The sequence below is a fragment of the Stegodyphus dumicola genome, chromosome 7 (genome assembly GCF_044657685.1).
Source record: "Stegodyphus dumicola isolate Sdum_Otavi_A_Nest chromosome 7, ASM4465768v1".
In the NCBI taxonomy this organism is placed as follows: Eukaryota; Metazoa; Arthropoda; class Arachnida; order Araneae; family Eresidae; genus Stegodyphus; species Stegodyphus dumicola.
The window spans coordinates 44874542-45113606 of record NC_140774.1 but is presented as its reverse complement, the minus strand read 5'-3'; the positions used below and the strand labels follow the sequence as shown (position 1 = coordinate 45113606).

Genomic DNA, 239065 nt, shown 5'->3' with positions numbered 1-239065 from the left:
CTGAAAGTTCAAAATCTACTGAGTTCATACATTTTCTTCTCTGATTATCTCCGGCTGTTCGTGAACGTAATTTTTCTTTGCAGAATCTAATATTAATTCTGTTGTTGTTGTTGTGACTTACCTCACTTGTCTGAACAAGTCTACGAAATTCATCGTGGCAAGGGGTGCAAGATTGCGCCTGTCATTGACAAGAGCCTTGAGCACCATACAGGTGACAGTACGACTTTGCCCAGTTCCGCCCCCAGTTTTGAGGAACAGCACCCCGGCGATGGGACGGGTCCGAGGGTCTATCCTCTCTTCCCTTACCACCAACTTCTCGAAAGGAATTTTCAGCGCGCCGCATGTTTGGAGTGTCCCCTGCCGTACAACATTGTGCATTTACAAACATCCATGCCTTTTCCGGGACTCGAACCCAGGTCTTTCGGTACGGCAGTTAGTGTGGCTAACCACTAACCCGGTTAGGCGGCAAATACTAATTCTAACTACATATATTAGCCCTTATTATAAAATTCTTCCAAACATATAATGTAAAAAATACTTAGTTGCAACCTGAAAATTTCAAATTACGGTCTAACATTTCCAAGAGTTTACCATTAAAGTTTTTCAGAATTAAAAAATGTTTTAAAATTTTTAAAATAAATCATAAAAATTTAAATTATCTACATTTAGATCTTATATGCTGATACCACTTTAACACTTAAAACTACTTTTATCTAAACAGTTGTGATTAGCTTACAAATTTAAGAATTAATCCCCCAGCAATTCAAGATTTAGAATATTTTTTTCTCCTTGCTCCTTCCCCAACTGATTAGACATATTCTTCTCAAACATTTGCGGGCAATGGTCGAATCCATTGGTTATTTAGCAATCTCATCTCTGAGAGCCTCGCCCAGTATGCATTACAGGGGATAATAAGATACTGTATCCGCGAGTATGGAAAAGGATATATACAAACAGGCAAGCCCCGCGAAGAAATCAACCCCTCCCTCCCTCCCCCCGAGTTTGTTTTAGTGGTCAGTCTGCGCAAACCACTATACCGTTCAGGGTGATGAGATATAAAACACGAAGCCATACATATGAAACGAGCTGTTCAAAACACCAGTGTTAGTGGTGGTTGGAGGATTTACTATGATATCATATCATCATAAATTATTGCCACTCGAAGATTTAATGCATTTATTTAAGGATAACAATAATTTATAAAGATTTAATTTTTCAAGACGCGGCTGTGCATTTATTTTACTCAATCGCTTGCTCACGCGGCTTGCAAGAAATATTTTTCCCTTCTTTTTATTTTGCCACGATGAGAAATCCGCTTTTTGCACACAGTAAATACCTCTTCCAGATGATTAATAAGCAGTGTTCATTTGACCATTTAGATTTAACGGGTTTCAGCACTTTAACTGCTACTTGACAGACCGATGCATCATGATAGGTATGTTTCTGGGGCCTCGTTATCCACCAGTGGATCACAGCAACGTTCACGTTCGTGGTTGCGTACCACTTGTGGGTCACCTTTTCTACAGTTTTATATTGGGAATATAAATTTTTTTGTCCTCTAAATCACTCTGATCAAACTGGTCCCAAATTACAAACGTATATAATTTTATAAATATATTTCTTTATTCATAAAAATGTACGAAATTCTAAAACTTCGGCAATAATATTCATTTTGTTTTCATGCAAAATGGGGTTCAAATATATGAATATGGGCTGCAATGTTCCAAAAAGCACAAAGTCTTGTTCAAAAGTAAATACTATTGATATAAAACGCCATGTTACGTTTTATGTATAATAATCTACAATTTACCTTTATACGTGTCGGCAGTCAGCGTATTAAAGAACTGAAAAAAGTTGAAGACAGTGTGTAATGAGATTCACAAAATCGCTGTTTTCTACCGTTAGAGATTAAACGCCAAATCTGGCAGAAAAGATTTAAAAAAAGCCCCACTCTAGTATAAAAAATACAACATTTTGCTCCGCACGAAAGCCACAAAGGAATTGGATGACAGGGTAATGAATGGAAACTAATAATTCATTCTTGCAGATGCCATAAATAATGCAAATCTATAAAAAAAAAGAGTGATGCAATTTTATAACATCATTAATTATATTCTAATTCAAAGGTACCTTACAAAGAGCCACTGCTTTTGTGAAGTAGTTTAGGTACTCAAATTGGTTTCACATATTTCATACCAAAGCTTAAGGTACCAGAAAATTGATTTACGAGCTCGTTGTTTAATTTTACCTTCCCCCGTAACTTAGTAATTTGCTAGTAATTTTTAGGGTAAAAAAAAAAAAAAAAAAAAAAAAAATTTAATGTGCGGTCTTCTTTTATCGCTCATCACATGATTTAATTCATTCTCTGCCAAAATTTTCCAATAAATTTAAACTAAACTTTTTTAATAACATTTTAAGCAAGTAGTTAATAACCTGTTCTGGATATTGATCAGTCATTTAAAGAATTTTTTTAAGTTAGAAATTTTCATGCCACAACTTTCAATTTTTGGGATTGTTACGATTTTTACAGGCATCAATCACTCATGTAGCCTGGCTGACAGTGCTATTATTCGACGTTCTGTATCTTTCAGTTGATAACACTCAACAAGAAAAGGATTTGAAAACAATAAACGTACTTCAAATTAACCTTCATTTATATTTTACTTTATAAATCTTATAGCTGAAGCATGCAATTTTAAACATTTAATTGATAAAGCTTACAACATCAAAAAGAATACTTTTTATGAACATTTACACTATACCGTAATTATAAAAAGCGGTTTCTATTGCATTATGTTACGTATCTTACTATATAATCTTGTTTAAGGTGTGAGGGCTTTCGTTTTTATCGTAAGACATATGTTTTGAAGAAGATAATAGTTATCAACTTTGCTTCATCAAAGAGCGGTTCATCCAAAGTATTTACTTTGGTAAACTTTGATTACATTAAAAATAACAATTTTTTATTAATATGATTTTATAAAACCATATAATTTTAGAAATGTGATATAAAAATACAGCTTTCAAAAACAGGTAAAAATTAAAGAATTCAAAACAACACTATAAAAAAGGTTTGTTTTCATTTAGTTTACATGATTATGGCAAAGCCTCGATGTTCATCTATCTGCCTTAGGAAAAGAATGCCTTCTTGGAGGACTTTCTAAGGAAAACTGGCTCGTATACACTCTACACATGGGAAAAAACACGAAAACGCCCATGCAGCCAGCCCTGTTTGCGAGATTCGAACCTCGGATGGAATTACCAGTGCTCAGAGGCGTTACCGCTCGGCCTATAAAAATGAAAACAGTAAAATGGAGAAACTCTTTGCATCCTAAGTTTTCAACCTAGCTCAAATGTATCCATTATGTAGGAATAATAAAGTGAAGAAAATCCAATCGACTGTACTATTTGAAAGCATAATTTGAGTTGTAAAAGTGTTCCTTAGTAAAAATTGACAATAAAAATAATTATTAATATTTAAGTTAAGAAAATACTAATATTAAAATGTACAATTTGTAATATTTCTATTGCAATGATTGTAAAATTTAAATTAAGAAAGATTTTTGATTGCAGATTTTACACAGTGGCAGATTACAAGAAGAAATTAATTTTATTATAAAATAATAGAAATAGTCAATAGAACGACTTAGTATGTAATTTTTAAAATTGCAGATTAAAAAATTAAGAAACATTTTAGGTTAAAATTGTAGGAAATCATTGTGAAAAAAACAACGCAAGGCGAAAACTTCGTAAAGCAAGGAGAAAGCATTATAGTTTAAAAACATCACTATATTAAAGCATCTTCGTTGAAAATAAACCGGTTTAAAAATATCGCAGTTTTAAAACATCGCTGATATGTGGCATCTTTATTCCATATTTTTGAATTAATTAATTAATAATTTTTTGCTAAAAATTCAAGAAGAAAATTGAATCATTAAAAAACTGAAAATGAGAAAAAAATAGAAATAAAATAATTATAAAATAGCTAATAGAATTTTAAACTTATTTAGTTGTAGAGCCATTAGGTATTTTGGAAGGAGGAGAGATAAAAAATGAGCAATGCTCTGGCCGGGACTCTAATCATGGACCTCTCGAATAAGCGTCGAGCATGCTAACCACTACACCACGAGGGCATGCTAAGAAGGCGAGAGAAATACCTTATATACTCCCCCTTTTAAAGGGCGACTGGGAATTAGGGAACCCAATGGTGGTGGAGAATCGTTTTAGTTCGGGCGTCACTGTAGAGACATTAGGTTATTTTGAAGCAAGTGAGATGTGAGAAACGAGCAATGCCTTCGTCACGACTCGAACCACGAGCCTCTCGAATACGCACCGAGCGTGCTGACCACTACACTACAGAGGTATGCTAAGAAGAAATACCTTATATAGGTGAGCGCCGGGCAGTGGGAATCAGTGTATGATATTTGCATTTTATTGCCATCACTAATTGGTATATTTTAATAATTAGTTGTTACCATTGTTTGTGTTTGTTATTCGCTTTTTTGTTTTTGTCTTTAGTGTCTGCTCTTGTCTAGATGTTTGTATTTGTTCCTTTTTTTCACTTTTATGCTTATAATTATTATTTACACATGATTATTCTCATTTAGATATTTTATGTTTCATTTTTTTCATTTGTTGAAATGGGCATGGCCTGTCATGACCATAAGACCAACTTGTTTGGTTAGGCCGGTCGGCCTGCGCCCGCTACTGATACTGATACCTTATATAGAAATTATTAAAGGTTATTTTTAATTAATCTTTTTATAAAGTTGTACTGGTAGATTTTCATAAAAAATATAGTCTAAAACTGATTAAAAATGAAAATATCAGAAACTGCATGGGGGTTACCTATATTGAATTTTTTTAATTAATTATCAAATTGTAATTTTCTTAAAGTTTCATTAACATCATCATGTAGAGCGTGCAGTTAATCATTTGAATACTGATAAGTTGGATGTGACGAAACATGACAGGAGGTAGCAATATAATACGTCAGTAAAGAATGTGGATTTTTTTTTTTTTTTTTTTTTTTAGTTTCGGTAAAGCACAGTAGAGGTATCTGCCTAAGGGGAGGGATGTATTTGTGGAGCACTTTCTAAGAAATTGCTGGTATCCACGTTATGCATTAGGAAAATCTACAAAAATCTCATGCAGCCAATTTGTTCCTCTGGGCGAACTACTAGCGTTCGGAGATTTTACCGCTCAAACAATGGATATCATTCCACCAGGGAAAATGTTAATAAGATTTAACTTTTACTAGAAGAATATCAAATTAATGAAGTGAAAGAAAGCAATTTTACAATGGGGTAATTAATTAAACAATTTTAATATGGGTAGCCACATGCAGTTTCTCATCAAAAAATAAAATAAAAAATATAAGGATGTTATTTTTTAATAATAGTCCTTTTTAATTCTTTAAAAGTAGCTGTATTTGTAGCTGGAAATTAAATTGCCTTGTATTAAATTGTAGAATCATTAGGTTTTTTCCGGTGTAAGGGAATTAAAGAAATTCGCATCTCCCGAATACGCATCCATCATGCTTTCAGTTACATCACGAAGGCATGCGAAAAAAAGAGGGAGAAAGTTCCTTCACTTTATATGGCGACTAGGAATGAGGCGGCTGAGTCGCCAACTCCTGGCAGTGAGGAATCATCGTCCACCACCTTTTAGTTCGTGCGCACTATAGAGTGGTGCAGAATTTTTCCAAGCAAGTAAATTGAAGAAATCTGCTTTGCCCTCGCCGGGATTCGAAATCCGGACCTCTCGGATATGCGTCTAGCGTGCTTCCAGTTACACACGAAGCGTAAGGAAAGGAGGTAGAAAATACCTTATAAAATATCAGATGAGAATCTTACTTGCATGAAATGCTTATAAATGAAACTAATGTATGTGTTTTAGAGGAAACTAATGTATATTTTTTAGAGGAACTTCGCTAACTCAAAATATCAGCTGCTAAATTTTTTCAAGGTCTCTTGAATGAATCTAAATGCTGAAATGCCAAATTAATTTTAAAAAGTGGAATTTAACAGGGTTTTTCCTTCGAAGAAGAAAGATTAATCATGAGTCTAAACATGGTATTTTAATTTGTTAAGAAATCTGATACGCATAAATTAATTAGAAGTGATAGATCCGCTATTTCGAAACAGGTTTAAGTATAGCTGCAAGGGGATTTATTTATGGAATCATTAGTTGTTTATCAGTTGTTCTTTTTTCATATAAGAATGAAACAACCCTATTTACTCAAAGATGTTCAAAAATGCACAAAATTACGTTCAAAAATCGAAAATAATTGCACATAATATAAGCGAATACATATTTTCAATCGCAGATGGGCCAAAATTCCGTAAAAATTTCAAAAAAAAAATGGTCGAAATCGAACAATTGAATATAGTAGATTCCTATTTTGTTCGAATTAACTAGGGCAAATGGTCAAATTTGTTTTCACAAAAGAATAGAACTTTAACGGCTGAGCTAGTACGACATCACAATTTTAAAAGTCAGGTGTTAAATAATATAGAATAAAAAATTGAAATTTCAAACATTGCGCAAAAATATGAATTTATTTTATTGCCTATCATAAAAATTTCTCTTTTTGAAACGTTTCACATGAAAATAATATAATGTATAATATTAATAAATGCAAATAACAATGCTTTGCCTAATGCATATTATAGACATTTTAGTTATTAAAATATTGTATCAAAATTTTGTCTCCCTGTGTACATCAGAAGTGCTGATTATATCCTCATGTGAATCAAAAGCACTGATTTTACGTATAATCGTTAGAAATAAGCAATAACGCATCTGCCTGGGCATTCAAAAATATATTTTAAACAGGTTTGGGAAGTTTTCTGTAACTTAAGTCTATTAAGATAAAGAATTCGTCTTCAGGTATTTTGATAGATGAAAAGAAAGAAAGGTAATATTTCATCGTAATGAATATGTAGATTACAACATAATCGTTAGAAATAAGCAATAACGCATCTGCCTGGGCATTCAAAAATATATTTTAAACAGGTTTGGGAAGTTTTCTGTGACTTAAGTCTATTAAGATAAAGAATTCGTCTTCAGGTATTTTGATAGATGAAAAGAAAGAAAGGTAATATTTCATCGTAATGAATATGTAGATTACAACAAAACTGCTCATTAAATAAACAGCATGTAATTAGAAACCATACGTAAGTAATAGCCGTTGCATAATGAATGCTTTGCTATACTGGTAAATTTCAGGTCACTTTTTTATGAATAATGCTGAGTAAATATCTTTATAAAGTACGTTTGCGGTTCATTTAGTTCAAAACAAACCAATGTAATTTATTGAACAAGACAAAAACATGTAATTTATAGAACGAAAGGCATCATTATATAAAAATTGCTTTACAAGTTCAATCAATATATTTTCTATTGCTTTACAAGTTCAATCAATATATTTTCTATTGCTTTACAAGTTCAATCAATATATTTTCTATATATTGCACGATTGCTCCGTCATTGGTGAGAGTTAATTATGTTATAAATTACAAACTCATAAATACAGTTAGGGGTTTAAATTACATATTAAGGTGAAGCTCTTATTTTCCGGACTACAGTTATATTGAGCTTTACTTCTTGAGAGCGTTTGTTCCTTTACAGTTAAGTAAAATTATATTCTGTTTTCATTTATTGATGTATTTTCAGACTTTTCGCTGCTTTAAATAATATGCAAAAGTAAACTATACATTTTCTACTCAAAGAAGCTAATGAATTCATTTCCTTCTTTGAGTAGAAAATGATGAATTTTTTTTTTATGAATGTGCTCAACATTAACATGGCTTACAGTATTCATTAAATTATAACAAAGTAAGATTAAACTATATAAATATAATTACAAAGCAATAACATACTGTTAATAAATATGTAAATCAGCCTTACTTGTTTACTCCATATGTCAGTGCTACGGGCACCAAACGTTTCTTTTCTGAAAACAGAATAAATGTGTGTAGTTATAGGTAAACTCTTTCTATCTGAGCAAAGATTTCTATCTTACATTATACCGAACAATTAAAATAGAAACATGGTGTAAAACAGTAAAACAAAATATTTTTCTACAGTTTTGCTAAAGAAAGATCTTTTTTTCTTTTTCTTTTACAAGTAGATATATGTAAGATAAAAAATATGTAAATCAAAATTATAATTTAAACTAGAGATAACCCCTTAATTATTTTTATTTTTTTATATATATATAATGGAGTATGGTTAATTTTTTTTATAGAATGTTATAGCGCAGTTCAAAAAGCCTAGTTGCCTTTACAGGAACGGAAGGCTTTATGAGAACTGTCGAGCACGCATTAAATATTGTTGAGTATGGATCAATTCGGTTAATGTGGACTAGCCCAACAGATGGAAATGTTTGTTTTTAGAGAAATCTATGGGGGTGTCTCCCAGTTTTGTGTAATATAAGAGTATTAGAAATGCAATGACAGCAGTAAAAACCATGATTTCAGTAATAATGTGGTAAAATTTATGATGTTAAAATATAAGTTATAATAATAAAAATAAGTTATGAAATTTGTTGTAATTATTCCAAATAAGTAATAGGTGTATAATTTTTTTATAAATGTGATATTTTGTGCAAAGTTTTGAAACGCTTTCCCTGAAAAAATATCATTATGTGGACTCAAAATACTTTTGGTTTGAAAATTTTCATAGGACTTTAAAAGTATTAGCAAAGTATATATTTTTCAATTATTTAAGCAATTTTATTCGGCAAAATTTTATTATTTGTAATTTTCAAATTATTTCTCTTCATTTGCTATAATGCTTTAACTCTTTTTCTCTTAGAAAGGCTTTTCTGCCACCAAACTTTCTTCTTTTGAAAATATGTAAATCAGCTTTATAATTTAATTTAGCAATAGCCTCTTAATTCCTTATTTTTAATTTAGTAATTTCCTTTCTGTATTCCAAAAATAATATCAACATTTTCCGGACTGGCCATTTTTAGATCAATCCATGTCACATGACTTGCGTAACGCTCATGATGTAGCTAATTCGGAACATGTACTCAAAATTTCCAGAATCGAAACTTTCTCATGATGAGCTTCTATATTGGATAATTCTGTACTTTTGTTTCTAACGTTCTCACTGTTAACACCCTGGCATGCTGCTTTTTTCCCCATCGTAATATTATCGAAAATGTAAACGTTCTTGAACAGGTACGATTAGAGTGCCAAGTGAATTATGGCCGCAAATTTGAGTTGAAATAAAGATGAATATTTAATCTTCCTCTCTTGCCAAGTTTGCTTTTAGTATGAAACAACATTCTACGCCATCAATATTTCTACATTTTCATTCCATATATATGCGTATATGTGTGTGTAATATTAATTAGTATGAACAGCTTGCGATACGGTAATGAGAATGCCCTTTAGTGAAGATAATTCATATAAGACGCGCATAGAAAAAGAAATCATTGCAGTTTAACAAATTTTCCGAACGCATTTCACTTCCTTGCTCTTACAGACTTGTCATCAAAAAAGTGTTAACGTTACAGGAATGGTTTTTAAAAATAGGAAAATTATATTATTTATAAACGGAGGAGCACAACATCGCTGTTATTAATTTGACATAATTATTTTAGTATGAATATTATTAGATCATTTTTCTTTCGATTTCACTTTCTCTTTTGATGATACGTATATGAATTCATCACAGCAAAAGCGTACAGCATCAGAGTGAAATGTGTCATTTCAAAATTAATGAAAATCATATAGGCTTTTTATAAGCATTATACATGATTTTCACTGATTCTTAAATGATACATTTTAAAGAAACGCATTGTAAATATATTACTAACTTGAAAAGAGAAAAGAAAGATAATCAAATTAAAAAAGAAATCTTTAATTTGTTTTGCAAGTTTAAGTTAAAATTTTACTATATGTATAATATTTATTGAAAAGAAAAAAATGGTAAATGAAACAAAATTTGAAAGACAATAAAATTAATATATATTTGGGCTCTGTAATAATATACAGCACAAGTTCCTAAACTTATAGAATATCCAGATGGGTTATGGGATCAGTTATTTCGGATATTTGGAATTCTATTGCACACGCGGTTTTAATCTCTGGAAACAAATGAGTGATAATCGCCATCTACATTCAAATTTTTCAATTTGAAGACGCCAGAAAAACACTAAATACACCTTTACTGCTTAAAAAAACTAATCAAGTATTATTCGATTATTATCCCCAATTATATGAAAAAAGTTTCTTCACTTTACATATTATAATTCCTTCCATTACATGACTGCAAATTGGTTCTAATTAAACGACTATTTGAATAACCGCATTGTAATATTTCAAAATTTTCGATGACATTTTAAAGCTTGATTAAAAAAGAAAAAAAACCTGTAGCTAACTTTGATTAAAAACCCCAAACACATGCTCTCGATTTTTTGATAAGAAGAAATAAAACAGTTTGTCGACAAAATGCCATCAAGTGTCGAAAATGTCACAATCAGACTTTAATGCTCGAAGCGATATAGTATAGTAAATGATCATTACAGCAGCAAGCTACTCATCTTTCTGTCAGACATCTTTAATCCGTATGCGAAGAGAAAGTGTTTAAAGTATCACACAAACCAGTAGTGCAAACAAGGCTTCCTGAAAATTCAGAAATTTTTCTCTGCTTTTGCAGATCCCTCCAATAAATAATGTAGTATGGCGTAATTGGAAGTATGAGAAGAAAATCAACAAAAATTGTGTAAATTTAAAAAGAAAAAGTAACTATGTATTAACTTATACGATAAATTAAAGCAAGGATTCCCAATCGTTTACCTGCATCAGTCCCTCTTAAAAGCATGGTTTTCTTCATCAATCCCCTAACATTTTTCTCTATGATGTACAGCATACAATGTGTTCATAATACAACTAATTGTATATAAATAACGTAACGATAACAATTAGACTTAGAACAGAAATCACAAGTTTTGAAGAAAAAAAAATGGTTTATTGGATTTGTTAACCCAACTAGGCTATTACTTGTAAGAATTATTATTTAAATTAATCAGTTATCTATAAGATATTTTCTCCCTCCTTTCCGAATGCCATCGTGGTATAACTGAAGTACGCTCGACACATATTCAGAAGGTTCGGAGTTCGAATCCTGGCTCACTGCACATTTTTTTCGCTCCTCCATCGGTAAATGATTCTACATACTTGTAATTTCAGCCTTTACTATAACTTCTCCTTTCCGTTTCCTCACCAGAATGTAAATTGAGTTAAACAGTACTTAAGCTGAGGTTTCTGGATTGTAAGACAGAGCGTGTTTCTGCCCTTCGCGGACACGTTACATAGTTCCTGTCAGTTCGGATATGTTTGTAATTATTCGACTATGCGTTATTGCTGCCGATATTTTAATAGTTAAGTTGATTAAAGTTTTTGAGCCAGACTGAGATTAAAATTTAACTGTGTAGTCTTTAACTAATAGTCTAGATTCCCAATTCGAATTTCACTATAATTTTAGTTGCATCGCCTCAAATTGTGGTGAGTGAACGGCCACAAATTGTGGTTGATTTTGTTAACACGAGAAAGTGCACTTGTATTCAATGTTCTCTTTTAATAAAAATGTTTGTTTAAACGTTTTCAAATCGTTTTAATTACTCAGACACATTGATAATTCGCTTTAAGTCTGTTAGGAATTTTGGAATTAAATCAAGCCAACTCTATGAACTCTATAAAATCAAACCAAATTCTATAAAACTTTCAAATCAAACCAAAATCTACAGGATAATTCAAAACATATCGTTTAAATTTCGTAGGGAGGTAGGGAAGACATCAGGAAACTGATTTCACATAGAAAATTATGTCCGTAAATGGTACGCGAGGGCGTTGTGTGTACCCAACCAATGTACAGCTCGCCAAACCACTCCCGCTATCATCAAGTACGAGCTGACTTACTAATGATAAAATAAATTGTTTTAGGCATTAAAAACTAACGGATATGCATCTCGCATATCGCGCAGCTGGCGAAAGAGACCGCTGAGCTATGCAAGTTTACAAAGATGGATATCCCAACAGAAGAACACCGTAGCGCCAAATGTTTCCACGTATGCATCGCAGTCTGTGCAAACGTGGTTCGCGCAATATGCAGGATACGAGGAGAAGACGACTGAAGCGGACTGTCAGCGTCGCTGAACAAGTTCTACAATCCATCAAAGATAACCCGAATAGCTCAACAGCTTGATGTCTCTCAATCAGCAGTGTGACGGATACTGCAAGAGGAACGAGTGCATCTTTACCATATGCAAAGGGTGCAGTTGCTGCATCCTAACGATTATCCGAAGAGTGTGGAATTTGCACAATCGTTCAAGCAAAAAGGTGTCGTGGACCCCAGTTTTCCAGCTTCTGTCCTTTTTTACAGATATGAAGCTTGATTCACTCGTAAAGGATGTTCAATACACACAATTCACACGTGTGGGCTTATGACAACCCTCATGGTATGAGAAGTCACGCTGCGCAACATGGTTTTGCCGTAAATGTGTGGGCTAGAATCATTGGCGACTGTTTGTTGGGACCTTACTTGTTACCACCTTGAGTGGATGGTCTTTCTTGTTTTTTTTTTTTCACTGTTTAAATACAGGGTGATCATAAAAAATATTTCCCGATATATGAACTCCTAGCTGCCTATTCGTTCAACCAATCGAAATGAAATTTCATATATTGTTATTTGAAGATATTTGTACGAAATTGTGATGATTTAAAACAACAGAACTCTCATTACGGTTACGAAATTTTCGAAAGGTAACACCCACTTTTTTACTGCGCAAATTTATCAGGGCATCGAAAAACCCTAAATGGCGTTGGAACGATGCTCGTATGGTGAAAATTGCCGACGTGAAACAGTTGCAAAAAGAACCATTATAATGGACCAATGACAACTCAAGAGAGTAAGGGGGGGGACTTTTATTGGAATTACAAGTTTTCAACGTGCCAACCTTCGCAGACTCATTGCATGCGGAAGATTGTTGATAACAATAACGAATGTAAAATTGCAGGAGAAATCTGTATAACTTCTCGTTTTATGGCATCTTTTAATTCTGGCAAATCTCGTGGATTTGATGAGTCCATCTCAGATTTGAGCGAGGTCGGGGGATCGCGGTGGTGAAAAACTGCAAAGTTAAGGAGAGATGACTCCATCTTGAAACGTATACCCGTTGAAAATTTGTATTTCCATTAAATTACAATGTCGTAAATTTAATTTCGAACGGTTGAGCGAACAGACCGCTAACGGTACATATATCGGGAAAGTATTTTTATGACCACCTTGTATGTTTTTAGACGAAACGGCTTTTAATTTGGAAACACGTTTTTTGCCCGGTTTCACTTTTCGTTCGATTATGTTGCGATTTTGCCAAATGTAAGATGCTTATCTTTCAGATTTAATCTGCTTGCTATTGATGAGCAAACTAAGTTATTTAAAAGCAATAGGTATAGTTCTTAAGAATACTACTTGTTTTTTTTTTACTTCTTAATCTGATTGATTTAAATAATCATGATTAGTTAATTAAAAATATAAAATACTTTTATAGAATGACATTATGTATTTTTTCACTTTTGAAATATACAGAAGCTATGTAACGTTCTCATATTAGTTTCAATGTATATTCATCTAGTATCCTATAAATTGTTTCGTAATTCCACTTGGGTCATGCCTGTTGATTATCTCTGCTGGTAAACCATATTATACTTCAGGAGTACTCTTTTGAGCAATCGTTAAAATCTGACTTTTCAGATTTTTTATTATTATTATCAAGTTTACAAGTATAAAAATATTTGAGACAAAAATCGCATTCTCATTGCGCAAAAGTTTTGTTTTGATTAATGTCATAACTAAGCTGGATGTATTGATTCATTTTTTTTTTAATATTTGGCATGAAATTGCTGAACTTAATGCTGAAATCACCTCCTTCAAAAAATATTCAGCCTTTTTCTTGTTTTCCATTACAAGTTAATGGCTTGTGTAAAGAAAATAGAAAGGAAGTGGGTTTTTTTTTTTTTTTTTTTAAGAATTGATTTCGTTATACTGATACGCAGCGGACTTCTTATGATATGGAAGACAGACATTTAGATTTTTGTCTATCGGAAACAGATTAATATCCTTATGTCGCGCACAAAAAGCGGTAAATGAAAATAATAATATTTCTTTCAAGGTGTTGAAAAGAAATGATTTTAAACTATTACAGTCTTTTTTGGGTGGGGAGAGGAGAGGACACGAATGAATTCTTTAGTCAGAAGGGCTCTGCTGAAATAAATGAGAATAATTATAACCGACGCTTCTAACTGCTACTTTACATTCATTTAATCTTAATTTAAAATGAAAGGTATGATTTCATGCGGTATACCAAATAGCAAAATGGTAGCTTTTTTCTTTCCTGCAAGACCACCGGGGAAAATTCTGCAGATTATTGTACTATAGTGAGGGTGAAACAAGAAGATTCAACATTGGTATTATTTATTGGAGGTCATTTAGTCAGACCATTTAATTTTCATGCATTCCGTTTCTGCCGAAATACTTTGCTCTACGTATGTACATTGTACGTTTTTTTGTAATTTTACATTAGAGTATTACTTCTACATGCTAATTATTCTTCAATAATAGTTACAAGTAAACGTAAGCAAGGGCAGAGATTAAGGGTTATCTGCCCCAATCTCCAGACGAAAGTCACGAGTGTATATAAAAAAATAAATGCTGGCAATGCCCTTGAAATTTTGAGCAGCCTGGGGCTCCTAGTGTTTTCGCTTTTAAATTGATGGTACGCAAAAATTCAAAAGAAAAGGAAGGGTTAACAACTTCTGTTTCTGGGCTTGCTGTCTCGGATTTGTTCCCTTTCGTCCCTGCAACCGATGGCGCTGGACAGGCTCTGTCTTATACCTATAACTTTTTTCTTTTGATCATGAGGGTCAAGATGCATAACCTTGGACGTATTTCATTGGCTACAGATTAGAAAAAGACAGCTTGTTTATGAAAAAGTTTCATACCTGTTCTCCACCCTTCTTCTGCTCAATTACCCCCCCCCAGTAATACGGTCGGTGGATTCTTAAAACGATGCCATGTTGAGCAACATGGAGATGTAGTGCATGCCACCATTTCAGCATATGCAGAATATAAAGTTGATTATATATCACAAATATAAAGTTGGTTATATGTCGCAAATGGTTATTAATAAAAGTACTCAGCGATTATTAACAAATTATTAATAGGACGATTATTAGTACTATTCACACATAAAATGATTGTATAAATTTCTGTGAAAATAGGAAGACCGTTAAAGCTTATATTTTGTTCGTAAATATTATTAGCATTTATAAGGTAGTAAGGAAGTAAAAGTCTAAAAAATGCCTGTTAACACTTCCCTTCAGCTTTTCATTACTTTACGCCAATAAACAATAATATTTTTGTTCAATATCAGTTGAATAAGAACCCAATGTACGTTTCCTTCTAAGCAAATAAAAAATAGCTAATTAGCATTTTAAATCTTGTTCTAGTTGTTACAATAGATGCAGCAAGATTGTTCTTTAGTTTTAGAGCAGTATAAGTAAAATTTAATTTCGTTTTTTTATTTTCATTTAAATATACATTTATTGAGCATTTAAGCAATAAAAGTATTTCAAAATTAGACAAAGAAAGCAATCTTAGTTTAGTGTAGATTTTGATTAAAAATATGTCGATTTCCAGGGCGATCAGATCCAGATCTCTCTACTTGATTTTTTTTTCGATTTATTCAAACTTTGATACATTAATCTCACCACTGCCGAAGGGTTAAGATCACAAAAGAAATCACTTGGAAGAGGAACACAAAAGAAATCTCACATTACTTCTGAATGCTATCCTAGTTGCATAAATATCTTATTTACATAACTTTGCATGCGTACGGGTTCGTAATGAATTGAATGTAGACAAAATCAGTGATAGCTTGGTAAAATTTATTTTACCAAAAGAAACACTGAATACTTCTGGAACATTTCACTAAAATACTCGTAAGCTCTTCTCAGTATCATAGAGCACCATCAGTAAACACACCTCAAACTACAGTACAACTCAAATTATCAGAACTCCGACTATTCGGATCGCTGATTATCCGAATCGCTTTCAGAATTTTTTGGAATCTATTGAAGAAGAGAAGGAAAAAGAAGAAAAGGAAAGAGAAGAGACAGAAGAAGATGAGGATGACATGTCACTTGAAGAATTAAGAACCATTCTTTTTCCTGGAAGTTGAGAAGTTAGTCCTGAATACTATATGATTCGTCAGACCCTAGGTTTCAAATTCTAAATGATGATGAACTTATTGAAACTGTGAGAGAAGATGACCTTAATGTCGAAGTTGAAGCAGACAAGGGATCATCAGCTAGTGAAGCGATTGCCAGCCATGAAACTGCGTTGAAGTGGATGAAGCGTCAGCCGGAGTGTGACCACATACAATTTCTCATTGTCAAACGGATGCGCGACTTGGCTGCCCGAAAATGAATCAAGGCGGTCAAACAACGTACTTTGACAGAGATATTCAGCAAGCAATGACTTTCAGAACTTGTAAGTACTGTACAGTACGTAAAAGTATTGCCTTTTGATTTTAGTTAATTAAAACCTCTTTTTCTGTAAAAATACATTTTTTCTCCCATTTTAAACTTAAAGTACTTACAGTAATTTATTACTGTAAGTACTTTAATTTAAACTTAAAGTACTTACAGTAATTTATTAATTTATTACTGTAATTTATTTTTAACTTAAAGTACTTACAGTAACTTATTAATTTATTACGGTAAGTACTGTAATTATACTTTAATTTAAACTTAAAGTACTTACAGTAATTTATTAATTTATTACTGTAATTTATTTTAACTTAAAGTACTTACAGTAATTTATTAATTTATTACTGTAAGTACTGTAATTATTATTACTGTAAAGTAAGTAATTTATTACTGTACAACATACGGTATCATACAAAATACAGTATTGTACAACATACAATTAATTACTGTACAACATACAATTAATTAAGGTGTACGAAGACCCTTTCTTCAAAAAAAAAGTCCGGTTATCCGAATTTTTGATTATCCGAATGGGGTCTGGTCCCAGTAAGAACGTTAAATATAACGCAATGCAAAGCGCATCTAAAGAGAGAAGCTCACGCGGAGATATCTCAGTACTCCGAAGTTGACTCTGAACTGGGAAACTGAGAATCTGATATTCTCCACAGTTTAACGTATATAGTTTTCTCCCAGCCACCGAGGAATTTCTAGCACCTTCCATTTTTCGAAATCACTGGAAGGCATATGAGGGCCGGATACGGTTACAGTTACATATAGCTATCCATTTCAATTGTTCAATTAAAATACCAATTATAGTTATACAGAAACTGGACCAAAATATCTCCGAACGGTGGCCATGTTTGGTGACTTTTAGCGATTTCCAGCCAAAATTGGCGACAAAAATTAGTCGTCGAAACCCTCGTTAGCTTGGCAATGTCTCACCAATTTAGCGAGATATCCATTTAACTTGCCCCAGTGTTCTGATTTTTCCTGCAGAGCATGTCTCTTTAAGCATTTCATGTTACATTATGCAAAAGATACTACAGTTTCACATATAGTTTCAATCAAATTATTTACATATTACAAAATTCGTAACAATAAATATAATTTTAAAGTTCGTTTAGAAAACATTAAGAGAGTATAATTTTAATTTTCAGAAATACTTCGTGAACAACTTTAAAATGGAAAATAAATTAGTTCTGGGACAAAAATAAATTTGTTCTTGAGGTTCCACTATTCACTTTAAATTCGTAAATACGTATTTGTAATTATGAAAATATATGTCCGTTAAATCTTTAGTTTAATGCAACAAACAACTTATATTTCTATAAGATTGATAAAATGTTTAGCTAAGCCGATATGATGTCACAGAAAAGAGAAGGCCGAACTTTAGTTAGCTCCACATGTCAAAATTCAAGAAAGATGAAGGGTCGCACTTTCGTATTTACGGTGTTTTAAGAATAGTGTAACAATTTTCGAATGGAAGAAACGAAGTAAATTAATGAGAATTTTGCACTTTTTATTTAACTACTATGATTAGATTACATAATTTTTATTTATTTCCTTATACATATATATATAATTACTATTTCTTACCTGTATCCTTAAATGCAGGTTCTCTGCACTATTATTCTTTAATTACCTGCCATTGTCTCGAGCCAGTAGTTACAAGTTAAAACCATCAAGGTGGTATGCCTGTCACACTAATCAAGTAACGGTAACCGTAGTGGTACAGAATTGCTGTGTGGAGAAACCGTTATTCGAGAAAAGAAAATTGCTTTAAAATAAACAGTCAACATATCCATGTGTTTGGATAAAACTTCGCATTTCCATGTGTTTAGCTGTGTTTGTGGATGTAATATAAAATCTGAAACCTTTCAGAATTTATCTTTGTTTAATTTTGTGTGTGTGTGCGTCTATGTGTACTTACAGTAATGCATGTGGGGGGGGAGGAGTGTGTTTCCTTCATTGTGTTTCATTTCAACAACGATTATACAGTTGGAAAGAATAAAATATTTTTCTTTCTGTTAAAAAATGCAAAACTCATTTGAATATGAAATTACATTTTATCTAGTGCAAGCTCCTTTACTGCTGAATTACCAAGGCTCTGAAATTAACTTTTATTTGCATAGGCTGTAAAACTAAGTACATAATCTTGTTTTCTTTAGAGTGAAGAAACGCGGACATAACGTCATCCTAATGCTTAGTTTGTTTTCGAAAAGAAACCCTTTTTTCAGCAAATTGGTGATTCGCGGAATAAACAAAGCACAAGTTTATATGCAATAATTTCTTGTTGATGCTTAGAAGCCATATATTTGCGAAATTAAATGTGATCGCATATTATCAAATTACATTAAATAAACGGATACGGCAATTTACAAACTGCAATAAATTATTTAATATTTTAAGTCGATAAATATGCCACACAGATCCTTCTACATTGATTCAATAATCCTAAAACATAGATTTTATTCTATTTTACCTTTTTATATTATTTAAATCTATGAAAACTTTTAATGTGTAAATAAAGAGCGAATTTAATTTTAAATAGCTTCTAAAGAAGAATAAAATATCCAGATAATATGAGTTCTGCTGTGCACTCATTACTCGCATGCCTGAGAGACATTTTTTGACACAAACTGTCAATCATGTGTGATCTTAGCAGGATGCAAAGGGTTAACATATCGTGAGACCTTGCATATCATTGAGAAAAAAGATCCTTTTCTCAGTATCTGTTTGAAACTTAGTAGCGCTAATAAGAAGGAAAGTCTCATGGTGGTCGCACGACAATACATCGTTCTAGGTCACGATTTACAAAGCGCCTTTCAATTAGAATCTACGAATGCTTAACGGCAACAGCCATAAGTTGGATTTATGACCAATCACTTGAATAACTGTGATTTTAAAGCTAGTGATTGATACTGAAGAAATAGTAGTGATTGCCCGCCTTTGCAATTCCATGATTATACACTACGAATAAACTGAATCCATTACGGGCATGGAAGTACAAAATTGAATTTTTTACAACATAAATAACATAGTAATTGAGAGAGATAAGATTTAAGCCAAGATATGAATGCAGCTGCAGATATAAAATTTTCTTGTTTGAAACAAGTAATTATCTTAACGCTTAGTTTTTTTTCGAAAAGAAGCCCTTTTTTTTAGCAAATTGGTGATTCGCGGAATAAACAAAGCTCAAGTTTATATGCAATAAGCAATAATTTCTTGTTGATGCTTAGAAGCCACGTATTTGCGTGGCTTCTAAGCATCAACTTTAGTTAATGGCATGTATCTGGAATTACATGCCATTAACTAAAGTTTAGGGCTTTTCTTAAAATTATTGCATGCAAGACCGTGGTTTCGCACTCCATTTTTAGCTTAAGACAAAATAAATAATAAATACTCATAAATTTATATATATACGAAATTTAAATTTTAATTTAAAATTTTTTTTAATTTAAGATTATATTATCCTGGAAATAGAAGAAATATGTTTAACTATAAATCGAGCTTAAGACAACATTGTGTAACTCATAAAGCATATTTAACTGGTTATTAAAGCATTTTCATGCATTAATTAATGTTTACTTTGAAACATTTTTTTTTAAACCGTATGAAAATTTTAATGCTTCAGACAGACTCATGAAGATGTAATTATTTAAAACATTAAAACTGAACTCAAACACTCAAACAAAATACACTCAAACAGTCAAGAAGGATCTTATCTGTTTGAGAGCAAAAAACAAAATTAAAAATAATATCAAAATCTTTTATAAAGTTTACACTCCAACTCAAAGAGTCAAGAATATACCCCCGTTATATAATATATATGTATATATGTAACTAGTTATATATATTATAGACATAAAGTAAGAAATTTAGAACTAATTTTTCACAAAGACCAAAAATTGAAATTCATAATTAATAAATTTAAAATAATCTTATAAATGCAACAAAGATGTTTAAAAATGTTAAAACGAAAACTATTTCAAACAAACAAAATCCCATAGAAAATTAATGAAATTTAAAGAAAAATGAACGAAAACAGAAGAGGAATTCAAAAAACTTTAGTGCTACTTCGTCAGGAGGGAAGAGGAACATTCAAATTGCTCTTCTACAAAAAGCCTTGCTTTTCTGTATCCAGAATTAGCCGATGAACCATTTCAATGTATTTTAATTATAATAGTTCACCGAAAATTCTGGCCCTTCCCCAAAGTCCTTTAATTCACTATAACCTCTTTTATTTTCTATTTCATTTGGGAACTTCATCTATCTATCCTAAAAATAGCGCTAAGTCTAAACTGCGTCATTTAAATTAATCATGCGATCTTATGTAACCCTTAATGCAGATGCCTCTCGCCCAATCACCAAATTGCAAACCAAAACTTTTCTCTTCGCGTGCTTCAATCTTGCATAACTACGCACTTCAGCTTTGCTCTCTACTGTGCGAAGATGTAATTAATTTACATTTTTGATATTGTTGAGATAGATGGCTTGCCTTCTATCTCAACAATATCAAAAATGTAAATGTTCTTAGATGACTAGAGTGCCAAGTGATTGTGGCCACAGATATCAATTGCAAATAAAAATGGAATTAAAACTGCCTCGACTGCCAAGTTCTTTAGATATTACCAAGACATTATTAGCATACTACGCAATCAAATTCCTTCTTCAATATGGAACACCGAGACATAGAAACGCAGAAAATATTGATGACGAAACCCGTAGGGGACATAATGAAGAGGAAGAATTCTGATTGCGTAGTATGCTAAAATGTTGACTTCGTAATATTTCAAAAACTTAGCAGTCGAGGCAGTTTTAATCACATTTTTATTTCCAGTTAACGTTTTGTGGCCACAATCATTTGGCACTCTAGTCGTGCCTATTCACTGAACATTTATATTTTTGGTATTATTGCAATAGCAAACAAGACAGCGAAATTACATCCTAGCAGGGTAGAGAGCGAAGCTGAAGTGCGTAGTTATGCAATATGGAAGCACACGAAGAGAAACGTTTTTGGTTTGAGTTAAAAGTTTCAGTTCTCAATTATTACGTCATCAGCGCTGCGCAGGCCATGAAAAATAGAATGATCTAGAAATGACGCAATCAAGAGAAGCTATTACAATTTTTAGAATAAAGAGGAAGAACTAAAAGGTTACCGTTAGTTTAAATTATAGTTTTCATTTACATATTTTTTATCTTACATATATATTCAGGGTGATTCCAAATTGCTTTTACAAATTAAGATAGGTGATAGTACTCATCCAGATGAGCAATAATTACCATAGAGCATAGGGTCACATTCCACTCTCAGAGGCAGAAGAGAGAAATTTTAGAATTCCAACTTGAACTTACAACAGTGCTGGGAGAACGAATGAATGAGACCAAAAGTTGCACAATCAGTTCAGTGAAAAACTCAGTGCACAAAACCGAAAATTTGGGGTTCGAGTGTTGATTCGAGATCAGACTTTGATGGCAGACTCTCAAATGCACATCTTTGGTTTGCAACGTCTCAACCTCGCAAACGATTGCAACAAGTTAATTATCTAAATTATTAGAGGGAAATTAATTATGAGGGGTAAAACTGCTACCTTGATATCAGATATCAAGGTAGCAGTTTTTTCCCCTTTGCCTTCTATCCTGTCCTCCTGGACTTACTGTACGGTGCTCATTTTGCATGAAGAGCTCTTCTATGGGACACGAAATTCTGACAGCCGGAACACAGCATGAACTTTTCATGCTAATCTTCGCATACAGCGGAAATTAGAGTTAGTTGATAACATTCCGTCCTTGATTAGATAATTAACTTGTTGCAATTGTTTGCGAGGTTGAGTCCTTGCCAACCAAAGATGCGCATTTGAGTGTTTGCCATCAAAGTCTGTGCTCGAATTAACACTCGAACGCCAAGTTTACGGTTTTATCCGTTTTGTGCAAACTCTGTGAGTTTTTTACTAAACTGATTTTGCAACTTTTGGTCTCATTCATTCGCTCTCCCAACACTGTTGTAAGTTCAGGTTGGAATTCTAATATTCCTCTTTTCTGCCTCTGAGAGTGGAATGTTACCCTATGTTCTATGGTAATTATTGCTTATCTGGATGAGTACTATCACCTATCTTAATTTGTAAAAGCAGTTTAGAATCCCCCTGAATATATATGTAAGATAAAAAATATGCAAATCAAAACTATAATTTAAACTAACGGTAACCTTTTAATTCTTCCTCTTTATTCTAAAAGTCGTAATAGCTTCTCTTGATTGCGTCATTTCTAGATCATTCTATTTTTCATGGCCTGCGCAGCGCTGATGACGTAATAATTGGGAACTGAAACTTTTAACTCAAACCAAAACCTTTCTCTTCGTGTGCTTCCATATTGCATAACTACGCATTTCAGCTTCGCTCTCTACCCTGCTAGAATGTAATTTCACTGTCTTGTTTGCTATTGCAATAATAGCAAAAATATAAATGTTCAGTGAATAGGCACGACTAGAGTGCCAAATGATTGTGGCCACAAAACGTCAACTGGAAATAAAAATGGAATGCGACCCTATGTTCTATAGTAATTATTGCTCATCTAGATGAGTACAATCACCCCTCTTAATTTGTAAAAGCAATTTAGAATCACCCTGTATAGTTTTGGTACTGCCGAAGACAATAAAAAAGGGGAGGTGCAAAACTAAATGTTATAGTAGTCCCATAAACAAAATTTCAGCGTTATACGGCTAATCGTTTTTAAGTTATGCTTCACTTGCGTATTCTGGTGTTCAGCAGAAATTTATCCTACTCTTACCAGAGCTGATTACGGAATCCCACTGGGGCCTCACACATAACGGCTCTTCATAATTGTTTCACCATAAAGAAGTGAAGACTTGAGATTAATAAAATGAGACACCTTGTCTCTGCAGACTCACTAGCGTGTGAAAGTGTGATGAGCTGAAGTCCAGTCAGGAGCAAGAAAATAGTGATATGAGTCTTACTACGCAATCTTCAAAAGTAGTAAAGTCCTGAGTATGCTTTTTAATACAGTTAATTTGAGTGAAATACTCCTAGTATGCGGGCTGGGCGGAACGCTGTCTGCTGCTGATGTCTTGGCTCTGCATTTTCCAACTTTCGAGAAGAAATGCTGTAGGGCCTGATGTTCCTGTACTCGTCGAGTATTTCATAGCTGAGTTACACGATGTACATTTCATAGCTGAGTTACACGATGTACATCGTATGTACAGACGTCACGAAAAGCCCCTTCCAAATCCATTTTACAATGCACTTTGGAAAAGTGTCTATTCTCTCCGTTCGTACAGACGTTTCTCAAGAAAAAAACGTCCGAATGGATTCGGGAATTGCCGAAATAGATATTTCTATTGAAATAATATATCCCAAAATTTTCGTGATTGCAGTACTTCTTTTGTTTCGTACAAGGACGTAAAAAGATTATTTCAATATTTCTTTGGACTTTCTTTCAGATTAAGCAATAACTCGCTTTAAAGAAGCAGAACGCAGCAGATCCATACACATTTTTTAATATATATACAAAATTAACTTTGTGGAACGCGGTTTTGCTTTACGGGCAGTGTATTAATGTCGTAACCCCTGCGTTTGGCATGGATTTTCTGTATTTATTCATGTTAGAAAAATGAACCTTATTATTTATGATTATTTTCCCACTGCTATAACTATAATAATATTTAGAGAGCAGATTCAACTGTTAAACATGGCAGTCATTTTGAAACAGAGAGAATAAAACCGCAGCGCAGCATTTTCCGCAAAAAAAAGTCGCAGAAAACCGAGCAGCATTTTAGAATTAGCACATAACTGGCACCTGTATTTTTTGGTACAGAATTAGCACCTGTATTTTTTGGTACAGCGCATGAAAAATATCTCGCAAAATGAACACGTTTCTGTTAAAATGTCGCAACCACGAAAGGAAAAGAAAGATCAAACAGTATCTAATTATAATCCATAACTCTTGACCTATATATATTTTTTCAAAGATATTACGCAATCGCGAAACAGATGTCTTACAGTAACAATAAAATTTGATTATATTTCAGCTTTCCAAACTATCGTAAGGAAGTTCTGTAATTTCTGATAATCCACCACCCCTACTTTCTGCATTCAAGAGCTTTCCCCATTTCTGGGTATAACGCGAGACAATAACTCCATGTATTTAACCCCTTGTGGACACCATCTCGCTGATCAGCATTCCACTCAGAAAGGTTTAGCCCCCCCCTCCAGTTTCCGGCGAGTCCCCGTCATGCATAAATATTAAAGAAGACCACAGCTTCTATTCGCTTCAAAACATAACTTTTCAATAAGCATTTATCGGTATAAATACAGACATATCCCAAGATATTAATTATATTTGCTTTTCCGTTTATTTTTTCTACATTAATAAAAATTTGTGTTTCATTTATTGCACATCGGAGATTAATTTAAACGCCAAAAATAACCATAAAATAAAGCGTTTCTGACTTGTACGTAACCTTTTTCCAAACTTTTGTTACATGCCTGTCAAAGCCATGGACCTTAAATAGACTAACCCAAACGGGTTTTCTCCCTCGTCTGAGACGTTGCCGGCTGTCACCTTGATCACATCCGGAGGACTAGGGACGACTTGCAGAAATTTAACATTGGTTGCCTATTGCAGCGTGTATAATTGTCAAGAAAAAGCTGGTTGTAGCGCCTCATTTCACAAATTAGAATTTCCACATATTTTTATTTTTGAAATTGATATCAATTTTTAAAAATTTAGCATATTTATCAAACATATAACCGTTCCGAATAATTTTAAAACTATTGCATGCTTTCAGGGCTGGATATTTTTTTAGCTTTTCCTATGCTGTAAGGAAATTTGTAACTACTTCTTATAGAAAATAATATTTTCAATCTAAACTAATAGAAAATTTCAAACAAGCAATTTTATCTTGCAATTTTTATGCTTTTTATTGGTGTAAATAAGTAAAAAATACTAAAATATTTAAAAACGAATTTTGGAAAGTTTTGTTTAAAATTCTAAATTGTGCTGCTTTTTTAAAATTATAGATGAGTATTACAGCATAATTTATATAAAGGAATTTTATTTCAATTATATTTCATAATACATCATAGTGATAAGCAATTTTGACTCCTTAAAAATTTTTATGCATTTTTATGCATAATTAATTTTGTTTGTATTTTATAGTGATTATTTTTTTAAATTTATTCTTAGTTCTGCATAAGATTTTTTTATTTACTTTTAATTTAATTTATTAGCCCAAAGCGGTGGTAGCCTAGAAAGGCTGTTAGTTTCGAAGCGGCATTTTGCGCTGTTTTACTATAAATGTCCGTGTCTCCTTGCAAATTGTTGTTACCAAATATTATCGCCCTGTATTACATGTAAAGAAATTAAATAATGAAGAATCTGCATGAATAAATGTATGTTTCTTGCACTGCGACAAAAACGACAGTATCTAGAGCCATCAAATTTTGAATAATGTAATCCTCCACCACCCGAACATGGGCATCTGGACGGCCGAATTTCGAATTTGTTTTAATCTATTTCATATTTTGTAAAACTTTAAAGAATTTTTGATTAACAAAAACTCAACGAGTTGAGAGCGAGCACTGTACAGAAAATAACAGTTTTATCTCCAGTGCGGAAATTCTAAAGATATGCTGTTCAAGCTCGAATTTATGATGACTAAGGAGAATTTACGGGGTCATATTACTACAGAACCTCTAGCCCAGTAACAACAGTAAAGTACACTGGTGTGCAAAAATTAAGGACGAAGTCGAAAAATTAGCATATCAGCTGAACGAAGAGGCAGAGCGGACAGAAAGACCAATCAGGAGATTAAGTAAGGTGATGTACGGTATCACATGCGCAGATATGCAGGTAGACGTAATGGGGGAGTGTCTGAGTAGTATAAAGCATGTTGTCGGTGTAAGATCAGTATTTCTGGCAAAGAGATTGCACGCCGTATAGCAGTTAAAATCACACCGAGTTGCTGCCTCAGCGAGAAATGGCGAATTATCAATCTGTTAGACGACATCTGGATGCTTTTACCCGAGGTCGAATCATTGGGAAGTTGGAGGAAGGCCGCAGTGTGACAAATGTGGCTGCAGAGTTCGGAATTGCTCACAGCATCGTTTCACGACTTTGGAGACAATTTCAAATTACAGGAACAGCTATCCGGGGGTTTAGTAGTGGTCGTCCATGAGAAACCATACCCGCAGATGACCGGTATATTGCCTTACAGGCCAGAAGAAACAGGCGGGAGAAATCGCTAGACACACTACACAGGCGGCTGGATGACCGATATCACGTTTTACCGTGGCCAGAAGACTGCACGGTGGTGGTCTGTTTGCACGACGCCCTGTACGGTGTGTACCTCTAACGCCTGCCCATCGGAGAAGGCGTTCTCTGTGGTGCCGGGAACACCGGAATTGGAGAGACAATGAATGTGGACGAGTACTCTTTACAGATGAAAGCAGATTCAGTCTGAGTAGCGATTCTCATCGCATACTCATCTGGAGAGAGCGGGGAAGCCGCAATCATCCCTCGAGCATCATTAAAAGGGACAGGTATGGAGGTGGCGGTGTTCTCGTTTGGGAAGGCATCATGCTTGGTAGTCGTACAGACATTCACATCTTCGATGCAGGTTCAATCAACGGGACCCGTTATTGTAACGAGATTCTTCTTCCATATGTGCGTCTTTTTAGGGGCGCTATGGGTCCGCAGTTCCTTTTCATGGACGACAATGCACCATGTCATCGCACAGTAGCTGCCGAACAGCTCTTAGAGAGTGAGGATATTGAACGTATGGATTGGCCGGCACGATCTCCGGATCTCAATCCCATCGAGCATGTATGGGATTTTCTAGGCAGACGCTTGGCAGCTCATACCTTACCACCAGTTACGATTCGGAGCTTCGATTGGCGCTGCAAGACGAATGGGCAGCAATGCCTCAACAACTCATTGACACCCTCATTCTCAGCATGGGCAGACGCTGTGAAACCTGCCTAGCAGTCAGGGGAGATCATATCCCCTATTAAAGACCGGATGTTTCTTGCTGGACACCCATCACAGGGATGTTTTGGCCTTCAGTCGCATTGCGCTCCATGCTACGTTTTCAATAAATCTTCTTTTTATCCCTCTGATTTCTCTTTTAGTAAGAGTTGCTTACATTACTCATGTCCTTACGTATTGGGGATCTTACGGTATTAAATGTGTTGATTTGGAAAGCTTTTGTACAAAGTTATATTGAAAAAACCGTCTCGTCCTTAATTTTTGCACACCAGTGTAGATTAAGAAACATGAAAAGGCTGGAACAACTACAGGACTTTTATTGGGAGATAACCAATTAGGACACGCTGAAAAGTGTACGACTGGCGAAAAAGACATGGAACAATATCTTGAAAAACAATACTATCCCGCAAAGTTGAACTTTTGAAAAAGTATAATTTGCAGTACAGCGCTAAGGAATAAATATGCATCGTCTAATGAAAAAAAGGTTATTGTTAATTGAATGTTAGAGCTAAGTGGGAGAATTTCGTGCACGCTCTCCTGTTATAAATGATAGCATGTCCAACTAGCATTTGGAAGATCCGTGTTTAAAATTCCGGCGAGGACGTAGCTGGATATTTGTGGTTTTCGCTTTGAGAAAGTTAATGTCTCTATAACATAACAAGAAAAGTCTTAAAATCAGCTAACGGCTTAAAACAACAACTCGTTCTAAGTAAAAGACGGCTATTAAAGAAAAGACTATTCTCTAATTGAAATCAGCTCAATCAGGCAGTTTACTATAATAATAATAAAAAAAAAATCGTACAACAGCTTGCATCGGATTATTTGCAATAAACGTGTATTGATCTACATCAAGTGGTAAATCGCGTGAAGAATGTCTTTTTTAAAAAAAGATCACGTTTGACTTCATTAGTTTTTCAGTCACAAAAAGAGACAAAAGATTAAAAGATATCTGAATGATGATCATTTCTTGATCTGTAAAGTAAGCTTTCTAGTATTATTAATTCGTAACACGTATAAGAAGAAAGAACAAGAATAAAATTCATCTGCGATTTTGTAGTTTAAGAATCTAATAAAAAAGTGAGTTCTCGGATTACCTCATCAAATTCCTAACATTCATTTCTTAATTTTCTTTCTAAACAGTAAATCTCGGTTCACTGATTTAATTCGCTCTTAAGGCCGTTGGTCATACAAAATGTCCGTAAATTGAAACTATATTCCATCTAAAGATTTAAAAAATAGATATATAAACACAATGATAAACATATAAAATATACAAAAACTTTGCGGAATGAACCGTATAAGTGGACAGTGACGAGGTAGAGATGTTATTGTTTGGATGATGAGTCCATTTCCATGAAAAACACCGGGTCATTACCTGGGTAGTTCCCTTTAGAAAGTTCTCTACGAAGGTATCTCTGCTTTTAAAGGCAGATACCCCTCCCATGCTTTTCCATAATCAAATAAACCAAATCAAACATTTTTCAGATTTAATGAATCTGTGATTGCTTAACAGATTAAGTGATTTAAAAATAATAAACGCACTTAAATGCCAAGTTACTGCCATTACATGAGCCAGTTTTTATTACCCTTTAGACAAACAGTATGTTCTTTTTGAGTTGACTGTTGTAGCGCATTAAAGCTATAAGCCACGCTACGCCAATACATGCGGCTAAGTGTCGGTTTACTATCGGTTTAGTGAAATCAGTTTCTTTGTAACAAACAAATGCGTTGAATTTCTGCGTCTTAATACACTATTGTTCTTTATTCTATAAACCAACGGAGACTTTCCGTTTAATTCTATCTAAATAATCTGTATTTATCTACCGATACCAATTGAAAGGCTGACAACTGTAGCTGAAAATAAAGTTGGACTTCTTGGATTACAGCAAAGCATATAAGGGCTATCTGTCTAAGAAAAAGGATGCCTTTAAGAAGAACTTAAAGGAAACTGGCTCATATTCAAGTTAAACACGGGAAAAACCGCAAGATTTGTCATGCCAGTATTCGAACTCGGGTCGAAGTACCAGTGTTCAGCGTTCTTAACGCTCGGCCGGTAATGATAGTGTTTGAATCGCTGAAAACGCCTGCCTCTCTCTCTTTCTATATGTTAAGAAAAAGAAAATTTCCCGTGAAATTTCAATGCCTTAATTTTGCGCAGATGCCAGTTTTAAGCGTTGCCTAGTCTTTTCGTTATTAGACGAATGATTCTGATGAATTCAGTATTTAAAACACCTTATTTTAATTACTTGATTTTAAAACTTATAGTAGCTAAAACTATGAAAGAATTTTTTTGCCTTCTTAATTTGCGAATAGCATTTGATGAGATGGATTAATTAATTATGATTTATCTATTTAAGATAATGATTTCAGATTATTTTACATTGTCATCTGATGCGAATGCCAGAAAATGGCTCCTAGGATTTATTAAGTCATATAAAATTTTGTTTAAATTTTTTACGGTGGATTTTACTTAATTGACTATACCGATGGTATTTTGTAATGAATTTTTACTTAGTCTATTAATAAGGTATTTAAAATATAGAGATATTCCAAACATATATAGTTTAAAAATTAGCGTTTATCAAAAAATGTTCACCAGGAAAAAAAAATATGCCTTTAAAGCAAAGTTACATTTTTTGCGTAATGAATATGTAAAGAGTTTTTACAGGTTTATCGATAAGCAAGATTGATGGCCTTGTATTTAGGCATTTTTTCGAAACTTAAGCCATTTCATGTGCAAAATTTGCTTCTGAGAAAAAGCTATTATTCTTAAAATCTGATATAGTAAGCTTTCCGATGCTATTTTCACAAAACGAAATGAATAAAAAATTCTTTCTCTTAATTCATTATGGAAATACTTTTTTTTCTCACCTTTTACACACAGTCGTAACACAGTAATTTTGCATTAATTGTTCACATCATCCCCAGTATTCCTCTTGTTAATCAGGAATCTACTCTATATTTAGTACATGAGTGAATCTGTGTGTAATATATATTTTCGATGGCGGATGACATAAATTGATGAGCTTTGTAGAATAAAAGTAGTAGCAGAAGTCATGGTTAGCTGAACGCATTTTTTGTTGATATTATCTTGATGAAGATAGTTAAGTAGGCGCAATCATCAGGACAGCTCTGTGGATGTTTACCTCTATAAAGACGATTAATTTCGAAGAAAGAACGATAAGTGGTAACAGGTTAAACACAGCAGCAAGCGAACGAATGTGTAGATTATACTTTGATGACTGGGTTAAGAAAGATTCAGTTTTGCTTTGACATCGCTATTGGTTAATTAAAGTTTTAGTTCGTATGTATTACGTAAATACCTGCATAATTAGCGTTACATAAGAATCACGTGGCAATGATCAATTTTTGAAATGACACCATTGACAAATATCTATATAATTTAGAAACAATTTAGAATGATGTATATTTAGAACAATTCAAAAAGAGATACAATTTAGAAATATAGTGTTTTGGGAGACAATTTGTAGTTGACTGCTGCAGTCGCGCCGATGGAAATAAGAATTATTGTATTATCCTTAGCGTAGGGTTAATTTCATTTACACATGTTACTGTCGATCGACGCATATGGCGCACTTTTATTGTTTGTTTAACGATAAACTTTAATAAGTAAACAATTTTTGATTATTATATATTATAGGTATAGTCATGGATGTAATTCCGGCATATTTCCGCCGGATGAGAAAACAATCTCTGTATAACAAAAAACAAAAATAAAAAAATGGCGATCGCCCTCCATAAAAAATCTGTCCGTCTCCTACGACATCCAGGGTCAAAAGTCTCCTTTGCCCACACTGTCCTTTCTTTCTACTTTTTTCCTTTTTTTTTATTACTTCCGTCCAAAAAACCACTCGGCGCTCGCCAGTCATCTTCAGGTCGGACTAATTATTTTTTCCGGCCAGGCTTTTCCTTCTCCTGGGGCTATGGGCATTAGAAAGTTTATCGTCGAAATGGTTTACACTTTCGGCATGTTTCACAGACGTTTATCTCGTACACGAAGATACCGGAAAAATTGGTGTGTTTCTCTGAATGTTCTACAATGGAATGGGCCCACCAGCGGCCTAGCGGTAAGTCGCTGAACACTGGTAGTTCGGTCTGAGTTTCGAATCCCGCGAACGGGCTGGCTGCATGGGCGTTTTCAGGGTTTTCTCCAGTTGCAACGTGTATGCAAGCCAGTATCCCTTATAAAGTCCTCCACGAAAACACCCCTTTCCTTAAGCAGATAGCCCTCGAGGCTTTGCTGTAATCAGATAAACCAAGCCAATCTTACAATAGAATGCGAGTGGGATGTCCAACAGAACTGACTGAATTCAAACTTTAAATAAGGAAAATATAGATGTATTTGCAATTATGAAAGCAAATCTCACAATGGATAACTTAAAATGCTATCCCTTTCTAGATTATATTCTTTATCTCTTGCCTAAATATCGAAAAGTTGCTAGCGGAATATTAGTAGAAGTGATGAGAAATCTTACAGCAAGCTTTGAGATTTGTAACGAAATGGGAGAGACCATTGTTAAAAGTGAAATTCTAAAACTAATGTTTCGAAAGGTCTTCATTTCACGACCTATGCAATTTATATCCTTCCAGCAAGCAAGCGTGGACTAGGCTTGCTTCCTTTACTTTGACTATTTTTCAAAAAACTATTGTTATTGGGGACATGAACGCACACTCTATGCTGTAAGTATGGCGTTTGAATATCTCTTACCAATACGCTGAATTGATCTATGATTCTAGCGACCCCCACACTTATATCTACTACAATGAGGGTTGTAGCACAGCAGATCTGCTCTGTGTGTCTCCTGAGAGTGGTCCTTTAAGTAAGCGAAAGGTTATTAAAGACCCGGGGTCAGTCACAGAGAAGTCATTGCTTCAATAAATCTAAACCATCAAAACAACAGAAAAAAAAAAAAAAAAAAAAAAAACCCTATGAAATCGTAGAACTTTAAAAAAGCTGATTGGGAGAAATTTGAAAATTTAATTATAGATGAAATACATGATAGTAGATTTGACTTCAATACTCAACCTAGCATATTAATTGCAGAAATAAATAACGCTATCTTGTGTTGTGCTAAACTGCGTGTCCCTAAGGGGTAAAAAAAAAATAGGAGCTTCTGGACCAGCGACATGGAGGAAGCTAGAAACAAACGTAATCACCTTAGAAGAAAGGCGTAACCACTCTATATTGGCATGTTCACCAGATATTGGCGTAACCACCCGATATTGGAGTGTCAGAGACTGTCTTAGGCAATGACTTTCGGTCACTTTCCTATTATGTTTTGTCTTTGAACCTCTTGTTATATTTTGCTTTGCCATCAGAAAAAAATAGAGAAAGATCTATTTTACTGTTTTTGGATGGAAAGGAGAAATAAATAAATTAAAAAGTAGACTAAAAGAGCTATTGCAAATTAAAGTGAGTATTTTACTTTATATGTGCATGTGTGTGTGATATAAAATTTGAAAGAAGAGTCCAACTTAATTGAAATAGACCTTTTAATTCCAAATTTTAATTTAAATACTATCCCCTGCAAGAAGACTGTACTGCACGATAATTCTTCTGCAGTAATCCGCAATGCTATAAGCTTCTGCCTGATCGCTGTTCAGAATTCATATAAAGCATTCCGAGCTTATAAATACTTCAGCTGCTTAATTACGTGTCACTTTTCTCCCCTGTTCTAGCCGCGATAGTATGTAATTAATCGCTTGGCAGTCTCATCAGTTGTCTAAACGTGTAATTTGTTTTATATAGTTGGTGCAAGTTGCCTCCATTGTGCTGTGGCAATCAAGAAGATAAGCCTTAACAGTCAAAAAATAAAATTTATGCTGTGATAATAAAGTTGCCTGTGGATTTTCCAAAATTCCATCTAGTTACGAGGGCACCAATATGTCTGCCACTTTTGTCACCTCTACGGCCATGATTTAATTGGGGTCTTCTCTCATCGTACCACCAAATGATTATACTATATACATTGCTTTCCTCCATTTCTCATTTTGGAAACTTTTTATTTGTAAAAAAGTAACCTTAAAAGATTTCCATTTGCTTTACTTTTAGGTAAATTACTTTCTAAAATAGTATCGTTTCATTTCCTGAAACTATAAGCTTAAAATTTAATTTTGCAACAGGTATTTACCATTTTTGCAGCCTGTTTTATTAAACTAATAGGCTTACCTTTTTGTATTTTAAATAAATAGGTTTGTGAGGGGGTCGTTTTAGACAGGTTCATAGAAGAATCGTGCATAGTGTAACAAGTATTTATTAACAGGTTTTAAGTTACACGCGGACATTACATTTAACTTTATGAAAATTACAGTGCAAGAGTCTAATACAACCTATTAGGTTAGACATTTGGCTTTTACTGAAGTACTTCTCTGGCTACTCGCCAGAGGGCACTCTTGTTGTCACAGTTAGTCCAACAGTTTATATTAACTCTTTGCGGCTCAGTGTTCCACTACATGGAATACCCAATTTGAATCGCTTCTGAAACCTTTAAATTCAACCGTAAATAGGTAAAAATGCCCTTATAATACACTTTGAACTTTTCTTTTTAAACAGTAGATAGCAGAATATCACAAGGAGACACAGAATTTTTATTTATTATCTGTTATTAAAATCCATATTTTTTCAAGTAATTTTCTCTATTTTTTAATGATATAAAAAATTTTATTTGGAAAAAAAAATAGGCATAATTTTGCTGGCTGTACTCCAAATTATTTGTTCTATATTTTTTTAAATCTTTCATACCAAAACCATACGCAGAATCATTGAATGAAACTGGGTGTTCCATTAGCGGGAACACTGCGTCTTTAGCGATCTCGTGCTGTTACGAATCAGAACATCTGTGCTTAGGAGAGAACATATGTTGTTTACGTTTTCTGTTTCCGTTGTTTTGGGGGGAGAAATGAATTCAAACAAAGCAGTATTGAGGGGTGAGGTGTGTTTTGTGTTATGAAAGCCCTAATATTGGCATCTCGAATTTTTTGGGAGTCGTTTTTAGGCAGGAATTTTATTAGTAGCTTGACTCATCTTTACTTAGACCTGCGCGAATTTTTTGCTGTCGCATTTTAGTCTCATTCCCGTTTATTTTCAATAATTGTGTAGATATTTTTCGTGTATGTATATATTATAGGCTTATTTTTCCTTTATTGTTAATATTAATCGTAGTTAATTTTTTTATTATTAATTTTCCATAAATGGCGCGGAGAGGTCTAACTCTTTCCGAAAATTTGTAAATATTTTTGTATATAGGATTTGTGTATATAGATATTTATCTCATTTATCCGTATATATTCAAGAATATTGTGTATATACAGGAAACCATGTATACAGCCATATTACAGAGTTTTTTCATTCTTATACGAACGCTTCTACTCATTTTCGTGCTTCACTGCAATGCTCGCTTAGTCGCACTTTTAAAACTCTGGCGGCGCAGTGTTCCCCCTCATGGAACACCCACAGAATTAAAACGGTAAGTGCAATTTTTACAAAATTTTACCTGTATACTCCTTTAGGACTAAATAGACTGCATACAACTTTTTTGGTTGAAATTCCGACGTTAACGTATAGTGCGCCGCAAGGATTGGTTACAGGTTAAATTAAATAGGTTTACCTTTCTGTTTCTAATTTCGAAAATTCTAATTTTTAATGTTTAACTTTTATGTAATAGGATGTATGTTTAAGGATATGTTCAGGGTCACACTGAAACAGACATCTTGATGACTGTTTAAAAATTTTAAGTTTCTATTGGCCTTCTTTAACGATATTAAAAAATTTTCAGTAACAAAGCAGTACAGTAGAAGTCTAGAAATCCGCAAAGCTTGGGACCAGAGGGTGTGCGGATTTTAGGACAGAAAGGATAAATCATTATGTTCATGTTCAGACTAAAAGTGCAAAATAAATAAGGCGTATTATATACATTTAATCAAATTATTATATACATTATTGCAATAACTTATTATATGCATTAAATTACTATTACATATATAAATTGATTATATTATTCATTGTATTATATGTACACAGCATCGAGTTTTGCCGATTTCGCCTCAAGCAAAGATTTCCGGTTTCGGATTCCGCTGTTAGAATCGACACAATCCGAAAAAATTTTGCTGTAAAATTTCAACAGCTTTTCTTTATTTTTCCGTATATCATATACAATCGTGTCGCAATTCCATACGATTCTGCTCTGAACCGTGGAGTGGCACCTGCCTCCATCTTTTTCAGAATTTGCACTTTTTGCATTACCATCGATGCAAAGTGTTTACGTTTTTCAACGTTGCAAGTAGTAAAATCATGAGTGCTTTTCTTATCTGCCATTGTCCCCCAGGGGGAATGCGATTAAAACAGTAGTCTTTTGTTTTTGACTTGCGCGAGAGCCTTGTTGAATTCAAAGCGAGTTAGTTGACCCATCTCAGAAAGAACGTCGGGTGCCGTCCAGTACCATCTGAGTTTAAACGTAGTCACTAGCGGTCATTTGCTGTTCGCATCCCGTGTGGAGTTGGACCTTGTCGTGGTCTGGAGGCTCCCTCGCAAGAGGGTCTAAAGCAACTCCACCCGCTCAGTAGCAAGTCCGGTGAGAACCCCAGGGTACCGGACTTGTGAAAAGCAGCCACCGTGTAAGTTGGGCCCTTAACGGTTCATATGGCGGTCCCCTAGCGATAGGACACTTCCCCTACAAGTCTTCTTGCAAAGTACAAGCACAAGGCAAGATGACTAAGACGCGGAATACGGAGCGAAAAAGGAAAGATGACGAAGGGCCGTCTCAGAGACAAAGAGAAGACAGAGAATTTTTGTCGGCAAAGTCTCGAAGGCATGACAGCCGTGACAGAAAAGGTCTGTCCCATGATAATGCTCCACCAACAAATCAGGTCATCACAGATAGGACATCAGAAAACGTAGACGGAGGGTCTATGTTTGACGAAGAACACTTTTGTGTTCAAGAGTCACTAGGATATTTAACGGAGTTAGAAGGGATTCTTAGCACAGCAGACATACTTAAGAAAGTAGTTAAAAAGATTAAAGATCATTTTGTAAAAGTTCTAAGCATAGTCACAAAAAAGAATATGCAGATAGCCCATCTTGAGGGACAGTTAGAACAGACAAAAAATACTGAGGACTACATCATAGGAGTCACAAGTATAGCAAAGCCAAGGTATGCCAACATGGCACAAAGAGGCAGGTCACGATCCAGATCACAAAAAAGGACTCAAAATGCTGCAGAGCGCGTCACAATCATCTACCCAAAGGGAGATATGACGTCTGACGAGGTAAGAGACAAAGTGGTTAAAAACATACACCCAGCACAGTTAAAAGTCGGGGTTAAAGCAGTTAGAAGAGTAAGAAAAGGAGGGATTCTAATACAAGTAGATAAAAAAAGAAGAACTAGACATACTAGAAGAGGCAATAAAGGACAATCTTAAACTCAAAGAAATTGTCGAAACAAAACGCCCAACAAAGATTAACCCCAAAAATAATAATCTACAATGTAAACAAAGAAGTTAGATAAAGAAGCAGTTAAGGATAAAATCCTAACACAGAACTCTCAAATAGAAAACGCGGAAATTTAAGTTTTGTTCTCGATGAAAGGACGATTCGGAAACAACTGGGTAGTCTCAATAGACCCGACAAACTTCAAAATAATCATGAAATCCAGAAAAATAAACATTCAATGGACTCGTAACAACATCAGGGAATTTTTACAAGTCCCTCAATGCTCCGCAAAAAACTGCACGGCAAACCCAAGATGCGGTTCAAAAGATCACCTCAAAAAAGATTGCGAAAAACAAAACCCTAAATGTGTAAACTGTCATGAGACAAATAAAAAGTTCGAGACAAGTCTAGATACTAAACATGACTCCAGAAGCAAACAATGCGCATGCTATATAAAGGAATTCCAAAGACAAAAACAAAGAATATATTATGAATAATATAAGCATAATACAGATAAACCTCCAGCACTCTAGGGGTGCGACAGCCTAAAGAGATTTCCTAGAAGCAAATAATGACTAAAAATAGCATGCATCCAAGAACCATACGTTAAAAATAACAAAGTTAGAGGATTCCCGATCCAGTATTGAAAATTCCATACAAAAACGAGTGCAAAAACAGCAATAATAATTGCAGACACTCAGTTACCAGTCTTAGAACTACTTAGCGCAGAAACAATCTGCGCCATCAGAATAGAAGGTAACACACGATTCCTAATACTATCCGCTTATTGCCCACCATCACCAGATCTCGACTCGATACTAAGCACAATAGAGGATCTAATATCAGATCATCAGAACATCCCAATCATTGTTAGTGGTGACTTCAACGCGAAGCACACCATTTGGGGACACAACCAACCCAATCCACGAGGATTACAAATCTGTGATTTCTTAGCCTCCACAGATATGAGTGTTATAAACAATCCGGACAGCCCTCCAACATTTTCCGGCGCCAGAGGTAACTCCTGGATAGACTTGACCCTCCTTAGGAAACATGGACACCTAGATATAGTAAACTGGAAAATTCTAGAAGAGGCAAACTTAAGCGATCATAACTTCATTATTTACGAAATCTCAAATACAGAAGAAAATCGAAGACCAAATCCTAAAATGAAACTAAAACATATTGACTGGCTTAAATTCAGACAAATAATGAAAGAAAAATACCACGCCAATAGCTTAAATAGCATAAGAAGCATAGATGATCAAATTGAGGGTACAACCGTCCTCATCCAAGACACTTAAAAATTACAAAGAAAACGCCGGCAATCTCCTTCCCTCACCACAAAAGCAAACCCTGGTGGACACAGGAACTCACTATAATTCGAAAAAAGGTACTAGCCCTCAGGAGACGCTACCACCGTTCACCGGACATAATAAGAAAGGAATTCAGACAAAAATATAAGCTAGAACAAGCTAAATATAAAAAGAAACTATTCGAGGCAAAAAGAGCCACTTGGAATGATTTCTGGGAAAGTTTGCAGATCTCATCCCCCTTTGGCACTTACTATGATATTGCAAAAGGCAAAAGTCTAGGCCCACTACAACTTAGCACAATTCAAAAGCGGACGGCTCCCAAACTAAAACAATTGAAGAATCCATATGAGAGATCCTAAATTTTCACTTTCCCGAGGATCCCAGGGAAAGCAATACGGTGGAACACAGTAGCATAAGACAAATGGCCGACAGCCCATGTGATACAGCCAATGACTTAGACTCCACAGACATAGAAATACGCAAAGTAATAGAGACAACAAAAAGAGGAAAGGCCCCGGGATCAGACAGACTGAACATAGACTTCATAGAACTACGTTTAGCAAACGAGGGACACCTCACACAAATATTTAACGCTTGCCTCTATTGGATATTTCCCACGGGCGTGGAAGAACGCCGAACTGGTCCTGTTCAAGAAAGAGGGGGAAAACCCAACAGAACCCAGTGCCTATCGGCCGATATGGCCTTTCGGCATGGAGAAAGGTCCTCGATAAATTACTAACGCAAAGATTAGTTCACCACCTCGATTCAAAACATCTCCTACATAATGCCCAATTTGGGTTTACGAAAGGCAAGAGCACGGTGGACGCTCTAGATAACCTCCAGAAACAAATCCTAAAAAACAAAGATAATGGACTACACACCTGTGTGATAGCCCTTGACGTCGCCTCGACTTTTAACCGATTATGGTGGCTGGGCCTAAAAGACTCAAGTGTCCAAAGAATTTATTCAGGCTTATAAGCAGCTACCTACATGACAGGGTCATCACCTACCAGCGTGACGGAGTTCACATACGACACACGTATCACAAAGGAGCCCCACAAGGATCCAACATAGGCCGGACCCTATGGAATATCATGGCAAACACAGCATTAGAAATAGATTTCGAAGACACTGCGCAGTTTCAAGCTTACGCAGATGACTTCATCCTCATCATTAATGGGGGAAATAGACTTATAATAGAAAGAAAGGCTGAAAAAGCACTGACAAAAATATCAGCATGGAGCGCTAAATATAAACTCAACTCTAGCGTGGAAAAAACTAAACTGATCATCTTCCCAAAAGGGAATAAAATATTAAATAGTTAAGACTTTAAAACTTTCACTGATATATTTTAAAATCAGTAATTTGTACTTAGGTTAAGCAAAAACACATTTTATAAAACAAAGAAACAAAACACAAATTAAATATTTTCCTTAAATGGATACTTAGCTCCTCCGAGATCTTATAATTATGTCGCAAGTAAAAACAACAAATTCTAAGTTTTCTCTCAAACCTGTCAATCGTAAAAGTAGAGCCATTAGATTCTCTTGAAGCACAAAAACTTTGAAGAACCAATTATTCTTCAAACTTCCGTGCTTCTTAGCTGTGTTCTAATGCTAGGTGCACAAAATTGATCTGCTGATCATTATACTAAAAGTGAATGTGGAAGGATGTCAATAATTCCTACATCCCCCATCTAAAAACCAGGAAACGATATTCATTTGGCTAAACTTAGTTCGTTATGAATCTTTATTCATAACATTTTACAGTCAAAAGTCGTTAATCCGGGCTCGTCGGGACTTCGGCGATTCCGGATTATCGATTTTTCCAGATTATAGACCATCAGTTTAAATCTCGTAAGATGGCATGCAGAAATTCTAAAATTAAAAATATGAAACCGTAATTTATGAAATAAAGAACAATTATGATCTAAAGGGTATCAAAATTTACAAAAAAAAAAAAAAAAAAGCTTAATATTTATTTGTTTACTTTATTAAACATCTCTTTTAACGTAAGTTGTTTAAGTTGCTTCGTTTTATGTGGTAATACTTTCTCTTTAATTCTATAAACAGACATAATTTCTTGTTCAGTTACAAAGTTTCGCTGTTCAAGTCCCGTTAATTGCTGTGCCGAGAATACCGACTAACTTGTCAATCAAAATTTTTTCGTTTTCACTAACCTCTCTGTCACATTCTTCATGTCTTTATCCATTTTTTGCAGCAATTCCACTTTTTTTTTGTTGGACATCGAAACATACTTTCGTTTTGTAGATCCTTTGGAAGTTCCAGCATCGGAAATTCTATTTGACATAATCGAAAGTTCAAGTTTACTTTTATAAAATTGCTCTTACAGTCTGCAAAAAATAATAAGCAGGATCCAATTCGAAGATTAAGGAACAACGCAATCATTAACTGAAATAGATAATTAGATAATTTTAGCGTACACCGTCCGTTATACATTAAACGCGCACGCGTAAAACGCCTGTGCGGATGTGCCAACGCGGCGCATGCGCAGATAGTTTTTAGCTTTGAGGTCCGGATTATAGATCATTCTGGATTATGGGTGTCCGAATTAACGACTTTTGACTGTATTTCATTTAAGTTTATTTGGAGTGAGAAGTTCTGAAAAATCAATCATGTTTTTGCTCGGAATTTAACTTAAGTTTTCCGATATTAGTTGGAAGTTTTGACCACAGAAAGATCCTTTGGGAAGAATACTTTTAAATCCTAACAATTTTTTTCAAAGTTACAATAAACTACAAGCTACTTCCGATGCTAAAACAAATTTTTTTCTCTCGTTTAATGTAAATACATGGAAAAGGTAAATTTCCATTATCGGGGGGGGGGGATCATTTTCTCAAAGTGGAAAAGTAAATTTTCATGATACACAACTTTTACTGAATGTGCAAGTGCTGTGCATGCAATTACAACATTACAATAAAAAAAACTTTTGCATATGTGTTTAATATCACAGTCTTTTTTTTACATTAATTATAATACCATATTACATTATATTGAGTTACTCAAGCTTTTAAAACAACAACATAACACAATAATTTATAAAACTTACTACAAAACACATTGAAAAATTCTAAAATAATAAATTTCAAAGCTAACATTACATAGTACCTGAAATTATATAATCTCACAAATCTACACAACATTTCAATGATTGATTAACCATTCAGTCATAAATGGTTTAAGAGAACCATTTAGTTGTAAAATGATACCTATTTAAAACAGGAACTTTAACTGGCTTGGTATAATGAAGGTTGTTAGGAATAAATAACTTTCAATTATTTAAGATATACATGCATAAGCACACTGGAAATTTTTATATATATAATTACATACAAGGAAAATATTTAGAGTGGAAAAAATGAAATACGGCAGCAAAAACATAACAACTTCACTTAAAATTCACACTGTAATTGAATTTTGTTTCAATATATCACTTACAAATGACTTCTATTCAGTCAATTATTGTAAAGATTTAGTATTATTTTCAACATGAAATTATTAAAAGGTTACTATTGGTTATCATGAAAGGTTTTATTGCATTTTAAGAATGTCTCACAAGGTTAACTTTTGAAGGTTGTACATTTATTTTGATACTAAACAGAAAATGTTTATTAGATGTGTAAGCAATTTATTTATTAAGAAAAAAAGATCAGTTAAATGGAACTTATCTTCCTGATTGCACTATAAATCCAGATTTTAAGCCTTTAAAAATAAGTTTCATTTTAATACTTTAGCTCCCCTTTTTTCTGTTTACAATGTTCGTATGAAAAATCAACTTTTTCACCAATAGATTTTTATATCACTCATAGTTTTTTTTTATTATACTCATATTATGTTACAAGTTACATGATAGAAACTACTACTTTTTAAAGTATTTTTAATTTGAATTAAAAAAATATATATATATACTTGTTCTGTACTTTTTTTTTTCAGGTCCTGAAAACAATTTGATAGTAATGTCAAGAAAGGTGAACTTTTTGAAACATTAATAGTAAGTTAACATGCACCTATTACATCAATTGTCAGACACAATAATTATTTCCAACAAAATACTAATCAAACCTTACTTAAATAAAACAATACTTATACGTATTAACCACATGATCACCAGCTGGGGATGTTTTATTAACCTAATCGAATTTTTTTAAGCTAAAAAGTTTATTTTAATCTGAAAAGACAAAAATTCATGAATTCAAATTACTTGAATTTGTAAAATTCACATTTAAAGCAAAACTCTAATTTTGATTATTCAAGAACTCTTGCACAATAAACGCAAGAGTAAATTAATTTTTCTTCTAAATGTTCTGCATCATTTCAATAAATACGTAAATTCAGATATATAATATATTATGTATGCTAAACAAACTGTCCTGCTCTCATACAATTTTAATACAGCCTTCAAAGCTCACATCACTACAGCATATACAGTTAAGTGAATCTGATATATTTTTCCATGATGTTTCACTCAATATTATATTAAAATAAACATTTTCCCAAATTTCAGCATTTATGTTCCAAAAGCCATCTAAAACAATATTATAGTTGCCAACCTTGAAATCTTAAAAACTGGGAGACTTCTGTGAGAAATTCGGAAGGTTTCACGTTGCACAGCAGTGATGCGATATTAGCACACAAGTGACGTTTGTGCACATTATCTGTGCGGGAAGATGAAATTTTTTAACAGATGTTACCAGTTACGGATAACAAGTGATATTTCTGCACAGCCTATGCTTTTTCTTAAATAGTGTTCATTCCTGCTGTGATGGTCGATTTCTGATAACTATAATTTTCTTGCTTGCAGTTGTATGCAGAACATATCACAATATTACATGGATGACAAAAAAGGGTATTTTTTTTAATATTTTAATATTTTGGGATATAAAATAAAAGCAAATAATGCACATAGTGTTTGCATGGATAAACTTAGTCATGTATCAAATATTGATTACAATGAAATTAAATACAAATATTAACTGATTAAAGATTGCTTAAATCTTCATATAAAAGTCTAAAAATGCCTACAGTAGAGTAAGATAACTCAGATCAAATGTAATTTAGTACGAAAAATTATTCTGAAAATCACTAGAAGTAGGGGAATGGAATTTGCCTGATTTAAATTTCATTAAATCAGCTTAATTTAAGTTTCATTAATTCAATAAATTTCATTTACTCCTGGGAAGGATTTTCCTTAATCAGGGATAAAAACCGGGAAATGTGATGAAAAACTGGAAAATTGGCAGCTATGCAATATGCATACTTATGGATATATTCTAAAAATAAAGCTGCAATGTAAATAAATCATTCAGAATTGATATTTAATATATTAAGAAAATTGGCATGTGACACATATAGAAGAATAAAGTTCATTCAAGGTTGACTTTAAAAGTTTTTTTTTTTTTTTTTTAAAGCTTCAGTCTGATTTCAGATACTTCAGCCAGCAATTTAAAACACAAAAAATAAATACTTTTCACAGCTAATTTCTAAAAGATAGCTTCAGCTTCAGTACAAAAAATACTGATTACATCTTGCAAGATAAACAAAAACATTAATCTATAGAAATAGTTGAGCATATTATGACAGCTGTTACAAATATAACTTTATAGATCAGAAGCTAGTGTGACCTCCCTAGGCATCTTGTTTGAGAAAATATTCATTATTCAGTTAACACTGGCACCAAAAAAAATTACATATTCATGCATATGAAAAAAAATTCAATCATTCGTGTAATAAGAGAATTTTCAGTCCATCACTTCCAAACACATATACACAATTTTCTTTCTTCAGTATGATAGTAAGCATATAATCATAAGTGTTATGAATTCCAATGGAAGCAGTCTGTTATAAACTTAAGTCATTTTAAGTTTAGCATAATGTTCAATAAAAATATTTTTTATAACCAAATCTCAGCAAAAGCAATTTTCCTTCCAATAACAGAAAACTGAGGCAATTCTTGGAAGAGCAAACAGCCAGCACTAGTTTTGTTATCACTGGGTACAATGCTTGCTGCTCTTCAAGTTCAGCTGCATTGGTTGCACTGTCTGATAACAACTACTTATTAGATCTAAAATTGTAATTGGAAATTGTTTTGATATAAATTAAAAGTAACGCCTCTCTTGATAGCTGATAAATTGGCAATAAAACTTTTCATTTCACATATCATTTTATTTAACCTTCACTTCTTATTTTATGTCTTTATTTCACCTTCTCACTTTTTAAACATAATTTTTCCCTCCTCAAATAGGAAACAAATATTTACATAAATTTAAAATAATTACTTTAAAACATAAAGTCCATTACCTCATTTAACACAAACCCCAAATTTATGACATTAGAAATTTCATAAAACTAAGCATCCATTATTGCGCTGTTTTATTACAATGCCACAGCAAATGCTAAAACTATCCTTATCTACAAATGTAATTTTTTTTTAAATTTCCCATTTTTAAAATGCATTATTTTTGCTATTATTTAAAGCTATAAGAAACACTGTGAATGAACTGCATTCTTTTTAGATCATGTTTAAATGAAGTCCTGACATTTTGTACTAAATCTCTCATGCCATAACTAATTAAAATATTAAAACTAATTAAACAAAATACAACTTCAAAACAATTCCCTTGCTAAAATGCACAGAAAAAAAAAAAGATATAGCAATCTGCAAAGAATGAAAACATTTAACCTAAGCTTTCAACTTCATATTTTTGCAATAATTTTAACTTGTAAATTTAGTAATATCAGGAACTCTATACAGTTTTGTAAATTATATAAAACAAAATATTAGACAATGACAAAATATTAGAATACTAAGAAAATAAAAATCTTTATATAAATAAAATTTTTAAAACTGCACATAATATGAAGTTAATTAAATGAGATATACATTTTAGATAAATGAATCAAACAAAAATGTTTCATTAAAAATTACAAAGTAATAAATTAAGATCTATTTAATCTTGACAAATATGTACAAGTTATTACAAATAGCAATGTGCTCTAACTATTTTACAATACAAAGAGGCACAATATCTGGCTGAAAGCATAAAACTGGTCCCTTAGGTAATGATTTATACAAAAAATAATAGAATCAATACACACGAACATTCAGCAATTAATTTATGCAGCAGTTCACAAAAAGCACAATTCAGCTTTAGCAATAAAACATTTAATAAATTCTCAGTATTAGAACTAATGCCTGAATTATTGTTAAATTCAAGTTTTAGTTATGAAATACCTTTCACTGTTCCTTCTTTTAACATTTCTGAACATTTCATCTACAAACGAACAAAAAGTAATTCAGCCAGTCAATTTCCTTCAAGAATGTACACAATATTATAAATCAAATAGGAAAAATAGATTACTTAAATCATACAGCAATAGCATTAAATAAAATTTGTCTCACAGAGCTTATCTTAAGATTATGAACTGAATGTGACATTTGCCTACACAAATAAATATAAAAATAATAATAACTATGTTTTCTTATAACACCAAAATTTATTTTAAAAAAACTACTTTGCTCAAATAAGACTAACATAACAAGTAATTTCAGACTCCCCGAGAAAAACATGCTTTATTACAAAAGTAAATCAAACTAAGAAATAATTTTTAAGAAACTATAAAACTTCAATACTGCTTTGACATATTAAATATAGTTTATTGAAAAAATAAAAACGACAGAGAAAAGAAATCTTCAGATTTTTTTTGCAAAAGAGCAAAGAAGAGGAACTTCCATCATATATCTCAAAATAATATGGTTTTTCTTATATTATAAAACAATAACAAAAGGTTTAATTTTGCCTAGTTTTAAATTCCAAACTAGAACACTTTTCTTCATCTAAATTACCCAATGCAACATTTGATACAAGCAAGTTTAAAATAATAATGTTTACACAAATACTTCAAAAACAGTATAGTTGATGATTACATAATATGTTGTCCATTTTCTTTCTTTCTTTCTTTTTCTTTTACAGAATACCAGGGGGGATTAGAATAAGAGCACTGATAATCTGATATAGATATATAACCAGAAATTCAGCAAAACATAAACGTATTAAAATATATACATTTTTTTTATGACAGAGACAAAGGATGTAAAAAAAGAAAGCTTACATTCGTTTTATATACATAGGACACTTTAAATAATTTAAGCAATTTTAATGTGAACTAAAATTACTATTTCTTAAGAGACCATAGCGGATCCAACTGGCTCAATGGATCAGCACTATCACTGCTTGAAGTAGATAAACTTCCTTTGGAAGTGGCAAAATTTTCTTTTGTAATTTTTCGTTTAGCAGGTGAGCTTGTAGATTCTAATGTAAAATTTGATGGATCTAATATACTTGTTATAGATGGAAGGTTCTTATCAATTGAGTCTTTTTTGTCTGCTGGTGGGCTTTCAGCATCAGTTGAAATTACTGTTGGTTCACTACTGAGCTCTGTATCTGTGGTAGATGTTTCGGCTGAATTTTCTGCAGTAACATCACCATTGTTGACAGGAAGAGAACTCTTATTCACAGAAGGTTCAGACTTGGAAACGTTTTTCTCTATATCAACATTTTCTGATGATAATCCCATTCTTGCTATGCCAGATTGTAATTTTGCTAGACCTCCACTGCCTAAAATAAAATCTTCTGATGGATGACGGACATGCGAGTTGGTAGAGCCAGATCCAGGTAACTTGTCATCGAATGAAGCTCGAGTAGTCAAAATTCCTCCTATATTTAATTCAGTAAAAGAAAAGCTGGTTTAGAAAACAAATGCAGATGAAAATAATAAAAATTATTTACTAGTTATAAATTACTTACAAAATTTAAACTTACTGACCTATAGCACATATAAAGCTTTATATATACATACATTTTAATTTTTAAACATTTCATGTAGTCTCATCTTTTTATATTAACTATCAACTCTTGAATGAGATTATACAACCAATAAAATGTTACTCTGACTAGATAGATAAAGAGAAAATTTAAAGACCCAGTAACAACAGAGAAAGTTTAAAGTGAACAGTATTACACATATATAAAATAATTTTTAGGTAATTTCTATGTTTACTGTCTCCCAGCCAGCCCAGCATGTGTTAGCATTTTTCATTGCGAAAGGTTTAAATACAGGTAGGTTCCCTACAAGTTTGAATCCTAGTGAATGGTTTGATTGAATGTTATTTTGTATAAAATGAATACAAGCCACTTCTCTAAGAAAGTCGTTAATGAAGGTATCTCTTCCCTCAAGCAAACAGCCTTCACAAGTTTTGCCATATATAATTAAAATAACCAATATCAGCTGTAACGTTTCCTAAAATTTGTTTTTGTAGAATAAGCTTGTTTGAGCAATTTTTTTAAGAACATTTTTTTGAAGATCTAAAACATTACTCTAAGCATTGAGTTGAATATCGGTACTTCAGTCAGAAGGAAAAGTAAATGAATCCTTTGGCAACATGAGCAATAATCAGCTTTCACCTTGTATTTGAGTTAAGCAATTTATGAAAGATAAAGTATACATACGTAAGTAAAATTCCCAGAACTTGCAAAATACTTTAGAAATGTTATGATTAGCTGTAGGCTTTTTTAGCTGCACAACTTTTTGCTGAATATGACAGGCTTTGGCATGCAAGTTTTAGGAAGAATGATAATAATTTAATTTTAAAATATTCCTCAGAACTGTAAAAACAAAATCCTCGCACATAAGATGAGAAATTAGGTCCAGCACTTGTAATGATTTTGAAAATAGAACTTAAAATTCAGATGCTATATATGGATTGAATTATCCGACTATGGTAAAATACATAAAAAATATCTATACATAAGGAAGGCCTTTGTAAAAAACTTTCAAAGCAAATAACATTACAGCTAAAAAGTATACGATATAATGTAAAAATATATCAAGATTGTTTCTTCTTTTTTTTTTTTTACACTTTGAAGCTTGTTTTATTTCTGTTGCATATATTTTGGCCTATGCTTAAATTGTTAGACAACACATTAACTGTTATTGATCTTAAATCTAATTAAGAACATGACAAAACAATTGCTCAAGCTCCTTTTCTTAAAACTTCCATGAACTTAACCTTTCTGGAGACTTATCGCCTTTTATATTTAATTTATATCAAATGCTGAAACAATGGTGGAAGTACCAAGATTTCTTATACAAAGAAAGAATAATTTTTATGTTCTATGTGAGCCAAAAAAAAAAAAAAAAAAAAAAAAGACTCAAACTGATATATAACTTTCACATTCAGAACTTCGTTTAAGGAAGAAAGAAAATGTTAATTTGAACCATTTGGGCTGAAGAAAATTACCATAAAAGGTGCTGGCACAAGAAATGTATTTTGTAAATGTAAATGGTGCTGGGACAGATTATTAAGCTATAAGCACTATATTTTACTACAGGAAATGGTCATATAGGTTTGCAGGTAGCTAGATGCTCGGCTAGATTGCTTGAATTTAATTTTGAAATAATATACAGACCTGGAGATCAGAATGTTGTAGGTGGCTGCTTATCCAAATTACCTGTTACAGAAGCAAAAAAGAAAGCAGAAAGAATTATTTGTTGCTGTTTTGATTAAAAAAAAAAAAAAAAGAGTATTCTAATGGGAACTTAAAAAGCATGACAACAATGAAATACCAACAACAGTTTAAATGGAAAAAAAAAACTTAAAGGTGCCACACCAGAAAGGAATCCTTTTTCCTGAGTTCAAGCTGAATACGCTATGATGATGATGATGATGATGATGATGATCACATGTTAACTCTAATCAAGCTATTATTGCTGAAACATTTTCTGTAGAGTAATTAATACTCAATGCAGTGGATCCTAAAGAACTGTTTATACTACAGTAGAAGTCCATTAGTCCGGCATCCAACAGTCCGGAATGCCCGATAGCCCGGTATCGCTCCGGAAAATTGTAAAAATTTTGGTTTTCTCCAAAAGTGTGTCTTTAAAGCAAATAAAACCGCTCGAGAGCTATTCGGAAGTTTTCGGGGTAGTTCGAGATCATCCGGAAGCGCTCAGTATTGTTCGGAAACAATTAGCGGCCGGCTAGTCTCAGCTGTCACAACAAATTCAGGTGCAGTGCAGCTCCGTTAATCAATCACGAAGTGTCTTCGCCATTTTTTTGTGTGTTGTTGTTTTGTGTCCTTTCACATCGCAGTAAACGTAACTTTTGAAACTGTTTATAAAAAAAGTGATTTTCGTTCTAACTGTACAGTGACCATGTTTTCAAAACCTAAGCCTTCGGAGTTCAAAAGGAGAGAAACGAAAACACGTAACACTGACTCTCAATCAGAAACTAGAAATCATCAAACAGCTAGAAAAAGGCGAGAATAGAAATGTTTTAATGAATGAGTTTAATATTGGCTCATCAACTATTTATGACATTAAAAAACAAAAAGATGAACTAATGAAGTTTGCTTCTCAATCGGTAACAACTGAAAAATTGGTTTCTAGACAAACATTAAAAAAACCAAAACTGGAACAGCTAGATAGTGTATTGTTCAAATGGTTTAGTGCAGTACGTTCTGAAGGAAAGCCGGTAACAGGGCCAATGATTGTTGAAAAGGCAAAGAAATTCGGCCAAGATTTAGGAGTTGCTGAAAGTGAATGTAATTATTCTGATGGTTGGCTCAGAAACTTTAAGTTTCGGCATGGAATTCGAAGACTTGATGTAACTGGAGAAACCCTTTCAGCAAACCAAAACTCTGCAGAAAAATACAAAGACGAGTTTGAGAAAATCGTGGCTGATAATGATTTAACACCTGAACAGATTTACAATGCTGATGAAACAGGGCTATTGTGGCGATGTTTACCAACATCTACACTAGCTGGGGGAGGAGAAAAAGCAGCCAAGGGTTTTAAAAAAAACAAAGACAGATTAACCGTTTTGCTATGTGCTAATGCGTCTGGAAACCACAGAGTGACCCCTTTTGTGATAGGTAAATCTGCAAAACCCAGGGCTTTTAAGAATGTTACACACTTGCCTGTCCAATACGATGCTCAATCAAATGCGTGGATAACTGCCGCCCTCTTTAAAGACTGGTTTTTTCACCACTTTGTGCCTGAGGTCAAGGAATCCTTCAAAAGCCTTCTTGGTCTACCAGAAGATACTAAAGCCATCCTTCTTTTGGACAATTGCAAAGCCCATCCGCCAGTAGATGAGTTAGTTTCTGGAAATATTGTTGCTACTCTGCTCCCACCTAACGTAACATCTTTGATTCAACCCATGGACCAAGGGGTTATTCAAAATTTTAAATGCTTTTATAGAAGGTCTTTTATTCAAGGCCTGTTAAATGCCGACTGTGACGTGACTGATTTTCAAAAAAGTTTACAGTAAAAGATGCTGTCTATGCTATTGCACAGTCTTGGAACCAGGTAAAAAATACAACACTCCAAAAATGCTGGAGAAAACTTTGGCCAGCTGCAAACCCTGCATCTGACCTAACTCTACAGACTGATGAGGAAGAAAACCATCAAGACGCTCTGACCAAAGTTTTGGATGTCGTTAGAAGTACTGACAATCCCTTGAAAAACCTGCCTGAAGATGAGGTAGAGGAGTGGCTTTTAATCGACGAGAATGAGCCTGTTGAACAAGAACTAACCGATGAGGACATTATCAACATTGCAGTAAACCCTCAGCCTACTCAAAATCTTGAAGAAAATGACTCAGATGCCGAAACGGAAGAAAAGGAAAAAATCAGCTGGGCAGAAGCTGCAGAATCACTAAATAAGTTTATCTCTTTTGCCGAGGCTAGTATTAGCTACAGTGCTTCAGAAATTATTGATTTCCATATCATTAGAAATAAATTTTATACTAAACGCCAAAAGTCAAGAAAACAAAAAGACATTCGTGACTTTTTTAAATCTAAGTGAAATATGTTTTACAGTACGTGTACATACATTATATGAAATGTAAAATAAACTTTGTTGTATGTATTTGCATACTGTATTTTTAGTTTAATTATTAACCTAATTGTTCTTATAATTACCGCCCGATAGACCGGAATTTTTGGTAGTCCGGCACCGAGCCGGTTCCGAACGTGCCGGATTATCGGACTTCTACTGTATTTTAAGCACGTATTCAAGAACTGTACTAATGGTTACATTCGAACAATGAAACTGCTACTGCTGTATACACATGCACAATCGGTCTCTCTCTATATATATATATTAAAAAAAAAAAAAAAAAAAAAAAAAAAAACTTATATAGCCCTTTTGCAACCTGAATAAATAAGTGAATGGACAAGTTGAGTAAATAAGTAACAAAGAATCATTCCCACTTCTTTTTAAAAAAAAAGCCCCTAAAGCAACTAATACTAATTACTTTAATTTTTTATTACAATAAATACCCAATAGCTTAGTTTCTACCTTATGCTACACTGCAAAATGTATACATTTTCTAGTCAATGTTTTCAGTAGGAAGAATAAATGAATTTGCACCACACAAAATAGCCCAAAATTAATTTCTGAAGAATTTAAGAACTTTTAAAAGAAAAAATACTACAGAATAATGCTACTTTATTACTGTAATATTCTTGAGCAAATGGTGAAGTGCATTTGTTTAACCAAGTTTTGAAAAGAATTATTTTAACAACAGAAATCCAAAAAAACATCAGAGACCACTCTGTGTAATAATATTTAATACATTTAACAGTTTCACCCAACAGCAACAAAGAATTGTCTTGATTAAGAAATATCATATTTACAATAATCAGTGAATATAAGCAAATGAAGCCAAATTTTACACTTATAAACTACAGATAAAATTACTATTATCAATCTAAGGATTATAATAAAATTTTTAGAAACCAGGAAGAATTCAGAAAATAACTACATAGACAACAAAAAGAATAAAGGAGGTGGGAAGGCCATCACATTTTCTTGTTGATGATAGAACAGAGTGGAATAATTCTCAACTAGGTCAGAACCAAGAATGATAGTTAATTTTACAAAGTAGTCTTCAACTAAACAGAATATACACTTGACAAATTGAGTAAAAAACATGTATACACATAATTAACGTGTAAATAACAGACAACATCATTTATAACTAATTATAATATTCCATGAAAATTTTTTTCATTATTAATACTCAGTTTTCTCTTTCGGGGAGAAAAGGAAAATATTCCGACAGAAATAAATAAAAGCTGATGACATGTTGCTATGCTCTTTGGATTTTGCATTTATATATGTGTGTGTGTCTTGTGAAACAAAAATAAGCACCAGTTACTTTCAATTACTATAAAATAGAGCAAATTACTAACAAATATTATAGTAATGTGACGTACTGATGTAATTGCTTTAAAACCTTAATTAGAGTAAGTGCATTATAATTTAAAGTGACATTTGCAGTCTAAAAAGGCTTTTGTAAAATGCAATCCACACTTTCAACTACAGAAAACATAAATTCTGCTTATTAAAATAAAATACATGGCCTCACAAATATTAATATATTAACAAATTAAAAATTTTATGACATAAAAGAGGCAGATACATTCTTACTTCTCATAAGAAGATCCTGTGCATAGTAAAGTACAGCATCATAGCAAAACTTTAACTGTTCCTTTTCTTGAATAAGGAATTTTCTCTGCTGACTTACAGTGCCTGCAATTTGAGCAACATCTCGAGGGCCATGACCACTATTCATTTCAGTAACCAAAGCAGTAATCAGGCAAAAGCAACCACTTCGACCAATACCAGCACTAAAGAATAAATATAATACAGCATACAGAACACACAAATTTTAAAAAGCACTTCACCCAATTAAAAGAAGGCAAGATATACTGATTGATTTAAAGGTCACTTGACAAAAAGAATGAGAATATTAGTTACAGAAACTACTGTTTACTTTTTTAAAACATTTTTTGCTTTCTGTAAAAATTATATTCTAGAATTTAATTACATATGAAATGAAAAACCTTTTAAGTATACAAACAAAGAAACTCAATGAAATTAATAAATATAAAAACTTTATTATTTGAGCAGAAATTTATACTGCACTGTTTTACTTCTGTATTATTATCCTATGTATACAGAATATTTTTAATTGCACTATATATAACTTCATGCAGCTCATTAATAATATTTACACAATTTTATTTAAGATATATATACACATCACAAAGGCTGTGGTTTCTACTGCTAACACTTGTAGCATAAGCATAAACAAATATAAAAAGGTTTGCTTCAGTCATCATCACATGAAAAATGCAAACTAATTATTTGGTACTTGCATACTAAAATTCTTATACAAATTTATGTGACATAACAAAGTTCAGTTACTCATTACTTACACCAAATGCAACCATTATGTTTTTGTATTGATGCTCCCTTACACAGATCTGGACAGAATTAGCAGAAAACATTTGCATCGCAGTCAAATGTCAAGCTTATTTTGCATTCAATGATATTTCAACTTTATGTGATGGCGATCTGTGCTATGAAGCAACAAATTTCAATTTCACTTTGTTAGCTATTAACTTGATGGATATGGTAAGTGCCATTCAGAAAAATTTAACCTACAGTATTACGCTTAAGTGGTTTCCTGATAAAAGCACAATGATTTGGATCTGTTTCTCTAGTCTAAACTTAAATGCTTAGTTTTTGTAAAAAAGTACATAAGCACAGATGCTACTTTAATATTTTATATAATTTTTGCCTAGTAACATTATGGCACTATTTTGGTGCAGGCCATTTTCATTTCAATACGTTGGTCTTGTAAATAAGGCACCAACTAGACAGGTTTGGTTTACTGAAACAGATATTGAAGAATTGGAATGGCATGTTCAAAGTACTGATTTCAATCCTACAATACATAGCACCGGAATGAAATGGAATGTCAGCTACTACATAACTCCATGTCAATGACAGCAAACTTTTGCTCTTTTGCAAGAATAGATTTTAGTTTCAAATGCAACATTAATGAAAATAGTGGATAGCCTTCCTAGCAAACTAGCAGTTGTCTCTGTAGTAAAAGGTAGATTCAGAACAAATTAATTTCTTATTTATTTGCACAAAAATCAAGATATTAAAAGATATTTATTATCATATAATGTATTTCATACTATATAAGAACTACTTTCAAACTCTTGGATTATACTGCTCCATTATTTTCTATTACATAATTAATATATATTATTATTACTGTTAATTATGTTAAGATATTACTCATTTTTTGTTACAGTAGTTAAAAAAAAAATAAATACAGGCTGAAAGAAAATTATGAAGTTTTTCTCCAACAAAATATGCTTTAATGGAAAATAACACAAGCTCTATATTATAGTTTAGTTAACATAAATACAAATTTGAATTCTACAATTGTGTCATTACTATAAAGTAATTCTACAGTTCTAAATAAATTGATATTTGATAAAAAAAAAAAAAAAAAAAAAAAAAAAAAAAAAAAAAAAGCGCACTATTGCTTACAAATATTTAAATTGCATTCAGAAACAAAAATTATGCACAAAATCACAATGCTTGGTTACCAGTTCAATTCCGTCAATACTAGAATTATTTTTAGTTCATTTTGTGCATGTTGACTATAAATGAAACATAAAAATTTTATTATAATATAAAGATGATAAATACCTGCAATGCACAACTACAGGTCTCAAAAGATTTCGTTGTTGCTTTTGATAACTTATAACATCTGAAATAAACTGCAAAAGAGGTGCAGGGGACTGTGGAACACCACTTTGAAAGAAAAAAAGTACATGTATAACAACTGCATTCATTTTTTAAAGAATGACGAATAATGAGTACATTATTTTTAGATACAAACAATTAAGCATTATATTATAGAAAAGAAATCCGGTTTAGTTGAGAATTGGTTTCAATTTAAAAAAGAGGGGTCTTTTTTAATATAAACAGAAAATATAAATGAACCTGTCTGACATTTCAGATAATTTTATATAACCTATAACTTCAAAGATATAAATAATTCTGGTTTATTTGGGCAATTATTTAATGCTGACATTACATTTCTTCTGATTAATAGACACTTCTCTAATGGGATTGTTTTTAAAAATATTTATAAAAATATACGTGAAAAAGATTACATTTATACAACTTAATATGAAAGGTAGGTATCTCAGAATAAGACTGAATGCACATGTAAACTAAGTATAACCTCAAATCACACAGTAAAATAATCTTATTCCATTCAATTTCTGAATTCCCCAAATTATCTACATATACAGAACTAAAGAAAATTTAGGATCTTTATGTTGAAATACTTATATTATTAAAATCTAATAAGATGTTTGCAACATAGTACATACAAAGTGGAACTTTGATATATCAAACTAATTGTTAAAATGCAAAATTCAAAATTAACTTTTTTCAGTCATTTTTTATATTATCTATTTTCATTTATCTAATCCTTTTAATGTCAGTTTGATAAAGTGTTTGATGGTAATTTTGTATATTATAAATTTCTAATAAAAGTATATTAGCTTCAGTGTTAAATAAGAACTTTCAACTACAAATTAAAAATTTCATTATATAAATGCCTTCAAGTTGAAATTAAATGTTCAGCTTGATGCCATATGGATACTCATAAGATACTTTCTTTACGATAAAACTTGCTGATCTAATTATAATATTGAAATAATGTCAAGAATAATGCTTTTCAAGACCAGCTCTAATACTCGTCTCAAGACAGTTGACAGATAATTGCTTTTGACAGCAAACAAATGAATCAAAAATAGTTTAAATACCATTTAAGGTATATATTAACACAATTTGTTTATTTTTATTTGAATATGACATGGCTCACAGAGGCTAACAGCCACCACAGCTGAGCTTAGCATTAATTAATTAAAATATTACAGAAAAATAAAACAATCCCAAGGTAATCAAACACTCTAATGGACAAGAGATGTTTAAGAAGTATTTTTTAAGTCCTCAGTAAGAAAATTAGTTTGTTTAGTTAATTACAGCAAAAGATTTGTTGTGGATGGCTGGTTATAGGAGACCTGTTTATAAAAGAATTTTTTTTAAAGATAACTAACTGGCTTACACTTTTATTAAACATGGGGAAAAGCCCCATGCAGCCAGCCTTATAAAGCAGCACGGAACTAAATTCAAGGCAATTCAAGGCTAAATTCTTTACAAATTTATATTTAAACATTTTCCTTCAACATAATAACAAAATGAAATGATAATAATAATAATATACAAAACAAACAAGATAAACTACAGATGGAAGATGTGGAAGAATTTCTACACAAGTTATTCACATAGATCCATCTGAAATAGCCTAATACTTGGAAATAATTTCATTTTGCCATTTTATAGGGATTTATGTTGAAATCTCTCTATTTAACCGTCAGATTTCCTAAAATTTTTATTCCTCTGCCAAACTAATCAAAAGGAAATTTAAAGCACTAGTGTATACTTATGTAAACTGACAGAACATGGAGGAAATACTTTGATACTTCAACTCATCAGAAACTTATTTTACAAAAATCAAACATGTTACAATTTGGATTAATTTTATTATCTGGTAGAAATCTGCAATAGTGGAATCCCTCTGTAAGATATTCTTTAAAAACAGGAAAGGAATCATCTGGCAACAACAACGAAAAAAAGTTTAAAATTAAAAGCTTGTAAATGTTAAAACTATGTTAATAAGTTGGTAAATACCAATATTATTTGGCAGTTGGAAATATTCAAATTAAAAAACATGTTTTTCCAGCAGATATATTGAAAAAAAAAAAAAAAAAAAAAAAAAAAAAAGTAAAACAATAGTTTATAAAACCAAAAGCTTTAAGCTGCCAAGTCATATTCTTAATTTAGCTTTCTCAAAATGTAGAAAATAATTTACACAACATTTTTTATGATATATTATTAAACTTATAATAAACAAAAGACATTTTAAAGGATTACAAATGCTTCACATTGTTTTAAAACAATAAATTCAGAAATGCTCACCTAGCAGGCCACTGGGTAAACTGCAGATGAACTACGACTCTTGATGTTCGATTCTGCCAGAGGCAAAATTATTTTTAAATTGATTGTAAAGTAATAAAACAAAACTTCTTATGTACAAGAGAAACATTTGCAGTAAAAGCAATTCTAGTAAATTATATTTTATGAAATCTATATGTTTTACTGATTACATATTTGTAAATTACTAAAAGCAAGTGTAAAAAACCACATAAAAATAATAGATATTTACATATTATCAAATCTACCAAGAAACTTTTAGCAAGTAACACAATTTAACACCAATTATGAATAAGTGTGACATTGTAATGCATTCGTAATATCCACGCTTTTGTCTGATGTAACCTTGATGAATTCTCGATAAACTATATTTTGTTTTTAGGGACAAGGACATAAAGTTTATTATTACTGCTGCATTTTTATTCAGTTATTTAGTTAGTTTGCATTTTGAAAAAAAAAAAAAAAAAAAAATCAAAATTTCGGATTTGTCTTCTATAGAACAGGAGTGGATTATTTTCAAATTTATGACACCCTACCATAAAAAAAGTATGCATTAATGAGCATGATAAGGTACTTTATTTGAAAATGGATAAACAATGACAATGCAATGTGAAAAACTGTGACAAGAGAATATCCATTTGAAAAATATCACATCTGTGACCATACTTCAGTTGATTTAGAGCTGCTAGAGAGAATTAAGATCTGTTGAAGATGGAAAAGAACAGCTAGATATCACTGAAAAAACAGCTATGTATTAGAACAATTACACGCAAGAAGTCTATTCTTACAGCAATTCTAGACAGAGGCTTCAGATAAAATGGCTAGATGACTACTTTGTTGATATTAGGAATTTTCAACCAGAATAACTATCAAGGTTTTCAATGAATTCTTTGTCTCTTAATTTAGTTTGAATTAATATTTAAAGCGATTTATTTATATGTTGAATTTGTAATTTGTACTTATCTATTATATAAATAAATAAAGAGTGATGTGTGATTTTTTATTACATAAAGAAGTGCATTCAGAATCTGCAAGAATGTTTGGCACAGCTTCTGTAGGATTTTCACCAACTTTCATGGTTCGATCATGGCCAACTTTCACAGTCAACAGGATAATACGTAAGTAATAAATCACATTATTAAGCTTGCTTTAAACAGCTGTCAAAATGTTCACCTGAAAGTTAATACTAAGAACTACAGTCTACTCTGTTTATAGTGAACCTTTAAAAATTGCATTTAGTTTTATGAAGACCCTCCAAATCCTTATAAAGCTGATGGTTCAAAATTACACTGCATTTCAAAGTTACTATCTCATTCCAAGCAGATGATTTTCAACACAGAGATTTAAGCAGATGATTTTTAATGCTGCATTTTACATTATTCAATATGCATTGTATCTAATGGCAATGCACCATCATATACCTATCAATACACACACATCAATATGTCTAGCTGAAAATTAGTATCCTATGTACAACCATCACTCCTACTCTACTGATCCATTGTGATTATGTTCTCTTCTGAAAACTAAAACTGCAAAGAAAAGCAGACTTTTTTTTTTTTTAATTTCTTATTTTTGACATTGAAAATATGCAAAGAATTGCTATGTCTGCTCTTAGAGCATACACAGATCTTTCACATACTTTTCCTCTAATTTATCAGACAGTATTATTACTGCAGGTAAATCATATTTTGAACAATACACATCAGTTTCCATTTTCTAACAGTTAAAGAATATAGCCTCATCATTTAAATGTGATGCTGTGTATTAAAATAAAATATTACAAGCTCAGACACACAAATATTTTTTTGTTTCTGAGCTTAAAAAATGGCTTACTATGAAATAACAACTTTTATCAATAAACATTTATAAATAACAACAATCATGTAACAACGTGTATTTTGTAAACAGAATTGAATTTGCAGCAAAATTTCCTTTTGTGTGTGTGTGCAAAAGGGGGTTAGGAGCGGAAAAAGTTCATGATTTCATCAATATGGCAGCACTATATTCTTCCCTTCTAATGATATTTAACAAAAAATAACTTGTTTAATTGCCATACCACTTCTTCATTTCACAGCATTTCAGCATTTTTCACTATCAAGTGTCTAACATGCCTGTAACCTCAGAGGGGAGATTTTCCCCTTTTGGAGGGGGCATCAAGGTTACAGTAACAGTCTATCAGTGGACAATTCCAGCACAAAACATGTGACAGCAGAGATGACAAATCTAGCCAAATGATCAACAAACAGCATTAATATATTCTAAGGCTATATATATATATATATAGCCTAGCATATTTTTTGTGATATCTGTAAGAACGTATACATACGTGCATATTAAAATATGTCAAAGAAATTAAGACAATATATCAAAAGTACACAAATCCAGTATGAAATTCCAGGAGAGTTTGTATATTAAAATCAAAAAAATAATTTGTTCTCATAGTAGTTTTGGAAAGTTTGTGCTTAGCGAAAAGCCTAGCCACTCAGAGAGTTAATAGTGCTAAGGGCATTGTTTGTTAGTGGCATTGTTTGTTAAGGGCATTGTTTAATAGTGCTAAGGGCACAAGGTGTCAAGTTTATAATGCATATTTTGAATGGCATGCTGCAACAGCATCCCTACAAACTGCAATTACTGTACCAAATGCAACTAAATGATATCTATAAATGGGAAAAATTTGCTGCATAGGTGCTAAAAAATTACTCATGATTCACATCGTATTCTGAACATTCTCTGGACAGAGGAAGTGCACTTTTTGTTGCATGAAAATGTTGTCATCCATATTTCATATAGGAGTAAAAGACAATCTCCATGCTTTGTAATAATGATTCTTAAATTGTAGGTTATACAACCCCTAATGAGGTCACAAAGTGAAATATTGGGATTGGGAAAATTTAACTCAGATACATGAATTTAAAGAAACATTCACCGCTATTCTTTCATTATCTTTAATATATTTTCTGTATATAGCTATAAAATCATAATACTGACCAAGTTGAGCTGTAAATTATATTTATATATTGAAAACTACCATTAAATACATCATAAGAGCAGTGTCCCATTCAATTCGTGCAATCAAAATATGCTGCAACTGCAAATTCAGCAAGTTATTCAAAGTTAAAATATACCACAAACTACTTAATGTCACACAGGCATGGCAAGAATAAGATCAGCACTGCTGCAACTAGTGTAGTAATAACACTTTTGCAGTACAGCCAGTTCTTTGTGTTTCACAGCCACATCACAAGAACAATACAATATTGTATTTTATGTTTTTTTAACTAAGGTTGGTATTTATTTGAATAATTATTATGAAAGATATTATTTTACTTATATTTTAGAATAATTCCCCCCCCCATGGATAAAAGGTTGAACTTGAGTAACATTATAATGATGCAGATAGCAATACTATAAAGTCTCTTTAAGCAGAATCTAGAAACCACAGCTCTCTGCTTTATAACATGAGCTGTTGTGTCAACTCTGATAGCAGTTTTACGAGGGCTATCCAGAAAGTAGATTACGTTTTGGAATAAAAAAATAAACAAAGTATAGGAAACAAATTTTATTATATACAGATGAAAGCCACACTCAAATACTACTTTTCTACATAGTCACCATACAAATTAAGGCATTTATCGTAGCGATGTACGAGCTTGGAAATTCCTTCGTCGAAAAATTCGGCCGCCTGCGCCTTCAACCACTTCGTTACCTCTTCTTGCCTTCCATCTTGCACAAAACTTGTGGTAACCAAGCTTTTCGCTGATGATTTCGTGCAACAAACTTCGCGAAATTTGTGGAAAACTCAAAGAAAGTTCCGTTATTGTGAAATTTCGATTTTCACGGACTTTAGCGTCGACTTTTTCGAGAAGTTCGGCGGTCACTATGCTGGGTCTCCCACTTCGATCTTCGTCGTGAACATTGGTTCGGCCATTTTGAAATCTTATGACCCACTGACGCACTCCACCTTCAGTGATAATGTTGTCCCCATACACTTCACGAAGCTGCCGATAGATTTCTATCGGTTTACAGTTTTTTGCAGTCAGAAACCTTATTACTGAGCGCACCTCGCGGGATTTTCAATTAACGCAGACATTTCAAACCGTCACAGTATCTGAACGGAGCACAGCACGAACCTCTCACTAGCACGGCTAGATGCAGACTGAGCTGCGCAACGCTCTGACCCCAAGATGGCCGCGCTAGCCCCGCCCCTAGCGGACACAGACGGAAACGTAATCTACTTCCTGGATGGCCCTCGTACAATCCTATACATCAAACCTTGCAATTGCTGCTGAGATAAAGAAACAGGCATTTTATACAGTTGCTATACTGAAAGCATCTTGGTGGGCATTCTCAGAACTCAGATTTCACTAGTTGAGATTTGTGAAGGCTTATTGGGTGATTTAAACCTCAATATATTCCTGTTGAAAATACTAATAGACCAGCTGAAGTTTTTGGAAATACCCTATAATTTATAACTGGATGGAAATAGGGAAAAAAATGTTTTGAATTATTAAAAAAATCTGAAAGGTTTCATATTTTAAATTACGTCCAAAAGGGGCTTTTTTTTAACATTTTGTGTGCTACCTTCATTTATTAAATATCATGTTCTTTGCACTTAAACCATAAAATTCAGTTAAACAGCAATGCCACAAAATAATTTTAAAACGAGCATATCTTTAGAATTTCCAATACACAGTTCTGTATGCTGGAGATTAAAAATGTCCCCCCCCCCCCGTAAAGTGTTCCCATTGCTTGCTTTTAAATAGTTGAGTTTACTAATAAAAAAATCGTTAAAGTTTTACAAAATATGAAATTTATAATAAAACAAATTCCAAATTCATTGTAAAGACTTGAATTTTAGTGTTGTAATTTGTAAGTGTTTTTTAATATTTTGGTGTATGTAATTTTGAATGCTTTGTTATTTGGCAAATGGCCTGATGTAAATGAATTAATTTCCATATAACGCAATAAGAAACTACAACAACAGGATCTAGAAACCAAAAGAGGCATCTAAGATGGAAAAAAAAAAAGAAAAAAAAAAGAGGCATCTAAAAAAAGAGGCATCTAAGATGAAAAAAAATTTGCTGCATAGGTGCTAAAAATGAATTATTTCTGATGAAATATTTCTTTACGATGGCTTTACTTTCAACAACAGTGATGTTAATGATGAACCTCTTTGCTTAATTTACAATAATGTTTTGGCTAGAAAGTTACGAAATCATCAAAATTTAAAAAGCCTGTTCAAGTTAAGTATTCTTCATATGTTTAATAAAAAGAATGTTTTGAGAAAATGGTAAAAATTTTCAAATAAAAAATATGTTAAGAAATTTATGATTAGTAGAAAAACATTTTTACTGCTGTTAATAAAGTTTCATATCAAATAAAAATCTGTGCATCATTGGAGAAGATCTTAGGAGTAGATCTTAGTATTAAGGAGTATTGATAATATTGGCTGCTATTAAAATGGTAGATATGCTGCCTGCATGGAAATCAAAAGGTGATCTATTTTTTTCCCTCCATGCCACATTTTTGTGGTGTAATTACACATCCAGCTAGTATTGGGAGGTCCAGAGTTTGAATCCTGGCAAAGGCATATCTTATTTCTTCAGTTTCAGTGGCACCTGAATCCAGAGTAAATTTGAAAAAAAATTTAGTAGACAATTATTTGTCACCACCAAGATTTGGTGATTAGGTCCTCATGTCCCCTATTGTCCTTTAAATAGAGAAGAGTCAGAGAGGAAGTATTTTCTCCATCTTCATTGCACAGCTTTGCGGTGTTGTTTGAAGGCATCTCCAGCTATCATTGGAAGCTCCAGAGTTCAAATCCTTGTGAGGACATTGAACATTTTTCATGTTACCTGCTTCAATAAATTTAATGAAACTACAAAAATGCCGATGAAATTCGAAAAATTCCTTGGTCAAATGACACTATCATCAACAGAATATCTGAAATTAGCAATGATGAATGCAAACAACTTATTACTTTAAAAAAAAAATTACACTTCAGTCGGATGAAACAATAAAGATTTCAAAAACATCAGTTATATGTCAGATATATTTATAAAAAGAAAACACCAATGAAAACTCATCTTAAAAAGCCTGACAAAAATACTTGACTGAAATCTGGATTGCACCAAGAACTGGATTTCCCACAATTTCTGAAATGGCATTAAATATTCTTTTACCATTAAAAACCACATACTTACGCAAACTACTTTTTCAGCTTTAACATATATTAAACCCAAATACCATTCAATATTAAAAAAGTTGAAGATGCTTTACATCCAGCAGTGTCAATTATTTATTGCACTAAGAAAACACCACAACCACATATCTGTCTCACTGAAATCAGATTATTCTTTGATTAATTTTTGTATACTTGAAGCAAAACTTAAAACCACTTCTTTCCTATATATATTTCTTGTTTACCAAAGAAATAAATTATCTATGGGAAAATACTTATATGCCATTATTTTATATTTAATATCTGGTGTAATAAAAAAATATCAATGATTAAAAAGGATATGAATGAAAAATGTTTAAGAAGTGCTGCTCTATGCTACAAATAAGGTATCAAATTAATGCTCTATAGAAAAGACGGAAATGGGGGAGAACACATGGAAAAAAATGGAAACAAAGGGGCAACAGTAGAAAGGAATGCATGAAAATCTCTTTCTCATAAGAATGAAATACTTAATTGGATATTAAAACATCTATTTAAATTATATAAAACTGCACTTTAATGACCAAAATTAACATTAGGGTTGAAATCAACTCAGCCGTTTCATAAGATACATGAAGGTGTAGCATGTACACTTAAAGCACGTAACAGAAACTATTCCAATTTAAGACATCAGTAATGCATGCATAACAGAATTTTGCAAAATAGAAATCTTCAATAAATTGAACTGAATGTTGAAATCTAGAATTTGAAATGAATGTTAACATTATTTGATAACTGAAATGCTTTTATTTACTTAACATTTTTGTTTTCTTCAATTCCTTGAACTGATGATGATACCATCATACTACCAAGTTGGGCAACACATTTAAGTTATCAAGCAAAGAATAATAATATAGTACTAAAATAATATATTTTTCTTTACATCCTGTTGTGGGGTGTGGGACAAATTCTAATATAATTCTGTCCTCTATCAACTTTTTTTCATGGCTAATGTCACAGTATCATCTACTAAAGATTTTATTTCATTTATTTTCAGAGAACAGATTTATGGTTTTAGATTTAAAAGATGTCAAGGGTTGATTCTGAAAGAAATACAAAAATAATAGGCATGTAACCTGTGCTCCTCCACTGAACCCTTCAAATTACTGCAATAAAGTATAAAGAACACTATATATAATAAAACTAACATAATATTGTACGTTCTTCAATTCTGAGAACATGTTTCTCCTCATGTAAGTATATGAATCCTAACTGTTAACTGACAACTTCCTACTGAACATATAAAAAATAGAGAATGTATACAGTCAAAAGTCATTAATCCGGACTCGTCGGGACTTCAGAGATTCCGGATTATTGATTTTTCCGGATTATAGATCATCAGTTTAAATCTTGTAAGATGGCATGCAGAAATTCTAAAATTAAAAATATGAAAACGGAATTTATGAAATAAAGAACAATTATGATCTAAAGGGTATCAAAATTTACAAAAAAAAAAAGCTTAATATTTATTTGTTTACTTTATTAAACATTTCTTTCAATGTAAGTTGTTTAAGTTGCTTCGTTTTATGTGATAATACTTTCTCTTTAATTCAATAAACAGACATAATTTCTTGTTCAGTTACGAAGTTCCGCTGTTCAAGTCCCGTAATTGCTTTGCCAAGAATACCGACTAAGTTGTCAACCGAATTTTTTTCATTTTCACTAACCTCTCTGTCACCTTCTTCATGTCTTTATCAATTCTTTGCAGCAATTCCACTTTTTGTTTGATGGACATCGAAACATACTTTCGTTTTGTAGATCCTTTGGGAGCTCCAGCAGCGGAAATTCTATTTGACATAATCGAAAGTTCAAGTTTACTTTTATAAAGTTGCTCTTACAGTCTGCAAAAAATAATAAGCCAATTCGAAGATTAAGGAACAACGCAATCATCAACATTAACTGAAATAGATAACTAGATAATTTTAGCTTATACCGTCCGCTATACATAAAAAGCACATGCGAAAACGTATTCTGTACTTGCGCACACGCATATGCGCAGTCGTAAAAGTCTTACGCGCATGTGTCAACGCGCTGCTTGCACAGAAAGTTTTAGCTTTGAGGTCCGGATTATGGGTGTCCGAATTAACGACTTTTGACTGTATTATATTGTTATTGGCTGAATGGGTATCAGCATCTTGAAAGCTCATCCCAGAAAGAACAATGCAGTAATCGTTTATAAAATGCTGCATTACTAACATGCCTAATTGTTCAGAAATAATGATTTATTATAGGATAGTAAAAATCACTCAGATTAATCAGATTGTGAAATGAAGCAAACTCTGGTACTGAATTTATTAAAATAGTAATAGTGATGTAATAGTTGAAATACAATATGAAATATATTCTAATATTGATTCAAAAGGAAAAAGGGAATTACATTTCAGATGATAAATATGTGTATTGTATTAATATGTCAAATTCTATATATTTAAAGTATATTTTAAAATTTGATTTATTTGATTATCTTAGACCAAGTTTCCCCCTCCTTTTGTTTATAGTGCTAAAAGGTTATAAACAAAAGGTAAAATAAAAATAAATACATAAAACAAAAACAAATGCTATCTTAGAACAAACAGAAGATACATTAAAAGATCAGGAAATCAGCATATGTAATTAAAAATTGTATTATAAAATCATACTTTTATTTATTTACTTATTTATTAAATTTGACTGCAGCTTTCATTTCATCTATTAATAAGCATTCATACAAGTGACTGCAAATGCTTCAAATAGGAAATTTACTGTATATTTTACCTTAATATGAGTGACATTTATCATTCGTTCAACAAAGCCATTTTTTTCTTTATGATTATGAAGGGATATTTCATAAGCTCCACAAGTAAGAACTTGGCCTCTCTCTTTTGGAAAATATACATGGTTTCTCAACTGAAAAAAGAAATACAAGTAGGAATTTATAAATAAAAAGATAAAGAAAAACAAATTTCTGGAGCAAAAATTGATAAACTTTCTTACTATAATACAAAATGTTTTAGAACTCTAATTTCATCAATATTCAATGTAATGGTAACACTAATGATATATAGGTTAATCTTCTATTCAAAAATACAACAATGTCTTCCACTGTGGAGATCTCCTTTTCCTGAAAGAGCATAATGGCACATTATTTAGCAACTGCTACATCATAAAATCTATTTCAGTTCGTTTTTCAAAATTTTGCACATAACCCACATCTGGATCAAAACATGTAAAATATGACAAAGTTTTATATGCCAGAGAGCAAGGTTTCCATCTTGCACTTTTTGGTTGTTATTCAGTCATAAAAAGGCTACTGAATTTCCAAATACTTCAGTCTTGCTTTATTGGAACAGCAGAAGATTAATCTTTAGTCATGGATGCAAGTTTAGAGACTTTCAACAAAATATTCATTTGGTTACAGTTATGAAAGTGATAATTAATAGAATATGGTAGCTTATTTCAATACTTGAATGCAGCAAATTGTTGCCAAAAGTCATCAGCGTCATTAGTATTTTGCTGTTGATATCAGAAAGGCTATGGATTTTCAACACAGGTACAGTTTAGATCTTCTGCTGTAATAACATTAAAACTGGTTCTGAATTTGGTAAATAAAATAAAAATAGGCCAAAAAAACTGAAAGCTTTCAGATTTTATATTATGCACAAAAGGGCTTTTATTTAATTTTTTATGTGCCGCCTTTACTTATTAAATAGCATGTTCTTCTCACTTAAACAACATAAAATTCAATTCAACAGCAATATCACAAAATATTTAAAAACAGCACATAGAATTTTGGATACATAGACTCATGCACTGGATACAACTTCCTCCCTTCCGCACAGTACTGTAACTGCTCGCTTTGAAATTGTCGAGTTTGTTAATCAAAAACTCATAAATGCTTTACAAAATGCGAAATACATAATAAAGCAAATTCAAAATTCAAAATTTTGGCTTCCAAGTGCCCATGTTCGGTTGGAGGACTACATTATTCAAAATTCAATGGCTAGAGGTATCGCTGTTTTTCACAATGTGAGAAACATTCATGCAGATTCTTCATTATTTAGAATATAATGCATTATAAATATAATAATAAACATAATGCATGATTAATTAAAATAATGCATGATTATAATAAATAAAAATAATAATATAATGCATGATTATAATATTTGGTGGCAACAGTTTGAAAGTAAATCAACGCAGAAAGTGAAATGACACAAAATGCTGTTTTGAGACTAATAGCCCTTAGGGCTGGGGGGAAAAAACTTTTATAGATTAATAATAAGACTATGCATACCCAAGGGGAAAAATAACTATATGCTATTATTGAATACTTCTTACTTCAGTATCAGACAAAAGGCAAATTAATGTTTCCACCTGTTGTTCCCAAACCATAAGCCAAAAATCACTAAATGTAGCAGGTAATGGGGCTTGAGTAATCACAAATACAGGACTGCTAGGGCAAATATCCTAACGTAAAAAAAAAAATAAATATAATGTTCTAAAAACAAAAATCTCCATGTAAATAGACACATAATTCAAATAATTTGGAAAAAACATAATGCATAAACTTTAAATTTATCAACGAAGGAATATCAATACACTTTTTTGTGTCACTTTAATCTAAAATATAATTTAGTCCTATATTATTGCTTATAGCATCATTTTCTTCAATTTCTTCATTCATGTGAAATTCAAGTTTATATATACTACATACACTGATGAGCCAAAACATTATGACATCCCCACATTTTTCAATAAGCTTGTCTGGATGATATGTACGGCACATGATTAAGTGGGATTGGTATTTAACTGTTGCTGCAGAAGGTAAAGAATCATTCTTGTACTTGGCTTTGTGAGTGATGGGAAAGGCTGCTGATCTAAGTGAACTTGATAGAGGACAGATTGTAATGCCCCGAACACTTGAAACGAGTACCTTCAAATCTGCATGAATGGTGGAATTGTTAACAATCTGCTATTGCTAGTAGTTATGCAAAGTGAAAAAATGATGGTGAAACCAGCAGTAGATGCCAAGGTGTTGGATGTCCATGCATCATCAATGAAAAAGGACACTGGAGACTGTCCCGCTTGACTCGGCAAAAGACAGTGACTCAGCCGATGGTCCAATACAATGCAAGTCCAACTGGAAGTGTTTTGGAATGCACAGTTTAGCGGATACTGTGGATATAAGAATGCACAGCAGAAGTCCCACTTGTGTGCCTCTATTGACCAAGTGTCATTGTCAATTATGCCTACAGTGGACCTAACCATAGAAAAATGGAAGACAGTTGCCTGGTCGGATAAATCATGATTTCTCATTCATCACGTCATCAGTCGTGTCAGGATGCGCCATCTTCCAGGTGAATAGTTGTTCCTCCTATACAGCAGGTCATACACAGGTTAATAGTGGCACTATTATGCTTTGAGGAATGTTCTCTTCGATGGCTTTAAGACCCTTAGTTGTTATAGAACAGACTATAAAAGCTGCAGAGTGTCTGAACATAGTTGCAAATCAGTTGTACCCTTACGTCTTCCCAACTAGAAATGGAATCTTCCAGCAGGACAACGCCCTATGTCACAAGGCTGGTATTGTGTTAGAGTGGTTCTAGGAGCAGAAGAATGAATCTCAGTTAATGTCTTGGCCACCTAACTCGCCGGATCTTAACCAGACAGACCACACTTGGGATGTCATGGAGCAGCAGCTCAGAGATCAAGCACCCCATGTAGAAATACCTTGACTTTGACCGCAGCTTAAACATTTGGTACAACCTGTCTCCAGTCATTGGCATCCATGCCAAGGCGAGTTGAAGCTGTTTTGCAGGCCAAAGGTTGCATAATGTCTTACTGAGTAGATGGTCATAATGTTTGGGCTTTTCAGTGTATGTACATATGCTTTTTAAGTTGTATATAAAAATCACTTAATAATAGCTTATAAATACAACTTTGTGTCACATAAGATTAAAAATATGTATTTAACATAATAACACTAACAATTAACAATTTTATATTTTTGGTAATTTAAAGTATATTTTATATGTATATGTGATCTTTAAAAGGTATATAATGGCAACGCACCTTTAAATATGAAGCATTAATATAATCATCTTTTGCAGAAATAAGTTTTACTCTGTTGCTGTCATCTGAAATAAAAATATATAAATGAAAAGTCAGCAAAAAATGAAACATGTAATAGAAACAGCAGACTTTTTTAAAAAATTAGAAATAAAAAGTAAAAGGAAAAATAGTTCAAAAGTAATATTTGGTGAACCGAAAACTTCTGTGATTTTTCCATGATAAATACAAATGAAGCAGTACAAGAAAATAAGATACTTTTACTGAATCACACAAGTATCATTTTATTCTATGACATTTTGTCATCTCTCAGGCAGCTAAGAAATCCCTTTTTAAAAGGAAATCAGGTATTTTCAGAAAGAAATGATTGATGTGCTGTTTGATAGTCTCCAAAGAAGTGATCTCTCGGCTCATATACACATTACAAATGGGGTAAACCATGAAAACGGCCATGCAGGCAGCCCATTCATCATTCACCTGAAGATATGAAAATCCAAAAGGAGAAGGTTTACTGAATATGGAGGATGTCATAAATATCTCAGACATTCAGACACTGAATAAGCTTTAATCTGACATTCATTGAAATGTGGGGCCGAGCATCGTCATGATGGTATACAATTCCTTGATGACTGTCAATTTTGCTCCGATATCTTCTATTTGGAAACTTTTGAATTTATTGTCTGATATGGTGGCAACAATTTACAATACATAGTTCATCTATAGTTCCACCATACAGAAAGCATTTCTTTTTAGGGGATGCAGTCCCCCTCTCAATGCTACTAAAGAAGGTTCTTTTGTCTTACTCCATTAAATTTTTCTTGTAACAAAAGTGGACACTATTTGATCTCCAGTAGTGAGCTGTTTCCAAAAAGGAGCTCCATTATATTTTTTCCAGCAAAGAATCATATGCCAAAGCTTGAGCAAAAATATTCTGCTCTGTTAAAGTTATGGGTTACCCATTCATCATCTCAGTACACATACTCATTGTGGAATACTTATCTTTTATGATAGTTGAGCTGTATAACTTGGATTTTCAGTGATAGCTTCTTTTAATAGGTCCTTATTCATACAGGATGGTTGTTCCAAAGAAAGCATCAACTTAAAATTTTCAAGTTTAAACTTCTCGAAAACCTTTGAATGGTGACATCAGAAACAGCACGAATTTTATAAGTTCTCTGACTAGCAATTTTTTTTTCCTCTTTTAAAAAAAAGTGACGAAAATGGGATTTTAAGCTCTGCATTCATGACACAACAATGAAACAAAAATTATGCTGCAACACATGATAGCATTATGCAACATAAACGAAAAGAGCCGTATTTAAACATACGCTTCCATCAAGATAACTCTATTAAAAAAATCTGATGTGTACACCACATGACTTCCTTGTAGGAAATATTAAATTATACAATTTTTTTTCTTGCATTTCATTTAAACTTATTGGATTGAATTAAATCTACTTCGTCGATATCGCATAAACCACAATAGAATAAATGCACTCTTTAAAATTCACTATATTTGTTTATCATAGCGCCACTCTGGTGCTAGGTTCACTTAACAGTGTTATATTTCGTTCATATTATGACTCAGAGTGCACAAAATCTATATCATCTGAAGACTTATCTAATTGTTGACACATCTTCTATTCAAATACTATAATAAATCTAGAATGATGTATAAAAGAAATTAAGCAAACAAATAAAAAAAAGAAACAGTTTTTCACAGACGATTCAGTATTTCTCATTCAATTAATTCAGTTCTCACTTCACAACAAGGCAAAAATAGATAAAAACTCCAAATATCTATATTGAAAATTATGAAGCAAATCCTGAACACTTATTTCCTCAAAAAAATTCCAGAAAGGATTAAGCCTGATTTAATTCGCAATAGTAAATGAAGGTGTTATCTTTGTTGTTGCGAAACTTAGTCTCTCTAGAATGGCAACAAAACTATTACAGTCAAAAGTCGTTAATCTGGACTCGTCGGGACTTCGGCGATTCCGGATTATAGATCATCAGTTTAAATCTCATAAGATGGCATGCAGAAATTACAAAATTAAAAATATGAAACCGTAATTTATGAAATAAAGAACAATAATGATCTAAAGGGTATCAAAATTTACAAAAAGAAAAAGCTTAATATTTATTTGTTTACTGTATTAAACATTTCTTTCAATGCAAGTTGCTTCGTTTCATGTGATAATACTTTCTCTTTAATTCTATTAAACAGACATAATTTCTTGTTTAGTTACAAAGTTCTGCTGTTTAAGTCCTATAATTGCTGTGTTGAGAATACCAACTAGTTTGTCAATCGAAATGTTTTCGTTTTCAATAACCTCTGGGTCACTTTCTTCACTATCAGAAGCGAATTATAATGAGGAGGAACTTGATTTAAATCATATCAAAGACATCGAGATGAAATACTAAACTTAGTAAGGAATTATAAGCCAAATAAAATAAAAACATCTGCCCTGAAGATAAGGATAGTGCTGACAGATCAACTTCCAATCCGCAGCGTGAAATTGATAAACAGATTTCGAAACATACTTTCGCTTTGTAGATACAAATTACATATTAGTAAATATATATTGGAAATTCTATTTGACATAATCGAAAGTTCAAGCTTACTTTTATGAAATTGTTCTAACAGTCTGCAACAAATAATAAGCGGGATCCAATTCGAAGATTAAGGAACAAGGAAATCTGCAACATTAACTGAATTAGATAATGTTAGCTTAGCTTATACCGTCCGTTACACATTAAACGTGCATGTGCATAAACGTATTCGAAGACGTAAAGGTCTTACGTGCACTCGTAAATGCCTGTGCGCATGCGTGAATGCGACGCATGAGCAGAAAGTTTGTAGCTTTGAGGTCCGGATTATAGATCATTCCGATTGTGGGTGTCCGAATTAATGACTTTTGACTCTATTTAAACAGCTTTTAAATTTTTGATAATTCTACAAATACTGCTTGCAAATTTCCTAAATGCATAAAAATCTTAACCAGAAGATAAGAACAACATAATTCAATCATTTTTAAAGCAAAAAATGTATAATTTACAAACATACAAGAGTAAAGAAACTGAGCTCACTGAGCTGGGTAACAGAGTGGATTTATATATAAATATATTTATATATATTTGGTGCAGCGAATTGCAACCAAAATACGAGGTACACATCTACACGTTATAGCAGTCCTATATACAAAATTTCAACGTTCTGAGGTTACTCATTTTTGAGTTATGCGAGATACATACGTATGTACATACAAACACCACGAAAAATTCTCTTCAGAATTCATTTTAAAGCAGTTTTATAATTTTTTTGGAGGAAAAGAGTCTAGTCTTATTCAGTCCTTACGTACAGATGTCATGCAAAAACATCGTTAAATTGCATTCGATAGCGGTCAAAATGAATATTTTCCTTGAAATATGCTGCCTGAAACTTTTTGCGATTATAATACTTCCTTTTTACTTTGCACAAGTAAAAAGGAAAGCAACATACAATTTTCCAAAATTTCGGTAAAAATACAATACTGGTTGGATAATACATTGCATTGGGGGGGGTACATCAAGACACTGGTGTATGAAACTCCCACTAGAAGTGTTGAGGAACTTGTTGCATGCATTGTTTCAGCTGCTAGGGAAGTCCACAGATGCCCAGTATTTTCCAGAACAATAGATCTTCTATGTGCCGGAAACATGAGGGCTGCATCAGTCAAGGTCTGGGGTCGTTATTTCAAGCACCTTCTTTGATGACAATTGTTGTCTGTTTTTGTTCTTATTTCTTGATTTCTGATGTACTAAGCCTAATAAACATGTTTCCTCACTCTGTTCACGCTCTTCCTTTCTTGAGTTTTACGTTGTAACTACTGCACCAGGAAAGGCTTTTCGATCATGCATTGCTATGTGATTTTCCATTGTCGTTCTCTCTCCTGAAAGTTTGTAAATGATTTGCTGAAACACTCTGTATAAGAATATATGTGGAACATCCAACATAAGGCATTTCCTTATTCATGTAGACTATGAAAGAATGAATACTGGATAGAATGATATAAAATAAAGATGACATCACAATAATGCTAGGCAAAATATGGACTAATATATCTAAATGTATAAAAATCAACGTCATATTTACTGGGAAGTGAGGGGCTGACCAGCGGCCGAGTTATAAAGTCATTGAACACTGGTAGTTCGGTCCAAGGTTTGAATCCCTTATATAGGCTGTTTGCATGGACGTTTTCATGGGGTTTTTTCCCCCTTAGAAAGTCCTTCACAAAGGCATCCCTCCCCTTAGGCAGATAGCCCTCGAGACTTTGCCGTAATGATATAAACCAAACCTATTTAATGGAATAATATTAGGGAAGATCAAAATCGTAAAAACAACCTTGTATTTAGCGTAGGTATAATGAAACACTCAATCGATTTCGAGGGCAGCTAAAGGTCCCTCCTCATCAGGAGAAAGAAATACCTAGAAAGAAGAAAATAAAGGAGTCACAGAAACACGTGGTCCTTATCAGCACTGCACGTGGTTATAACTAGATTTTTAATCAGAGTTGCACTGGCCGCCTACTTTTACTGAGCCAGGCTATCTGATTGAGCATGAAAAATTAGCGAAGTTAAAATAGGGAGCGAGGGGCAAATGCACCTTACACTCAAAATCTGAACTTCGAATAATGGAAAGCAACCACTAACAGAAGGATAAAATGGAAGCACGACAAGGTCATTAATATTATTTCTAACAGTGGAATGTCTTCTTTGATGGGAATCTGAAAAAAAAAAAAAAAAAAATTTAACGGTTTTATCAATAATCACGGGAGAAAATCCACGGTCAATCGCAACTGCTCTCAAATTGTTAAGTTCATTGGTAAGCAAAGATTCAGAGGAACAAACTTTAAGCGCTCGGAATACATAATAGTAAAAAGAAGCCATTTTTTGCTTAACAGGGTGGCATGACTTGGCATGGGGTGGTAAAAAAACTGCAAAGGGTTTACGGTACACAGTGGTGCTAAAATCAGTTTCATTGCGGATAATAAGAATATCAAGGAAGGGGAGGGAATTGTTGGATTCAATTTCAAGAGTGAATTGGATGGCTGGATCAATTGAGTTCATAATAGATAGAATCTGGGATAAATCCTCTTTATAACCGCCAAAAAGTGCGAAAGTGTCGTCAACATACCGAATCCAGAATTCCGAAATTTTGGAGAATTCAAAGGCTTTTTCTCTATAGGGGCGATGAATCCTAATTACTCATAACATTAATTTTAACAACAAATCTTTGGGTTCGAATCTTAGCAAAAAGGAAAATGAGATCTTACGTGAAATTCATTCTGATACTAATATCATTATCTCTAAAGCTGATAAGGGCGGACAGATCGTTGTTATGGACAAACACACATATATTACTGGAGTCTCTAAACTGATAAATGAAGACCCATACTGCTCGATCCCTAAAGATCCTTCAACTTCGGACCTCACAAAAGTAAAAAGTGCCATTAAATCTTCCCACATTCTGCCAACTCAGTTGAAAAAATCACTTATTCCACCTATTACTAATTGCGCGAGACTTTATGCTCTTCCAAAAGTCCACAAAAACGGTATTCCTTTTCGACCAATTGTTTCCAACATAGGTACTGCTTCATATCCTTTGGCCAAATATTTAGTCTCCAGATTTTCTCCTCTACTTGCTAACAATATTCACACTGTAAAAAATTCTGTTGAAGTCATTGATAAACTTAAAAATATTTCTCCACTTCGTTCCATTATGGTTTCATTTGATGTCAAATCACTGTTTACTAATGTTCCGGTCGAAGGAGCACTAAATTGTCTTGAAACTAGGCTTCCTTAATTTCAATTCACACATACTGAAATTAATGAGTTGGTTTCGCTTACTAAAGTTTCTCTAAGTCAAACCCACTTTGTTTTCCAAAATGCATATTTTCGTTAAGTTGAAGGATTGACTATGGGTAATCCTCTCAGTCCAGTACTTGCTGACATTTATATGCACTATTTTGAGATGAAATTATTTGATAAACTATCTTTTCGTCTTTGGATTCGGTATGTTGACGACACTTTCACACTTTTTGACGGTTATAAAGAGGATTTATCCCAGATTCTATCTATTATGAATTCAATTGATCCAGCCATCCAATTCACTCTTGAAATTGAATCCAACAATTCCCTCCCCTTCCTTGATATTCTTATAATCCGCAATGAAACTGATTTTAGCACCACTGTGTACCGTAAACCCTTTGCAGTTTGTTTACCACCCCATGCCAAGTCATGCCACCCTGTTAAGCAAAAAATGGCTTCTTTTTACTATTATGTATTTTGCGCGCTTAAAGTTTGTTCCTCTGAATCTTTGCTTACCAATGAACTTAATTATTTAAGAGCAGTTGCGATTGACCGTGGATTTTCTCCTGTAATTATTGATAAAGCCGTTAAAAAATTTTCAGATTCCCATCAAAGAAGACATTCCACTGTTAGAAATAATATTAATGACCTTGTCGTGCTTCCATTTTATCCTTCTGTTAGCTATAAAATTGCACGGATTCTCCAGAAATTCAATTTTCAAGTCGGTTTCTCCCCTATTAATAAAATTCACTCTTTGATTCTAAAAGATTGTGTTTCTGTCTTGAATTCTTGGGGAATTTATAGTATATCGTGTCAGTGTGGTTTAAGATATATCGGCCAAACGAAAAGAGCGTTGAAGTTTCGTATCAAGGAACACGAATCTTATGTCAGAAAAGGTGAAATTAACAAGTCTTCAATAGCGTATCATAGTTGGACTTTTAACCATAATTTTGATTTTGGATCTGCAAAAATTATCCAAAAGGCTTCTTCCATAGGTGAATTGGATTTTCTTGAGGCTTTTCACATTCACAAAGATTTAGCAGGTTTAGTTAATGATTTGAAGTCCAATCCAGTCCTTCCTAATGCCTTTAAAATTCTACTATCTTAATTCAGTTATTTTTGCCGATAGATGGCGTTACCTCCTCGCGTTTGGTACTACAAGAGGGTATAAAAATCCGTTCAGTGATTGCTTTCCATTATTTGAAGTTCAGATTTTGAGCGTAAGGTGCATTTGCCCCTCGCACCCTATTTTAATTTTGCTAATTTTTCATGCTCGATCAGATAGCCTGGCTCAGTAAAAGTAGGCGGCCAGTGCAACTCTGATTAAAAATCTAGTAATAACCATGTGCAGTGCTGATAAGGACCACATGTTTCTGTGACTCTTTTATTTTCTTCTTTCTAGGTATTTCTTTCTCCTGATGAGGAGGGACCTTTAGCTGCCCTCGAAATCGATTGAGTGTTTCATTATACCTGCGCTAAATACAACGTTGTTTTTACGATTTTGATTGTCACATTAGCGTGTTTCTCTTCTAGTCTATTAGGGAAGATGTTAACATCATCATTAAGTGAAGAGTAAATTAAAAAAATCACAGAAAATAGAAAAAAACTCATAATTAACAGAAAAATGTTCACAACTGTTTTAACTCTTTGAACAACCCGTCTCGTTTTTATCCCATCATGAAATCTACTATTATTTTGCATGAAATCATTTGTAATTTTAAATAATTTATTTTCTAATATTCTTTAATGGCTTAAATATAAAGACTAGAAGTTTATGAAAAGAAACAGTAAAAGAAGAAGTACAAATCCAGCTAAGAAATGATATTTAAATACATTTCTTAGCTAGATTTGTACATTTATAATTTTAAATGATTTATTTTCTAATATTCTCTAATGGCTTCAATATAAAGAATAAAAGTTTACGAAAAGTAAACTTCTATTGTTATATTGAAATAATAAAAGTAGTAAAATAAGTAGAAATCTAGCTAAGAAATGTTATTTAAATACAGCTCTTCACGAATAAGACCAAAAAGCCATGCTGCTCTGATAGTTATATTTTCAAGCAATTGAATCTACAGAATGCATTCATTTTGCTTGATAAATTAAATCAATATTCAAAACAGAATGAACACACTGCAAATAACAAAAGAATACACATAATTATAAATAAGGAATTAAGTTAGAAATAATATTAAAGAACATTATTTACAACAGAATCTGAACAATGTCATTAAGTTCAAATCTGTGTAAAAAGGTTGGTTAAAACTTTTAAATTTTAACACACTGACTGTTGAGACAAAGGTAAACTGCATGAGTGGTTTAAATATACCCAAAGAAATAGAAGTTGGTAGAAATGGCCCATGCGGCCACAAACGTGAACATTGCTGTCAACCATCATTAAATCATGAAGCCCTCAAAAGAAATCTATGATAATCCATTGATGGGTCACGCAGCAGTTAAAGTGACACATTTTCCCTTTTGTATTTTTCATAGATAGTTTTACTTAAAACCAATTTGTTGTGACAGTAATTTATCCATCATTCTACAATAGGAGAATTCATCACTGAAATTATTATATTCAAGAACTCCTATTGTATTGTTCATCTCTGAAAATACTTTTTCTCCTTTTTAATTTGACTGAGTTAAATAAAAATATAATTAAATCATGAGATGGCTAAATAGAAATATTTAATATTTTATGACTAGCTAGACTCAGTAAAATCATTATATACATTTTTCTTCTCTTTTAAGTGGCTGGTTGCTCAAGCAGCTAGTTTTCAAAGAAAATAATACTGAGAGTATAAAAAAGTGTATGGCAGCCCCTAATGCTCCATCTGAAATTCTGAAGATATGCTGTTTTTTAATATTTTTGTGATTTTGCTGTTCAATTTTATGTAGCATAAGTGCAAAGGTAGTGATGCTTAATAATAAAGCTAAAAAGAAAAAAAAAATGTATTGGCGGAAGTTGTGAGTCGAAGGGCAGATGCAATGCTCAACAAAAGCATAAAAAGCACCTGCAATGCTCAACAAAAGCATAAAAAACCTTAACCTCTGGCAATGCTAAAAATCTAAAACTTTTCAGATCATCTTCTTCTGTTCTTTTTCTTTCTCTTTCTTCTTCTTTCCCCCCCCCCCGTTTTTTTGAAGGGGGAGGGACAGGATCCAGTTAACACACAGCCCATTGATCTGCTCCTAGTTAATTATGCTTTGACAGCAGATGTTTATTGTATATAATGCAAATACCAGTTTTCAACATGATTCCAAATATAATATGTTCAGGTCTTCATTCTTAATGTTAATGTATACACTGTGTCCATAAAACCTTTATCAGGGTTGCCACTCAAACAGGAGAATGAAATTCCCTGACTTTTCCAGGTTTTCCAGGTGTGTTTCAAGAAAATTCCAGTCTATCCGCGTAATGTACGTTGGCTGTGCTAAGAGGTAAATTAATTATGGTATTACTTGTATTGTGTAGCAAATTCACTTAATTATTCAATAAATCCTAGAGGACATTTATTCTTAATTATTCTTGGTATACTTTGTTTGATAATTTTGTTTAGTTTTCCACTTAAAAACTTAATAAAATTTAAGATATATATATTGGATAACAAATGTATGTTTTATTTAATTATTACTCATGATCATCACCAGTTCAACACGAGGCTAATCCGGTCCTTATAAATCACAACGCAATGCTAAATAGTTAGGTTAGATTTTAGGTAAATTTAATTTGCGTGAGGTATGTTCTTAAAACCTTAACACTTGAAAACACAAATATAATTATAATAGTTGTTGTTTTCTCCACTGAAGATTGAGATTAGAATCTTCCCAACCTGGAATAAAATAAGGCTTTTTTTGCAGACATTCTGCAGCTAAACGAAAGAAAGAAATCTATTTTAATAAATTGAGGTATTTTATATTTATTTTGCAGCATACCTAAGGAAAAAATATGTGCATTAAATTTCGTGATGGTATGTCATCATACTGCTATAATTAATTTCAGGATTATGCCAGAGAAAATTTCCTGAAATTTGGAAATATTATTTACTAATAATAAATAAATTTAGAGGGAAGAAGCAACATTAAATTATATGAATAACATAAAAATAATTACTTAAAAATTGAATTAGAATAATCATCTATATTTTAGTGAATATAGTTATATTACATGGCTAGCCTAGATGACTGATTACTATTTTTTTATTTTACTGCAAAATGGCAAGGTATTTATTAAAAAGAAAAAAAAAAAAAGGGTTAAAAAAGATTTTGCGGTAAAATTCTAGTATACGGTAAGGCTTTGGCACGATTTTGAAAATTGTCGCCAAGACCAAAATGACCCGTTTACTGCGCATCAAGATGTCGCCAAATCCCATTATTATTCTAACCAAAGAACGTCTATGTAAAGAAGAAAAGGTTCCATACAAGTAAAATGCTATTACGCCGCTAGAATGCGGAGGGAAAATTTGCCAAGGGATTTGGCGACGGAACCTGGCGGTCAGAATTTCCCTCTCCGCGATGTGTACAGGAAATTGAGAAACACGTGTTAAGAAGAAACGCTCTTTGACAAAAAGAAAACTACGAAAATCCGTTTTTAAATTATTGCGAAAAATCCAAGAAGAAACGTTTTATCAAAGGGCGTTTCTTCTTGGATTTTTCGCAATAATTTTAAAAACGGATTTTCGTAGTTTTTTTTTTTCTCTCTGAAAATAACTAATCCATGAATTAATTTACTTGCGCCAAAAAATATTTTCTTTTCCTTTAGAGTTTAACCACTTGCGCTAAGACTAAACTTCACGGTTGCGGTGCCGTGCGCTACAATATAACAAGCGATAAAGTGTCTCATTTACGCCGCTCCGCATCTGCGAGTGCAATCCAGAGCTGTAACTCGAGAAATAAACAATCTCGTTGTTAGGCGACATGTGCACGTTATTTTCATTTTTGCGATAAATGCTTATCGACGTGGTGTTCACGTTGCTCGCGGTTTGAGACAAAAGCATCTTGACGTGCTTGGCACGTCTTTTTAGCGCAAGTGGTTAAAGAAATTTTAAACGATATTCATTTTATGAACTCTTGATAACGTGACCTTCGAACTTCGACACCGGTTTCGAGCTTTGGTGACAGATATATCAGACATGCACAGCTGTTTCCCTCTATGATGGAACGGAGCCACAGCCACATCTGTTGCAGAGAGGTTTTCCTTCTTTACAATACATATTCTTTGATTCTAACCTCCATAGTACCGTATACTAGGATTAAACCCATTTTGTTTTATACGAGAACAGGTATTTTCTTTAGTTCATGCACTGCACATGCGATTCTCGAGAATACTGGAAACCAAAAGTTGCGGGAAAGTTGCTTTGCCTTTCTAAAAGACAATCAAATTGGAGCTGCGAAAATTGGCTCTATACCGGCTACCCGAATGACACTCACGTGATACATAAGTCGCCAAAAAAGTTACCTCTTCTGACGTCGGCGCAAAAATCGCTTTTTTTGGCGGGATCGTTGTATGAACTTCCCTGACTTTTCCAGATTTTGACAAAAATACTTAAATTCCCTGACTTTTCCCTGAATATTTTGGTCAATTTTTGAATTACCTGACTTTTCCCGGTTCTCCCGGTTTTCCAGGTAGCGTGGCAACCCTGCTTTATGTGGCTCCAATTCCATTTATAAAAATTGTATGCTTTTTATCTAAAAAATAAATTTTCCATTTTTCCATATATAAAATTAAACAGAGGTATTTCAAGTTTTAACCCTTTGATGGTTATGATCGAGTTCAGCTTGCATTCGAATCGTGCTTCATAATGCGTGCAAAAGAGTTCCACTCGGAAGCATGATTTCTTCTGAAATGGTTAGAAACGAGCACTACTGACATATGTGAGCCATTTCTGCATGTTTGTTCGCCATTATTATTCTTCAATGATTATGTAACAAACAGTGGAGTAGCGAGCAAATCTGATGCACAGACAAAATACCTTTTTAGCACCCCCCCCTCGAAAAAAACACAGTGATATGATGAAAATCTTGTTTGGAGACCTTTTGGTGGCCCTCTACGAGCGACGCCCAGGGCATCATACACCCCCTTCCCCCCAATCGCTACGCCACTGCAAAGGAATCCTACTCTTGAAATTTAGTTAGTTTTACTGTCTACAGATCGCAGTACAGGTTCCATGAATTTCTTTTCATAATGAAGAGGGAATTTTTTTTTTTCTTTTACCTTGTTCTTTTTATGTGTATTTTGGTGCATTTTTTAGGGTGTTTGTAAAGTAAAATGGCTCCAAAGCAAAAGTTAGATAATTATGATGGTGATTATGACTGCGATACAGAAAGCTTATCAAGTTTTGAGTCTGATGAAGACTTTGCTCATAGTATAGTATATCAAGCTCAGAAGATGATTCAAGCGATGAAGAAGATTTTTCGAGAATGCAGAGACTGATTTAAAAAAGGAGAAGTAAAAAATTCACTTTTTATTTAATTACAAGAAAAATTTGAACATAGTACATGTGACTATGATTAGGCAAACACCTATAAAAAGTAAATGAAGCACATTTAATTTATACTCACAAGGCATAACATCAGGAAAACGGTTTTTCAAAGGATAACAGCGAGCTACAGAAATGGACAATTTTCTAGATTCTTTATCCTGAATATCAATTAATTCCTGCAAGATAAAGACACAACAATAATCAATATTACATAAAGGATGGTATTAATTAAATACTTTCTGAAGATTACAGCCACTGGGCTCTTAAAATAAATAGTCATCAGCTTACATGAATTCATAAGTTTAGAAGAAACAAAACACCATTAAAACGATTTTAGTATACTGTTTCATTCAAGGGATTATACAACATTAAAATCCCATGACTTTATTTCCAGCTGACAAATGAACAGACACTTGATTTATTCTCAGCGATTTCTCTTTCTCCAACGAAAGCAGACTTGAAATCAACTGCATCTCATACAGACAAGTGAAATCAATTGTGAATGAAGATTATTCAGGGACTTACTGCAAAACTTAATTATCCTATAAAATCATTCAGAGAACACCAGGTATTTATGAATGTGCCAGATTTATAATCAAATGATACAATTTCGCTCTCCCTGCATCAAAGCTTGACAATATGAGAAATAAAAATAAACTTTTTGAAAATAAATTGAAATGAAATTTCAATGGGACTTTTTAATCATTTTTGATTTTAAAAAAGTACAACAAAGTTTATACCCTACAATTATTTTTTAATTATTCTGCATTTCAGACATTTTATACCTTAATTTTTCTTAATACTCAAATGCTTTTCACTAAAATGGCTGTTCTGTTGCTAAGTTCTTCAAAGGGAGATATGTAAGATAAATAGTTTCAAGTCACAATACTAACTTAAATCTATAATAGTCCCTTCCATTTCAAACTGATCAGTCACCTCTTCCCATCCTAAATATAGTAAACCACTTAGAATAAATAAAGTGCATAATTTCAAAATTAACACTAATGATGCAGGTTACATTCACTTGTTGCTTCTCTATCTAGTTGGACTGCTGTCACTGCTTCTTCTTATTATAACATTAAAAAAAAAAAAAAAAAGTGTAAAATTCATTCAAGAATAAATGTGTTTAGTGCCAATTTAACCTTGATGCATCAAGAATGTTCATTGTAAGAAAACCAATGTTTTATCAAGAACTAAATTAATTGTTCTACAACCCATGCTTGCATGCATATAATTTTTCTCTCAAAAATTATTAGGCTGTTCCTAAACTCATGGCACATTTGTTAGGAGTGACAGAACACAACTGAGCAAGCACAAACCACCATAGAATTCAGGATTGGAACTAAGTTTTAAGAGATGCATAAGCTTCAAAGCTTTAATGCACTAGAAACACACAAGTTTTAAAGGCCCACAGTTTAACTCTCTTTTACTCATAACATCTACTACGAGTGGCTACAGATATTCATGTGATAGCAAAGTTGAATTCTTGTTGGCGCTTCCAAAGCAGCTGTTACCAGATAATCCATGAATGCAATAAAAACACTGTTCGCAGCAGTGACCTTAATTTGTACAGTGGATAATCATATAAGATGGATGCATGCAAGAATCAGGAGAAGGTCGATTGAGCGAAAAAGGTTCAAGTTGAAGGGAGGATACTAGATGTAGAAGAAATGTAAGAATACCAACTGTAACAAGAACCATTTTGCAACATATAAAAGAGCGCTTTCAATGCAGCATGCAGGCACTGTCACAAGCTGTTAATGTGTCTCATCAGCAAGAATGCCAAGTCCATTGAGAGGGAAAATGCATCCCTATCAAGTGCAGAGGTGGCAAGAGCTATCAAACAAGAATTCTATCCCATGTGTAGCATTTCCCATGTAATTTTTGCAACTGACCACAATGGATCAGGATTTCTCCACACATGTGCCAGTCTATTCATCATTTTGTAATCGTTCAATTATTAATAAATTTGTAATGAACAACTCAAAGAGTATGACATTTTATGCACTACTTTGTAATTTGCATCTTGAAGACATATAGGTGTGCATGAGTAGTAGTTGCAATCGTGGCTGACTGAATATTTTTTAATGTCATTGACAAACTTGATTTTAATGCATGACTGATGATCTGACACTACGTGCACCCATTCTTGAATGAATTTTACATTTCTAACATGCTGCATAATTTGAACAGGATAATGGATGAAAATTTGTATAATGAATAATAAAATAAGAACAGCAACATTTTAGTCTTTTCTTATTTATTATATTTTTGTATTTTAAATTATAAACTAATATACATATATATATCAAGCAACAAAAATTTGCATGACTGGCTAAAGACAGCCATATTACTCAGTAAACTGTTTCATGTCAATACCTGCGTTTTGCTATGAATTTTATTTATTGGCATGAATCTTAATTAGCATACCGGACTATCCAGCTTAATACACTAATTAACTATGAAATTACCAGATTATGTTTCTGGAATCAAATTCAAGGCTAAATTATTTCATTAAGAGGGGTATTTATGTATAAGCTGCACTCCGATTTTCTGTTAGTGAATGAAACATCACGAATATGCTACACAACTACATAATCTGGAAACTTGAGTAATAGAAGCTTAACAATGTTAATTCTAATTAACAAAGTTGGATAAAAGAATAATAGGAATAAAAGAAATAGAATACTGGTTGGACATAAAATACTGGTTGGAAATCATATCACTAGGACAGTTTGTATTGAAGGGTAACAGGCATTCACATTTCTTCTTGAGAATTTTTACTCAAGAATTTCATGAGAAAAAGTTTTTTGTTCTTCATTTCTTGAGAAACTACATATTTCTCAATTTTTAGTTTTCTGTAAACTTTTGTCCATTTATTTTATGTAATAAATAACTATAATTCTACAACATTATTGTATTTCTCTGTAACCAGCGACTAAACTAAATTTGGGTGCAATGATAAATATTAAATTTGAATCCTAAAAATTAATCTTTTTAAAATGATTTGCAAAAGACATTAAATTTAAAACAACCGAGATATGCACTGCTATACTAAACCTTTTCTAAAGTTGCTGGATTCAGGCTTCAAAAAAGGCCATGTATGTGACTTGTGGATGAAAAAATGGCAATGTAGGGTGAAAAATTATGATTTTCATGAAGTTTGTTATATATTCTAACTGCAATTTGTATCTGATTGTTATCTAAAGAAATAAAGAACAATCTGTTTGCTCAAACTTCAGCCAGAAAGATTGGTGACATTTCCATCAACTTTCACAATGGATGAGATTTCAGAATCGGATCAGATGTTTTACTTTCACATTGCCTATGAAATAGGTTGATTTTTATATCAGAAATGCAATTTTGCTTTTCAAAATCTTGAATAATTCCAGATTTAGCCTTTTAATATTCAAGTTGATTACAAATAACATAATTGTTTTTGTAATTTTCAAGTGGAAATTTTTTCCACTCATTTGGCTTTTCTAATATGAATTCCAAATCGATATTTCCTGAAGTTTCTGAATAGTGCACCTTTTGACTGTAAAACATCATAAAGTAACTTAAAAGTATGTACGAATGCAAACAGATTGGCAATTTGGGTTTGATGGCAGTTATTTGTAATTTATAGTACACATGCATATGACTGAGAAATAAATGATACAAACCTTCCACTTTTGATCAAGAGGGGTAGTACCATTCAAAGACTTTCTAACAAGTCCATCAACAAATTTTTCATATTTCTCTACTTCAGACACAAATTTAGATCGCACTGATGGATCATCAAGAGGATCTTTTGCAACTTGCATAGATTCTTTTTCTCTTAAAGGTGCAATATCTTTTATATCCATCAACTAATTTAGAAGAAAGATACATGTTAATATTGCAAAAGTATTCATACATATTATTGTTAATTATCTATGCCTATATAAGTTAAAGAAACAATTTGTTATTAATTCAGAGCAACTCAAGATTTAGACACACACACAATATAGTACAGCATCTAAGAACTTCATAAAGAGGCATCACTTTGCAAAAAATGTTAATTTGAATTTAGACAAAAATCATTACATAGGAATAATTAGCACTTTTTTAGCTAATTAAACTGATTACTCTCTTCTTCAATAAGCATACTTCTTGTAATAACATCAGTATTTCCAAACTTCTGAAAATAGTAATTTAAGCAATAACATAGTCACTGCTTCTATCGCCATAATTTCTTGTTAACATATCTTAACTGCCTGCTTTACATCATGTGACTCTACATCCACAGACCTAAGGATAGAGTATCATTAGTATTCAGATTTTTAAAATAGGCAATCATGGCAAAGCTAATGCACAACAAATATGTATTTTTCATGCTAATCAAAAACAATTTCCTGATTGCAGAACTGCATATGTACAGATCTGCACCACAGTAGTGGATATGTGGCTTCACTGTGGTTGCAGAAGAGAATGTGTAAATATTATATGATGAGACCAAACAAAATTTACTCTACCCAAATACGTGAATTAAGCAATGATTGACTCTTTGAGCAGATGAGTTCAACTGATGATAGAAGATTCTGGTTAATTTATGTTTAAATAAATGGCTCAAAAGATCACAAAATTACTTGTAATGATAGCATGCTGTCACCCAGCTTGAAGGGTAATAAACTATTACACATGTTTAATCCTCACTGATATTGATTTTTATGTAATTACTTGCTTTTGGATGCAATTTCAAATGTGTGGGTCAGTTGTTTGGATATTTGTTACTGGTCATCCATGGGTTACCACACCCAAGGATTAAGTATATGCCTTTAAATTTATCTAAGCATAATTCAGTAAGCAACTGCATTATCTCTTAAGAGAATTTTTACTGGGAAGCCAAAATCTACAACTACTATGTAGCAAACACTATGAAGCAACTGTATGACCAGGTTTTCATTGATTTAAGTACCAAAACCATCTGAAGATCTTGGCTGAAGAGGAGTCATCAGCAATGCAAACAGGAAAGCATTTTGAATGATTCAATATACTGTTCACAAGTAAGTAAGATTTATGTTGAAATTACAATAGAGGAAGGATACCTATTCTCTTGCAGTGTGCTTGACCATTTAATTGAACATAGGAATCTCAACTGCAAAACTTTTATGAACATCACCAATGGTCATATTCCTTCCGCGAAAAGTTTTATTTGTCCACACAGCTCACACTTTTTTAAATATATGCAACATGATGCCTGTGTGTGTGTATGTATGTATGTATATAGAGATTGTTTCATAAGAATAAATTGAGTTTAATTAAAAAAATTAAATTTAAATACATATTTAATTAAATATTCTTTGCACCATTGCTGCAAGGAATGGAATTTAAATTTAAAATTCTTAACAAATACGTATAAAAGTAAAAAAGTAAAAAAATAAAAAAGTAAAAAAGCAAATTTAAAAAGGGAAAAAGCCAAAATAATTTAAAAATATGCAAACATGTAAAAGATTTAATTCTCGAACTAATCTACAATAACATTTAAATTCAGAAGCATAAGCAAATCAAGTGCAAAATCTATCCATGAAAATAAATCTACTAATTTAATAAATTAAAATTAAATTAAACAATTTTTTTAAAAAATGCATATGTGAATGATCGTAGAGTAGGCAGGAGACAGACTTATCAAGGGGAAGTTGCCTCCAAACCTATTGAATGATTGGAGAGTTGATTGATTGTAGAGTTGATGATTGATTGAGAGTTGATGATTGAGAGAGTTGATGATTGATTGATTGATTGGATAGTTGACCTATTGAATGATTGGAGAGTTAGGTTTGGAGACAACTTCCCCTTGATAAGTCTGTTTCCTGCCTACTCTACGATCATTCACATATGCATTTTTAAAAAAAAATTGTTTAATTTAATTTTAATTTATTAAATTAGTAGATTTATTTTCATGGATAGATTTTGCACTTGATTTGCTTATGCTTCTGAATTTAAATGATATTGTAGATTAGTTAAATTAAATTAGAGAATTAAATCTTTTACATGTTTGCATATTTTTAAATTATTTTAAATTATTTTGGCTTTTTTCCTTTTTTTAGAATTTAAATTTGCTTTTTTACTTTTTTATTTTTTTACTTTTATACGTATTTGTTAAGAATTTAAATTTGTTTAAATATATACATAGAGAGATATAAATGATTAAAACACATATAGTATAGAATTTTATTTATTGTAATTTTAATTAATTGTGAATACATATCCAAATTGATTACCTTCAAGCAGAATTTCAAGTCAGTCAAAGCATAACCACTTATGCTGAATTTACTATCAGGTAGTAAACTTTCAGAAACTTTTAAGTAGTAAACTTTCAGAGTATTATGACCATTTGGAATAAAGATATTATGATAATATACTAATTTTATGTATTGGTACTCTTTTATAGCACTAAAATAAGTTTGGAAGTTTAACTAAGTTTGGAAATTTACCTTTCAGCATAAGCATCCAAAAAATGAAAATAACCATAAGCCTCACATTCAGAATTGAACACGATCATTTTTTTACAGGTTATCCACTATCTGTACACATAAATAATAACTGCTCATTCATTTCATAAACCAGCTATTTTGCTGACACTAATTAATTTGCTTAAAGGAATAATAATCACATTGTGTACAGTGAATTACAATATGAAAGCAGAAGAAAAACATACCAAGTAAAATATAAAATTAACAACTCAACAACCTTGAGTTTGGCGTCGATTTAAGTCATGATCACATCATTTTGAGAGCTTCACTTAAATTCTATGCCAAAATCAAGGTTGTTGTGTTAGTAATTTTATGAATTATAACATGTTTTTTAATCATTCATTTACATTTTACAAGGAATACACTTCAATGTCTTTACAGTTGCTTAGCAATCTCTTTCCAAATTACTTACCAGTGACAAAAAAGTGATATATGCATAAAATTATTGAGTATTCATAATAAATTAGCCACTTGATACATAATGACAATAGAAATATCTAAAGCTTGGGCTATATCTAAATATCTAAAGCTATTTAAATAAATATTAATTTTAAATAAAGTTTAAGTCTATTAAATAAATATATTTATAATAACATTTATTTAATATATTTAAATATTTATTTAAATAAATATAACTATAATAACATTTTATTAAATATCTAAAGCTCTATTTCAAGTCATGATATATTATGAGAGACAGTGCTACATTACTATTGCCATTCCATTGTTTGAAACACCCTTTGTACATGTTTAAAAAAATATACACTTACCTTAGGCTCCAATGCATGAACAGGTGATTGTGCTGTAAGCTCTATTTTAGCTTCTGTGGCATCAGCTGTGTTAGGTTTTGGCTGTTGTGTGATATTGTCAGAAACACTTTTTAACTGTGACTCTGTATAAGTTGAGCTCAGAACAACTGGAGCAGGACTCTTCAATTCAGCAACCTGAGAAATTTCAGCTATGGCAGCAGGCTGAACAGGTGGGCTAGGCACAAGAGGTATTGGTTCTATTGGAATAGGAAGTTGCTGATTAGGTATACTATTATTAGAGTTATAAATCCCATTAGCACTTGCCATGCTGCAGTTGCTTAGTGGATCAACAGCAGGCGGAAAAGGTTGCTGAGTAGCATATGCATTACCAGAATAAGGAAGTGGTGCACTCTGCAAAGTAGATGAAACATTCGACTGTTGTGTGGCAAGATGCTGAGATGCAATACTTCCAGGAGTGTTCATCACAGTTCCTGAATAAGCTGAGGCTGAAGGCTGCTGACTGACTGGAGAAGAAAACTGATTAAGTGATGAAGGAACATTTTGATAGGTAGACTGTCCCCCAGGATAGGCCACTGATGCATTTTCTATTGTAGGTTGGAATGAATTAGGAGCCACTGAACTGTACATAGTAGTACCAGGAGGGACAGCAGCATTCATTGAGCTAAAACTAGTTTGTGGAATAGTCTTAACAGAAGAAGATATTTGAGAATTAGTAACAACAGCATTAGGAGTCATGTACATTTTACCATCTGAAGAGTTCATCACATGACTACTTGGAATATGCTGTGGCTGACTGCTAGAAGGAATCCTAGCAAATGAATATGGATTTACTGAATTGAATGTGCTTGTCCTCGTGTCCATAGAAGCAGTAACACTTGACTGTCCAGCCTGAACTACATTCCCAGATGCATGGTAATACTGCACAGAAGGGTGGTAATTATTAACACCTGTCTGGATCCTTGGATCATAGCTTGCACTGGCTTGAATTCTTGGATCGTAAGTTGAAGATGGTAAAATATATCCTGGTGGTGGAGTAAACTGATTCCCTTGTGGTAAATGATATTGATTTTGCTGTCCTGCTGGTGGATGAAATAATTTTGACTGCTCTGCAAATGGATATACTTGATGTTGATAACTAATCTGTGAGGCAGTGCTGTTGGGAGAAACAACATGCTGTCCAAAAGTTGGCATATTTGAACTTGCAACAGACGGGACATTATTATTGAACTGACTAAAACCACCATATTGAGGCACTGAGGCCCTAACAGGATTCCTAATAGTGGCAAAATTATCACATTTTTGTCCAATATTAGTAGCTGAATAACTCACTGATTCCCTACTAGTATGTGAAACATTAGAACTAGGACCTGCAGTAGATGCAGGCATATTATTATTGTAAGGATAAGCTACAGAGGTTTGTATTGACTGGAAAATGGATCCAGCAACTGTATTTGAACTTTCTGCACTTGAAGCCACTGCTGCAGGTACACTGCCTTGCAGCTGAGGTGATGCAAAATTCAGTTTATCATTATAGTAAAGACTTGCAGAGTTGTTATTACTAGATAAAGGCATACTGCTATATGTTTGGGAAGCCTGCAAATTTGCATCTCTCAAACTAGTAAATGTAGCACTAGATGGTAACTGGGAGTGAGAGTTTGTTACAGCTGGATATTGATATGGTATATTAGCTGTGCCATAACCACTAAATGTAGCTGATGGTGTCATAGCCTGAGGCCAGTGCTGAGGCTGTGCAGAACTTTGATCGACATCAGCACTTGAGAGTGCAGTGGTACACATTGCAGGAATAGATGTTTGTTCAGATCCAACAGGAGTAGGGCGAACACCTATAGAAGATATTTCCAAATTCTCATCTTTCCGGGTACTGTCTAACATTGCAGGCTTTAATTTTCTATCAAATTCTGCACTCACAGGTCCACCTAACGTAGCTTGCCGCATGGGTTCTGTTACAAATTGAGGAGTTACTGATGGCACTGACTGAACTTGAGTTGATGGGTAGCCATTATAAGGCACACCAGGCATCGAACTAACTGTTCCTCGTTTTGCGAAATGTTGCAAATAGTCTTTTAATTTTGGAACACGCTGCTCTGAAGACACGTTAACACTTGTATTTTGTGACATTTTTGATCCTAAATAAAGAATGTTAGTGTAAGAACATAATTTATATAATTATACTGGAGATATGAGATTACAGTGAAATATGGAAGAAAAATCCTAGAATCCTAGAAATCCCCCCTCCCCCCCACACACAAAAAAAGAGCATGGAAATCTGCACAAAAAGGAACAATGTCTAAAATGAATTAATTTGATATTTTGGAACTAGATACATTAAACAACTATAAGTGATATCATCAATATCATTTCATTATGAAATTTTGAGGAAGATACATTTTTAACCTGCGAGCATGCGCGCTGGGTCCAATAGACCCATCCGATTAAATAAACCCTTCTGAAAGCACCCCTATTTTTCCAAAGTGATTGTGGTTCTGTGTAGTCTCCTCCAAGGTCACCCTCTTTGTGTTTCCTGAGTTTTTTGCTGGAAATTTGATTCAAAGTTTTGTTTTGATCGGATAGGTTCTTTTAGACCCAGCGCACCTATTCACTTTGCTGTAAAGTAGTTCATTTCTGGTAGTACAGAAAGCTGCACACATGTTGCATAATTTATCCTATAAGGAAGAAATGTTACGTTTGCGAAAATTATTAGAAGATGTATCAACTGGTGAGGAATCCATTGATGAAACTGATGATGAAAGTGATAATGAAGTTTTTAGTTCTCATAGATACTGATTCAGAAATCAAGATGGATTCTGAAAACAAAATTGAGAATGACATTTATTGCTTTATAGGAAGAGAGAAAAAAAACCAAATGGTTAAAAGAAAAGCATAAAGCTGATGTTAGAACACCTGCTCATAACATTATTACTAAATTGCCTGGAAGCATCGGTACGGCAAAATATGTGCAGACTCCAAATGAATCGTGAGAACATTTACTAAGTGAACAAATGTTGCTGAAAGTTGTCAGTTATACAAATATTTATAATGCATCTATTTCTGACAACTTTCAAAGAGAAAGAGATGCTCGTCACACTTATTGAAATTCGTGCTTTTATAGGTCTTTTATATTTTTGTGGTGTTCATAAGTCATCTCATGTAAATGTGCGGGATCTGTGGGCAACAGACGGAACCGGCTTAGAAATTTTCCACAAAACTATGTCCTACAAATGTTTTCTTTTTTTATCAAGATGTTTGCGTTTTGATGACATAGGAACTAGAACATATGAAGCCATACAACGTCAATTCCTTCTCCGGATCACAAAATGCTATAAAACAACATCAAATGCTGCCCTATGTGTACTTTCAGGAATAGCACCTCTTCATACTTTAGCACAAACTGAACATGCAAAAGCCACAGTTCTCAAATTAAAAAAATCCTGCATATTACATGATGAAATATTTAATTCAAACAATTTTGAAATTTCAGTCAACTCCTACAGAAGACATCCTGCCTCTAATACTAAAACATATAGCACAATAAAACCTCCAACCAGTCATATATCTCCACCAATAATATTTACAGATGGATCGAAAATGGACTTAGGAGTTAGCTGTGCATGTATAATACAAATAGATCAAACCCAGAAAATAACTCTCCAAAATCGACTCGCCAAGGAAAATAGTATCTTCTGAGCAGAATTACACGCAATTCGAATGGCAACAGAATACTCAATCGATAACAATTTACAAAAAATCAATATTTTCTCAGATAGTCAATCAGCAATACTAGCTCTACAAAATCCCAAACACACATTTGAAACAATTCAAGATATTTTTAACAAAATTATCCAATATCCTCAAATATCACCAAACATTTATTGGATAAAGGTTCACGTCGGAGTTCTTGGTAATGAAGAAGCCGATTCAGCAGCCAAATCAGCTACTACCAACAATAATATCCCTTCAAGAAAAATCTCCTGTCCGAAATCATACCTCAAGAAATATCTACATAAAATCAGCCTCCAAATGTGGGAAGAAGAGTGGACAACAATAAATACAGGAAGACAATTACATCAAATAGCTCCTCATGTAAATTATGCATGTACAATGGTCACTGGTTATATAAACCGCTTTTTAAGTGGACATGGGCCATTTCCGACATACTTCTTTAGAATAAACATCTCAAACTCTGAGCAATGTGTATGCGGAAATTACTCAATGTCCTTTAACAAAGTCAAATCATATTAAATTGCCTAATTCAAATATCAATGCTTTCCTTCGTTTTGCAATTACCAACAAGCATTTAAAAAATAAAATAGAAAATACAATCAAATATCTATTTTCAATAGGCAAAAATTTATGTGAGCACTAACGTAATTAATGTCAAAATTCATTTTTGAAGCTGCAATTCATCTCAAACTATTATCTAATTATCTTAATAAACCCTTGCAATAATAATGATATAGTAAAAAAAGGGAAAAGAAGAGGAAGAAGATACAGATTCCTATAATAAACTTTATCTCAAGGAAGTATTATGAACTGTTATAAATTATGACTGTTAGCCTACTATTATTATACCTATTATAACTACTATAATTTTATCTAATAGATATGATATCAATCAAAATGTTGATATACTATTTATACTGTTATAATATGTGTTATATTATACTATGTACTATTTTGAATATTAACTTTAAAAATAAACCAAAGTGTAGTGGGACTATACCTACATTACTTATACAGCAAAACTGTACTGTAACAGCAAAAAGCCAGAAATATTTTAGAAAAAAAAGAAGGAGGGAAAAAGTGTAAAATTAATTTTATAGAGAAAACTGATGCATATTCTGAGAATTTTGAATATTCCAAGACAATTGCATGGAAAAAACGCTTACTATGAAAAAATTAAAAAGAAGGCATTTTTAATTAATTATATAGCTAATTTGGCTCTTGCTAAGAGCTGTTTCATAAATTATGCTTTATAGCAATATGCCATAATTTATCAGATTCATAATATTGTATAATAAGTTGCCAAAATGAAACTTTATAATATGACAGAGAAAAATAGAATGTTTTATTTTAATGTTATTGTTTATATATAATTTCAATATATTACCATTATTTTAATGAAATTTATCAATGTTATGATGTTTTAAAAAAAATTGGTCAAAAAATTCTCAGATCTCGGAATGAAAAATTTTCTATAGAAACTGATCCTAAAATCGCCAAAATGTTGACAAGTTGCCAAATTTAGAGCCGTTTAATAAAAGAATTCACATCCCCAAAAGCGAAATGTTGTTTAAGAGTTCTTTATTAGAAAAAATGAATTTCGAAATGCTTAGAAACTCGAGTAACCCATCATTTATATTAGAAATAGAAACAAATTATAACCCATGAACCCATTCAAAAGATAACCATATATGTCAGTGAATTGCCAAAAATATTCCTCCAAAATGCTAATTCACACTCAAAATGGTAGTCATAAAAACAGACAGAAATTTCAGATGATTAAAATTGATTTTTTTTCTATATTAATTTACGGTTTTCTATTCCTTTAAAAAAAAATTATTTCGTAAAAAAATATTAATAGATTAATTTTTAATTAATTTTTATAATTTGCATATTTTTTAAGTTTGATCATAAATTTTGGAATAAATGTAATACTTTTACCTGAAGAGTAACAGGTTTTTCTTTAAGAAATACGAGCCGGGCACGCTCCTAGGTTAATACAGTTATGTTATGTTAATTAAATTATTAAAAACAATTATTATAATTGCATTACTATTCATTTTAACATATAGGGAAACTACATGCCTTTCCATGTATAAAAAAAGAATTAACAATTCTAGAAATAATTGTTTGTATTCAACATGTATGATTAGCTGGTTTGTGTTAATATTATGAACTCAAGTTTATTTAATGCATTTATTTTATGCTTTTGTTTGCATGTGAAATGTCTAATTTTTGTATAATTCATTTAGAAACATCCTACTGTAGTTTAGAAACACTGTTCTAAAGAAAATGAAATATAATGTTACTGCTTGTCTTCACTTCACACTCTGTAAAGGTAATAAATGCTTTCCTGGTTGCATAATGTTGAATAAATTTTCACGTGCTGTGTATTACTGAATGAATAACACTATAACAGTTTGTACACATTCCTGTACATGAAAATTATGGACTTAGTTAAAAATTTTAGCAATCAATTAAAAGAATTCAGGATCTATCAGGTAATGGGGAAATGAATACATTAAAGCCCATTACTTTCTGACATCAATTAAGTGGCGGGAGGAAAAAACTAAGTCTTTATGGAAATACAATTACTGGTTAGAACAGTTTAATGAGTCGGTTATATACTATAGATAAACAAATAAGCAAACAGGTGGCCCAGAAAAAATTGACATAAATGAAAATCTGTTCTTAACAGAGAAAAACAAAGCTGGCCAGGTTCTTCCAAAATCAGCATTTAAAAGAGGGATTGATAACTAATTTATTTAGACTGTTGTTGAACATATAAAACATAGGAACTGGAAAAACATATTAGGGGCATTGAACAGTGAATCACAAATGTCATTTTGTTGATCTGTAACAGCTGTTCATACATAAAATATTGAAAGACTGTGATGCTACCAAAATAAATATCAGGCAGAGTTCATCATTATCATGGGTCTTACTTACGCAGAGTTGCAGAGTTCACATGGTGAAAGTTTTTTTTTGGCACAAGAAATAATTGGTATAATAAATTGTGGAAATATGTAAGCCATAAAGTACATGCGAGAAGTAACATAAATTTGGTAATAATCCTAGTATCAACTTGGCATTAAAAAAAATGAGAGATGTAATAATAAGGAACTACATCATAACAATATTATTGCATGCATACAGGTTCATCATGGGCTGAATGCACACAGAACTGATGAGAGCTTGATCAAATTTATTTTTCCAAAAGCAACACTTTACATTTCTAGAACTTTCCAAAAAAGTACTCGTACAACTCTTCTCAGTCAGACAGAGCACAATCAGTAATTACCAATTCAAATTATTAAGAATATTACACAAATGCAATGAAAAACACATCTAAAAGAGCAAAGTTTGCACAGATCCCTCAAAATTCCAAAGTCCACTCTAAATTAAACAACTGAGAGCTGATGCTCTCTCCGGTCTTACATAGCTTTTCCTCAGCTGATGAGGATTTTCCATTTCTCAAAATTACTGGGAAGCATATATGGCTAAAGACAATCTGGGCCGAATATGGTTAGAATTACATATATAGATCAATTGCAATACCAATTACAGTTATATGAGGACCAAAATTAGTCGCCAAAAACATTGCCAACTTAGCATTATTTCAGCAAAGACATTTCCTTACTGTTAAATGGACTTGCTCCTGTAATCTTATTTTTCCAGTGGAATTTCACTTTTTTTCAGGCATTTCATGTTATATTATACAACAGATGCTACAATTTCACATATAATTTCTCTAAAATTATTTACACATATACAAAATTCGTAACATTATTTGATATCTCCAGAAAACTTAATGAAATGATATATGGTGCCTTATGATGAATCTTTTGAATTGATAGTACATAGAATCATTTTTTCCCCATTTGTAAACAGTAGAAAGCACGAAAACAGAACATAGTATAAAGAGAGATGTGTCAGAAGAAAGACTTCTTGGATAAAAAGTAGAATTTTCAAAAACCTTAATTTTCATTGCCCTTTCCAAACTTTCTCTAAACAATAAGAGAAATTGTTCTGTAAATCATGTTTATTAAATGTTAATGCCATGAAATACAATTTCCCCTTTGTCGTAGCATTTTTAGCCATCAATTTTGAATCTATAAATATTACCAGAACCTTCTAAGGTACAGGGTTTATAACCTGAGAAGAAAATTACCTCAATGGAAAAACCACTGCCATGTATGCAAACTTTTTAACAGTGAAATTCAAGACTTTTGAAAAAAAGGGGGTGGTGGAAGGCATAAACTTAATTTTACAATGAAAACTCGCACATATCTGAATATTCTAAACATTCATAAAAACTAAAATTTAAAAAATAATAAATAAAAACAAAGTATCCAAAAACTTGTAAAATAATTATTTTTGTTTTCTTTATTCTTTAAAATAATCACGACAGATTTTTGCTTTTACTAAAAAGGTGATTAGAAAATTGTGCTTTATTACAGTATTCATCGCCAAGTTTACTTTTCAGAATCAAGACATTCATAAGTCTCCGATATGAAAAGTAATGGCACTTCAAAATATGATGTAGTGGAGATTTTTATTTTATTTTTCTAAAAAAAATATAATCTTAATACATAAATTTTACTTGAAAGTCCTATCCAATAATGTTATTTGAAGTTTTAACAAGCAGGTGTTAATTTGAGACATATATGTTTGTCTCTCTTTATCACTGCACTTATAAACATCTGCTCTTCTAAATTAACTGAAATAAAGATGCCTTAAGCCATTATTATGCAAGATGTGATCATGTAAACATGGCGATCGAAAAAGTTCATTTGTTCATTTTGACACTGTATTTTGTACAAATTCCAACAAGCAATAAATGCTAGAGAAGTATGCCAAAATGTAGTGACAGTTTTTGCAAAAGATGCAATTTTGGATAGAATGTACAAGATTTGAAAAATTTGAAGCAGGTGATTTCAACCCCTTAATGATAAGTCCCGCTCTGGATGGTCAACTTTGATCGATGACAATATTGTCAAGACTAATTTAACAAGAGCAAAATCTGCTTTTTAATTTGTCATCAAAGATTTCCGAAAAGCTTAATCCAGCTCAAAAAAACCATTTTGGACATTATTAGGAAACTATAAATATTCCAGATGAGTGCCTCATAAGTTAAGTGAGAAACATTACCATGATCTCTGCTTGCTAAGAACAAAAACAAATCCTTTTTGGACTGGGTGATAACTGAGAATGAAAAATGGATTACCTACAAAGCATCATTAGGAAAAGAGCATACTGTGAATCCGGACAACTTTTCCACCTCCACTTCTGAACCTAGTTTGAGCCTGAATAAGAGAACACTGTGAATGTGGTGAGACATCCAAGGACCAATACATTACAAGCTTTTGAAACCTAAAGAAAAGCTCAATTCAGGGAGAAACTCCCAGGAAATGGATAATTTAAACAAAGTATCCCCCCCCCAAATAAAGAGGCCATAGATGTTTAATAGGAAGCACATCATACTCCTTCATGATAATCCCAGACCACATGCTACTTTGGTGACTCGTTAGAAAATCGCAGAAAAAAATAAGCTGGGAAATTCTATCGCACCCAACACATTAGTCTCCAATTATCACTTGTTTCTCTCCTTTTGAAATATTTTGAAGGGGAAAAATTTCAAAACAGAAAGAAGCAGATGCCAGCCAAGTACTAAAAAAGTTCTACAAAGTTCTCAAAGGACAAGAGCATTTTTCAAAAATTTTATCTACAAATTACCATCATACTGAAAAGATGCCATAAGTAACAATGGAAATTATACTGTACAATAAATATTATTAAAGGTATGAAAATGTATTATTTTCTTTTACATCACAGATAGACAGAATTTTTCAGTACACCTTATATTAATGTCATTTTAATGATATCTTAAAACTATTAATATATTTTTTTAAAAAAAGAAAATGGTGATGAAAAATGGAGAAAAGTAAAAGAAAATTTGCAAAAATTTGCGAACTTCTGAATCAAAACTTTTGCAGACAAACTTAATTGGCAAAATGCTAAGTTAGAAAATTTAGCAATGCACAAAAAAAAAAAAAAAAAAAAAAAAAAAACTCCCAAAATGTTGTTTTTTTTATACATTAAAGGGGGCAAATTGAAACAGTAAATAAAAGGTTTCACATTTTCCAAGAATACACAAATTATATACATATTTAACAGGGATACACCAAACTGGCACATTGTTTAGCCTTTTACAAAAACTGAAAATCCGTAAGAAAGAATTTCACATGCAAGATTGTAAACTAAAATAGTTTCATAAAAATTACGAAAAATTCATAAAAGTTGACTGATTATGCATTATTTCTAGTGGTCCTGGTGCAGTTAAAAATCTCCACATAAATACATACCTTCCTCAGATTAGGATTGCTCTAATTCCGATAAATGTTTTAACAATATCCACCCCCTTACTGCCTCCCAATACAGATTGATAGTATCTTAGTTGATAAATACAGTCAAAAGTCGTTAATCCGGACTCGTCGGGACTTCGGTGATTCCGGCTTATCGATTTTTCCGGATTATAGATCATCAGTTTAAATCTCGTAAGATGGCATGCACAAATTCTAAAATTAAAAATATGAAACCGTATTTTAGGAAATAAAGAACAATTATGATCTAAAGGGTATCAAAATTTACAAAAAAAGAACCTTAATATTTATTTGTTTACTTTATTAAACATTTCTTTCAATGTAAGTTGTTTCGTTTTATGTGATAATACTTTCTCTTTAATTCTATAAAGACATAATTTCTTGTTCAGTTAAAAAGCTCCGCTGTTCAAGTTCCGTAATTGCTGTGTCGAGAATACCGACTAACTTGTCAATCGAAATTTTTTCGTTTTCACTAACCTCTCTGTCACCTTCTTCATGTCTTTATCCATTTTTTGCAGCAATTCCACTTTTTGTTTGATGGACATCGAGACATACTTTCGTTTTGTAGATCCTTTGGGAGCTCCAGAATCGGAAATTGACATAATCAAAAGTTCAAGTTTACTTTTATAAAATTGCTCTTACAGTCTGCAAAAAATAAAAAGCTGCATCCAATTCGAAGATTAAGGAATAACGCAAGCATCAACATTAACTGAAATAGATACTTGTATAATTTTAGCTTATACCGTCCGTTATACGTTAAATGCGCACGCGAAAACGTATTCTGCGCGTGCGTGTAAAGGTCTTACTCGCACGCGTAAACGCCTATGCGCATGTGTCAACGCGGCGCATGCGCAGAAAGTTTTTAGCTTTGAGGTCCGGATTATGGGTGTCCGAATTAACGACTTTTGACTGTACTTGCTTTGAAAGATTTGATGAACAACCAATCTAGCACCATGTCTATGCTCAACTTCATTCCAGATTTGTTGACTGTTCCTTGTTGTTTACAACAAAAAGCTGAGATGGCTTTACCATTCCCGCAATTTGAATTTCATATTCAGCCAAATGTTAATTCACAATTTAAATGGCAGGTCATAAGAAAAAAAAATGTCAAATGAACAGAATTAACCACTTGCGCTACGACTAAACTTCATGGTTGCAGTGCCGTGCACTACAATATAACAAGCGGTAAAGTGTCTCATTTATGCCGGTCCACATCTGCGAGTGCAATCCAGAGCTGTAACTCGAGAAATAAACAATCTCGTTTTTAGGCGACGTGTGCATTACATTATTTTCATTTTTGCTATAAATGCCTATCAATGTGGTGTTCACGTCGCTCGCAGTTTGAGAGAAAAGCATCTCGACGTGCGTGGAACGTCTTTTTAGCGCAAGTGGTTAAAGACCTATAAGAAATTCTGGCCAAAATTAAGTATTTTATTTTTCTAAAAAAATTTTTTTATAATTTCAGCCTTCACTATAACTTCTCCTTTCCATTTCTTCACCAGAATATAAATGAGTTAGATAGTACTTAAACTAAGATTTTTGTATTGTATGACAGAGCATGTTTCAGGTCTGCACGTACAGGCTATGTTTAGCTCCTGCCAGCTTTGATACTTATAATTTTTGGCTTTGTGTTACTCACTGCTAATAAATTGTTTTCGAAAGTCCAGTTAGAAATATTGAGCCCGGTTAGAGCATATTTAGACCATGCAGGCCTCGACTACTATTTCATGTTTTAACTTGAATGTTTCTTTAGTAGCATCACCACAATCTGTGACAGATTTTGTTAGTGCTAGAAAGTATGTTTATGTTCTAAGGTCTGTTTATATAAAAAGGTTGTTTAAACCTTTTTAAGTCTTTGCAGTTACTCACAGCATAATTCACTTCACATCTATTAGGGATTTTGACTCATTACCAGTTCCAGATGAAGTAAAACCCCACACATTTTTAAGGACCGAAAGCTGCTTCAAAATACCTATGGACTTTTAAGGACCATATGGACTCTATTAAAAAACTTCATAAAGTTAAAAACTTAGTTTCGCCTCCCCCCCCCAAGACTTGAAAAAGACATTACTCTTTAAAAAAAAAATATTACAGAGAAATAATAAAGCAAAGCCCCACTTATTACTGCTAATGAAAGAACTACATAAGTAAGTAGTCAGATAAAATACAGGAAAATGTGAAATAAAGTTACCTTTCCGTAAATCAGCAGTTATCATCTGAGATCTTTCTTCATCCTGTACTTTAGTGACACTTCGTATTCGAGTAAGAAGACGAGTAACATTGGTTTGAAGTTTCTGATAGAACTCTAGTCCTTTCTTTATTTTTAAAATTAAGTCATCATATGCTTCATAGGAACTCACAAGAGCATTTGTCATATCAGCACGTCTAAGGAAAAACATTAAACAAATACTACAAAATACACAGAAGGAAACTTCATTTTGAAAACAAAGTAAACTTTAAATATTGGTTAATAAGATTATGAGAAATATCTTGTTGCATAACAAGCTTTGCACTTTTTACTGCTCAGTAATTCAAAGCACAAATCACAATACATTAAGATATAAACATCCAATGTTTTGTCTTAACATGTTCTATCTTCTGTACATTTTCTCATTATGCTAGTTTGTAAAATTACGTATGGCAAAACATTAAAAGATAATTATATTTCTAAAAAAAGGCCTAAAAGACATAGAATAATGAAGTATTATTCAGCTGTAGCAATGAAATTGGATAATTAAACTGACACTGTATTAATTACAGTTGAAAGATAGCTGGCAGATTCATATAAAATACGTATGTCACAGTTAGTAATTATAAAAATACAGAACTGGAATCATCTCCTAAACATTCAAAGGAAAGTCATACGGATAGCATAAACTTATTGGATATAAAGTAGCAGCTGTAGTGTTTAAAATGAAAAGAATAAGACTCCCTTTCAATACCATAATAAAGCCTATTTCCTACTTTAAACTACACAGAATTTTTTTACAGACTAATAATAATAAAAAAAAAAAAAAAAAAAAAAAAAAAAAAAAAAAGCAATTTCTTGACAGAAATAAATAGAGGTTCCTCAAAGATGGTAGTAAACACCAAATTTTTGTAAATTTCTTTCAAAAGATCACAGAAAAGGAGTTTTAATAATACAGAATACTACTGAAACATCAGCAATTTAGTTCTCTCTTAGACTGCCTGCATTTATACTAAACAACCTGAGTATAAAAACTGAGTTCATACTTACTGATATTATTAATAGTTTCTCAGAAAAAAGTGCATACCAGATACTCTATTTAATACATTAACTGCACATACATATAAATACCTCAAACATAAAAAATACTTTAATCATGTGATAAAGTCAACAACTATTTGTGAACTGACGTTCATTAGATCTGTCTATGGTATGGTAAGATCATGAATTGACTGATACTATCATCAGTTAAAAGATGCCTCTTCTCCATTCAAATTTTACATTAGTTTTAAAACTTGATTTTCTTCACCCTTGTGAATTTTAAAATTGAGCTGAACATGAATAATGCACCTTGTGATACTTTGTTTTCAATTTCAAAAGGCTAGGAATTATATAGGACAAAAAAGACACATGTACTTTACAAGAAGAAACTAAAATTGACAAACATGTTTTAAGCCATTCAGGCACATTATAGAGAACATACATTCAATGAAAGAAGATATATAAAATAGATAATCACTACAGCTTTAAATTCTCAGTCTTTTGTAATAATGATTGATAACAGAGCCAAAAGAAAATCCAAATGATTCCAGAATGATGCAGAACCAGCCAGCTTATGGTTTGGTTTAGTACCTTTTTGTGAAGAAATGGGGTTTTTTGAATGAAATGCCCCAAACTAATTTTTAAATAGTTAGAATGAAGATTTACAATGCAAATGATTTTTTTTTTTTTTTTTTTAAATTTCACCAGCATGCGCACAAAATTATATCCTGATGAACAGCACTGCAATCTTCAGTAGCACAAGTCAAGAATCATGTATATGGCAGATTTCTTAACATAAGATGAAGGGGGGCCTCAGAATTTGCATAATAAAAATACATCAATTATCATTACTCTATATATCAAGTATACATTTGCCCTTTTAAAAAAAAAAAAGAAGAAAAGAATGAAAAAGTGAAACCATTTTAAACTAAGCAAAACTATATTAAAAAAATTTTATGAAACAAGAATGCCAAATAATAACCATAAAGTAATTACTTAATTACAGCAAAGCACAGACAAAACAATTACATATTTATAGCATTTATATCCTTAACAATAATCATATGGTATTATTCCTTCAACATCAAACAATACTGACTGAAATACTCTAAAAAATCAAAACTTCATTTCTTACATTTATTTAATATACAGTAACATGTAGCCATTAACTCACAAAACTCGTCATTAACCCGTTAACTGCCGCAGGCTTATATCTATGCCTTGATCAGCTGATGCGTTAACTGCCCCAGGCATATATGTATATATATACACCCTTCAGAAATACTATCATTTGCTTTACCCTGCTACTAATAAAATTATTCACAAAGCTTTCGACTGCAGTACCACAATGACCTTGACAGAGTATGCAAAAGAAGATACAATTTCAGAGGGGAGAGGAATTGAAGATGAGAATGTTTCTGAAAAGGTGAAAGTAACTGACTGCACAGTTATTGCTCATGTTTCTGTTTGAGTCAAATGTACTTTTTTCATTCTGTTTTCATTTACTGTTTGTAGTAGGTACTTTTTGCAGTAGGTAGTGATGAAAGTAATGACTGTGCGGTTATTGCTCACATTTCTGTTTAAGTAAAACATATTTTTTTTTTAAATTCTGTATCTTCCACACTTTCATTTACTGTTTGTAGTAGGTGCTTTTTTTACAAATATTTTTCCAAACCACTTATCTTTTTTTAATTATTTTTTATTAATTGCTCGTGCTTCATATTGTTACTGAAACTAACCGTTTTGCAGACCAGTATAGGAACCAACATCCTGCAAAAGAACAAAATTGTGGCATGCAACTAATTCAGACGAAATATATGTTTTTTTAGGTATACTGATTTTACAAGGTATAACACTGAAACCTGATATTACACTTTACTCTAAGAATAAATTGATAAAAACTCCATTTTGGGGGATCTCTTTTATTATGCATCTTTTATATTATACAAACAGCATTTTTATTATACTTACATCATTTTTATTATACTTTTAATCTAAACATTAATTTTTGTATTTTAATTTTTTTTTTATTTTGTGAAAGTAAACAGGTTTTTAGATAGCAAAACTTGCATTATTCCCCCAATACATCGCACAACTACACATGCCTGTGTAAAAAGTGCTGGCACTGGGGAGTGACTCTTGTAAGTTTTCCGTGGTAGTTAAGGGGTAATAGCTTATGAAAATTTCTGAATGACTGACTAACAAAAGAGACCTTATATTTTATTCTAAACAGAATTTGATAAATTACTTGATGAAATCTTATTCATTACATAAGAAGATGTCAGGAAATCCTTCAATTTTATGGCAAAACTGATTGATGAACTTTAAAAAAATATAAATAAAAAATATTTTGACTTTAAATTAAAAAATATTTTAAAAACAACCAGAACATTAAATTAAAAAAATTAATAACAAGAAACAGTTTTATGTTTCAGGCATGCTACTTTACTTTCAGCAACATAATTAAAATATAGGTAACAACAGTTATGAACATCCAAATAACTTATTAAATATATATTCATATAAAACCTGTCGAGTGGCAAGCAAACGATGATTCTCTACCAGATTACAGTACTTATTTATTATCAGTACTTATCAGATACTTAATTGAAGTACTGATAAATTACTTAATATATTCAATTTATAATTACCTAAGTCAGACATATTACTAAATGATTCAGCATCCAGGTACGCAATAAAAGGTGTACAATTTATAGTATCTTTCATTAATTACAATAAAACTGCAAATTTTTATAATTATCAGTTAGTTGTATTGTATAGCTTAAAGTATATCAATCTGATATTAATCAATGAAATAAAGATTTAAATGTCGTGCAATACCATTATATACCGAAAGAAAAAAAGTTTAAAGTCATATGATCTTTAATTTAAGATTTAAAGTCACTTCAAATGGAAGTCTTCTGGAAAGTGTTTGTTTATCAGATCACAATATAAATTAAAGATTTTATATGTTGTGGAGTAGCAATATTTGAGAGGTAACAAATGCCACAGTAACATACCATAATGTACAACACAAAGACTTCTCTATGGAATATGTCCAACATCAAAAATAAAATGTGATAAGCAGTAAACATATTACTTGAGCTGCTCAAAACTGGTCAGCAAAGCATAACTTTTATTTGACAGGTAAATTAAAGAGTTTATGGTAATAACATTGAGAACAGATACTTCTCCATTAAAAAGGTAATTTCCAAACCATGTTCATAAACTGAAAATTAAAGCCATATACAAAACAGTAATGCATGCAAAGTTAAATGAATGGCAAATGCCCTGCAAGCACAACATAATAGGACAAAAAGTTTAAACTACAGGCATTTCTAATGTAAATTTACAGTCTTTTGACAATGAATATGTTTTAGGAGTGGCTTTTTAAAACTTTCAGTCAGAGAACCTTCTGGAATGAATTCTTATCGGTTTAGCCCAAAATGTTCTCGAACACAAGCCAAAAGCTATATAAACCCTGTTGGTATGCGAAGTGCAAGATAGTTGTCTTGTCAGTTAGTTAATTCGGAGTTGATCGAGTTGACAGCCGGGCAGCGAGTGTCGAGTGCATCGATAGAGTCTCTTAATGTATCACGGTTAGTGCATCGTCGAGAGAGCATGTTAATCTCTGGGAATGACTGAACCGAAGAGTTGGGAGCTGTGCTCTGTGTGTCGTCGAGTGCATCGCGAGTTGTAGCTTGGAGAGTCTCGAGAGTACGTGAAGTTCCGAGAATGACCGAGCAGAGTCAGGAACTGTACCCTGGTGCTTTGCAGTGAAGCTGTCTTCACCGTTATTGCCTGACAGTGTGAAGGCAGTGTCGCTGATTGTTCCAGCATGTTTATAGTAGATCTTCGACGACTGTAAAAGTGTTTTGGAGCTGTCCTGATTAATATTGGTAAATAAAGTGTGTTTCGATATTCCATCAAGTGCTGTCGCCGTTATTCATTCTAAATCCACACGAACCCCATACGAATGTGAAGGAAGAAAACAATGTAACAACTTGAGTAAAAAAATAACGCAACAATACTTAAGGCATTAACCACGAATTACTACAGGCACATTAAGTTTGAAGTTAAATAGTTACAATAATGAACAATTCTGTTTACTAATTGCATTAAGTTACTCACAACAAAATGTGCGAATACCGGATTTTTTTAAGACATAAAAAATATTTACAATTTTAATAATTTTAATTAAATATAATTTATAAAACCTACAAAAGCTATTTAAGCTATAATATTTGCATGGAACTAATTTTCTCCACATAAACGGAATATTATAAAATTTTCCAGATTCTAAATAAAATAACAGACAATGAACGTAATATTTTTTCTTACTGGTGTTTGATTTCTGTTATGGCCTTCCTTGTTTCAGCATAATGAGCATTAGCTTCTGTCAGTGCACATAGAATATTATCTTGTGCAGCTAAATTCTGGTCCAGATAAGTCAAAATTTCTGAATGTTTCTTCAGTTCTTCAGCAAAAGTATTCTACAACAGCAATTTGAAATTCAGCTAACTAACATGAATGTCTATTCTAGCAGTATTATCAACTATTATAAAAGATGTATATCAACAAAGACAGGTAAGCAGAATTACTTGCAGATCTTCCTTCTTGCTCAAAGTAACTAAGCGTTTAGTAATATCATCTTTAATCAAAGAGTCTCTCAATTGTTGTTCCAAATACTGCCTTTGTTTACGCATTTCTTCAACTTTATTTATTAAGTGATTGAACTCCTCCACAATTTTCACGTTTTCAGGAGCTGAAAATGGAAGAAATGTTAAATTGCTTATATTAAGCTTATAACAACCTGCAAAATGTGTACACATCAAAATGCGAGGCCAGCACTCAGATATTTGAATATTTTATTTTGAATATTGAAGGCAAGTTAAAGAAAGAACTATGTTTAACAATAATTAAAAGTAAATTAAAAAGCTTATGACTTACACTAAAGCTGAAAAGTAATAAACTAATAATTCATAATAATTTGTAATACGAAAACTTTCCATATACCATCTCCAAGGAATTATTTAAGATTATTTGCTATTTTGTTTAACAAGATTCTTGGCTTAAATGGACTAATGTCTTTATTTCTATTGAGTATTAATTTTGACTTATGGTTTGAATCTAGCAAATAATTTAATGCTTACTTTTAAGTAAGAGGAAACACTTTCTTAATTTAGTTGTTGCTAATTGATGGTAGATTGGTTTATCCCCTTGTCAATTAATCTGCGATCAATGACAATAACTTCTTTTTCAATATTTATAATTTACTTTTGGTTTTGGTATTTTTTCAATTTAAGTTTCTTTGCAGATTTTTAAAAACAAGTTGAAATTACTATTTAAAATACTAATTTATATTGATTATATTTTTTTTTTCATTCTTGGTTTTAAATTGAATTTGTGTTCCTTGGAGATGGTCTATGGAAAGTTTTTTTTATTATAAATTAATGTGTAACAATGATATGCACTTACCTTTAATACTATCTACAAATTTTAAAAAATTATTACATAATTAAGCATATTAAATTAAAACTAAAGTATAATATTTGGATAATAATGATTGTTAGTATAAGAAAGCAAAATTTAAAAAAGAAAAATTATATTTATGAAATTTAAAATATTTGTTAAAGACTGATGCTGCACCAATTATGTAGCACATGAATTTAAAGCTGCAAATCTTTATGTCTTAGCCTTCCCCCCAATTAAATTCTGTATATATATCATGATTTATTAAACTGCAAGAAAAATATTCTTTTACACTGTAGATATTTAAAGCAGCTCTGCAGAATAAAAAAAGTAAAAGCTACCATTTGAAAAGATACACAAAATGAACAGGTTTAAATGGTGAGAAATGCAAAGTAACTTCAATAAATTTTTCATTTAAAAGCAGTATACCTCACTTACTTTTAATAGAGTTCATAGAAGGTAGTATTTCTGCCAATTCTTCAAGAGGCAAAAGCAATTTGCTTATATTGCTCACATGAACATTTATAGCAGTATGCAAAGTATTGTTTGATTCAACTGCCCTTTTATGAGCTTCTTCATACTTTGAACATTCTTTCTTGAGTTCAACAATGATCATAGAAGGTCCTCTTTTTCCAAAGGTTTCCTTGGAGATACATATATAATGAGAACAATGTAAATTTATTTACATAATTGAATTATTCAAAACTTACAGATAATACCCGTCATAATAAAATGGTAAAAAAATCAGTAGACACAGGAGGATAAAAATCTTTATGTGGAAGTTATACCTAAATATATTAGGTTTATATTATTTTTACTAATAGTTATTTTAATTTGTCAGTCTTTTCTGTCACTCATTTCCCTCACATTTTCTTGTGAGCCTGTAAATTAGCTGAATGAGGGTGTATTTAAACTGAAGTAGAGAAAAGGTTAGTCAGAATGTTTTCACTATTGAGTGCACACTTTGTTATTTCTACCATCTGTTAGAATTATGAATCTCTTCGCATCCTAGGTGCTGAAGTTAATATAATGGCAGTGTAGGTTTCTGAGTCAAACTGTTAGGTTAAATTGAATTGTGTAGACTTGAACTACCACCTTCCATTTATGTTTAGCTAGTTACCATTATCTTTAAATTTCTCACCACAAGTGGATGGTAAAATTGTAAGATCGTGTCATTTGTAAATAACTGAGTTCAATAAAAGGGTCTTTAACATCCTTGTTTTGTTGTATTCTCTCTTCTAGTCTTAACAAGAAATCACTAAACAGACTTCAAGTAGGTCTAGCACCAGTTCATGTTAGCCAAAAAGACTAGATCTTATAAAAATTAAAGATCAGAAACCCAGTTAAAATAATCAGTATTTATACATTCACAATCAAATTAGTAATTTTCATCTGTTAAAAAGTTTCTAGAATTAAAAAATATTACAGTAGAAAGTGGCCCATCAGCTACGAATATCTTGCATGCATACAGGTAAAAATTACACTGGATATAAATGTAAACACATTTTATTTAAATTCTTTGCAACAGTAAAAATATGCTCAACTGATATACGAATTCTACACATATATTCCTCCTTTTTTAGTATAATAATTTAACTATTACTCAAGCACAGTGATCCAACTTATGATCAATTCTAAAATGACCATATCTAACCCCTTCGCGCCGACTGTCACGTCTACGTGCCAGCAACGAACACACTCACTTCGTGGCCTACATGCAAGCGTGCCAGAGCGTTTTCCCGTTCAGCCCCGACTGTCACGTATTTGTGCCAGTGTCCTGGAACGTTTTAAAAACTATAATTTCTACCACAAAGATGGCACTGTATGTCCATATGGTTTCAGATACATGTACATTAGACCTACTCGAAATGAGAGAAGCATGACTCACATACACGTGTTTTTGATTATATAAACAAAAGGGGAAATAAATGTTTCCGAATGGCGTGCTTTATGACGTCTCTTTAAATTCGCACGTGGTAGTTGTTTATTGTAGGTAGAGAAGTTTTATTTTCGCTAAAGCGTTGGGTATTTCGGTTTGCAGTTCAGTTTTTAGAAAATAATTAGATCTTGTTAGACGTGAATTCTTTCTGTTTTTAACCGCTGCAATGTCGAAGCATCGAAAATGTTTAACAGAGCATGAAATAGCAGATATGATGCAAAATATTTCAGACATTGATTCTGAAACAGATTCTGATAGTAGTGATAGTGATACTATGATATATTAAATCCGCTCAGATTAACTGAAAGACATTTTCCAAAACTTTGTTCAGAAGAGACTGATAAGAAAATGAGACGACGATGCTTCGTCTGCTCACATTCCTGGAAAAATCCTATAAAACAGCAAATGAGTTATTACGAGTGCAAGGAATGTAACGTAGGACTGTGTGTAGATCCCTGTTTTCAAATTTTTCATACGAAAAGAGAATTTTAAGTAATATATTTAGTTTTCAGATGTATAATGTTAAAAGTCATAAAATGGTGAGTAATGAAAATAAAATGTGTAAAATATGCATTTAAACAAGAAATAAGGTAATTAAAGTATATATAAAAATATCTATAAAGCATAAGCCATTTAAATACTCTGTAGAGCATTATTAAACAATGTGTTGATACTTCGGAAATTTCATGGATTTAGGCTTAATAGCAAAAAAGCCCCCGGCCCTGGACAGACGCTCACGTAAGACACTGCCGGCCTCTTCGATAAGCGCGCGTTTGCGCTACCCGGCGCGAAGGGGCTAAAGAAAGCTAAAATCTTCCTGGAATTATAAATGATAATCTTAGATGTTCACAGTATAGTCATTTTTAAAATGTTCAATCTATGTCAATTCATATAACAGAACATAAAAAAAAATACATTCTTTTGCTTAAAAAAATAACAAGACCATATGATTTTAAAAACAGCTTCACTGCATAAATCAATGTATCTCATTACTTTAAAAAATGGAAAATTTTGTTTAAATGCTCACAATGCCTCGCACCATTAAGTATTACTTAATATGTTACAGAAAAAACTATAAAAAAATGAAATAATATGAGATAATTGAAATGTTACCTGATATTTCAATTCCTTTTCTTCCTCTTCTGTAAGAATTGCTGATGACTGCTTTAATGCCTCATCAACTTCTTTAGATATTCTTAACAATTCTATCAGACAGACATTATTCAAATTTTAATTACACAAATGAACTAAACAGAAACAAAATGTCTTTAAAACACATGATTATCAGATATAACACCTCTGAAATTAATATAAACCCACTCCATACTGGTTACCAATAAAGGGGAAAGATTATTATTTCAAAGAACGTACATATCTTCAATATACTTTGATACAGTAATAAGGATGCTTATGCTAATTCATACATATTTTTGTATTTGTTAGTAATCTGATTTCCAAGCATTTTTTAATGTTGCTTCTTGTTTTTATTTATTCAATACATTCAGTAAGAATGTTTTTATTGTTATTTACTACTTACTTTATTTAATCTTGAATTTACAGTTACTTATAGTGTTTGTGCTTATTTCATATAGTGTTTTGTAAAGCTTTCAATTCTGAGTTAACTGAAATTGAAATTATTACAGCTGCTAAAGTAGTACTAGAGATACGGCAGAAACCTCTCTATAAGACTGTCAAGTCAGGTTTATACACACTTTTGCACAATGAAATTAAATACTTTTAAGGACCACTGATGAAAAATAATTAAGGACTTATTAGCAAAGGGGATTGAAAAAAACTAAAGCAATTATCTATACCTGAACTTCAGTTCTATAATACTATTCTAAGAATAAAATAAAACTGTAAGTCAGATGAATCATTATTAAACATAATATAGTATTTAAAAAACCTGAAAAACAAAATCGAGAATTAAATCAACTTTTTAAAATTTATCAGATAATTATCATTCAATTACAAAATTCCTCCAAAATTTACACTTATTATTTGATAACAGTCTCAGATATTTTAAAGAAGATTAGGGACATTTAACTAACAAGTTTTAGGTTGATTCTTTCTGCTATGTCTCATTTCATCATGGACTTGCTCAGTCCAGAAATTTATGCAAATTTTATGCAAGAAGCATAGGTTAAAATTAGAAGTAAAATCATAATCAGCATGATTCTTAACGGAAGTTTGGCTGTTACGACCACTGCTGTTTGCTGAGAGAAAGAGATGCTGCCTAGAATAGACATGAACACCTGACACTGACAAGATTGGTATACGTTGGTTTCGTGTACAGTTTCTGGATTTATAATCCAATTAACATACCGTATTTAATATAAAGTTCCAATAAACCACTGAAACATTAGAGTTGATGAGTTGTTTCATAATATTTCATGTATCATCAACTGTAAGGAATAAACCCATTTATAATGAGGAAACAAAAACAATATAATAATAAGGTGGCATAATAACAAGAGGAGCATGATACACTAAAAAAGAATTCCTTTATTTTAAATACCATTCATTGATTCAGTCAATTCTGAAATAGCATTTGGTTTCACACTCATTGCCGCACATTTCTCAAGCAATTCTTGTGGGATTTTTTCTTGATCTTGGAAAGACAATCCACTTTCAAGTTGTAGAGATGATAAATATGCCCTATATGTAAAAAGAAGTAAAGCTCGTTAGAAGAAATAGGAATAAATCATGCAAACAAATAGAAAACTCCAATATTCGTTCCATTTGAAGGGCAGTCTATAATAATCTACTCATAAATTTAACTATCATGTATTCTGTGTCACTCAGACTATTAAACATTCTATCTAAAAAAAAAATGGATCTTAAAAAAAAAGGGTGGAATTAAAATAATAATAATAATAATAATAATAATCCTGTTCTTACGCAAACTTGCTTCATTAACATTTGAACAAGTCTAATGTGAAAATTATGCTTTTATCAAACACACTCTGACTCCATTTTACATCATAAATCTAAATATGTTGATAACTTCATTAACCAACAACATTTATCTGACAGGTGGCTTGTATCACAATTAATAACAAAATTTATTTTTTATTTTTCTGTTGTGCTTTCATTTTAAATATAATCTAGGTTTTTAATATTTGAACCCACATAAAAAATGCTTAATATCAGAACTTGAATAAAGCACTAACGCATTTAAACTTTCATTTACTGCTTTTGACAACTAATCAAATTAAGACAAAAAAGAACATCGCTATTAGCATATTAATATCTACAGCTGGAGACAAAGAACTTAGCTTGCAAATTATTCCATATGCAACTGGGTTAAAGATGCTGGCATTTTCATCCTTTCTAAACAATCTATAAAACCTTTTGTTTAGGAGATATTTATCATTTTCAAAAAAATATTTACTATCCATACATGATGACACAAGTGGAACATTCAGTGTTACCCATTTTCAAAGCAGGATAGCATTTTATTTGGTACAGCAATAAATATAACTGAATGCAGTTACCTGACTTTCTCAAACAGACCTCAGTTTCTCAAAGCAACATCTCAGAGTGGTTAATACAACATATAATACCCTGTAAAACATTTGCAATCTCCTGTTGAATGTCATTTGCAAGGCTGTTAATGATAGGTAGAGGGTGAATGAAAAAGTCATTGCCAACGTCAGCTCAGTGGAGGAATCAAGGATAGCCAATCAGAGTGTTAACGCGATTTACCAAAAATGTCTCCATGAGTTACTACTAGCTCACGATCGACGGTTTTGCGATCACTGCTTTAATCATATATTGTGCACAACAGTTAGCCAATTTGTGAAACATCATTTTCCAACATGGTATGAAAACTTAATTCATGTTAGAAAGTATTACTATTACAATCTGTATATTATTTGCAATATATCAGCTGTAATAAAACTGCTTCCCAGTCACAGCTTTCAGTTCAGCCATGACCATTACTAGCTAAACATTAAGCTGGCCATTCATACCAACAACTAATATTTTTGAAAAGTAATTTGTTGAATATTACATAGTAAACATCATCACTTTCTTAAATTTAAATTACAATATATTTATTACTTTTCTACTGCATAATTTTTAAAAATAAAATATGTATTCCAAGACACTTATCTTTATATAATACCAAAAAAAAACTTACTACCATAAACATAAAATTACTTTCAATCCCCAGTTATTATGTCTGGCTTGCAATGCACCAAGTTTGTAGTAAATTATTTATTTTTCTGGATCTAATTAATAATTCAGCTTCAGTTATTTTACATTATCCAACATTCCTGTTTATGTGATCATCATTCGTTGTTTACATAGGAAATATGCATCTGTACTAAATAATTAAAGAAAATATAACAGCAAACAAAACTTACATTAGCTCTTCATTTTTCCCTTCAATTTTTGATACAACAGACCTCAAAATCTTTGCCTTCTCTTCACTGAAAATAAAAAAAAAAAAAAAAAAAAAATTATGAAAATGTTAAGTAAATTTATGCTTATTATAAAAATCCAAGTGTAACTTCTACGAAATACACAGGGTTTAATTTGACAAAAAGATAATAACTGTACCATACTAAAATAATACATATAGCTAAAAGGAGTTTTTAGGGGGAAAGGGATACACATTAATTGCACTCCTTTCTCTGCAGGCAATGTTTTTTTTTTTTTTTTTTTTTTAATTTGCTGACGACTTATGAGGAAGTGTGTAACTAGCAATATTTATAGCGAGATATTTTTCTTAGCAAAGTTAAAAAAGAAGAATTTTTTAACTTTCCTTAGAAAAATTTTGGAATTTGTAGAAATCGCCAAAATTAAATCATACCAGAAGCATAATTGATCATCTGATAACAAATTACACAGTTTTGTTTCACAGAAAAATACTGGATACTACAGACACTCCAGTTATCACACTAAAATCTGCATAGCATATAAATGTTGTTCATGGTAGAATAAAACCTGAAAATTGCACAAAATTTATTGGCATTATTTATAACACAGCAAAAAATAAATAAATAAATAAATAAAATAAAAAAACCACCGACCTAAAATACATCAGCACATAAAATCTGCATGGATTCCCTTACATTAAGAGTAAAATTCATAGTTATTTACATCATGAAACTGTTAAAACTTTCAGATTTAACGCATCTGCTTCTGATTCCATGGCTTCCTTAATAAATGTACAGGAGCTACTGATCTCTATATTTTTATTTCAGTTCTTATTCAAATAACATCTGACAGTAATAATTTTTTTGGATTAAGGATGCAATAAAGGTTAATTATTTTTTTATGTGAATGAAATGAAGTTGACACTATACTGGATAACAAATTTTGATAAAATTAAGATCACTGTCTAATGACATGACAAAATCATTGACAATATTTTAAATGGAAGAATTAAGGAGGGGGAGTAAGATTCAGTTCATCATGATGATGAACAGAACACTAAAAGCATATCATTCCATGAAAATTCAGTTTTAGAAAAAATATTTAAAATAAAGCAGTAACTGATTAAAAAATAATGACTGCATATAATTTGAGAAGGGAGGGACTCAAATAAGAACATCTTAAAGTTTTGAAATAAATATTGTAAAACAGATATGTGGAAAACACAAAAATGTTATGCTTCTTAATACTGTTATATATTTTTGGAAATATTTGTGTTAGTTGTTCATAACTTAGTTCTTATGTATTTTTTATTTATTTACTTATTTTATGCATTATGTCATAGACCTTTTAATTATGAGTTGATTAACATTAAGTTCAAACACAACTACAGATAGAGGCATAAACCTCCCATATTTTGGTGATTTCTAGCCAACATGGAGATATTCTGGAAGTTTCCAGGACATATACTTTTCAATTCCTGAAAGCAACTTTTGTTGAAACTTCCAGAAATGCTTACTTTTTCACTGCTTTAGCAAACCTATATATAACAAGATGGTAATAGCTGGATGGCTATTCAAGCTGCCATCAGTCCAGTTAATCAGTACCATCCACTGTCAGTGCAGTCATTCAGTTCACCAATTGTGCAAATGCATTTAGTTTCTATTCTCTGAATACTGGTTTGTAATTTTGATGATCTGTGATATTCTTTGCATGCTACGTAGGATTTTACTCTACGTCTGTTTTTCTTCTTGGGCTATTTATAACTGGTAATCTTGCTATCCGAGCTGAGATTTATATCAATAAAGATTTATTCAAGTTTTCCCGTCTATCTTACCTAGTTAATTAGGCATATCTCTACAAATTCATAACACACAACAAAATGCTTTATTGTTATTTCCTTTTTATATAGCTTTTATTTTACTCTATAAAAAATATCAAAAATAATTATTTTGATATTTTGATTAAGCAAAAAGCTGCCTTAAAAATTAAAAAAAAAAAAAAAAAAAAGAATGTACTTTGTAGAAAGTTTTTTAGCGAAGCACAATAAAAGAATCTGAACAACCTCTGGCTCCAAACTAAGTAGATTTCTGGTTTATTACTTGCACATCCAATGTGAGAATTTATTAGTTCTACAATAACTGCTCCCCTCAATATGTTAGAAGAATATTATATTCATTTTAAAAAGAAAGTGTATCAGGTTTCTAAAACTTCTCAAAAACAGAGTATAACCTTTCTTTAATACTATAGGAAAGAAATTAAAACCTTATAGAGCCTTAGAATATAAAAATTATAAACTCTACCAAATACAGAAAATTTTGTTATTTTTCATAGTTTCTTAATATTTTATATGGTTTAACTCCATATAAAATATTAAGAAATGAATGCTTAAAATGAAATGAAAAACTTACATGCTTAAAATAATTATACATTTAATAAACTAAAATTACCTATACAATGATGAAGTTTCATGTGCTTCCATTGGAACCAAGCGTGCAAAAATATCTGGTCCAGACACATCTGGATCAGTTATACTGAAAGGTATTCCTTTGACTAAGGATGCCCCTTTTAGTTCAGGTAAACTACTAAGTGCCGGTACTTTCTCATGATACACAAACTCATTTTCCTTTTTAGATGAATTATGCCTAAAACAAAATGGCAGAATTACTAATACAAAATATTATCAATAAAAAACACTAATATTAAAATTATTTCATTTTACTGGCTGATGTTGAAAATCACATAATTTTTTTAGTATTGATTATTTTTACAGTAAAATTTAGCATAATAAATAATTTTCAAAAGTTGTACAATTATATTTTGGGCAGTTAGAATAATATCAAACCTTACTTCTAAATATAAAATAAAGAGGACTTACAAACTACACATATTTACAAATTATCATTTCGATTCCAAAATATTTACCAGCATTTTGTGTATTACACTTTCAATCTTATTTTTTTTTTCACCCAATTCCACGGAAGTTTCACACAACACTAAGTCTACTGACGTATGTTTTGAACTAAACCTACTACACTGATACAGACGAACACTTCTTTAAAATTTTAAGCGAACAATCAATTTTCAAAGCATTCCAAAATAACAATTTTAATATTCTATTTATGTAAATTTAAAGTATGATCTTAATTATTTTCTGTAGAATGGTATTAATGTGGTATAGATTAATGGTATAGATCAACTTCTCAGTAATCAAACATACAAAATAATAATTTGTATTGCATTAGATAAATATTATTACTCAAACTCAATGTTTATTTTATTAAATTTCTTTGCAGAATTCTGAAAAATATCCTTACTTGCCCCCAATAACATCCATGGTAAAGGTTAAAGATTCAGTCAAATCATTATTGTCAATATTCTGAAATAAAAATATGACATTGAACTTACAAATGATAATATCTATTATACATATTTATTTAGTAGATCAGATATTGAGAAACTCTAATAGTGGTCAACTAAATATCAAAGAGAAAAAATAATTTATCTCATAAAAACAAAACAAAGGCGAAATGAAAGGCATAAACACAATCAATTACTTTTGCAATTTTGAAGGCTTCTGTCAAATGATCATATGCTGATTGAAACCAAGCAACACGCTCTCCCCATTTTTCATGCTCTTCAGCCAAATTGCCCATATATAAATGAGAAATACTTGTATAATAAGACATCTTAAATTCAATGAATTTCTTCCAACTCTGTGAAAGAAACAATAAATATTTTATCATTCAAAATATATATTACAGAAAAACAAATGTCACACATCTCAAGAAATTGTAGAATAGCTTTCTAATTTCAAGTATGCAGTCCTAATCTAAGAATATATAGTAAAATTGGTTTATAACATGTTTTGCAGCAATATTCCATGTTCAAAAAATATATATATTAGTTATTCCATAGTTAATTTATGTTTAATTTCAAACATTTCTATAAAATAAATATTAAACACAACTTAACAAATTATTTTAAAAAATAATGTGAAATTAGAATCACCACAGTACTTAAAATAGATCTTATTTTAATTTTATAAAATTCAATAATTACTTTTGTGAACCTTTCAGTGATGATACACTGTTCTTCTGGAAAAGCAATGATTTAAGGCCAGAAGTAAAAATTTACGAAATGTAATAAAAATAAATTAAACGCCATTGCAATAATAAAATCAAAAAGTGAAATAAATGAAACTGGACTAATTGCTAGCATATTAATTTAGTTTTAAAAATTATTATTCTTTAAGAGATACTATCAAATTCAAGATCTAGCTTTATAATTATGCCACTGTTCTTTTGTACAGAACTTTTACTTTATTTCACATCTACAAATAAAATTAATTATTCTTTAATTCAAACTGACCACAAATTTAAAAAATGCAAGCACACTGTAGGAAAACAATAAGTGCTTAATGATTAATAAGTGTAACATTTTATAATCATAAACTTTTATTTGAGTACAAATGTTATATGTAGAAATGATTGGTAATTTTATATGAATTGTTACATAGTTAAACTGCAATAATTCAAAGCATGTACATCTTGGAACAGCAAAAAATTTGAGAAATAAGAACAAATTTTTAAAAATTCAATAATAATTGAAATTTTAAATTTATTATCAATCACTTATTATTGAATTTAAGAAAATCACTTATTATTGAATTTTTAAATTCAATAATAAGTGATTTTCTTAAATTCAATAATAAGTGATTAATAGGTTGATTAAGCATAAAAGCTCTCTGCCATAGAAGGAATGCCTCACTGGAGAAGCGTCTAAGGAAAAGCAGAACAGTACAAAGTTCGAAATCTGGATGTCCAGTATCCAGACTTCTAGACCAACAACAATTTTTTTTCAATGAATTTTTCCTTTGCTTTATGGAGAGTTCCGATTTTTAATTTACTTTGACATTAAATAAAACACCTCCATGTTGAAGAAACACAATAATTTATAAACACAAATCAGTATGATCAATAATTTGGCTCTAGTGGGCTTTTTACTTGGAATGCATTTTAAACCATAAGATTCTACATTGAAACACTGCTGATTATAACTTTGTGGGGTTTCATTTTATTTTCCTGACAGTTAATTTTATTTTGAAAACAGGCTTTCCTTTAAACTCTTATTTTCCACCACACACTTTCTTGCCAGAATGAGATTTCAATTTTGCACATTATGCAAAATAAGGCAGAAAGCTACTATTTAAGCTGAGGTCTGAGTTACTTCTGACAGAGAGAGTGTGTTCTCTCTTTCAGCCATGTTGTTTTGCTACTATTTAAAGCTTGCAATTTGACTGTCATGTATACTAATTGCTTGTTAACCTATGTTGGTGATATCAGCCAAGAGCCAACTATGCGTCAAACAGCTCTGTGCAGCTTTGGCTGATTATTCTATGTAGATTTAGTTTTAATTTTATGTTCTATTATTGAGTTAGTGTCAAAAGTGTTGAGGTATCTGTGAGAATGGGAAGTGCCTTCTTTTAATTGTTCTTGAGTGAATGAAAGAAGTCTTTTTACCATTATTCTTGAGTTGTTACTGATAGAACAGAACTTAGCGAATAGTCATTCACAGTTCTAGTAATTTTTAGCTCCAAGTAACTTTACAGAATCCTATAACTTATATCTCTAACACATATTGAATTGATGAATCATATTTTATTATTTTTTGCTTTCATCATAGCATTACTATCAACATTTGGTAGCTTGAGAAATGACTCGTATAGCAAGTGTAAAACAATTTCTTTCTTTCTTTTTTTAAGTGAATACCAAATAGCATGGTAACCTTTTCCGTTGACATTACACTTAACAATTATTTCGGATTTCAGCCTACTGCACTGCAAAGTGTTGATGAGGAAAAATTTAATATGAATTTCTTTCCATATTCAAAAAGTTCATAAGCTATAAGATTATATTTAGTGCTGTTTGGATTAATAATAAGTGATTTGTTATTCAGATAAGCTAAGAGCCGATGCAACCACACCAGGCAGCAAAATTTTTAGAATTTAGAAGAACACAAGAGCAATAGAATTAAGGGATGGTAAAAATCTTTAGAGAAGGCATTAGGATATAAAATTTGGGGGCAGTGAAAATTTTAACGGCAGCACCTAGCAGAAGAATTTAGGACCCGCAGAGATTGCACCAAGCAGCCAAATGTCTAGTGATAACCTTGGATAAGCCTTAAGTATAATTATTATTGTAACCCCATGGCTTAACGAGCGCCACATAGCAGCCACAGAGACAAAACACCGGCCAACAAAGACTATAGCACTCAGTCGATGTGCTGGACTCAAAACACAAAGCATGGTGTTCCCGAGATTTACTTTATAACTTAAATGTGTAATTATAACGCCCTTAATCTTAATGTTTTATCTTATTTGTGTTTTGTTAATTAAAACTATTTAAAAAGGCCAAGTGAGTGTTTTGTTTATGGTAGTTTGGGTTATATTATGTATTTATTGATTTGGGATTTAGATAAGCCTTAAACATGTGTGAAAAATAGATATAAGTATAATAAACAACTAAATTAATAATATAATCTAAGCTTAACATCCTCAGCAAATGACAGAATCAAGAACAAAATTTAGCAGAGAATGTCTTTAGTTGCTAATGCCATGATACAGTGCCAACAGTGTACAACAAATGTTAGAGAATCTTTAATAATGACAGTTGCCAATTTGAAGGTTATCAAACATTGCAAATAAAATTTGAGATTTTCTAATTGATTGAATTTGAAAAGAAATATGGAGAACAGGTAATAAATGAAGATGATCAGAAATTTTCCATTGTGATTGACTATGCCCAATAATGAATCAACTAATGGACAATGAAATCTGTAGTATGGTCCTAAATCCAAAAAAATATTGCAATTAATAGAGAATTTGTTAAGAACGAAAAAACTCTGAACGGCAATTTAGTAGGAATTCTGAACATGGCAATTACAGGACTTGAACAATCAAACTTTAAAAGAAGAAATTATGTCTATCCATAAAATTAAAGATATTAGCCAAAAAAAAAAAATTTATTGAGAGAAATGTTTAATAAAGCAAACAAAATAAATGTTAAACCTTTTTTGTAAATTTTGATTCCCTTAAGGTCATAATGACTTCATTATTTCATATACAACTCTTCATATTTTTTATTTTGTAATCTCTACATGTTAACTTACTAGATTTAAACTGATGATCTACAACACAGAATATTTCCAAATCCGCCCAAATCCGTATCTCAGACTTTGTACTGTATGTAACTAATGTTATCTAGGTGGAAAGCCCAGAAAATCCCAAGTCAACTAGTTTTCTAGAAACTGAACTCATGATGATCAAAATTAAATGGTTCCACATGCAGACACATTTAATATATGAGAAGACAAGCTCCCCAATTTTAAGCCAGCTACTCTAAATTATATAAACAAACATAAATACAAAAATTAAGTATTCAAAAATTAAGAGCAAAGTGAAGAAAGAAAAGCTGAACAATACAGAACAGGCAGAAACTACTGGAAAACCAACCAGGAGATTGCATATCGCCCAGTATGAGAGAGTATGTGCAAATATAGGACATTCTTGGGAGATGTCTGGTTGCTGTGCTTCACTAGCCACAAAGGAAAAACTGCATAACTGCAATCAGCACTGCTGCTCTTGCCCGCAGTACAATGAACCTAATTTTAAATAAAAATCTTTTGGATTTATCTAGGTCAGTAATGTTCACTCCCCACAGACTTACATCTTGAAGATGTTATGGTACACTTTTCACTGATTTGAAATATTTCTTCACAATGTTACATATCAAAGACCTGTGTTGTCTTTAATTTTTGCACCCAATTTTTGCACTCAGCAAGTTGACGTAGCTAGATGCTCTATCTCTAGCTAAATAACAACAAAACAAAATTATAATTCTGAAATAGATAAATATAGTTCTACACTTAAAATAGTACTTAATTTATTAATTTCAAATAGTAAAATCGCAATGTGAATGGCATAAACATATACAGATCCAAGTTAAATGATTAAACTCCAGACAAAATACTTTTAAAAATATCACGTGAGAAATATAATTTTATAACAGTTACTACATTATAATTTAAAGATGTTTCTGTATACATGAAGTTATGAAAGTCCATGTGCAGTCATCTCACAAGTTGTAAACCAAAGGGCATTACCAAATAAGCTATTAAGAGGTATGACACAACATAGCCTGACACTGCAGAAGCAATAACTTCTCAAATAATGTCTCTATTTGACATTATAAATGTCATAATTTTCTAGCCAGTCTCAGAAATTTTAAGCTATCTGTGCCATGTGTGTTTTTAAAGGTTTTTGATTTCAGAGAATTCATCCAGTATTGATTCTGCAGTTCTAATAGTGTCTTCAACTTCAATGAATCACAAGTCTTAAATTACAACAGTGAAACTGACAGAACACAACTAATTCAATCTGCAAAATGTACCAAACAAAGCAAGTCTATAGAGAATGCTATAAAATTCAAATACAGTGAACTGCCAAATGCTTGCTATAAGTCAGAAATTTGTCTCCGCACAATAAGGCAACTTTGAAGATGCCAAAAAGTAACTCATTACATCATTTTATGCAAATAATAATCAACTGTTAATTTGCTGTCGACATTACTTAGAAATGTTATTAATAAGGAATCATTATTAAGCTTTCTGTACATTAATAAATATGTTAAAAGTTCACTATTCAGTAGTTCAAGAGCTAGAACCTGCAAATAAATCACCAGCTGCATCAGCAGAAAATATACATTTTCCACAAGGAAACATAAAATCATGCAAAAGGCAAATGCAATTTAAAAAAAAAAAAAAAGTCCATATGAGAGCAGGGCTTAACCTTTTTATTCACAGGATGTTTATTGGCAGAAACCCTGGACAATGTCTCATGAACTAAGAGAACTTCTCATTGGTGCTTTGTTGATACGAAAGACATAATTATTAATTTCAAAATATTTTATCCACAAATAATAAAATTTATAAATGATATTGAATTTTCAAAAGAACTTGACACATCTACTCCATTTTGCAGTATAAGTATAAGAATAAGAGTAAAACTAACCTTATATTTGAAATCTACACGATTAAAGAGTGATAGCGCAAATACACAAGAATGTGACAGAGAATGACTTCAATAATTAAGATTAAGGGATAAGTTTTCAATTCTTATTTCATGCATTTTAGCCTCAGATTTTTCATTTTGTAATTACAATACTTGAATCATAATAAAATGTGAATGTAAATAAATGTATACCTTGAAAATTTTAGATCCAACTATATCTAAAATACTTCCAGTGTCCGTACTGGGACTGCCTGATACCATTATGCCCAAGGCGCATTTATAGTAGTCAAGTATTTGTGTTGCAATTTTTGCAGTAATTGTAGACTTCCTGCTGTCTAACATAGATTTTTCCAAAATGCATTCCTGGGCCTGCGCCTAAAAATTCAAAATTCTAAATCTATAAAAAATAATACAATACAAAAGGAAGCTAATTACAAATTAACAATATAATTTAAACAAATACATTATTGATTTTAACATATTTGCTGCAAGTCATGTACTGAGGCACAAAATGGTGGTATTATCTAAAAGCTATTCATATGGCCAGCGCATGTTAACACTTCATTTTCAGATTAATTGGCATTCTGTCATAGGTATATGTAGTTGTACAGGTGTGATAGCAAATGAAGTAAATTTTCCTTTTGATTTTATATTTTTCTCACACAATTTCTTCCAAAATATTACTATAATGAGTAACATAAATCACTATTTACCAGGCCTTCTCATCCTAAACACGCAAGGTTAAAAGATCTAATCACAGATAAAGTAGTTGCAAAATATTTAGAAGACAATTTATCAGATAAATAATGAGTGAATTCAATTCCTTGGATGAAGATTTTATTTCTCACACAGATGATTCAGAATATTTGGATAATAATACACATGAAGAAAAATAATGCAGAAATTTCCATACTACAAGAAACTATTATGTTAGGAAATGCAATAAGGGAAGATGAATAATATCGGTACTATTCCGTTTTGAGGACCGTAAAAAAATTGCAGTGAAAATGTATGCGCAAAAGCGCCAAATCTAGCCTACACGCTGATTTCAGATTGTGTAAGATTATATAGTTCTATATTTCTTAAGACGCCATTGAAATACTAGTTTAATTTTTAAACCCTTTTCTGATAAGTGCAGAATCCACCACTGCTTGACACGTTTTTAAGAATTGCTGATACTCGGTATCCATGTACACAGTGGCTTATTTTCACTTTAAAAAAATGTTAAGAAGGATAATTTCTTACAATTGTCGATATTTAATTAGCATTTTTCAGTATTATCAAAGGCACAACATTTAAACACAAAGGTTACAACAGAAATCTGAAAATTCAGCTGCTCTGGAGAATACAAAATTACAAATATAATTTTACATTGGAACTAAAAACAATTTGTGTCTTTCTCAGTCCCCAGACATAAACTGTTTCATAGTTTACTAATGTTTTAAATTTATTAAATTTGTGTCATTTACCAGTTCAGAAACAGAATAATCCATTTACTTCTCTTAATACACCAACCCTCTAAAGATGATGCATTAGGAGATGTAATTTCTTCTTTAAATTTTTACATTTAATATATCACTATTTTTGCATTGGACACTTTTCTTAATTATTCACAGCAGTTTATTGCTTTCGCAAAATGGTTCATTTATTGTCAGCTTTTTATTCCAGGCTGAATATATACTGTTTAAATTTTTCATTTAATTTATTAATATGTATATATTATAAGTTTGATTAAATTTGCACAAAAGACAAATGAAGCCAACTGAATAATGTGCATGAAGTAGGTTTTTACATCAAGTTTTCACAAGTAGGAATTTGGAAAAATTAACTGTGCCCTCAATGGCAATCCAGCCTGAGACCTTCCAATTGGTTAGGTAAATACATTGAGTACAGAACTACAAGAAATCTTTTAATTCTTTACAGTTCCCTCTTACTTAAAGTTTAGAAGTAGTTGGTAAAATTGAGGTAATGATGAATTATGATCGCAACACCTTACTTAAGCTGTATTTCAGTCACAGTTTCCCCCCCCCAAAGAACAGGATTTTGAAAATTTAACCAGGTCCTGAGATAAATCAAACCAAAGATTAACTAATTTGCTGAATATGAATACCGCAAAGATATATATGAGAAATACCATTCTTTAATGATGATTAAAAAAATTAAAGACTGATATTCCAAATCTGATCATCAGCTTATTCTTTCAGCAAGAAAAAGACGAACGGATTCTTTTATGATATTTGCTGCTGGTTCTCAGAAAGCATTAGAAACAGCTGGATTTCAGCACTCCACACACAATTTTAAATACCTCAAAACCAGCACATACACTCAAAATATTAATGTAGAAATACAGAATAATAAAATTAAATTAAATTTAAAAAATAAAAAAATATATTAACATTTTTGACTTGTTAAATAATTACTAAATAATGAATAAAATTTATCGGCATATTTTAAACAAATGAATCATATTTGGTGATTAATTGCATTTTTCGTTCCTAAGCATTATTTGGTCATATTTGATCATCGTGAAATCATTATGCACAAATATATATAAAAAAAATTATTTACAGTTCAATTGACTTATTTATTACTTCTTCAAACTTATTTTGACTATTCAAATATCAACTTTTTTCAGTGTAAGAGTAATTTTATTTCACCAAAATAAGAATTATGTCAAAAGCCTTTTTTTAATAACTACATCTTTTAATTACTACTAATTACTAACATTACACTATTTCTAATTAACTTATCATTGTGCCAGATACTTAAGATTGGCAAAGAATAGCATGGCACATTGTTAAATAATTACGAATGCTAAGCTTCATCTTAAGTTAGAATTACAGCAGGTACACAGTTTGAAAAGTAACAAATATAAGTAGGTGAAATTTACATACCAACATAATATTTATGAAAAATATAAGAAGATCATGAGACATGTCACTACCCTTAGGCTGTGGATAAGTATCACGGAGATGCTGGAATGCCCAAGCCGCACACTGAAAATGTGTGCATGCGATCTTCATGCCCTATTAAAATAAATCCATACATAAAAGAATGATACAAATACTGATTAAAAACGCCTGAAAATGAGAAATGGCATATTTTAAAAACTTTCTAATTTAAGATAACTTTTTTAACATTCTGCAAATTTTCTACATTACTGCACCACAATAAAGACTGCCAACATATACACTGATAACAAACTTAGGGCCCTATTCATGACATTTCTAACCACAGCGTTAAGTGAGATTTACGGAATCACATGGTACTCTGACGTCACAAGTAGTTAAATCACAAGTATTGGTATTCTCATCAAAGCTAGCATTAAATTTGACCGTTAAATTGACGAGACGGCTGTTAAAGTAAGGACATGTCTGACCCCTCATGTTAAATAAACAGATGGTTATAATTCTGGCAATAAACATGGCGGAAGGTTTTGCATCAGTTTTAGCTGAAGCGTATTTGGATGAAACCAGTCGAATTTCTCTGGGTCGGCAGCCAATTTTCCGTGATCGAAGCAATGCATTCGATTTACATAAAATATAGACAATGGATAATTAATTATCGTCAAGATTGATGAATTCCGGACCCAGGAGAGGTAAGTTGTTGATGAGGTAAGTTCAGCTTTGTATTTTTCCATAGAATTTTAGAAAAATTACTCTTCGTATTTCTTCAAAATGTGTATTTTTATTTCACTGTCACTTATCGATGATCAATTGATTTTATAAATACACAATCAATTGCAGAATGTGCATGTGTTTGTGCAGTAAAATAACGCCAATACTGTTTGTGATGTTTCTTTTATTATCGCAAATAGTTTATACTGTTTGTAAAATTGTATCCTACATTTCATGTTAACTTTGTGCTGGGTTATCACAAAGGTTAAAAATGTGATGTGCCTTATTTTTATTTAATTTTACTGTACAACTGGCAATTTAAAGTAGCATTCTATTTTGATTCTAATATATTGCCGCCAAATCTGCTAGTTGGCGCCAGTGTTAAAAACTTGATAGTGTGATCTAAATTATAAATTATTTTGTTTTTCTTTATAGTAAGATAAATATATTCTGTACTTTTTATGAATTTTGAAGACGTTAAGTATTAATTTAAATATTCGACAAATTATTTTGAGCCCATTATCATGCTTTATCTAGTAGTAAATCTTCAGGTTGTATTTTTAAGTATACTTACTTTAAATTTATTTAAATGTGTAAACAGGAAATATGTTTTAAGTAGCTTTACAAAATTAATTCTATTTTTGTATAAAAATTAAAATTTATCAGAAAATTTTATTCTTAAAAGTGTGATTAAATTCATTTAATACATGTGACTGTTATTATATACTAGTGCTTTAGATTATAGTGTTAAATTTCATGCATGCTTATGTTAAATTTGAAAGTACATTATAAAGAAAATCAATTTGTTCATAAATTTGTCGTGGAAGATTTCATGCTCAGCTATATCAAATTTACTTTTGTGTGACCTTAAATTTGAGGCACCGATAGTGAATCTGTTTTGCCATATTCATGATTTTGATTGGAAAACTTAGTGCTACTGTGAAAGAATGATCAACTGATTTTTACCTTATTATTGTAATGATTTGCAGGATTTTTCATAATGTGATGTTGCATATGTTTTACTCTTCTTTGTTATCAAATACGTAAAAGAGTATATTCCTAATCTGATATTTCTTCTTTTGTAAGAGTGTAATATTGTGACACTTGGGATTTGTTTTCAGAGCACATAACAATATTTTTTTTGGGGGGGGTTGTTGTTGAACCAGTGTATTTTATTTACTTGTTGCTTTAAAACAGGTTTTAAATCAAGGCTATTTTTTTCTGCCTTCTCAGTATGCACATAAAACTTACTTAAGCTATATTTTTAACAAATTAATGAGATATATGTTTTAGGTTAGCTGCTTTAATAAAAAAAGAACTAAACTAAAATGATATACCTTTAAACATTTTATTGAAAAAAAGAATATTATCTTAGCAGTGTTAGCTAAGATTTATTCACACTTTTTTTTTCATTTACTTTGATATTTCCATAAACATTCATTTAAATGAGAATCCAGTAAAGTAAGATCATTCTATATAAAGCTGTTGATTTATAATACAAAAAAATATCAAATTACTGCTGTATTTTAATATAATGAAATAAATTGCACTACATTAGGAAAAAGAGTAAAAAAAGTTCTATTTTTGCATACAAGAGGCCTTAATCTATCGATCTGTAGCTAAATGATATTTTTATGTTTTTACATATGGAAATTAATTAATAAGAAGAACTGTCATTTAAGCATTGTCCTTGCAATGATATAGATTGAATCTTATATAGGTTATGGAATTATCATTAAATATTCAGATAAGTGTAAAATTAACAGCATATGTATATTTTTTCATCATTTAATGCATGTAAATTCTTATAAATTTATCAGTATTTTTTCTATGCATTATAAAATGTAGTTATCAATAACAAATAATTGATTAGTAAATAATATCTGAAAATTCTGTATGTAAAGGTATTATTTTTATTTATTTATTTATGTATTATTTTTTTAATTTCGTTTTACCTGAAAAAATGTTTTTGATGTGGAATTTTTACTCTACTAAATCTATACAAAAATTTATTTTTTTGCCATCAGAGAACTGAAGTATTTTTTACAGCATTTAGCACTTCAATCTAAAAGCATTATAATTTAAAGGTGCATGTCTTGAACCAGTATCATAAAGCCTTTAGCTGCCTTTTCTGGAAACACATGCAAAATAACATTTTTAACCAGTTTGCTACAATAATAGATGCTGGATTCCATATGAGCAAACTTCAAATAGCATATTTAAAATAAAAAACATACTTTATATGCAGACATGCTATACATTTTTTTCAGAAGTTTAAACTGTGAACTTGCTAGATATATTAAAGTGCTAGCATGCACTTATGTATTTATCATGTAAAAATTTATTTACAATTTTAGAAAATTATCTATTGATTCAGGAAAGTTGTAGAAACTTAAAAATTCATGAAGTTGCATTCATACCAATTCGTACCCACAGCTTTTATGGCCTCTAAATATTTTAAAATGTAATGTAAATAAAAGTAATAACTCCATCAGTACCGAAATACCACAGCTGAGAAATTAAGAATTATCATACACATAGAACACTGAGAGACTTCTAATTTTTATAAAGGAAAAAAGTTAAATAGATATGAAAGTATGATTATAAATCCAGTACAACCTCATAAAAATTTAAGCATACAGCTGCGAGAAATTTATTGTCAAAAAATAGATTTTGAGATGCTTAACATTATGCGTTTATTTAAAAGTAAAAATTGAAAATTCAATAAAGGAATTCAAAAAGAAAGTATTTTTAACTAATATACAAATGTGAAATATAATATATGAAAATGTTTTAGAAACTTAAAATAACTTAAATCATACGAGAAATTTGGCAGTTTAAAAAAAAAAATACAAGAAAGAAGCTGAACTGCAGAGAAAAGAAGGCGGGCAAAAGCCACACATCTTTATATGAATGCAAAAAATCGGAAATTTGGATACCCTAGAATGTTAAATAATAAAGTTTTAGCTAACACTGCTAAAGAGCCAAAGATGGCAACCCAAAGCTGAATTACAACGCTAAAGTGTAGCTACAACACGAGGCATACGCTAGAACATGGATGACTAGCAGCCTGTATCTCTAGTAGCTGTAATATGATTGGCTTATTTTAACGAACCTCCCCCAACTCTCGAATGAAGGTTACTTAATGTAAGGATCCCTCCGACGGTCATTATGACAAATGCCAATTTAACCAATAGTCCTTATGGTTATTGCAGATGTAAAATTTAGCGGTCGTCCATTAAGAAAAAATCGTTATTTACGTCCTTATCATGAATAGGACCCTTAATCTCCAATTTATTTAACCACTAGATTATGAACTTAAACATCACTCTGACCAGAAGTGAAACATGCCAATGTAAATTTAAAAATTATACACTCAAAAAAAAAAAAAAAAAAAAAACTTAGACGTGCCCATCCCGGAATCCCCTCTCCTTTGCAGAAGATTTGTGTCTGCTTTCAAAATCCAAAAGTTTCATCAAAATTTATGCCAAACTATAACCACTTTTTTTTTGGCACAGTTTCAAAAAGGCTCAACTCTTATTTGTACACTGCGCTAAAAAAACAGGGGGACAGTTCTATATCTCCAATTCTACTGGGCCGATTGACAAAATTCAAATTGCGTTTTCCATGTCTCAAAAGCGCAATTTAGGATATATATTAGATTTATATATAGCATTGTTGTAACATAGGTATTTTGAACAAAATCGGGCTTTTTCTGAAATAACATACCAATGTTTTCCATATTTCGATTCTATGAGCAAATTATGCCTAAATACCAAATTTTGTAAAATTTGGTGCAAAATTTATGGAGAAAATCAAAAATTTATCTTGGCACAGTTTTTTCTCAGTCTGCACGAAGAATAATTCACTTGGCGAACTTCTTAATATATGGACAATTATTTTCCATATCCTTCCATTATGCCGGAGCAGGAAAAAAGGTACTTTGTTCTTACCTTTTCACATTGTGCATGAATGGAAAAAGTCACATTGCTTCTACATTCAAATAACTTAAGTTTCTAAACCACATTTGATGTTTTATCGCTTTGAACAAATTTGCACAATTTCAAAACACGCCAATATATAAATTCACGTATATCTTCAGAAATCTTGAATAAAAAACTGTAATTTTTTGCAGGTATGCTTAGATATACGTCTACTTTAAGATCATGGTAACAATTTTATAGATTATAATTCAAAAGTTTTTTGAAAAATTTATAAAATTATTTAAAAATACAAATTTTAAAAATAAATCATAAAAAATGGGTGAGTTTTATTTGAAATCAACCTGAATTTTGAAATGTGAAAGGAAGAATCAAATAAGTTTAATAAAAAAGAGAGATTAATAAATACATAAACTCAATTAACATTGAGGAGCTACAATTTTGAAAGCTAATTTTTTAAAAACTACTTTTGCGATTTTTACAAAACTTGGTAGTTTGGCCTAATATGAGTTGCAGAATCGAAATATGGAAAAAAAATTGACATGTCATTTCAGAAAAATTCCGATGTGTCAAAATGACTATATTAGAAGAACAACTACTATGTATAAATCTAATATATATCCTAAGTCACACTTTCCAGACACGAAAAACACATGTTGAATTTCGTCAATCGGCCCAGTAGAACATGAGACATAGAACTACCCCCTTCCTTTTTTTTTGCACAGTGTACATATGTAGCATAATATGTATAAAAAATTTTATACGATTTCCATGCCAAAGGACACAAAATAAATAAATAAATAAATAAATAAATCCTACTTACAAGGCAAATCTTAGCTTCAATGGGCATAACTGAACTAGCCTTGCTTCTAGCAATAATTAATGTTCTTAAAGGAACAGTCTAAGAACTGAATCATGGAAAAACTGGGTTTTGAAAATAGAAGTGGTGTTACATGTACCACAAAATTTTCTGCTCAGTAACAGAGAATATTGCTTCCTACATAAACTGTTCTTATTACATATTTTCAGGCATTAAGATATTTAATCTTTAACTCTTGTCTGGTGTCTAACTGGTTATACAATCTGTCTCATATTTGTTTTTAATAAAATGAGAATTTTATTAAAGGCTACTTTTATAACACTGCTAACAAAATGATAAATCTTATAATAATCTGGCATATTTACATTATTACATATGAAATGGAAATCTCATTTTCAATTTGAAATGGAGACAGCATATTTCTTTGGTAAGAGATGTCTCGAAAATGGCATAACAAGAGTTTTAGAACAAAAACAGATTACAACTATACCTCAGAAATACTAAAATATGTGAGATAAGTAAACCATTATAATTAACTTTAAGATAAGTGAAGGAAAGAAATAATCTCATTACATGTTTACTTAAATCACTGAACTGTCAGAGATGTGTATACAAACCTATTCCCACTTCTAAACAATTTACCAATTTTTGAAGAATATAAAAAATGAAAATTAAAATATGAAACATTTTTCATTCAGAACCACAAATATTTAACTCAAAGAAAACAGCAAAAAAAAAAAAAAAAAAAAAAAAAAAAAAAAAAAATTATTATTATTTTTTTTTTTAAATTTCCATTACATTGTAAAGTTTTTATTTTGACCTTCAGACAAATTCTAAACATCTTTACTTTTTCAAAACAGAACTAGTATTTACAGTTTTAATGAGTTTACCAAGGAAAAATTTTGCTTTTTTTATTTTAGGCACCATACCCAAAATAGGGTACTTTTAAATAAGAAAATTTTAATAAAAATGGGTACTTATTTATTACCATGTCAATCGTGAAACTGTCACTAAGTAGTGGAATTTAGCGCTGATTGTAGGTAAGCATGATGTAACATCTGCATTTTGATTTGATGTAACCCAAATGATTTTTGATAAAGTACCACTGGTTTTTACATATATGGATACAAATTAACTATTACTGCTGTACCTTTTTCTTGCATTTTGAAAGAAATGATGAATATTTGGACTTTTGCAAAACAGCAAGCAGTGGATAATTTTCCACAGTCTAAGAACTGAATAAAAGCAGTGGATAATTTTCCACTGCTTGCTGTTTTGTAAAAGCATTTGTGGATAAGCATGAGATTCTACTTTCAAAAGATTTGTATATTAATGTACAAGATATGGTTAGGTGAATATGGCTGACAAAACAGAAATAAAAATGGAACAATTAACTGCAGGAAAATAGTACTCGTAGTATTTTTAAACAGATCCCGCAAAATTAGAAGGCTCAGCAAAACAGTAAAAAATCGATGAAAACCTTTTTATGAAGTGATTTGAACACCGACTGTTTATTAAATAATGTAGCATTAGTTCTTTAAAAATTCCGTACAAATGACTGGCATAACTTTGGCAGTATTTCTACCAACTTTCATGGTTGACAAGATAATACATAAGAACCTAAAAATGCTAAAACAGGGGAAAAGAGAGAAAGAGAAGAACTTATATGGCTCTTGCAATGGTATATAAATTTCTTTTATGCCTGTTTTTGCAAATTGTGATGTAGGGTAAAATACCTTTTTCACATACGACAAAATTGCTTCATTTTCACTTAATGATAAATCAAGAATTGCAATAACTTTGAAGCCTGCCCACACACACCTGGAAAAAACTTCTTAGGGGGAGGGGTTTCAGATTTCTTGGTACAGTACAAAGTTTGAGATCCAAAATCACCGAGACTTCAGCAATTCCAGATATTTCTGGATTTTAGACCACCGGCTTAAATCAAGTAAAATATCATGTAGAAATTGTACAAACAATTTATTAATATTTCTTTAAGAAAGCAATATTTTGCATTTTTATTCAGGTACTGGTGAACATTTTTATGCCAATGTCATGGAGCACTGTCTTGCTGCAGAGTGAAGCTAGGAACCGCTTCTTCCAACTGAGGAAACAACCACTCTAATAGCATATCTTGCTAAATACACCCGTTAATCGATTTTTCCATGAAGAGAAAAAGATCAAAAACACAACTCTTGGAAATGGCACCGAAAAATTTCACCTTTGGCGAATCACTCTCATGTTCCATTATGATATGCGGATTTTCCATGGCCCAAAATCGTAAGTTATGGTGATTAATTTTGCCAGAAACATGAAAAGTGGCTTCATCCATTAGCACAAGTCTGTTCATGAAGCTATCTACTTCCAGCTTATGTTGCATATTTCCTTAGAAAATTTTATGAATAGTTTGTCATCATAAGGTTTTAACAACTGCACCATCTAAAAGGCGTATGGATGGAATTGTAGACATTCTTTAGCACATGCCACACACTGAGTTCAAAACTCACATGATGTGCTGACATGGTGGGACATCATAATGTAGGGATTTATATTTATTTTAACTAGCAAGTTAAAGTTTAATTTAAAAATTTTTCTATATGCCTTCATTCCTCTAATTGTCAATGCCAGAATAGTTAAATTTTGTAGCGTGCATGAAGGAATGCAAATTTCTACTTTGAAAGGAAGTATTTAAAAGCTGAGTTTCTGTGGGAGGAAAGTTAGGCTATAACCGCCACCTCTGCCGTAGATATGTTTGCTTATTGCTGGTGGCTTAATTGCATTTACTTGCTGCCACTGGTTTCGAAGAGGGTTTAAGTTACGAGATCTCGCTGAGCCCTGTAGGTTAGTTCTATCACTTGTTAATACCTTCAGCTTTTAGTTTCATTACCTGATTTTCAGTTACCGCCCAAGCAGAGGCAAAGTTGGTAAGCATCGAGTTGACGCATTGTAAATTTTAAAGAAGTAATAAAGGGTACTTAAACCCTTCTCTTGAGTAGTTACTATTATTCCAGTCTTTCATACAGAAGTGCACCTGTTGGACTATACAATAAAAACATTTCACAAATTTTTTCAACCACTTAGGTTTTGGCTGTCATTCATTCTTCCATTTCTGATTTTCTTACACAAGCACAAGCATGTCCTGAAACTGCATCATTGTCCAAAGTTGTTACAATGTGGTGGTTCTTTATCAAATTTTGTGAACAAATGCCATTGAACAAGGATAAATGATGTTTGGGAGTATTCCAAAACACAGTGTGCTTTCTCCTGCATGGATGATGGCATTTTGATTAACAATAGCAGCGATTTTGTAACAAGAAGATTTTTTGCTTCTCTCAGATAAGACTTGTATAATTGTAGTTTCAGAATTACAGAATTAATCTTTTTTGGTTTAATAAATCAATTACAGAATTTGTACTATGCTATTCTTTTTTATTCCATTCAATACAAAATTCCATGCGTTTCTAGAATACTTGGCAGGTTTTACTTCTGCACATGTGTCTAAAAAGCTAGTTTATATCTGGGTTTCAGTATATGTAAAATTCGATACCCCACTAGCTGAATGACAGATGCACATTCTCAGAGAAAGACTAAAATGGAGAAGTTATCATTTACTAAAACTGTAATTTAGAAAAGATTAATAACAATACACAGAACAAAATAAGCTGTTTCATACCAGAAAGTTAAGAGAAAAATGCAATTTCTATGGAAAATGAGATTTCACACAATCAAATTCTTTCCCCCTTGCCTGCTGCTATGATAACAAAAGAAAACTAGTACAAGTGCCCTTCCTACTGTAAATAACTTGGGGCTTATTGTTTAGGTCACACAGGAAATTGCTAACCTTCGAACCACTCAAGGGCTGAAAGTGCAGGCACTTCAAACATCAATCAACATAGTATTAGTGGCCAAGGCAAAGAACATCCACATTACTGGCCAAAGCAAAAAAAAAAAAAAATACATATTCTTTGGCCAAAGTGTTTTCCTCAGACAGTAGGGATTTGAAAGGCTTTTATTGCAAATCTGTTTTATCTCAAGTATCATATTCTCCAGTCCTAGACTTTGTATAAATAAATAAATAAATAAAAGGGAAAAAATTGCAAGTAATCCTAATATTAGATCTTCCAGATATTTGAAGTCTGTATTTTGGACTTTGCTGTATTTGGCTTTAGTTAGTGTTTTAGGTTTGTTATATTGCTTGGAGATAAATACCACCAATCCTGGTGATTAATTGCTGGCTGCTAGTAAAACTAGAAAGTATCTAATAATTTTAAAAAACGAGTTCAAAATTCATAAAATTATAAATCTGGTTAGCTTGTAGTAATAAACATTAGCCCAGTATCTTTGTTTTGAAATTTATTTATATTCTTAAAAAATGTTGTTTTGAATTTTGTTTTGATTCAAACAACTTTTTTTCTTATTTAATTGGCTACATTGGGTTTTTACATATTTTATAATATTCTGTAACTTTCAGTATTTTATAAAAAGCTTTAGTACTTTAATAAACATATCCAAAATAACATCTTGAATATCATAGTATGACATAAAGTTAGAAAAGAAACAACCTTGTACTTGGCTTTTATTTTAGTCATGCACAAAGCCAAACACAAGGTTGCTGCTTTGATATTTTAAGTTTGGCATGTTTCTCTTCTATCTTGATCCATTATTTGGCAGGTTTCTCTTCTATCTTGATCCAATATTAGCAAGCATTTATCCAAAATTTCTAAGTTACAAGAATTTAAATAATTTAAGATAGCGAAAAATATTAATAATAAATGAGAAAAGTCAAATAATTATTTTAAATACAGAGATTCATAGAAACATATTTAACATAAGGTCTATTAAAAGTAGGGGAAAATAGTTGAACAAATTAATCTTTAGAATGCTCATCAACAAAAAGAATTTATGTGTTAAGTTTAATTATTGATAGCTGTAATGGTCTATGCAACATTATTCTCATCATAACTACGCATTTAAATAACACATTGCTGCATGTAATCCATGAATTAGCTTGATAATTTTATTTAATCACAATTTGGGACATGACAGCTATCTTCCTTAACACCTTACCACATCTGATCTACAGTACTCCAGAGGATGCAATCCAAATGTTTTGTACGATTTTCTCAGACTACCACTTACTTGAGAAATCAAGGCCAAAAGACCTTTATTCTGCAGGAAAAAAAAAAAAAAAAACTACAAAGTTTACAGATTTTCTGGCACACAAACCCAGGCTCAACAGAATATGCATACATACTGCATAATTTACCACACTATACAAGGTAGCAAAGTTTCAGGAATGAAATGCATAATTAAAAATCATAAAACCAGACTCAAAGATGGCTCAAATGCCTTTATCAAAATTTACTGAAGTTTTAATAAAAACAGAAATGTAAAATCGAAAATATATAAAAGCAGATCTTTGAAAACACGATCACTTAAAATGTACGTTCACAAACTATGTTTTATTGATGTTTCAATGATAAAAATAACCTTTGACTCAATTTAAAATAGTAAATTTAGAACAAGTATATGAACTCTATTCTATTACCTCAGCATCACTTCTTGAATCCATAGTTCCTAATTTGGAATGTAATGCACCAATATTGTATAGTATGCATGCTTCTTCATATTCAATATCAGTGATGTTGTATGCAACTCCTGAATATATATCCGTCCTGCCATAAAAGATAAATTAAAATTTATTATTTTTAATTTAATAAATTATCCAATAAATGATAATTTTTTTAATGAAACCATTTAACCAAATTAGAAAAAGTTACATTTTACATCTATTTGCCACAAATGATTCTTTAACTGTTAGCTCTTGCAAAAGAAATTGAATATGAATAAATACAGACACTTCAATTCACTTATGCAACAAGTTCAGTTCCATGGAGATTTCTGATAAGAAACATGTACAAGCACACGCAATACAGTGACTTCAGGAAACACGTGAAAACATATAACTCAGGGGTTCTCAACCAGTGGTATGCAAGAGAAAAATAGGTGGTATGCAAAGTATTTTTAACTATTATATTCAAAAATTAAAACCCCAACATCCTGATTGAGTTCCTTCTCCAGCACTCATAAATTTATATGATCTGAGCTTTGTTCAAGAGTGGTAGTGGTAGTAGTACATTATAATGGTGGTACTAAAGGTTTTAAATTTTTGTTTAGACAGTATGCATTAGTCAAAAGGTTGAGAACCACTGGTTATCATAAATTAAGGAAAAATCACGACTACTGAAAAGTTACATGTAGAATTAAATGAAACTTACCCACAATATACAACACATAGTAAGGTATCAAATAACATAAAAAGAAATTACCAAACAAATATGGTAGTATAGATATTAGCACATGTATAAAATGAACAAATCGAAGGTGTCAGTTTGCTATAGGAAAAGTACCTTCAATATGGAATACGATCACCTCTAGAAGCCATACAGCATATACAGCGATGTGTGATGCTTTCAATTATGCGGTCTATCAGTTCCATAGGAAGCGAGAGCCGTTGCTCTTGCAAAGGACTTGCAAGTGCGATAAGGGTTTGAAGGGGCGGATTGAGAGCAGTTAGACATCTCCCTAAAGCATCCCAAACTTGCTCGATAGGATTCAAGTCCGGGGATCGAGCTGGCCACTCCATGCGCATAATTGTTTCCTGTTGAAAATAATCATCTATGATGCGAGCCCTGTGTGGTCTTGCGTTGTCCTTCTGTAACAGGAAAGCATCACCTATAGCCCCGGCATATGGGCGCACATAAACATCAAGGATGTCATCTCTATAAATCTGAGCATTCATGGTTCCCCTTGGAAAGACATGGAAGTCTGTGCGTCCACCCAAAGAGATGCCACCCCAAACACAGACACTGCCCCTTCCGTATGCATCTCTTTTACGGATGTTTGACGAATGATAACGTATTCTAGGTTCTCTCCATATCAAATAACGCCTACTATTGCTTTCTACACTAAACCTTCACTCATCCATAAAGAGAACCGCCCTCCACTGATCAGGCGTCCAGTGGACATTATGTCGTGTCCACTGAAAATGGTCCCTCCTATGACGTGACGTGAGCGGCATATAAATGGGTGATCACCTTGCCTACAGACCACCTTTGTGAAGCCTGCTACACACAGTTGACGTTGACGCGAACCTTATGGTGGCTGCAGCAAGGGAGGATCTAAGAAGAGTCGGAGTAGTGGTTCTATTCCTGTGTGCACATAATGTCAAATATCGGTCATCGGCGCTCGTCATAGCAGTTGGCCGTCCTTGGCTAAAACTCCTAGAGGCCGAATCTGTGGTTTGAAATATCCTCCAAAGTCTATGAACCACAGAAGGACTCACATATAGCCATCTGGCCACTTCTGTTTGACTTTGTCCTGCCTCTAGTCTCCCAATGGCTCTCCATCGCAGTTCTGCAAGCAAATGATGCCTGGAGGTCATTGTTACGAATTGGCTATCTCAAATTTCTGATATCACTATCCCAGTGAAATATGTGGTCTTGCTCTCAAACATGGACTTGTATGCTCCTCACAGATGACGTATTCCAAAAGCAGTGCCAATAATTTGCATATCACAGTTTTACTCAGCTACTCTTACTTGGCAACATAATCCAATTTTACACAGTTTGGCTTATTTTTGAGGGAGTTATCACTATTTTTGTGATTTTTCTTTAATTTATGATAACCAGTGTATAATTCATAAAAACAAATGAAATGAGGACCATTATTCTTTCAGCATCTGCATTAGAAAATTCTGCAAAAATCTGGAAAACTTTAATTGATTCACTTGTTTATTTGGTACTTCCTTATTTTTATGGCCTCCAACATAATGGCATCAAGATTATCGCCAAGTTTGTTCCTGGCTACCATGTTTCCATGACGTTTCTTGACATGGCATCAAAAGCATTTTCTCAACCTTGAGATGTATTTATTCTACAATACATGGACTCAAGATGATGATGAGCTACATTTCATTACTTTTCATTTAGAGGAGCCCTCCAATTTTCAACATTTTGTGTATAAGTAGTATTTTTTGGATCCATAAACTGGCATTTATAGCACACAATGGAGTGAGCACACACTGCTTTTTCCAATTTCTCAATTTTGTAATCTCAGCAACAGTCTGAATACAACATAAATCTGCCATTTTAGTCATAAGAGTGAGTTGTACCTCCATTTTGAACCTTAATGAGAAAGTACTTATTTTCTCGGCCCAGCCCATCAAATGCACACAGTAGAGGGGGGAAAAACACTCTGCTAGCATTATTTTTCGACGGAAGGAACAGACTTTCATCAATTTCCAGAATTTTTCAGGGCCATTTATTTATTTATTTGTCATATTAATTATAAAGACAAGCCTCTTTTATAAAACTATTTCAGTCAATAGCCATCTCTTCACAAAGACTGAATTACTAACTGTTATGCATTCACAAGGAGAAGTTTTTAAAATACCAAAAGTATTAAATATAATATCAATTATCAAATTATTCTGATCAGTAATGTCTTTTTCCCTATATAAAATAAATTTACACTGCTAATGTTTAATTTTATATTACCTGCCACTTTTTGCAACTAAAAGTGCACTTCATACAGCTATAGAGTCTAGAATTTCCAATAAACAAAACTGATTTTAAGATCAGTATGCTAATAAAGGCATAAAACATTTGAGGATTAGTTCATGAGTTCGGAACTGGGGAAAGGAATTAGTTTTAATGTGGGAAAATCTTTATGAATGCATAATTGGTTACTTGCGTATTAATGCCATCGCAGCTGAAGATTTGGCAGTTTTTAAGTGCCGCCAATTTACACATAAAATTTTTGCGACAAATCGTAAATTAAAACACTTTATTTAAAACCAAAACACTTTCAAAAATCAAAACATTTTATTTAAAACTAAAGTAGTCAATTGGATTTAGGTGGAAAATGGGCCGATATAGAGTTTACCATAGATTCTAAACAGTCTCTATTTTCTTTGACCTGATGCTGTCACCATATGAACTGTGATAAGCAAGATTCTAAATGATGTCTTGCTGTCCCCCTATGTTTCTTGTTTCTCCATTTAGCACTGCCCCACATTTTCTCAACTGTTTGTGTATGAACTCCTGTATCAGGATAAATAAAATTGTATTTATGATTAACTTTAGCATATAGGAATCCAAAAGATCACTGCCCGCAAACAACAGATTTGCTCTTTATTGGCGCATCAGCGCAACTTCTGCTGCGGTGGCGATAAAAAGTATTGTACTGGAAAACTGGCAGTAAATTCCACACATAATTTTATTCCTTGATAATGCAACTGAAAATGCTATTGAAATTTTGAATGTTTTGCGTAAAAATATTACAAAAAAGTGTCCTAATTTTTTCAAGAAATAGCTGTAAAAGTTCACAGTTCTTGGAATATTTGCTTGAGTATAATAATTATATTTTGCAATCCTTGGATTGAAAATCTTCTGTAAAAATTGTTATCAAAATGAAACCATAATTTTCTTTTACAGATTCATGAAATTTGTATTAAAATTAATTCACTTATAAAAATCCACATTTTCTTAATTGTAAAGCAATGTCAAATGGAATTTAGAACTTAATACATAGAAAAGTAGCAAAATTCAGAACAATAAAGTAAACTTTGATAAAAATAGGCAAATCTCCTTTACAATGCAAATCAGTGTGACAACTTGCCGATGGCTGCAGGGTGCTTAAATACAATTATATATAATAAGTCTCTTTTCCTTAATAGAGTAACTGCCTTCTAGTATTGTATAATTATCAAAGTTTGTATTTATTGTTAAAAATGATGTCTACAAGATTTTCTTATTTTAAAACATTGCGATCAAAATTTTATGATAATTTTTTTTTTTTTTTCAAAATTATATTTCCTTTGTTTTGCAGATGCTTTTTTCTAAAAAGGCTTTTCTGTCACCCAAACCTTTTGCTCTTTGAAGGGATGGGGGAAGAATATGCAAAATATAAAATATCTAGCTTTTAAATAATAAATTAATAATAGCCCTCTAACAGCTAACTTCTTTATAAAAATAATATTTCTGGACTGTGCCATTTCTAGATTACTCTATGCCACGAAGCTTGCGTAACGGTGACAACATAGTAATTGAGAACCTAAACTTTGAGAACTTAAACCAAAACCTTTCTCTTAACAGCCTCTCATACTGGATAACTACACACTTCACCTTTTCTCTCTATTCTGCTTAGACGTAGTTTCGCTAGGCTCCCTTTCTAATGCAAAAGTATCAAAATATAAATGTTCTTGAATAGGCACGATTAAGAGTGCTAAAAATGATAGTGGCCACATATGCAAATTTAAATAAATATGGAATTTAATTCGGCTCAACTGCTTTCTCTTCAAAATGGATGGACACTCTAAGCATAAAGTACCTATGCCAAACAACATTGCTACACTTCTATGTTTCAGTATTCATACACTAGTACTTCTAAATTTTGCCTTTCATTACATACATACTTTTTGACTTTTGAAAAACAGGAGCGGAATGATGTCTAGCAATTGTAAAGGTACACTGTGAAAAAAAAAAAAAAAAAAGGAACAGTTCTAAAATCTCCTGTTCTACTAGGCCAATTGATGAAATTCAACTTGCGTTTTTATGTCTCCAAAGTGCGTCTTAGGATATGTATTAGATTTACATATAACATTGTTCTAATATAGGTATTTTGGTACAAAATCACACTTTTTCTGAAATAACATACCATTTTTTTTTTCCATTTCAAAATGTATTTTGTCCATATAATCCTTATTTCATAACTAAAATTTGTATTTAAAATTGCTAAAGTGTTTTTTATGATAAATATTGACAGTTTGGTAATCCTCTTTTGAAAATACCATGAAAATCATCAGCTTGCACCCAATATTTAAATTTTAACTTTTCATACGTAAAAAATCACGAAATGGCAAAATGGTGGTTGTACCGTCATTTTTCATTTTTCCCTGCATTTTCACCTTTTTTAACTTTATTTGCTCACTTTCAAATTTATTCAATCATATTTAATTATAAAAAATTAATTTTTATGCTATTTCTTTAAACTACATTCTTCCTTGAATGGTTTTGCAATCTATCAGCAAGGTCTTATGCGAGTATCAACTAATGACCGTGTGTATATATCGAAAGTATAGTATTTTGTACATTGTGTGCATAAACTAAAAGTACAGTATTTGTGTATTTTGTACACAATTACATATTTATGCATCTACCTTGGCACAATGTGGAATTTTTTAAAGGTGAAAAAGAATAATCACTTGAGTCACCATTTAATTCAATTTTTAAAAATTCACCTATACATACAAAAATATTATTACATACACATTTTACATTCCAATTAGATATTTACACCAAAAAATCAATCCAAGAAACCTATTTACAAACTGGTATTTCTTCTGTTCTGGTGGATATTTTATGGCTATCACTAAACAGATTCAAAACAATTGTTCCCATTAGTGATTCTGTGGCCAAATACTATGTTCCATAGAAATTTTAATGAAGTTTCTTCCATTGCTAACGAATTTCATGCATATTTTAAAACTTAATTTAAAGCAAAAAAAAAAAAAATTCCACGATTTGTTAATAAAAACCCTAGAATACCACAAAAAGAACACCTACAAAAATGACTTTGCCTGGACTGAAAGTTTGCTGGAAGGTCTATTGCCTGAAGAATAGTTATGTGCATGGTTACCAGAAGTTTGGCACACTCTGAAAAATCTGGCAACTTCAACTAAGGTAATTATAAACAACATGTGAGTACCTTAAACTCATAACTGCATTATATTCATGCTTATTATGATTAATTTTGATTGCATATTAAAAAAATCATTAAAACTCTCAGCGGAGAAAAGAAAAAAAAAATTACCACATGAATGGTACACAAGCTGCCCCATCATCAGTCATAGGAAAACGACTTTGTAATTTATGAAGTTGAGAATAATAACGCTTCATGATGCTGCATCCTGTGAAATCCATTGGAGCTTTAATTGCATTCTGAAAAAAAAAAAAAAAAAAAGAAGCATATCAGAACAATTACCGTATACCTTTGTATATAAAAGCAAGATTAGCTGATTCAGCAAAGTTTACAGGTTAGATTAGGTTAACTGATTAAGGCAAAGTTACTCAACAGTTATGTGCCTATGAGAAAGGATGTCTTAGTGGAAGAATTTTCAAGGAAAACTTTCTCACATTCAGGTAAGTATTCAGCCTTCTAACTCACTGGGATCTGAACTTGGATTAAACTACCAGGGACTAGCAGTCTAAATGGTTGGCTATGGAGCCAAAGTTCACAAGAACTGAAGGAGCAGAACTTTTCACAGGTAGCAGTTTAAATTTTATATTACTTTATTCATAAATCCCGTCAAATGCACTTTCTCCCTTGCTGACAGGAAATAAAATAATTATTGTGAAAGGAATAAGAATGGATCATATAAAAACAACAGACCACGAAAAATATTACCTCGCTGTACTGCTTTCACAAAATTAAAAAAAAATTGTTTGTTCGATGTTATGCAAATTGTATTTCTTTCTTTGTACTGAGGAGCGGTGCAGACGCAAATTTGTTAGGTTTTTAAAGCTCGTGTTTAGAGCTTTGAGGTTGCTGTGAATTACTGGAGTTTCAACTAAGCAGAGGTTCTTCTGAGTTTGTGTTGGTAAGCCGCTACCGAAGTCGGAGTTTGCAGTGTGGTCTTCGCCGTTCCTCAACTAACTTACTGTTTGAAAGTCAATAAAGAAGTTTCAGTCAAAGTTATGACTCTGAGGTTTTTTGGGTTCTATACTGAAGTAATATCAAGTCAATTTACAGTCCACTATTTTTAACAACGGATCGTACATGTTTTTTCGTCTGTCAAGCCAGAGATGCAGTAAAATTGCCGAGTCAGTGTTTTTTTTTATCTTTCTTATTAGATAATGGAATTTACAACGCTTAAGACTAAAAAGCGTGTAGCTAAAGCTAAGTTAAGTAAACTGAAAGAGAAAATTACAGTGACTTACGATTCTGCTGATGTTGATCAGTTAGAACTTTTTAAATCTAGATTAAATAATTTAATGACCGAACTTTCGGATATTTTTAGTAACATATTTGTAGTATGTGAAGAAAAAGATATTGATGTATTTATAGAAGAACAACAGGTCATACAAGATACTGTTGATGAGTTAATTTTAATGCTAACCAAAGTTAAGAATGTTAAAGACATTAGTGTGGAAACTAAATCTTGTGAAATAGCGAGTATACGCTTACCTAAGCTAACTCTTCCTGTATTTAGTGGCAGTACTGAAGAATGGTTATCATTTTTTGATTTATTTAAAACGGCGATAGGGGATAATGACCGTTTATCAGGTGCACAAAAGCTACAATATTTAAAGGGTTCTTTAAAAGGAGATGCTTTGCAGATTGTTCAAGCTTTAACTATTTGTGACAGGAATTTCGAAATAGCGTGGCATTTATTGTGTCAAAGATTTTTACATTCATCGTTATTAAAGAAAATCTTATATTTATCAAATTTACAAGCTGAAATTCCTAGTCAGATATTAGCGTTAGTAGACACTGTAAGAGAGTGTGTATGTTCATTTGAAAATCTAGGATTCAAAGTGGAGCAATTCGCGGATACTATTTTAATGTTAATAGTACAGTTTAAATTGGATTCTTCGACGAGAGGATGGTGGGAAAGAACATTAAAGAGTGAGGAAATACCAACACTTAATAATCTGCTAGAGTTCTTGAAATCTCATGCCAGAACCTTGTAAGCAAATAAAACGCATGGTGTTAAAAAACAAGTTACAAAAGACAAATTAACTTCATTAGCTTCAGAGATTCGTGCGCAGTGTACGCATTGTAAAGTCGGTCATTCAGTTTTTAAATGTAATAAGTTTTTTAATCTGAATGTTCAGGAACGCGTTAATTTTGTCAAGAGAAATAATGTTTGTTTTAATTGTTTGGTTTCAAATCATAAAGGTTTTGAGTGTAGAAGTACACATAAATGAAAAAAGTGCTTTAAAAATCATCACACACTACTGCATTTCGAAAGAGTTCAAAATGAACCAAAGGCACGTAAGGGAGTTACGAACAGTTCGAATGAATTATCAGTGACGGCTAAGCCATTTTTCCCTGGGCCAGAACCTCGCGCTCAATCGGCTGGGTCAGGGGAGAATATCGCAAGTTCTAGTCCAGTAATTAAATCTTGTGTTTCAGACTTTAATTTTCAGAGTGAAGTTTTATTATGTACGGCTGTTATTAAAGTGTTAGATTCATCGGGTGAATACCAATTGTGTAGAGCCCTCCTTGACCCTGGCAGTCAAGCAAGCCTGATTTCAGAAGATTGTGTACAAAGGCTAGGGTTAGCAAGAAGAAATGCCAAAGTTTTTATTTCATGTTTAGGGTCTTTGGATACAAAAACTAATGGAATTACGGAAATAAACTTCGTTCCGCATTTTCCGGCGAAAGTGTCATTTAAAACACCAGTATTTATCATCAATAGAATTATTGGAACTTTGCCGCATTTTACATTGGATAAGAAGTACGTTGAGGAATATAATGATTTAATGTTAGCAGATCCAACATTTTACAAAAGTGGGCCTGTTGATATACTTTTAGGCGTAGATATTGCCTTACCTCTTTTAAAGGGAGAAATAATTAAATGCGAAGAAGGTAAACCGGTAGCTTCTCGTTCTGAACTAGGATGGATTATTTCAGGTAGTGTGAATAATTCAACAGAAATTAATCCTACTATCTATGTTAATAATATACAAGTGGAAACTGATCAGACGCTGTCTGACTTTTGGAAATTGGATACTCTACCTACGTGTGATATGCTTACTAAATCGGAGAGAGCATGTAAAGATTACTTCAAATCTACATATACGAGAGAGGAAAGTGGGGTATATACTGTGAAATTACTGTTTCACTCTCTGCCTTCTCAGCTTGGAGATTCCAGACAATTAGCTATGCGTAGATTCCAATCTTTAGAAAATTCACTTCCAAAAAGGCATCAGATATATGAACAGTATAAGGATTTCATGAGGGAATACCTTGAGCTGAGACATATGGAGGGAGTGCCTGAGGGAGAGATTCTTATTGACTCTACGTATTACATGCCTCATCATGCCGTATTAAAGGAATCAAGTACTACGACTAAACTGAGAGTTGTTTTCGATGCTTCAGCTAAAACGACATCGGGTCTTTCATTGAATGATATTTTGATGGTTGGGCCAAGAGTTCAGCAAGAGCTGTTTCCAATTCTTCTGTGGTTTAGAACTCACAAAATTGCAGTATGTGCCTATGTAGAGAAGATGTTCAGACAAATTCATGTCCACCCAAAAGATACAAATTGGCAATGAATGCTTTGGAGGGATAGTCCTAGTGAGCCCTTGAGTACATTTAGATTAGTGACAGTTACATATGAGACTGCCTGTGTGCCATATTTGTCTACTAGAGTAATGAAACAACTTGCATTAGATGAACAAGTGAGATTTCCTTTAGTATCAAAAATTGCCCTTCGTGATTTTTATGTTGATGATTTGCTTTCAGGGGCACAAAGTGAAGAGGAAGCGAATGTTCTAGTTCAGCAGTTGAATGAAATGATGAAAAGGGGTGGATTGCGCTTAAGGAAGTGGATTTCAAACAGTTTAGCTATTTTAGAGAATATTCCCGAGTGCTTACGAGAATCCAGTATTTCTCTTGAAATAACCAGTGACAAGAAAGTAAAAGTATTGGGAATTAATTGAACAACTCTAGTGATACGTTTCATTTTTCGGTATGCATAAGTGATAAAGAGTTTACTAAGAGGACTATTTTATCAGAAGTAGCCAAAATCTTTGATCCAATGGGATGGTTAGCGCCAACAATAATATACATGAAAATATTATTACAAGAGTTATGGAACTTACAGCTGGGTTGGGATGAACTTGTTGATAAGAGAATAAGTAGAAAATGGAAGCGTTTCTATCTAGAATTGCCCTTACTTTCAAGCTTACAATTTCCGAGGTATGTCTTGAGTCCGAAGGCAGTAGTGATAAATATCCATGCTTTCTGCGACGCTTCAGAAAAGGCTTATTGTGCAGTCATCTATCTCCGAACAATCAACCTTGATTCGTCGGTCAAAGTCAGCCTTCTAACATCTAAAACCAGAGTAGCGCCCTTAAAAACCCAGTCTCTTCCGAGACTAGAGTTGTGTGCTGCGTTACTTTTAGCAAACCTCTTACATGCAGTATTATCATGCATAGAACTGCCTATTAACAATATTTACGCATGGACCGACTTGCGGGTTACATTGGCATGGGTCTCGTCCGAACCTCGCCATTGGCTACCTTTTGTGGCAAATCGAGTTGCAAAAATCCAGGAAGCTGTTCCAGGTATTCAATGGAATTATGTTGCTAGGAAAGAAAATCCTGCAGACTGTGGGACCAGAGGTTTTATTCCATCAGAATTCTTACAATGTGAGTTATGGATGAAGGGACCGCAGTGGTTAAACGAATCCCTAATTCATGTACAGCAAAATTCAAGTGTAGAATTAGAGGGTGAAGTTATGTTGAAAGAATTGAAAAAGAGTTTCAGTTCAAATGTTTCTAAATTTGAAGAGCCTAGTGTGTTTTCAAGATTTTCATCATGGTTAAAGTTATGTCGAGTGTTAGTGTGGTGTTTAAGATTCAGAAATAATTGTAGTAAGTTACCTACAGAGCGTATAAAGGGTTATTTATCTACTGAAGAATTCTGTGAAGTTACTTCTATGATTGTTAGGATTGTGCAAAGAGCCGAATTTCCAGAAGAATTATTCTGTTTAGAATCTGGTAAACCCTTGAAGACATCAAGTAAATTACTGTCTTTAAGTCCTTTCTTGGATTCCGCAGAAGTAATGCGTGTAGGCGGAAGGCTCAGCAACTCTACAGTTTCAAATAATCAGAAACATCCTATGATTTTACCTAAGAATCACAATATTACGCGTTTAATTATTAAGCATTATCATGACACGTATCTTCACGCAGGTACGCAGCTACTCACTTCTGTCATACGACATAGATTTTGGATTGTGAATGCTAAAGATATTATAAGAAAGTGTATAAACCAATGTGTTATCTGCCGTAGAGTTAGAGCGCAAACTGCAACTCAGCTAATGGCAGATTTACCCGCTTCAAGAGTTACTCAAAGTAGAGCTTTTTCTCGTGTAGGGATTGATTTAGCAGGACCATTTAACGTTAAATATCGTCCTGCTAGAGGAGTCAAAATCTTTAAGTGTTACGTATGTCTATTTATTTGTTTTACTACAAGAGCAATACACTTAGAATTAGTTGGAGATCTTTCCACAAAATCATTCCTCGCGACACTTAAGCGGTTTATAGCTCGTAGAGGCAAACCGTGTGAAATTCACGGTGATTGTGCAACGAATTTTATAGGAGCTAATAAAGAATTAAGGAAAGCCTTTTCTATTGTTCAACGTGAGGAACAGCTACAGGGTTATATTTCATCAGAAAATATTAAATGATTATTTAATCCTCCCTCTGCCCCTCATTTTGGAAGGCTTTGGGAAGCGGGTATCAAGTCTATGAAACATCACTTAAAAAGATGTTTAGGAACACTTATTTTAACATACGAGGAATTTTTGACATTAATAACCCAAATTGAATCCTGTCTTAATTCTAGGCCTTTGGTACCAGCTTCAAGTGATTGTAGCGACTTAAAGGCGATAACACCAGGACACTTTTTAACCGGAGCGGCTTTAAGCGCTATTCCAGAATCTAACCAAATTCTAGAAATCATGAGCTGCAGTGACCGCTGGAGGAACGTGCAAAGGTTATTTCAACATTTCTGGAATCGATGGAGCAGTGAGTACTTATCTAGATGGCAGCAGAGACCCAAGTGGTGCAAGTTACAACAAGATCTGAAGATTGGTGATATGGTTCTTATTAAGAACGAAAATCTACCTCCGCCACGTTGGAAATGAGGTAGAATTACTAAAGTGTATCCTGGTTTTGATGAGAAAGTTCGAGTGGTGAGTTTACGCACGTCTAATGGTGAAATAAAACGACCTATAGCAAAGCTATTTGCTTTGCCATTTAATTCTTGATTTAGAGACTTTAATTTTTATTTTTCAGGTTTATGCAGTTCAATAGTTTAAATTTATTGTTTGAACCCCCCTGGGACTTCAAGGCTGGGGATATGTTAGATGTTATGCAAATTGTATTTCTTTCTTTGTACCGAGGAGCGGCGCAGACGCAAATTTGTTAAGTTTTTAAAGCTCGCGTTTAGAGCTTTGAGGTTGCTGTGAATTACTGGAGTTTCAACTAAGCAGAGGTTCTTCTGAGTTTGTGTTGGTAAGCCACTACCGAAGTCGGAGTTTGCAGCGTGGTCTTTGATGTTCCTCAACTAACTTACTGTTTGAAAGTCAATAAAGAAGTTTCGGTCAACGTTATGACTCTTGAGGTTTTTTGGGTTCTATACTGAAGTAATATCAAGTCAATTTACAGTCCACTATTTTTAACAACGGATCGTACAGTTATTTTTTAAAAGAAAAACACTGCCGAAATATAATTTTCCACATGGTGTTTCGATTCATGTTCACGAGAAAGAATAAATGGATGAAAACAATATGAAATTTTGGATAAGAAAATGTTTGGCAAAAAAGACCTGTTGCCTTAAAGAATTAACCCTCTTGGCATTATTGACAAAAAAACCCATATAGAACAGAGGCTTTTATATTCATTACACATAAAAATTTCTGCCAACTTTTGATGTATCCGTTTCAGATTGGATGCATATTGGAAGAAAAGGAATCAAGGTACAAAGTGAAATAGTAGTTTTTTTAATTATAATCAAGAAAATACCATTTATTCATGACATTCTGAGAAACTTTGAAATTTCAGGGCTAAACTCGCAATGTTCTATGGGCTAAGAAAGTCCTTTAATTTGGAACACGTTCAGATCCCATCTAACGGAAAATACAAAGAAATTATTGAAAGAGTGTAATACAAATATGGCAGTTATTCCAGGTGGAGTAATGCCTTTAGTTCAGCCTTTAGATATGTGTCTCAATAAACCATTCAAAGAAAATTTAAAATGACAGCAGAATATGTGGATGTTAGAAGGTGAAAAAACATTTGCAAAAGCAGGCAAAATGCATCAAGCCACTCTAGAAATATTATGCAAGTATATAATATAAGCATGGAATGAAATTAAACCTGACATATGCAAATAAACTATATCTAACGATCTAGATGGAACAGAAGATAATTATTTATTTATGGATCAGATTAACAGTGGTGAAGATGAAACAGAATTCGATGATGTGCCTGAACACATAAGGAAAGACATATACGACGAACTTTTCATGTTATCTGATAAAGAAAATTTTCAATTTCATAAGGTATCTGATTTCTTTTAAAGAAACAGCATTTAGGTACATTTAGAAATCTAATTTCCGCATGCTCATCTTTTCCTTATTTTTCAATCTTATCATTTTTATATCCAGTGGATAACATGCACCCATAAATTTCAATCTTATTTTTTGTGTTAAAAATATATGGCAGTTAAAATTTAAAAAATATACATAATTTATATTTACTGTTTTAAACTCCATGAATTGCACAAGTTACATAAGTAATGCATTTCATAAATCTTTACATAACTCATTTTATGTAAGTTGAATTTGTAAGTTGTAAGTTAAAAGTACAACTTTGTAACTATAATATTTATTATGTCAATGTTGCCTGTTAAAAATGCAGAATTATATGCACATGGTTGCCAGAGTATGATGCATTGTGAAAATTCTGTGACTTTCACCAAGTTGATTGAGATAATGTGTAATGTTTACACTTTATTTTTTAAATGAAACATTCTTCAGAAATACATACTTACTCATGTATAAACTAAAAAATATGAAAAATATATAAAACGTATAAAAAGAAATTACAATAATACTTTAAAAAAGTGCCTAAATGACAGCCGATATGATTTTGTAGTGGGATATTGGGTGCTGGATATGGGTGACTGAAAACAGAAATGTTGTTCTCTGGCCCATCTACCCTTCTTGATGTTGAAAGTTGAGGTACTCAGAGTCACTAGTTGGTGCCTTCATCGATGATTTAGTTTCTCTGCACATTTCTTGAATCATTCAAACCATGCAGCACTAGATTTAAATGCATTCTGTATAGTCCACAATGTTGGCCTTCTCTTTTCATTCTTTATGCAGAAACCTAGCTTTCTCCGGGATAATCAGAAAACTCAACATTACCTATTTCTGCAACAGATCCTAAATCTAATGTGACACCAGTTGGGTCAAGCCTCTTGGCTTGGTAATGTTTGTGTGGTTCAATGTTACTACACCTTTCCAATGATGCAAACTTAATTGTCACTATAAGATTTATTACAGGAATAAATCGACTTATATATCAAGTTACTGTTAATATAATTTCCTCATCATCATACAAATTATTTTGACTATAATTGTAGATTTTTGTTTTTATATTTTTTATCTGTGCATTTTTTTTTTTTTTTTTCCATTTTAAAATAATTAAGACTTATAAGGGTAAATAAACAACAAAGACTAATAAAGATAAACAAGTGATTAAACTAATTGTATGAATATAATTTGAATGCAAAAAATGTTGATTAGGAGGAAAAGGCATTGTTTATGGAGTCCTTGTTTATCACTAGTTTCAGTTTGAAAGTCATATAACTGCAAATTTACGTTAAGTTGCAAATTACACAACTTGAGAGATTATGGCATAACATTACCATTTTTACTGACAGAAATGTTTAAAATAAATAATACTCTAAAACTATTGCATTTTACTGGTTAGAAAATTTTTCACATTCATACATATGTCAGATTCCTTTTTTCTTTTATTAAAGAAACTATAATGAAAATCAAATTTTTTAAAAATTTGTCAGCTTACAGATGAAATTGGTAATTTTGACAAAAATATATAAATATATAATAATATGAAATATATAAATATATAACGTTACTTTTGGTCTCTGTTCTCAATGAACAAATTTTAGTTGGATAATAGCAGTTATAAAGTATCATGTATTTAATGAAAATCAGGACTGGCAAAATTCCTCCACAGAAAAAAAAAAAAAAAAAAAGATAAAATCAGGCAGGTAAACAAGATTTCTTCCATTAACATGAAACACAATAGTTTCTTAATTTCTTTCCATTACGAGAGTATATGCATGAACTAAAGAGGTATTAATTTAGAGGTAACTAAAGAGATAACTAAATTTAGTTAAGCCTCAGGATAGTACCAGATAGTTGTTAGTGGCTACTACTAAATTCTGAACATATTAAGATTAATGCTAGATTATCTGGATAAAGCAGAATTTATTGCCGGATAGTCTCCAAAAATTATTGCAAGATTTAACTTTAATAATGATTAATTTCTTAGGATTTTAATTAAGCTACTCTACAATTTGTTTGATACAGACACATGCATACTCCTTCCATAAAAATAAAATTAATTTTCAATAAAAAAAATGGAGCACATCAGAAATACAGATTGCCCTACTTTGATTACTTCATTATCTATATTTTAATGCTTTCTATTTAGAGATAGGGGTATTTAGTACTCACTAACTCTGTAGATCAATATTTAATACTGGGTTGATTACAGTTTACCAATTAACCAGAAAATGGTATGTATTAACCTTTAATTTTTTTCCATTATTTATTAATAAATAAAAAGGTATCATCAATGGACTTACTCACCTGTCTTAATGCCTCAAGTTCTTTTATCTCCTTGTTGTAAGATTCTGGATCTTCATGGTAATGATCTCTAATATACTAGAACATGATTTAAAATTTAGACATTTAAAGTCATAGTATATCTAAGAAGAATCACATTCAAATTACATAAATAAATAATATTTATATTAATAAATTGTATCTTTTAATTTATGCTTTATTTTATTACCAAGAGGGGAAAACATTTAACAAAAAATTTAACAAAAAGGCACAATGCTTCATTAACTATCCACTTTTTGAATCATGAATTATTCATATGCTTTTGATAGAATATGAATCTTTCACAAGCTACTAATATCACACAAGCTAAAAACTACATTATATTTTAAAACAGCAAATTTTCTAGATATCATCTTAAACTGTAAGCAAACTAGACACTTTCTTAAATTAAGTATAAAAGTATGTTGAACTCATAATACATCTTATATTATTACAAAATGAGCACTGATATAATATAGAACACCTTTAGTGCAATCATACATACCGATGCATCGATGCTCAGTAGGGATATCAGATGTAACATACGTACGTAATAATTTATATTGCTACACTGGCAAAACTTAGTAGAGAGTTTGCTAGTTGGCTAGACTAGATGAAACCAATCACTTTTTAATCATGACCGAGAAAACTGCTGAATAGATGATGACTGGAGGGAAAATCATAAGCATACACATACATCCCAAAAAGCATGCCAGGTGCATAATGGAAAAATAATCTTATAAATATGCAATGGACATTTCTTCTGAATTTCCACATTTATAGATATAACTACATATATATATTACAGTACATGTGCTGCATTAGAATATACAGTGACTAACAAAAGTGTTCGTATGCTTACTAGTTTCAGTGAAACACTGCTTTACTCATTAATAAAAATTAATATTTTAGAATGGAAATTTTTTTAATAATATCTATAAATTTCTCTGGTTGATCTTTACAATATGGTAACTGGTAGTTTGGCGACATTTTGGAGGCGATAAAGGTTACTACCTGGGACTTTGGTAATAATGTGAGCAGTACTCAGTTCCGATTACGCATTATTTTGTGTAAGGGAAATGAGAGATCATGGGATATGTCATGTGATATTAATGGACGAATTACGGTTCTTGAATCAGAAAAGGGGGGAAATCTGGAAAAAATCTGGAAATTTTGTATTTGGTTTATTCTGTGTTGTGTGAAACAGTGTTCGTGAATTTTTGGATCCCATGGCCGTAACTAAAGAAAAGTTTATCGGACACATAATCAAGATTCTGAAGAAAATTAGGTAAGTTAGTATTTTTAATTATTTGAGGATATTATTTTTATGCATTGTTCTAAATGTAAGGTGGAAGTAAAGGAATTTGGTATTAATGGGAAAATTGTTATTAGCAATGATTTAGTTTAAAGTAATTAGGATTGTAAGGTAATTTTTATTAATTTAATGTATGTTCTCATTTATATTTTAAGTAGTGTTTTTGAATTTAATTATATTTTAATTAAATGATAGTTATTTTGTGAATTTTATGTTTGTAGGAATTTGGTATACGTTTCAGTTGATATAAACGTGCATGGAAATAATTTAAATATCTGACACTTAAGTATTTGTAATGGTTGCGGAATGAATTCGTTGGTGACGTTTATAATATAATAGATGATTTAGAGGTAAAAGTTTTTGGATATTTTATTTATTTTATATGTGGAAATGTTCATATTTGGAAAGGGTAAATACTTTTTCGCGATCAGGTAATTTCATATATGTTCTTTTTACCGGGTTTAAAGATTGAGAAAATCGTCATGTATTTTTGTGAAATTTTTCTAATTTATGAGAAAAAAGCAGTGTACATGGATATAGTGAAGAGTGTGCGCAATGCCATTTTTGTGCAATTCTGGGATTTTTTTTAAGTAAAAATAAGTCGACGTGTACATGGTTTAGTGATATTTTAATTAAATGATAGTTATTTTGTGAATTTTATGTTTGTAGGAATTTGGTATACGTTTAAGTTGAAGTAAACGTGCATGGAAATAATTTAAATATTTGATACTAAGTATTTGTAATGCTTGCGGTATGAATTCGTTGGTGACGTGTATAATGTAATAGATGATTTAGAGGTAAAAGTTTTTGGATATTTTATTTATTTTATATGTGGAAATGTTCATATTTGGAAAGGGTAAATACTTTTTCGTGATCAGGTAATTTCATATATGTTCTTTTTACCGGGTTTAAAGATTGAGAAAATTGTCATGTATTTTCGTGAAATTTTTCTAATTTATGAGAAAAAAGCAGTGTACATGGATATAGTGGAGAGTGTGTGCAATGCCATTTTTGTGCAATTCTGGGATGTTTTTTTAAGTAAAAATAAGTCGGTGTGTATATGGTTTATGTGTATGTGTTATTTTGAAAAACGCGTAAGGAGTATGGTATTGTGCACTTTTTCCCAATTTTGCAGTGAATATTTGTCATGATTAAGCAGTTTTGTTAGATAAAATTTCTAGCATAAGTGTAATTCGGCTAGTAGATTGTTGGAAGAAGTGTTCAGTTGATAAAAAGAAAAGAAACATGTCTTTACTTCGTGAAGACAAAATGGCGGCGGGAAAAAAAAATAGAGGGTTGCTGTAAAAGAGTTGGTCGCCAAATTTTCGCGAAAAAAACGCCAAGTTACGATAATGTAAAGATCAACCATTTCTCTTAGCAAAACTATATTAATTATTTTATGAACATATTAAAACTTTCCTTTTGAAAATCAATAATAAAAAAGTAACAGAAAAAATACCTCATAAAAGTCTTCTTACACTTTAAAGAAAATCTGCATATACAGTTAAAAGTCTTTAATCCGGACGTCCATAATCCGCAATGATCTATAATCCAGACCTCAAAGCTACAAACTTTCTGCGCATGCGCATAATACGTTTACGCATGCGCATTTAATGTACAATGGACGGTATAAGCTAAGCTAAAATTATCTAATTATCTATTTCAGTTAACACTGCAGATTGCGTTGTTCCTTAATCTTCTAATTGGATCCGGATTGTTATTTTTTGCAGACTGTTAGAGCAATTTTATAAAAGTAAGCTTGAACTTTCAATTATGTCAAAAAGAATTTCCGACTCTGGAGCTGCCAAAGGATCTACAAAGGGAAGCATGTTTCGATGTCCATCAAACAAAAAGTAGAATTGCTGCAAAAATAGATGAAGGCATATCCTTTGTTTCTCTAACCATTCCGAAATCTGTTTATCAATTTCATGCTGCTCTGCCGGGTTGGGGGGAACGTCGCAGCGCGCAATGAACTGGAAGTTGATCTGTCAGCACTATCCTTATCTTCAGGGCAGATGTTTTTATTTTATTCGACTTATAATTCCTTACTAAATATAGTATTTCATCTCAATGTACTCCATCTTTGATATGATTTAAATCAAATTCCTCGTCATTGTAAATATCATGAATACACGTCAAATAGTTTTCTGGTTGCAATTTTCTAATTTTGACTATGCATAATGTATGCTTTACGCATGCGCACGTTGAAAGAAATGTTTAATAAAGTAAACAAATAAATAAATAACTTTCGATTATGTCGAAATTATCCAAAATTTCGATTAGCTTTTTTTTTGTAAATTTTGATACCCTTTAGATCATAATTATTAACTGTATTAGTAAATATTGTAGTATATCTGTCAGTTAGTATTTAGTAATATCTTCTGCAGTATTTATGACAGCTTTCAAACATCTGGGCATAGAGTTAATCAGTTTTGGTAAAACTGGATATTACAGTCCAATTTGGCGCATTTTAAAAAAATTGCCAGGTCGCCAAATCGGTTGTTTTTGCGCGTTTTAGAAAATCGCTAACTCATCATATCACCATATTATTAGATGGTTGCAAGTTTGAATTAATTCTGTAAAAAAGCAAAAAATAAATCATGTAAGCATGCAAAAATATCTAAAACAGGACTTCAAGAAAAACAACGAAAAAGTGGGGATAGTGCAGAATCACCCACTGCTTGGCACGTTTTTAAGAATTACACATACTCGGTATCCATGTACACATCGACAGATTTTCACTTAAAAAAAAATCCTAGAATTGCACAAAAATGGCATTGCGCCTTCCCTTGACTTTATCCATGTACACATTGACCTATTTTCACTTGAAAAGTCAACGAAAATTGACAAAATCCAATTCTTCTTACTCTTGCAAATGCCAATCAAATAAATAGGCAATTCTGCACTTTACCTAAAGTATTTGGAAGTTAATAACTATGTATTTTATAGGATCAACAATATTAAAATTTTTCATAATATCATATACCATTTTTAAGACAGTAGCAAAATGGAGTAGTGTTTTATCACAAAATTTAAGAAACTGTTATAAGCAGTAAGTGAGTAATAAATTATCGGAAAGCATTGATTCGTATTTAAGCCAAGAGGTTACCAGATTTGGCACTATTTTGCTTCACTTGACGACTGGACCGTAATCACCAGTCTAGCCCCAGTTTTATTTGTAATATCTGCATCAATGTTCCTACATTCTTCTATCATTACTGTTTTTAGTTTGGATTTCGTTTTAATGTTGTGTCTTCGCATTCTAACCAGATGTACTTATTCTCTCCAGATGTGTTCTGTTGGGTTTAAATCTGGTTACTGAGATGGTGTTTCCAGAACTTGTGGTCAATTATAGACACACAAAAGGCAAGCGTTAAGGCCTGTGTGTTTAGGATCGTTAACCTGATAAAAAATAAAGTTGTTTCCAGCATCCAAAGTTTGGGTAAATAATTTTAAATTACCTTTTAAAATATTTGAATTAAGAGAATAGTTCATCGCGCCATCAATAAATACTAAATTATGTAATCCTGATGCTGATGCACACCCTCATACTAGAGCATCTCCCCATGATTTGCTGTTCCAACCAAGGTCTTGGGATAAAGCACTTCAGTTTTTTTTTCTCCATACAATTATATGTCTTTCAGAACCAAAAATGTAAATTTGCTTTCATCTGCAAATAAGGCATGATCTCAATATGGCTTCGGGCTTATTTACCATTGATTTTGAGAAGAAAAGTATAAGCTTTCCATTTTTTAAACTTTTAAAATTTTCTTCAAGTAAAGCGCTCATGTAATCCAGCCGATCTGAGCACTCATTGAACAATTTTTAAGTTAAATTGAAGTAGAAAAATTTTTAGTAAATTCTGTATAAATCTTTACAGGACTCAAACATGGATTTTTCATAGATTTTCTAACTATAAATCACTGATCATGCTGAGTCACATTGAATCTTCTTTATTTTAAATCTGATTTTCTTCTTTAGAGCATCATTGTATCACATACTGCACCATAGAATGGGATAAATTTACTAATTTAGCGATATCCGAATTGAATTTCCATCTTTACAATAAAAAATTATCAGGCTGATAATTTTTTATTGTAAAATTGCGATATTATATCTTTGGAATATGGTAACTGGTAGTTTGGCGACATTTTGGAGGCGATAAAGGTTACTACCTAGGACTTTGGTAATAATGTGAGAAGTACTCATTTCCGATTACGCATTATTTTGTGTGAGGGAAATGAGAGATCATGAGATATGTCATGTGACATTAATGGACGAATTACAGTTCTTTAATCGGATAAGGGGGGAAATCTGGAAAAAAATCTGGAAATTTTGTATTTAGCTTTATTCTGTGTTGTGTGAAACAATGTTGGTTAATTTTTGAATCCCATGGTCCTAACTAAAGTGAATTCAAAATGGCTATTTAGGCATTGTGATAAAGAGAATTTTGCTTTTTATTTAGCGGAGGAAATATGGAGGAAAAATTCGCAGATTAGGTAAGTTAGTATTTTTAATTATTTGAGGATATTATTTTTATGCATTGTTCTAAATGTAAGTAGTAAATAATATCGTATTATTGGAAAATTGTTATTAGCAATGATTTAGTTTAAAGTAATTAGGATTGTAAGCTAATTTTTATTAATTTAATGTATGTGCTTATTTATATTTTAAGTAGTTTTTAAATTTAATTATATTTTAATTAAATGATAGTTATTTTGTGAATTATATGTTTTTAGGAATTTGGTATATACATTTCAGTGGAAGTTATTTAAAGTTATGGAAATTATTTAAAAATTAATTAAAATATTATTAATTTTAAATTAATTAAAAAGTTATGGAAATTATTTAAATATTTGACACTAAGTATTTGTAACATTTGTGGTATGAATTCGTTGGTGACGTTTATAATATAATAGATAATTTAGAGGTAAAAGTTTTTGGATTTTTTATTTATTTTATACGTGGAAATGTTCATCTTTTTAGAAGGGTATATACGTTTTCGCGATCAGGTAATTTCATATATGTTCTTTTTACCGGATTTAAAGATTCACAAAATTTTCATGCATTTTCGTGAAATTTTTCTAATTTATGAGAAAAAAGCAGTGTACATGGATATGAGTGTGCGCAATGCCATTTTTGTGCAATTCTAGGATGTTTTCTTAAGTAAAAATAAGTCAACGTGTACATGGTTTAGTGATATTTTAATTAAATGATAGTTATTTTGTGAATTTTATGTTTGTAGGAATTTGGTATACGTTTCAGTTGAAGTAAACGTGCATGGAAATAATTTAAATATTTGACACTAAGTATTTGTAACCATTTGTAATGTTTGCGGTATGAATTCGTTAGTGACGTTTATAATATAATAGATAATTTAGAAGTAAAAGTTTTTGGATATTTTATACGTGGAAATGGTATATACTTTTTCGCGATCAGGTAATTTCATATATGTGCTTTTTACCGCATTTTAAGATTCACAGAATTTTTTTGCATTTTCGTGCAAATTTTTGTAATTTATGAGAAAATAGCAGTGTTGATGGATAAAGTTAAGAGTGTGTGCAATGCCATTTTTGTGCAATTCTGGGATGTTTTTTTAAGTAAAAATAAGTCGACGTGTAAATAATTTATGTATATGTGCTATTCTGAAAAACGTGCAAGGAGTTTCCGATTGTGCACCTTTTTCCCAATTTTGCAGTTAATATTTGTCATGATTAAGCACTTTTGTTACATAAAATTTCTAGCATAAGTGTAATTCGGCTAGTAGATTGTTGAAAAAAGTGTTCAGTGAATAAAAAGAAAAGAATTTACTTCGTGAAGACAAAATGGAGGCGAAAAAAAAATAGAGGGTTGCTGTAGCAGAGTTGGTCGCCAAAAAATCGCCAAGTTACCATAATCCAAAGATCAACCAATTATCAATTTTCGAATGCTGTTCATTGCTTCCTTATGACTATGAGAAATTTTTAAACATTAAATAAAATATAATGAAACAAGCAAGGAAAAAATAAAGCCAAACAATTTTTTAAACTTCACCAAAATGCAAAAATAAAAAAAAAAAAAAGTGTTAGACGATAATTTTATTCATGAAATTTTACGAAAATGCTTTGGTGTACTAGCATCTTTATGGCCTGTTTTATCTATGCCTCCTTAAATTTTCAATTTTAGAAAAAGAAAATAAGTTAGTATTAAAAATTTAAGTTTGGTTTTATTCAAAATCATAGAGATAAGAAAAAATATTGGGTTTTACATTCGAATTCAATTTCGGGTTACAACACTTTTCTAGCAAATTCTTAACACTTTTGTGAGACACTGTAAATAAAGAAATATAAAACATTTTAAAATACCTGGTACAATATTTTTTTAACTGAAAGACATTCATATTTTACATACATTCTACAAGAAAATATCAACAAACACATTCTAAAAATTAATTGAATTCTTATGCAAGATGGGAAGTAAAATAAGTGATCAAATATTCTCTCAAACGAGAAAAGCAATCAACATTTTCCTACTATTTTATTTAAGTAAACCAAGGATACATAGACCACTGAATCTCAGTTTGAACATAATTACTTAATCATAAACATTTACCTACACTCTGCCTACTATTAAGGAAGAAAATAAATAATTTCTGATGCAAAACGTGAAAAATGCGTAGAATTGAAAACCTATTTTGAGAACTAATAAGGTTATAACAATAAGGATCAGTTTACAAACTGAAAAATTTACAAAAGTCCTACGCCCTAAAATTATTGATGAGAACAAAATATGTCTTCTACATAAAATTACTTCTGTGCAATATTTATAATTTTAATAAAATACATGTCGGAACCATACAAATGTCAAAGTTGACGTAGTTAGTTTTGGTATACAAGAACCGAATACGATGGCTAAGTACTATCCTAGGAATGATAATTTTAATAACACAAATTTAATTACCTTTTTAAGTATAGGACCAAATTCTGTATTACTCGGACTTAGTTTAAGATCACAACTTATCATAGGTAGTCGCGGAGCAGCTTCCATCTTCTGATTCGATTAAAGGTAATAACAGAAATTATCGAAATGTCATTACTATTTCACCCGTAATGCCACGGATAAAATAGAAATAACAAAGTAAAATATACCGTAGTTTCAGGGCTATCACTCAGTGGTGACGCACTCTACGATGTGTCAAAATCATGTGATCTAACGTTAAAATTGAATTAACTTCGGCAGTTTATTGAAAAAAGTTCTATATGTTTCTTAAATATAAAATTTTAATGATATTTAGTTATATTATAAAACGAATAATTGATGAAATCATAAAAAAATGATAGCAATAATATGCCAACTATAATTGTCCGAAGTTTATAGTATTAATAATTTCATTTCTAATCATTTGTGCTTTAAAATGATTTTTCATGAATTACTGATGAAAAACTCATTATATTTTTTTCAGTACTTACTCCTTTTTCCATTAGAATGAAATTAAGGAATAGTTTCCTTTGCAAATATTCTAAAGAAGAATATTTTTAAGGAACGAAATCATACTTTTACTACTGTTAATTGAAAAATCTGTACCAACCCGCCTAGGCCAAGGCCAACTAGATATCTACAGGCCTGCTCCAATCTGATGATCACATGATCTGACGTCATAATCTTAGTCCTTCAATTTTGTAAGTTGACATTGCTTTCGCCGTAGGACTAGTGCTAGTGAGATAATTGTTTACATGTGTTTTTTCTTCTGAAAAATTTTGTATTTTACCGGAAAGTAAAATATTATATTGTGAGTTCGAATTTATAAGAAAAAATGTGTTTTAGAATGCCAAGAACGTGTAGTGTACCTAAATGCCGATCAAATTACGATAGCAGTAATGAACATGTGTCGACTTTCAAATTTCCTTCGTATCCTGTACTCTCTCAGAAATGGATAAAAAATATTAATTGCAAAGATTTTGTAGCTGGCAAACAGAGTAGTGTATGCATTAAGCATTTCGAAGAAAAAATTTGTCGTTCGAGAAGATAAAGCTGTTCGTGATGATGGAACGGCATTAGTAATGGTTTTGCAAGAAAAATGGATCTTCCCTCTTCATGGATATTCATAACCAAAGGTAAGATCTTTTGGCTATCGAAATTAGAATTTTTAAACTGTTCAAAAGTGCTTGTATCTTTAAAAATATTGGACGATTTAAATGTAAGAGTTTTTTTCAATGAAAATGAAATTCCCATTGAAAAGTTCAAATGGATATTTGGAGAAGAAAAACTATGTGATAAATGGTTTAAACTTGAGACAGTGATTAGCCATTTGGATGGTTTTTCTGCTCCTGATATTCATGATGACTGCAATTTAAATTTAGATAAAATATCAGAACTACTGTTGAAATGTGCAGAAACAGAAAATAATCCACATTCTGAGAAATTTAAGTTTTTGTATGAACAGATTCAATTAATGCAAATGAAACAGCATTCGTATAGTGCAGAATTTTTGCCTGGTCTTGTTATATATTTTATTGTAATCCAAACAGCTACAATGTTATACGTAACAGTATTTTATATTGCCTCATCCGTCATACTTAAGAAAGTTATCTCTGAAAATTGGCCGAGCAGATTCTGGATTACAAACAAGTCACTGGATGTATTTGAAAAAAAAAAAAAAAAAAATGTGAAATTTTAAATGATTCTGAAAAAACTGTCAATTTGTTATTAGATGTGATATATATAAAACCACAAGTTTCGTATAAAAGTGGTCGTGTTTAGGTTTTTCGGATAATTCGCAAATGGAGGCCACGACTCTGCAAACATTTATGATAAGCTATATTAGCAAAAAACAGAAATATTGTAGCAATGTTTCCCGTAAAAAACTTATCATCACATCAATTATTAATATTTACAAAACAAGTAATTGACCATGTACAGTCTTGTGGTTATCGAATCATAACTCTAATATAAGACAATAATAGAATTAACAGAAATATGTTCAAAATGCTTTGTGGTGGTGCATTAAAATCCTCATTTATAAACCTTACCATGCATAATCTTCCTATATTTACATTATTTGATACAGTTCATTGGTAAAAGTTTACAATTGGGTGCCCCTCCTTTATTGGCGATTCTTTCTTGACGCCAAGATCGGCGCCAGGAAGTCACAATTTCAAGATGGCCGCTACACAAAACCAAAATAAGAAGTCGAAGAATTGCATAAGATCTGTCTCCATGTACACATCAATCTGTTTTTACTTAAAAAAACATCCTAGAATTGCACAAACTAGGCATTGCGCCGTAAATATGTCCATGTACACATCAATCTATTTTCATTTAAATAAAATCGGGAAGCTAAAACAAATTTAAAACTATTGTGGTAACCAGAAGTGAGGTTTCATCTCCAAAATTTTTTAAAAAATGTCGCCAATCGAAGGGACACCCAATTCTACACTAAAGCCAGTTCATTTATCGAAATCTATACGAAACAACTGGTTCAATCAGAACGATTCAAACCAAACATTTTTTATACTGTCATTTGAAAACTCAAATATTGTTTACAATTCCAGTGTTCTACATTTAAAAAAATTGTATAAAATATAAAAAAACGATAATATTAAAATGGCTCCAACTCTATCAAGGAAAGTTTTATTTCCGTCTTCTATAGAGGAACAGAATGTAAGTACTGCTATTAAACTTTTTGATGAAAAGACTTTAGCTGCTCTGCAAATTGAATCGCAGAATAATAGAATTCGGTATGGAAAAGATGTCTTAAGAACTAAACATTTTATTGATGTAATTTTAAAGTGGTGGAAAATTGTGAATGTTAAACACTCTAAAAAGGCCTTACAGTTTCGAGATGTATTTATGCAGCTTATAAGGACAACAGAAGATAAAAGCTTAGAATGTTTATCACAGTTTTGTTCGTGGCTTATATCATGGAACGATTTTTGCCCAACAACAAAAAATTGTAAGTCACAAATTGGGGAAACTATCAAAAGAAGCCCAAGTTGCTCTTCTCCATACAACAGCAACATTGAATGAACTTTCAAAGTATTTGTTAAAAGAATTTAAATTACCTTTTATTCCTTCAGGAAAATTTCAGACAGATAACCTTGAGGTACGTTTTGGTCAATTTCAACAAATGAGTGGCTGTAATTATAATGTATCCTTACAGCAGATTATAAAGTCAGAAAGAAAACTAAAATTAATTAGTTTGCTTAAAATGCAGTTTCTGAGAAAGGTTCATTTATTTTACAACATTTTTCTTGTAATGATATTGAAGATTTTAATGATGATCAACTTATTGATAAGGAATTTGATGATGTTTTGCATCAATCCAATGATGTTAATGTTACAGAAAAAGATACAATGTGTCTAATTTACATTTCTGGATATGTTTGTAGATCTGTATTGAAGCATATAAATCGTAATCTCTCCAGGAAAAAATTAATTCTTGAAGAAGAAATGATAGTTGAACATTGGGAAGATTTTGCGTACTTAGCTGCTATTGATCGAGGTGGTTTATTTTGGCCAACAGAATTCGTGCTTTTCATTCCTCTGCATTTAAAATATTTTCAATTCTAATATCTGAAATGTATGAGAAATTATATATTTCATCAAAAAATCAACATTCTATATTAATAAGTCTCATCACAGAGAAAGTTGAAAACAGGATTATTTGGAATGATAGTATTTGTGAATGTGGCAAATCATTGCATGATTTGTTGAAAAGTTGTGTCACACGCATTTCCAATATATTGCAGAATATTTACTGTAAGGTTAAAAATAACAATTTAAAGGAAACCAATGACCAAAAAAGTAAAATGGGTAAATTAAGTAAATAATTCTGGAATTTAGGTGAATTTTTTATGTAATTTTAAAGTTAAATAATTAGTATTTGCAAACTGTGCATAACTGAGCCATAGAAACTTGCTGCTGCCTACTAGTGGCTGAGTGGTAAAATAGCTGAAAACTGATAGTTTGGTCTGGAGTTCCAATCTCGGCGAACGGGCTGGCTGATAATTACCTTATACGGGCAAATAGAATTGATAATTACCTTATATGATCAAATAGAATCAAAAGTTAATTAAGTTTGAAAATATTGACAAGTGTGATAGAAGCTGATGAACCAACAAAAAGGAAGATGTTAATTTTAAAAGTGAAATAAAAACTTGGGAAATATGGGATGATAATGCGATAGCAAGAAATCTAATGAATTGGACTGTGACAGCTCCATAAGCGTTAAAATATGTGAATGAACGGAATACAAAGAAATGATGGGAGAAAATAAAAAATGAAATGGCGGTAAGAACAGAAAATATTCATATCAAATGTAGAAAGAATTAGGTCAACTGAAAATGAGTCAAAACGAATCTGTAGATGCTTACATGAATACAGCTGTAATTCTGAAAAGTAAAAGCATTCAAGTTGGGATGAAATAAGAGATAAAAAATTAATTTACCTCATACTAGAAGGACGTTAAAGTTGATTGTTGTTAAAATTATCAAAAGTAATAAAGAGAAAGATATAGCTTCAATTATACAAGCTTTAAGATAAACAAATTGTAGATCATGATTTAAAAGCAATTTTTACCAAAACTAAAGCAGAAGAAAAGACGAGCGAGAACAATGAAAAAAGGGTTGATCTTTACATTATGGTAACTTGGTGATTTTTTGGCGAAAATTTGGCAACCAACTCTCCTACAGCAACCCTCTGTTTTTTTTCCCCCGCCGCCATTTTGTCTTCACGAAGTAAAGACATGTTTCTTTTCTTTTTATCTACTGAACACTTCTTCCAACAATCTACTAGCCGAATTACACTTATGCTAGAAATTTTATCAAACAAAACTGCTTAATCATGACAAGTATTCACTGCAAAATTGGGAAAAAGTGCACAATACAATACTCCTTATGCGTTTTTCAAAATAACACATACACATAAACCATGTATACGCCGACTTATTTTTACTTAAAAAAACATCCCAGAATTGCACAAAAATGGCATTGCGCACACTCTTCACTATATCCATGTACACTGCTTTTTTCTCATAAATTAGAAAAATTTCACGAAAATACATGACAATTTTCTCAATCTTTAAACCCGGTAAAAAGAACATATATGAAATTACCTGATCGCGAAAAAGTATTTACCCTTTCCAAATATGAACATTTCCACATATAAAATAAATAAAATATCCAAAAACTTTTACCTCTAAATCATCTATTATATTATAAACGTCACCAACGAATTCATACCGCAACTGTCCATTAATATCACATGACATATCCCATGATCTCTCATTTCCCTCACGCAAAATAATGCGTAATCGGAACTGAGTACTGCTCACATTATTACCAAAGTCCCAGGTAGTAACCTTTATCGCCTCCAAAATGTCGCCAAACTACCAGTTACCATATTGTAAAGATCAACCGAAAAAAGATTATGTAGTATGATGTATGAAATGATAGAAGAACTAAGTTCAATGGAGGCTCATGAAGTCTGGAAATTAGTTGAAAGATCTATCAATAAGAAAATTACGATGTTTACGAAAACTACAAAATAAGATTTTTGATGTAAAAACTGCATATTTAAATGGATACTTGAATAAACCAATTTATATGAACAACCACCTGGATTTAAATCAGATTCAGACTGTCAAGCATTAATAGATTGGATTAAAAAAACAAAACAAAGTAGTAGTTCAAGGCACATTAATCGAAATCCTTTGAAGTAAGCCAAATCAACTAGCTATAAATCATGTTTATTTTTGTAGACCTCAAATCAGGGGCTACAATGATAAGCCTGTTTTGGCATTCATATTTCAAAAATTTGAATGGCAAACTTTTTGTTGATGTGAATTAATGACGTTTAACTTAATAATTAATATCTTATAACATTGTAATGATATGCTGGATTTTTCATTGCTTAATACTGCATGCATCTTTTACTATTTGTCTATTATTAAATAAATTTACAGTGTATATTTAATCAGATGTTCTTTCATAAGAATTTTTTATAGCATGATATGGTGCTCATTGGGGTAGATTGCATAGTTATGATCTCACTTTGTTTTCAGGGAATTTTATAATATATTTTTGGATATGCTACAAGATTTCTCGGATAATGTTCATGCTTTAAAACATCTTTAAAATAAAACTTTTTTTTGTCATATATTTCCCAAAATGTTCACTTGTATGTTTATAATTAAAAAGTACTTTAAGATATTGGATTAAATGTTGAAATGTTTTTATGAGAAAGAAAAAAAAAATGGCTTTTGCTTCAATAGAATTGCATGTAAAATCATAAATGTAAATCAAAATTTTATTTAAATTAATATGTTTATGAATTTTGTTATGAAATATCACATATCTTTTTAATATTTAAGCAGTATAAATCAATCTAATTAATTTAAGCAATACAAATTAATGTAGTAGTATGTGGTGTATAAAGAGTTTAAATATTTTTAAAAGAAAAAAAAAAGAATGTCTAAATTAATTGAATACTAAGCATCTGTAAACTATATCCATTTTGGTATATAGAATGATATAGATGATATATTGTAATATCAGTGAGTCGTAGAAACTTATTCAAGTTTATGAAGTTTATTTTTGTGGACCTCGCATCAGGGTCTGCAATAATAATGTTCCATTATTAATATTTAAAAAATTCAAATGACAACTTATTGCAGATGTTAAATGATAATTTCAACTGGCTAATCAGTATCTTATACTATCGTAATGACTCGCAGTATTTTTCATTGCTTAATATTGTGTACTTTTAATGAGATGTATTAAGAGTGTATTTTTAATAAGATTTTCTTTCATAAGAATTTTTTGGAGCATGATACGATGCTCATTGGGATTGATTGCATAGTTATGATCTTGCTTTTTTTAAGAGAACTTGAAATATATTTTTGAATATTCTGTGTAATGTTTTTGCTATAAAACATCTTTAGAATGAATCTTATTTCAATATGTAGACTAAACTTCAGATATACTTTTAATATATTAATGTATTAATAAGATTTATGTATTTCACTTAACGTTCACATGTGTATTTATTATTAAAAAGCATCTTAGGATCTCTGATTGAATCTTGAAAAACCTTTATGGGAATAAAGAAAAGAAAGAGTTCATTTTGCTTCAATATCATTGCACCAAAAACAATTATAAAGCAATATTATATTAGAATTAATGAATTGATATTAATTTTATTATGAAATACTATATGTGTTTGTTTAGTATTCAAGCAGTATAAATCAGTCTTCATAATTTAAGCAATATAACATCATCTGAGAGCTTTAACATATTTTTTTGTTTTTATTACAAAATGAAAACATCTCATGTTTAGTTCATTACATATGTTATATTTTCATTGATATTATCATACCGTATAATTTTTATAAATAATTTTTGTGTCCATTTTATTTCCGTATAAAAGTTCAGATATGTTTCAGTTTAATTTAAATCAGCTCTGCTAAATTTACAATATCACTCAAATCTTATTTTTATTTTCTGTTTAATAAATCGGTATTTAGTATTTAAATATCATTACGATATAACATAGTACGTTATTATTCCTAAAATTCGAAATATTAGTTGTAAAAATTAATTTGACTTGACTTTTGTGTTGGAAATAAAACGCTGCGCACTACATAAATGAAACAGTCGGCTGCGTCTACCGTGGGAACGATCGCCTTCGATTGTGACGTCACAAATCGGTGGAGCAGGCCTGTAGATATCTAGTTGGCCTTGCCTAGGCCAAGGCCAACTAGATATCTACAGGCCTGCTCCAATCTGATGATCACATGATCTGACGTCATAATCTTAGTCCTTCAATTTTGTAAGTTGACATTGCTTCGCCGTAGGACTAGTGCTAGTGAGATAATTGTTTACATGTGTTTTTTCTTCTGAAAAATTTTGTATTTTACCGGAAAGTAAAATATTATATTGTGAGTTCGAATTTATAAGAAAAAATGTGTTTTAGAATGCCAAGAACGTGTAGTGTACCTAAATGCCGATCAAATTACGATAGCAGTAATGAACATGTGTCGACTTTCAAATTTCCTTCGTATCCTGTACTCTCTCAGAAATGGATAAAAAATATTAATTGCAAAGATTTTGTAGCTGGCAAACAGAGTAGTGTATGCATTAAGCATTTTGAAGAAAAAATTTGTCGTTCGAGAAGATAAAGCTGTTCGTGATGATGGAACGGCATTAGTAATGGTTTTGCAAGAAAAATGGATCTTCTCACTTCATGGATATTCATAACCAAAGGTAAGATCTTTTGGCTATCGAAATTAGAATTTTTAAACTGTTCAAAAGTGCTTGTATCTTTAAAAATATTGGACGATTTAAATGTAAGAGTTTTTTTCAATGAAAATGAAATTCCCATTGAAAAGTTCAAATGGATATTTGGAGAAGAAAAACTATGTGATAAATGGTTTAAACTTGAGGCAGTGATTAGCCATTTGGATGGTTTTTCTGCTTCTAATATTCATGATGACTGCAATTTAAATTTAGATAAAATATCAGAACTACTGTTGAAATGTGCAGAAACAGAAAATAATCCACATTCTGAGAAATTTAAGTTTTTGTATGAACAGATTCAATTAATGCAAATGAAACAGCATTCGTATAGTGCAGAATTTTTGCCTGGTCTTGTTATATATTTTATTGTAATCCAAACAGCTACAATGTTATACGTAACAGTAAGTATTTTATATTGCCTCATCCGTCATACTTAAGAAAGTTATCTCTGAAAATTGGCCGAGCAGATTCTGGATTACAAACAAGTCACTGGATGTATTTGAAAAAAAAAAAAAAAAAAATGTGAAATTTTAAATGATTCTGAAAAAATTGTCAATTTGTTATTAGATGTGATATATATAAAACCACAAGTTTCGTATAAAAGCGGTCGTGTTTAGGTTTTTCGGATAATTCGCAGATGGAGGCCACAACTCTGCAAACATTTATGATAAGCTATATTAGCAAAAAACAGAAATATTGTAGCAATGTTTCCCGTAAAAAACTTATCATCACATCAATTATTAATATTTACAAAACAAGTAATTGACCATGTACAGTCTTGTGGTTATCGAATCATAACTCTAATATAAGACAATAATAGAATTAACAGAAATATGTTCAAAATGCGTTGTGGTGGTGCATTAAAATCCTCATTTATAAACCTTACCATGCATAATCTTCCTATATTTACATTATTTGATACAGTTCATTGGTAAAAGTTTACAATTGGGTGCCCCTCCTTTATTGGCGATTCTTTCTTGACGCCAAGATCGGCGCCAGGAAGTCACAATTTCAAGATGGCCGCTACACAAAACCAAAATAAGAAGTCGAAGAATTGCATAAGATACGATAATATTAAAATGGCTCCAACTTTATCAAGGAAAGTTTTATTTCCGTCTTCTATAGAGGAACAGAATGTAAGTATTGCTATTAAACTTTCTGATGAAAAGACTTTAGCTGCTCTGCAAATTGAATCGCAGAATAATAGAATTCGGTATGGAAAAGATGTCTTAAGAACTAAACATTTTATTGATGTAATTTTAAAGTGGTGGAAAATTGTGAATGTTAAACACTCTAAAAAGGCCTTACAGTTTCGAGATGTATTTATGCAGCTTATAAGGACAACAGAAGATAAAAGCTTAGAATGTTTATCACAGTTTTGTTCGTGGCTTATATCATGGAACGATTTTTGCCCAACAACAAAAAATTGTAAGTCACAAATTGGCGAAACTATCAAAAGAAGCCCAAGTTGCTCTTGTCCATACAACAGCAACATTGAATGAACTTTCAAAGTATTTGTTAAAAGAATTTAAATTACCTTTTATTCCTTCAGGAAAATTTCAGACAGATAACCTTGAGGTACGTTTTGGTCAATTTCAACAAATGAGTGGCTGTAATTATAATGTATCCTTACAGCAGATTATAAAGTCGGAAAGAAAACTAAAATTAATTAGTTTGCTTAAAATGCAGTTTCTGAGAAAGGTTCATTTATTTTACAACATTTTTCTTGTAATGATATTGAAGATTTTAATGATGATCAACTTATTGATAAGGAATTTGATGATGTTTTGCATCAATCCAATGATGTTAATGTTACAGAAAAAGATACAATGTGTCTAATTTACATTTCTGGATATGTTTGTAGATCTGTATTGAAGCATATAAATCGTAATCTCTCCAGGAAAAAATTAATTCTTGACGAAGAAATGATAGTTGAACATTGGGAAGATTTTGCGTACTTAGCTGCTATTGATCGAGGTGGTTTATTTTGGCCAACAGAATTCGTGCTTTTCATTCCTCTGCATTTAAAATATTTTCAATCCTAATATCTGAAATGTATGAGAAATTATATATTTCATCAAAAAATCAACATTCTATATTAATAAGTCTCATCACAGAGAAAGTTGAAAACAGGATTATTTGGAATGATAGTATTTGTGAATGTGGCAAATCATTGCATGATTTGTTGAAAAGTTGTGTCACACGCATTTCCAATATATTGCAGAATATTTACTGTAAGGTTAAAAATAACAATTTAAAGGAAACCAATGACCAAAAAAGTAAAATGGGTAAATTAAGTAAATAATTCTGGAATTTAGGTGAATTTTTTATGTAATTTTAAAGTTAAATAATTAGTATTTGCAAACTGTGCATAACTGAGCCATAGAAACTTGCTGCTGCCTACTAGTGGCTGAGTGGTAAAATAGCTGAAAACTGATAGTTTGGTCTGGAGTTCCAATCTCGGCGAACGGGCTGGCTGATAATTACCTTATACGGGCAAATAGAATTGATAATTACCTTATATGATCAAATAGAATCAAAAGTTAATTAAGTTTGAAAATATTGACAAGTGTGATAGAAGCTGATGAACCAACAAAAAGGAAGATGTTAATTTTAAAAGTGAAATAAAAACTTGGGAAATATGGGATGATAATGCGATAGCAAGAAATCATCTATTATTTACCTCTAAATCATCTATTATATTATAAACGTCACCAACGAATTCATACCGCAACTGTCCATTAATATCACATGACATATCCCATGATCTCTCATTTCCCTCACGCAAAATAATGCGTAATCGGAACTGAGTACTGCTCACATTATTACCAAAGTCCCAGGTAGTAACCTTTATCGCCTCCAAAATGTCGCCAAACTACCAGTTACCATATTGTAAAGATCAACCGAAAAAAGATTATGTAGTATGATGTATGAAATGATAGAAGAACTAAGTTCAATGGAGGCTCATGAAGTCTGGAAATTAGTTGAAAGATCTATCAATAAGAAAATTACGATGTTTACGAAAACTACAAAATAAGATTTTTGATGTAAAAACTGCATATTTAAATGGATACTTGAATAAACCAATTTATATGAACAACCACCTGGATTTAAATCAGATTCAGACTGTCAAGCATTAATAGATTGGATTAAAAAAACAAAACAAAGTAGTAGTTCAAGGCACATTAATCGAAATCCTTTGAAGTAAGCCAAATCAACTAGCTAAATCATGTTTATTTTTGTAGACCTCAAATCAGGGGCTACAATGATAAGCCTGTTTTGGCATTCATATTTCAAAAATTTGAATGGCAAACTTTTTGTTGATGTGAATTAATGACGTTTAACTTAATAATTAATATCTTATAACATTGTAATGATATGCTGGATTTTTCATTGCTTAATACTGCATGCATCTTTTACTATTTGTCTATTATTAAATAAATTTACAGTGTATATTTAATCAGATGTTCTTTCATAAGAATTTTTTATAGCATGATATGGTGCTCATTGGGGTAGATTGCATAGTTATGATCTCACTTTGTTTTCAGGGAATTTTATAATATATTTTTGGATATGCTACAAGATTTCTCGGATAATGTTCATGCTTTAAAACATCTTTAAAATAAAACTTTTTTTTGTCATATATTTCCCAAAATGTTCACTTGTATGTTTATAATTAAAAAGTACTTTAAGATATTGGATTAAATGTTGAAATGTTTTTATGAGAAAGAAAAAAAAAATGGCTTTTGCTTCAATAGAATTGCATGTAAAATCATAAATGTAAATCAAAATTTTATTTAAATTAATATGTTTATGAATTTTGTTATGAAATATCACATATCTTTTTAATATTTAAGCAGTATAAATCAATCTAATTAATTTAAGCAATACAAATTAATGTAGTAGTATGTGGTGTATAAAGAGTTTAAATATTTTTAAAAGAAAAAAAAAAAAGAATGTCTAAATTAATTGAATACTAAGCATCTGTAAACTATATCCATTTTGGTATATAGAATGATATAGATGATATATTGTAATATCAGTGAGTCGTAGAAACTTATTCAAGTTTATGAAGTTTATTTTTGTGGACCTCGCATCAGAGTCTGCAATAATAATGTTCCATTATTAATATTTAAAAAATTCAAATGACAACTTATTGCAGATGTTAAATGATAATTTCAACTGGCTAATCAGTATCTTATACTATCGTAATGACTCGCAGGATTTTTCATTGCTTAATATTGTGTACTTTTAATGAGATGTATTAAGAGTGTATTTTTAATAAGATTTTCTTTCATAAGAATTTTTTGGAGCATGATACGATGCTCATTGGGATTGATTGCATAGTTATGATCTTGCATTTTTTAAGAGAACTTGAAATATATTTTTGAATATTCTGTGTAATGTTTTTGCTATAAAACATCTTTAGAATGAATCTTTTTTCAATATGTAGACTAAACTTCAGATATACTTTTAATATATTAATGTATTAATAAGATTTATGTATTTCACTTAATGTTCACATGTGTATTTATTATTAAAAAGCATCTTAGGATCTCTGATTGAATCTTGAAAAATCTTTATGGGAATAAAGAAAAGAAAGAGTTCATTTTGCTTCAATATCATTGCACCAAAAACAATTATAAAGCAATATTATATTAGAATTAATGAATTGATATTAATTTTATTATGAAATACTATATGTGTTTGTTTAGTATTCAAGCAGTATAAATCAGTCTTCATAATTTAAGCAATATAAAATCATCTGAGAGCTTTAACATATTTTTTTGTTTTTATTACAAAATGAAAACATCTCATGTTTAGTTCATTACATATGTTATATTTTCATTGATATTATCATACCGTATAATTTTTATAAATAATTTTTGTGTCCATTTTATTTCCGTATAAAAGTTCAGAATGTTTAAGTTTAATTTAAATCAGCTCTGCTAAATTTACAATATCACTCAAATCTTATTTTTATTTTCTGTTTAATAAATCGGTATTTAGTATTTAAATATCATTACGATATAACATAGTACGTTATTATTCCTAAAATTCGAAATATTAGTTGTAAAAATTAATTTGACTTGACTTTTGTGTTGGAAATAAAACGCTGCGCACTACATAAATGAAACAGTCGGCTGCGTCTACCGTGGGAACGATCGCCTTCGATTGTGACGTCACAAATCGGTGGAGCAGGCCTGTAGATATCTAGTTGGCCTCGCCTAGGCCGAGTAGATAGGACCGCTAAACAGTGGTAGTCCGATGCAGATTTAAATCCTGGCGAACGGACTAGCTGTGTAGTCTTGTAGTGAAACATAATTCAGTGTTTTTATATAATTATTAAGATTTCCTAGAGGCAACATGATGTAATGTTTTCGCATAGTTATTGAGATTCGCCGTGTGGCAACAAGGAGTTGAGTTAGAACAAGGAAGTTAGAATCAAGGTTTCTAAAATAAGAAAGTATTTTACTGATCTTGGGTTAGAATAACAAGGAGGTCCTTGAGTTAGAAACGTTGTTACTTGGAGTGTTCAATGCACGGAGTATAAAGAGTATTATTATACTCCGTGGTTCAATGATAAGCGTTGCGTTATATTTATGTCAAAAAATAAGTAATATGTTGCAAACAAGTATGGAAGTTATATAAAAGAACACGCTGTTTTTTAAAGACCAAAATAAGCGCTTATATAAATTATGAAATGCTCTTGCTGTTTAGTTTCGATTTCGCTTTTCCAACAAAACCCACAGTCTAATGCCATTTGCAAACGGACACACAACGGTTAAAATTAGAAATGCATGTGAACAAGAGCATGAATTTTAAATAAAGAAATGATAGATATTTATATACATTAGAATGTTAGCGGACAACGGAAAATCAAAGAAATTCCTGCAACAAAACTGATGTAAAGTTTAGCCCATAGAACTCAATACATATCCAATTAAAATAAGGATTCTTTCGATAGTTGCAAAAGTAAGAACTTTAATGTTAACAGAAAATCTTCAAAGTCAAAGGATACAGTTGCATAATTACTAAAATACTCAGTGTCAACTGTAAACCAGTGCTTAAATTGCGCCGGAGCCCTAAATGAGATGAGCTCCGGTACTTCTTTTTATAAAACTGAGCCACAATTTCAAGGGGAAAAATTTAGAATTCTCATCGCTTTAGTTTAAAAATAAGCAAACCTTGCAATACTCTATTTGCCTAGAAATACGAACTCATGAGAACATGAGACGTTCAAGTAAAGTCCCCTCACTCACATGCGGAAACATTTCCCTTATAAGAAGGGCAATAAATTTGGAAGAGTTTGTTTAGGAACGCGTAAATTTCTCGCCATGCCATCGTATCTAGAGTATTGTTATCAATGGTTACAGTTAGTTATCTTCGCAGGAGAGAAAATTTGTGTTCTTAAATGTGCATTAAGTGGCAGCGAGTACAGTAAGATTGGAATACTGAGATAAACTGCTCAAGTACGTCCTATACATCGTTTTCCCACAGTATCCACTAATGTAACCAAATACGGAGGGGGAGCGCAACCAGCAACTTTACATTCATCCTTAGGAGTCAGATTCAGGACTCATTTTACCCCTGGACACATCTGCTTGATGGCTATAAATATATCAGCAGAGAGCCGTGGTCAAATAGAACGTTCTCTCTCACCAAGATTCCGATCATTTTGTTTCCATCCACTCGCACCCTCAAGCCCTCATTCTGTTTCTCCCTGTTTTTAGCATTTTTTTTTTCATCAGAATTTTCATCAGCTATACTTTAAGTATATTTAATTTTTGTAATGTAAAAAAAAAAAACTTTTCTCCCCTACGATCAGGGTTAAAATTGGGCCGGAGCCCACCGGTCCCGTCTCCGGTACTTCTTAGTTTTTTTGAAATAAATCATAATTCCAGCCGGAGTGCACCGAAACCCTAAATAAGAAGGCTGCGGCACTTTTATGTAACTGAATAATGATTTCAGTAGAAATTTTATCTCAAAAATTTTATTTTTAGAAATAAAATTATATTGAAATCCCTTATTAAATTTAATTTTTCTCTTTACATCTAATTTAATTGATTTAATCACTTTAATCTTTAATTATTGCAATAAATATTAATTAATTAATTATCTAATAATTATCGATTAAATCATAATTAATTAATTATATAATGATTGATTAAATAACAATTTATAAATATTAAATACCTATTAATTAATTAGATAATAATTAATCGTTTAATTTTAAAATTATTAATGAGTTTAATAGTCATTTTATTTATTTATTTACTCTTGTTCCTCTTTGCTGACGGTCTTCAATAGGGCTCCGGCACTTCTTGGCACTTCCGGCACTTCAGATTGATTTCCTAGTGGTACATTTCCTAGTGGTTAACATGATGTAATGTTTTTGCATAGTTATTGAGATTCGTCGTGTGGCAACAAGGAGTTGAGTTAGAAACGTTGTTACTTGGAGTGTTCAATGAACGGAGTATAAAGAGTATTATTATACTCCGTGGTTCAATGATAAGCCTTGCGTAAACCTTATTTCTTAAAAAGCTTGTTATATTATATTTATGTCAAAAAATAAGTAATATGTTGCAAAGAAGTATGGAAGTTATATATATAAAAAAAACAGGCTGTTTTTTTAAGACCGAAATAAGTATTTATATAAATTGTGAAATGCTCTTGCTGTTTAGTTTCGATTTCGCTTTTCCAACAATACTCACAGTCTATTAAACTTTTGAAACGATCCTTCACATTGTACTTTCTTTTTTGAATTGAATTTTTTAAACTTTCTTCTATTATTGGGTAGAGTAGACTTTAAGGTAGCCCTTGTATTATGGCGAAGTTGTTTCATTTATGGTAGGTAGCCTGAGTAGTTGAATGTTATGGAAACCCTATTGTGACGCAATCGGGTGCATGATTCTGGGAAATTTTGAATCATGGGATGTTTTGTAAGCGTTTTTGTGGTGTGTGTTAAAACCGTTTAGATGGATTTGAATGGGTTTGTAGGAAGAAAGGTGCAGATGGTCACTATGTGAAGCCTTCGATCAGAAAGAGTACCTGTGTGGTGTAGTGGCCGAAACCGCTATACAAACCCTGGGTTGTGACATCAGGTTCAAAACAAAACACAGAATAAAAATTTTATTGAACGCAAAAAAAATGGCTGCATACAATTCGACAAGAGAGAAACTTACTATTTTCAAAAATCAAATTCTATACATTTTACGTGCGAGAGCAATTCGAGCTTGCGTTTTTAACATTGCCAACGATTTAATTATTTTAATAAAGACTATTTTAACAACTATTGAAAATGTGTTTGTAAGTTAAAAAATAATAATTTTCAGCTTATTCTCACGAGACATCCTTGTCCATATTAATCTTTTATGTGATCTTCTTCTTTTATGTGATCTTATCACAACTCCTTCCCTCATAAAGAAATTTTTCTTGACTATGGAAGGAAAAATTCTAAATACTTTTCACTGCTTTCAAAACACATGTGGTAACCATTTAAGTGATAATAGAGAAGCCAGTTATATTACCCTGCACTTATTTCTAGATAACAAAAATGCAAAAATACAACAAAAAGATTTAAATTTTGAATCTACACAAAGTACCTTTTCAGTTTACAAAATGCTAATACTTAACACAAAACATTTGATTCTAACCATTTTGAATAAGAAATACACAATGCAAACAATTTTGAATCTCAAAAATATAATTCCAAAACGCTACAAAAATCATTTTTCAAACAATAGTATACAGAACAAAAAGGATTGGCTCCTCCATATACTTCATATGCTAGAGTTCCTGCTGTCCGTAGATCTGATCTTGAATAATCAATCACTGAGATAGGACACTCTTCAACATTTACAACTATATTTGGATGAGGTCCCAATTTCTTTTTCCTGACTTTATGATTTGTCAGTTCATCCAAAGAAAACTCGCCAATGGCTGGTAATGTCTCCTTATACATTGTACGCCATATAGCATATGCATTCGATTCAGCATTATAATTGAACATCATTTTTACAGCAAGGTTATTTGGAAGCAATTTCTCAGAAGAAAACGTCTTGATAGAAGTGGGTTTTTCGAATATCGAATTCTGCAGATCTTGTGTTCCTTCAGTATGCGATATAATAAATTTTGTTTGGTGTTGAACATTATCATGAGTTTCTGTTGCTTGTGCTTCCGAGAATTCTGCTGGCGAAAAATCCGCAAGGATAGCCCTTTCCTCTAAACTGATGTCTGGAATTTTAATGTCCTCCTCCGTATTACTGGTTAACCTCCTTTCTTCCGAATGTTCATTTTTAACGACCCTCTCAATTTCTATCTCTTTCTCTTCTTCCGATCTGGAATCTAAGTCTTCTGCAGTCTCTCTCTCTAAACTCATGCGCGCATGCGCCTGACTACGAGTCTCCACAGCATTCAAGAGAACCGGTTGTTCCCTAATTTCCTCAATCAACTGTGCAGTTTTATTCCCTAACAAATAGTACTCTTTATCTAACTCTACCGGAGTAACCGCTGTCTTTGTGGTGACTACACCAAAATCACCTTCAATGGTGACTTTCGCCAAAGGTAAACATTTACATTCTGTGTCCAAAGGCTGTGTCACCCATACAGTTTCCCCTAATAAGTCATTAGTATTAATCCAAGTACTATTACACAGATCTATACCAGCTCCAGTATCTCTCAGATATTCTCTCTCTATCCCATTAATTACTGCTTTCTTGAAATACGGCTCAAAACATTTTCCTAAACTCTCCGTTCCTAGATTATTCACCAGATTAGCCTTATTCTTTTCCAGCGAAGGACAGTTAGGTCGGATATGTCCGTCCTTTCCACATTGGTAACACCTTATTTTCCGCTGTTTCTCGTAACCTGCTTCATTGAAAACTTGCTTTTTTTAGGAGCCTCCACTTTTCTATGCTCCTCTGATTTAATTCTTTGATGACCACTACTTTTCTGATTATAACTACAGTTAGAATTTACATACCGCTCTCTGTTCTCAAATGTTTTCTTTAACCCCGCTCTCTGTTCTAACTTCCTCGTATCTCTTCGCAAAGCCTCATACTTGTCGCATTTCTCTGCTAAAATGGAAGCTGTTTTAAATTCTTCCCCATTGTCTAAGTAGTGCTCTCTTATTTCTAGAGGGACTCGCCGCTTAATTTGCTCAGTGAGCATAAGTTCCTTAAAACTTTCAAAATCTTGAACTTCTACTGAATCCAACCAACTCTCTAAATACATTCTCAATTCATACACTAAATCCACCCATAACATTCCGTTTTTTCTAGAATGTTCTTCAAATTTTGTTTTTAGTGCCCAAGAACTAAGCTTGAATCTCTGCATGAGTAATTTCTTAGCATGCTGATAATCATCCCCTTTATCCGCTGGTTTTTTCACTATTAACTGGGCTACATCTTAAGGTAATAAAGGAATTAATTGCGAGACCCAATCAATCTCATTAACGTTCTCTTTTTGAGTTTGTTTCTCATATAGCATAAAGAATAATGAAATATCTATATTACTCGGTTCAAAACGCGGTACTAGATCTTTCAAATTAACCTTTTTTTCTCTAGATTGTTCAACTTTCGAAACCGTGGAAGCTAGGCTATTAGTCTGAACCGCATTCATCAGTTTTAACCTTTCCAATTCAAAAACTCGCTCCCGTTCCCGTTCCGCTCTCTCTTGTTCACGTTCCCGCTCTGCTCTCTCTTGTTCACGTTCCCGCTCTGCTCTCTCTTGTTCACGTTCCCGCTCTGCTCTCTCTTGCTCGGCTTTTTCTTCTGCTTTTCTCTGCTCAGCCGCAGCCCAAATTCTTGCCGCGTATTCTTTCGCAGCTACTTCTTCATAGTCCTCGGCATTTAGAATGGCCTGCCTAATTTCTCTTACTCTATTTGCCTGAGACACATTTGTTTCAAACTCCTCCGCTAACTCCAATAGCAGAGCTTTAGTAAATTTCCTCATAAACTCACCCATTATGGAAAATTAAAGAAAAATAACCTACCCCGAAAAACAATAACACAAAAACAACAGCAGGTCTATCTCTAGAAAATTGAATAATTCCCTAACAATTCTGAACACAAATTGCCTTACAACACTTAATGATAATACCTATGCCTACAAACAAAGCGTATATAAAAAAATGCTAATTAAGAGGCAACCTTTTCCTGCTCTATATCCAAAATAAGCCTAGTCTCGAATAACTGGCATAACTTCTCCAAAATCACAAAAATGGTACTCACCAATTTTTAAGACGCCTTCGATTGACTCTCCTGGCACTACTTGGATATTCTTCCGGGAAATTTCACTATTTTGCGGCACTAGATCACGCTTCCTCCGGCGTTCCCTTCTGACACACTGTCACTTGTCACTGAAGAGGCTTCACCACGTGAACTGTCCTTGCACGCAAAGTTAGATCGTTCTTGAAGAGAAGAAAATCGTGACTGTTTACATAAAACTCAAGTTCACAGGCGAAAACGTCCGTTCCTAAATTTACTCTCAGGAATAATCCCTAAAAGCTGCCACCAACTTTTAATATTTACTGCTGTGGTGTAGTGGCCGAAACCGCTATACAAACCCTGGGTTGTGACATCAGGTTCAAAACAAAACACAGAATAAAAATTTTATTAAACGCAAAAAAATGGCTACATACAATTCGAGAGAAACTTACTATTTTCAAAAATCAAATTCTATACATTTTACGTGCGAGAGCAATTCGTGGCTCTGGAGCTTGCGTTTTTAACACTGCCAACGATTTAATTATTTTAATAAAGACTATTTTAACAACTATTGAAAACGTGTTTGTAAGTTAAAAAATAATAATTTTCAGCTTATTCTCACTAGACATCCTTGTCCATATTAATCTTCAGTCTCTTCTTTTATGTGATCTTATCACAACTGGTTTGAAAAAAGTCATTTGAGTATGGTTGATATTTTGATTTTTATGTGGCTCTGTGTGTACGAAGCGAAGTCGAAAATCATGGTAAGTGAATATTTGCTTTTGGTAGTGCTTAAATGTATAACATGTTTTTCCTTTTTTATGTTATTTTATTGTTTGGTTTAAATGTATTTTAATGAGATTATGTATTTTTGGTTTGCCTATATTGTAGAATTTGGTGCTCCGTTGACTTTTTAAGTGAAAATATATCGATGTAATTAAGACACAATAACACGCCGAATAAATACTGATTCAGAAGTCAAACAACAAAAATCAGCGTTAATTCACAAAATTTTCACAGGACTAGTTTCGATGGTTTTACCGAACCATCATCTTCAGCTGCAAAACCGCAAACGAACAAGATAGGAAATAATGTTTAGATAAGATAAGAAAGCCTGGACAAGAATAAGCAAGTGGCGCCATCTGTTGGCGAAACCAGAACTAAAACATAATTTCTCTAAAAGCCGAAGGCAAATTTGGATTGGAATTAGGATCGTTAACTAGAACAGAAAGATTTTTATGAATGTGAAATGCCTCTAGAAAATCCAGTTCTCCAATGGAAGATGTTTTTTGAATAATTTTGGCAGCAGAAAAATTGAAAGTGTGATTTTCGGACCAACAATGTTGAGCAACAGAAAACTTCTGTGTTTCCTTTTTTCTAACATATGCCTCATGTTCTTTGACGCGAAATTTTAAGGCTCTCTTAGTTTGGCCAATGTAAATTAAACCGCACTGGCAAGGAATCCTATAAATACCCCAGGAATTCATATCCGGAATGGGGTCCTTGAGTATAGAAGTTGGAATTTTATTGATGGGAGAGTAAACAACCCGAAAGTTAAATTTCTGCAAAATATGTGCAACTTTATAGCTAATTGATGGAAAGAAGGGAATGACAACAGAATTTTTATAATCTCCTAAAATAAGAGTGTGGCTTTTTGTGTGTTGAGATGACAATTTTTTAACTGCTTGATTAATAATGTTGGGTGAAAAGCCCCTGTCAATAGCTATTGATTTAAATAATTTAGTTCTTCATCAAGGGCTAGTTTGGAGGAGCAAACTTGAAGAGCACGGAAAACATAGGAATAAAATGAAGCTAACTTTTGTTTAGTCGGATGACATGATTTAAAGTGTGGTGGAAGGCAAACCGATGAAGGTTTACGGTAAACTGTAGTACTGAAGTTGGATGTGTTACGTGTGACCAGAATGTCGAGAAACGGAAGAGAATTGCAAGTCTCAAGTTCAAAAGTGAACTGAATAGCAGGATCAATAGAATTCATTGTTGAAAGAACTCTATTTAAATCATCTTTATTACCTTCAAACAGGGTAAAAGTATCGTCTACGTAGCGGAACCATGCCGGGAAGTTTAAAGTTTCAAACAATTTTGATTCATAATATTGCATGTAGATATCAGCCAGGATGGGACTGAAGGGGCTTCCCATGGCTAATCCCTCAGTTTGCTTGTAATATTTATTTTGGAAAACAAAATGTGTTTGTTTCAAACAGAGTTGAGTGAGAGAAATTAGCTCATCAATTTCGATGCAAGAGAAATGAAATTCGCGAAGTCTGGTTTCTAGAGATCTTAATGCACCCTCCACTGGGACATTGGTGAATAATGATTTTACATCAAAAGAAACCATGAGTAAATTACGAGGAGAAATGTTTTTAACCTTTTTTACAAACTCTATTGAATTTTTTATGGTGTAAATGTTATTGTCTAATAGAGTGGAAAATCTAGAAACTAAATATTTAGCTAATGGATACGAGGCAGTACCTAAATTTGATACAATAGGGCGGAAAGGAATACCACTTTTATGAATTTTGGGAAGAGCATATAATCTGGCACAATTCGCAACAGATGGGATAAGCGAATGTTTTAAGTTGCTTGAAATGATTTGCGAAGATTTGATAGCAGTTTTTATTTTGGATAAGTCCGAAGGTGAAGGATCTTTAGGGATCGGATTATATGGTCCTTCGTTTAAGAGTTTAGTGACACCATCGATGTAAGTGTTCTTATCCATGACGACTATCTGGCCACCTTTGTCGGCCTTTGAAATGACAATATCCGGGTTAGAATGAATCTCGCGCATTGTAGCTCTTTCTCTCGCAGTTAGATTTGGTTTCAAAGGTTTATTATTGAATTTCACATTATGAGCGATAAGATGCCTAATCATTTCTTTCTGTGAATCTGAAACTTTACTGAACTTGAAAGCTTTTTCGATAGGAGCCAAAATCTTTGGAATCGAGGGTTTACAGGTTTGTGAGAAGTTAAAATTATATTTTAGAATTCTCTCTTGTTCTTCTGAAAGACTAACATTAGAAATATTAACTATTGGCTTGATGTTTACAATGGGAAGATTTTTTGAACTACTTGAACTGGAAGACTGTAAAAGAAGTTTTTCGAATTTAACTGCAAGGGTGTTTTTATGACGGTTAACTGCATTCTCCGTTCTAGACCAAGACTTTTGTTCAAGGGCAGTGAATTTTGGATATGTTTTAGCGAGTTCCAGATGAAGCTTATAGAGTTCATGTTCAATTTTGGACAATTGTTGACGTGTATCCCTTATCACGGACCGAAGTAAGGGAAGTTTGCAATTTAACAGAATTCTTGAAACGCGACTCGAAGGTTTTTGATTAGATTTGATTTGAATAAAATTGGGGATCAATTTTTTACATTTACATTTAAGTAAAACGTCAAGATGATTCAGGAATTTTTGCCGTTTCAGGCGTAATTTAGTGAAACGATTAACGGATGAAGGCATGATAAACAATGCAGAAAATCAAACTAAATTAACTGAGCAATAATAAAGTACACACAAAATAGCAGAAAAATCCCTCACTGAAATGAATAGAAAACAAAATGTTTGTAAGCAAAATGCATGAAATCAGACAAGCAAAGCACAATATCCAAATGTACAAAACATAAACATAACTTGAAAATTGCAAAAATGTACTCAACGAAACTCCTACAATCACAATATGGCTGCCACACCACGTGCAAAAAAGAAAGCAAAATGTAAGCCTGTTTGGGGCTTCTATAATTAAGACACAATAACACGCCGAATAAATACTGATTCAGAAGTCAAACAACAAAAATCAGCGTTAATTCACAAAATTTTCACAGGACTAGTTTCGATGGTTTTACCGAACCATCATCTTCAGCTGCAAAACCGCAAACGAACAAGATAGGAAATAATGTTTAGATAAGATAAGAAAGCCTGGACAAGAATAAGCAAGTGGCGACATCTGTTGGCGAAACCAGAACTAAAACATAATTTCTCTAAAAGCCGAAGGCAAATTTGGATTGGAATTAGGATCGTTAACTAGAACAGAAAGATTTTTATGAATGTGAAATGCCTCTAGAAAATCCAGTTCTCCAATGGAAGATGTTTTTTGAATAATTTAGGCAGCAGAAAAATTGAAAGTGTGATTTTCGGACCAACAATGTTGAGCAACAGAAGACTTCTGTGTTTCCTTTTTTCTAACATATGCCTCATGTTCTTTGACGCGAAATTTTAAGGCTCTCTTAGTTTGGCCAATGTAAATTAAACCGCACTGGCAAGGAATCCTATAAATACCCCAGGAATTCATATCCGGAATGGGGTCCTTGAGTATAGAAGTTGGAATTTTATTGATGGGAGAGTAAACAACCCGAAAGTTAAATTTCTGCAAAATATGTGCAACTTTATAGCTAATTGATGGAAAGAAGGGAATGACAACAGAATATTTATAATCTCCTAAAATAAGAGTGTGGCTTTTTGTGTGTTGAGATGAGAATTTTTTAACTGCTTGATTAATAATGTTGGGTGAAAAGCCCCTGTCAATAGCTATTGCTTTTAAATAATTTAGTTCTTCATCAAGGGCTAGTTTGGAGGAGCAAACTTGAAGAGCACGGAAAACATAGGAATAAAATGAAGCTAACTTTTGTTTAGTCGGATGACATGATTTAAAGTGTGGTGGAAGGCAAACCGATGAAGGTTTACGGTAAACTGTAGTACTGAAGTTGGATGTGTTACGTGTGACCAGAATGTCGAGAAACGGAAGAGAATTGCAAGTCTCAAGTTCAAAAGTGAACTGAATAGCAGGATCAATAGAATTCATTGTTGAAAGAACTCTATTTAAATCATCTTTATTACCTTCAAACAGGGTAAAAGTATCGTCTACGTAGCGGAACCATGCCGGGAAGTTTAAAGTTTCAAACAATTTTGATTCATAATAATGCATGTAGATATCAGCCAGGATGGGACTGAGGGGGCTTCCCATGGCTAATCCCTCAGTTTGCTTGTAATATTTATTTTGGAAAACAAAATGTGTTTGTTTCAAACAGAGTTGAGTGAGAGAAATTAGCTCATCAATTTCGATGCAAGAGAAATGAAATTCGCGAAGTCTGGTTTCTAGAGATCTTAATGCACCCTCCACTGGGACATTGGTGAATAATGATTTTACATCAAAAGAAACCATGAGTAAATTACGAGGAGAAATGTTTTTAACCTTTTTTACAAACTCTATTGAATTTTTTATTGTGTAAATGTTATTGTCTAATAGAGTGGAAAATCTAGAAACTAAATATTTAGCTAATGGATACGAGGCAGTACCTAAATTTGATACAATAGGGCGGAAAGGAATACCACTTTTATGAATTTTGGGAAGAGCATATAATCTGGCACAATTCGCAACAGATGGGATAAGCGAATGTTTTAAGTTGCTTGAAATGATTTGCGAAGATTTGATAGCAGTTTTTATTTTGGATAAGTCCGAAGGTGAAGGATCTTAAGGGATCGGATTATATGGTCCTTCGTTTAAGAGTTTAGTGACACCATCGATGTAACTGTTCTTATCCATGACGACTATCTGGCCACCTTTGTCGGCCTTTGAAGTGACAATATCCGGGTTAGAATGAATCTCGCGCATTGTAGCTCTTTCTCTCGCAGTTAGATTTGGTTTCAAAGGTTTATTATTGAATTTCACATTATGAGCGATAAGATGCCTAATCATTTCTTTCTGTGAATCTGAAACTTTACTGAACTTGAAAGCTTTTTCGATAGGAGCCAAAATCTTTGGAATCGAGGGTTTACAGGTTTGTGAGAAGTTAAAATTATATTTTAGAATTCTCTCTTGTTCTTCTGAAAGACTAACATTAGAAATATTAACTATTGGCTTGATGTTTACAATGGGAAGATTTTTTGAACTACTTGAACTGGAAGACTGTAAAAGAAGTTTTTCGAATTTAACTGCAAGGGTGTTTTTATGACGGTTAACTGCATTCTCCGTTCTAGACCAAGACTTTTATTCAAGGGCAGTGAATTTTGGATATGTTTTAGCGAGTTCCAGATGAAGCTTATAGAGTTCATGTTCAATTTTGGACAATTGTTGACGTGTATCCCTTATCACGGACCGAAGTAAGGGAAGTTTGCAATTTAACAGAATTCTTGAAACGCGACTCGAAGGTTTTTGATTAGATTTGATTTGAATAAAATTGGGGATCAATTTTTTACATTTACATTTAAGTAAAACGTCAAGATGATTCAGGAATTTTTGCCGTTTCAGGCGTAATTTAGTGAAACGATTAACGGATGAAGGCATGATAAACAATGCAGAAAATCAAACTAAATTAACTGAGCAATAATAAAGTACACACAAAATAGCAGAAAAATCCCTCACTGAAATGAATAGAAAACAAAATGTTTGTAAGCAAAATGCATGAAATCAGACAAGCAAAGCACAATATCCAAATGTACAAAACATAAACATAACTTGAAAATTGCAAAAATGTACTCAACGAAACTCCTACAATCACAATATGGCTGCCACACCACGTGCAAAAAAAAAAAGCAAAATGTAAGCCTGTTTGGGGCTTCTATAATTAAGACACAATAACACGCCGAATAAATACTGATTCAGAAGTCAAACAACAAAAATCAGCGTTAATTCACAAAATTTTCACAGGACTAGTTTCGATGGTTTTACCGAACCATCATCTTCAGCTGCAAAACCGCAAACGAACAAGATAGGAAATAATGTTTAGATAAGATAAGAAAGCCTGGACAAGAATAAGCAAGTGGCGACATCTGTTGGCGAAACCAGAACTAAAACATAATTTCTCTAAAAGCCGAAGGCAAATTTGGATTGGAATTAGGATCGTTAACTAGAACAGAAAGATTTTTATGAATGTGAAATGCCTCTAGAAAATCCAGTTCTCCAATGGAAGATGTTTTTTGAATAATTTAGGCAGCAGAAAAATTGAAAGTGTGATTTTCGGACCAACAATGTTGAGCAACAGAAGACTTCTGTGTTTCCTTTTTTCTAACATATGCCTCATGTTCTTTGACGCGAAATTTTAAGGCTCTCTTAGTTTGGCCAATGTAAATTAAACCGCACTGGCAAGGAATCCTATAAATACCCCAGGAATTCATATCCGGAATGGGGTCCTTGAGTATAGAAGTTGGAATTTTATTGATGGGAGAGTAAACAACCCGAAAGTTAAATTTCTGCAAAATATGTGCAACTTTATAGCTAATTGATGGAAAGAAGGGAATGACAACAGAATATTTATAATCTCCTAAAATAAGAGTGTGGCTTTTTGTGTGTTGAGATGAGAATTTTTTAACTGCTTGATTAATAATGTTGGGTGAAAAGCCCCTGTCAATAGCTATTGCTTTTAAATAATTTAGTTCTTCATCAAGGGCTAGTTTGGAGGAGCAAACTTGAAGAGCACGGAAAACATAGGAATAAAATGAAGCTAACTTTTGTTTAGTCGGATGACATGATTTAAAGTGTGGTGAAAGGCAAACCGATGAAGGTTTACTGTAAACTGTAGTACTGAAGTTGGATGTGTTACGTGTGACCAGAATGTCGAGAAACGGAAGAGAATTGCAAGTCTCAAGTTCAAAAGTGAACTGAATAGCAGGATCAATAGAATTCATTGTTGAAAGAACTCTATTTAAATCATCTTTATTACCTTCAAACAGGGTAAAAGTATCGTCTACGTAGCGGAACCATGCCGGGAAGTTTAAAGTTTCAAACAATTTTGATTCATAATAATGCATGTAGATATCAGCCAGGATGGGACTGAGGGGGCTTCCCATGGCTAATCCCTCAGTTTGCTTGTAATATTTATTTTGGAAAACAAAATGTGTTTGTTTCAAACAGAGTTGAGTGAGAGAAATTAGCTCATCAATTTCGATGCAAGAGAAATGAAATTCGCGAAGTCTGGTTTCTAGACATCTTAATGCACCCTCCACTGGGACATTGGTGAATAATGATTTTACATCAAAAGAAACCATGAGTAAATTACGAGGAGAAATGTTTTTAACCTTTTTTACAAACTCTATTGAATTTTTTATTGTGTAAATGTTATTGTCTAATAGAGTGGAAAATCTAGAAACTAAATATTTAGCTAATGGATACGAGGCAGTACCTAAATTTGATACAATAGGGCGGAAAGGAATACCACTTTTATGAATTTTGGGAAGAGCATATAATCTGGCACAATTCGCAACAGATGGGATAAGCGAATGTTTTAAGTTGCTTGAAATGATTTGCGAAGATTTGATAGCAGTTTTTATTTTGGATAAGTCCGAAGGTGAAGGATCTTAAGGGATCGGATTATATGGTCCTTCGTTTAAGAGTTTAGTGACACCATCGATGTAAGTGTTCTTATCCATGACGACTATCTGGCCACCTTTGTCGGCCTTTGAAGTGACAATATCCGGGTTAGAATGAATCTCGCGCATTGTAGCTCTTTCTCTCGCAGTTAGATTTGGTTTCAAAGGTTTATTATTGAATTTCACATTATGAGCGATAAGATGCCTAATCATTTCTTTCTGTGAATCTGAAACTTTACTGAACTTGAAAGCTTTTTCGATAGGAGCCAAAATCTTTGGAATCGAGGGTTTACAGGTTTGTGAGAAGTTAAAATTATATTTTAGAATTCTCTCTTGTTCTTCTGAAAGACTAACATTAGAAATATTAACTATTGGCTTGATGTTTACAATGGGAAGATTTTTTGAACTACTTGAACTGGAAGACTGTAAAAGAAGTTTTTCGAATTTAACTGCAAGGGTGTTTTTATGACGGTTAACTGCATTCTCCGTTCTAGACCAAGACTTTTATTCAAGGGCAGTGAATTTTGGATATGTTTTAGCGAGTTCCAGATGAAGCTTATAGAGTTCATGTTCAATTTTGGACAATTGTTGACGTGTATCCCTTATCACGGACCGAAGTAAGGGAAGTTTGCAATTTAACAGAATTCTTGAAACGCGACTCGAAGGTTTTTGATTAGATTTGATTTGAATAAAATTGGGGATCAATTTTTTACATTTACATTTAAGTAAAACGTCAAGATGATTCAGGAATTTTTGCCGTTTCAGGCGTAATTTAGTGAAACGATTAACGGATGAAGGCATGATAAACAATGCAGAAAATCAAACTAAATTAACTGAGCAATAATAAAGTACACACAAAATAGCAGAAAAATCCCTCACTGAAATGAATAGAAAACAAAATGTTTGTAAGCAAAATGCATGAAATCAGACAAGCAAAGCACAATATCCAAATGTACAAAACATAAACATAACTTGAAAATTGCAAAAATGTACTCAACGAAACTCCTACAATCACAATATGGCTGCCACACCACGTGCAAAAAAGAAAGCAAAATGTAAGCCTGTTTGGGGCTTCTATAATTAAGACACAATAACACGCCGAATAAATACTGATTCAGAAGTCAAACAACAAAAATCAGCGTTAATTCACAAAATTTTCACAGGACTAGTTTCGATGGTTTTACCGAACCATCATCTTCAGCTGCAAAACCGCAAACGATCAAGATAGGAAATAATGTTTAGATAAGATAAGAAAGCCTGGACAAGAATAAGCAAGTGGCGACATCTGTTGGCGAAACCAGAACTAAAACATAATTTCTCTAAAAGCCGAAGGCAAATTTGGATTGGAATTAGGATCGTTAACTAGAACAGAAAGATTTTTATGAATGTGAAATGCCTCTAGAAAATCCAGTTCTCCAATGGAAGATGTTTTTTGAATAATTTTGGCAGCAGAAAAATTGAAAGTGTGATTTTCGGACCAACAATGTTGAGCAACAGAAGACTTCTGTGTTTCCTTTTTTCTAACATATGCCTCATGTTCTTTGACGCGAAATTTTAAGGCTCTCTTAGTTTGGCCAATGTAAATTAAACCGCACTGGCAAGGAATCCTATAAATACCCCAGGAATTCATATCCGGAATGGGGTCCTTGAGTATAGAAGTTGGAATTTTATTGATGGGAGAGTAAACAACCCGAAAGTTAAATTTCTGCAAAATATGTGCAACTTTATAGCTAATTGATGGAAAGAAGGGAATGACAACAGAATTTTTATAATCTCCTAAAATAAGAGTGTGGCTTTTTGTGTGTTGAGATGAGAATTTTTTAACTGCTTGATTAATAATGTTGGGTGAAAAGCCCCTGTCAATAGCTATTGCTTTTAAATAATTTAGTTCTTCGTCAAGGGCTAGTTTGGAGGAGCAAACTTGAAGAGCACGGAAAACATAGGAATAAAATGAAGCTAACTTTTGTTTAGTCGGATGACATGATTTAAAGTGTGGTGGAAGGCAAACCGATGAAGGTTTACGGTAAACTGTAGTACTGAAGTTGGATGTGTTACGTGTGACCAGAATGTCGAGAAACGGAAGAGAATTGCAAGTCTCAAGTTCAAAAGTGAACTGAATAGCAGGATCAATAGAATTCATTGTTGAAAGTACTCTATTTAAATCATCTTTATTACCTTCAAACAGGGTAAAAGTATCGTCTACGTAGCGGAACCATGCCGGGAAGTTTAAAGTTTCAAACAATTTTGATTCATAATAATGCATGTAGATATCAGCCAGGATGGGACTGAGGGGGCTTCCCATGGCTAATCCCTCAGTTTGCTTGTAATATTTATTTTGGAAAACAAAATGTGTTTGTTTCAAACAGAGTTGAGTGAGAGAAATTAGCTCATCAATTTCGATGCAAGAGAAATGAAATTCGCGAAGTCTGGTTTCTAGACATCTTAATGCACCCTCCACTGGGACATTGGTGAATAATGATTTTACATCAAAAGAAACCATGAGTAAATTACGAGGAGAAATGTTTTTAACCTTTTTTACAAACTCTATTGAATTTTTTATTGTGTAAATGTTATTGTCTAATAGAGTGGAAAATCTAGAAACTAAATATTTAGCTAATGGATACGAGGCAGTACCTAAATTTGATACAATAGGGCGGAAAGGAATACCACTTTTATGAATTTTGGGAAGAGCATATAATCTGGCACAATTCGCAACAGATGGGATAAGCGAATGTTTTAAGTTGCTTGAAATGATTTGCGAAGATTTGATAGCAGTTTTTATTTTGGATAAGTCCGAAGGTGAAGGATCTTTAGGGATCGGATTGTATGGTCCTTCGTTTAAGAGTTTAGTGACACCATCGATGTAAGTGTTCTTATCCATGACGACTATCTGGCCACCTTTGTCGGCCTTTGAAGTGACAATATCCGGGTTAGAATGAATCTCGCGCATTGTAGCTCTTTCTCTCGCAGTTAGATTTGGTTTCAAAGGTTTATTATTGAATTTCACATTATGAGCGATAAGATGCCTAATCATTTCTTTCTGTGAATCTGAAACTTTACTGAACTTGAAAGCTTTTTCGATAGGAGCCAAAATCTTTGGAATCGAGGGTTTACAGGTTTGTGAGAAGTTAAAATTATATTTTAGAATTCTCTCTTGTTCTTCTGAAAGACTAACATTAGAAATATTAACTATTGGCTTGATGTTTACAATGGGAAGATTTTTTGAACTACTTGAACTGGAAGACTGTAAAAGAAGTTTTTCGAATTTAACTGCAAGGGTGTTTTTATGACGGTTAACTGCATTCTCCGTTCTAGACCAAGACTTTTGTTCAAGGGCAGTGAATTTTGGATATGTTTTAGCGAGTTCCAGATGAAGCTTATAGAGTTCATGTTCAATTTTGGACAATTGTTGACGTGTATCCCTTATCACGGACCGAAGTAAGGCAAGTTTGCAATTTAACAGAATTCTTGAAACGCGACTCGAAGGTTTTTGATTAGATTTGATTTGAATAAAATTGGGGATCAATTTTTTACATTTACATTTAAGTAAAACGTCAAGATGATTCAGGAATTTTTGCCGTTTCAGGCGTAATTTAGTGAAACGATTAACGGATGAAGGCATGATAAACAATGCAGAAAATCAAACTAAATTAACTGAGCAATAATAAAGTACACACAAAATAGCAGAAAAATCCCTCACTGAAATGAATAGAAAACAAAATGTTTGTAAGCAAAATGCATGAAATCAGACAAGCAAAGCACAATATCCAAATGTACAAAACATAAACATAACTTGAAAATTGCAAAAATGTACTCAACGAAACTCCTACAATCACAATATGGCTGCCACACCACGTGCAAAAAAGAAAGCAAAATGTAAGCCTGTTTGGGGCTTCTATAATTAAGACACAATAACACGCCGAATAAATACTGATTCAGAAGTCAAACAACAAAAATCAGCGTTAATTCACAAAATTTTCACAGGACTAGTTTCGATGGTTTTACCGAACCATCATCTTCAGCTGCAAAACCGCAAACGATCAAGATAGGAAATAATGTTTAGATAAGATAAGAAAGCCTGGACAAGAATAAGCAAGTGGCGACATCTGTTGGCGAAACCAGAACTAAAACATAATTTCTCTAAAAGCCGAAGGCAAATTTGGATTGGAATTAGGATCTTTAACTAGAACAGAAAGATTTTTATGAATGTGAAATGCCTCTAGAAAATCCAGTTCTCCAATGGAAGATGTTTTTTGAATAATTTTGGCAGCAGAAAAATTGAAAGTGTGATTTTCGGACCAACAATGTTGAGCAACAGAAGACTTCTGTGTTTCCTTTTTTCTAACATATGCCTCATGTTCTTTGACGCGAAATTTTAAGGCTCTCTTAGTTTGGCCAATGTAAATTAAACCGCACTGGCAAGGAATCCTATAAATACCCCAGGAATTCATATCCGGAATGGGGTCCTTGAGTATAGAAGTTGGAATTTTATTGATGGGAGAGTAAACAACCCGAAAGTTAAATTTCTGCAAAATATGCGCAACTTTATAGCTAATTGATGGAAAGAAGGGAATGACAACAGAATTTTTATAATCTCCTAAAATAAGAGTGTGGCTTTTTGTGTGTTGAGATGAGAATTTTTTAACTGCTTGATTAATAATGTTGGGTGAAAAGCCCCTGTCAATAGCTATTGCTTTTAAATAATTTAGTTCTTCGTCAAGGGCTAGTTTGGAGGAGCAAACTTGAAGAGCACGGAAAACATAGGAATAAAATGAAGCTAACTTTTGTTTAGTCGGATGACATGATTTAAAGTGTGGTGGAAGGCAAACCGATGAAGGTTTACGGTAAACTGTAGTACTGAAGTTGGATGTGTTACGTGTGACCAGAATGTCGAGAAACGGAAGAGAATTGCAAGTCTCAAGTTCAAAAGTGAACTGAATAGCAGGATCAATAGAATTCATTGTTGAAAGTACTCTATTTAAATCATCTTTATTACCTTCAAACAGGGTAAAAGTATCGTCTACGTAGCGGAACCATGCCGGGAAGTTTAAAGTTTCAAACAATTTTGATTCATAATAATGCATGTAGATATCAGCCAGGATGGGACTGAGGGGGCTTCCCATGGCTAATCCCTCAGTTTGCTTGTAATATTTATTTTGGAAAACAAAATGTGTTTGTTTCAAACAGAGTTGAGTGAGAGAAATTAGCTCATCAATTTCGATGCAAGAGAAATGAAATTCGCGAAGTCTGGTTTCTAGACATCTTAATGCACCCTCCACTGGGACATTGGTGAATAATGATTTTACATCAAAAGAAACCATGAGTAAATTACGAGGAGAAATGTTTTTAACCTTTTTTACAAACTCTATTGAATTTTTTATTGTGTAAATGTTATTGTCTAATAGAGTGGAAAATCTAGAAACTAAATATTTAGCTAATGGATACGAGGCAGTACCTAAATTTGATACAATAGGGCGGAAAGGAATACCACTTTTATGAATTTTGGGAAGAGCATATAATCTGGCACAATTCGCAACAGATGGGATAAGCGAATGTTTTAAGTTGCTTGAAATGATTTGCGAAGATTTGATAGCAGTTTTTATTTTGGATAAGTCCGAAGGTGAAGGATCTTTAGGGATCGGATTGTATGGTCCTTCGTTTAAGAGTTTAGTGACACCATCGATGTAAGTGTTCTTATCCATGACGACTATCTGGCCACCTTTGTCGGCCTTTGAAGTGACAATATCCGGGTTAGAATGAATCTCGCGCATTGTAGCTCTTTCTCTCGCAGTTAGATTTGGTTTCAAAGGTTTATTATTGAATTTCACATTATGAGCGATAAGATGCCTAATCATTTCTTTCTGTGAATCTGAAACTTTACTGAACTTGAAAGCTTTTTCGATAGGAGCCAAAATCTTTGGAATCGAGGGTTTACAGGTTTGTGAGAAGTTAAAATTATATTTTAGAATTCTCTCTTGTTCTTCTGAAAGACTAACATTAGAAATATTAACTATTGGCTTGATGTTTACAATGGGAAGATTTTTTGAACTACTTGAACTGGAAGACTGTAAAAGAAGTTTTTCGAATTTAACTGCAAGGGTGTTTTTATGACGGTTAACTGCATTCTCCGTTCTAGACCAAGACTTTTGTTCAAGGGCAGTGAATTTTGGATATGTTTTAGCGAGTTCCAGATGAAGCTTATAGAGTTCATGTTCAATTTTGGACAATTGTTGACGTGTATCCCTTATCACGGACCGAAGTAAGGCAAGTTTGCAATTTAACAGAATTCTTGAAACGCGACTCGAAGGTTTTTGATTAGATTTGATTTGAATAAAATTGGGGATCAATTTTTTACATTTACATTTAAGTAAAACGTCAAGATGATTCAGGAATTTTTGCCGTTTCAGGCGTAATTTAGTGAAACGATTAACGGATGAAGGCATGATAAACAATGCAGAAAATCAAACTAAATTAACTGAGCAATAATAAAGTACACACAAAATAGCAGAAAAATCCCTCACTGAAATGAATAGAAAACAAAATGTTTGTAAGCAAAATGCATGAAATCAGACAAGCAAAGCACAATATCCAAATGTACAAAACATAAACATAACTTGAAAATTGCAAAAATGTACTCAACGAAACTCCTACAATCACAATATGGCTGCCACACCACGTGCAAAAAAGAAAGCAAAATGTAAGCCTGTTTGGGGCTTCTATAATTAAGACACAATAACACGCCGAATAAATACTGATTCAGAAGTCAAACAACAAAAATCAGCGTTAATTCACAAAATTTTCACAGGACTAGTTTCGATGGTTTTACCGAACCATCATCTTCAGCTGCAAAACCGCAAACGATCAAGATAGGAAATAATGTTTAGATAAGATAAGAAAGCCTGGACAAGAATAAGCAAGTGGCGACATCTGTTGGCGAAACCAGAACTAAAACATAATTTCTCTAAAAGCCGAAGGCAAATTTGGATTGGAATTAGGATCTTTAACTAGAACAGAAAGATTTTTATTAATGTGAAATGCCTCTAGAAAATCCAGTTCTCCAATGGAAGATGTTTTTTGAATAATTTTGGCAGCAGAAAAATTGAAAGTGTGATTTTCGGACCAACAATGTTGAGCAACAGAAGACTTCTGTGTTTCCTTTTTTCTAACATATGCCTCATGTTCTTTGACGCGAAATTTTAAGGCTCTCTTAGTTTGGCCAATGTAAATTAAACCGCACTGGCAAGGAATCCTATAAATACCCCAGGAATTCATATCCGGAATGGGGTCCTTGAGTATAGAAGTTGGAATTTTATTGATGGGAGAGTAAACAACCCGAAAGTTAAATTTCTGCAAAATATGTGCAACTTTATAGCTAATTGATGGAAAGAAGGGAATGACAACAGAATTTTTATAATCTCCTAAAATAAGAGTGTGGCTTTTTGTGTGTTGAGATGAGAATTTTTTAACTGCTTGATTAATAATGTTGGGTGAAAAGCCCCTGTCAATAGCTATTGCTTTTAAATAATTTAGTTCTTCGTCAAGGGCTAGTTTGGAGGAGCAAACTTGAAGAGCACGGAAAACATAGGAATAAAATGAAGCTAACTTTTGTTTAGTCGGATGACATGATTTAAAGTGTGGTGGAAGGCAAACCGATGAAGGTTTACGGTAAACTGTAGTACTGAAGTTGGATGTGTTACGTGTGACCAGAATGTCGAGAAACGGAAGAGAATTGCAAGTCTCAAGTTCAAAAGTGAACTGAATAGCAGGATCAATAGAATTCATTGTTGAAAGTACTCTATTTAAATCATCTTTATTACCTTCAAACAGGGTAAAAGTATCGTTTACGTAGCGGAACCATGCCGGGAAGTTTAAAGTTTCAAACAATTTTGATTCATAATAATGCATGTAGATATCAGCCAGGATGGGACTGAGGGGGCTTCCCATGGCTAATCCCTCAGTTTGCTTGTAATATTTATTTTGGAAAACAAAATGTGTTTGTTTCAAACAGAGTTGAGTGAGAGAAATTAGCTCATCAATTTCGATGCAAGAGAAATGAAATTCGCGAAGTCTGGTTTCTAGACATCTTAATGCACCCTCCACTGGGACATTGGTGAATAATGATTTTACATCAAAAGAAACCATGAGTAAATTACGAGGAGAAATGTTTTTAACCTTTTTTACAAACTCTATTGAATTTTTTATTGTGTAAATGTTATTGTCTAATAGAGTGGAAAATCTAGAAACTAAATATTTAGCTAATGGATACGAGGCAGTACCTAAATTTGATACAATAGGGCGGAAAGGAATACCACTTTTATGAATTTTGGGAAGAGCATATAATCTGGCACAATTCGCAACAGATGGGATAAGCGAATGTTTTAAGTTGCTTGAAATGATTTGCGAAGATTTGATAGCAGTTTTTATTTTGGATAAGTCCGAAGGTGAAGGATCTTAAGGGATCGGATTATATGGTCCTTCGTTTAAGAGTTTAGTGACACCATCGATGTAAGTGTTCTTATCCATGACGACTATCTGGCCACCTTTGTCGGCCTTTGAAGTGACAATATCCGGGTTAGAATGAATCTCGCGTATTGTAGCTCTTTCTCTCGCAGTTAGATTTGGTTTCAAAGGTTTATTATTGAATTTCACATTATGAGCGATAAGATGCCTAATCATTTCTTTCTGTGAATCTGAAACTTTACTGAACTTGAACGCTTTTTCGATAGGAGCCAAAATCTTTGGAATCGAGGGTTTACAGGTTTGTGAGAAGTTAAAATTATATTTTAGAATTCTCTCTTGTTCTTCTGAAAGACTAACATTAGAAATATTAACTATTGGCTTCATGTTTACAATGGGAAGATTTTTTGAACTACTTGAACTGGAAGACTGTAAAAGAAGTTTTTCGAATTTAACTGCAAGGGTGTTTTTATGACGGTTAACTGCATTCTCCGTTCTAGACCAAGACTTTTGTTCAAGGGCAGTGAATTTTGGATATGTTTTAGCGAGTTCCAGATGAAGCTTATAGAGTTCATGTTCAATTTTGGACAATTGTTGACGTGTATCCCTTATCACGGACCGAAGTAAGGGAAGTTTGCAATTTAACAGAATTCTTGAAACGCGACTCGAAGGTTTTTGATTAGATTTGATTTGAATAAAATTGGGGATCAATTTTTTACATTTACATTTAAGTAAAACGTCAAGATGATTCAGGAATTTTTGCCGTTTCAGGCGTAATTTAGTGAAACGATTAACGGATGAAGGCATGATAAACAATGCAGAAAATCAAACTAAATTAACTGAGCAATAATAAAGTACACACAAAATAGCAGAAAAATCCCTCACTGAAATGAATAGAAAACAAAATGTTTGTAAGCAAAATGCATGAAATCAGACAAGCAAAGCACAATATCCAAATGTACAAAACATAAACATAACTTGAAAATTGCAAAAATGTACTCAACGAAACTCCTACAATCACAATATGGCTGCCACACCACGTGCAAAAAAGAAAGCAAAATGTAAGCCTGTTTGGGGCTTCTATAATTAAGACACAATAACACGCCGAATAAATACTGATTCAGAAGTCAAACAACAAAAATCAGCGTTAATTCACAAAATTTTCACAGGACTAGTTTCGATGGTTTTACCGAACCATCATCTTCAGCTGCAAAACCGCAAACGATCAAGATAGGAAATAATGTTTAGATAAGATAAGAAAGCCTGGACAAGAATAAGCAAGTGGCGACATCTGTTGGCGAAACCAGAACTAAAACATAATTTCTCTAAAAGCCGAAGGCAAATTTGGATTGGAATTAGGATCGTTAACTAGAACAGAAAGATTTTTATGAATGTGAAATGCCTCTAGAAAATCCAGTTCTCCAATGGAAGATGTTTTTTGAATAATTTTGGCAGCAGAAAAATTGAAAGTGTGATTTTCGGACCAACAATGTTGAGCAACAGAAGACTTCTGTATTTCCTTTTTTCTAACATATGCCTCATGTTCTTTGACGCGAAATTTTAAGGCTCTCTTAGTTTGGCCAATGTAAATTAAACCGCACTGGCAAGGAATCCTATAAATACCCCAGGAATTCATATCCGGAATGGGGTTCTTGAGTATAGAAGTTGGAATTTTATTGATGGGAGAGTAAACAACCCGAAAGTTAAATTTCTGCAAAATATGTGCAAATTTATAGCTAATTGATGGAAAGAAGGGAATGACAACAGAATTTTTATAATCTCCTAAAATAAGAGTGTGGCTTTTTGTGTGTTGAGATGAGAATTTTTTAACTGCTTGGTTAATAATGTTGGGTGAAAAGCCCCTGTCAATAGCTATTGCTTTTAAATAATTTAGTTCTTCATCAAGGGCTAGTTTGGAGGAGCAAATTTGAAGAGCACGGAAAACATAGGAATAAAATGAAGCTAACTTTTGTTTAGTCGGATGACATGATTTAAAGTGTGGTGGAAGGCAAACCGATGAACGTTTACGGTAAACCGTAGTACTGAAGTTAGATGTGTTACGTGTGACCAGAATGTCGAGAAACGGAAGAGAATTGCAAGTCTCAAGTTCAAAAGTGAACTGAATAGCAGGATCAATAGAATTCATTGTTGAAAGAACTCTATTTAAATCATCTTTATTACCTTCAAACAGGGTAAAAGTATCGTCTACGTAGCGGAACCATGCCGGGAAGTTTAAAGTTTCAAACAATTTTGATTCATAATAATGCATGTAGATATCAGCCAGGATGGGACTGAGGGGGCTTCCCATGGCTAATCCCTCAGTTTGCTTGTAATATTTATTTTGGAAAACAAAATGTGTTTGTTTCAAACAGAGTTGAGTGAGAGAAATTAGCTCATCAATTTCGATGCAAGAGAAATGAAATTCGCGAAGTCTGGTTTCTAGACATCTTAATGCACCCTCCACTGGGACATTGGTGAATAATGATTTTACATCAAAAGAAACCATGAGTAAATTACGAGGAGAAATGTTTTTAACCTTTTCTACAAACTCTATTGAATTTTTTATTGTGTAAATGTTATTGTCTAATAGAGTGGAAAATCTAGAAACTAAATATTTAGCTAATGGATACGAGGCAGTACCTAAATTTGATACAATAGGGCGGAAAGGAATACCACTTTTATGAATTTTGGGAAGAGCATATAATCTGGCACAATTCGCAACAGATGGGATAAGCGAATGTTTTAAGTTGCTTGAAATGATTTGCGAAGATTTGATAGCAGTTTTTATTTTGGATAAGTCCGAAGGTGAAGGATCTTAAGGGATCGGATTATATGGTCCTTCGTTTAAGAGTTTAGTGACACCATCGATGTAAGTGTTCTTATCCATGACGACTATCTGGCCACCTTTGTCGGCCTTTGAAGTGACAATATCCGGGTTAGAATGAATCTCGCGCATTGTAGCTCTTTCTCTCGCAGTTAGATTTGGTTTCAAAGGTTTATTATTGAATTTCACATTATGAGCGATAAGATGCCTAATCATTTCTTTCTGTGAATCTGAAACTTTACTGAACTTGAAAGCTTTTTCGATAGGAGCCAAAATCTTTGGAATCGAGGGTTTACAGGTTTGTGAGAAGTTAAAATTATATTTTAGAATTCTCTCTTGTTCTTCTGAAAGACTAACATTAGAAATATTAACTATTGGCTTGATGTTTACAATGGGAAGATTTTTTGAACTACTTGAACTGGAAGACTGTAAAAGAAGTTTTTCGAATTTAACTGCAAGGGTGTTTTTATGACGGTTAACTGCATTCTCCGTTCTAGACCAAGACTTTTGTTCAAGGGCAGTGAATTTTGGATATGTTTTAGCGAGTTCCAGATGAAGCTTATAGAGTTCATGTTCAATTTTGGACAATTGTTGACGTGTATCCCTTATCACGGACCGAAGTAAGGCAAGTTTGCAATTTAACAGAATTCTTGAAACGCGACTCGAAGGTTTTTGATTAGATTTGATTTGAATAAAATTGGGGATCAATTTTTTACATTTACATTTAAGTAAAACGTCAAGATGATTCAGGAATTTTTGCCGTTTCAGGCGTAATTTAGTGAAACGATTAACGGATGAAGGCATGATAAACAATGCAGAAAATCAAACTAAATTAACTGAGCAATAATAAAGTACACACAAAATAGCAGAAAAATCCCTCACTGAAATGAATAGAAAACAAACTGTTTGTAAGCAAAATGCATGAAATCAGACAAGCAAAGCACAATATCCAAATGTACAAAACATAAACATAACTTGAAAATTGCAAAAATGTACTCACCGAAACTCCTACAATCACAAAATGGCTGCCACACCACGTGCAAAATGAAAGCAAAATCTAAGCCTGTTTGGGGCTTCTATAATTAAGACACAATAACACGCCGAATAAATACTGATTCAGAAGTCAAACAACAAAAATCAGCGTTAATTCACAAAATTTTCACAGGACTAGTTTCGATGGTTTTACCGAACCATCATCTTCAGCTGCAAAACCGCAAACGATCAAGATAGGAAATAATGTTTAGATAAGATAAGAAAGCCTGGACAAGAATAAGCAAGTGGCGACATCTGTTGGCGAAACCAGAACTAAAACATAATTTCTCTAAAAGCCGAAGGCAAATTTGGATTGGAATTAGGATCTTTAACTAGAACAGAAAGATTTTTATGAATGTGAAATGCCTCTAGAAAATCCAGTTCTCCAATGGAAGATGTTTTTTGAATAATTTTGGCAGCAGAAAAATTGAAAGTGTGATTTTCGGACCAACAATGTTGAGCAACAGAAGACTTCTGTGTTTCCTTTTTTCTAACATATGCCTCATGTTCTTTGACGCGAAATTTTAAGGCTCTCTTAGTTTGGCCAATGTAAATTAAACCGCACTGGCAAGGAATCCTATAAATACCCCAGGAATTCATATCCGGAATGGGGTCCTTGAGTATAGAAGTTGGAATTTTATTGATGGGAGAGTAAACAACCCGAAAGTTAAATTTCTGCAAAATATGTGCAACTTTATAGCTAATTGATGGAAAGAAGGGAATGACAACAGAATTTTTATAATCTCCTAAAATAAGAGTGTGGCTTTTTGTGTGTTGAGATGAGAATTTTTTAACTGCTTGATTAATAATGTTGGGTGAAAAGCCCCTGTCAATAGCTATTGCTTTTAAATAATTTAGTTCTTCGTCAAGGGCTAGTTTGGAGGAGCAAACTTGAAGAGCACGGAAAACATAGGAATAAAATGAAGCTAACTTTTGTTTAGTCGGATGACATGATTTAAAGTGTGGTGGAAGGCAAACCGATGAAGGTTTACGGTAAACTGTAGTACTGAAGTTGGATGTGTTACGTGTGACCAGAATGTCGAGAAACGGAAGAGAATTGCAAGTCTCAAGTTCAAAAGTGAACTGAATAGCAGGATCAATAGAATTCATTGTTGAAAGTACTCTATTTAAATCATCTTTATTACCTTCAAACCGGGTAAAAGTATCGTTTACGTAGCGGAACCATGCCGGGAAGTTTAAAGTTTCAAACAATTTTGATTCATAATAATGCATGTAGATATCAGCCAGGATGGGACTGAGGGGGCTTCCCATGGCTAATCCCTCAGTTTGCTTGTAATATTTATTTTGGAAAACAAAATGTGTTTGTTTCAAACAGAGTTGAGTGAGAGAAATTAGCTCATCAATTTCGATGCAAGAGAAATGAAATTCGCGAAGTCTGGTTTCTAGACATCTTAATGCACCCTCCACTGGGACATTGGTGAATAATGATTTTACATCAAAAGAAACCATGAGTAAATTACGAGGAGAAATGTTTTTAACCTTTTTTACAAACTCTATTGAATTTTTTATTGTGTAAATGTTATTGTCTAATAGAGTGGAAAATCTAGAAACTAAATATTTAGCTAATGGATACGAGGCAGTACCTAAATTTGATACAATAGGGCGGAAAGGAATACCACTTTTATGAATTTTGGGAAGAGCATATAATCTGGCACAATTCGCAACAGATGGGATAAGCGAATGTTTTAAGTTGCTTGAAATGATTTGCGAAGATTTGATAGCAGTTTTTATTTTGGATAAGTCCGAAGGTGAAGGATCTTAAGGGATCGGATTATATGGTCCTTCGTTTAAGAGTTTAGTGACACCATCGATGTAAGTGTTCTTATCCATGACGACTATCTGGCCACCTTTGTCGGCCTTTGAAGTGACAATATCCGGGTTAGAATGAATCTCGCGTATTGTAGCTCTTTCTCTCGCAGTTAGATTTGGTTTCAAAGGTTTATTATTGAATTTCACATTATGAGCGATAAGATGCCTAATCATTTCTTTCTGTGAATCTGAAACTTTACTGAACTTGAAAGCTTTTTCGATAGGAGCCAAAATCTTTGGAATCGAGGGTTTACAGGTTTGTGAGAAGTTAAAATTATATTTTAGAATTCTCTCTTGTTCTTCTGAAAGACTAACATTAGAAATATTAACTATTGGCTTGATGTTTACAATGGGAAGATTTTTTGAACTACTTGAACTGGAAGACTGTAAAAGAAGTTTTTCGAATTTAACTGCAAGGGTGTTTTTATGACGGTTAACTGCATTCTCCGTTCTAGACCAAGACTTTTGTTCAAGGGCAGTGAATTTTGGATATGTTTTAGCGAGTTCCAGATGAAGCTTATAGAGTTCATGTTCAATTTTGGACAATTGTTGACGTGTATCCCTTATCACGGACCGAAGTAAGGGAAGTTTGCAATTTAACAGAATTCTTGAAACGCGACTCGAAGGTTTTTGATTAGATTTGATTTGAATAAAATTGGGGATCAATTTTTTACATTTACATTTAAGTAAAACGTCAAGATGATTCAGGAATTTTTGCCGTTTCAGGCGTAATTTAGTGAAACGATTAACGGATGAAGGCATGATAAACAATGCAGAAAATCAAACTAAATTAACTGAGCAATAATAAAGTACACACAAAATAGCAGAAAAATCCCTCACTGAAATGAATAGAAAACAAAATGTTTGTAAGCAAAATGCATGAAATCAGACAAGCAAAGCACAATATCCAAATGTACAAAACATAAACATAACTTGAAAATTGCAAAAATGTACTCACCGAAACTCCTACAATCACAATATGGCTGCCACACCACGTGCAAAAAAGAAAGCAAAATGTAAGCCTGTTTGGGGCTTCTATAATTAAGACACAATAACACGCCGAATAAATACTGATTCAGAAGTCAAACAACAAAAATCAGCGTTAATTCACAAAATTTTCACAGGACTAGTTTCGATGGTTTTACCGAACCATCATCTTCAGCTGCAAAACCGCAAACGATCAAGATAGGAAATAATGTTTAGATAAGATAAGAAAGCCTGGACAAGAATAAGCAAGTGGCGACATCTGTTGGCGAAACCAGAACTAAAACATAATTTCTCTAAAAGCCGAAGGCAAATTTGGATTGGAATTAGGATCGTTAACTAGAACAGAAAGATTTTTATGAATGTGAAATGCCTCTAGAAAATCCAGTTCTCCAATGGAAGATGTTTTTTGAATAATTTTGGCAGCAGAAAAATTGAAAGTGTGATTTTCGGACCAACAATGTTGAGCAACAGAAGACTTCTGTATTTCCTTTTTTCTAACATATGCCTCATGTTCTTTGACGCGAAATTTTAAGGCTCTCTTAGTTTGGCCAATGTAAATTAAACCGCACTGGCAAGGAATCCTATAAATACCCCAGGAATTCATATCCGGAATGGGGTCCTTGAGTATAGAAGTTGGAATTTTATTGATGGGAGAGTAAACAACCCGAAAGTTAAATTTCTGCAAAATATGTGCAAATTTATAGCTAATTGATGGAAAGAAGGGAATGAGAACAGAATTTTTATAATCTCCTAAAATAAGAGTGTGGCTTTTTGTGTGTTGAGATGAGAATTTTTTAACTGCTTGGTTAATAATGTTGGGTGAAAAGCCCCTGTCAATAGCTATTGCTTTTAAATAATTTAGTTCTTCATCAAGGGCTAGTTTGGAGGAGCAAATTTGAAGAGCACGGAAAACATAGGAATAAAATGAAGCTAACTTTTGTTTAGTCGGATGACATGATTTAAAGTGTGGTGAAAGGCAAACCGATGAAGGTTTACTGTAAACTGTAGTACTGAAGTTGGATGTGTTACGTGTGACCAGAATGTCGAGAAACGGAAGAGAATTGCAAGTCTCAAGTTCAAAAGTGAACTGAATAGCAGGATCAATAGAATTCATTGTTGAAAGAACTCTATTTAAATCATCTTTATTACCTTCAAACAGGGTAAAAGTATCGTCTACGTAGCGGAACCATGCCGGGAAGTTTAAAGTTTCAAACAATTTTGATTCATAATAATGCATGTAGATATCAGCCAGGATGGGACTGAGGGGGCTTCCCATGGCTAATCCCTCAGTTTGCTTGTAATATTTATTTTGGAAAACAAAATGTGTTTGTTTCAAACAGAGTTGAGTGAGAGAAATTAGCTCATCAATTTCGATGCAAGAGAAATGAAATTCGCGAAGTCTGGTTTCTAGACATCTTAATGCACCCTCCACTGGGACATTGGTGAATAATGATTTTACATCAAAAGAAACCATGAGTAAATTACGAGGAGAAATGTTTTTAACCTTTTTTACAAACTCTATTGAATTTTTTATTGTGTAAATGTTATTGTCTAATAGAGTGGAAAATCTAGAAACTAAATATTTAGCTAATGGATACGAGGCAGTACCTAAATTTGATACAATAGGGCGGAAAGGAATACCACTTTTATGAATTTTGGGAAGAGCATATAATCTGGCACAATTCGCAACAGATGGGATAAGCGAATGTTTTAAGTTGCTTGAAATGATTTGCGAAGATTTGATAGCAGTTTTTATTTTGGATAAGTCCGAAGGTGAAGGATCTTAAGGGATCGGATTATATGGTCCTTCGTTTAAGAGTTTAGTGACACCATCGATGTAAGTGTTCTTATCCATGACGACTATCTGGCCACCTTTGTCGGCCTTTGAAGTGACAATATCCGGGTTAGAATGAATCTCGCGCATTGTAGCTCTTTCTCTCGCAGTTAGATTTGGTTTCAAAGGTTTATTATTGAATTTCACATTATGAGCGATAAGATGCCTAATCATTTCTTTCTGTGAATCTGAAACTTTACTGAACTTGAAAGCTTTTTCGATAGGAGCCAAAATCTTTGGAATCGAGGGTTTACAGGTTTGTGAGAAGTTAAAATTATATTTTAGAATTCTCTCTTGTTCTTCTGAAAGACTAACATTAGAAATATTAACTATTGGCTTGATGTTTACAATGGGAAGATTTTTTGAACTACTTGAACTGGAAGACTGTAAAAGAAGTTTTTCGAATTTAACTGCAAGGGTGTTTTTATGACGGTTAACTGCATTCTCCGTTCTAGACCAAGACTTTTGTTCAAGGGCAGTGAATTTTGGATATGTTTTAGCGAGTTCCAGATGAAGCTTATAGAGTTCATGTTCAATTTTGGACAATTGTTGACGTGTATCCCTTATCACGGACCGAAGTAAGGCAAGTTTGCAATTTAACAGAATTCTTGAAACGCGACTCGAAGGTTTTTGATTAGATTTGATTTGAATAAAATTGGGGATCAATTTTTTACATTTACATTTAAGTAAAACGTCAAGATGATTCAGGAATTTTTGCCGTTTCAGGCGTAATTTAGTGAAACGATTAACGGATGAAGGCATGATAAACAATGCAGAAAATCAAACTAAATTAACTGAGCAATAATAAAGTACACACAAAATAGCAGAAAAATCCCTCACTGAAATGAATAGAAAACAAAATGTTTGTAAGCAAAATGCATGAAATCAGACAAGCAAAGCACAATATCCAAATGTACAAAACATAAACATAACTTGAAAATTGCAAAAATGTACTCACCGAAACTCCTACAATCACAAAATGGCTGCCACACCACGTGCAAAATGAAAGCAAAATGTAAGCCTGTTTGGGGCTTCTATAATTAAGACACAATAACACGCCGAATAAATACTGATTCAGAAGTCAAACAACAAAAATCAGCGTTAATTCACAAAATTTTCACAGGACTAGTTTCGATGGTTTTACCGAACCATCATCTTCAGCTGCAAAACCGCAAATGAACAAGATAGGAAATAATGTTTAGATAAGATAAGAAAGCCTGGACAAGAATAAGCAAGTGGCGACATCTGTTGGCGAAACCAGAACTAAAACATAATTTCTCTAAAAGCCGAAGGCAAATTTGGATTGGAATTAGGATCGTTAACTAGAACAGAAAGATTTTTATGAATGTGAAATGCCTCTAGAAAATCCAGTTCTCCAATGGAAGATGTTTTTTGAATAATTTTGGCAGCAGAAAAATTGAAAGTGTGATTTTCGGACCAACAATGTTGAGCAACAGAAGACTTCTGTGTTTCCTTTTTTCTAACATATGCCTCATGTTCTATGACGCGAAATTTTAAGGCTCTCTTAGTTTGGTCAATGTAAATTAAACCGCACTGGCAAGGAATCCTATAAATACCCCAGGAATTCATATCCGGAATGGGGTCCTTGAGTATAGAAGTTGGAATTTTATTGATGGGAGAGTAAACAACCCGAAAGTTAAATTTCTGCAAAATATGTGCAACTTTATAGCTAATTGATGGATAGAAGGGAATGACAACAGAATTTTTATAATCTCCTAAAATAAGAGTGTGGCTTTTTGTGTGTTGAGATGAGAATTTTTTAACTGCTTGATTAATAATGTTGGGTGAAAAGCCCCTGTCAATAGCTATTGCTTTTAAATAATTTAGTTCTTCATCAAGGGCTAGTTTGGAGGAGCAAATTTGAAGAGCACGGAAAACATAGGAATAAAATGAAGCTAACTTTTGTTTAGTCGGATGACATGATTTAAAGTGTGGTGAAAGGCAAACCGATGAAGGTTTACGGTAAACTGTAGTACTGAAGTTGGATGTGTTACGTGTGACCAGAATGTCGAGAAACGGAAGAGAATTGCAAGTCTCAAGTTCAAAAGTGAACTGAATAGCAGGATCAATAGAATTCATTGTTGAAAGAACTCTATTTAAATCATCTTTATTACATTCAAACAGGGTAAAAGTATCGTCTACGTAGCGGAACCATGCCGGGAAGTTTAAAGTTTCAAACAATTTTGATTCATAATAATGCATGTAGATATCAGCCAGGATGGGACTGAGGGGGCTTCCCATGGCTAATCCCTCAGTTTGCTTGTAATATTTATTTTGGAAAACAAAATGTGTTTGTTTCAAACAGAGTTGAGTGAGAGAAATTAGCTCATCAATTTCGATGCAAGAGAAATGAAATTCGCGAAGTCTGGTTTCTAGACATCTTAATGCACCCTCCACTGGGACATTGGTGAATAATGATTTTACATCAAAAGAAACCATGAGTAAATTACGAGGAGAAATGTTTTTAACCTTTTTTACAAACTCTATTGAATTTTTTATTGTGTAAATGTTATTGTCTAATAGAGTGGAAAATCTAGAAACTAAATATTTAGCTAATGGATACGAGGCAGTACCTAAATTTGATACAATAGGGCGGAAAGGAATACCACTTTTATGAATTTTGGGAAGAGCATATAATCTGGCACAATTCGCAACAGATGGGATAAGCGAATGTTTTAAGTTGCTTGAAATGATTTGCGAAGATTTGATAGCAGTTTTTATTTTGGATAAGTCCGAAGGTGAAGGATCTTAAGGGATCGGATTATATGGTCCTTCGTTTAAGAGTTTAGTGACACCATCGATGTAACTGTTCTTATCCATGACGACTATCTGGCCACCTTTGTCGGCCTTTGAAGTGACAATATCCGGGTTAGAATGAATCTCGCGCATTGTAGCTCTTTCTCTCGCAGTTAGATTTGGTTTCAAAGGTTTATTATTGAATTTCACATTATGAGCGATAAGATGCCTAATCATTTCTTTCTGTGAATCTGAAACTTTACTGAACTTGAAAGCTTTTTCGATAGGAGCCAAAATCTTTGGAATCGAGGGTTTACAGGTTTGTGAGAAGTTAAAATTATATTTTAGAATTCTCTCTTGTTCTTCTGAAAGACTAACATTAGAAATATTAACTATTGGCTTGATGTTTACAATGGGAAGATTTTTTGAACTACTTGAACTGGAAGACTGTAAAAGAAGTTTTTCGAATTTAACTGCAAGGGTGTTTTTGTGACGGTTAACTGCATTCTCCGTTCTAGACCAAGACTTTTGTTCAAGGGCAGTGAATTTTGGATATGTTTTAGCGAGTTCCAGATGAAGCTTATAGAGTTCATGTTCAATTTTGGACAATTGTTGACGTGTATCCCTTATCACGGACCGAAGTAAGGCAAGTTTGCAAATTAACAGAATTCTTGAAACGCGACTCGAAGGTTTTTGATTAGATTTGATTTGAATAAAATTGGGGATCAATTTTTTACATTTACATTTAAGTAAAACGTCAAGATGATTCAGGAATTTTTGCCGTTTCAGGCGTAATTTAGTGAAACGATTAACGGATGAAGGCATGATAAACAATGCAGAAAATCAAACTAAATTAACTGAGCAATAATAAAGTACACACAAAATAGCAGAAAAATCCCTCACTGAAATGAATAGAAAACAAAATGTTTGTAAGCAAAATGCATGAAATCAGACAAGCAAAGCACAATATCCAAATGTACAAAACATAAACATAACTTGAAAATTGCAAAAATGTACTCAACGAAACTCCTACAATCACAATATGGCTGCCACACCACGTGCAAAAAAGAAAGCAAAATGTAAGCCTGTTTGGGGCTTCTATAATTAAGACACAATAACACGCCGAATAAATACTGATTCAGAAGTCAAACAACAAAAATCAGCGTTAATTCACAAAATTTTCACAGGACTAGTTTCGATGGTTTTACCGAACCATCATCTTCAGCTGCAAAACCGCAAACGATCAAGATAGGAAATAATGTTTAGATAAGATAAGAAAGCCTGGACAAGAATAAGCAAGTGGCGACATCTGTTGGCGAAACCAGAACTAAAACATAATTTCTCTAAAAGCCGAAGGCAAATTTGGATTGGAATTAGGATCGTTAACTAGAACAGAAAGATTTTTATGAATGTGAAATGCCTCTAGAAAATCCAGTTCTCCAATGGAAGATGTTTTTTGAATAATTTTGGCAGCAGAAAAATTGAAAGTGTGATTTTCGGACCAACAATGTTGAGCAACAGAAGACTTCTGTGTTTCCTTTTTTCTAACATATGCCTCATGTTCTTTGACGCGAAATTTTAAGGCTCTCTTAGTTTGGCCAATGTAAATTAAACCGCACTGGCAAGGAATCCTATAAATACCCCAGGAATTCATATCCGGAATGGGGTCCTTGAGTATAGAAGTTGGAATTTTATTGATGGGAGAGTAAACAACCCGAAAGTTAAATTTCTGCAAAATATGTGCAACTTTATAGCTAATTGATGGAAAGAAGGGAATGACAACAGAATTTTTATAATCTCCTAAAATAAGAGTGTGGCTTTTTGTGTGTTGAGATGAGAATTTTTTAACTGCTTGATTAATAATGTTGGGTGAAAAGCCCCTGTCAATAGCTATTGCTTTTAAATAATTTAGTTCTTCATCAAGGGCTAGTTTGGAGGAGCAAATTTGAAGAGCACGGAAAACATAGGAATAAAATGAAGCTAACTTTTGTTTAGTCGGATGACATGATTTAAAGTGTGGTGAAAGGCAAACCGATGAAGGTTTACGGTAAACTGTAGTACTGAAGTTGGATGTGTTACGTGTGACCAGAATGTCGAGAAACGGAAGAGAATTGCAAGTCTCAAGTTCAAAAGTGAACTGAATAGCAGGATCAATAGAATTCATTGTTGAAAGAACTCTATTTAAATCATCTTTATTACATTCAAACAGGGTAAAAGTATCGTCTACGTAGCGGAACCATGCCGGGAAGTTTAAAGTTTCAAACAATTTTGATTCATAATAATGCATGTAGATATCAGCCAGGATGGGATTGAGGGGGCTTCCCATGGCTAATCCTTCAGTTTGCTTGTAATATTTATTTTGGAAAACAAAATGTGTTTGTTTCAAACAGAGTTGAGTGAGAGAAATTAGCTCATCAATTTCGATGCAAGAGAAATGAAATTCGCGAAGTCTGGTTTCTAGACATCTTAATGCACCCTCCACTGGGACATTGGTGAATAATAATTTTACATCAAAAGAAACCATGAGTAAATTACGAGGAGAAAAGTTTTTAACCTTTTTTACAAACTCTATTGAATTTTTTATGGTGTAAATGTTATTGTCTAATAGAGTGGAAAATCTAGAAACTAAATATTTAGCTAATGGATACGAGGCAGTACCTAAATTTGATACAATAGGGCGGAAAGGAATACCACTTTTATGAATTTTGGGAAGAGCATATAATCTGGCACAATTCGCAACAGATGGGATAAGCGAATGTTTTAAGTTGCTTGAAATGATTTGCGAAGATTTGATAGCAGTTTTTATTTTGGATAAGTCCGAAGGTGAAGGATCTTTAGGGATCGGATTATACGGTCCTTCGTTTAAGAGTTTAGTGACACCATCGATGTAAGTGTTCTTATCCATGACGACTATCTGGCCACCTTTGTCGGCCTTTGAAATGACAATATCCGGGTTAGAATGAATCTCGCGCATTGTAGCTCTTTCTCTCGCAGTTAGATTTGGTTTCAAAGGTTTATTATTGAATTTCACATTATGAGCGATAAGATGCCTAATCATTTCTTTCTGTGAATCTGAAACTTTACTGAACTTGAAAGCTTTTTCGATAGGAGCCAAAATCTTTGGAATCGAGGGTTTACAGGTTTGTGAGAAGTTAAAATTATATTTTAGATTTCTCTCTTGTTCTTCTGAAAGACTAACATTAGAAATATTAACTATTGGCTTGATGTTTACAATGGGAAGATTTTTTGAACTACTTGAACTGGAAGACTGTAAAAGAAGTTTTTCGAATTTAACTGCAAGGGTGTTTTTATGACGGTTAACTGCATTCTCCGTTCTAGACCAAGACTTTTGTTCAAGGGCAGTGAATTTTGGATATGTTTTAGCGAGTTCCAGATGAAGCTTATAGAGTTCATGTTCAATTTTGGACAATTGTTGACGTGTATCCCTTATCACGGACCGAAGTAAGGCAAGTTTGCAATTTAACAGAATTCTTGAAACGCGACTCGAAGGTTTTTGATTAGATTTGATTTGAATAAAATTGGGGATCAATTTTTTACATTTACATTTAAGTAAAACGTCAAGATGATTCAGGAATTTTTGCCGTTTCAGGCGTAATTTAGTGAAACGATTAACGGATGAAGGCATGATAAACAATGCAGAAAATCAAACTAAATTAACTGAGCAATAATAAGGTACACACAAAATAACAGAAAAATCCCTCACTGAAATGAATAGAAAACAAAATGTTTGTAAGCAAAATGCATGAAATCAGACAAGCAAAGCACAATATCCAAATGTACAAAACATAAACATAACTTGAAAATTGCAAAAATGTACTCACCGAAACTCCTACATTCACAAAATGGCTGCCACACCACGTGCAAAACAGAAAGCAAAATGTAAGCCTGTTTGGGGCTTCTATAATTAAGACACAATAACACGCCGAATAAATACTGATTCAGAAGTCAAACAACAAAAATCAGCGTTAATTCACAAAATTTTCACAGGACTAGTTTCGATGGTTTTACCGAACCATCATCTTCAGCTGCAAAACCGCAAATGAACAAGATAGGAAATAATGTTTAGATAAGATAAGAAAGCCTGGACAAGAATAAGCAAGTGGCGCCATCTGTTGGCGAAACCAGAACTAAAACATAATTTCTCTAAAAGCCGAAGGCAAATTTGGATTGGAATTAGGATCGTTAACTAGAACAGAAAGATTTTTGTGAATGTGAAATGCCTCTAGAAAATCCAGTTCTCCAATGGAAGATGTTTTTTGAATAATTTTGGCAGCAGAAAAATTGAAAGTGTGATTTTCGGACCAACAATGTTGAGCAACAGAAGACTTCTGTGTTTCCTTTTTTCTAACATATGCCTCATGTTCTTTGACGTGAAATTTTAAGGCTCTCTTAGTTTGGCCAATGTAAATTAAACCGCACTGGCAAGGAATCCTATAAATACCCCAGGAATTCATATCCGGAATGGGGTCCTTGAGTATAGAAGTTGGAATTTTATTCATGGGAGAGTAAACAACCCGAAAGTTAAATTTCTGCAAAATATGTGCAACTTTATAGCTAATTGATGGAAAGAAGGGAATGACAACAGAATTTTTATAATCTCCTAAAATAAGAGTGTGGCTTTTTGTGTGTTGAGATGAGAATTTTTTAACTGCTTGATTAATAATGTTGGGTGAAAAGCCCCTGTCAATAGCTATTGCTTTTAAATAATTTAGTTCTTCGTCAAGGGCTAGTTTGGAGGAGCAAACTTGAAGAGCACGGAAAACATAGGAATAAAATGAAGCTAACTTTTGTTTAGTCGGATGACATGATTTAAAGTGTGGTGGAAGGCAAACCGATGAAGGTTTACGGTAAACTGTAGTACTGAAGTTGGATGTGTTACGTGTGACCAGAATGTCGAGAAACGGAAGAGAATTGCAAGTCTCAAGTTCAAAAGTGAACTGAATAGCAGGATCAATAGAATTCATTGTTGAAAGAACTCTATTTAAATCATCTTTATTACCTTCAAACAGGGTAAAAGTATCGTCTACGTAGCGGAACCATGCCGGGAAGTTTAAAGTTTCAAACAATTTTGATTCATAATATTGCATGTAGATATCAGCCAGGATGGGACTGAGGGGGCTTCCCATGGCTAATCCTTCAGTTTGCTTGTAATACTTATTTTGGAAAACAAAATGTGTTTGTTTCAAACAGAGTTGAGTGAGAGAAATTAGCTCATCAATTTCGATGCAAGAGAAATGAAATTCGCGAAGTCTGGTTTCTAGACATCTTAATGCACCCTCCACTGGGTGTGGTGTGGTGTGGTGTATTTAATTATGGCGAAGCACACTAGGGCTATCTGCCTAAGAGGAGGGATGCCTTTCGTGGAGGACTTTCTAAGGGAAACTGGCTCGTATACACGTTACACATGGGGAAAACCACGAAAACACCCATGCAGCCAGCCCGTTCGCGGGATTCGAACCTCGGACCGAACTACCAGTGTTCAGCGACTTTACCGCTCTGCCGCTGGTGGGCCCCTCCACTGGGACATTGGTGAATAATAATTTTTCATCAAAAGAAACCATGAGTAAATTACGAGGAGAAATGTTTTTAACCTTTTCTATAAACTCTATTGAATTTTTTATGGTGTAAATGTTATTGTCTAATAGAGTGGATAATCTAGAAACTAAATATTTAGCTAATGGATACGAGGCAGTACCTAAATTTGATACAATAGGGCGGAAAGGAATACCACTTTTATGAATTTTGGGAAGAGCATATAATCTGGCACAATTCGCAACAGATGGGATAAGCGAATGTTTTAAGTTGCTTGAAATGATTTGCGAAGATTTGATAGCAGTTTTTATTTTGGATAAGTCCGAAGGTGAAGGATCTTAAGGGATCGGATTATATGGTCCTTCGTTTAAGAGTTTAGTGACACCATCGATGTAAGTGTTCTTATCCATGACGACTATCTGGCCACCTTTGTCGGCCTTTGAAGTGACAATGTCCGGGTTAGAATGAATCTCGCGCATTGTAGCTCTTTCTCTCGCAGTTAGATTTGGTTTCAAAGGTTTATTATTGAATTTCACATTATGAGCGATAAGATGCCTAATTATTTCTTTCTGTGAATCTGAAACTTTACTGAACTTGAAAGCTTTTTCGATAGGAGCCAAAATCTTTGGAATCGAGGGTTTACAGGTTTGTGAGAAGTTAAAATTATATTTTAGAATTCTCTCTTGTTCTTCTGAAAGACTAACATTAGAAATATTAACTATTGGCTTGATGTTTACAATGGAAAGATTTTTTGAACTACTTGAACTGGAAGACTGTAAAAGAAGTTTTTCGAATTTAACTGCAAGGGTGTTTTTATGACGGTTAACTGCATTCTCCGTTCTAGACCAAGACTTTTGTTCAAGGGCAGTGAATTTTGGATATGTTTTAGCGAGTTCCATATGAAGCTTATAGAGTTCATGTTCAATTTTGGACAATTGTTGACGTGTATCCCTTATCACGGACCGAAGTAAGGCAAGTTTGCAATTTAACAGAATTCTTGAAACGCGACTCGAAGGTTTTTGATTAGATTTGATTTGAATAAAATTGGGGATCAATTTTTTACATTTACATTTAAGTAAAACGTCAAGATGATTCAGGAATTTTTGCCGTTTCAGGCGTAATTTAGTGAAACGATTAACGGATGAAGGCATGATAAACAATGCAGAAAATCAAACTAAATTAACTGAGCAATAATAAAGTACACACAAAATAGCAGAAAATCCCTCACTGAAATGAATAGAAAACAAAATGTTTGTAAGCAAAATGCATGAAATCAGACAAGCAAAGCACAATATCCAAATGTACAAAACATAAACATAACTTGAAAATTGCAAAAATGTACTCACCGAAACTCCTACAATCACAAAATGGCTGCCACACCACGTGCAAAACAGAAAGCAAAATGTAAGCCTGTTTGGAGCTTCTATAATTAAGACACAATAACACGCCGAATAAATACTGATTCAGAAGTCAAACAGCAAAAATCAGCGTTAATTCACAAAATTTTCACAGGACTAGTTTCGATGGTTTTACCGAACCATCATCTTCAGCTGCAAAACCGCAAATGAACAAGATAGGAAATAATGTTTAGATAAGATAAGAAAGCCTGGACAAGAATAAGCAAGTGGCGCCATCTGTTGGCGAAACCAGAACTAAAACATAATTTCTCTAAAAGCCGAAGGCAAATTTGGATTGGAATTAGGATCGTTAACTAGAACAGAAAGATTTTTATGAATGTGAAATGCCTCTAGAAAATCCAGTTCTCCAATGGAAGATGTTTTTTGAATAATTTTGGCAGCAGAAAAATTGAAAGTGTGATTTTCGGACCAACAATGTTGAGCAACAGAAGACTTCTGTGTTTCCTTTTTTCTAACATATGCCTCATGTTCTTTGACGCGAAATTTTAAGTCTCTCTTAGTTTGGCCAATGTAAATTAAACCGCACTTGCAAGGAATCCTATAAATACCCCAGGAATTCATATCCGGAATGGGGTCCTTGAGTATAGAAGTTGGAATTTTATTCATGGGAGAGTAAACAACCCGAAAGTTAAATTTCTGCAAAATATGTGCAACTTTATAGCTAATTGATGGAAAGAAGGGAATGACAACAGAATTTTTATAATCTCCTAAAATAAGAGTGTGGCTTTTTGTGTGTTGAGATGAGAATTTTTTAACTGCTTGATTAATAATGTTGGGTGAAAAGCCCCTGTCAATAGCTATTGCTTTTAAATAATTTAGTTCTTCGTCAAGGGCTAGTTTGGAGGAGCAAACTTGAAGAGCACGGAAAACATAGGAATAAAATGAAGCTAACTTTTGTTTAGTCGGATGACATGATTTAAAGTGTGGTGGAAGGCAAACCGATGAAGGTTTACGGTAAACTGTAGTACTGAAGTTGGATGTGTTACGTGTGACCAGAATGTCGAGAAACGGAAGAGAATTGCAAGTCTCAAGTTCAAAAGTGAACTGAATAGCAGGATCAATAGAATTCATTGTTGAAAGAACTCTATTTAAATCATCTTTATTACCTTCAAAGAGGGTAAAAGTATCGTCTACGTAGCGGAACCATGCCGGGAAGTTTAAAGTTTCAAACAATTTTGATTCATAATAATGCATGTAGATATCAGCCAGGATGGGACTGAGGGGGCTTCCCATGGCGAATCCTTCAGTTTGCTTGTAATATTTATTTTGGAAAACAAAATGTGTTTGTTTCAAACAGAGTTGAGTGAGAGAAATGAGCTCATCAATTTCGATGCAAGAGAAATGAAATTCGCGAAGTCTGGTTTCTAGACATCTTAATGCACCCTCCACTGGGACATTGGTGAATAATAATTTTACATCAAAAGAAACCATGAGTAAATTACGAGGAGAAATGTTTTTAACCTTTTTTATAAACTCTATTGAATTTTTTATGGTGTAAATGTTATTGTCTAATAGAGTGGAAAATCTAGAAACTAAATATTTAGCTAATGGATACGAGGCAGTACCTAAATTTGATACAATAGGGCGGAAAGGAATACCACTTTTATGAATTTTGGGAAGAGCATATAATCTGGCACAATTCGCAACAGATGGGATAAGCGAATGTTTTAAGTTGCTTGAAATGATTTGCGAAGATTTGATAGCAGTTTTTATTTTGGATAAGTCCGAAGGTGAAGGATCTTTAGGGATCGGATTATATGGTCCTTCGTTTAAGAGTTTAATGACACCAAAATTCATAAAAGTGGTATTCCTTTCCGCCCTATTGTATCAAATTTAGGTACTGCCTCGTATCCATTAGCTAAATATTTAGTTTCTAGATTTTCCACTCTATTAGACAATAACATTTACACCATAAAAAATTCAATAGAGTTTATAAAAAAGGTTAAAAACATTTCTCCTCGTAATTTACTCATGGTTTCTTTTGATGTAAAATTATTATTCACCAATGTCCCAGTGGAGGGTGCATTAAGATGTCTAGAAACCAGACTTCGCGAATTTCATTTCTCTTGCATCGAAATTGATGAGCTAATTTCTCTCACTCAACTCTGTTTGAAACAAACACATTTTGTTTTCCAAAATAAATATTACAAGCAAACTGAAGGATTAGCCATGGGAAGCCCCCTCAGTCCCATCCTGGCTGATATCTACATGCATTATTATGAATCAAAATTGTTTGAAACTTTAAACTTCCCGGCATGGTTCCGCTACGTAGACGATACTTTTACCCTGTTTGAAGGTAATAAAGATGATTTAAATAGAGTTCTTTCAACAATGAATTCTATTGATCCTGCTATTCAGTTCACTTTTGAACTTGAGACTTGCAATTCTCTTCCGTTTCTCGACATTCTGGTCACACGTAACACATCCAACTTCAGTACTACAGTTTACCGTAAACCTTCATCGGTTTGCCTTCCACCACACTTTAAATCATGTCATCCGACTAAACAAAAGTTAGCTTCATTTTATTCCTATGTTTTCCGTGCTCTTCAAGTTTGCTCCTCCAAACTAGCCCTTGACGAAGAACTAAATTATTTAAAAGCAATAGCTATTGACAGGGGCTTTTCACCCAACATTATTAATCAAGCAGTTAAAAAATTCTCATCTCAACACACAAAAAGCCACACTCTTATTTTAGGAGATTATAAAAATTCTGTTGTCATTCCCTTCTTTCCATCAATTAGCTATAAAGTTGCACATATTTTGCAGAAATTTAACTTTCGGGTTGTTTACTCTCCCATGAATAAAATTCCAACTTCTATACTCAAGGACCCCATTCCGGATATGAATTCCTGGGGTATTTATAGGATTCCTTGCCAGTGCGGTTTAATTTACATTGGCCAAACTAAGAGAGCCTTAAAATTTCGCGTCAAAGAACATGAGGCATATGTTAGAAAAAAGGAAACACAGAAGTCTTCTGTTGCTCAACATTGTTGGTCCGAAAATCACACTTTCAATTTTTCTGCTGCCAAAATTATTCAAAAAACATCTTCCATTGGAGAACTGGATTTTCTAGAGGCATTTCACATTCATAAAAATCTTTCTGTTCTAGTTAACGATCCTAATTCCAATCCAAATTTGCCTTCGGCTTTTAGAGAAATTATGTTTTAGTTCTGGTTTCGCCAACAGATGGCGCCACTTGCTTATTCTTGTCCAGGCTTTTTTATCTTATCTAAACATTATTTCCTATCTTGTTCATTTGCGGTTTTGCAGCTGAAGATGATGGTTCGGTAAAACCATCGAAACTAGTCCTGTGAAAATTTTGTGAATTAACGCTGATTTTTGTTGTTTGACTTCTGAATCAGTATATATCGATGTGTACAGGAACAAAATAAAGGGAGTGCGTAATGCAAATTTGTGCAACTCTGGGATTTTTTTGTAAGTGAAAATAGGTCGACATGTACATGGATAAAGTTAAAAGAGTGCGCAATGCCCTTTTTGTGCAATTCGGGAATTTTTTAAAGTTAAAATAGGTCGACGTGTACATGGATAAAGTAAAGGAGCCATTTTTGTGCAATTCGGGGGGGGATTTAAGTGAAAAGAAGTCGATGTGTACATGGATACCGAGTTTGTGCAGTTGTTTGTCTGGTTGTTTTGGCTTTGTGTAGCGGCGAATTTTGGCGCAAAAATCGCTGCTTTGCAAGCCAAAAAAAGCGAGTCAAATAATTGCACAAAATCGGTTTCCATGTACCGCCAAAAATCGCCAAGTTTCGACAAGGGGTACCCTAAACTATACTTCTACCCTATTATTTTCTCCAGATATTTTTCTTCTAGGCAAGCTTTTCTCTTTTCAGGGGACTTTTGATGCAAATTTTTATGACATGTAGGATGAGCTATAAGGAAACTTATAGGAAATAGAGCCTTTTTTCAAACATGGCAGAGAAACAAGGGCTTTAATCAGTTGTGCTGATTTTTCATTAAATATTTCAATTTTTTGTAGCACTTCAGTTCTTCGAAAATGCAATTCAGGAACGTATAAAACAAGATATTTTAAAATTAACTTATTGTCGTAAAAATAGTTATGGATATGTTAACATTGAGTAACAGATGTCAATGAGCCCTATGATTTAAATGAGTACCTTGATAACTAAATGCCAATTTAAATGCCAATAATATAATTTCAATTACATATATAATTGTTTTAGTAATTTCTAAGGTCTAGAATTTCTAATGTTTTAATATCTAGAAATGTCTTAAGCTTATCGCGATTATTACAGTTAATTAAATTTAAACAAATTTACAACATAGTGAAATAATTCAAACACTGAGTATCTAACACAATCAGTTACTAACTCAGAAGTCAAACAACAAAAATCAGCGTTATATTTACAAAATTTTCACAGGACTAGTTTCGATGGTTTTACCGAACCACCATCCTCAGCTGAAAAACCGCAAATGAACAAGATAGGAAATAATGATTAGATAAGATAAGAAAGTCTGGACAAGGAAGTTCGGTAAAGGGGTTCGGTAAAACCATCGAAACTAGTCCTGTGAAAATTTTGTAAATATAACGCTGATTTTTGTTGTTTGACTTCTGAATTAGTATTTATTCGGCGTGTTATTGTGTCTTAATTATAATCAGTTACCTTAAATACATTGGTACCAAAAATATATACATTAATATGAAAAGTAAAATGAAACCTATTATTATTTATTAGCTCCTTGTCTTTCGCACATAAATTATAACGATTTTGGATAATAAGATATCTGTCTGCGCAACATACTAAAAGGTACTATTCCGTGCGTAAGGGTTCGAAATAGACTGAATGCACAAGTCCAATAAAAGGTTAATAAAACCTTAATTCTTATCACAAGAAATATGACAAAACGCTGTAATTTTCCTCAGAACTAATCGTACAAGTGTTCACAATATCAGGCAGTAATAATCAGTTAAACGCAAATACATTAAATAGAACGCAATACAACCAATAGCTATATTTAAACTACTAAAAACGTTAAAAAAATGCAATTCAAAGAGAAAGCTACGTTTACACGGAACTAAACAAATCGCATTAATAGTAGCTAAGCAACTGAGCTGAGATGTCTCTCTCCGGCTTTTTTTCAGGTTTTAATCAGTCTCGAGAAACTTCTAGAAATTCCTTTGCTTCTCGAGGTTTCTGGAAGGCAAAGGCTTAGCTTTAATCATTACGGTTACAGCTAACACATTAGTCAATTACATTTATTCAATTTAAATATAAATTACGAGATATCTATTTATTAAATTTTAAATGCACGTGCTTCTGTATTTTTACTATTAAGGCGTAGATTTCTCTTAAAATATGTCTCCTGCCGCATTGTACGGGGAAATAAAACAATTAGAATTCTAATAAAATTATGTAACTACATTGCTGGCCACCCAAATTGCAACAACAAGAAAGACAAGAGATATCACAACAAAATTTATTTAGTAGATAACATGTTGACCAAGTATCAAAAGATTAAATTTATAGACTTCTGGAAAGTGTGGTTCCTTCCAGAATCAGTAGCCAGAGTAGCCGCCATTGTTGGAGATCACCACTGCCACACGCCTCTGCATTTATTCAAAGAGACTTTGGATGTGTTCTTGGGGTACAGCGGACAAAGCAGCTTCCACACGTTGCCAAAGGTGATCTGGTGTGGCAGATTGGGATGTAATCTGTGTCAATCTTTCAGCAACCATGGACCAGCTGGCCAGGGAAGAAATTCAATCTGGCGATTGATGAAGAACCCTTGGACAATGCGTGCCACGTGTGGTCGCGCATTATCCTGTTGAAATATGGCTGTGGGCAAGCCCTGAAGGTAAGGAAGGGCAACTGGCTCCAACACCTCGGAGATGTAGCGCTGGCTGTTTAAAGTACTGGCAACGCGTATCAGAGGAGTGCGAGAGTGATATCCAATACCGCCCCATACCATAATACCCGGTTTAGGACCAGTGTGGCTGTGCATAACGCAGCCGTTCAGCATCCTCTCTCCACGGTTTCTCCAGACTCGAATCCGACCATCGTGGTGTTGCAGACAGAAGCGCGACTCGTCAGTAAAGATAATTTCATTCCATTCTGCTGTTCACATCCTTCTTTCATCGCAGCATTGGCGGCGGAGACGTTTGTGATTCTGCGTCAAGGATAGACGAAGCAATGGACGTCTTGCGGACAGACCACTCTGCTGTAAACGGCGTCGAATGATACGCGTAGACAATGGATGATGCGTTACAGACTGAATGTGCTGTGCTGTGGTTCGTGATGTGGCTGAGCGATCCGTCACTGCCATGCGCACATTGTTCCTGTCATCACGTGAAGTGGTGCATTCAGGTGGATGTGATCGAACACGTCGGTCCGTCGTACCCTCCTGCATCCAACGGTCACGTATCCGCATTACAGTTGTTTGGTTTCGTCCAACACGACTACCAATTTACCTGAAAGATAATCCACACTCACGGTAGGCCACTATCCTTCCTCTGTCGAACTCGGATACTTGATCAAACGATGATCGCTGCTTACTACGAGGCATAATTGATCGTGTTTTTGAAAAAACCACAAGGAAAACACAACTGTCGAACTTGAGATCGTCGAAAACTCCAAGCCTTAAATAGCGTTTTGAAGTGGGGCCACAGGCGTGCGTGATGTGTGTCTGCGCTGAAATTCTAATCATTTGCATATCTCACCTCCGCTAATGCATGTTGTAAATTTCATGTTATTTGTATGCTTTGATTTTTTTTTATTTCATTAACATTTATCTTTCGTCAAATAAGGAATAAGAGAAAGTTGTTATTACAATTTTAATGATTAAAATTATTAGCTTTAAAGTAAAATATTTCTTTGAAGATATTAAAATTGGTGAGATTAAAATTTATGGACAAATATACTTTTTATCAATAGGACAAAATTTAATAACGAAAACATAAACGCCACAAATGGATCAATAAAAATAATTTAAAAATTGCTAAAGACTTAAAAACATAAAAAATGCTTGTACAATAATTTGAGTATCATTACATGGAATGTTAATGAATTGTTCAGAAAGATTAATGAACTTCGGGACTTTATAAATGAGCACTCTAATGAGTAGTAGTATATCATGTTCATACAGGAGCATAAGCTTAGCCCTAATCATCCTATTTATGTAGGCAATTACAATGTTTATAGGTCCTTCAGGTCTACTACAAACAACAGAAATCATGCGGGTGGTACAGCCGTCCTTATCAAACGCTGCGTTTCTCATTGCTCTGTTACAATTCAACAGCTTTTAGCCGTTGAAGCCACAGCAATTACACTCACAACAAACGCTTCTTTGACATACATATTTATTTACACCTATAATTCCCTCAAATCGGAACCCCACAAATATACGATCCAATTTGAATACTTTACTCCCACTTGGAAACCGCATTATCGTACGTTGTGACCTTAACGCTAGACATCGCGCGTGGAACTGCTACAACTCAAACAGCAACAGACGCGTAATTTACGATTTAGCCAACTTGGCTGCATTACCCATAGCAGCTCCAAAAACTCCAACATGATATGGTACTGGATCTTAAGAAATTATAGATTTCTTCCTGCTCAGAAATACCAGTTATTCACTGGATGTTTTTGTGCTAGATGAGCTCTCTTCTGACCATAATCCGTTCAGAGTTCTCCTGGACATCAGCTATTATATCACAGCAGTCAAAAGAGTCATTATTACTGACTGGTCTACGTTTGCCAAAGCTCTAAACAAAATACATTACATGCTGCCAACAATGCGTAATGAGAGTGACATTGATAATTTGGTTAAGGGCTTTACGGATTCAATATTACATACCCACATAAATTCCTGTAAAATTATCAAAAATTCCAAACCCAAAAGAAGTAGGGAACTTAAATATCTAATTAAAAGGCGAAATACTGCAAGCAGATAATACCAACGCTCTAGATTTCCTGCTGCCAAGCAACTGCTCAATAGAGTGAATGATGCCGTCAGATCTCCAACAAATTTTCAGTCACAACAAAACTGGACAAATTATTTAAATCTGCTTTCTACGGATGATAATTCAATCTGGAGAGTATCTCTAGATATAGGAAATGTTACAATAATATTTCGCCCTTGATGGCCCTGACAGGATCCATTGCACCGAAACTGAGAAAGCAGAACTCTTAGCTTCGCATCTGAAATCTCAGTTTTGCGTAAACAACATGCATGACACAACAAAAGAACAGATTATCTCTGACTTTCGTAACATTTACACAACAAACCCACTTACTAACCACATCATCCAGTCCGACGTCGGAAGTTATTGATTATGGTAAGAATTTAAAGAAAACAAGATCCCCGGTTTTGACCAGATCAACAACAAGATGATGAAGATGCTCCCATTCAAGTTAATATTCAAGCTGACCAACATTTTCAATACTATACTTCAATGGCAATATTTTTCCCAGAGTGGAAAACAGCTAAAATCACCCCTATTTTCAAACTAAATAAACCTGCATTTGAATCTGAGTAGTACAGATCCATTAGTCTACTTTCTTGCATAAGTAAGCTTATGGAAGCAGTTATTCTCAAAAGAGTACGTGATCATCTGGAAGAAAACAATATACTGATTTGAATTTCGGAAGTCGTTGTCTACATCCTATCAACTTTATTGTTTTGTGGAATACATCTCTGAAGGAATTTGCTACAAGAAGTACACTTGGAGTCTATTCCTGCATATGACCAAAGCTTTCGACCGTGTCTGAATGGACGCACTAATGTACAAAATCCACAACCTTGGCTTTCCAGATTAAATTACACACATAATTAAATCCTACCGAACATATAGACCCTTTGTAGATCACCTTTTTAACACTTACTCCACGAAACGTCTGGTTTCAGCTGGCGTCCCTCAGGCGTCGCCCTACACTTTTCAATGTTTACGTAAATGATATACCCACCACACACAACATTACAACATTACAATACTAGCAATGTACGCTGACGACACAGCAATCCTTGCTCAAAATACATTTCTTAGCCCAGTCATACAACATCTTCAAATTCACATACATGCACTAAAGGCCTGACTACTGAAATGGAAAATTCACGTCAACGTTGGAAAAACTATTTCCATAGTCTTCACTAAGAAGAGAAAAGTTGAACAAAACCTGCAATTTTATGTAAACTCGCTGCCTTGAGCTAAGCAAGTCACTTATCTTAGGGTGATTCTCACAAATTTTCTTACATGGTTCCCACATATGCATTCTATTATTAGGAAGTTTCGGCCTCGTAAAGCTAAACCCCTTAATTGACTGAAACAGTGTTCTATGGATAATAAGTTACTCATTTATAAATCCATTCTGCGTCCTATGCTCTGTTACGCTTGTCCAGTTATGTAAAACTCTACGTAAAAACTGTAGAATTTTTGTTTATGCTGTGAAAATATTAAAGATAGGAATTCCGTTTGCTGTAAAAAAAGATTGTTTTACTTTGGATTAAAAACATTAAAATAAGAATAGCGTTGATGCTGTTCAGAGTTAGATCCAGAATATTCGCCGCAATGTGAGAAATTATTATGACGCTCCTTTTGTATATACCTTATATTGGTGTATATATGCCTAACTTTCAATAGGGTAAACGTGTCCAAGTATTTTTTTCATCTAATTTATATTTAAAATGCAGTTAAAGATTCGTATAGGGTTAAAAGTGGTAGATGGCATACCGTCATTCATGTCACCTAAGCTTATTAGATCCTAAGACAGCATTTCTCAATCTTTTCACTCTTATGGGACCCTTGGGACAAGACTCAAATCCAAGGAAACCCAGCGTCTATGTAACAATATTGTTTCATAATATTCTGATTAACGATCATCAGTGAAAATAAAAAATGACTGTCATTTCAACCGTTTATTTTAAAACAAAACAAAAAAAAAAAAAAAGCATTTACATGCATTTGGTATAATTCTATATTTAAGGTTGTAGGGTTTATATTTATTTTAACTAACATTTATTTTAAGCTATCTTTCCTGTCAAGCCTTTACTTTTCCCTAGAATTGCCAATGCCAGAGTATGTAAATTGTACTAGAACGCGCAGTCTATTCAAATTTTAGCAGAAGTAAGTTGAGTTTAAATAGAAGGGAAACGAGATTGTATGTGCTAGGTAGAAATTTAAGAACCGCGCGTTTCGGCCTGTGTGCCTATTTCGGCAGTTCGTTGAATCTTCAACTGCTTAAACAGTAAGCTTGCTGAATCTCAGCTGTATCTTAGAACGCGGTTAAGTTAGTTACGATTTTAGAGCCTCGTAGGTAGTGATCTCGTTATTTATTCATCCTGTCACTTATTTTTAGTTTCACATTTCTGTTTTGTTAAACCGCCGGGTCGGCGTAGTTTGTGAGCGTCAAGTGAACGCAGCTGTTATTTCTAAAGTGGAATAAAAAGGGATTTAAACCCTTCTTACGAGTTTGTCTAATTTACAGTTCACTACTACTGTTGCTGACAAGTTGGGGCCTCGCAACACTATCGCAACCGAACATCTTACGAACTTAGATGGCAGATAACTGGATGGAAGCTCCTGTACAACTCCAACAGCAAGAAATGGCGAGACAATTGGAAGGATTTGGATATCTGGTCTAGACGATGAGAGCATCAATCAAGCCAAACGTCAATTTCGACGGAAAAAATTCGGTGGCGATATTTTTAGAAGGCCTCGAAAATCACTTTCAGTTATACCCTGTGCCTGAAAGAGAAAAAGTTGCCATTGCCACGTCTGCACTAAGAGGACAGGCCTCACTATGGTGGAAGAGTATAGGGAAATTTTTATTAGGAGAATTCGGAGGCCAAACATATACCTCTGAAAATTTCAAAATATCATTATTAAAGGCCTTCCCCATAGTGAATGACCGAGCAAAGCTAGAAGCCGAGCTGTATAGTTTTTATCAACGTAATATGGAAGAGTTGACGGACTTTATTCTGCGAAAAGTTAAGCTGACGGATATGCTGTATGGAAAGAAACCTGACACGGTAATAATTGATATAATCTTACCAAGATTGCTACCTGCTGTCCAAGATTACTTCGAAATCCAAAATCCAAGCCCCTTGCAGGAACTCTTCGAGTTGGCGGTCAAGTTCCAAAACCGAAGAATAGCGGAAAAATCTAGAGGGGAATCGTATTCTCAAGGTCTTCGAAGGCAATTCTCAAATTAACAGACCGGAAACACAAATCGCTCTTATGGGGGAAAGAGCTATCAAGCCAACTCATCGAAGCTCAAAGGTCAAGGCGCAAAAAGGAAATTTGAAAACAACCCTCCGCGTAACCAAAAGACTGAAGTTGAAAGGAAAGCTTTAAACGAGTAGAGGGGCCTGTAAAAGCGAGGGTCCAGACCCCGGAAGTTTCGAAAAAACCCTCAAGAAGATACTTAAACACGGTCGTGGTAAAGAATTCCCAATTACCAATTATACAAGTCCTGGTTGGCGATGTACCAGTAGAAGCTTTCATTGATACAGGGGCAGAAGGTAATTTTATGAGTGATACATTTTTCAAGAAGAATTTTAATAGGTTAAGATTATTTAAAAATAAAAACACAGAAATTATAGCGGCCCGAGGAACAACCTGTCAATGTATCGGGAAATTATCATTAAAAATACAGATAAAAGATGAAAGCCTTAAAGTATTAATTTTTGTGGTGAAAAATTTGCAGAGTCCAGTCATCTTAGGCATGGAGTTTTTAAAGGCCGCGAAAGGCAAGCTAAATTTTCAGAACAATTCGATCATGCTGGAAATGGATCGGAGGGTGGTGGAGCCAGCGAAACAACCGCAGGTAGACTTGCACCATTTGAGTGACCATGAAAGCCAAGCCATCCAGCAAGTGGTGAGTACTTTTTCAAACTTGTTTTCAGAACGGCCTGGTAACTGTCAAATTGTAACACATGATATACAACTAACTGCCGATAAACCCTTTAGGACTAAACCCTACCGGTATGATAAAGAGAAAGAACAAATTATCGAGGAACACATTCAGGAAATGCTGCAGAATCAGATAATAACGCCCATAAATAGTGAGTACTCGAGTCCAGTCGTACTATGTAGGAAAAAGAACTATTTCTCTCCTTCGGATAAAAGGGCTTGGAGGTTTGCTATCGATTACAGAAAGCTTAATAGTATTACTAAGTTCTCGGTTTGCCAGTAATAGAGGAAATTATTAGAAAGATTAAGTCTAAGAGATACATGACTACGTTGGACTTAACGTCTGGCTACTATCAAATAGCTATGAGACCTGAAGATATACATAAAACCGCGTTTATCACAAAATCGGGCACTTATGCATTTTTACGCATGCCCTTTCGGTTGTGTGGGGCCCCGTCAACATTCCGGAGAGCTATGGACATTTTTCTAAAGCCTGTCCTAGGAAAATCGACTTTAATCTATCTAGATGATATAATTATAACGAGTAGTACGTTGGAACAACACATTAAAGATCTAGAAGAAGTTTTTAAATTATTAAAAGAGGCCGGTCTTACAATTAACGCCTCAAAATGCAAGTTCGCAACTAAAGAACTTAAATATCTGGGTTATAAAATTTCGCAAAAGGGTATAGAAACTCAGGATTCAAAAATAAAAGCCATCAAGAATTTCCCACCTCCCAAAACCGCCAAGAAACTTTCTTCTTTCCTTGGGTTATGTTCTTATTATCGGTCGTTCATAAAAGATTTCGCGAGCATTGTTGAACCGTTGTTAGCAATTAAAAGAAAAAAAAAGTAAGTTTACGTGGACAGGAGAAGCAAATACAGCATTTGAAAGGTTAAAAGAAGCACTCATCAATGCCTCTGTTTTGAAATTCCCGGAAGGGGACGAAAACCTGGAAATTGCAGCAGATGCGTCGGACTATGCCGTAGGTGCGGTTCTCATGCAGAATGGCCATCCTTTGGCATTTTTTAGTAAAACTTTAAATTCTACGCAAAGGAATTATACAGCTAGAGAGAGAGAAACATTAGCCGTATTAATGGCTGTACAGAAATTTCGAGTTTATTTCGGCAAAGCGCCAGTAACAGTCTTTTCGGATCATGCGGCTGTTGGTAGACTTTACTCGAGGAAAAATCTAACGCCCAGGTTAATAAGATGCGCTTTTAAACTTCAAGAATATAATCTAATAATTAAATATAAACCAGGGAAAGAAAATAATGTAGCTGACGCACTATCCCGAATAAAACTGGACGATGAAAGGAATGAACTCAAATGCGCTTGTTGACTTCTAAAATTTTAGATTCCAGAGAAACAATTATTGCTGAATTGAAAGCTGATCCTGAATTTGGAAGTATTTATGCTTATTTTAAAGACCCCGAAATCTTTGAACATACAGATGTCGCCGCAATAAGAAGTAGAGCAGAAAACTGTGAAATAATAGATAATTTATTGTTTTATACGAAATCAACAAATGAAAATTTTGAGTATGTACCAGTCATCCCAGCCTCTCTTCGATTGAGCATTTTGAAGGAATTATACGACGCGCAAACATCGGGTCATTTAGGGGTCAGAAAGACTATAAAAAGGGTACACGAGGCGGTATATTTCCCGCAATTATACAAAATAGTAACTGCGTATGTCAGGTCCTGCAATCAATGTCAGTTAATAAATGATATTAATTACAGCCTGGCCGGGTACTTAAGTAGCATTCGCGCTACATTTCCAAATGAAATTTTAGGCATAAATCTTCTTGGTCCTTTTCCCCAGAGTCAGTCAAATAAAAATCGTTTTCTTTTAGTAATTGTAGATCATTTTTCAAAATGGACAGAAATTGTTCCACTTAAACGCGTGTCAGCCAAAACAGTCGCAGATGCATTCTTACACAGATACATTTTAAAATACGGTGCACCAATAAAAGTCATTAGCGATAACGGTAAACAATTCGTTAGCCAAATATTTGAAAACATTTGCACTGGACTTGGCATACGCCATATCAAAATGGTTCCGTATAGACCACAGGCAAACATCGCAGAAAGAGTTAATAAAAATATTGTAAAAATAATTCAAAGTTATGTTAGCACACATCACAAGCGCTGGGAGGGCTATATAAATGAGTTAGCTTATGCTTTAAGAACAGCAAGTCACGATACTACTACGGGGAAAACTCCAGCAGAATTATTTTTAGGACGTAAATTAATTACGCCACTAGATAAATTACTCTTTGTGAAACAAAGGGGAGAAGAATTTAAACAAAAAGATATACAGAAACTTATTGATCAGGCGGTTAAAAGTTCGGATACGACAAGAAATAGACAGAAACTTTACCGGTCGCTGACACTTAGCCGACAACCACTTAGCCGACAGGACACTTAACCGACACCATTTAGCCGACAAGACATTTAGCCGACAGGGACACTTAGCCGACATGGACACTTAGCCGACAGGACATGTAGCCGACAGGGACACTTAGCCGACAGGACATTTAGCCGACAGGACATTTAACCGACACGGACACTTAACCGACAAGTCATTTAGCCGACACGGACAGTTAGCCGACAAGGCACTTAGCCGACAAGAACACTTAGCCGACAGGACATTTAGCCGACACGGACAGTTAGCCGACAGGACATTTAGCCGACAGGACATTTTGCTGAAACAAAGAGTTAGCCGTCAAGAAATTTAGCTACGGGACACTTAACTGTCAACACATTTAATCCACAGAACACAAAGCCGACAGTAACGTTTAGCTGACACGTACTCAATAATTATTCAAACTTACTATCAATTACAAAATTTCTCGACTTCTCCGTAAGTTCAATATTTAAGTTATTTTTTCACTATCAGTAAAATTCATTTTTCGATTCTTAAAGATCTCATATATAATTTTAATTATTGTGCTAATTTAGCATTGTTTGATATGTAACCATGGACCTTATAAGAAATAGACCAACCCAAATGGGTTTTCTCCCTTGCCTTGGCGTATTGCCGGCTGTCACCTTGCCCATATCCGGAGGAGTATGCAGCGCGTATAATTTTCAAGAAAAAGCTGGTGATAGCACCTCATTTCACAAATTAGAATTTTTAGATATTTTTATTTTTGAAACTGAGATTGATTTTTAAAAATTTAGCATGTTTATCAAGCAAAATTGATGTTCTAAATAATTATAAAGCTGTTGCATGCTTTCAGGTCTGGATATTTTTGTAGATTTTCCTATGCTGTAAGGAAATTTGTATCTCCTTCTTTTAAAAGTAATATTTTAAATCTGAACTAATAGAAAAATCCAAGCAAAAAATTTTCTCTTACAATTTTTATGCTTTTATTGGTATAAATAAGTAAAAAATATTAAAATTGAAAAAAGGGATTTTTGAAAGTTTTTGCTTAAAATTCTTATTTGTACTGCTTTTTTAAAATTATATCTGAATATTAAAGCATAATATTCTACAAAGAAGTTTTATTTCAATAATATTTCATAATACATTATAGTGATTAACACTTTTAACACTTTAATAATTTTTATGCATTTATTATAAAGTTAAAAATTGTATTTGACTGTAATAATTAATTGTGCTAGTATTTTATAGTGATTATTTCTTTAAATTTATGTCTGGTTCTGCATAAGTTTTCTTATTTATTGTTATTTTATTTTATCAGCCCAAAGAGGCGTCAGAAGGCCTCAGAAAAACTATTAGTTTCGAAACGGCATTTTGCTTTGTTTCACTTTAAATGTCCGTTTCATTTTGCAAACTGTTGCCACCAAATATTATCGCCCTGTATTATATTTAAAGAAATTAAATAATGTAGAATCTGCATGAATGCATGTATGTTTCTCTCGCACTGGGAAGAAAACAACAAAATTTAGAACCATAAAATTTTGAATAACATAATCATCCACCCGAACATGGGCACCTGCAAGGCCTAATTTCGAATTTGTTTTAATCCATTTCATATTTTGTAACTTTAACGAAGTTTTGATTAACAAACTCAACGAGTTCAAAGCAAGCAATGGCAACCCTGTACAGAAAATAACATTTTTATCTCCAACGCGGAAATTCTAAAGATATGTCATTTTCAAATATTTTGTGATATTGTTCTTGAATTGAATTTTATGTGGTTTACTTGCAAAGAACATGATATTTAATAAATAAAGTTAACACGCAAAACGTTACAAAAACGCTCCTTTGGGCGTAATATAAAATTATATTGCTGAGTGCTTCCAGAGTTTATCTTTTTTTTTCCTCATTACACTCAAAAACGTTTATGCTCTGAATTTTATGAATTGCTAAAATAAATAATCATCTTGTAATGTTAATAATTAATGATCATATAATCAAATAAATGATCGTCTTGTTATGTTATAATAATTTTAAAAACTACAGCCTGAAAATGCTCATAAAATCAAAGAAAATTATCAGATCTTGTTTAATTTTACCTTATTTGTTTCAAAGCATCATATGCTATCAGTATTATTTAATTTTACTTTATCTGTACACAAAAATAAGTTTATAAGTTTTGCGCTTAGAATTTTTACCGTTTTACTAAAGAAATTTATACAAGAATTACGCTTGAAAAAAATGCGCAAAATGCAATGCAATGAAAATTATTGTTATCCTTGAAATATCAATAAAATTCCGAGCTCCATTCTGAAGGACCCCATTCCGGATATGAATTCCTGGGGTATTTATAGAATTCCGTGCCAGTGTGGTTTAATTTACATTGGCCAAACTAAGAGAGCCTTGAAATTTCGCATCAAGAAACATAAGGCATATGTTAGAAAAAAGGAAACACAGAAATCTGCTGTTGCTCAACATTGTTGGTCCGAAAATCACAATTTCAATTTTTCTGCTGCCAAAATTATTCAAAAAACATCTTCCATTGGAGAACTGGATTTTCTAGAGGCATTTCACATTCATAAAAATCTTTCTGTCCTAGTTAACGATCTTAATTCCAATCCAAATTTGCCTTCGGCTTTTAGAGAAATTATGTTTTAGTTCTGGTTTCGCCAACAGATGTCGCCACTTGCTTATTCTTGTCCAGGCTTTCTTATCTTATCTAAACATTATTTCCTATCTTGTTCATTTGCGGTTTTGCAGCTGAAGATGATGGTTCGGTAAAACCATCGAAACTAGTCCTGTGAAAATTTTGTGAATTAACGCTGATTTTTGTTGTTTGACTTCTGAATCAGTATTTATTCGGCGTGTTATTGTGTCTTAATTATAGAAGCCCCAAACAGGCTTACATTTTGCTTTCTTTTTTGCACGTGGTGTGGCAGCCATTTTGTGATTGTAGGAGTTTCGGTGAGTACATTTTTGCAATTTTCAAGTTATGTTTATGTTTTGTACATTTGGATATTGTGCTTTGCTTGTCTGATTTCATGCATTTTGCTTACAAACGTTTTGTTTTCTATTTATTTCAGTGAGGGATTTTTCTGCTGTTTTGTGTGTGCTTTATTATTGCTTAGTTAATTTAGTTTGATTTTCTGCATTGTTTATCATGCATTCATCCGTTAATCGCCTGAAAAGGCAAAAATTCCTGAATCATCTTGACTTTTTACTTAAATGTAATTGTAAAAAATTGATCCCTAATTTTATTCAAATCAAATGTAATCAAAAACCTTCGAATCCCGTTTCAAGAATTCTGTTAAATTGCAAGCTTGCCTTACTTCGGTCCGTCATAAGGGATACACGTCAACAATTGTCCAAAATTGAACATGAACTCTATAAGCTTCATCTGGCACTCGCTAAATCATATCCAAAATTCACTGCCCTTGAATAAAAGTCTTGGTCTAGAACGGAGAATGCAGTTAACCGTCATAAAAACACCCTTGCAGTTAAATTCGAAAATCTTCTTTTACAGTCTTCCAGTTCAAGTAGTTCAAAAAATCTTCCCATTGAACACATCAAGCCAATAGTTAATATTTCTAATGTTAGTCTTTCAGAAGAACAAGAGAGAATTCTAAAATATAATTTTAACTTCTCACACATCTGTAAACCCTCGATTCCAAAGATTTTGGCTCCTATCGAAAAAGCTTTCAAGTTCAGTAAAGTTTCAGATTCACAGAAAGAAATGATTAGGCATCTCATCGCTCATAATGTGAAATTCAATAATAAACCTTTGAAACCAAATCTAACAGTGAGAGAAAGAGCTACAATGCGCGAAATTCATTCTAACCCGGATATTATCATTTCTAAGGCCGGCAAAGGTGGCCAGATAGTCGTCATGGATAAGAACATTTACATCGATGGTGTCACAAACTCTTAAACGAAGGACCATATAATCCGATCCCTAAAGATCCTTCACCTTCAGATTTGTCAAAAATAAAAACTGCAATCAAATCTTCGCAAATCATTTCAAGCAACTTAAAACATTCGCTTATCCCATCTGTTGCGAATTGTGCCAGATTATATGCTCTTCCCAAAATTCATAAAAGTGGTATTCCTTTCCGCCCTATTGTATCAAATTTAGGTACTGCCTCGTATTCATTAGCTAAATATTTAGTTTCTAGATTTTCAACTCTATTAGACAATAACATTTACACCATAAAAAATTCAATAGAGTTTGTAAAAAAGGTTAAAAACATTTCTCCTAGTAATTTAGTCATGGTTTCTTTTGATGTAAAATCATTTTCACCAATGTCTCAGTGGAGGGTGCATTAAGATGTTTAGAAACCAGACTTCGCGAATTTCATTTCTCTTGCATCCAAATTGATGAGCTAATTTCTCTCACTCAACTCTGTTTTAAACAAACACATTTTGTTTTCCAAAATAAATATTACAAGCAAACTGAGGGATTAGCTATGGGAAGCCCCCTCAGTCCCATCCTGGCTCATATCTACATGCATTATTATGAATCAAAATTGTTTGAAACTTTAAACTTCCCGGTATGGTTCCGCTACGTAGACGATACTTTTACCCTGTTTGAAGGTAATAAAGACGATTTAAATAAAGTTCTTTCAACAATGAATTCTATTGATCCTGCTATTCAGTTCACTTTTGAACTTGAGACTTGCAATTCTCTTCCGTTTCTCGACATTCTGGTCACACGTAACACATCTAACTTCAGTACTACGGTTTACCGTAAACGTTCATCGGTTTGCCTTCCACCACACTTTAAATCATGTCATCCGACTAAACAAAAGTTAGCTTTATTTTATTCCTATGTTTTCCGTGCTCTTCAAGTTTGCTCCTCCAAACTAGCCCTTGATGAAGAACTAAATTAATAGCTATTGACAGGGGCTTTTCACCCAACATTATTAATCAAGCAGTTAAAAAATTCTCATCTCAACACACTAAAAGGCACACTCTTGTTTTAGGAGATTATAAAAATTCTGTTGTCATTCCCTTCTTTCCATCAATTAGCTATAAAGTTGCACATATTTTGCAGAAATTTAACTTTCGGGTTGTTTATTCTCCCATCAATAAAATTCCGAGTTCCATACTTAAGGACCCCATTCCGGATATGAATTCCTGGGGTATTTATAGGATTCCTTGCCAGTGTGGTTTAATTTACATTGGCCAAACTAAGAGAGCCTTAAAATTTCGCGTCAAGGAACGTGAGGCATATGTTAGAAAAAAGGAAACACAGAAGTCTTCTGTTGCTCAACATTGTTGGTCCGAAAATCACACTTTCAATTTTTCTGCTGCCAAAATTATTCAAAAAACATCTTCCATTGGAGAACTGGATTTTTTAGAGGCATTTCACATTCATAAAAATCTTTCTGTTCTAGTTAACGATCCTAATTCCAATCCAAATTTGCCTTCGGCCTTTAAAGAAATTATGTTTTAGTTCTGGTTTCACCAACAGATGGCGCCACTTGCTTATTCTTGTCCATGCTTTCTTATTTTATCTAATCATTATTTCCTATCTTGTTCATTTGCGGTTTTGCAGCTGAGGATGGTGGTTCGGTTAACCATCGAAACTAGTCTTGTGAAAATTTTTGTAAATATAACGCTGATTTTTGTTGTTTGACGTTTGACTTCTGAATTAGTAAATAAAGAATAACAAAAGGGTTCCCCTCCCCCCTTTTTTTGAATGCCCGTTAAAACCTGAAACTTTTCAGATTCCTTTTGGTCAATTATTCATTCATTTTTGTCCACTTTTCCTGGCCATGTTCCATAGAGGACTAGCAATTTTAATTTTGGAAATTAGGCTCTGTTTGTAATATTAGAATAAATTATGGAGAATCGATTTAAGCGCAATATCACATTGATTCGGAAATAATGCCATTAAATATTGATGGTAATTCGCTATCGACTGATGCGCGTATTTGCTTCCCAGGATTTCTTTGTTCTATAAGCTTCTTTTTAAAAATTATTATACTATATGTATGTAAGCATTTTCTTTCTGCAGAAATTGAAAATGTGATGTTAGAGCTGTGGCTCTTGCATCCAAGATGAGAAATATGTACTATTTATAAAAGTATTCGAGCCGATAATTGGTGACTGAGAGTTTCAACACAGGATGAATCTTTCTCCATCGAAAATTTTAATTGAACGAAGGATGCTGCATGCAAGTGTTTTATATCCTCGTATATAAAATTTTTTTCTCATGTTATTTTGCATGTCTTTTTCATTCAGTTTCTTTCTGCTGAAACTTTTCTTTTGTTATATTATACTATTATAATATGATTTGCATTGCACTACATATTTATTGATGTTGTGCAATGCAAATCATATTATAATAGTATAATTTTCATATTTTAGTTTAATAAATTTCATATTTTAGTCATATACTATTTCATTGAGTCATACACTATTTCTGATTGATTGCATCCTTTATAGCAACTCTGTTTCAAAAAGTCATTTTTTATGCTGAGAGCACTGTTATTTTGCATATTTTAAAAATATTTTATTGCAATCAGTTGAAGATGTCTCTAAAATTTCATCAGTGTATTATTTCAGTCGGTAGTGGAAATTCATAACCTGGCCTCAGTAACCGTTAAATCATCTTCGTTTTGGAAAGTTGTAACAAGCCACCTTATGGTTTGCCCAGCTCGAGGCTCGATTTGGTGTTTTTACAGTTGATTCCACTAAATTTAATCATGTTGTTTCACCATCGGAACCAGTATTCTTAATAAAATGAGCGATTTATTTTCTTCGCTGAGTTAAAAAGTACAAAACTCTCAAAAACTCTGAGAGTCAGCTGCATGGGTGCGAGCTTTGCCACCAACTTACATTGCAGTTATTTTCCTATATCCCACATTTCGGTGGAGATACTGCCAGAGGAGCAGTTGTTATCTCTTTGTTATCTTTGTTAAATTCTCTTTGGCGTCAATGCCTCCTTCTGAACATCCAAAGCATTTTTGCCGCTTGCATAAGCAATGAGTTCTTCCAACTCACTATTGTCGCAGTTAAAATTATGGATGTCACCTGGCCTCCCAAATACTATCAGAGCTACAATATCACCCCCTTATCAACTTGAGCAGCAGACTGAAAAATTGGCAAAATATGTCATTGAATTCTTGATAGGCAATAGCTGTAAATAATCAGGGCAATGCTCAGGGGAGCGTTGTAGAAATGTTTCAAGGAACAACAGAAGACGCTATCGGTAACACAGGGAGCAGAATAACAATCATACGAACTTTGGCTCCAGAAAAAGAAAATGTGTTTGCCCATTGAAATTACCAGATGGAAACTAAGTCAGAAGTCGTTCGATAGCCAACTCCACGATCGATATATTAGCCGCTTTCTCTTGGCTGAATTATTATCGAAATTTAAACTTCCAATTGATACTGTTAATTGTTAGTTACTCCAATATGGCACCCAAGCAGTTCTGAATCATTAGTCATTTTACTGCTAATGGCACGAAAATTAAAGCTTTTGATACCCCCACCTGCAGCCGAGCGATAAAGTGGTTAAGCACCGTATTTCGACTTGGTTTCGGTTCCAGGAAGACGAGCTAGCTGCACTGGCATTTTCGTTGTTTTCCTCGTGTTATAATGTGGAGCCCATATTTCCAGATTAGGCAGATTCCCTTCTGCCAAGTGGAAAAGACACTTCCACGAAGGAGTCTCTTCCCTTTGGCAGATAGCCCGCGCGTGTGTTGCCATAAGCAAACATATCAAACCAACTTTTGGTACAAAACTTGTAACTATTAATTTAAATCTGCAATTTGGCTTGAGTATTTAGGACTGCTGGCATAAACCAAATAATCATAAGTACTGACTTCCTTAAGAAGTTTTATTTACTCGAAGATGTGAAAAATAATTGCTCGATTGATGAAAACAGTGGAGGGATGATGGATTCTTGTAGCAGTATTTTTAAAGGTTAGCACTAACATTCATATTTTAGTGAGTGACTCAAAATATGATAAAAGAATTACTGGTTATTAATTACTAATTAATCCGTCACAATTTATCGGCAAATACAAACACTGAAGCATTTACATCATATTGAGACTAAAGGTTTTCAGATTCCAGACATCTATTAAAATCAGTTAAAGCCGCTAGTCAAAAAATCCAGTTCCTTATGCCCCAATGTACCATCCTCACTCCAAAATGTCTTTAGGAGAGTCTCCACCATATGCTGCATAAAACAATGGCGACTATCGTCGTAAATTAGCATATGTATGTAAGTAAACATTTCCGTGCATCAGCAAGTAAAGATAATAACTTTGAAAATGTTTTTATCGTCTTCTTGTGCATTCAAGATTAGAAATGTAAAATACTTCTATAAGCAATAGAACCGAATATTTATAAAGTCAATTAAGCAGATGAAAATGAAATTTTATAAAGATGCGGTAACAAAAGCTATGCATTTCCACAATTTCATAAATTTATGTAAAACTGATAAATTTAAATTAGAGGAGAAATGCAAACACAGTTTAGAATATATATTTCAC

At 32.6% G+C, this 239065-nt stretch overlaps 1 protein-coding gene across 2 annotated transcripts; it reads right to left on the bottom strand.

Moving 5' to 3' along the window:
• Positions 1-41274: 41274 nt before the first annotated feature.
• mop (tyrosine-protein phosphatase non-receptor type protein myopic) lies at positions 41275-161908 on the bottom strand. 2 transcript variants are annotated; one of them, XM_085820149.1, is made up of 27 exons: positions 161727-161908; positions 153458-153532; positions 143626-143753; positions 137300-137426; positions 126268-126399; positions 123566-123748; positions 117861-118019; positions 117621-117682; positions 116754-116948; positions 114291-114356; positions 112439-112578; positions 111034-111125; positions 108420-108624; positions 107111-107274; positions 106851-107002; positions 101472-101665; positions 89157-91303; positions 85558-85743; positions 81972-82068; positions 69564-69628; positions 67830-67958; positions 66267-66398; positions 57275-57327; positions 54929-55033; positions 52844-53043; positions 48817-48858; positions 46926-47064 (listed from the first exon to the last, which is right to left on the bottom strand). In XM_085820149.1, exons 1-26 carry the CDS (start codon positions 161811-161813, stop codon positions 48824-48826), a joined length of 5310 nt encoding a protein of 1769 aa, XP_085676275.1. In that variant the 5' UTR covers positions 161814-161908; the 3' UTR covers positions 46926-47064; positions 48817-48823. The 2 variants fall into 2 exon arrangements, with proteins under 2 accessions (XP_085676274.1, XP_085676275.1); XM_085820148.1 differs by lacking the exon at positions 48817-48858 and having other exon boundaries at positions 41275-47064; positions 161727-161904.
• Positions 161909-239065: the final 77157 nt, after the last annotated feature.

Coding starts and splice junctions, on each gene's coding strand:
- mop (XM_085820148.1), bottom strand. CDS start 161,813: ATGGAAGCTGCTCCGCGACTACCTATGATAAGTTGTGATCTTAAACTA. Junction 137,427..143,625: donor GCTTGTGTACCATTCATGTG/GTAATTTTTTTT, acceptor CTTTTATGGCAG/GACGGATATATATTCAGGAG. Junction 117,683..117,860: donor AAGCCTTCAAAATTGCAAAA/GTAATTGATTGT, acceptor TTTTTATTTCAG/AATATTGACAATAATGATTT.